This window comes from Camelus ferus, chromosome 16, assembly GCF_009834535.1.
Source record: "Camelus ferus isolate YT-003-E chromosome 16, BCGSAC_Cfer_1.0, whole genome shotgun sequence".
Taxonomy (NCBI): Eukaryota; Metazoa; Chordata; class Mammalia; order Artiodactyla; family Camelidae; genus Camelus; species Camelus ferus.
The window spans coordinates 34,190,434-34,478,791 of NC_045711.1; the positions used below are offsets into that span (position 1 = coordinate 34,190,434).

General features: G+C 41.7%; 2 protein-coding genes across 23 annotated transcripts; one reads left to right on the top strand and one right to left on the bottom strand.

Annotated features, from left to right (window-relative positions):
* Nucleotides 1-13,418: 13,418 nt before the first annotated feature.
* On the top strand, nt 13,419-177,733 carry KANSL1 (KAT8 regulatory NSL complex subunit 1). Of its 3 annotated transcripts, none has more exons than XM_032457169.1 (16): nt 13,419-13,437; nt 15,020-15,155; nt 53,445-54,816; nt 118,765-118,906; nt 125,209-125,313; nt 138,921-139,033; nt 139,906-140,101; nt 160,327-160,498; nt 168,914-169,096; nt 169,587-169,775; nt 170,109-170,257; nt 173,471-173,592; nt 174,225-174,282; nt 174,485-174,597; nt 175,364-175,616; nt 175,966-177,733. In XM_032457169.1, the coding sequence occupies exons 3-16, from the start codon at nt 53,528-53,530 to the stop codon at nt 176,191-176,193; spliced, it is 3,312 nt and encodes a 1,103-aa protein (XP_032313060.1). In that variant the 5' UTR covers nt 13,419-13,437; nt 15,020-15,155; nt 53,445-53,527; the 3' UTR covers nt 176,194-177,733. The 3 variants fall into 3 exon arrangements, with proteins under 3 accessions (XP_032313060.1, XP_014408475.1, XP_032313059.1); XM_014552989.2 differs by lacking the exon at nt 13,419-13,437 and adding an exon at nt 14,100-14,237; XM_032457168.1 differs by lacking the exons at nt 13,419-13,437; nt 15,020-15,155 and adding an exon at nt 37,969-38,538.
* A 5,030-nt stretch (nt 177,734-182,763) lies between these two features.
* Nucleotides 182,764-285,551, bottom strand: MAPT (microtubule associated protein tau). 20 transcript variants are annotated; one of them, XM_032457170.1, is made up of 16 exons: nt 285,224-285,543; nt 232,162-232,281; nt 228,200-228,286; nt 225,521-225,607; nt 221,712-221,777; nt 217,281-217,907; nt 216,852-217,157; nt 214,103-214,158; nt 211,404-211,601; nt 210,196-210,328; nt 209,047-209,100; nt 206,812-207,077; nt 196,839-196,931; nt 193,340-193,421; nt 191,821-191,933; nt 182,764-183,247 (listed from the first exon to the last, which is right to left on the bottom strand). In XM_032457170.1, exons 2-16 carry the CDS (start codon nt 232,262-232,264, stop codon nt 183,032-183,034), a joined length of 2,487 nt encoding a protein of 828 aa, XP_032313061.1. In that variant the 5' UTR covers nt 232,265-232,281; nt 285,224-285,543; the 3' UTR covers nt 182,764-183,031. The 20 variants fall into 20 exon arrangements, with proteins under 20 accessions (XP_032313061.1, XP_032313062.1, XP_032313064.1 ...); XM_032457171.1 differs by lacking the exon at nt 285,224-285,543 and adding an exon at nt 279,429-279,749; XM_032457173.1 differs by lacking the exon at nt 196,839-196,931.
* Nucleotides 285,552-288,358: the final 2,807 nt, after the last annotated feature.

The following is a 288,358-nucleotide window of genomic DNA, read 5'->3' on the forward strand; positions in this document are numbered from 1 at the left end:
TTTCTCAAATTTGCAAGTCCATACAATCTAAAACCACTAATGTGCAATGTATTCCCTTTGCTAATCTCATTGCCAATCCCAATGCAACTCCCACTTCAACTACCATTTATAACCATTGATACTCAAGACACCTTCTTTCCATTGCTAGTTTTCAATGTTTTTCATCATTACTGGGTGCTAAAATGTGTGTCCGTTGAGAAAAACCTTGAGACATAGGGTAAAATCAAGTAGAACAAAACCACAAAGGGTTCATGGCTTCATTACCAGGAGAATACTGTAACTTCAAACTACCTGTAAGTAGAGGGAAATTTTTCCAGTAAGGATCCTGCTATCACGATAAGCCTGTGGTCGCAGAAGGTGAGGAAAAAGGTTAAATCACTCCATGGGACAGAGCAGAGCAGAGGACAGGATTTGGAGGAAGCACAGTCTCCAGAGGCAGAGAAATGAAACAGTAAGTGTGAAGTACTGAACACAGGCTGGGACTTGGCTCTCGCTTCCAGGAAAGGTTTGACAATGTTTGGGACCAGAAGTGGGAGCCTTAAAGAAGCAGTGTTCCTGGGGGAGAATCAGATATGAAGAAGATGTGAAAGGAAAAGGGAAATACAAGACTGACAGAAAAGAGAAACAAGGTACATCATTCTTTCAAGCCCCACCAGCAAGATCCCTGTAACTGCACAAAAGGGCTCTCAAACTGGGAATTCTGTCCATGAAATGATTGGGAATAGAGTAAAAGCAATGCACCTTCATACAAAACTATTGCAAAAAGCCAATAAACATAAATTAAAGCCTCTGCTGACGAAAAGCCTCCCCCTAAAACAACCACAAAGCTCAAGAAGAATGTCCTTTAAAAGCATGTAAGTGAAATGTCACCTTAAATTGGAAAAAAAAAATCAAGAAATGTTGATACGTTTGACTACATTAAAAACCTTTTGCATGACAAAAAAAAAAACCAAACTGAGAAGAAATATATGCCCCAAATATCACAGATAAAGGGCTAATACTCCTAATATATTAAAAAAAATTAATTCACAAAAATGCCTGTTAAACATGAAAAGTTCAAAGTCACTCAATAAGAGAAATACAAATTAAAACTACATAGAAATAAAATTTCTCATTGAATAAATTAGCAAAAATTAAAAACTTGACAATACACTCAGTTGGAGATGGAAGTGTGTTACAAGGATACAGAAGCCAACTTGAAGGAGCTCACTGGCCAAACCTGAGGCATTTGATTCCCATCAAATTAAGTACAAAAATGAATTGTAAACTATTGGAGAAAAATAAAAATTCATGAGCCCATACCAATAATTAATAAAGAAATAGAAACAACATAAATGTCCATTGACAGATGACTAGATAAAGAAGTTGTGTTATATTTACACAATGGAATACTACTCAGCCATATAAAGAACAAAATAGTGCCATCTGCAGCAACATGGATGGACCTGGAGATTTCATTCTAAGTGAAGTAAGCCAGAAGAAGAAAGAAAAGTATCACATGATATCACTAATGTGGAATCTAAAAAAAAAAAAAAGAGAGAATGAACCTATTTACAAAACAGAAACAATCACAGACATAGATAACAAATTTATAGTTACCAGGGTAGGGAATGTGGGTGGAAAGGGATAAACTGCGAGTTCAAGATTTGCAGATACTAACTACTAAATATAAAATAGATAAACAAGTGTCTTCTGTATAGTACAGGGAACTATATTCAATATCTTCTAGTAATGTATAATGAAAAAGAATATGAAAACAAATATATATGTGTATATGTATGACTGAAACATTATGCTGTACACCAGAAACTGATACAACATTGTAAAAAAATTGATAAATAAAAATAAAGTAATAAATAAACAAAAATACCATAGAATGGGTGGCTTAAACAACATTCTCACAGTTCTGAAGGCTGTGAAGTTCAAGATCAAGGTGCTAGCAGATTCGGTGTCTGATGAAGACACACTTCCTTGTATATAGATACAGATGATAGTCTTCTAGCTGTGTTCTCACATGGCAGAAGGAGAAAGGCACTTTAGGGTGTTTTTCATAAGGGCACTAATTCCATTCATGAGGGTTCCACCCTCAGGACCTAATCACCTTCCATGCCCCCCCCCAATACCATCACATTGCAGATTAGTATTTTACATAAATTTTGAGGAGCATAAACATTCAGTCCATTGCATTCCATCCAGTTCCCCCAAAATTCATGTCCCTCTCACATGCAAAATACATGCATTCCATGCCAATAGCCCAAAAGTCTTACCCGGTTCTGGCATCAACTCCAAAGTCTTATCCAAATCAGATATGGGTGAAACCTGAGGTACAATTCCTGTCCAGCTGTGAACCTGTGAAACCAAACAAGTTATGTTATTCCAAAATACAATAGTGGGACAGACACAGGACAGACATTCTCATTCTAAAAGGAAAAAATAGGAAAAAAGAAGAGTGATAGGTCCCAACTAAATCCAAAACCTAACGGGGCAAATTTCATCAGCCCTTAAGTCTTGAGAATAATCCCCTCTGGGTCCCTTTTCTGCCTTCCAGACCCACTGTGGTCATAATGTCACCCCATGGCCGAAGGTTGTAAATGTAGAGGCAATGCTGAACTCATTCTGTAACCATTACAGTAAAGACTGAATCAGGCAAGAATCCTCCATGAGGACTGAGACTAAACCTAGAGGGAAATCTGGATGAGAATTACTATATTCACATGGTTTTAACTTGTCTCCCCACACACATTTTTTGTTTGTTTGTTTTTTTAAGCCCAGTATTTTATCTTTGTTTTCTTTTTGGAGGGAGGGGTAATTAGGTTTATTTATTTACTTACTTTTTTATTATTATTATTTTTAATGGAGGTACTGGGGAATGAACTCAGGACCTCCTGCATGCTAAGCATGCACTCTACCACTGAGTTATACCCTCTCCCCAACACACATTTTATTACTTGCAAAGGGGAAAAAAATTAGTAGGGGAGAAATTGGACAACACCTCAACTGGATAGTCAGGGTCACATAACCAATAATGGACAGATGGATAATGGTTGCCTCCAGATGTGACATCCTGAGAAATACACAACCTCACCTCCATAGTATTCCAACTGAGAATGTATAACCTATGTTTAAACAAAGAAAGCATCAAACAAATACAGAATAATATTCTATGAAAGAAAAAGACAAAACAAATCATCAGGGGTAGGGGAACTCACTCTTTAAGAATGTTAATGTCATAAAAAGTATCTGTGGAAATGTTCCAAATTAAAGGAGGTTAAAGACATGACAACTGGCGGGGAGGGTATAGATCAAGTGGTAGAGCACATGCTTAGCATGCACGGGGTCCTAGGTTCAATACTGTACCTCCATTAAAAAAAAATTAAATAAATAAACTGAATTACCGCCTCCCAGCAAAAAAAAAAAAAAAAAAAAAAAAAGAAGAAAGAAAAACTGAACTAAAAAGAAAGAAACTTAAAGACATGACAATTGAATTTAATACCTGACCCTAGGCTGGATCCTGTCTTGGAGGGGAAAAAAAAAAGCTGTAAAGGACATTACTAAGTCAACTGACAAATTTGGAATATGGATTGTAAAGTATTATAAATTTATGAATTGTAAACTTATGTGCTGCTGTTATGTAAGAGAATATTCCCATTTTTAGGAAATATCCATTGAAGTGTTTAGGTCATAAAGGGCTATGATATTTATAATTTACCCATGAAATTTTCATAAAAAGAAATATGTACATATATAACTATATAAACACATAATTAAATATATAGACACATGCATATATAAGTACATATGTATATATACGTTTATATTTATACACATATATATTACATATATAAAGAGAGAGGGATTGGAGGGCAAATAAGGTAAATATTAACAAGAGGTGAATCTAGGTAAAGAGTGTTCTTTGTATTACTTATATTTTTGAAAGTTTGAAATTATTGCCAAATAATGTTTTTAATCATGTAATTTTTATTCTTTAGTCTGTTACTGTGGTATGTGATACTGCTAAATTTTTATATCCCAACTATCCTGCATATGTAGGATTAAACCCTCTTAAGACAGTTATGATGTTTTCATTTTTAAAAAATGAATTTTACTTTTTATTCTTATCAAAGATAGTCCTATAGTTTAAATAGTGAAAAAAGTATTCAGACTTACAAAAAAGAGCAGTTTCTTCCCCAAAGGGAATCACCTTTATCTCTTTTACCAGATTCTCTTAGTATTTATCTCTATTTGCCAAATGCAATGTTTGATTCTTCAGTTTTAGGAATTATCTGTTGACTGCCACTGAGGAAAATGAAGCTTTCTGTTTCCTCCCTTGCTTCTCCCTACACACATAATCTTCCTATTCTCCCTTCAGTAGAGTTATAATTATGGTTAGAGCAATATTCAGAGTTTACAATTTCATCACTTTTTAAACCCTGTTCACAACTGAGCCATATAACTCTATGATTTCCTTCCCTGTTCAATTTTTTGTTTTCCCTGGAATCATTTGCCTTTTTTCTTGTGGTTAACTTTTAAATACTTGTAATTAATTCAACTCCAAACTTTTTGCCATTTGTCCAAATCTCCTCTCAACATGTTCAACTTTATCAAGTAGTCTATCGATTTCATCATCTTGAAGGACCTTCTGTAACTTTCAGAATTGCTTCTATCTGGACTGGTTGCATTCTGTTTGTTCCACAGCTGTCATAATTAGCTTTCTCTTTACCATCATCCTAGAGACTCCGTTTTGCTCTTCCTTTATGATGGTTCTCCTGTTTTCTGTATCCAAAGCCTTCCTCTTCTTCATTTATTCTCTTATTTTGGTGGGACTTCCTAAGAATGTTTCAAAAGTGAAGTGTCACAGGCTGAGGTTCTGAGGAAGGAGACTCTGAAACAAAGATTAATGTACAAAGGTTTTATCAGGGAATGCTCTTGGCATCAACATCTATGGAAGGGAAAGAAAGGAAGGAGAGTGAGAAGATGGAGAGTCTGAGCTATGATGAAATCTCAATGAGGGGCTCGGCTGACTCTGGGCAGTTCTGAAGCTGGGTGTTTTAGGAGAATGAACTCAAGACCCTTGGGTTCACACTATCAAAAGGCAGGGAAAATCAGAGAAGTTACTGAAGACACCATGCTTGTTTAATGCAAATTTACATTTGTTTCCCTTCAACAAGTTAAGCAGGGATCAAGCTAATGGACACTGGCATAGATAAAAGGGACATAATCTTACCTGAAGACTAGTCCCTCTCTAACTCAGCTGCTGCAGACTCCTAGCCAAGATGTCCATGGACTCTCCTAGCAAAATTTTCTTCCTCCAATCTGCACGAGAATTGGTGCCATCTAACAATCTGATCTGGACGTTGCAGTCTGCAGGAAACTCCTCTTGACACTCTTCATGAGAGATAATGGGAGCCTGGTGCTCAGAGACTCTCTGGAGGTCAGGCATTTGTACTGTAACAAGCATAGGGGACCTGTGGTGTTCCAGTAGCCACGAGTCTTAGCATAGATCCTTATGAGCAATTCCATAGGTTTTCTTACAATCAAAAAGCACCCTATTTTCTCAATTTCCAGGTAAGCACGTTTTCCATCTTTGAGAAACTTTTTTCAAAAATATATTCAAAGACAAGTTTTACATAATTATGCTTATAACATTTTTAAAGAACATGTTTACAATTTGACAAAATGAGTTGAAAAAACTCAAAACAAGTTCACTTATAGAGGAATAAATATTTCAAATCTTTATAAATGTCATTCTGGGTAGATCAAGAGTGGTCCTGAGTTGGGGCAAGGAGACAGGACTTCGTACCTCTATGTTGACCAGTCGTTGGATACAGGCTGTCCCAGAAAGGGAAAATGACCTTAGATGAAGCAACTTTTTTTCATCCCTGTAAGGGGTTCTGTACATTTTATTTAACCCCCAAATCCAAAATACGACTCTATATATATATAGATATAGATATATAGATATATATATATAAATGAAATATTTTACTTCTTTTCATATTAAGTCTTTGAAATGTGGTATGTGTTTTACATTTACAGCACATTTCACTTTGGACTAACCACACTTGAGGTGCTCGCTCAGTAACCACATGGGATTAGTGGCTACCATATTCTACAGCACAACCCTAGACAGTTGTGTTATTATATGCGTCAAGTCTATGTACAAGAGACTATTACAGATTTTTTAAATTACCTAAAATTGTAAACAACCCAAATGTCTGTTGCCAATAAAATTATAAATAAATGATGGTATAATTCAAACAACAATATGGTATAAACTAGAATTTGGCACAAAAATATAGATGAGTCTTACAAACAAAAAAGTAAGAAACAAAACAATTCGTATCACTATTTGGCAACCACCATAGTATTAGTTGTTTTGGGCCAGAATGATCAATGGAGTAATAAAATTTTTTTACTGAAGTATAGTCAGTTACTATGTATCAACTTCTGGTGTCCAGCACAATGTCCCAGTCATGCATATACATACATATATTTATTTTCATACAGAATGATCAATTAATGCTAAAACTAATAGGCAGAAGTTTGATGAGAAACAGGGTATGTACATAGTCTCAAAGTCCCTCCCCACAAGACACATTATTTTACCATCACAATGGACAGCTTTATAGTGGAGAATCTTGACAGATACCACCTTCATCATCCAAATTAACATCGGTAATGGGACAAGTAGATACCATGTGCTTCCTGATAGGGTGCATGAAGAAGTACACAGCATCTCTTCTGGATATTATATGCCTGCCAAAAATGCATAGCCTGAACCCAATTATGAGGAAATACCAGACAAACTCATACTGAGGGACATTGGACATAATAAGTAGCCTGTAATCTTCGTAAGTGTCAAGACCATCAAACACAAAGACAGACTAAAGAATCATTTCAGATTAAAGGACTAAATTGATGGGAAAATGCAATGTGTGATGCTGGATTGGATCCTGGACCAGAAATTTTCTTTTTTTTTTTTTTAACGTCCTTTTCTTGTAAAGTGTATTAGTGAGACAATTGGCAAAATATGAATAAGGGCTACAGATGAAAGATGAGCGTCAATGTTAATTTATTGATTTTGGTAACTGTACTATGATATAAGAATAGCCTTATTTTTAGGAAATACAAGGATTTAGGGGTAACAGGGCATTATATCTGCAATTTATTCCCAAATAGTTCTGAAAAAAAATCTGTGTGCATGTGTGTGGAGATAGAGACAGAGAAAGAAAATTATAGCAAACTTTGTAAAATGTTAACATGTGAGGAACGTCAATGAAGAATAGATGGGAATTTTTTGTATTATCTCTGCAACTTTTCTGCAAGCCTTTATTTCATAATAAAATGTTAAAATAATACATACATTATATATAATTCTATTTATATAACTACTTTAAAAGACAAAACTAAACTATGTTTAGGGATACATATATACAGTTGGTACAAGTATAAAGAAAAGCAAGAAAAGTATTTACCATAAAAGTCAGCAGAGTTGTAACCCCAGGAGTGGGGACAGTGCTGTGATCTGGAAGAGTCAAAGTGTCTCTCATGATGCTCATAATGGTGTTGCTTATACAGGTTCTTGCTTGATTACTATCTGTTAAACTGTACATGTAATTCTTTTCTGCATATGTGTTATATTTCAAATAAATGTTTAAAAAAGGAGGGAATAACAGAGGCCAAAAAAACATAATATACTAAAAATGTTCCTGTTTCAAAATACTTTGAACATTTGGCAGCTTCAGCAAAACATGAATTGCCTTAAAATGTGTGCGTTGTTAATTAGAAATATTTTTATTGTTTATAAATAATATGTTCAGAAATATACCTTGATTTTATAAAATTAAGAAATTAAGTTAATTTTATAAAATGACTATATACCATTATGTTATAACTAATATAAATGTTATATGTCAATTATATTTCAGTTTAAGAAAGATTTTGGTGGGGGAGGGTATAGCTCAGTGGTAGAGTACATGCCCAGCATGCACGAGGTCCTGGGTTCAATCTCCAGCATCTTCACTAAAAAAAGAAATTTTTTTGGGGGGGGTAATTCGGTTTATTTATTTATTTATGTGCACATTAAAGAACAGTGAAATGAGTGATGAAGCACACAGTTAGACCAAGACTGTAGTTAGCAACTTATGTGTAAACACACACACAAAAAACAAAACAGAAGCTGTACTTGCCTTAGGGGACACTACCTCTAGAGAAGAGGCTTGTTGGATTATAAGGTTTGTGCAGATGGAGAGAATATTGAAGGAGGGTAGAATTCTCATAACTTTCCCTGCTGCCCTATACCTTCGCCCCTCCACCTGCATGTGCAATCTGTTCCTTTTGAGGTTCATGCCATCCAGCCAGGAGACCCTGTTCTCCACCTCAGCTCACCATCCACCAAACTTCCAGCCTTTTCTCCATGTTAATTTATGGTTTGGGGCACCTAGGTTTGTATCTTCCATTCCACCATCCTGGCTAATAAACGTGTATGCCTCATCTTTCCTCAATCGCTTCAACTTTAATGACCTTCGAATCTATAGCAGTTTCCACCCATAACCATGTGAGGGAGCTTCCCAGGCTGTGGACCTGCTCCATCTCTGCAAGTCCAGTTCCCAGGATTCAACTCTCCAGCCCATAACTTCAACCCCTTCCAGCTTTCTTGCTTCCTTACTCCCATTTCCTCAGTTCTTCCATCTTCTAGAGGCAAAAATCCTTTTAATCTTTTTTTCTTTTAAATCCATCTTCATTTTGCTTCCTTCCTAACTAGTCTCAGGTCTTGGCTTCGTGAATATTTAAACTGGGCGGGGTTTGGGGTGGTGTTACAAACTAGAAAGCCTCTAAAAATTGAGTGATGCAGACCCAGTGTCTTAGTCCACTCAGGCTGCCGTAACAAAATACCATAGACTGGTGGCTTAAGCAACAGAAATTTATTTTCTAGCAGTTGTGGAGACTGGAAAATCCAAGATCAAGATTCTGACAAAGTTTGGTTTCTAGTGAGGACTCTCTTCCTGGCTTGTAGATGGCCACTTTCCTGCTGTGTCCTCACATGGCAGGGGGTGGAGTGGGGGCATGGAGAGGGAGGAAAGAGAGAGAGAGAGAGAGAGAGATCAGTCTCTACTGTTTTTCCTTATAAGGACTCTAAACCTATTGGATCAAAGACCTCCATCTATGATCTCATTTAACCTTAATTATTTCCAAAAGACCCTATCTCCAGATGAAGTCATCTTGAGGGTTAAGGATTCTACATATGAATTTTGAAGGGATGCAATTCAGTCCATAGATCTCAGGTATTAAAGATATTATAGGATATGGCAGGGACTGTGACAAAGCAGAGAAGCACAAGCCTGGTCCTGAGCTGCTGCTCAGCCCCAGGAGATGTTGCTATACAGCAGAGGCCCTTAACAATAATTGTGCTGTGGAATGCTTTGACATTCTCACAAGGTCTATGAATAGGTCTTCTGGATAATAGTTCAGATGTATCATCTTTGATTAGACACCTGAGCTATTATTATAAGCTCTAAATGCAATAGTTGGGGCAGTAAAATTGGGGGACAGAATTTGCTCACCCTCTTAGTATGTCCACCCATGGTCACAGGAACATCCATTACCCCAGCTCTCGTCACAGTGTATTGTAATTACTTGGTGAAAACGAAATTAGTTTTTGCTGTTCACTGCTGTTCCTCCAGAGATTTTTTTAAAAAAATATTTCCTTTGTGAAATATAACATCTATCCAGAAAAAATATATGTAAGTTTGGGGGTACATTTTAATAAGTAGTTATAGAGCAAATACTTGTGTACCCATCGCCTGATCAAAATAGTAGAACACTGCTAGCTGCTAAGAACAACCCTTATTCCCAATCAAAAACAAAAACAAAAACAAAAACAAAAACAAAAACAAAACAACCTCCTTCTGCTCCCTATTGGCTCTCCTGACTTTTATTGTGTTCTCTTCTTTCTTTTTCCTTATGTTACCTCTTATCTATGCATCCCTAAACAATGTAGTTTAGTTTTACCTGCTTTTAAACTTTATATAAATGGAATCATACTATATGTACATATATATATATATATATATATATATATATATATATATATATATGTAGTGAGAGAGAGAGAAAATCTTGCTTTTTTGTGTGTTCAACATTACCTTTGTAAAAATTTATTCATGTTGTTGAGTATAACCATAATTTATTGATTTTCCTTGTACAAGTATATCACAATTTAACCATTTTATGCTTGGTAGATATTTGGGATGCTTCCTTTCTGGGTCACTGAGGAACAATGCTGCTATGAATAATCTTGTACAGTCATCCTGACACTTAAAATTCTGCATTTCCTAGTAATATATATGTAGTACTGGGATTGCTCCAATAGAGCATGTATATCTTAAATTTTATTAGATTACATTAAAGTTGTTTACAAATTTGATGTACCAGTTTACACTCACACCAGCAGTGTATGAGGATTGCTAGTCTTCATTTATTGATTTGTAGGAGGTCTTTATACACAGCATTATGGAAACTAGCACTTTGTAATATGAATAGCCAAACATTCTTACCAAGTTTACAATTCCTTTAAAGAGACACTGATTTTATTCCTCCCTAGAGGAATGAAAATGTAACTGGAAAAAGTGGAGTATTCTAACTTTGAGGCATTTAAAGGAAAAGCAAGCATTCTGGGCTAACCTTAATTTGCTATTATATATGCCATTAATACAAATAATCTTACCAGAAATTTTCATGGAATGCTTTGGAAAATAAGATGCTATAATAATAATAATAATGATAGCTAAAAATTGAATGTTTAGCCTGTGTCAGGCACTATTTTAAATCCATTCTATGTATTAACTAATTTAATCCTCACAAAACCCCTAGGAGGTAGGTACCATTTTCTGCTCCATTTTACAGATCGGTGAAATAAGATACTGAATTGCAGATGTTTTCTAGGGCTGATTTAAGCAATACAAAGAAACTAAGAGAAAAGACTCTTCCTTAACTGATAGGGATGTTTCTTTTTATAATATGTTTTCCCTCTTAGTAATGGATGATACTCTATCCTAGGTTCCTCTTCTTCATCTTCTCAGATCTGCAATACACTTCAGAGCTTTCTCTTTTTTCTTTCAAGAGAGACAAAGTGTATATATCTTTCATCCAACCCTCATTCATCACCTTTGTTCTTTGTGTCACAGGGATGTCAGATATCTGCAGGCAGGACTGGGAGCCAGAGGGTGCTTGGAACAAGTGGGGAAAGGGAAGAGTGAGACAGAGATAAGGGGGTGAAGACAGGGGCACATCCCTACATGGGGCTGTGGAGGGTAGAAAGGATGATTTCTTTAGGATAGGGTTTCTTAACCTGGGGTCCACAGATTAAGAAATCCATGAACTTAGATTGGGAAAAGTAATGTGCCTTTATTTTTGCTAAACTCTAACTGAAAATTAGTATTTACTTCTATTATGAATGGAGACAACAAACCAAGTAGTCTTAGCAATACCTATAATCTTGTCACCAATAAAAATCACAGATACTTCGCTACTATACGACAGTGGTCGCAGATATCTTGAAATCTTATTTTTGCTCTTTGCTACCACAAAATTATGGTGGTCACTAAGCCTGCCATTAGATCTTATTACTTAATACATTAATGTAAAGCACATATGATACTATATTACGCTTTAAAAATATTTTGAAAGTTGTATTTGAATATAATTGCTTTCCTTTGAATTCCTGTGTATGTTTTTTTGCATTTAAAAACATTCTGAGAAGGATATGTGCTATGAAAAAGTTTAAAACTCTGCTTTATGGGTATTCTCTTGGCTTTCATTCGTATTGAATGAGCTTAAAAAGGGTTTCTGGGAAAAGAGAGTGGGGAGGGATAAATTGGGAATTTGAGATTTGCAGATACTAACAACTATATATGTAAAATAGATAAACAACAAGGTCCTACTGTATGTATAGCACAGAGAACTATATTCAATATCTTATAATAGCCTATAATGAAAAAGAATATGAAAAGGAATATATAGATGTATAACTGAATCACTATGCTGCACACCAGAAATAAACACAACATTGTAAATCAACTGTACTTCAATTAAAAAAACCAAAACAGTGCTTGATCATATGACATGGCATAATTCACTTAAGCAATTCCCTGTTGTTGGACATTTAGGTTGTTTCCTTTTATCCTTTTGCTATTATAAATAATGTTATAATAAACATCCTTTTCCATTAAAGAAAAAAAAAAGGGTCCCTGAAGTGAGCGTTAAGACCTGTGAGGCTCTCGTAGTTTTATTATTTTATTTTTCCAAAGACCCTTCCTCCCTTAACTTTCATGCCTCTTAAATAGTCTATTTTTCTTAACTCACTGACTCTCTTTCTGTTTCTTTGCATCCTCCTGACTTTATCGTAGGTGTCTTTACAGTTCTACAGGGATTTTATCCTTTAGCATGTCATCAATCATCATATTGTGGTGGGGAACCCTAAATCTCCCCTAGTCCACATTATCCATCCTCTCCCAAGTTCCACAGCTTCCAAGTTCCATGCCTCTGGGATATTGCCACTTAGTTTTATTACTGGTATCTGGAACTGAACATATTTTTAACTCAGATTCTGCCCCACTGTTATTCCACTTTGCCTGGATGACCATCCTATCTGTCCCCCTGGCTTTGCAACCTTAGAAGTATTTTAAAATTTAAACCAATTGACTTTTAAAAATTGGAATCTTTGTGAATGGTATAAAAATCAAAAGATACAATAGGATATACAGTGAAATATAAGTCTTCCTCCCACCCGGTTTCCTCAACACTCAGCTCCCATCCCAGGAGGAAACCACTGTTACAAGTTCTTAAAAGTGATTTTTGATTCCTTCTTATATTGGCTATATATCAAGTCCTTCCTTGTCTGTGAGATGGTGTGCTTTCCTCTCCAGGCCCTTGTGACCTTATATCTGGTTGACTTTATATATAAGTATTTGTATATGTATATTTTATATACATATATAAAATCTCCCCCTATGGCCTTCCGGCTTTGAGTTTTCATCATGTCGCTTCCTGGATGAAGAACCTACAAGGGTGAGGGGCCAGGGTTGGGGGTGATGGAGAAGAGGATATAAAGGGGACTTAGGTAGGGGGTTCGCAGTGGCAGACTGTTGGGAAGCTCTGCTAGGATTCCTATTTCTATTCCTTCTGCCTCAGGCCTCCTTCCAGTCCTCTCGTCCAAATGTCTCTCGTTTCCAAGAGCCGAGACAGAGATAGCGAGATACAGAGACAGAGACGCCGAGGCACCAGCATCCCTCTCCCCGCTCTGTCCCGCCCCATCACTCTGACGGACATCCGCCATCAGCCAATGGTGCTCCCGATATCCCCCGGAAGGGCCAATGAGAGACAGAGGAGGGCGGAAGATTCCCCGCCCCCACTTCTAGGCTTGGTTGAGCCGTGCAGGTAGGTCCGGGGGCCGGGGGAGCTGCCGTTGGCACTAGTGCCCCGGGGGGTGGGGGCACGAGTCGGTAGGGGTGATGGTGGGGAAGGAGAGGCGACCCCGACTGCGGGAGCCCGAGGGGGTGGCCCGGCGGAGAGGCGGGGGGCCGACGGGCCCGGGGAGCGGGCGCCTCTGAGGCCCCTGGAAGCGACTGGGCTGGGGGAGCGGGGACGCGTGTGTGGGGCACAGGGACCCCCGCCCCGCGCCACCCGCAGGCCTGGGCCGCGGGCTGCCGGCGGAGGGGCCGGGGGCCTGGTGCTCGTGGGGCGGGCTGGGCTGGGCCCGGGGCCGGGGGCGCCGAGAGGAGCCCGGGGCGCCAGGCCGAGCCGAGGTGGGACGGACCGACACTGAGAGGAAGGGAAGCTGCATCCCGCGGGCCGCCCCCTCCTGAAGCGAGCCGGGGCAACGGCCGCAGGCTCCCCTACCCTGAGCCCACTCCCCTACTCGCCCCCTCCCTAACAATGGGTTTAGGGCAGAAGGAGTCGCCCTGCTGCGGGAAGGTGCCGGGAGTTGGGGTGGGGGTAGGTTTGGGACTAGGGTCCAAGGTGGGGGAGGGGTGAGAACTCGGGTTCTACCCTTTCTTTTCTCTCCTTGGCTTTTGCCATGGGGATCATGGAGGGGCTGTTAAACCCTCCTGAGACGGGTCAAGAGTCAAACTGAACCCCCCCCCCGCCCCCCAAATCCGATGAGCTGTAAGGAAAGTGATGCCAAGCCTTCGAAGCCGAAGTGACACACGCATCGCAAGAGCAAATCCACTCCTGAGGTTTTTATTTTTAATTTTTCTTAAAAATGAGGGTACTATGGTCTTTGGTTTTTTTTTCGAAATTTATCTTACAGAGGTGGGTGCTGTTATTTTTGTCCCTACTCGGGCAAGCCTCCATTTTAAGCGAAGCAGTAACTGGTTAAGCTGGAATTTTCATTCAGGCCTAGAACTTGAACAGGGATTCTGTAAGAGGTCATTTAATCCATCCTCCTGCCTTCAGACAAACTTGCCTCCCTCCATCCTCAAAATTAAGTTGTTTGGTCAGCTTTTAAAGGTCTCCAGGAAAGAAGAGAGTTTTATTTGTTTGCAGCACTCAGTCAAGAATGGATTTTATTTTTCACGTAGAATGGGCTCTGTAACTTAAAATTTAGGACAATCAGAATGATTGGAAATGTTTTAATTTATTAAGTAAAATTAAATGGGGCAAGGGTCTTTTTTATTTGATCAGTTTAAAAAATCACTTTTTAATAGTGTTAATGAAGTGGATAATCATTTTTTTAATCTGGGAAAAATGGTTTTGGTTTTCTAATTATTTGATAAGCAATTTTATGTTATCTAAAGTATGTGTTACACACTTAATCCAATTTTATGTAAAGTATATTTCTATTTCTGTATGGCGATACATATACTACACACATTTGCCCTTTTCCAAAGGGGATGTCATTTTCTACATCTTTTTAGGATGGTGAGGCAAATAGTAATTCAAATCTCTGTCCACATAGCTTAAACTATTTGCTTAGTCTTCATTATTTTTTAGTCTAAATGAAAGTCCTCTCTTTTAGGTGCCTTCCTGAAACAAAAAATTTTCCCACCTGCTTATACTTGGTGACTGAGGGATTACTAAGACTCTCTTGCTCATTTCTGAGTACTGTCTGAACTATTCCTGACACTATGAATGCTATTTGGATGCCTCTTAAGGTAAGATGTGGTTTAAAAATTTTTTTTTAATTAAAGGCATTTTGTTTCTTTTTCTTTAGAATTGAGGATTTTCTAATCTCGAATTTGCAATTCTTCAACTCTCTTACCTGACACTTCTTTCTCCTCAAAACTATTATGTTTGCTTCCTAGGACTGATTGATTACTCCTTACCTTGTATTGCTACTTATTGATTATTGGTGTTAAAATATTAATGAAGTTCTCAAATTTACTTCCATCATAATGATGCATTTATTTCTTAACATTAAATTATGACAACCCACATGGTTGTAAAATTCTGTTCCAGTCTCAGTAGGATGGATTGGCAATTCAGACAGCCAGGTCCACTTTCAAACAGGTACTTCAGTGTCATAGGTGCTAGGGCGTGTCCCACTCTTGCAAGTCTGTAGCTGATTCATGTGTTACAAAAGATGTGTCATTAGCTATTTGTTTACTCTGAAACTTCATTTAGTATGTTAGAAGTTTTATTATTTATTTAGTAGTTATGTGTACAGCTCTGAGAGTTTTCCTGCTACTCCTTAGTCCTTTGTATGCGAATTTACACTATTCTTCGCAACAGGTAGTACTTTGTGCCAAGTTTCATCCCACAGGATAAACCTATTTTGGGCAGTGTAGGCAAGTGATCTTTACATAAAAAAAGCTCTCGTTGATGTGGTGATTCTCCAGTCTCTTGGCTACTTCCAATTTCTTGTACATAGATAACCAAAAGACTCTCCATAGGGACTAAACAGAGGACAAAGCTTAAAGATACACGTAGGGAGGAAAATGGGTGGAAGGATGGGGAGAGAAAGATAAGGAGTGATGGAAGCCCTCCACCAGCTTCACCAGGTGGCAACAGGTTGTCTTACTTTGGAGCTAAATAAAATAAATCAAAAGTGTAGTTAAGATTGTTGTGTGGTAATCTGTCCTTGGAAGTCCACGTTAATGCAGTGATTAAATCAGAGATTGATGCAGTTAGTGTAAACTAGATATTTGAATTGTGGGAAATCTTTAGGTAAATGTAAACTGAGTTCTCATCTTCATGTATGTTCTGGATGCTATTGTTGGATAAGGAATGCTTATATTAGTATAAAGGATGCCAGAGTGACAGTTTTTCCAGCCACTGTCCTGTAGAACTGGAGGTGTTGCATAGGGAACCCACCCTGATGTCCTGAATCCATAGGAATTGGAGGACCTTGTACAGAAATATTTCTCTTTGGTACTGAGTGTTTAGTGCCAGGACCTCTGTTTTCTCTAGGAAGCAGGCAAAGGGGTATCAGTGGGTACTACTTCCCTAGAAACCCAGGGAACTGGGGATCAATATATTGGATTTTATTTCACAGTAACCTTGGCTTTAACTAATGTATTAGATCCATAAAAGCTTGGTTTGATATTTATATATATTTTATTTATATATATATATATATATATATATTCCACAGTGACCCCTAAACTTGCACCAAAGGCCTGTGGCATGCTAAGAATACAGAGTGCAGTCAGTACTCCACACTGTGTGTTACCACCTGTTAGCAGCTTAAGAGTATAGTTCTGTGGCTGCCTTAATTTAAACCTTTTATCAGCGGAAGACCTCTTCTGAGTCTAAACAAATTTTTTATTTGCCAACATTTTTCGTCTCCTTTTATGACTTAAAAAAAACTTAGAAACTGTAGTGTTTGATCTGGGCAGAGGGAAAAAGGGCACTTTTTGGGGTGAGGGAAAAGACAGCATTGAATTTGCAGGATGGAGAATAAAAAAGGGAGAGAGCTTTATTCTCTTTTTTTCTTGTGAATACCTTGAAATGTTTCTGAAATGTACCTTCAGATTACAGTACTTATTTTTAAGTAAAAAAAAAGTAGGCTAATTAAGATGTACGCTGTGGAGCCAAAATATTCATTTTCTATAGTTCTTACGCTTTGTTTCTGATTATCTTATTTCAGAATGACTCTGGTTCTATCAGGAGTTACTTAAATGTTAGACCCGCATATGTGCTGCTTTTGTTTCCATGCTTATGGAAAATAGTGCCAGTACTCACCCTTTTCAAGAACCAAAGTACCAAAGGAAACATAAATAACAGGAAAAATAACTCCAAACAAAAGCTCCTCAATTTAACGCACGCTTGTTAATTAGAAGTTCCCATGGAAATTATTTACCCCTTTCTCTTTCTGTCAGGGGTCGACAGCTTTCTTACTGCTAGTCATGACTAAGCAGTATCGGTGATGTTTGATGTTTCTAGGTCCAGTTGTCAGGGTTAGGGCATGGCTGAGATGGGAGAGGAACAGGGAGGAGGTGGAGAATTGGATGAGTTGGAGGAGAGAGCAGAGTGAAGGTGAGGAGGCACAGAGAAGAGATACATGGTCTTTGGTGTGTGGTCTGGTGCCACCGTCAGTTGTCTCAGAGAGCTCTTAGGGACTGCTGGTTGTCTTGTGTGCTAAACTGAACTAGGATGAATGCAAGAAAAAAGTATTCTTAACAAAAGGACATCATTAAAATATAATTCATTATGATATGGAAAGATCTCCAAGATACACAGTTAAGTGATAAAAGCAAGATGCAAAATAGTGTGTATGATATGTTAACCTTTGTGTTTTTTGAAAAAAAAAAAAGGAGAAAGGAAAATTTGTATTGGCTTGCTATAAATGCATAAGAAAACACTTTAGAAAAATAAACAAGAAAATGGTGACACTGGTTACCTGTTAAATCTAGGAACTGTGCAGGTAGAGGAGAGAGTGGGAAGGAGACTTCTCAACTATATTATATTTTTTTACGCTTTCTGATGTGTGTATCAAAATTGAGAAATTAAATATGAAAATTAAAAAAAATTAAAAAACAGTGTCTGAATCCTTGCATTTCTTTTTCTCCTGTGTCTGGAAGTCAGAGAAATGGCAAAGAACCACAGCTGAGAGAGCAGATAGCCCTTGAGCAGTGGTTGAAGGGATACATATACGAAGGGTACTGTAATATGGGACACAGATTCTCCAGGGATCTTGAAGAATTTTGAATTTATAGGTGTATATTTCTAGAATCGAATTGCAAGGGCAGGCACTAAAAAATTTCAATTACTCTTAAAGTTTTAGTAAAAAAAAGATTTTCATTGTTTATTCCCTCAAGTTGGCAATTAGCTACACTATCACATTCTTGCTTGTGTGATTTTAGGCAATTTCTTAATTTCTTGGAGGTTCAGGGTCCTCCTTTGTGCTGGAAATAATATTAACATTTATTTCAGAGGATCGTTGTGTACATTATATCTGCAAAGGTCATAGTGTCTGGCTTAGTGAACTACGACTGTTATTATAATAATTACACTAAATAATAGTTACTTATAGCTAATGGCTGTGGCTGATGTTGGGCAAATTTCTTAACCTCCTAGAGACTTGGTGTCCTCATCTGTGAAAAGGGTATAATTATAGTACCTAGATCCTAGGCTGGATTTTGTAGGGACTAAATGAGTTAGTTGATGTGAAGTGCTGAGGATAACACTTGGTATGTGCTCAGTAAACACGAGCTGCTAATTTTTCTTCATGACATCTGTTTGCTAGGGCTGCCGTACAAAGTGCCACAAACTAAGTGGCCTAAACAACAGATGTTTGTTGTCTCTCATCCCTGGAGGCTGGGAGTCCGAGGGCAGGCGCATGCTCCCTCTGAGGGAGCTGGGGCAGGATCTCTTGGAGGCCTCTCTTCTAGCGTCTGGTAGTTCCTTGGCTTGCGTCATCATAACTCCAGTCTTTACATAGTTCTCTCTGTACATGTGTCTTTTTTGTTCAGAATTTCTCCTTTTTAAAAGGACAGCAGTCATATTGGATTAAGGTCCTAAAGACCTCACTTTAACTTGAGTACCTCTGTAAAGACTCTTTCTCTAAGGTCACATTCTGAGGTACTAGGGGTTAGGAGTCCAAAATACCTTTTTTGGGGGGACACAATTCAGCCCATAACAATATCCATTAACCTTGTGAGCTGCACAGACTAATGTCACTCATTACAGGTGACCTTCAGTGTAGTACATAGGAGATGAAAATTTTGCTGCAAATTGGAACATGATTTCAAGAAGTAGATTATTTCTTTAGGCTTCTCATGCATTTATCTTTAACATATAGATTTTTGTTATTGAAACTTTAGATTCATATAAAATTGAACTTTAGAAGGTAAGGTTATTTTCTCTCTCTTTTTTTAAACTATCAGTAAAATTCTGACCTGAAAAATTACAGTCAAGAGTACAGTCTGTTCTCCATGTGTCCTGTGTGAAATTGGATGAAACTTTGGGATTTCCTTACTGGGTAAGAAGTAGGCCCGGGTATCTGTCTCTAGGGTGGAGAGCTAGAGATACTCAGCGATGTGGAATTAACACCTCCTTCCCTGTGTGAATAGAGAGACAATGTTTTATATTCAGCTACAGTATTTAGCTTCGTTTTGGGGGTAGGCAGTATGGCTCATTCCAGAAACAGCAAGAGCTTGAGGAAGTTCCTCCCTGGCCTGACTGATTTGGCCCGCCCTCTGCTTCTGTTCCCTTTCTATTTGCCTTTAGGGTAAAGTTCAACCTTTTTGACCCAGCATATAGACCCGTGGTGATCTGGCTGCTGCTGACCTGTTTTGTTTTGAAACCTTACCTTTTACCCCTGGCCTGTATGCACCTTTGTTTGATGGTTTCTTCTCCTGAAACTAGTGTGAAGACTTCAAAGAGTTATCATTTAGGTGAACATTTTCCCAAAAGGTATTGCATGCTTCTCTGCTTCCTTAAAAAAGCACCCTGAACAAAATTTTATCTTTTAATAGTAATCAAAATTACAGAAGACCAACACTGTACTCATCACTGCTGTCCTGTGCTGGAATGTGACGTACCTTTGGAGGCCATAAAATAAACCGTTAAAGGAGTAGTATGCGCATATTGCAGACTGCCCCGCAGTTCTCCGTATTCTTTTGTCTGTGATGATCACTTTCATGATCTCCTACCTCAGTATCAGGCTGTGACTGGCCGTGTTCCAGCGCGGCCTCTGGCAGTTCTCCCTTCTATTGTAATGCCTTCTTTCTGTGGTAGGTTACGATACCAGCAAACTAAGCTTTTATAAGTTATTTGCTAAGGTAGAGTAAATAGGTCCTTAATGATGGCTGGAGGGACTTTTCTATGGATAAAATACGTGAATAATGACAGTTTTTTGGCAGTCTGTTGCAAAATGATGTGGTTTTTGCCTGTGTGCATTTTATGGAGAGGAAGGGTCCATTGCTTTCATCAGATTTTCACGGTGATCTGGGACTGCTCTAGATAAATACGTGGTATGAAATTGCTTTGTTAGTTGTCCTAAGAGTCTAGTTCCCGGATTCCTTCTCCAGTTTCCCTATCCTGAAGTGCAGGAATCCATAGTACTGGGTAACAGTTTGGACTGTGGGAGGAAGGGCCTCTCGCCTGGGCCAGAGAGCGTGCTGACCAGGCTGAGGTGGAGCACCATGCTGGGGCTGGAGTCGGGGAGAAGAGTCAGGCTGTGAGTGGGAGAGCAGCTCTGGGCTTTGCTGGCTGGTTTGCTCCAGAGGACAAAGGGAGTAGCCATTGTAAGTTCTTGACTTGAAGGAATTGAAAAATATTACTTTTTTATTCTGAACAGTCTAGTGATTTGGTTTTGCTAGATTTTTTTCTTGCTTAAAAATTATCTTGTGAAGTGTGTACAACCTAAATCATAATTTAATGAAACAGTGAGATAAGAGTGAAAACAGGGGTAAAAGAATCAAAAAGTATAAATTCATATTGTAATTTCAAAAGCCTCTTGCTGTGGGGGCTTCTTCAGAAGTTAAACAGCTGCCTTGTTCACCGAGGGAGTCTCTCTCCCCCAGTGACTTTGCTGCTTAGGTTGTGGAGGACGGAGCCACTCAGGGAAGAGACTCTTGGGGTCCATCCCTGTCCTTGTCTTTGTCTCTTCTCATACTACGCCACCCCTCTGGTCTTGAGCTAATTTCTTCCTCCTTGTAGGGACCTCTGGCTGTCATTTATCCCTTTTCCCATCCAGTTTTCACCCTTTCATGCCCTGTTGACTCGTGCCCCTCAGCTTATAAACACACTCAAGTCTCTTTCACTTTTTAAAAACACAAAACCCTTAAACTGCAACCATTGGTCCCTTTGTTAGTGAAGTATTTGTCTAGCTTCTACCTACGTGTTCCACTGTACCTGTCTGACAGTGTCATCCCTGTGACCAAATTCAGAGTATCCCTTTCTGCCCTTATCTTCTGAGGCCTCCTTGTGGTCTCTGACGCTGGCGGTGTTCTCCCTGGCTGTGGTGGGGGTGGTCCTTCCTGGCCTCTTGTCTTCATTTCTGAGAGGCGTTGTAGAGTCATGATACAGAACATGGACTCTGGAGCGAGACTCCTAGAATTAGATTTCAACTCTGCCACTTCCCATGTGCCTCTCCCTGTACCTCAGCCACCTCACCTGAAAAATGGGAAAAATAATAAAGTAATAAAAATAATGGCACTTACCTTATGAGACTGTTATGAGGAGGAGGTGAGTTAATAATGAAAAGCACAGAGATGAGTGTGTGGCACACAGTAGAGTACGAGTGGTGAGAGTCCCGGCTTTCTGTCATCGCTGTCGTCCCTGGCTGCTGCTTCTCAGTTTTCTTTGCTGACTTTTTTCCTCTTTCAATGTTTGCCTTACCTTGGCCTCCTTTCCTCTTACTGTTGCAGTTCCTGGCTGATATCTTAGATGAGTTTTTATGTCTCAGTTGGCATCCATATACTGATGATTTGCAAATGTGTTTTTCCCACCTCTAAGTGGTCTTCTGATCTCCAGTCCCATGCACACAGCTGCCTCCTGGACATCAAAATGACCTCATCATGTACTTCCCCAAGTCCAGCCTCTTCCTGTCTTCATGACCCAGTGATTGGTCCCATTGCCCACCCAGTCACTCAGGCCAGGATTCCTTCTTGTGGCACATGAGTCACCATGTTCTTGAGATCCTAGCCCATCCCCACTTCTCCCTTCTGAGTTCACACTTTCACCACCCTTTGCCTGTGTGACCTTCAGTCACTTTCTGATCATTCTCCTCAACTGCCTTCTGACTTCCAAGTTGCTGCCCAGTTGGTCCTTGTGTAATGCAGATCTCATCATATGACCATATGTCTCCTTCTCCATGGCTTACCTGGCTTTTGAGGTAAGGTTCAAATGCTTTTGCCAAGCATCCAGATCATCTCCCCCACTCCTTCCTGAGCTCTCTCTCCTCAGTGCTGAGCTGCTCACCTTTCCTTCTGTGCACCTGTTGCTCCTTTGCAGTTGCCACTGTTTAAAGTGGCCTCCTGCCCTGCTCTAGAAACGAACCTCTCCTAGTTCTTTAATAAGATTGAAGTGTGACAACAACAGTAACTGACACCACAGCTTCCTGTGTACCAGGCTTTGCCTTTAAGTGTGTGTGGGTCCTTGGCACTTCTACTGTACAGTGACTGCAGGTTTGCTTCTCCACCCAGCTGGTCTCTGAGAGTGGGAGCTGTGTCCTGTCTTTCATCATCACTGCTTGCCACATGATGGCACTTAGTGAATGTAGATTGAATGAATGGTCTAGGGACTGCATTGCCAGCCTGTGAGGTGCTTCTTTAGGAGGGTGTCAGCAGAAAAGCTGAACTAGTCACTTCCATTGACTAGTCTTGGCCTTAGCCTTTAGAACTGTAGGAGCCAGTCAGTTCAGTGTGAGTGCTTTGTAGCTTTGGAATAAGATTTACAAAGAGGATTTTCTTTGTTTTTTGTTTTTGTAATTTTCCATTGAATGATGAAGGGCGTATGTGTTTTTATTATTTTTGCTTTTGAATAAGAGAACCAGTGGGCTAACAACCCAGTGTCGTCTGGCAACTAGAATGTTTTCACATTATTAGAACAAGATAGAAATGAATTTTAGGCTTGTAATGTTCCATCCAGATAGTAATTTGGCAGTGAACTGATAGTATTTTAAACATTTTTTTGTGAAATTATTAAATGTTAGTGATCAAGTGTCTCTCTCTCCTTCTCCATCACAGCTCTGTTAAGTATAAGTTTAGACACATAATGTTTTATCTCTTATCACCTTGTATAGATTGTTTGTAGCAACATTCCGGAAAATAGCAAGTTTATAATTGTAGTCTACAGGTTACCTTTATCCAGGTCTTGATCATGGTAGTAACTTTTTGGCCAGCAGGGGGAGCTGAAGCTACTGATAATGTGATTACATCCCAGCTGGTTTTCAGTTTGTCACTGCCAAAAGAAAGTAAAAAACCTTACTGACAAAGATCATGATTAGACTTCACAAAGAAGAAATGCAAATAACCAACAGGCATATAAGAAACATTTTTTATTGTGGTAAGTAATTAAAGGAATGCAGATTAAAATAATATACTATTTTTTTAAACCTATCAAATTGGCAGTTGGAATGTGCTGTCAAACAGTGAGGGAGCAGTCTCCAAAACTGCCAGTGGAAGTGTGCATTGGGCCCAATTTTCCTGGAAGGTATTTTGGAAACATATATCAAAAAACCTAAAGATGTCCTTTAACTCAGTAGTTCCACTTCTAGTAATTTATCTTAAGGGGGAAAATAGAAATATACGCAGGAAGATTTGTAAACAAAGATACTCATTGCAGCATTATTTACACTAGTGAGAACTGAGAATAAACTTGAATGAACAGCAAGATTAGTGGGTAAGTTATGGCATATTAAGGGTGAATGACTATACAGCCATAAAACAGTATCTTTGAAGAACTTTTAATGTCTTAGAATGTTGAGTATATGATAAATGAAAAATTCAGAATATAGAGCTATGTAAGGAGGATTCTAAATATATAAAAGATAAAGTATATATATATATATATATATGTATATATATTTTAAGAATTATATAACACACAAGGAACAATGCAAGAGTTAGGGGCACTGACCCCCATGCAGTCTACTGATTTTCTAAAATCTGCGTACAGCTTTACAGTAGGTCCTCTGTATCTGCAGTTCCACATCCAGGGATTCAACCAAGCGTTGCGTAGTATGTACTTATTGGAAAAAAATCCAGCCCAGGTGTACGTGCACTCATTCAAACCCGTGTTGTTCAAGGGTTAACTGTACATACGTAGATAAAAGAATGGAAGGAACTATACCAACAAGCCTTACTGAGTCTTTTAGGGGGTTCTCAGCCAATTGTCCTGTCTCAGTTGGCACCAAGGTGAGGTGAGGCATTTATCTTACAAGATTTTAACCTCAGAAACGTAAGGCCTTCCCTCAGATGTCACTTTCATCCTGTAGGACCCTGGAATGGACTTAATATACTTAAATTTATGTACTTCTGGAGTATTCTTAATCCTAATACCTCTTGATAAGACATTCTACAACTTTCTTCTTATCTTTTGTGGGAAAAAAGTCCAATTTTTTCAAGTTTAACAGTTCAATATATTGTACCAAGATTTGGTGAATAAATTAGTATTTACTATATTGGTACATTTTCTTATTTTGATCATAGTGCCCCTTGGCTTTCATGTTTCTCAGTTGAAGATGTTTGATTTTAAAATGTAATCTCCAGTGAAATCTCCTTCAGGCTCTTAGTCATTCCATTTACACTTCTCTGGATCTTTGTCAGTGTTGTTTTGCCTTTCTGGATTTATGATAACCAATCATAACTGCATTTCAGATACGGCTAAATTGTGATTTGTTAGAAGGATAGGAAAATAAGTTCTATTCACAGTCTTTCCCCTGTTGTTGCTGATAGAATTTGCAATCCACCCTCCCTTCGTTTGCAAAGATCACATTGTCTTTTAGGCAACATTCTGTAATTTTTCAAAAATTTCTTTTTTGACTAGAAGCCATGCATCCTTAAGCTACAACTTAGATTTTGTTCCTGTGAATACCTTGCCTTTCATTTGTCCATGCTTCATGCTGTAATTCCTGCCGTTCTTCTACCTGCAGTGTTGTAGGCGCTTGTATCTCAGTAGGCTCTTAGAGGTAATTCACTAGCTCTTTCAGTTAGTTCTGGTCTGGTGAATCATTTTTCAGTTGGGTCTGGTCTGGTGGTTAGAAAGCTTGGCCTTATGTTGAGTTGAAATGCGCCCCTCTGCAATTTCCAGTTTGGGCCTAGACCAACTTTAGTTTCTCTTGCGCTGCACAGCCCTTCAGATATTTAGACAACTTTCATTTTTGCAAAGTCTTCTCTAAACTGAAAATAAATCCTAGTTTTTGCAAATGTTTCTCATTTAATACACTTAAAAATCCTTTGCACCCTTCAGTTCCCTTACTTTTCCAACTCTGTGTAGTATTTCACTGTTAGGACACTCATCACTCCATCTGCAAAATGGAGAATTCTCTGTGAATCTTTCATATAATTTATTAAAATATTAAACATAACATTTCCAAAACATTACCTAACATCAGTCTTCTGCTTATCCTTCTTCCTATGGGGAAGTGCCTCAGCATCCATCCACCCTTAATTCCCATGTCTCACGCTCCATCTAAACCTGCCTCCTTAGTGCAGTGGGCAATGTGTCAGTCTCGTAAATCACACCCCATCTACAGTAAATACTCTCCATTTTGTGGTCACTCAGGTTCTTCAAAAATAGCCCTTTATTTAGAATCTTATCAAAACTTTTATAAAAGCTTAAATAAATTATGTTCACATACCTTCTCCCCAGAGAATTTGGGTAGACCAGTGCAGTGTGGTTTCCCCTTTTAGAAGCTGTGTTGTCTTTTTCTCAGAAGGTTATTCATGTTGACATGTCTTCTTATTTCATCCTCTATTAGAGATTTGCTGGTTTGGCCAATTTGCAGCTCACAGCCATAGAGGCCTTCTCTTAAATAGATGGGAGTTGTATTGATGGCATGTTTTTGTTCAGCAAATATTTATTGAGTGCCTAAATATGCCAGGAGTTGAGCAAGGGGTTCAGTAAATGTTGTTGATAAGGGAAGCAGATCTGAATTCCAGCTTCCTGAGTCTTTCTGGAGGGCACGCCTCTTGTATGACTGTCAGCCAGTAGGTTCTTCCCTGAAATTTTATAATTTTATATGTAAATTCTTTTAAATGCAGAGAATACTTTGAGACTCCATGACTACCTAACATCTTGGTTTCTTTTTTTTTTTTTTTTTTTTTTACTTTTTCAAATGGAGGTACTGGGAACCGAACCAAGTACCTCTGGCATGCTCAGCCTGCACTCCACCAACTGAACTATACTGCACCCCCATGACTACCTGACATCTGATGTATTAGTTGGGAGGCATCTTGTTTATTTAACGATGAATTTGATTCACTGTAAGTGATTTATATGCTTTAAAGAGTAATTTAGAAATAAGTTTATTCCACGTATCTTCTTCAGTAAATACTGAAGCAAATCAGTTAGGCCTGTCAGCTGTCTTGCTTTTTCCACTGGTTTATACCTTATTTATCAAGTCATCCATCAAGTCTTTAGTCAGCATCTGGCTTTTTATATATTTAAACCACCTCTTTGTGGCTTTGCATTTTTTTTCCAAGGCTTTAATTGTTATTTTGCCTACATAGGCCTTAGTGCTCCTGATCAGCTACAATTTAGAGTATTTTATTGCTTTTCCTCATTTTTTTGTCTCTTGAGAAAAGTTGTTTTCCTCCTCCTCTTCCCCCCCTTGCCACTCTCCCACCCCCACACCCACTTAGCGGTTTAAGCATTTTGGTTGAGCATCTGACTTTTTTGATCTCTTGCGGCCATTAGTTTTAAAGTCCATCTCTGTGCTTCGTATTACACATTTGCTTTTTAAGCATAATTTAAATTTTATCTAACCAAAGTCTAGATTTTCTTTTCTAAAATTAGATAGCCATATAATACATTTTTAGTTTTTCCTGACTCTACAGAATGTTTGTTAAGCATGTTTTTTATCTCTATAACTAGTGGGTTATATGTTAGTTTCTGATTGTAATTTCTATTATAGTTCTGTTATATGTGTATGCCTTAGTAGGTTCTAATCTTTTTTTGAGAAAGCATTTATTGTGTCATTTAAATTTTTATAACAATTCTCTCCCAAAGTTTTGTGTTGTTAAACACAGATTGTTGAACCACATATCATTGTTATTATTGTAATTTTAAGGGTTCTGAATCATTGAGCTTTACAGTTGAAAAGAAACCTTGATTTAAATCAGTCAAGCTCTCTTGTTTTCTGCATGAGGGAACTGAGAACAGTGAAGTCATTTGCCCAAAGTCACTAGCTGCTTGGTGGTAGAAGTAGAACTTGAATACCAGTGCAGCATTGATTATATCAGTCTGTTCATTCCTGGAGATTATACTTGTCTGCTAATCACATCTATACTGGACCATATACAAACAAAAAACAGTTGTTGATTTGTGGGAGAAAAATAAAATAATCAATCTGGCTTAGAAATGAGTAGAGTGATCAGCGTATTCTTTCCTATTCAACACATAGTCTTCCTCTCAGATCCTGTATTTGTGGATCAGGACATTTTCTTTACGCTCTGGGTAGAACTGGGGATGATAATGCCAAGTTTTTTCTCTTTGAATTACACTTCTACAGAAGCCTTGCAACCATCTGTTATAATAATCTTTGGGCAGATTTTGTTTAAGCTTTTGAAATAATAATACATTCCAGTCCTGTCTCACTGAAGATAACCCTTCTAGTAATAGGATTTTGTGCTCTTTAAACTCTTCACTCACTTACTGATGTCCTAGTTTGTATCATTCCTGTAGATGACTGATTTTTATCCGTGACATGTTGTGGCCTCCTCATTTCATTTTTACATAGAGTAATTTAGAGTAACGAGTTTGATGAGAACCTAATTTTTGCTTATGTATTTGCAAGAGTAACATGAAGGCATATTAGTGCTCTGAGGTAATCTTTCAAGGGGAAATAAATGGCAGAATTAAAGCTTGCCTTCTTCTCCTGATGTTTTTATAAGTAGTTCAACTTTTTTTTTTTTTTTTTTTTGCAAAATGAAAGTCTTGTTTTGGCTTCATCCTGTTGTTATTTTACAGCTTTACTGATATACATTTCACATATCATAAAATATACCCGTTTAAATCATACTTTTTTTTTTAGTGTATTCACAGTTGTTCATCCATCACCACAAACTAATTTTAGAACATTTTCAACACTCCAAAAAGAAACCCTACATCTATAAGTAGTCACTCTGTATTATCCTTTTGTCTCCTGGCCCCTGGCAACCACTAATCTAGTTTCTGTCTCTATGATTTGCCTGTGTTGGACATTTCATTTAAGTGGAATCATACAGTTTGGGCCCTTTTGTGACTAGTTTCTTTCACTTAGCATGCTTTCAAGGTTCACCTGTGTTGTAGCGTTCCTTTTATGGCTGAATAATAGTCCATTGCATGGATATACCCCATTTTGCTTATCTGTTAATCAGGTGATGGACATTTGGGTTGTTTACATATTTTGGCTATTATTAATAATGCTGTTGTAGACATTCTTGTACAAGTTTTTGTTTAGACACTTCTTTTCAGTTCTCTTGGGTATATACCTAAGAGTAGAATTGCTAGGTTATATGGTAACTATTTAACTTTTTGAGGAACCACCAAACTGTTTTCCAAAACAGCTACACCATTTTACATTTCCACCAGCAGTGTGTGAGGGTTCCAGTTTCTCCCTGTCCTTGTCAACACTTGTAACTGTCATTTTAGTTACATGCTAGTGGGTGTAAAGTGGTATCTCACTGTGGTTTTGAGTTAATTTTTTTGATAACTATTAATGACGAGATCTTTTTCATATGCTTGTTAGCCATTTGTGTCTCTTTGGAGAAAGGTCTATTTCTGTCAAATTCTTTGCCATGTTAAAAACTGAATTGTCTTTTTATTGTTGAATTCTAAGAGTTCTTTGTGTATTCTGGATTCAAGTCCTTTTTCATATGTGATTTTCAAATAGTTTCTCTCTCAGGTTGTTTTCACTTTCTTGATGGAGTCCTTTAATGCACAACATTTTATACTTTTTATGAAGTTCAATCTGCCTGTTTTTCTTGTCACTTATGCTTTTGCTGCCATGTCTGAAAACCATTGCCTAACCCAAGATAATGAAGATTTACTCTCGTTTTCTTCTAGGAATTTTATGGATTTAACTGTTACATTTAGGTCTGTGATCCATTTTGAGTTAATTTTTGTGTACAGTGTGAGGTAGGGGTCCAGCTTTATTTTACTGCATGTGAATATCCAGTTGTCCCAATACCTTTGCTGAAAAGACTATCTAGTCCCCACCTCCACCTCATCTGCCTCCCATTGAATTGTTTTGGCACTCTTGTCAAAAATCAATTGACTGTAAATGTGAGGGTTTACTTCTGGACTCTTCATCCATATTCCATTGATCTATATGTCTGTCCTCATGCAAGTACCATACTGTCTTGATTTCTATAACCTTCAGTCTGGTTTTCAAATCAGGAAGTATGAGTCCTTCAACTTTGTTCTTCCTTTTCAGGATTGTGTTGAACTGAATCTGTAGATCAATTTAAAGAGTATTGCCATCTTAATGTTAAATCTTCTGATCCATGAACATGGGATATCTTCACTTAATTAGTACTTCTTTCACTTCTTATGATAATTTTTATAGTTTTCAGAGTGTGTTTTATACTTCCTTTGTTAAATTTATTTCTAAGTATTTTATTCTTTTTGATGCTATGATAAATTGAATTTTCTTCATTTCATATTGTTTGCTAGTGTATCAAAATACAATTGATATTTATTTGTATAGTGATCGTGTATTCTGTAACATTGATGGATATGTTTATTAGCTCTTATAGTTTATTTGTGGATTCCTCAGTATTTTCTACATACAAGGTTATATCATGTACATAGTGATCGTGTATTCTGTAACATTGATGGATATGTTTATTAGCTCTTATAGTTTATTTGTGGATTCCTCAGTATTTTCTACATACAAGGTTATATCATGTACAAGTAGAAGTAGTTTTACTTCTTCCTTTGTAACCTGAAAGCTTTTAATTTCTTTTTCTTGCCTAATGCCCTGGCTGGAATGTCTAGTACAATATTGAATAGAAGTGGTGGGAGCAGACATCCTTGTTTTGTTCCTGATTTTTAGGGATTTTGTTTCTGATTTTTCTCCACTAAGTATGATGTTAGCTGTGGGTTTTTCATAGATAGCTTTTGTCAGGTTAAGGAAATTTCATTTAATTTCTGTGTGGTTTTTTTTTTTTTATCATAAAAGGGTGTTGGAGTTTGTCAGATGCTTTTTCTGCATCAATCGAGATGATTATGTGGTTTATTTTTGTATCCTTTATTAATATGATGTATTACATTAATTGACTTTCAGATATCAAACAAACATTGAATCCCTAGTATTAATCACACTAAGTGAAGGTGTACAATCCTTTTTATATGTTGCTGGGTTCATTTGCTAGTCTTTTGTTGAGGATTTTTACATCTATGTCCATAAGTAATATTGGTCTGTAGTTTTGTATGAAGTCTTTGATTTTGGTATCAGGGTAGTAACAGTCTTATCAAATGAGTTGAGATGTGTTCTGACTTTATCTTGAAGTAATTTTGGTTTAGTTTTGGACATTCATTTAGTGATAGCAAATTCTAATTGCCTAATTACTGAATGAAGTTACTATAACTAATGTTTAAGAAGTGATGTGTTATTGAACTTATGGCATTCAGAAGAAACCTAGAAGCCTCCCTCCAGCACAATAGCAAATATTTGAGAATAAAAGGCAGATGCAAAATTAAATACAATTGAATTAAGTCACAAATTTTCTTTTTCTCCACCTTTTCCTTATCTTGAGACATTTAGAGTAGAGGTTCCAAGTCTAGCACTTCAGATCCTTGTCTCCTACTTGGTTCCCTTAACCTCTTGTCTTGGTTTTATTTTGAAGTAGTTGTTACTTCATTCTGGTTATGCCATAAATAACACCTAATTTTAACATTCTTGGGGTGGTCTATGCAAGTTTCCCAAAAAGGCCAGAAGAGAGTTGAATTGGAAGCATAAAGCTCTAAAATTTTGCTAATTGTTCTCTTCCTACTTTTTCTTCTTCTTCTTTTTTTTTTTTGGGGGGGGGGCTAGGGGAGGGAGGTAATTAGGTTTATTTACTTATTTTTAGAGGAGTTCCTGGGGATTGAACCCAGGACCTTGTGCATGCTAAGCATGTGCTCTACCACTTGAGCTATACCCTCCCCACTCTTCCTACTTCTTAACTTTTAATTATTCACCATTTAAAATAGCAGTGAATAGAAGGAGTTTTTCTTGTCTACCACATAGCTTATGATGGTGACTTAGTATTTTTTTTCAGAGGTACTACAGTGGTTAGCATCCAACAAACACTCAGCAAGTGTTTATGAGTGAATGGGAATTAATGATAGGGCTTTAAGGGGTTATCTAGTTTTCTTGAAAATCAAAGAAAATCATTCAAGGCAAGAATACAAGTATTACCATTGTCATGTTATAAAAATTTAATGCCCTAGCCTAAATGTTACCAGCAAGATCACGTTTTGATATGGCCACCATAGAAATTTTAGGGAAGTGTTAGTAGTTTTCCCCCTCCCTTACACAGAAGGATTTTTTCTTTATACCACAAAAGATACAGTTTCATTAGGCTTTTTGTTATTGTTGCCGTTCTGCCAATTGAAGCTAGTTCATTTGAGACCAGTTTTGTTAGATAAATTTGTTTATTTGATTGTGGGAATTAATTTGGAATACGGCTGAAAATATGGAATATTGTGTTCTGTTATTTTTGTCAGTCTAATTCAGAAATGAAAAAAGATTGCTGTTAGGAAAATTATGTATGACTTCTTGGTAAATGAGTGACAGAGATAAGACAGGGACTTTAGCATTTCCTGAATTCCAGTCATGTTCTCTCAGTAGCTTATGGCCTCATTTATAATACTGTACTCACCATGATTTTTACATTAGTTGTTTTTCAGGTTTCACCGTCTGTGTAAAAGGACTATGTTCAGGAGTTTTTGGTGTGCAGATTTATCTATAAATGATCTAAAGCAGTGCTTCTCCAATTTTTCCTTTAAAGTGCTCTTAGGGATTGTCCAGAGCAACTTGTAACAAAAAGGGCATTTCTTTGAAAACTTCTTTATCTTGAAAAAATGGGAATTTTGCATTTTGTTTCATAATATATTTGTGTTTATTTTACAAAAGTGTATCTGATTTTACTATAATCTTTGAGTAAATTGACACTCTAGCAAGGTCTCTCCTGTTTGTTGAGTGGCTTCACTTACTCCCTAGTCCATAGCTGTATGCTCCAGACTGCACATGAGAACAGTTCAAGAATCCAGGAATCAGTGGATTAAAAAGTAATGTTCCTTTCCATGAATGGTGTGTCTCTCCATTGGAGGGAACAGGTAGGGTGTGCTGTCTCCATAATCCCTAGGTTTGCTCTGCATCTTAATTTTGGACTCAACAACTGATTTAAAAAAAATTTTAAATGCCTTTTGCCTTGTGTACTTGCTGCCTCCTTTTCTCTTTGAACTACACACCCCACCCCTCAGGTCTCTTTCCCACCCTTTACAACTTGGCCGCTCATAGCTGCCTTGAAGTTATTCTGCATGTTTATCTTTATGTATCATTTGGAAAAGAAGCCAGACAGTTGCTTGGTAAATTTTGAGCCTATTCTGACATTGCTGTCTGATACAATGTTTAGGTCCTAGGCAGATCACTTCATTTGACATTGCCTCATCTGCAAAATCAGTTTATTAGAACACTCCTCCTGTTATGTTTGGTCAGTTAACTTTTTTGGTTAATTCTAATTATTTGAAAGTTTAAAAATGTTCTATATGAAAGTTCAAAGCATTATAATTAATTAAAATCCACCTAAATAATCAGCTTATTTAATCAGTAGTTTTTTTTGTTTGTTTAACTCCTTGAGAAAATTTATTAAAATAGTCACATAAAGTTCTGCTTAAACTGCATTCACTTGAAGTCAGTGCTTCTGTAGCTACTTTGAAATCTGGGACTGCAGAGGAGAAAATCATCAACCTTGGATGTTAGATCTTAGCATCACTAGTGGCCTGGGAGAACCTGACTTATTTCCTTAGGTGATACAGTTGTATTCAGTTGGATTTTAGTACTATCATCTTCATTATCCCCAAATAAATTATTTCTAGATTTAGGAGTGCTTTCAGTGTTAACTTGTAACTTTATTGTTCTTATTACTAACACTGTTAAATCACGAGGCTGTCCAAGATTAGTTTTCTTCTCAATGAGTTATTGAGTCTCACTTCTATGGTGAGATGGTAAGATAACACCTTTGTGTAAATTCCAGAGGCTATATCTTTAGTATGAGGAAGGAAAATTATCTTCTTTTTAGGAGAGATTGAAACTAAGGAATGCCATGCATTCTTACAATACTTTGCCATTGACAAGTTTTTCAAATGCCTTAGGTTGTTCAATCTTATTGCAAGTTTGTTGCTACTGGACTGAGTATGTAAGAATATATGTTATTTTGAATTAGTTGAGACCTACATCTAATGAAAAAAAAAAATCTTGATCTCTGAGCTTTATAGTCATTGTAATCAGTGTGAGGATTTTCTCTTACTTACCTTTGGCCAAATCTTGATACTTGTGAAACTGAATTGGTGGTATTGTTCAGGTTTGATACCTTTGTCGTGTTTGCACTTCTTATGTGCAAGGTGAGTAGCATGTTCCTGTTGGGAGGATATAACTCTGGAAGGCAAGTGTTGCGGTGTGAAAAGTGAGAATTGGAGACTGACACCCTGATCCCAGCATGTATTTCAGCTTTGGCTTTGTGCAGTCCTCTGTTTTCTCTTGGCCTCATTTTCTCTCTAATAAAATCTGAATGTTGAATTAGATGGCCTTCCATATTCCTTCTACCATCCAAAATTGTTTGATTTAAATAAACTTCCTAATTTTGTTTCAGTTTATTCTGACTTTCTACTTAATATTTAGCTAGTTAAATATTGACATGAGAGTATGCACCAATTTCAGCTTAAAGATGTTTCTTTCATGATATAATTTTAGTACTGTCTTGATGTGTTCGTTTCTGTGATATCTGGACTAGGTTCCTGGGATGCAGTGGTAAATAACAAAAACTGGGTCCCTGTCCTTTTGAAACTAAATGGCTTAGGCTTTAGGACTTTCTCCTGAATTATTATAATTTCTTTTTTTTGTACAAAACAAAATAATCCCTTGTTCTTTTGCAATAGTTGGGACATATGAAGTACTGACTTTGTGATGGAATATTATGCTTAGGAAATTTTGGCTTGTTAGAAGATATATGGTGAGGAAGTTAGAGAATGCCTTTTTGGACTATGTTTACTGTATAGACGAGTAATAAATCAGAAGTTGGAATAAGCATAGTTCCTACCTTTAAGGGCTTTCAGGCCAGCTTCAGGAGGCAAGACTGGTATATGAAAACCTCAGAAGAATTACAAAGAGCATTTAATCAAGAGCAAGGTAATATAGTGCCAATTATCTACATTATTGTTACTATTTTTATTATTATTGTTTTTGCTATTATTTTTATTATTATTATTATTATTTTTATTATTACTGTTTCCTTGAAGGAAAAATTGGAGGTGGATTAGGGGAGAGGAATGAATAAGGAATGATGGTCCCCTTTTTCTAGGCAGTAAGAACACAAAGACATGGAGACATGGATAAGTACAGAGTTGTGTATAGGAAAGAAAGGCTTTTTTATATAAGGTTATATAAACTATGACAATATAAATAATCATAAAGTAACAATGCAAATAGTGTAAGATGTGAGAAAATAATCAGTATGTTTTTGACTTCAGGAATAGGAAATCTAACTCAAATTGGCTTAAACAATAATGTTTGTTACATTGGTCTCATGTAGCTGGAAGTCTGGAAGTCTTGGAGATGTCAGGATTGATATAATCATTCAGTGCTGTCACCAAGGACCAAGGTTCTTGCCAACTCTCTGTTCTGTCCTCTTTCATGTTGGTGGCATCTTCAGGCTTGCTGAAAGGTGTGAAGTGTCATGTTTAGCATTATATGAAGAGGGACTGTTTCTTCCTCATCTCATCTTTAGGAGTAAAGAAGCTTTTCTCACAATTCTCTCTTGGAGGCCTTCCAGTGATAGGTTTCCACTCAATTCTCATTGGCCAGGATTAGGTTCCATGCCCATTCCCAACCAATCACTGGCAAACAGAATGGGTTAAAACTAATACTGGAGAGTCAACCACGATGACTATTCTAGGAATGATTTGAAAAATGAGGGGCGAGTGTGTGTTTAATCAGTCTTGACATCTGCTGTATTTTGGGGGAAAATTTTAAGAAAATGTATTTCTCTATGATTTTTGTGTCTGTAGTGACTCACCATGTTTTATTTTTTAAAATTGAAGATCAGTTGATCTACAATGTTGTGTTAGTTTCTGTTGTACACCATAGTGATTCATAAAGAATCAAAATGAAAAAGAAAAATATACTTTTTCATAATCTTTTTCCTTATAGGTTATTACAAGATATTGAATGTAGTTCCTTGTGCTGTACAGTGGGACCTTGTGTTTATCTGTTTTATATATAGTGGTTTGCATCTACTATTCCCAGGCTCCTAATTTATCCCTACTCCCTTTCCCATTTGGTAACCGTAGATTTGTTTTCTGTGTCTGTGTGTCTCTTTCTGCTTTATAAAGAAGTGTGGTTCACCTTTGAATGTCCTTACTTGTAAAACTTGGTGCTTGAGCAGAAAGACTTCTGATTTGAGATAAGAATGTAAAACAAGTTGACTGATTTTAAGTGCCATAAACACTGTGAACTCCCCACTCTTGGGCCGAGCAATGAGAGAAAGGGCAAGTTGGAATTTATTTTTACCCCAAATGCATGTTTTAAAGTGAGCATTTCCACCTTTTCCCTAATCATTGAAAAAATATATTTTAATAAACTTGATTATTTGGGGGCCTAATTAAATCTGGCAGTTGAGTTTTCAGAATAGATGCAGTAGTAAAATTAATTATTTTGTGGTGGATGCCTTTGAACATAATATTCAAGTGTACACTGCAAAGGGCTTTGCCTTATTTGGTATCTTTCATTCTGCTCATCTAGATTTCAGTCCTCAAATTAGGGCTCTAGTTCGCCATCTATTGGTCTTGGCATTGTGTTTTTAACACCTTGCTGTATTTTGTGCAATTACCGTTTATGTAGAGATATGTGTGTATGCATTTTTTAATGAACTAAATTTTCCTTCCCAGGATTATAAACTAAAAAGCCAAGACTTAGGATCTCTTTTGGAGGTGCATACAAATAGGTATACATGTATTCGTTTATTCTTTGTGTAGTTTGACTCTGTGACTTTCTTAGCTGCTTTCTTTTAATATTTGAGAACCATGACTATGACTAAGAGTGTGATTTTAAGAGTACAAATGGAAACTCACGGAAATTTAGGTGTAGATGTTGTAGGAGCTGGTGAATTGGTGTAACTTTGTGGGAGGACTAAAACTGTAAGGTTTTTTTTTGACTAACAGAAGTGATGCATACGACCGGATATTGGTTCTGGTAAGCCACAAAACAGTATTGAGCATTTCTCATCTTCCTTTTTGGTAGTAGAGCATACCATCTCTGCTGAATATGATGATTTAATTGTTGGAAACATTTTTTTCCTTCTGTCATTTAAAGTAATATTTTGATGAATCCAAGAGTTCCCTTTTAAAATCTCTAAGCACTGAATTCATCTTTTGGCAACTTTCTCTTTAGTTTCAAAGGATGGTGGAATTATAATTTGCGTAAATGTGACACTTTGTATTATATTGCTGAATTTTTTTAATCTAGAAAAAGTTCCATGATTTTAAGCCTCTGTTTTGAGAAAGAAATGAAATACTGTACTGACAAACTGGTCATGAGAAATGATAAACTGCCACCACTTTAAACCAACTCTGGTAGGAAAGTAGAAGTTTGCTTTTTTTGTGAGATTTGGTTTTCTCTATGGAGTTCTTTGTTAAACTTTTAGCATAGCAGTGAACTTCCTTTTGGTGGCGACAGGAAGCATAAATACTCATTGTGTAATGCCACTTGCCTGCTTTGGCGGATCTGCCAAGCCATGACACTCAAAACAAGACGCGTGCTTCTTAACGAAAACTACAGTTCCCAGCGGGCCAGGCGCTGGTGGGCCATCGCTTCCCCTCTTGCTCCCGGCTGGCCCTTCCCGGGCTGGCCCGGCGCGGGCCCTGGCCCGCGCCTGCGCAAGGAGGACGTGCGCCTTTTTCTTTTCTTTCTTTTTTTTTTTTTTTTTTTCCACCCTGGCGGCTGCGGAGCGCGGCAGTGGGGCTAGTGCCCAGGCGTGCTGCAGTGTACGGAGGCAGGCTGCTAGGACAAAGGGCGGCAGAAAGCACTTCACTGGTCAGGGAGCTCCCCACCTGATTGAGCGCACGTTTCACCCTGGAATAGTGTGGCACCGGCGGCATAAGCCTGTTTACTACACAGTTCACTACTCCTCGCTCACGTCCTCTTGCTCCGCCGCGCCAGCCTGCCTTGCCCCTCATAGCCTGCGCGCGGCCCCGCCAACCCCAGCGCGGAGGGAATGTGACGGCGTCAGTGCCTCAGGTTAGCTTCATCCCGCCAGGAGTGAGGGTCCGTGCCCGCCTGCCGCAGTGCCGCGTGCCGTCGCCGCACGTCTGGGAGCGGCTGGGTCCCGGCGCCACGGTCTCCGCAGTTGGAGGTGCAGAAACAGCGGCCGCAGCGAGGAGCCATGACTGAGGCGGCGGCGGCGGCGGCGGCCGCGCCTCCTGGCGGCCCGCGGGGGCGGCGCGGCGGGCGCCCCCTGGCGGCGCGCCGGGGCGGAGCGGCCCTTCACCGCCGCAGCCGCAGCCGGCGGAGGCGCTGCTGTCCCTCCTCCCCGTGTCCCCGGCGCTCGCCCGCTCGCTCGCTCGCTCCATTCTCCCTCCGCTTCAGATTAAAGGGGGGGAGGGAAAAGAAGCTCGGCCGCCATTTTCCCAGTGCCGCCGCCACCGCCGCCACCGCTCGCCCAGCCGGCGGGAGAACCGAGCACCGTAGCGAAGCCGACTCGTCTCGCCGCGGCGGCTCGGGGGGCGGCCGGAGCGCGCTCCCCGGCCGTGAAGAGGCGTCCGGGGGTGGCGGCCGGGGTGCGGGCTCGGGCTGCGGACGGCGGCGCTTGTTTGTGTGGGGCGGGGGGGCGGCTTCACCCTCTGCCCCCGCCCGCTCGTCCTCCCGGCCGGGCTGTGGTCCCCGGCCGTGCCCAGGCCCCGCCGGAGCCGAGGAAGGCCAGAGAAAGGGCCCGAAAGAGAAGAAAAAGCGGCCGCTCCCCGCCGCCGCCGCCGCCTTCCCCTCCCCCTCCGCCTCGCCCCCCCGCCCGGAAAGTCAGGGCGGCTCCGGGCGCCGGGGGGGAGGAGAGCGGCGGGCCCGGGCCGGAGCCGCCGCCGCGCGCCCCCGCCCGCCGCCGCCGGCCCTCGGCGCCCAGGCCGGGGGCTGTTTGCAAACTGCGCCCATTTTGTGGGGCTGAATCCGCCCGGGCAACGCTCTTCCATCACGTGGTAGGTGCTGCTGCTGCTGTTCCTCTCCTCCTCCTCCTCCCGCTGCCCTTTCTCCTTCTCCTCGCTCTCCCTGTGGCTCCCATTTCTCCCTCTCTTTGTTAGTTGTAACTAGAAAGGCAAGGCAGGGCAGGAAAAATCCCCGGAACTTTAAATGGCCTCTCCGGGCTTCCCCGCTGCGGGTCCGGGGCTGGGAGTCGCCCCAAGGGCGGGGGTGTGCGGGGGCCCTTCCCCACCAGCTGCTGCCTCGTTCGCCAGCTTTTCCTTTGGCGTTCTATTTAAAAATGCGGCCTTAAGAACACGATTTATTCCCGTATAAAAAGACCCCAAACAAACTCTGGCTGTCGCCTTGAACTTCTCTTGACTGCAAAAGGCCTTTCTCTGCTCGAAACACACATCTTGCGTGTTTCACGGTGTGTATCATAACTCAGATTGTTTAGTGAGATGTTATTTGTTTCATTTATTTATTATTTTTGTTGCCCGTAAATTGAGGTCACTTACGTTTTCAGATCTAGTCTCTCTCAGGCGGACGTGTTTCTTTCTTTTTTTTTTTTTTAACTAAAGAGGAAGAGACATTTATTTGCTTTTAAGTGAGTTTGGGGGCCTGTTTTCCGGCTGACGGTCTTTTGAGTCTCAGCAAATAGTTTGATTGTTTTCCATATGATAAACAACCCTACCCTCATGTTTTACTTAAAAATCCTTTTGTTTTCCGTTGTCGGGATCCCAGTGTGGTTTTTTGGAGAAACACGTTACTTAACTATTGCTTATCGATTGCCTTAGGGAAGAAGGGGTGACATGATGGCGCCACTTTAAATTGCTCTTTACTCCTCCTCCGTTTTCTCCCTCTTTATTCTGGAGGTCACTGAAGCATTTTTCGTGACCTATTAATAAAACTACTTAAGAGTGTTAACAGGACAAGTTGTCGGGCTAGAGTTTAGTACCTTGAAGGTCGGGAGACCCGAATCCCGAGGTCCCCAAAGTTCCGAGAAATCTCTCTAGTCCTCCGGCCTCGCCTCCCTCCCTTCCATTCACAATCCTGGTGTTGCCATCTCCTTTGTCACGTGGCTAGCAATCATTGTGTTTTTTTGTTTGTTTTGAGGTGTGTGTTTATATTTTAAATTGTAGCCCAGAGAAACCTCCCCCCTCCCAATTGGAGAGATCAAAACGTTTTAGTATTTTTTTAGTTTTAGAGTCGGAGAGCATTTATAATAAACGATAAAATTACATAATCTTTGCCTTGCATAATCATGATATAGTTACAGATTGTTACTGAACTTCGTCTCTAAAGCACTTTGAAGTATGGAAAGTAGAACATTGGGTATGTTTTCCATTTTTCAGAATAGTTTGCAGTATTTCCCTTGCTTTTTGGGTCATTTAAAGTACCACTATTTACAAGGGCTTAAGTGGGTGTGTTTTCCCCTCCCCCCTTCTATAGGCTGTACTGGGTTCCTTTTCTAACGTACTTGTCTGACCAATTTAGAAATTTTCAATTGTGTACAGGCTTGTCATTTAAAACATTTTTCTTTTCTCCTAACAACAGTGAATACTTTTGAGTAATAGTTTTCTATCTAAAGGTATTTCATTACGTTTCTGTTACATTTTTCATCCCGAGAATTTTGCAATTAATCCTGTAGGTTTAGAAGAATGTTTTTCTGTTATCTGCTTCTTCGTATCAGTTTTCCCAGTAATTGGATAAATTCCTATTTTATAAAATACTAAGTACATTTCTCTGTTGTTTCTACATAGGGTACTAGCCACTTGTCAATTTGAAAAGAAGATCTGCTGTGAGTTAAAAAGTAAATATGAAATGTAACAATTCTCAAGTATACATTGATTCATTTCCTTTTACTATGGATAGTTTGAATGGTTTTGGGCCATTTTCTTTGCTAACAGTTACATCATGTCATGTGATATGTGCAGTGTGATGTGTAGTTCTAAAAATAAGGCAAGGTAAAAATGCTCATCCCTTGGGAATTTAAAAAATCTATTGGAAATGTGGGATAACTATCCCCAGTCATGGAATTCTGATTTCAGTTTCCACTAGGTTTATCCAACAAAGTATGCAGTTCCTTTGACCTTTAGCATATTTGATGTGTTTGTTAGTGATGTCTTGATTTGAGGTGGTTTAATTTTTTAATTCGCAAGTGTGCACCACTTGGAGGGTAACACAGGCATGACAAAACTCTTAACATCTGTATTAAGGCAAAGATGATTGGTCTTTGATGATTGCCTTATTTAAGTATATATATAAAAACAAGTATTTCTGATTTATGCCTGTAGACAGAAGAGTGATCGATTAAGTGTTGATAAAGCCATGAGATGGGGTGGAGTTTTTGGTCTTTTACATGAATCTATTTAAGTGAAGTATTTAGAAGTATTCCTGCTTTTTTCCTGAAAGTTTTGTTCAGAACATTAACATTTGACGTTTGTGGTTTGCCAAAGTGAAATGTTAAATTTTTGTCTGATTCTCTTCCTGCCTACACATTATTTCCATGGTTAAACCTGCAGAGCATACTTTGATTGTTAGGTGACTTATCATTATCCTGTTGAGGAAAATTCTGGAAGCTAGAAAATGAGTGAACCTTAGTTCATTTTTGAACTTATCAGGGTGAGAAGAAAGGAAGATAATTCATTTTTTTCTTCTTCAAACACTGCCAGTACTCTTTCATTTCTAGTCATGCTACACTGTAACCACTGTTAATCCTCTGGATTTTATTGGTTGACCACAGATTTTTAATTGTATTTTAAAGTGAATAACAAGTTATAGATTTGTTCTGTTTGATATAACCTGACTCATGTAATTTGTAAACATAGGGCCATTGTGATTGGTGATGCTGATTTGAGAAGGTATTTTAGTATTGAGTAGTTCTAGTTAGGAACTTTCTGAAGTAAAGCTTAGTTACCTTGTTACAGTACTGGAAAAGCAATTTTTAAATGTTGTAGAAAAAAAGAAACAACCAAACATACTAATCCATACTGGATTTTCTAAGCAATAGTCATTGAAAATCTTATGTTTAAACAGTAATGTTTATTCCTCTTAAATTTAGTCACCTTCTTTGTGGAGTTTGGTAGGAGCTGTTTTTTTCTTCTTGATGAGGCCATTAGACACAGAAATTAAATGACTTCCTGGAGAGAGAGATTTAAAAAAAAAATTAATGGTGTTCCCCCTAGCCCCACCTCCAACATCTCTCTGTTCCTTTGAGTTTGGAAAGGAGGTCTTCGGTTGATTGCCCCGGAGCATATCTCATTATTGAGTGGTTTATTTAGAGTTTTAAAGTACCTTTTCTTTTTCCCTCTTTCTCTTTTTCAAGTAAGTTTCTGCCTTGATTGGTTAGACTGTTGTAGGTTTCAGTAAAGTGTCCCCAGGCACCTGGACTTCCTACTGTTTCAGTGCAAAGAGTACTTGGAACATGTCTTTTCCCTAAAATAGGACTTTAACTCTTTCTTGGAAATCTGTATTAAGACTAATTTTTGAGTCTTGACATTGCTTCTGAAGATACATGTTTAAATTACAGCTTTTATCATAATAAGTTGCATATTAGCCTCTGGACATTCTAAAAGCTGTGCAAAGGTATTCCTGCCAGAATATAGTAATTCATGACACAAAACAACTCTTTCATCAGTACTTCCTTTTCCCTAAAATGTAAGATCAAAACTCAGTGAACTACAATAATGGTTAGAAAAGATAATATGAATTTAAAAAGACAAGTATCCCACTGTGCTAGAGAACACCAACACTTGAGGGCCTTAAGAAGTAGAAAATAAATGGTGTCCTTGGTTGTCACTTGCAGATTGTGGAGAGAATTGTGGGTCAAGGGAGAGACCAGTATGTATGTTCGGAGGGTCACTGTTAGTTATTAGTTAAGTTATCCTACGTTATCTGCGTTCATCAGTGTTCCTACATTATGCCATGTGCCTGTCTTTTAGGCTGTAGGGTCACAAGTATAGGAGAAAATAAGCCAATGAGTGTGACTTACCAAAAAGCCTAGATGCCAAAAAGAACTGAAATAGATGTTTTTTTCTTTATGTGTTAAGCTTTTCTTGTCTTTGATAGAATAAATCTGAAGCAAGGTGTGAGGAAGCTGACTCCAAAGTAGAGAGCACAATTCATACTTATGAGTGAAAAACAAACTTGGATAGTCTGAGAGAAAAACTTAAAGATTGTATGTAAAGATTTTAAACCATTATGCCAAGAGGCTTTCAAGGTAGAGAACTTTTAAATTCTTGTTTCTCCGTTGAGTAGTGGTGTCTGGCAACTCACCTGATAGCTGTTACCTTCTGCAAGCTTTGTTTTTCTAAGATTTTAAGCTAGCCCCATAAGATTTTAACATTTGAATACCATAGCCTACTAGGGAGTTATTTAGCTGAGAATTAGCTGTATATATTTTATTGTTGACTGTAAACTTGCTTTTTTTCCCCAAATTTTCTTAATTCTAAGTTCTAATTTTTAAAATTTACTTTCTCCCTAAGCTTTTGAGAGTGAGGAGGTAAATTCATTGCAGTTTTATCTAAATGTAAAAAACTTTGGTTATTGTTATTTGAACCAGGAATCCTAAATGAGATCTCACTCTGAATTTTAAGTATAGCAGATTCTGCCCTTGTTTGGAAAAAGTTGCTTAAGTGGCATCAAACTTAATGGAATCCCTCACCTTTTAATTTCTTTTTAAAAAGGGAGCAGCTTAAGGTCAGACTTGGTTAAATTCAGTTGGAGGAGAAGTGTTGGGGAATAAAAAAGATGAATCACAATTTTGTTGTTAGGGGTTTAAAACAAAAATTGCTAAAAACTGATATCCAGGCTTTCTCTTGATATTTGCTATTTGGCCTTTGTGAGCGCTTATTAGCACCTCCACTGGAGGTTGTGAAGGGATAGAGACGAAAAGCTAATTAGTTTAGCTTCCGATGTTTGCTAGCATAGAAGCTTTGCAGAAGTACTGGTCTAATAAGTTAAACTGTTCATATATTTCCTGGAGAACTGAGGATATTTGAAGACCTTAAGCCCTCATTTCAAAAAATTTTGACTGCGTCTTTTGCATTTACTACTTACCTCCTACTTTTCCCTTTGGCTTTCCAAGGAAATGAAAGAAGAGTTTTGGTATTGACTTTTAACATTTCCCTGGCATTGGAAAAATTAGTTTTTAAAAATCATTTATTCAGTATTCTAAAAGGGTAAGGTTGATTTCAGTGAGATCCCTGGAATTTGGGCAAAGACCTCCTCCTCGCCACTCCAAGAAGAAACTGTTTGCTTTTGAATTGCTTGGACCCTTCAAGAAGTGTCCGATTTTAGCATTGTTCAGAAACAATTTATTAGAGTTTGTTAGAAAAAGATGAGAGAAAAGTACCTTTTCCCTTTGTCTTTTGTGAGTTAGACTGGTAGGAAACTTGAATTCAGTGATAGGGTAGAAGTGTGGGATAAATATAAATAAATATGCTAATATAGTTATCCTTCAAAACAATTTTGTTTGTATGTTTTTAAACACATGCGATCATACCTGTTATAAGATCTTATTTTTCACTTAGTTATCTATTAGAGATTTTTCACATCAACATAAACAGTTCTTTTTAAAAATAGTTGCATAATATCCTACTGTGCCTTTTAAATTTAGGGGTTTTTTTTTTTTTTTTTTTGCATTAAAATTCTCCAGTGAAAGAACCGTGCATGTATCTATGTATCTATGAGAATATTTCTATTGGATAGGCTCCTAGAAGAAGTACAGTTATTAAGTAAAAGTTCTGAGTAGTGACATTTAAAATTTTGATAGCTATTGCCTTCAAAAAGCTTATATAGCCAAATATAATAGTTTAAAAAGTATAGTTAAAAAGTTTGCATGTGCTTGGCAGTGTAAATGACTGAAACTTGAAATAGATAAAGTCTGTTCTAGATTCAGGTGATTCTTGCTTCTTGTTGGATTGTTTCCACTTTATAATCAGACATCCCCATTAACTTCATAATGGATATCTATCTAATACATTCAACTTAGAATACTCAGGTTAACTAACATGTTTTGGTCCACTGCCTGCCAGGCACAGTGCTACATGTAGGGGACAGAGATAAAACAAACCATAACTCTCCTTTTAAGAAATACACAGTCTAGAGTAGGGATGGAGGAGTGACAGAATTGGGAGTTTATATTTCAATATGAGCTGTTAACCAGGGTATCTGTCATGGGAGTGCAGGTAAGACCCTAGGAAGGGAGGGACCTTTAACTCAACCTGGAATGAATGGGGAGTACTTTAAACATGTAATCTTGCAGCTAGAACATGAAAAGCAAAGGTGCAAGGGCATGGTGGAGCCTGGAACTATAAGATTCAAGTGGTTAGAGTGGAGACAGGTTAGAGATGAGGCTGAGTGTTAAAGGCGGGCAGTTATATGCTGCATGGGAGTTTGGGTTCATCCTTACCCTAGAGTCACTGAAGGATTTTAAGCAGGAGCATAACATGATCGGATTTATTTTCCCTCCCTTCTTCCCTCTTTTCCTCCTTTCCTAGTAATCATTTTGGTAGTGGACACTAGATTGAAGGCTTGCTGAGACAGGAAGAAAGAACAGTTGGGAGATTATTACTGCCTGGATTACTGTAATACATAGAGGTCCTGAACTAAGGCAGTGGTATTAAGGATGGAATGAGTGACTGTGCCTGTCATTCTACCAATTGAACCCTCCCTATTTATTTAGACTTCACAATTTAGTCAGAATGTCATCTCTTTCTGGAAGCATTCCTTGATCCCTTCAGGCAAAACACAGTGGTTTATCATCTGGGCTTACCTTCACCCCTAATTTCTGTATTCTTTTTTCTTTTTTTTTTAAATTTTATTGACATATAGTCAGTTTACAATGTTATGTCAGTTTCTGGTGTACAGCACAGTGCTTTAGTCATTACATGAACATACATATATTCGTTTTCATATTCTTTCTCACCATAAGTTACTACAAGGTACTGAATATAGTTCCCTGTGCTATATAGTATAAGCTTATTGTTTATCTATTTTATATGTAGTAGTTAGTATCTGCAAATCTCTAACTCCCAATTTATCCCCCTCCCTACCCTGTTGGTAACCGAAAGTTTGTTTTCTATGTCTGTGAGTCTTTTTGTGTTTTGTAAATAAGTTCATTTGTCTTTTTTTTAGATCCCACATATTCTTGTCTTTGCCATTGATGACACTGCTATAGTTCTTAGCATCTCCATCGTTAGACCATGAACTCCTGTAGTCTTCTGTTATTCATGTCTAGTATTAGTATACATTTAAGTAAGATATCTGGTAGATGGTAAATCAGTGATTGGGATCAGAATTCATTCACATAGGGAATGTTGAGGGGCAGGACTTGGTCGTGGATTTGGTATTGGGGCCAGGGAATGAGTTTAGGAAGTAACTGGGCAATGCTGAACCCTTTTTATTCTCTAGGTTTTAACTTAGATGTTTTTCCCCACTCTCAGCTTGTGTGAGAGCCTCCTAATGTCCCCCAGGATTCCCTGATCACACAGTGTGTCTGTCTTCACTGGTCCATGTCATCCTTGTAGACAGCTGATAAGGGGCTTTGAATGCTGTAGGCATTTTAATAAACTGTTTATTGGAGATTATTCCTTGTTGACTTTCCTCTAAAGACTAAAATTCAGAATGCTAGTGTCCAGCAATTAAGGCCCTTTCAGGTGAAATCTAGCCTCATACTACCTAATATAGTGGTTAAACGCATGGACTTCAGAGTTAGAGATTTGAATCGGAATCCTGCCTCTGCAACGTAGTAGTTGCACCTTAACTTCTGAGTATCACGTTTCCTTATCTATAAAATGAGAATAAGAGTACATGCTTGTCTTATAATGTTATTGTGATGATTAAATGAGGGTGTATGTGTAAAACACTTAGCAGAGTGAACAGCTATCATAAGAATCTATCCTCACATCAGAGCCGTGATTCCCTTAGTAACTAAAAAGCTTAAGAAGCCTTGCCCTGTTGGCATAGGAAAGTGTTAGGGACTGAGGTGGTGAGGTCCATGTTATTTCTTTGTTTTATAATGAAAATTTTGCCTCCCACTTCCTATTGTATCCTGTAACAAACCTCCATTTGTTTCCATGGAAAAGAAATACTTTCCAGTGTGTCCTATAATGTAGCTTTCAGTACTTTATCACAAATCACTACATAGCTGCTTTTTTCCTCTCTTTTTGTGAAGCTGCACTTTTACCTCTTGATTCATCCAAGTTCTGTGGATCATCTCCCAAATCCTTCCCTATTATTTTGATTGTGTCCACCTCTTGATTAGAATTTCCTCTTCTTTCTCTGCTAAGCAAAATCTTACACTTGAAGGCCTACTTCACCAAGTTTTTTTTGACTATTCTAACCCTGTCAGTAAGTCCTTACTGTGCCTACTATGTACCAAGCTCTAGATAAAGTTAGTGAGCATGCACAGAAGGATGCTAAATAACTTTTGCTTATTTTGGGAATGGAATTAATAAATTGCAAATTAGGAAACTTTCAGATAATTTTTCTTGAGTGGTGACTTTAAGTGCAGTGTATGATTTAAGGAGGAAGAAAGTGATGTGAATCTGAATAGTATGGAAAAGTTTTTGTGGAGATGCTGTATATGGAAGGATTGATTAAGTTTTGGGCTTCAAAAGTAGTTGGATCCTCCAGGTACAGGCAGCAGCATAGGGAAAGACTGTGGAGTTGAATCTGGGGAAAGTTGAAGGTCCATGCCACCTGGTGCACTTGCTTTGATAATTATTTTGAGTTTCATCTTGAAGAATTTGGGCTCATGAAAAAGATACTACGGGCTATTCTAGAATAGAGAAGTGAGGTAATAAAAAGGCTTGGAGGACTGAGGCATCAGTCAGGAGGCTGTTCTGATAATTTAGGTATGAGCTGATGTGGACCCGGACTGGGTTTAGGTCAGTAGTGTTACGAATGGAGAAGGCATACCAGAACTGAACATCTTGATGAGAAATAAATGGAAGGATTTTATCATAAAGGAGCTGAACTTATGAAGAAAAAGAGAGCCTTCTCTCTCATCTTTTAAGAACCTTTATGTTTTCTGTTTGTGTCACTTGTTTGGCCCTTCTGTGTACTTCAGTCTCTTCCAAAGCCTGGAGGAGACTTTGGCCATTCTACTGTGATGACACTCTTGTTGAGGTTCTTGTTGCATCCTGTCTGGATTATTTCAGTAGTTTTTTCATAGATCTTTGACTTTTTACTTTCTTTTAATCCATCCTACCCAACTGGTCTGTCTAAAGTGCAGTTCTCATGTGTCACTCCGCACTTGAAAAACCTTTAATAACATTCTGTGCCTTTAAGTCTGAGTAAAGGCTGGCTATTCAAGGTTGTCCATTTAATGATCTGGCTTCAGACTGCCTTTCTGCCTTTTTCTATACTGCTTCCTCTGTTAAAATATGCTTTTATATTTCAAGCAAATTGATTATTTCTTTTAACCTCCAGAATGTCCTGTGTTTTCTCACCGTTTTGCCTTTTCCCATGCCATTGCCTGTCACTAGAATGCCACATTACCTTCTTTGCCCTAGCCTTTTACATAATGAAATTTTAGCTAATTTTCAAGTTTCAGCTAAAATTTGGATAACTTTACAGACACTTCCCTATCTTTCCTCCACCTGTTTCTTTCTTTGCTTTGTGCAGAGTCATGAGGGAATGGTGGGAAGAGGTTAGTAGAAGCCACATTATGGGTAGACTTTTCTTCCCCATCTGATTTTTGCTTCTGTTTTCAGTGAAACTGTGGTTGTTGGCCAAATGACCAAACCCTTCCCTTTGGGTCTCTGCAGCTGAACAACATTTTTGCAAGGTGGATGCTGCCAGATTATTCTTGTGTACATGGAGTCCTGTCTAGAGGATAAGGCATGGTTTTCATTTGAAGTGTGGAGATAGTTTGACTTGCAGTATTTGAAGCGGCCGGATATGTATGCTTTCTGGAAATCTGTATATATAGAAATATTTATGTATGTATAGAAATTTGTAGATACGGGGTTTATCTCTAGAGAGTGTTTCTCAATTCGGGGTGTGTGAGTGTGAGTGAGTGCGTGAGAGAGAGAGGTTTTGCCCAGGGAACATTTGGAGTGTCTGGAGACAGCTTTGGTTGTCATAATTTGTAGGAGGTGCTGCTGACGTCTGGTGGGTGTAGAGGCCAGGGATGCTGCTTAACGTCCTGCAGTGCACAGCAGAGACACCCCTTCCCCCCAGTAAAAATTGACACAGGTAACTAGTTCTGAGGTTAAGAAACTCTGCCCTAGGAGTATATTTTTGTTTCCTAAGTGCTACTTGTGTTAGGTGAAAGTTTGTTCTTAAACCTATATTGCAGTTTATAAATACAGAATCGTAAACACGGGAAGGAACCCTAGAGGTCACATATTTGAACTTTATTCTAACTTGTATCCTTCAGAACAGTGTTCTGCAAGGTATTAATAGGTGTTATGGGGGAAAAAAAGATGTTTATTTGTTAAAGTATTCAGTATACTGAAGTGCATTGTGAATTTCTATCAGGGAAATTTTTACCAAATGTGTTTGCCTGCTGAAACCACTTGACATCTTCTAGTCCCCAAAATGTTTCCTTGGAACTGGGAGGGAAACTTAATTACTAGCCCCAACTTTTTGTAGTCTTTTAAAGGACCTTGATTAGATAGCTCCTTTCTTTTGTCTCTCCAGGCTTCCTGCTGAATCTTAATTTATGGCGGTGGCAACACGTACATTAGCTCTGTCTGTATTTTTTAGTCAGATTGTGGTTTATTAGATGAACTAAAAATTGGGATATTTTAGGTTTCTTTATTCTGAATATACCATATAACTTCACTATCCTCACCAGTAAATTAGAAATTATAATCCCAGCCTACAACATACCGCCCAGGTTGTTATGAGGTTTAATAATTTATAGCTTTTAATGCTTTATATTCTTTGGAGAAAGGTGATTTATCATAAGCTTTGTGCTGTTTTTGTAGAACAGCTTAAGTTTGATAATCTTTCTCGCCTCCAAATTATTGAGTAGTGAAGTTTTGGGGATTCAAGTGGGATGGGAATCATTGTTTTAATCAACATTTTGGTTTTTGTATTAAATTTAAGAATGTTATTGTGATATTTTGCTTTATTCAGATTTTTTGGTTCTTTAAGAATTTGTGTTATTTTCTTCTAGCTTTCTTTTCTTTTATTATACAAGCAATACACGTTTATGATGGAGACATTACATAAGCCAGAAAATAAAAGACAAAAGAATCTTATCACTTTTTTTTTGAACAGAAATGAGGTCATAGTATGTTTCGTTTTGTAACACCTTTCTTCTTTCATTTAATACTTTTTCATGTCAGTAATATTTGTTTTTGTCTAGGTAATAATAATAATAGTGCAGATAATGGGTGCTTGTGTCAGGCACTAGGTTAAGTAATTGAAAGTTTTAATTTAATCATCAAGTGGCCCTCTGAGATCGACTCTGTTATTTGCAGCTAAGAAAATTAAGGGAACAGAATAGTTAAATAATTTAAATAAGTTTGGAGCCACGATGTGCATCTGGACCTGCTCCCCTTATCTGTGGGTATCTTTGGGTATAAAATTGAATCTCAGCACATCTTTTCAAGTCAGTGAAGTGAGAGGGGTATAGGGTTTTTGTTTTTGAACAGATAAAGGAGTGGGAGATTTAGGAGTGCAGAATGGAATTTCTTCTGAAGAGGTCGCTTTTTCCCCCTCCCTACTTATTTAGATGATTGTTTTAGTAACTACTCTTTGCAGTGCGTCCTGTGGGGATATTGAGACCAAGGAGAGTATGTAAACAAAATAAACTTTGTCTTTGAGATGTATATGATTAATGTCAAGTTCACAGATGTGCTTTCAGAGGGTCAGAGAAATCTTGCAAGAGATGAGATTTGAGCCAGCAGATTTTTCTTTAAGTTGTGAATTTTAAAGAACTGAATAATTCTAAAATAACTTTGGAATGTTGACTGAGTACCTTCTGTGGTGTAATGTTAATTATGTCCTTCTTTTTATGTGTGCTGGGTGAGCATGGGTTTTCCTGAGTAAGTTTTGGGGAAACTGTGTAACATCTGTGTCCTTGCTGGGGTCCCCAGAGGGAGGCTGTTTCCTGCCATTGCTGAGAATTACTGTAGTGCTTTCGAGTCGTAGTGTACAGGTTCTCCTCTCACATGTTGTATTAATCATCTGGCATTGATAATTCCTCCTTGCATTGCTTGTATCAGCTATGTATTGATACCAACTCAAAAGGAGGATATTGATTGGTGGGACAGATCAGATAGTGATTTTTGTTTATGGGAGAAAATGCTTTGCCTGCTATAAAATTGACAAGGTATTCTGAATAAACAACTTACATGGGTTTGTCAATGTAACACAGCTATATTATATTAGGAATTATTTTTAAATTTAAAATCAGACAGGAAAAGTGGACATGAAACAGTGGTCACATGGAGTGCTGTTTGCCAGAAAGTCCATAAGGATAAAATTCTGTAATCCCCAGAAAATCCAGTTTAATGAACATTAAAATATAATCTTAGAATGAAACTTTTGGCAGTTAGGTAGAGCAATAGACAGATTTGACCTCTAAGTGTATTGGTACATATTATGAAAAAAGCTTCTTAGCAGAACAAAAAAATTAGTGAGTGGCATTATGTTACACTTTTGCAAATCTAATGTCTGGATTAATAAAAAAACAGCTGGGTTCTCTTATCAGCTTCTGTGATCATTCTATTGTGATGTTGTTTGGGGAGTATATAAAGAAAGTCTGCCCTCATGCAGATGTGTAGTTTGGAAAAGAGAGAAGTATTTTAATGACCTTTTCAGATAAGTTGTGGATATTCTTTGACACTGTACCCAGACTTGACAACTAGTGGTTTCATTAAGGTTAGTTGCACTGTGGAATCTAAAACTGTATCAGGGAACTTTTCATACTCTGTTACATTAAAATCCATTGGCCTGTCTTGCACTTACTTTTACCCATGCTCTAGTTTCTAATGAGCCTTGATCATTTGGTAGTTCACTGAGTTATGCAGATCTTCCAAATGTTGACACATTTCATTATGTGATATCAAATTCTCATTCATTAATATCAGCAGTAACCTAACCAGAATTGGCTTAGTTATTGGGGAAATGTTCAAGCTCATGGTGGTGGATACAAGTTTTCAAAATACTAATTTTTGCTTGAAAACTCAGATTTTATTATTGGCAACCAACATCATCATTGGTTTTCCTTGAATGACAGGTTCACTTTGTTCATTTTTGAGAAAATGTCTGCTAACTACTCAAGTCTGAATAACTATAGTTTGTCAGTTCTGCCAAGTAAAAATGATGTTCCATGAAAAAGCTTCTAGTTCAACTTGCAACTCAGTTGTACTAATGCTTTTTCTTAGATTTCTTAAAGCAGCAGAAGTGCTTTATGTGTACTTCCCTTTCATCATACACACACACACATAGACACTTATATGCATATACTCAGGACTCAATGAGTGGAAATTTAATACAATTCATAATTTTATTATTTCATCAAGGATATCAGAGGTCATTGGCACTTTTTTTTTTTTTAAAGCTGTGAATGAGTAGAGAATACAATAACCAAATGACTGTTCGGTGCTTCTGCCCTGATTTGTGCTAAGGTACCAGCAGTTTTGCTCAGATTTGTTTTTGCACTCTCATTGCAAATGTCAATACTGTGAGAAACAAAAAGCAAATAACATTTAATATTATTATGAAAATAGCTTCTATCTTGCAGGCCCCTAAAATGGTCTCTGAGCTCCCAAGAAGTCCCGAGGTCACACTTTAGGAAGAGCTGACTTAGTTCTCTACAGAGATTTTCTTTTACTCTCAGACCAGATAAATCAAAGGGGATAAAGAAGAGGCAAATGGCTGAGGTTTTTAGTTTGGGTTACTAAATGAAAGCAATACCATTACCTGAGTTGATAGAACAGGGTGAGGAGTCAGTAGTTGGAAGAATGTTAATTTTGAGTTTCAAGGGGCTTGAGGAAAATAAAGGTGGGAATCTTGATAGGTGTAACTCAGCAAGTTTTTCTGAGCACTAGAAGGCCTTACTATGCCACTTCCTTATTGTCAAGGAAGTGAGTTGAGAGAGAAGAGGACAGAAGGGACCTTGCTGTGAAGGACATCAGGAAAGGAGAATTCTAAGAATGGGGGTGGTCAGCACTACCTAATGCTTCAGGGAAGTCAGATAGAATGAGGACTGAGACTTGACCATGAGATTTGATAATGAGATTACTGGTAACCTTTGCCAGAACAGTAGGAGTAGAAGCTAGATTATAGAAGACTGAAAAGTGCAGAGGCAGCTATTTATAACTATTCTTTCAAGAAGTTATGGAGTAAAGGGAAAGAGACATATTGATTAGGCAGTTAATTTGAGAGGTGGGCTGTGTTGAGGACAGTGAAAGAAGAGAAAATTGATGAAGCAGACTGGTATTGCAGGTGTGATACAGTTAAGCTTTAGTATAATCTGTCTTGCAGAGAGGTGGGAAGCTGATGAACACTGGGTTTTTGGCCAGGAAAATATACAGACCTATGACATTTGGCATACAAACTTTTGGTAGGGATGGAGTTCCTTACGAATTATTTTCTGTTTAATTGCTGAGTGTTTAGTTTGATACATTTGCTTTAAATCCACTTATTTCAAGAAGTTTTAAAGAGATTTTTCTTTTAAATGCAGATGACTTAACTAACAATCTGTGGCTACAATTTATGGTACAAGTGACGAAAAAGGATTGAATTCTTTCTCTAGTGCAGGGATTGTGGCCCCGCTTCAACACCCTCCCCCTCCCCCCTCATGAAAGGATATTCAGGGTGTCCAGAAGGGTTTAAGTGTTTTCTTTCTGGAGGCAGAGTTTGGATAACAGCCTCAAATAGTGTTTGTATTAAAAACATGTGTGTTGTTTTCTAATGTGCTTGTATTTCTAACTTCTTTTTCTTCTTTCTCTTCTAGTCTGTTCTCTGGGGAGGCAGTAAGGGGCTGTGGAGCTGGCCTCGGCACCGGGAGAGGCTGGACTTCCTGTCTCTCTGTGCTGAATGGCTGCGATGGCGCCCGCTCTCACTGACGCAGCCGCTGAAGCACACCATATCCGGTTCAAACTGGCTCCCCCATCCTCCACTTTGTCCCCTGGCAGTGCCGAAAATAACGGCAACGCCAACATCCTTATTGCTGCCAACGGAACCAAAAGAAAAGCCATTGCTACAGAGGATCCCAGTCTAGACTTCCGAAATAATCCTACCAAGGAAGACTTGGGAAAGCTGCAACCACTGGTGGCATCTTATCTCTGCTCCGATGTAACATCTGTTCCCTCGAAGGAGTCATTGAAATTGCAAGGTGTCTTCAGCAAGCAGACAGTCCTTAAATCTCACCCTCTCTTATCTCAGTCCTATGAACTCCGAGCTGAGCTGTTGGGGAGACAGCCAGTTTTGGAGTTTTCCTTAGAAAATCTTAGAACCATGAATACAAGTGGTCAGACCGCTTTGCCACAGGCACCTGTAAATGGGTTGGCAAAGAAATTGACTAAAAGTTCAACACATTCTGATCATGACAATTCCAGTCCCCTTAATGGGGGGAAAAGAGCTCTCACTTCATCTTCTCTTCAGGGGGGTGAAGTGGTGGCATCTGAATCTGGGGACTTGAAGGGGGGTTTGACCAATTGCACTCTTCCACATAGAAGCCTTGATGTAGAACACACAACTATATTTAGCAATAATAGCACTGCAAACAAATCTTCTGTAAATTCCATGGAACAGCCGGCACTTCAAGGAAGCAGTAGGTTATCACCTGACACAGACTCCAGTTCTAACTTGGGGGATGTCAAGTTAGAGGGTAAAAAGTCTCCCCTGTCTTCCATTCTTTTCAGTGCTTTAGATTCTGACACAAGGATAACAGCTTTACTGCGACGGCAGGCTGATATTGAGAGCCGCGCCCGCAGGTTACAGAAGCGCTTACAGGTTGTGCAAGCCAAGCAGGTGGAGAGGCATATACAGCATCAGCTAGGTGGGTTTTTAGAGAAAACTTTGAGCAAACTGCCAAACTTGGAATCCTTGAGGCCCCGGACCCAGTTGATGCTGACTCGAAAGGCTGAAGCTGCGTTGAGAAAAGCTGCCAGTGAGACCACCAGTTCAGAGGGACTTAACAGCTTCCTGAAAAGTGATTCAATTTCAGAAGAATTGGAGAGATTTACAGCCAGTGGTATAGCCAATCTGAGGTGCAGTGAACGAGCATTTGATTCGGATGTCACTGACAGTAGTTCAGGAGGAGAGTCTGATATTGAAGAGGAAGAACTCACCAGAGCTGACCCTGAGCAGCGCCACGTACCCCTGTGAGTAGAAGAACCATGCATAATGTCATTCTTGAGGAATGTTCGGACAAGGGTGAAAGACTTGGTGTATTCCCATCATGGGAAGGGGGGACTTCTTTGTATCTAGATCCCTAGGTTCTATTTATCTTTTTCTGATTTTAGGTAGGTGAGTGCATATATACCTGCTAGTAAAGAAATGGAAGATAGTTTTGGTATAATGTTGTTATGTTGCTGTAGGCTAAAAGCTGCTAACTTCCCATTGAAATCTTATTAAGAAAAAACTAGAAGACATCCAATTTGTAAAACTGTACCCATACTTCTTTCAGAGTGGATAATTATATTTCTTTTCAAGCTGTATGTAGGATATTTTTGTAAGTTTCTAAGGTTTGACTTAAGATTTTGTTGTTTCTAGTAAGTGGGGACGAAAGTTTAGTTGACCTAATTATGTTCACTGGAATTTATAGTTGCTTTTAATTGAGCTTTCAGCAGAGAATGTACCCAATCTTCAGTTTTAACTGTTGAGATTTCCTTACATTTTAAGGACTAAAAATCAGAAAATGCTTCAGAGTACTTTATAGATTGTCTCCAAGCACAATTTGCTTTCACAACCTAATTCTCTTCCTAAAAGAAACCGTCCTTATCAGATTTGGATTTTATTTTCTCTCAGCTAAATTAAATGTATTGACATATTTGGGATGAATTCTTATTGGTTTTTCAAAATCTGCTGGTTTGAGGAAATTTCTCCATAAGCTTTATGTGGCACTCCACGTGGGCCTGGTTGAATCAGAGATGCTTTACTCTTGTTCTTGCCTCCTAATCCTGCATTCAGCTCCTTACAGTAAACAAGGAAGTACAGTATCTCTCCTTAAAGAGAAATCATTCTGCATTTATCTGGGCTTATGAGAGAGGGGAACATGAGATGTTGGAAAAGAGGGACAGGAGAGGTAATTAGTAGATCCTCTTTCATTTCCTCTTTGAGTAGGGATATTGTCAAGGTTGGATTACTAGAGAAGGCTGAAATCGGTGGATATGTTGGAGTAATTGGCTTTCTCTTGCCTGTAGTAAAAACGTGACTCAGATTTTCACTGGAGGCTTTGCTGAGACAGCTATGCTTTAAGCATAAATAAATTTCCTCTTTTCTCAGTTTTATTTATATTATCCACATGGATAACACTGTATATTGGAGTATGAAATTTTGGTTTATGTTTCTATTTTGAGGGAAAAAGTCTGGATAATTTTGCCGTGTTTTTTCCTTCTAGACCAAGTTTCATTACCATTTGTCAGTTTACTGTGCTGAAGAGTCCACCTTTTTTTTTTTTTTAAATGAAGGGGAGGTAATTGGGTTTATTTATTTATTTATATTTGGAGGAGGTACTGGGGGTTGAACCCAGGACCTTGTGCATGCTAATCATGTGCTCTACTGCTTGAGCTATATACCCTCCCTGCAAGAGTCCACTTCTATATTCAGATCTAAAGCAAATATATTTCAGAGCCTTGCTACTGCTGTAATAGTTATCTTTCCTTAAATGGATTAGTAGCGTAAATCAGCTTGCCACCCCCCGCAGACTTTGCTGCATACCACTGTTTTAAGAAATCTTGGTTAACAGCTGAATATTTTGTGTTAAAGAGTAATTTTGTGTAACATACTGTAGTTGAAGCATTTTAAGTTTCATGTACTTATTTTGTGTGTTTGAGGAAGAAAAACACTTAGAATCTATAAGCTTACTGTTTTCAGGATACATTGTATTGAAAACATTTCAAAGTTTTGATAATGCTGTGGGTAACTGTTCCAACCTAGTGAAATCAAAATACCTAGGAAAGAACTTCTCTTACTTCATGGGGTAATCTAGTGATTTGAAAAGACCTCTTAGTCATTCACTCACTTGATTTTGGGCATTTCTTCTCACGTAATGGTTTGTTGATTGGAAGGGTGTGAATTATGACGACAGCTAAGGGATCATTTTAGGAAACTTTTTGGAATCAGTTGAATCCTCTTACAATGAAGTTAACTAAATAATGCTTTAAAAAGTTGAATTTCCATGCTTCAGATCATATTAAAGTAAGGACAGTTTGGACACTAAAAGTACTGCCAAGTAAATATACTTGAATTTAAATTAAAACCACTGATATGAATACTTTTTAAATGCAGAGTCACCAGATTGACTTCTAAGGCTGGTATTCAGCCAGGTGTTTGTTGACCTTCTTAGTATTTTTAAAGATTTTTGGCAATTGGCCAATGAGAGTGGAGGCATTGGTTTGATTAAAAAAGAAAAAAAAGTAGGGGAATATTGTTCTTTGGGTGCTGAGAAGCCTTTTCTTTGTGATTTAATAGTCCCTCCCAAATCTCATAACCACAATTATAATTCTTAAGAGTCCTAGAATAAGAAGTTAGTTCACTCTTCAGGAGCTTGATCCAGCTGGTGTATTTCAAATTTTTTACTTTCCAGTAGCCTGTCTAATATTACAATCCTTTGCTGAAGTACTTCTGTCTGAAATAAAGTAACCAGATTTTGTCTGGGAAAATATTTAGTAGGGGAGACGAATTGTTTTCAAATGATGTTGCTTAAATTACAAGTGGATGGTTTTGTGAAAATTACAAGCTTTCATCAAGAATTAACTTACGTTTTTCCTTCTTTCCTACCTTTTTTCCAAAAGGGAAAACAATCATCCATAAGTCCCAGGCACATGCATAGTAGTAGTAGAATGATTTTTGTATGTTGTTGAATTTTGACAAATTAAGTTTATCATTGTATTATTTTACTGTTGGTAAATTCTACATTGCTGAATGAGACGTGCTAGCACAGTTCTTTGCTTTTCCTTTATTAATTTTTTGTTATGATTTTGTTTAGTTTAAAACTTACATCTTTTTATTTTAAGCTCTTTTTGGAAAAGCATCCAGAAATGTTATGTATATCTTCCTGTCTCAGTACATGTAACTACTTCTTTGAAAATTCTGCACCATGTTGAGTTTGACCTATACCATTGTTTAGTAACATCACTGTGGAAGGAACAGGAATTTAAACATCATCTCCTTGATCGAGGAACTAGGAAGGAAGCTGTATGTTTCAATAAATATCTCAATGTTTATTTCTTAATTGCAGAAGTAGAAATAAAAGCATTTAGTTATTTCGCATGTATGTAATAGAACTGATGAGTGTGTGCTTGTGTGCCCACATTCTCTTCACTTCAGTTTTTCTTTATATTCCTCCTCTTTACCCTCTAAGGGTTTTGTTCTGCTGTTTTGGTATGAATTCCTGGACCCATGCCTAATTTTGCTAAATTTTCATTTTCTTGGCCCGTGTGTTTATGAACTTCCATAGTAAGTACTTGTCGATAAGAAAATATTTTTTGCCAGATATTTTCTTAAATGTGTTCTTAGATCATCAGTGTTCTGGGTACCTGGACATATATGTGTGTGTATATATATATATTTCCCCCCCTCCATAAACTGTTACTATAAGCTTGTCTTGAGGATCACTATAGAAATGATTCCATAAAACGTTTCATTGAGACTACTGGAATATATGTTGTTTTATATATATTAAATATATATTTATATTACATAATACCTTCTTTATAAGGACTTTGAGGCAAAGCTATGCAACCAAGAATAATTGCATTTTTTTCCTAAGATTTTAAGTCTATTTTTACTACCTGGCTGTTATAATTTGTGTTGTTCACTAGGTTTCCATTTTTCAGTTGGCTTTTGGAAGTTTAGGGCCAAGGTTGTAGGTCTTATTGTTGTACTTTTTTCCAAAGCCTCATTCTTGTTTTATTTTCATATTTTTATTTTTGGTTTAATTTATTCTAACCTATGTATTATTTGTCTGATAGCCTCCTGTAGTCTGGTCCAGATCAGGATTGAGTAAAAATAAACTGGATTCTCAGTAGTGACACTAGAGAAGTTACTTGAATTTTGGATTGTCTTGATTGCAGTGACTTTCCTTTGTTTCCAGGGAATTCACCCTCTTAGAGTTGTTCGTGAATACTTTAAGGTATAATGAATTGCTAGTGTGTTTGTAGGGTTTGCTTTTTAGATACTGTGGAATGCTTTGTGATACAGCTCTTAACTTGAATTTATTAAGTATACATAGATGATGTTGCCAGAGGTGGCTATCAACTTGATTTGTCCTTCTTTTCCTGTTCCTTATTCTTTTACAGAATGATGGAATGAGAGCAATATTAACTCGGAGGCCTAATGTTTAACCCCTCTGTGCTACAGACTAGCTGTAGGGCTAATTATGTAACCACTTTTCTAATAAAAATGAGGAAATTGATCTCTAGGATTCAAACTACTTTGAATTGTGACAACTCTATCTTTAAATAACATTGATGGAGCTATACTCAGCACTGTTATTTTTGGATTTGAGGAAGCTGAGGCAAAAGTCCTGTAAGTCACTGTTGTACATCAAAACAAAATGGTTTTCTTGACTTGGTGACTTCGAGCTTTTTGATTCTTTTAGTACCTTACAACCTCCCCACCTCCCTAATCCGTTAAAATGATTATTGTCTATCTTAGCATGTGGGGTATATATGTCTTAGAGAACTTACTTCCCAGCTGAGTAAACCTTCATTTTCCAAACACCTTTGTCTAATTTAACCTGATCACCTTTGATTTAACGCTTGATGTTTTTTCCTGCTAGCCTGCATATGACATCCAGTGGCAGAAATAGGAACTTATGTATTTTCTCCCGCTTCCTTTTCCCCTCCCTCTCTTTTTTCTAAGAAGTTATGTAGATAGTGAGAATTATTCTTGGTGCTTCTTATGTGATTCTGAAGGAAGGAAGTTAGGCAGCAAGAATTTGGGGGCTACTCATGGCTGCAGATCTAGTTGCTTCAAATGTTTTCTGTTGCCTTGTGACTGGTGTTTTCATTCTCTAAAATTGAGTGAAGTACAGTTGACTCTTGAACAGTACAGGGGCTGGGGCGCCCACCCTCTGTGCAGTTGAAAATCAATGTATCACTTATAGTCAGCCCTCAGTATCTGTGGATTCAACCAACCGCTGACTGTATTTACTGTTGGAAAAAAACAACATGGTAAGTGGGCGTGCAGAGTTTAAAACCGTGCTGTTCTGAGGTCAACTGTACTCTTTTAAAATGATCATATAATAAGTACTTATTGAATGAGCAAATGTGTAAGACATGAGATGCCATAGGTGAATAAACTGAGTATCAAATTTATATAGTTTTGATGTGTGTTGGCAACATAAGATAAAGATTAAGAACAGTGCATGGCATATAGTAATATATGGTAAATGCTGGGTGATACAAATGAAATAGGAAGAGATCACAGCTGGTTGCTGGAAATGGAAAGAAAGGATATTAGAAATGAGCCTTAAAGGATGACTATGATTTTGATACAAGGTTTTCTTTTGGTTGTGGCCCAGTGGGGTATGTCAGTACAGGTAGAAGACATAGCATACACAGAGAGGACAGAGGCTGAAAGGCATGGGGCTTTTGTGGCTAGAGTGGGGATACTTTCGAAATCTAGTAATAAAGTGTAATAAATGAAATGTAAATAGGTAAGTGTAATAAATGTAATGTGAAAAGGAAAAGAAAATTCCAGAGATGGTGCAGAACCAGATTTAATGGGACTTAATAACAAAGGTTGTATGGGGCAGTGAAAGAAGGATCATCATAGATGATTGAAGTTTCAAGCTTGGATGACTGTAAGAACACAGCTTGCAAAATAACCTATGTAGCTCATGAGGGTCCATGTTCTGTACCTAGTGTCTTAAAAATGAAGGTTTCTATATTCTTTTTAAGTTCCAGCAACTGTTAAAAATCAGGAAATGGACTTAAACAGAGACGAAGGAGTTGACTACATTTATATATGTACCCATTTTCTTGTTCACCCTTTAATCTTTGTTTTCTATGTGTTCTTGTGGTACTTGAGAGATGCTTCCTGGTAAGATAGAACTGAGTACTGTTGGAATTCAATTCGTCTGAAACCTGGGTGATTACAGAGCCCAGGAAGATTTTGACTGAACTGATTTGGTTGAGCTAGGAAACATTTTAAACCAACTTTGTCTAATCGGATAACATAATTTGAGATATGTTGATAGGGAAAAAAATAATAGCATAATGTTGAATATTTTGAGGTTGATAGTGTTGTAAATGCTTTCTATGCATTAATTTATTTAATCCTCACCGTACAGTAAGGTAGAGATTATCTTAGTTTTACAGACTCAGACTGAGAAATGAAAAGTTGAGATAACTTGCTTAATGCCACAGAACTAATAAGTAATCAGGGTATAGCTGTCCCTCGGTATCTGCATGGGGTTAATCCCTGCAGATACCAAAATCCAAGGATGCTCAGATTCCTTGTATAAAATGGCCTAGAACAATGAGTACAGTCAGCCCTCTATATCTGTGGATTCAACCAGTCTTGGTTGGAAAACTGGGTGTTGGGAGGGCCAACTCTGTTTATCCACAGCCTGGGCATAAACTAGCTATTTTAGTGGAAATGAATCAAATTGTCCTTTAGATTTGGTTGATGAGATCTACCAAACATCATGTAAAATATGACACTTAACTTTATTATATTCAATAAACTTAAGTAATATTAAGTAATTTGGTAATATATTTTGAGGAAAGTTATACCAAATGTACCTTTTAACTTTTGCAGTACCATTACTCATTTCTTTCATGGAATGTAAGTTGGATGTGTTGGGTGGGGCATTTTGCTAGGGTAGACATAGCATCTAAGGAAGTGGTTGGAATGATTTTTTTTTTAAGAGAAGGAAACGGGAATTAATACATACTGATCATACCTTCTATATGTTAGGTGGTTTGTATTTGGTAAATCTTTAAAACATTGATATTAAGGTGATGTCTTCATTTACCTTTGAGACTCAGGACTGTAGATACATATGTTAAATGATTTTCTTGAGGTCATGGTGAAGATAAAAGCTAGTTCTTCCTTACTGCACTTTCTACTGTTTTTCTCCTGCAACTGTTTTGAGGAGGAGCAGAAAGAAGATTCTTTTTGGAGAAATGAAACACCCTGAAGGCATGTAGCTCTTTAGATGCCTCTGATGGCACAGTATGGGCATGATATTGACCATGAGGGATGGTGGGAAGGTTACATAGTTTCTTTCTACTAAAATAATCTAGGGAAGTGACTTGTTTCTTATTTTATCATTAAATGGGTAAAATAAACATTTTTGACATTCTAAAGGAATGATTTATATTTTAACTTATGTGGAAAAATCCTCTTATTTCCTTAGTTGCTGGAAAAAAATCTTTTAAGATACGAAAGTATTTTATGTTTTCTCCTTTAGCCTTCCCTGTGCTTAAAGCTGATGAGTTCTAAGCATGTACTTAGTATTTGTTAAAGTATTTTCATCATGAAATCTGGTAAATCTGGTTACTATAAGAACTTGAAAGACATGAAATAGAAATTGAAGACTATTCTGATTGGTTTTCAGCCCACATACATGAATTTGTGTCATTTCATTGTCTGAGTATAAGGTTTATCATGAACATTTGAAAATCACCAGAAAACCTGAAGGATGAACCAGAGGTTACTACTTTTCTTAGCATTTGTGGGATTAGTTCTAAAGAGGGAGCAATACAGTAGAAACAATTTTGGACTACTGTTGAGAATTGTTAATATTAGTTTTGTCTTTTAATCCTCCTAGGTTTAAATTCGTCACTTACAAAATCTGGATTATCTTTTTTGAAAATTGTTGTTTGTTTTGTAACGAGGAGACCCTGGCCAGGATGGCAAAGGCCTTTGTCACTGTTAACGGTACTGTCTGTTTTGCTGAGGTATGTTGAGCAGCCAGGCAACCCTCTGTGTAGCTCAGGCTGCCTGTGTTTCCTTGGGGAGTCTGCAGACTGGGTCCCACAAGGGAGTTAATGGCAGAGCTGCAGCGGTCTGCTCACTTGTTTCCGTCATGAGGCAACTTGGTGCCAGTGTGTGTGCCTGTGTGTAACTGGTTTTTTTTTGTTGTTTGTTTTTTAATCTTTTTTCTTTTATCGTGTTCCACTTGTGGCAGTGAAGAAATCTGAAAGTAAGATTACACAGTATGGACCCTGAGGATGGGGTATAGTGAGAATGAAGACAAAGGCCTTTACCAGATGAGTGTCCTTTTCACTAAAGAGAGATGTTTTTGGAGTGTTACGCTTTGGAAATAAATATCCCTAATGAAAAACATCTATCTCTACTCTTCCCCTAATAAGCAAAAGAATTTTAAAAGTTTTTCATTCTTTTTTTTTTAAACAAAACAATAAGAAGTTCTATTGTTCCTGTTTCTTTACCAGAAACAATTGATTAAAAACTATCACAGATTGTAAAGTTCATTTACGTAGAACAAATAAAGAGACTGGTTGCCTTTTCACACTGCAAAATATCAAAGATAGAACTTCAGTTACTGCTTTTTAGATGCATAAAGTTACCATAATTGAATCCTTCATTGATTCATTTAGTTGCCTTTCGTGACTTTTGCTTAGAGAATGAAAAGATTTAGGTTTTTTCTTTAAAAAATTTCTTCAGATCTTGAGAGTTTTCAGCTTAGTTGCTGTAACCCCTGTTTCTCTAGATGTCCAACTGGGTGAAAATGTTTTTCTTTTTAAACTGGCACTCCTCCAGCAGATTTTTCCAGCAAGTATTCTTTGAGCACACCCTATGCCTAGTGAATTTTGCAAGATCTTTATTCACAAGGCTGGAAGACAGGCCGGTTCTCTCTTTGTAAGATGAAAACAGTGAGGCTTGCTTAAGATTCATTTTGTTTCTTCCCAGGTTTTTTGAAATTGATCTCTTATGCAAATACATTCAAGCATTCACAGAAGTAATTTGACTTGGAAGTTTAAGTGGAAAGGCTAATTTTGTACTTGCAGTAAGTTTGCTTGGTGCAATGATTGTCTTCCCAAATGATAATTCTCTTAATTTGCTCTTAATAATAACTTGGTATAAGTAAGTCTCAGATCCAAGAGTTAAGAGGTGTGAGGTGACTTTGATATTTGCAAGTATCCATTCAAGATGTCGATGTGATAGGTATATACTTGGTTTCACATTTTGTTAGGTGTGAGGTTATTATTTCCATTAATATCTAAAGCAGTGTTAGATATACTTCCATGTTTTACTCTAATATATTGTGATATTATTAGATGAGAAAAATTTCCTTAATTTCATCCAGGAACAGTAAGATTTTCTGGCCCACTTATGGAAAGGTAAAGTACAGTTTTGCTCTTGGGTGTTTCCTGGCAGGCCAGCCTTCAAAAGCTAACAGTTGGTATTCCTTTAATAGTCCTTCAGCAGTGATCAGAAGAGTTACCAGTGTTGATAATCTGAGTAGAAACTAAGGTGTGGGTAGTCAAAAGTGTCCCTGGGGCAGTTCCAGAAAAGAAGATCCAGAATTCTCTGAGCAGAGAATAAACATAAAAATTTTCAAGGTAACTCTTAATTATTTGGAAAAGAGCCTTTCAGGATCCTCTATCATCAAGATAAACCTTGCCCTCAAAGGGCAAGGAAACAATTCTCTGATAGTAAAATAAGGAATGATGAAAACACTTAAGGAGAATTGAGAACTTGGTTCCTGCCTTCAAGGAATAATTTATGTGACTGATTTTTTCCCTCTCCATGTTTAAGTAGAAAAGGAAGCATTAGAATTAGGCAGTTTGCTCAGTACTGGATACATGATACAGGTGTTAAATGCTGAAATTTAGGAGGAAACAGTGTCTACTGTGGGCTAGTAAGTAAGGGCATCAGAAGAGCTGAGAAGAGATGGAACTTTAGTGTGGATCAAGGATGGCACTTCGGTTTCCAAGAGGAAATAAGATGTTTCAGATTCAAGAATGAGGGGCCTCAGATGAGGATGTTTTGTAGGGTTAACAGGGAAGAGAACTGTATGCTAGAGATAAAAGTTTCAAGAAAGTGAAAGATGAGGTTGGTAGGGTAAGTTGGGGTCACATTGTTTTTGAATGCCAGGCTAGTACATTTGGATTTTATCCTAAGAATAGTGCAGAATTACTAACATGGATTGGCATGGTTAAAGTGCTCATAAAGGTATCTTTGAAAGTGGATGTGTACTGGATGAATTGGAAGTGTTGGACAGTTTGGAGCAGGGCAAGACTTAAAAGCAAGTAGCCTAGCTGCAAATTAAAGTCTTTTGAACCAGGGCGATGGACATGGAATGAAGCACAAATTTGTCATTTACAAACCAGAAACAGGGACAGAGAGGTCAAGTGACTGTACTGAAGATTATTAGAATAAAAGTCAAGGTTGTGCTGGAGCTCTTGACTCCACAAGTCTAACGTATTTCACTGATTACACACTTAAGGAAACTTGGTGACGTGATTGGATATTTGATTCTTGAAAATTGGCAGACAATTGATGTAACTAGCAGAGGCAAGAAGAGATTGTCAATGTTTGGGGAGGGAAAGAAATGGAATGAAATTATTTGGAGTGAAAGGCCTTTTGTTGGAGAAGAGTTTCTCTAAGAAGAATCACTATGTTTAGCTTTTATGTTTAGCTCTTGAAGTTTTTTTATTTGAATTAAAAAAAATTGAAGTATAATTGACATATATTGTATTCGTTTCAGGTTTACAACATAATGATTTGATATTTTTATATACTGTGAAATGGTCACCACGATAAGTCTGGTAAACATCCATCATCATAAATGGTTACAGATTTTTTTTTTCTTGGGATGAAAACTTCTAAGATTTACTATCTTACCAGTTTTTAAATATGTAATACAGTATTATTAACTGGTTGCCATGCTGGCATTACATCCCCATAACTTACTTACTTTATGACTAGAAGTTTGTATCTTCTGACTCCCTTCATTTTGCACCCCACCACACACTTGCCCCTGGCAACTAATCACCAGTCCGTTTTCTGTGCAGCTCTTTTTTGTATATGGTTTGAGGCAAGAATGTCATTCCCTCTCCCCTTCCTGCCCACCCTCCTCCCATGGATAACCAGTTGTCCCTAGCCAGTATATTGAGTAGATCATTCTTTTTCTATGATTAGCAATGCTGCTTTGATTGTAAACTAAATTCATATAAATGTCTGTTAACGTTTTGTCTTCTGTTTCATTGATCCAACATCAATTCCTGCATCAAAAGCACACTGTTTGAATTATTAAAGCTTTGCATGATACAGTGTTACTCTACATGCTATCTCTAATATAAGCCATAGCTTTAAATATCTGAAGTAACTGCACAAATACGTATGTTTGTGAGGGCACTGTTCTTGCTGATTATCTTCTTCCATATGAACTTTATATCATTTTACCAGCTTCCTTCAAATCATGTTGGGATTTGGATTGTGACTGTACATTAATTTGGAGATGTCACATCTTTTGGGGGATAATTAGGTTTATTTATTTTTTAATGGGTGTAGTGAGGGGCGATAATGACATCTTGACAACATTAGGTCTTCCAAAGTTGCGATACTTTTCTCTGTTGAAGTCCTTTATGTCTAGAGTAAAAGTTTAAAGTTATACTTTTCTTTCTGTAGGCTTTGCATATTTATTTCTATGTATTTTATAGATTTTAATGCTATTAAGAATGAGATTATTTCTTGTTGGTATGTGGGAAAATTCTTTTTATATGTTGATTTTGTTTGTTTGGCTGCTGAATTTTCCTATTAGCATGTCTTTCAGTTATTTGTTTGATTTTTACTAGGTGGACAATCAGTGATAGATGGTGACATTTTTGTTTTCTTTTCAAGTGTTAGACTTAGTGTTTCTTTTTCTTGTCCGATTGCATAGACTGGAATCCTCTAGTACATGGTTGAATAGTAACAGAGGTATGGAGACTTTCTTACCTGGGTCTTAACTTTAATTAGAGAAGTTATGTTTTGCCACTGAGTGTGATTTGTGCTATAGGTGTGTGATAATTGTCCATTGTTAGGATAGAAGTTAAAAGGATAGTTGTAATCTCACTCAATAAAGATTTTTGTTACAACCGAGTATTAAATATTATCAATGACTTTTCAGTATCTGTGGACGTAGTAATGTATATATTTTTCTTTTAGAGCTCTTAAATGATTTCCTGATGCTGATTAATCCTTGAATTCATTCAGCAAATATTTGTTGTGTGCTTATTATTTGCCGGGGGCTCTTCAGAGCACTGGAAATGGAGCAGTGAACAAAATAGACAAGAATCTCTGCTATCTCTGGAGTATACATTCCAGTGGGGATTTCTTATCATTGTCAGATAGTGACTTTCTGGATGACCTGGATTATTCTTTTAATATATGTCAAATGGGATTTTTAAGTGTTTTGGGGGGTGGGCTGCTTTCCCTCCTCCATGTTTGTAACTTGAAATAGCCTATAGTTTTACTTTTTGACTGGCTTTGGTATGGCAGGCTCATAGATAGATGTGGTCAATTTTTCCCATCTTTTTCTGTGCTTGGGAAGAGTTAACAAGGGTTATCTGTTCACTGATGTTTTCGATGGAACTTGACTGTTAAAATGTCTTGAGCTAGTTGCCACTATACTTTTATGAGTAGGTCTTTGCTTATATTTTAAACTTTTTCTGTGGTTATTGTCTTAAGGTTTTTAACCTCTTCCTTCAAGACCAAATTTTGGCAATACATTTTCCTAGAAAATCACTCATCTTGCCTAGATTTTCAGATTTATTGGCATGAAATTCTACCTAGATAATCTCTTAAAATCTTCCCAAAGATTTATTATTTGTACTTCTTTACTCTGTTGTTGAACCTACTCTTTTATTTATTTTTTTTCCTTCTTGGGTTCAAAGTTTTCTGCTTTATTATCAGTTAGCTTTTTATAAAAACTTATCTTGATTATATTGATTGACTTTGCCTTTTGTTTATAATTTTTATTTCATTGGTTTTTTTATATTTTTTGGATTTTTAATAAAAGCTTCTTTAAAAATTATTTTAAATTTATTATTGTTTTTTAAATGGAGGTACTGGGGATAGAACTCAGAACCTCCTGCATGCTAAGCATGTGCTCTACCACTGAGCTTCTTCCCCCCTAAATCTTCCTTAAGTTTTACATTTAGGTCGTTTATTTTCAGTCTGCCTTATTTTCTTAAATAAGCATTCAAGTCTATAGTGTTTCCTCTTGTGTTTTTTGGCCAACTTCTAAGTGTTTAGTGTGTCATATCTTCATTATTCATTTCTAAAAAGGAGAGCAATTTTAGTTTATTTTCAGCAGAATTATTTAGAAAGATACGTTCAATTTCCTTCCTTCCTTCCTTCCTTCCTTCCTTCCTTCCTTCCTTCCTTCCTTCCTTCCTTCCTTCCTTCCTTCCTTTCTCTCTCTCTCTCTCTCGCTTTCTTGCTTTCTTGCTTTTGCCATCCTTAAAAAAAAAAGTTGGTTTCTAGTTTTGTTACTTCGTGTTAAAGAATGTGGCCTGTATGCTTTCTGATTTTTGGAATGTGAGCTATGTCTTTATGACCCATTACACGGTCAATTGTTAAACCTTTTATGGGTATTTGAAAAATATATGTTCTGTTTAGATATAAAATTCTATATGTAAATAAGTAGTCATTATTTTTACTAGATTCATGATACTCATCAAACTTTTACCTCAATTACTCATTGCATTTAGTGTTGCAGAGTGTGTGAAACTTTAGAGTCTTGTCCACCTGATTTGAATTTAGGCTCTGAATTGATAGCTCTGTGATCTTTTGCACTTTAGTTTCTTCTGTAACATGGGACTTATTAATGCCTACTGAATGGGGTTTTTGTTAGGATACAGGGAACAATGTATGTAAAAAAGCCTATATATTCCAAAGTGTGGCACATAAATAATAGTACTCATATGTAACATTTTGATTGTATATCCATTGTTGGACACTGTTGTCAGTTTTCTATGCAGTGAGTACTCTTTGTATATTGTGTACTTTCTTTTAATTGGGTTCTGCTTCAAAGGATATCATTTAGATGACTGTTTACCCCTAGATTGCTTTCTGAAAGAGTTATATCACTTTATAGGCTGTCATTGATATGTGTGTTGCCAGTTTAACTTAAAGCTTAGATGTTATTACTCTTATTTAGAAAAATGAATGTAATTGGTTCACAATGATACTTTATCTGCATTTTAAAAATACTTTGGAAGACAAAACACTTTTCTAATATTTATAAGCTTTTTTCCTGAAATTTGTGACATTTTCTTGTGTCATTTTAGTAATAGCTGCCATAAGATAGGATTGTTTTCAGACTACCTTCTAAATGGGCTTCTTTATTTTTTCATTTTTTCAGTTTTATTAGGTAAAATTGATACAATTTGACTGCACATATACAATATATTGCATGTAAATAACATATACAGTATCTGCACATTTTAAAATTTACTTGTATAAACTGTTCATTGTTTCTGAGAACAAGTTTAGAGCTCTAGCTTTTTAAACTTATATATAGTTATCAAATGAATAAAGCCATCCCCAAAATAAGAATCAACAGAATTCAGTAATCCAGTCATAAAAGACAGTCAAATGTGCTTACACACAGTCAAGAAATCAATCATCCAAGTTATAAGTAATAAGTAGTTCGTTTGTGTCCTTTTTTAAGATTCCACATATAAGCTATCTAAATAGGCTTCTTATAGGTTGTAGGAACTACAGATTGTTTCCCTCCTGTTTGTGTGATTTTCCAGAAATAAATTTGTTTCGGAGGTATTTCCCAACATAGGCTCTATTGACATTTTGGGCCAGGTAGCTCTTTGTTGTGAGGGGCTGCCCAGTGCATTATAAGATGTTGAATAGCATCTCTGGTCACTACCTACTGAATAAGAGTAGCACTCTCTCTTCCCCTGGTTGTGACAACAAAATACATCTCTCTACATATTTTACCACATGTGTCCTGGGTGGGGGGAACAAAATCACCTTTGGTTGAGACCCTCTGGATTAGTCTTCTTTATATCTCTTTGGAGAGGAAAGGGCACTAATGTCAACTTTATGCTGAATGCCAGGAATGCCTTTTATTTTACTTTCTATAATACTTCTGTAGTTGTATAGTAAGCTTTGTGTATGTTTTACTAATGAAGAAACTAAAATTGAGGTTGAATCTTGAGAAGGCATCTTATAAACCATATAATATGCATTCTTCTGCACTGATTTTTGCTCCTTCCCCTCATCCACCCTTACATTTCTTTGTCACAAGCCCTAAGGAAAGAATATGCTTTAACTGTATTCAGGTAGTGTTTAAGGTTTTGCAGTGAAAATGGACATTGATGAGTCAGACTGCACCTTTAAAGTAGAAAGTCTTAAAGGACAGTCATGAGGGAGAATATCTTCCTAAGGAAGAATCAGAATCAGAATCAGTTGGCTCTCCTTCCCTATTTCCAGTTGCATATGATTCAAACACATGGATATATGCCAGTCAGCTGACAAAGTTGAGGTAGAGATAAGGTTGTGAGCCACTGCTTTGTTCTTGTCTTTTTTCCCTTTCCTTTTCTATTCTTCCCCATCGCTATTACCCTTCCCCCACCAAAAAAAAAGCAAAAAACCCAAAAAACTAGATATCCTTTTATACAGGTGGATTCAGTCCCCTCTACTTCAAGAGTTGAGTTAAGGGGAATGGGGCTGATTTCAAAATGCTGCATCTGATTTAGAGGGGATGTAGTTGAGTGCAGTTTTTTCTGGCTGCAAGAGCAGAGCACTAAAGCAGCAGCTGGAGAGAGTTCTCTCTTTAAAGCCCTTCCACATCGAGGCATCTGAAGTTCATGAAATAGTTTGTTTTACTGGTCAGCTTTTTTTGTTCTCTTACCTTTCTGACTTAGGCAGTTAACTTCCGGGGCTGAGATTTCCTTCATCTTGCGTTTCCTTTCAGATCCAGTTTTCTTAGCTTCACTCTCTTCTTCCCACTAATATTTTTTATTTTGTTTATTCTTGTCTCACTAAACTAAAAGAAGTTAGTGGGGTTGCAGGCTTCCTGGGTTGGCAGCCTACTACTGAATAAATGACGTAGACTCTTGATCAAGTTTCATGAGGCCTTTAACTCCCGTATCTCCAGTAGCCCTTTCGTGTAGTTTTTGTTTTGTGCTTCTCTGTGCTAGTGTTCTTTTCCTATTATATGAGACTCGTGTACATGATAACATTTTGTAAACAGCCAGTGGAGTTCAATTCATATCTTGTGCTGCTTTGTTTTCATTTCCATCCCACATTTTGGGAATGTGTTTCTGTGGCTTCATTTATCTATTTACTAGTTAATCTCAGAACATTTATTTCCATAGGCTCTTGATAAAAGAGAAAGTTAATAAAAAGAGAACACTATGTAGAGTAAAATGGCATAGCAGGCTAAAGCTGCCCCTGTGCCTATCTTTGTAGAAGTGAGATTTTAAAGAAGAATTTCCCAGTGCTGATAGTTTTACATTTATTCATGTACCCTGTGCATTTCAAGCTCCATCTCTCTCCAGTCTCTTCAAGTAAAATGGGTTGATTAGTTAGGTTACCTGCATGTGTTTCTTTGTTAGCACTTCCTCACTGAATTTATTTTACTGGACAAGGAAAATGAATAATGCTTAGGATAAAATTGCAGTATGACCAAGAAGTAATGCAGGAAGACTTCATAGTTAGGATTCAGGCTTTTTTCCCTAAAACTCTTTTAGATTTAAAACTATTGTTTTAAGTTTCTGATGTTTTGTATCAGGTGGGCTCATGACCTGGTGCTACTGTGTCAGCAGATATCCCTGTATAGGTCAAGAGTCAAGACAGACCAGTAGATGGAGCGAGTTCCTTAGTGATTCTTAGTATCCTAACATTTAAAAATTATTTAGCACTATGGACTTTAGCATCTCTGGATTTAGATTTTTATAAAATTTTAAACAAATATTTTGCATTTTGCTGCTTTGCTGTCTTACCCTGCCAATCATTTTTTAAAAAGGGCTACTTGGATGAGAGTGTAAAAAGTAGTAATGTATGATACTCCAGACTGGTAACAATGAATTGGCTCATTATTTGATGTTTGCTTGTTGGACTAAAAAAAGAAAAAAGCCAAAAACCAAAACCTACCACCTGTGTCAGTCTGACACCTGCTCTTTTCAAATCCTTTTTGGCACAATCTAAATAAATCTCTGAAATTCCCCTTCCCTCTCTTTCTCCTTTTGTGTGTGTTGTCAATATTAGTTTCACCTGAACCCACTGTTATCCTGTATAACAGTAGAGGCTAAATGAGGACATTAATTGGTGAAATACATTGCTTCAAAGAAGTTTTTAGCAGTAGAACTACAAAAGTGTTTATAGTTGTAATGTAGTCTTTGATTAGTCTTCAAAAAATTTTTTTTGTTGTTCTGTTGATGTATTTATTTTATAATCTAGTAAATTATTAAGAAGTAAACTTTTGTATGAAATGGATGTGTTTTAAATAAAAATGATTTGTGTTTGGGAGATAAGTTCTAAAATCTCAATGTCAGATTAACATTCAAGTGAGGTAGAGATATTAATCTTTGTTTAAAATGTTTATGGTATAGAATTACTCAGGCATTTGTATATTAATCTGTTTGCCGGAGATGCTAATTCTTTCAGAAGTCTTAGTTTTCAAGTTTTATTTTCTTCCATATATATAAGTGGATTGGAGAAATACGCATTTAACATTTGTTGCTTCCAGGTTGCATAGGTCTCAACTTTTGCTGTACATTATAATCACTAGGGTAACTTAAACAAATAAAAAAATCCGATGCTAACTAAGGCTGTACCCCAAACCAGGTAAAACATATCTCTGGGATGGGACCCTGGCGTCTGTATTTTTAAAATTTGCCAGGAGGTTCCATGGTGTAGCTAGAGTTGTGAATCACTGCTCCTTGGATGTTTTAATGATTTAGGGACCCTTTAAAGAGAAGCTGTAGACTTTTCTTCCAGAAAAATGGACATAATGACTCCCTGAAGCCTCAAATTAAGGACCTCTGTCCTAGGAGTAGCCTTTACATGTTAGGTTTAACGTGTTGATCGCCCACTGTGGATTGGGTGCCCCAGAGAAAACACAGCTGTCACCCAGATTTGGGTGACGTGGTGATCATGGTGTTGGAACCAGCGGAGTATAAGAAGTGTAAGTAATTTGTGATGATGAAGGAATATTCATCACTCATAAACATGTCATTCATTTAACAAATAACAAACGTGTATCACATACTCAGTATTTTCCAGGCAATATTTATAGTTGCTAGGGATACAGCTGCCAATATAAAATTCCTATTTTCATGAGGTTTTATCAGTATGAGAGATAGATGATGAGTAAATGAACAAAGGCCAGTTAACAGTTGCTAAAATGAGAAATAAAGCAGCATGAAGAAGATTGAAAGTGATGGTTAACCTCAGGGAGGTGGTTATTTTAAATAGGTCGGGGAAGGTCTCTGACTAGATGACATTTGTGCTGAGACCTAAAAGAAGTGAGAGGGAAGTCCTGTGAAGATCTTGAGGAAGAGCATTCCAGGTGAAGAACAAGGACAAAGACCCTAAGATGGAACTGAGCTCACCTCGTTCAATTTTCAGTAGGAAAACCAGGGTGACAGGAGCACATACAGTCATCCAGGTGAAGAATGAGTGGTAGGAGATGAAGTCAGAAACCTTTGTAGGCCATTGTAAGAAGCTTGACGTTTTAATTTCAATTTGATAAGAACTTAATTTGTTATTGTTAATGTTTAACTTTATGCCTGAAATAATTTCGAAGTAACCTTCAACTTTCATCTTTTAAGAATTAGCTGGAAAGTTAGTACTCAATATGTTGTGCTATTTACCTGTGAAAGAATCTCCACCAGGCTGAATTTCTCTAATGAGAGACCATAGACCATCTTTGTCTTCTTTATGTTCATATTACTGAACACAGAAAATGTTCAACAGTTTTTGCTGTCAGAATAGAGACCTTGCAGTCAACTTAGGCAAGTGTTTGTAAATTTAAATGAAAGTCGTAATGCATGATAATATACCGGATGCCTGCTTTGTGCTAATAGTCATTCCTAGTCCTCTCAGGGTAGGTAGTGTTAATACTGGAATGCCTCAGAGATATTTCGGGTTCCGTTCCAGACCACTGTAATAAAGTGAATATTGTAAGAAAGTGAATCACATGAATTTTTTGTTTTCCTAGTGCATATAAAAGTTTATACTGAAGTTTGTTAAGTGTACAGTTAGTAGTAGTATGTCTAAAAAAAAGTATATGGCTTAATTGAAAAATCCTTTGCTGCTAAAAAATGCTAACCATCATCTAAGCCTTCAGCGGGTTGCAATCTTTCTGCAATATTAACATCAAAGATTCATTGATCATGGACCACCATAAAAAATGAGCAATGGAAAAAGTAATTTTGAAAGGATTACCAGAATGTGACACAGATACACAGGTAAGCAAATGATGTTGGGAAAATGTCAACACAGAGTTGCCACAAACCTTCAGTTCATAAAAACACAGAATCTGTGAAGCGCAGTAAGACGAGGTATGCCTGTATTTTACAGGGGAGAAAGTAGAGACTTAACAGCAATGGCAGAACTTGAATTAGAATCCAGGCCTTTTTTGCTCTTCCCCCCTTTTACTGTGCTGCTTTCTGAGTAATGAGAGTGAGACTGAATTTTGAAAGCATAATTTGTTGAGCTGGTGTCATTAGTTTTTATGCCATATACTTTAGTAATATAGAACAAGAAGGTCTCAGGCTTATTACCTTAAAAGTACTGTGTTATGTGAAGAATTTTAATTGTAGGAATATTTTCTTGAAATAGTCATCGTTTCTTATCTTAAATATTTGTTGAGTGTCAAGTCCTATGGGAAATGCAGAGATGAGTCATAAATAGATCCTGTCCATAGGCTTAGGAGAGCTAAGATATTTACATAATTCACTTTGTATAAGATACAAAGCAATCATTGTCCCAAAATATGTAAATAAAGTGCCATGGAGGTTCTGCTAAGGAAGAGTTTCCAGGTAAAGGGAAGGGGACTTTTTGAAGAATAGATTTCGACCTAGATTGGGGTGGAGAGAACAAGGGAAGTGTTAGATGTTCTAGAGGGAGGGAGAAAAGGAAGATTATTCTGTATGCAGGTTGAGCAAAAGCTTGGAATTGTGGAAGTGTAATGAGCCGCATCAGGGAAATCAACTTCTATGTAGTTACAGCATGAGGGAACGGAAATACAACTATAGATAACGAAGATTAGACCTTTACACAAGCACTTGTGTATCAGGCTGTGGAGTGTTTGAGTTCTTTGTAAGAAAAGGGACTTCTTGATCAATCATGTGATTTTATCTATGATGAACTTGATATTTGTTGATTGGATTAGTAGGGGCCAGCAAATTGTCCTATAGGCCAAATGCAGCTCCTCGAGGTTAGTTTTGTAAATAAAAGTTTTATTGAAACACAGCCATGCCCATTCACTTGCATGCTTCTGTGGCTGCTTTAGTTACATACTGGCAGAATTGAGTAGCTGAGACAGGGACTTTATATTCTGCAAAGCCTAAAATGTTTACTATGTAGCCCTATACAGAAGAAGTTTGCCAACTTCTGAATTTCTGGATGCAGAAATCTTACTCAGCATTGTGGCTAGGTTCTAAGCCTGTGCCTTCATGTCAAATGAAATGAAGGCCAGAGTGCAATATTCCTAGTAGAAAAAGGAAAGAGAACGAATGAGAGATAGAGAAGAATTGACTGAATCTGGCAATTGCTTAGATTCAAGAGTCTAGGGAGAGGAAGGAATCCCTAGGTGTCCCTAGGTATAAGTGAGGATGTTGTTCTGGGATAGAATAGGCTTTTAATTGTAAGCGAAGACTTTATGTTAAATACTGCTTTAGACCTGTGGACCTTTGAAAGTATAAATTTTCCTACTTTTGATAAATATTTTCTCCCTGTTTATGATTAGGAGTGGGGTTTTTCTCGTGGTCTAACTAGGTGATGGTTATATATGTGAACATAAAACAAACTGTGTAATGTTTAAATTCTAATCCTTAAAATGTGACAAAACTCTCCAGTTGTCCTTAAAACTTAAGGGAAACAGTTTATCCCCCCCCCACCCCCACCCCAATTCTCTTCAAATCAAGTGAGTGATTCCCCTTTTTGAAATGCTTCTTTTGGGAGTTGTTGTAGGGGAAGGAGCGTGATGACAAAACCATGTATAAAACCTGATACATTATTTGCTAATGTCCAGTGTTAAGTATTTGTAAATATATGGAGTTCTCCACCGTAGCTGCTGTTTATTACTTAATCATGTGTTAAAACTGTTATGCTTACATGTATGACTGAAACATACTGTGTACCAGAAATTGACACAGTATTGTAAATGACTATATTTCAGTTTAAAAAAAGGAATATGCTAAGTACTTTCTATAAACCATTTCCTTCAGTGCTGTAAGAACTTTTCTATGAGGTGGGAAGATGTGTCCCTACCATCCTCGTTTTACCATTGAGAAAACTAGGCTCTGGGTAAGTAATTGCTTAAGTTATACTGCTACCAAGGCCAAGGTTATTTCTACCCTAAACTTGTCCTCAGTTTGTATTCTGGTGGTTCTTAAACTTTATATTCATTAAAATCACCCTAGCACTTAAAAAAGAACACATATTCCTGGACCTACCTGTCAAGGATTTGCCCATAGGTAATTGTAATATTTGTGATCCTTGCATCAAACTTGGAAAAAACACTGCCGTACGTACAGACTTCTATTACCAGATGTTGCCTCATGTGGAAGACAACTTATTTTACCCCAAACCTTTTCCCGTGCAGACACAGGTTTTTGCTTTTTATAAACATTTTGAAATACTTGTTGTTAGTCAAGCAAGAGATAATGTGATTATGTACTATCTTACCAGCCAAGGATTTTTACCTTCCTCTCTTTAGAACATGTCTAGAGTTTTAAAACCAGTAATGCAAAATATGTGTACTAATTTATTCTCTACTGCATTTTGAGCATATTTACTTTTTTGACTGGATCATTTTTTTGTATCCAAGTATTACGGCTTTTCTAGATCATTCTCATTTGAAACAACACATTACTTGGTCAGTTGATTGGATCTTTTATTTTTCTAAAAGAAGAAACATCTTGATGTGAAAATCTTAATCCTATCAAATTCCTGTGATAGCTATTTTTCTGCTTTACACTTGAGGATCAGTTTAGAAGAGACTGCCTTGGACTGTCAAAAGACTGTACAACTTGACCAGTTACTTGACATTGTTTATACCATAAAACCTTTCTTAATCAGTTTCCCTCTCTGTACCACACATGGCTTGATGACATGCCTTGTTTCTTATTGTTAGATCAAAAGAGTATGTGAAAGTTCCTGTGAAAACTGAAAAGCCTATTCAAATATGAGGTGGTATTTTCAGAAGCTAGTGGATGAATGAAGCATTTATTTTAGTTCTTGTCACAATTTTGCCTCATAAAACTGAGTGCTTACTGAGAGGTTATATGGAGGTACACTAATTGTCTCTTTAGGAGATGTTTTTAGCTGTCTAGAGTGGAGAACAAAAAGGCTTTAGAGAAGTTAACATGGATGGAGCACCTCCGTGCTCATCATTTCACTTCAAGCTTATTATGTTGTTTTAGACACGCTGTAGGTAAGTTTTCTAGTTCATAACAGAAGAGGTTTTGTAAGCTGTACTAGCCTGACAGTTTATGCTTTTTTTATTTAAAAAAAAAAACTATGGAACTATTTGTAGCATGAAAATTCAGACCTAAATAGTTGCTAGCCCCGAGTATAAGGCTGTGTTTCAGCATAGTACGACGGTGTTTTTCAGGAAGGTAACTTTCCTGGGTAGTTGTTTTTTTCTGAATTCCTGATAACAGAGTTTTGGGGAATTTATAACTATTTTCAGATATTACATTATCATATTGGTTAAGTAGAAAGAGAAAATTTGTTGTGTGAATCAGTATGTTTGTCTAGGAAATAGGAAAGGCCAGGTGGTAGTGTCTGTATTTGAAATATGGGCTGGGCCCAAAGAAGGTGAGTTGGAACATAACAGTAAGTGAACATGTACGCTTGAGTTTACCAGTGCTCTTAAGTCATATTAGAAAAGACCTTTACTTTCATGCAGAATCACTCCTTGTGGCTTTTCTTTGTATAGAGTGAGTTTAAGGCAGACTATAAGAAGCAATCTTTGAATGGGGTGATGGAATCTGTATAATACATATCAGTCCTAAAAGATCTGCTTTTAGCCAAATACCCTTTTACCACCTAACAGAGCTTGACCTTGTTGCCACTCTTAAGAATTAGAAACCCAGTTTAGGATATCCAGCTCCTAGTTAACTTGTTTTTAAACAATTTAGTATTTATCTTGATTATTTATTCATCATTTACTATGTGCTATCCAAATGATTTTAAAATAATTTAGGGAGTTAGAAGAAAAGAAGTGCCATTCATGTTGTGTGGAAAAATGACAAATCAATAAATTCGGCTTAGGAGGCTTAATATTCTCTTTTTACATAGAAAGTTACGTACATTGTTAGTATCACTGTGGGAGAGGGGACTTCAAAAGCAAAATTATCACCAGCTGCCCTAAGGAGTCTTGACTTCATTTTTGCAACTTTCTGTTGTCTCTTGACTATATTTGGTGGTGGTAGGGGTCTTTCTAGGTGGTGTACCTCATAAACAAATTGTTGTACGTAGGTTATGTCCCTGGCAGCCTATACCTGCAGTTCATGGCTGTTTACAAAAGTTCATCAGAACCTGTCTGTATATGATTTTATTTTCATAAATGAGATGGAAATCTGAAATTTCTTGTTCTGTTTTAAATTGTTGGTGTTCATTTATTCATTCAACAAACATTTCTTGTGTATCCTAGAGTTTTGGCACACCTTGAGAAATCTAGAATTGTACAATCAGCACCTGGTATTGTGCATACTAGGGATTTTGAAAGGACTTGGAAAGTAAACCTTTCTTTCCTTCAAAATGATAGTTTTATAATCATAATTTTCTGTGGGCAAATTCCTTTTCCCCTGATGACAAAGTAATAACAACTCCTTTTTATAAGGAGCAAGAACTACAGATAATATGAAACAGAAGTGTTTTACCTCTAGTATAGGTGGAGTGTTGTGATGCCACTGTAGGAAAAATTCTCTTTGTTGGGGTAGTGTAGAGACCATGTGATTTGGAATCAGACTTCTAAGTTGCAGCAACATCATTTTACTAGTTCTGTGGCCCTCAGCACATCATTTAACTACTCTGGACTTCAAGTATTCCCAACAGCCTCACAGAATTGTTGTGAGAATTTTGATGTATGAGCACATAATATGGTATTTATGTCTTAAATGAATATTCTCATTCTCACCCTACTTTTTGCTTCATCTGAAGGCCCCATAGTTTTAGTTTATCTCATGGCCTTTGAGGACATTTTACTTTGGGCATATTATAGCTGTATGCCTGTATTTGTTTTTGCTGTGTACTTATGGAGTTGAATTTTTATAAATGTGTGATTTTTAGATATCCACTGGATTGAACATAATATGAAAAAGGAAGGCATAAATGATTTTCTTTACTATGTACTTGTTTTACTGTTCTGTTGATGGACTTTTCTGATGTTTGCTGTGCATAAAGTTCTTTTTTATTTATTCAGGTTCTCAGAATCTCTAAAAGAGAGTTGAAACAGTTCAAAAGACTGCTGGTGTATCTTGTTAGTTTACTTTCCAAAAAGGTTCTCTCATTTGTATTCATTTATACCCGCAGTATATATCAGGTTAACAATACTCCAGTTAGTATGGAGAATGATCCTTTAATGTTTGCTTAACCTGTGGGTAGAAGAAATAACATCTTTTCTTAAATTTGCATTTAAAAAATTTCAGTGAGCTTGAACATGCTCATGTATTTTAATTAATGTTTTTAAAAAGTAGTCTTATCCATTTTTATGATTCTTTGATGTAGCAGAGATATTAATTCTTTACTGATAATAATAGAAATTAGACTTGGAAAAGATAAAAACTATATATAGTTAAATTTTATTTTTATATTCTCTTTGAAATATTGAAGTTGCACTAAAACCTACTTGTTATTTTGAAAAAAATATCTTTCCATCTTAAGTATGGGTTGTTCAGCTTTTGTTATATTCATTTAATCTATTTCATAGGGGTATTTTTGAGCATTTTGTATTTTAATACTTTTCTGAATAGGATCTCTTTCATTAGATACTTTTGTTGCTGGAAAATAGCAAAAAAACTAAATACAAAATAATTTTACATATTTTATGTGGTATCTTATCTGCTTTAAAAGTCTAGAAACCACTCCAAATAATATTAGGAATTAACTCATTTTTTTATAAATACTTTCTAATTGTATATATTCATGCCTCTCCTACCCCTCTCCTCAGTAGGCTGAAAGGGTAATAATGGTAGGACAAGTGATATTTTAAATTAAAACTATCCTGGTGATTTAAGTTCTTAAGAAATCTGCAAAAGGCATAATAGTGACATTGCACATCTTTAAAATATTAAACAATATAAATGAAAATCACTGCCTACCATCTAGTAGGCACTAATGGTGCTGTGGTTACGTTTCTCTTAGAATATGACTTTTATGAACAATTCCTTTTGGTAAAATTTATGCATACATACTTAAATATTGCCATTGTTTTCTTTTGGGGTGATAGTTCTATGGCATGAGAACTAAATCTAGCCCATCTGTAGGCTCTAATCCAAATTAAAATATTTTTCTCCTTTATAAAATTATGATCTAGAGTCATGGGATTTTGCTGGGAGATTTAAGTGTCCTTGGCTGGTACCTGAGCTACCCTCTTAATTTCATAGATGGAGAAACTGAATTCTGGACAGATTTATTTACCTGTGGTCCACAGCTTGTGAGTGGCATACTAGGAACTAAAATCATGAATGTAGCACGGACTCAGTCGTATGTCTCTATACTTAAATCTCCCCAAAAAGTTATCTATACTTGGTTTGAAGGAAGACATCACTTACTTGGGCAACAGGAAAAGCCTTTACACATCTTTGAGGGAAAAAATTTCTCTCTGCATCTTCTATGTTGATGGTACTTGTTTTTTATCCCCCCTCATAGAATGTCTTCTCATGATAGCTGCTCATGTATTTGAAAGCCACTATTTACCTATGGACTGAAGTTGACTAGCTTTTGATACTTAATTACTTTTATTGGCTTTTTTTGGGGGGGTAATTAGGTTTATTTATTTATTTTAATAGAGATTGTAGGGATTGAACCAAGGACCTCAAGCATGCTAAGTGGGACTTCATGCGTGCCAAGCATGCACTCTACCAGTTGAGCTATGCCCTCCCCCTACTTATGATATTTAATAAGCACTTTTTAAGCTGGATTATTTCATTTAATGAATGTCAGTGCTTTTGTTTTCTGTCTAAATATACCTGGTTTCTTTTTAGGTCTAATGGATCATCCTTGTACTTCTCTTTGTGTTTCTGTTTGAATCTCTTTGTAAGACAAGTATCTTGTGGCTTGATTAGTTATTACAGAGTCTAGTAGTCCTATCACCAGTCCCTATTCTGATAATAATACTTTTATTATTGCAGTTTCAGCTACTTTGACAGTCTTATCCAGCCTGCTGTCAACTTAAACCTTTGTTTTTCTCACATGGTCTTCCCCATTTTGACTTTGTGCAGCTGGCTTTTTTATCCCAACTGCAGAAGCTCTGCTTTAATATGATGTGTTTGTAGTTGATTAGTTTATTTTTCTTTAACTAGTCATATTTCTAGAAGAAGGTGAAACAGTGAGGACCTTCTGTTTGATGATCTAAAGAGCTTGCATTTCTTTCTTCAAATTTTAATTTTGTTGGGAGAACATGATCAGTCTATAAAGGGTTCTCGGAAGGATTGGAAAGCACTGTTTGACTGTTAAAGCTTATTCTTATTCTTACTTACTCTTCTTCTTATTATTATTATTTCTTGTAGTTTAAAACAACAACAAAAGACCTAAATGAAAAGCTACCATTGTAATTGTATCCCCCAACCTTTTTTTGCGGGGAATCTAAGCTGAAAATTGTCTCCCCTCTCCTCCTCATTTTGCACCCAGTGTTTCCACAATAGCCCAGTGAAATGTTTTGAGCTCAGTGCAAGAAGACCTTTTGTGAACTCAGGATTCTGCATGAACGTATTTATTTACCTTAGACATCCCCTTCCTCCTTCTAGGGAACTTGATTTAGTTGTGTAGACAACTTTGAGGGAAGAGAAGGGCACTTTGGCTGCTTTCTTATCTAAGAGTAGCTAAATCTAGGGTTCTGTTAAATGATTTCCAGTGGCAAAACTTCAGTTTGGACCCTGTTCCATGGGATAATCTCTTGAGTTTAAATGCGAATGTTTCCTATCTCAAGACCTAGTGGTCTTGAAAGGTAAATTTATAATTTGGAAACAGAGCTGGCTTAGGTTCCCAGTGTGAGGTGGGATAGGTTTTAGTCAGTAAGGGCATATGGTGAACCATCTACCAGGAAACGTTTCGGAATATGATCAGAAATGGCTAGATGTCTCTTTTATACTAGTAACCTACCTACCTGACTTAGCTTAGTTTTAGCCAGTAAATAAAAATACTCTTATAGTGTACAACTATGTTTCCTTTTTCCTAGTCCAAATATGTGTTGTTAGTGATCTGTGACATTGGTCCTTGGCATGGCACACTAATGTTAATGGCTGGTTTGCAGAGTTACCTTGGCCATTTTTGAATTATGGTAGGGCAGTGAGGAGGTTACTTGAAACACCTGGGTTTTGCAATTGTGGAGGATCAGAAAAGGCCTAGGAAAAGGAGTTTAGAATGCTTTCATTTAAGCAGTAGGAACGTTCTTGCTCAGGGTTCTGACATAATGAAATTGATGTTTTAAGATGAAGAGTCTTACAGATCTTACACACTTGTTAGAACAGAGCAAGAGGCAGAAGATAAGGAGTTAAAAAACCGTTTTGCAAATACAGTTGTTTCTCAGTATCTGAGGGGGTTTGGTTCCAGGAGCAGCTCCCCTCCCCTGCAGATAACCAAAATCAAGTCCCTTACGTAAAATGGTGTAGTACAGTTGGCCCTTCGATCTGAGGTTGGTTCTTTCCCAGGATATGGAACCCTCAGATATGGGGGGCCCAACTGTATTCAGTTCATTATGGCAACACTCAAAATAATAGTTAACTTTAACCCAGAACTATCTAAAATTGCTACACTCAGATCTATTCACAGAGTTCAGTATTTTTTCCCTAATAAATTGATTTACTCCAGATATTGATCACATAGAATTAAGTCAATGAAAGCAATTCAGGTGTCCTTCAACAGATGAATAGATAAACAAAATGTGGTGTAGACATAAAATGGAATGTTATTCAGCATTAAAAAGGCGGGTAGTTCTGACACATGCTGCAACATGAGTGAACTTTGAGAACATTCTGCTAAATGAAATAAGCCAGTCACAAAAAGACAAATACTGTATGATTCCAATTATATGAGGTATCTAGAGTAGACACATTCATAGATACAGAAAGTGGAATGCAGTTTGTCAGGGGCTGGAGAGAAGAGAAATCAGGAGTACAGAATTACAGGGTAGGGTTTTAGTTTTGCAAGATAAGAAGAGTTGTGGGAGATGGATGGTGATGGTTGTGCAACAGGGGGAGTGTACTTAACACAACTGAACTATATATAGTTAAATAGTTTAGATGGTAAATTTTATGTTGTGTGTGTTTTACCACAATTAAAAGTTGAAAAAAATAAGTGAAACAAAATATGTTACATTTGCAATTATTTTAAATGTCTGTGTAGAATCCTCCTTTTTATAAAGTGGAAGATTTTAGTGTTAAAGCATTTTCCAAGTTGCCAAGTACTAATTCACATTTGCTGTGACACAATGCAGCATCATATTTTTTTAAGATTTTTATTGTATTTCAAAAATTGAGATATAACCCATATATCATAACATTTACCTTTTAAAACTGTACAGTTCAGTGTGTTTTTAGTGTATTCACACAGTTTTGCAGCTGTCACCCCTGTCTAATTCTGGAACATTTTCATCATTCGCCAGAGAAATCCTGTAACCATTAGCAGTCAGTCTCCGTCACTCTTCTGTTCCCAAGCCCCTTGCAACCACTAATCTCTCTGGATTTGCCTATGCTGGACATTTCATATCAACGGAGTCATACGATATGTAACCATTAGCATCTGACTTTTTTCATTTAACAGAGTTATTTTCAAGGTTTATACATGATGTAACTTACCAGTGCTTCATTTCTTTATATGGCCAAGTTACATTGTATGGTTGTACTGCATTTTGTTCGTTCATCCATTGATAGACTTCCAGTCATTTGCACCTTTTGGCTATTATGAATAATGCTTCTGTGACCATTTATGTACAAGTTTTTGTGTAGATATATTTTCAGTTCTCAATTATGTACCTAGGAGTGGAATTGGTGGGTTATATGGAAACTCTTTAATTTTTTGAGGAACTGACAAATTTTTTTCCAGTGAGGCGGTACCATTTTACATTCTCATCAGCTGTGAATGAGGGTTCCAATTGCTCCACATCCTTGCCAATACTTTTTATTGTCTTTTTAATTGTAGCCATGTATTGGGCCTGAAATGGGATCACTAGTCTGATTTACATATTTCTAGAGATTAATGATGTTGATCTTATCTTAGCTGCTTATCCACTTGTATATCTTTTTTTAGAGAAAGTCTATTTAGATCTTTTGCCCGTTTTTAAAGTAGGTTAATGTTGTTTAAGTGACACATCACTGTCACACAGCTTAGTAATTGGTTAAAAGCAAGAACTAGAATCAGGGTTGTATTACTCCAAAGCTTAGGTTTTCTCTGTTCTTCTCTGTGCTGACTGGTACATAGTAAGCAATTCACTGTCTGCTTGGATAAGCATGTGCTTATAGATGGATGAGTGATATAATGGTGGGAGGAATCCTGATGGAGAAATATATATTAAAAAGAAAAGAAGATTAATAATGGAAATTGTAAAGTGACGAGGGAACTAATACTTTTGAACTTGATGATAGCGGGTATTTAATTGTATTTGTTATGGTACCCAAAGCTTGTTAGGCATTATACATTTCTCTACCTGTGAAGAATTTTAAATTTGATTCCAAAAATTTGGCCAAGTGCTATAAGAGAACAGAAAACAATGGGAATGATGTGAGTTCACTTTAATAAAGACGAAGAGATTTTTCTTCATTTATTTAGTAAATAAATGTTACATTTCCTGTGATATCTCAAGTATTTATTGCTGTAGGTTTGAGAATAGAGCAGTAAAGAAAGATTGACCTAATTTTCCTTTTTTTTTCTGCTTTCCCTTTTACTGAATTGACATGAGTTTCTACTCAAAAAATAAGACTACATAGCAAATTAGAAATTTTCAATGGTAATATTCTGTGTCTGGTGCCCTTAGGATTGATTCTTGAGCCACTAGGGGCTTTTGGGTGTGAATAGGCTTAGTGTTAAGCCTAATTAATTAATTAGAGGTTAAGTTTGTGTGAAGCCTGTATTTCTGTTATTTTGTGTATTCTAACCTTATGAGTATGTTGGCAGGTTGCTGTGATGATCCTTGAACTCCAGTTCTTGCTGTCAGGTGAAGCTTTTGGATCAGGTGAAAAATACTACCTCATCTTTGTATGGCACTCCTATTTTTAAAGATCTTTGAACCTTTAGACAAATATGTATCTAAGCAACCAGGCTTGCTCTTGATTTAGGGAACTGAAAGCTAGTATTTACTTTGCATGTGTTGGGGCAGAGTTCTTGTGGAGTACAGTCAGGAGTCAGGAGATGTGACTTCTGTTCCTGTATGACTTGCTGTACCTAGAGGAGATCACTTCACTGGCCTGTGCTGCAGTTAGCCACTGTTCACCTCTGAGAGCAACTAGAGGCTGGGGAACTGATTATAACATAATTCAGACACCTTTTCGTTGGGATTTTTTTCCACTGAAGGATGAATCATTCTTGTGAAACAGATTTCAAAACAGGAAGATGGAAGCCACATTGTTAGATAGTTTAAGTGTCAGATGGTTTAAGTGCACACTGAAAACTTTTATGACACCATCCCCAACCCCCAAGAAATATTTAGTGCCTGCTTTCTATAAGGATTTTTTTGCTGGGCAGTGAGGATAACAGTATAGTTAGACTAAGGATGGGAAGTCAGATAAATGAATAGTTGTCTATCATAAATACAGGGCAGAAATAGACATGTACTCTAAAAAATACTGTAATAAGCTTCTAATGTTTAGAGAAAAGGGGAGAGGATATCTGGTTGGGATATCTGGAAATATTTCAGGGAATGCTTTAACGTGGAATATTATTTTGACTATCAGATATTAGAGAGGGTCAAGTTAGATAGAGAATAAGTAAGTAGAGTAAAAAGGGGGAAGGAGGGCCAGAGGACAGAAGTCAGCCAACAGAGTAAGTGGGAACAGAAGCCCAGAAGAAGAGGAAAGCACAGCATTATGGGAGAAGGGGTTGACACTTTTACTGTTAGCATCTACTTTCTGTTCCTCTTACACGGTTCTTTAGCTCTGCTGTACCCCCACCCCAAATAATAAAAAAAAAGTGTTCAGAAGAAGTATTTTAATCTGGAAATAACCAAAGAATTGTGAGAGATATATATATATGTAAATATATATAAGTTTCATACTGTTTGTGGGACTCAAGCACCAGTCCAGAAAATAAAAATAATCATGACAATCAGAACCTGAAACATTTTGCTAAGTTGTTAAATTTATGCTAATTCTTGGGAATACTGTGTTCTGACATTATTTGGTACATAATGGCAGTTAAACTACACTTATTTGTTGCATTCTAGGTCATTAGTGCTTTGACCTTCTGGTTTTCTTCCTTTGGTCTTAATTTAATGAGAGATTCCTCTTCCCTTTTTGGCTCTTCCCAAATCTTCATGGAACTTTCTGGAAACAGAAACCTTGGGGTGAGTGGGCAATGGGAAAGGTCTGTGAATTTGGTTAAGAAGTGAGGAAGGATTGTCCTTTAGGCAACCAATCTACTTACTGCATTTATGTCACGCATTTTACCATTGAGGATTTTGATTTAAATGTGAATGCTGATCTGCCAAATTTCTACTTTTTGTGGATCATTTCAGGCCTCAGCATTTTTAGGGGAAATGTTTTAGGAGAAGAGGGTAGAGGCTTAGTTCGCCTCTGTTTACAACTGAGAGAGATGATCGGGGTATGTGAACATGTATGTGTATATGTAAAATAAAGTGAATTTGAACTTGGTGGTGAATTTAAAATAACTCATTTCAGAAAAGAAAGCTTGCAAGGAAAGGTGTATCAGCCTATATAATGTTCATAGTGTTCAGAAGAAAGTAATGCTTTATAAAGAATGTGTAGATTAGGTTCTCATCTTGAAATTGGCATCTTTTATTTTAAGATTACTGTGGATTATTTTCTTCTGAAGTACAGTATCCTAATTGAGTAGTGAATAGGATTATGATCCACAGAGAGCTTGCAGCAATCAGATTTCTCAGTGATTAACAACTGTTGAGCCTAGTGCATCTCAGCAGAATGTGTGATGAGTTATTTTCTTAACTATTGTAGGAACAGTTGATCCCTACTTGGTATGTGTGCATGTTTCTGTAGCTTCCCAAGCTAAAGTAAGAGATTCTCAATGATGAAATTTTATTAAATTGAAGTCGATGTCTCAAGAAATTTCTTAAGTGTTGAGTAGAGCCTAGTTTGCCATAGCCCTCTGGAGAATTGTTGAATCATTGTTTTTGGTAAATTTGTGCTTAACTTAAGCATCTTTGAGACATTTTAAGATAACAGTATAAAGTTTAGGAAAAAATCTTTCACGCTTAAGGTCTTCTAAGTCTAAATTTAGGTGTGCCTTTAATCTTCTAGAATGTCTAGGTCAACCCTCCGGAATTTTGGTTGTAGCTGTCATTACTCTGGATAAAATCTAGAGGCTTCTCTTGGGCTGGTGTTTGCCAGCCTCCTTTCCCCTTCCCCCTTTGGTGTTTTGTTGAAGCAAATACAGGCTTATGTACAAGTGGAGAGAATAGTACACTCAACCCCCATGTGTGTCACCCAGCTGCAACAGGCATCACCACGTAGATACTTTGGTTTTATCTAGACTCCCCTGCCGTACTACCACCACCACACACACATACACTTCAGTTCTTCTGAAGTCAGTTCTATACGTCATATTATCCATCTGTAAATATTTCAGAGTCTGTCTCTAAAAGGTAAAAGCTCTTTTGCTCCCTTCTCCTCCTCTTCTGTTTAAAAGGTAGAGACTATGTAGATGGGACAAAGCAGAAATTAGGTCCAACTGATACTTTCAGAAGAAAGGAGGATTGGGTAGACCAGAACCATAAAGGTGGTATCAACTAGAATTCATGTAATTATCAAAAGATGACATGTGTTTGTCCTGTCACGTGTTGTGTTCCCCCCACCCCGCAGTAGGCCTCCATAAAGATTTCTGCCACCCTCTCTACCCTTTGAATGTTAAAGTGCCTTGGGGTTTGATTTTCAGCTTCACCCTCCCTTCTTTATCTTTAGTCTGTATTGGTGATTTTTAGTTCTGTCCTTTGAGTATCATCTACACACCAGTAATTCCAAGTTTATATCCCCAGCCCAACTGTATCTCTTTTCTGAAGTTCAGATTCATATACAATTGTCTGTCTTGTATAACCACTTAAAATTTAATATGTTTAAAATGGAGTTCTTGATTGCCCTTGCGTGTGATCAAAATCCTCACCACACCCCAACTTCACCTTCCCACTTTGCCACCTATCACAGTACGTAATAAACTCGAGGAATCCACCTTTGTCTTAGTTTGGGCCACTGTAACAAAGTACCGTAGACTGGGTGGCTTATAAACAACAGAAGTTTATTTCTACAAGACTTTCTGGTTCTGCCCAAATCATAGCTTAGATCTCCACAGCCACCATTCTCTCTCCTTGAGCCACTGCAGTGATCTCCTAACTGGTTTTCTTGTATTTACTTTTTTTCCCTAAATTCTTCATATTGTAGCTGAAGTGGTTATTTAAAAATGTATCATGTACTTCCTTGCTTATAAAACCTTTAATGAGTATTGCTTTTAGAATAAAACCCAAGCTTCTTGCATCCTTTAAGCCCTTACCTGCCATTATTCCTGATTGTTTTTTTCAGTGTCAGCCCTTATTTTTCTCTGCCTTGTGGTACTCTTGAACCAGTCAAACCTTCCCTAACTCCAGATCTTTTGGGTTTACTATTCCCTGTAACACCCTTTCTTCAGCTCTTAGCGTGGCTGTCTCTTCCTCAGGAGACAGCTTAAAATATGCCACTGGTGCCTTTCTTGACCACCTTTTCCAAGATGGCTTTCCTCAATTATTTTGTCCCATCACTCAGTTTCTATCATAGTACTAATCATAAGCTGTAATTATGTTGTTTATGTGTTTATTGTTTTTGTCTCAACTGCTGCAGTGTAAGCTCTGTTATGGTACTTTACAGGTCAGTGCCTAACACAGGGTTGGCAGATGGTGCATATTATATGAATGAAGATAATTGAGAAGGTAGAAATTAACAAATTTTGTTTTTCTGTTTTCTTTTGGTTCTTTTTTACCAATGATATTTGTGCAGGATACAGAAGAAGTGATAGTGTTCAACTTGGTTAAGTTAATTTGGGATTGAAAGTGACAGTTGGCTGGTATGTTTACTTAGTTTTTAAAATTAAAAAAATTTCTGAAAATTATTTTAGAATAAAAACACCTTTTTATCATTGAGCCTTTATAAATCTGTAACCACCTTAGTGGGCTGATGACAAACTCTGTAAAAGTACAGGGCTCTTGGGAACAGGGAGAACAGGAAAATTGAAGAGCAGATAGTTTTCTTATATTTATGTGCCTGTAAAATTATCTATCCTATATCTCCCCATGCCCTGACTTTTGCTTCTCCCTATCTCATATCTGTTTTTGTAGTTTGTTTTTGTTCTCTTTCTAGTTGAAGGGAAGACTAATTTACCACCTCTATTCTGAGAGTTGCTTGAAGTATTGGTAATTTCTGGTTATATTTCATAGTAAAAGTATTGCAGGTAAAGTGGTGTGATAGTATGAAAAGTTCATTGTCCTTGAATGAAGAAGTTTTCGGGGTGCTTTCAGTGCTGCTTCAACACACCAGTCAGTAGTCATAGTTCCAGTAAACACTTATGGATTACATACTTTGGTTTAAATGTTGCCTTTCCCACTTAGTAACTGAGCAACCTTTGACAAATGACTCGACCCCTCTGAACCTTCAATTTTTCTTCTATTAAATTGGGAACCTGGCTGGGCTGTTATGAACACTTGAGATAACAAATGTAAAGTGGCCAGCATAGTATCTGGCATATAATGCACCCTGAAAAATGATTTTGTGTGTGTGTGTGTGTGTGTGTGTGTGTCAAAGTCACTCACTCTCTTAAGGTTTTTGAAGATTTGACTAGAGCACTAGTTCTTCAACTTTAAGTGCGCATCAGAATCACCTAGAAGGTTTTTAAAACACAGATTGATGGGCCCACATTCGGAGTTTATGATTCGGTGGCTCTTAGGTGGAGCCCTAGAAGGTGGGTTACTGAAAAATTCCCAGGTTATGCTTATGCTGCTGGTGTAGGAGCTGCACCTTGAGAACAACTGAACTTGATAATCAGATAACCCTGCCAGCACTAGGATTTTACTGTTGTCTGTCTAACAGTAATGATGGAAGTAGTCAGTATTTGAGACCATGTGCCAAGCATTGTGTAAAAGCACTTTATATGTACAGTATTGTTTGGTTCTCATGGTGATTGGTAGATATTTTCTCTTTTGAAGGGTTAGGAAAATTGTTGAAGCTCACATGGTAAATTGCAATGTTGAGACTACCCTGTTCTGCTTACAAAGACACAAAGCACCTTTCTCTTGTCCAAATGAGTGACTTCCAACCTTGGTTTCTTATATTTTTAGGACTCCCGCATATAGTTTTACTTCTTAATTATTTGGCTTACCAAGAAATTTTTTTGTTGCTATGTCTATCTCCTCAAATTTATAAACTTGAGGATATGGACCCTGTCTTTCGATTATTGTCTAGTGCTCAGAAGAATGCGGCTCACATTGCAATGGTTCAGATGATGATGTTGGATTGTTATTGTAATCATTTTAGAGATAAGCATTAGGCACTCAAGTTTAATGCATAAGGTGTACCAGTTGTTAATTAAGTAATTTTTTTGAGAAAAATACTTAATTGGTTCTCTGAAGTTTAAATCTGAGATGAAAGGTCTTGTGTTCTGACTTCAGACTTCCAGAAACTAGATATATAAGGGAAACTGTTTAGATCCTTTCAGCCTAAAACTATACCTTAAAATGCTTTTGTATTTTACTTGTATTCCTGTCCACGTATCAGTTTGAACAATTAATTCATTGTAGAAGTGTCTAAATCAGTGTGAAAACCAGACTAAATTTCCCTTCTCTTTTATCCCCATCTCTTTTATCATTGATCATAGATAGAGATTTTGCCATTTCTCTGATATTTAAAAATAAAACTGGTGGCAGTTTGAACATCTGTAATGAGGTGAAGATCAGTTTGTGCTATAAAACTAGAACAGAGAATTGTAGACTGTAACTGAAAAAGAGACTGTGGCAGGAGAATGGGAAGGTATGTCAGTTTACTAAGATTTTGTTTACTCTTGTGCTCTGTAGAATTTTTTAAAGAAGTGTATTTATTTTGTAGCTGAGTACTGGGGGTTTCACTCCCCTGGACTCCTGTAGTGGCACAGTGAATCCACGGACTGTTCAGTTAGCTGTTGATGAGGACAAATGGGAGGAACAAGCTGGGGTGACTTTCTGTTTTCTGGGTAAAGGTTCTTCTGCTGGGTATGTATTTAGCTATGCAGCAATAACTGCTGTTTTATGGAGATTTAAGGCAGCATTACAGGGAGAAGACATCTTGAATTGACTCTCTAGTTTTGTTGCAGTGGCAATGTTATAATTAAAAAATGAAAGTCCTGGGAAAGAATGTAGGTGGGGTTAACCAGGATTTGTTTTGTTTTGTTTCTGTTCTGTCCTTAACCTGAGCTGTTTTAAGTATGTATGAACCTTTTATTCTTCCAAGCCAAGTCCTTTTCTCTGTCCTCCAAAATGCCCACTGTGAGCCACTTGTTAATATGGAGGCTCAACTTTGTTGACTCAAAATGTTGAGTTTCTTAAAGAATTTTTTATTTAAAAATATCCCTCTACTTTAATCTTTATTGCTGTAGGTTGGTGGTAGAAACTTTTGCTACTAAATGAAATCATCTGGGAAGCATGTAAGGGAATATTCCAGGCTCTACCCCCAGTTAAATTTTGATTTAATTGATCTGGGGTGGGTCTCCAGCATTCATCTTTTTAAAACCTCCCCAGGTAATTCTAATGTATGGCTAGCATTAAGGAATACTGCCCTAAGCTCTGTTTTTAGAGACTCCAGTAAATTTCTTGGAGGAAAATACTGTCATCATGTGTCTCCTCACACCCCACCCCGATTCTCCTTAGCTTCTACAGAGGGAAGTTAAGAATGTCAAATGTGAATCTTATTTTAAAACATAGATATTTAATCCTGTAATTTTGTAAATATGTAGAGTAGGCTTTGAGTCTCCCCTTTAACAGACTTTGCTTGCTAAACTTATTTTGTCTCTGTTTTAAAAACATTCACATTTGGATTTACGACCTATTTACCAGATTCCTGATATCACAGGACTCCAAGGACCTCTAGTTCTACTTGGTGAAGCAAGCCTGTCAATTTAAGTAATCCTGTCAGATGGTGTAGCCAGTCTTGTAGTTCACAAACAAGCGCGGTTGCTCCAATATTGTGATTTATTCTCTTAAATGAGCCATATGTATATATTCCATTTTCAAACAGGTGGTAGTTTGAGGTGAGCGTGCAAGTTCAGTGAAACGTGAATCTCTGGTTTCTTGTATTTGAGTACCTTTCATCCCCTATGGTGCTTAATTTCCATGTCTAACACCCTTCCAGTGTTTGGCAGCCAAAGTAAATGCTTGTGTTTTTATTCTTTTGAAAAATGTAATAGGCTACTCATTAATTAATTCAATGAGAATGTCTCTGAGGGCCTGAATAAGTCATATGTGGCTCCTGCTTTTGTAGCAGTCAGATACGCTCTCATGGGGAGACACAGATACCAGATTTTTCTCTTTCATCCACATTTTATTCCATAGGCAGATCTTGCTAGCTTCACTTACAGATTATATTCTGAATATAAATACCTACTCCCCATTTCAAATGCTGTCACCATAGTCCAAGCTGTTATCATCTTCTGCCTGGACAGCTTTAGCAGCCTAGTAGTTTGTCTCCTTGCTTGTTATTGATACCTATAGTGTGTTCACACAACAGCCAGGGTGAGCTTAAAAATGTACATGGTAGCACCTTGTGCTCCTGCTCACGTTTGTCCATGTGTCACTTAGACTAAAAGTCAAACTCCTTGTCATGGGCTACAAGGATCCAAATTCTGTCAGCTTTTGTATATGTCTTTGGTGTCTTTTTATAGCATTTCCCTTGGCTCACTGTGCTCCATCCATAATGGTCTCTTACTCTTACTCTGGGCAAAGTGCATTCCTGCCTGTACATTTTACTACTCCGTCTGCCTGGAAAGCTTTTTGCAGATTTTCTGTCAGCTCAATTTGGTTCTTCATCCTGTTCAGGTCTCTGCCACACTTTAAAGAGAGATTCTTGACCACCAGCTGTAAAAAGACAAGTTCACATCACAAATGACATTTTAATATACACTTCCTCAAACACACTTTTGCTTTCTAGGTTATTGTCTTTCTCCACCTCTGGAATGTAAATTTCCTCCTGTTAGGGACTTTGTCTTGTTCACCATTATAAAAAATCATCTTGGAACATAATAGGCATTCAAAAAAAAAAAAAAAAAAGCTTGAACCAACTGATTAAAATTATAATTATGATGAGTATACCAAAGGACAAGTAGAGAGATCTGCGAGAGGGTCTGCCAGGGAATTCTCCTTTAGTCTCTGCCAATGTGACCAGAGCATAAAAGAGCAAGGAGAGGTTTTCGAGAGTGGTTCTTAGAGATGCTGATGATATGAGCAGGAGCCAGATCAAGCTGGAACTTGAAGTTGCTGTTAAGAATTAGAGAAGAGCTCCCCTCACCCCCATCTTTGGTATAGGTATTGTGGTGTTTTAAATTCATAGTTAGATGAGGGTGAAGTGTGAAGCTAGCACTCAGCTCTTTCATCAGGTACTTTTCTGGCTTAGGAAGTGCCTTATAATGGAGAATTTACAGAGGTGCTGGTCATTAGCATTGTACTTTTTCTTACTCTGTATTTGATAACTATTTTGCAGGTGAAGAGCATTGATTTTACAGCTCATTTTGTTATTTTCTTTTTTTCCCACAGTTTGAGTCATACATGAAATTTAGTATCCTCGTTACTGGGGAAGGAAGATTCTGAAGAGATCACAGAATTGAATTCCTTTTTAGAAAATCTGGTTACTCTGAGCTGTGATTAGCCTTCTTATCCTTAATGTAACTCGAACTCTCTTATGAGGAAAGTGGTAGTGTTCTGTAAAAGACTTTTTGTATATGTGTGTACCTATTGTGGCCCTTCATTCTTTTCTTTTTCTTTTTCTTTTTTTAACCTTCAAAACTCAGAATTTTATAACTAGCATAAACATTTCCATTGCATGAAAAACAACAAAATACCTAGAAATAAACTTAACCAGGAAAGTTACCTCTACTCTAAAAACTATAAAACATTGAGGAAGGAAATTGAAGATGATACAAAGAAATGGAAAGATAACTTGTGCTCTTAGATTTGTAAAAGACATTTTAAAAAAATGTGGTGGTTTCTGGCTTCCATTATCCCACTCTGTCATTTGGCCTCTGATTAGACCCTGGCTGTGAGTTTGATGAGAGCCAGTTATAAATTACCTCTTGAATTTCCTGTAGATTCTCTCTCTCCTTGTTCATTAGCATAATAATCTAGTTGGAGGTATTATTGCTTAGAGGTTGGGTAATGACCATGACCAGTTTTATTTGTTTGTTTATTGGTGGGGGGGAAGTAATTGGATACACTTATTTATTTATTTAATGGAAGTAACTGGGGATTGAACCCAGGACTTCGTGCATGCTAAGCATGTGCTCTACCACTGAGTTATACCCCCTGACTGTGAAAAAGTTTTGAAGGATAGATTCCATATTGATGGGCAGTTTTTTGTGAGTACAGCCAGAAACATTTTCACGTTACTTTTTTCCCATTTATCAAAGAGATAAATATCCAGACCATTTATGTATTTGTTTTTAAGGTGTTCATATGTCTTAGAGGAAGGGACTATGGAAAACTGAGTCCTAAAACTCATTTAATTTGAAGTTGGGCTCCCCCCCCAAATTAAGTTCTTATTAGGTAAATATTTTCAGACTTTAAACCCCTTTTCCGTTAATTTACTTTGCTAAAATATTGTTAGTACCCCTTGATATTGTCCAGAATCCAATATGCTTTATGTATCTGTCATAAAGATTTCACTTCTGAGAAAAGTAGTGTGGTCTATTGGAAAGAATGTATTTTTGAAAAACAGCTTTATTGAGGTATATTTTAGAATACAGACTTTTTAGAGTGAGGCCTTAGTTTGAATTCTTACTGGCACTGATTTAGCTGTGTGACTTCGTCCAGATTGCTGAATCTCTAGTAGTTCTGGAACACAATATTTACTTTAAATTGTAATTAAGATTAGAAAACGGTATTTATCAAGTACCAGGCCCTTCAGATTTCAATAAGTGGTAGCACGTTTTGATATTACTAATACTAGCATGTAGTATACACAATATGTTAATCATAGAGGAAGAGGAAGAGGGGTGGTAATATGGAAATTTTGTACTTTTCACTCAGTTTTTGTGTAAAGCTAAAACTATTCTAAAAAAAAGTCTTAATTTTTAAAAAGCACTCATGCTGATATATGCTATCATGTTTTCTGGTCTTTGGTTCATTACTGGTCTTCTTCTTTTGCAGTAGCATGTCAGATTGCCTTTCCCTTCTGATTCAGATCTGTTTCTAACATAATTTCATACCAATTAGATGCCCAGGGTAGACTTCTGTTCCATTCTGTTTAGTTGCTCAGTTGCTTCTGAATTCTTATGCAAAGTAAATACTGTTTCTCTTCATAGAATAATTGCCATAATTTTTGTCTTGGGCATCACCAGTATATTACAGTGATTTTTAATAGTAAATGACATATACAAAAAAAATAGCAGAATCATATGTGGCAGTGGGCTTATAAAAGTATGATTTCACTGATCTTTTTTGTTCTTCTGTGCAGTTGGTTATCTGCTTCTTTTCCTTTGCTGTGCAGGGTCATTTACACATTCCTAGGATTCCTCTTCTGGACCAGCCTCAACATCCCTTCAAGGGATTACAGTTTGCAGGTTCTTGACTTTATGCCTTTGTGGAGACTGAGTTTAGGGTGAAGTGAATATTGTTTTGTTTTGTGTGCTGTATCTTAAGGGCAAGGACAGGAGTGTTTTTATTTTGTGTATCACAAAAAGTGATGCAATTTCATTAATGTTGTTATTGTGAAATGTCTGTGCTTTTATAATTAAGAAATAGCACTATAAGAATTTCAAAGTTTTTTATATCAAATGTGTTGCTTTTATTTTCAGTTTTAGGGAAAATCAGTGTATTTCGCCTAGAAACAGTGGCAATATTGAGAATATTTAGCTTATCTCTAGTTGAAAATTGAATTTTATGATGAGATATTTAACTTATATTGAGAATTTATGAGTGTATGTTATGGAGGCAGGAAAAATGTTACTAAAACACTAGATCATTTGGGGGTTTTTCGCTAATAGTTCAAAAGAGAGCTGTATTTATAAAATATTGTAAAATAATTTTTATTAAAACAAAAACATAGGGAGCAAAACAATAAATTACTGATAATTCCATTGTCTATTTAACACTAACACATCAGATGACAGGATAAGGAAGGGAGGAGAGTATTACTGTTCTTATACCTATAGTGCTTGTACTGTATGCTAGGGGCATTAAACACATGATCTTACTAAATTACTGTAACCAGTCTTTGAAGTTAGGTTGTTTCTTAGAGAAACTGAGGTTCAGAGTAGGGGGTAGAGGTCTGGGGGTGGGGGACAACAGACTTGCCCTAGGTTACTTGTAACTTTTGGAGCAAATACTTGAATCTAATAGTCTAGTTTCACCTTTGCTCTTTCTTCCTAAAGTGCTGTCTCTCTCACATTTTATCTATTTAAGCTACATACCTGTTAGATTACCTTTAAAGATAGCTTTTTGTGTCTGACTAGATTGGACTTCTAAATTATGGTGGTAGACTATTACATTGTGTGGAACTGCATGTCTTATATAAATATACTTCAGAAAATTGTATTACTTTCATTCAGGCTAAAAGACAGATAATTCCCCTGTAACAAACAGCTTGCAGTTCTTCATTTCAAACACGATTTCTACTGCATCTTTAAAACTGTTCTGTTTGAAGAGGTGAAGCCTACCCCTGACCTTGGCGTGAAACTTGCCTTGGTGTTCAGATTTTGTTACAGTGGGATGCCTTGACAGTTTAAGTTTTTAAAAAATTTGTTTCTCCCCTGCTTTACTGAAATGTAATTGACATGTAACATTTATGTAAGTTTAAGTTATACTTCCTGATTCTTCTTAAACTGTTAATGGCTTCATGAAAGAGGGGTTTGATATTTGAATGTTCTGGCTTCAAAGCTTGTAGTAGCTTTACACTTAGAAATGATACTTTTTTTGTTTCTCCATGAGGTTTTTCACTTTAATCCTTCTTCTCCCTCAGAAGTAAGGAAAGTTCTTACATATATGTGTTGGCCTGTTCTAAGTAGAGTTCTTCCTTGTATGTGAAAACATTAAGAAAAATGGGTCCAAGAGGAAGGTAAAGACCTTGAATTGAATTCCCTGTTAACTCAGCCTGCCTTTGACACAAAGGCAATGAGGATGAAGGCACTATAGTGCAGTGATTAAAATTGAGGGCTGTGGAGCCAGGGTTGCCTGGGTACATTTTTCTTTTTCTTCTCTGGACAAATGATGTAACCCCTTGATGCCTCAGATTCTCCACCTGCAGTGCAATATGGGGATAGTAGGTGCTGTCTCTTAGGGTTGGTATAAATGATTAAATGATGAAATTCATGTTAAGTGTGTAGCAATGCCCAGAACAAAGGAAGCATTCAGCAAATGTTAGCTGCTGTAGTTTCCAGCTGAAGAAAGAATCCAAATTCAGTAGAAAATATTAGAGCTGGTAATACACACTTGTTGGTCATGAAATAGTGGAGCTGTAAGGTATCCTTTACAATAATTTTTATTTGCAACCCTTGTTATGTTATATATAAAATGTAGAAGAGGTGATAAAAACTTTGAAAATAGATAAAACCCATGAGGAAGAATATGGAATGAAAAAATAAGATAAAGAATTTAATCTAGGATTATTCCTAAATTCAGTGTAGGGTAGTGGTTTTTATCTCTGATAATTAGGGGAGGTCAGTGCTGTGACATCTGCAGTGACTATTGGTAGTTGATCCATCATCTGTTCGTAGCACTCCCACCCTCCGTTAATGGACTCAGTTTTATTCAAGTATCCTACAGCTGTGTAATTCTTGGAATGCTGGGTCCAGCAGTATTGGCATCACCTAAGAAGTTGTTAGAAATGGAAATGCTGGGGGCAGGGCCCAATAATATGGGTTTAGACAGCACTGCAGGCTTCTAGCATAGGGTTTCCAACCCAGATAACTTCAGGAGATCAGGCATATATAATATAAATGAATGAAACTTTCAGAATGGGAGATGAATTTGACTATGGATCAAATTCCTTCAACTGAAGGAATCAACTGCTGTTTCGCTAATAGTCATTAAGAGATGTGTAGACCCAGTGTTGGTAGATCTTGTCTTTGTATACAAGAGATTTTAAAGTGCTTGCAACAAATTGAAAAAAGTTAAATTTGGGGTTGAGGGGGTGGGTATAGCTCAGCAGTAGAGTGCGTGCTTAGCATGCACGAGGTCCTGGCTTCAATCCCCAGCACTTCCATTTAAAAAAAAAGAAAAGAAAAAAATTAGACTGCAAGCAAATACAATCAGCTTCAGGAATATGACCTTAGTTTGTGATTTCTTATGTAGGAGCTTAAAAAACGTTGTGAGTAAAACTTGCTTCATATCACAGGTTATCATCTTAGGTTAAATTTCTTGATGGGAAATTTTTTTTGGTCACAAGATAAGGGCAGTTTTAAGGTTTCTGATAAATATTATATTGTTCTCCAGAATGAAACTGCTGTTTCATCAGCATTGTTTCCCTGAAACTTAGCAGATACTAGATACAGTTTTTTTTAAGACTTTTAAAATTTGATTGGCAAAAAGTCATCCTTAAAATTTTTTATTGCTTTGATTTACTAATGTAGTTTAACCTTTGCTTTGTATTTATTGGCCATGTATACTTTTATATAAATAAATTTTCTATAATCATTTGCTTATGTGTCCTTTTTAATTGATTTGTTAAGTGCAAGTTGTTTTCTCTAGCTATTTGCCTTTTAATTTGTATGTTTTTGAATTATAGAAGTTTGAAATTTGTGTAGTCAGGTTCCCTCAATAAATTCCGCTGGGATTTTAATTGGAATTAGAGCGAATCTGTAAACTAATAACTCTCAGTAAAGGTTTTTGGGTTACTTCCCAACCATGCATGTGCTACTGTGAACCACTGTGGGTAGTTTTCCTCACCTCTGTCTACTACCACCACCAGTATTCATTCATTTGAATGCTTACTGCATATGAAGAGACGTTGAATTTATGGGGATACATCTGTGATAAAATGAATAAGAATTCCTGCCCTCTTAGAACTGACATTGCTGGAGGAACACAGGCAATAAACAGGTACATATAGAATATATCAAGTGGTAAGTGCTGTGGAAACAAAGTGGGTTCAGGGGAGGATAGTGGCAGTAGCAGCAGCAGCTTGACTATTTTGTGTTGGTCAAAGTGGATTTCTTTGATAAGGTGACCCCCAAGGGAATAAGAAAACATTGCCCAAAGATATCTGGGAGAAGAAAGTGTTCCAAGACAAATCAGTTTAAGTCAGAATGGAAGGAGATGAGAAATAGCCAGGAACCTTGTAGGAACTTTGGCTTTTACTCTAGGTTAGACAGTAAGGTTCTGAGCAGAAGAGTAGAGGAGTGGCGGATAAGTCTGGAGGCAGAACGACCACTCAGGAGGGTGATTCTATTTCCAGGTGAGAGATGATGGTTGCTTGGTTGAAGTGGTCTGAGATTAGATTTGTTTTTGAAGGTAGAGCCAGAAGAGTTTCTCGTGGATTAAATATAGTTGTGAGAGAAAGAGAGAAGTTGAGGATAACATGTTTTCGGCTTGAGAAACTGGAAGAAGAATATTTTGTTGTTGTGTTTTGTTTGTTTTTTATAGAGGATGAGAGGTCTATCAAAAACAGATTTTTGGAAAGATGTGAGAATTTAGTTTTGGGACAGTTATTTTGTAGCCTTTACTGTGAACTCTACTTCTGAGAGTTTTCCTGTGTTTTTTCTCTAAGGGATTTTAAGGTAGACAGTTATATTGCCTTGGAGGAAAGGCCTTTGCAAAGAGCGTGTTGGAATGATTCCTCTCGGTGTCTACCTTGTTGCCTTTAAATTCCCACTTTCAGCTTTGTAAGTGTTACTGACTGATGCAGCCTCTGGCCAACTAGCTGATACTTGATGGTGTTCAGTATCTTCTCAACTGAGGAGGAATCTTCTGTACCATTATGTCACTGCCTTTTTGAGTAGTGTTGCTTCTTGGATAACCTGATGCAGTCTGTAGTTCTTTCCTTGCTAGACAGTGAATACATTTTCCATCATTTTATCAGCTTCAGCCTCTTCACATTGCCAACTATATATCCTTGGAAGTTAAATACAGTTTTTTGTCTACTTTCATCTAGCTTTCATTTCATTATTTGAAATCTAACAAAAGAAAGAAATGAGCTCCATTTTTTTAAAGTTTGCTGAAGGGGTTGGCAATAGATACCTTCACTGTTTTTGGTTATTAAAAAATTCTGTATATGATATAGTGGTTGAAAATGGAAATCTATCTTTCCTCATATGTCCCTACTTTTTTTTTTTTCAACCTTAGTTTCTTTTAAGTTTTGGTTTTAGAAAGTTCTCTGGATATTTGGAGATTAACCACTATTCCTAGTTTCTAGCTCTGTGAAACTTCAACATTCTGATTTTCATGAGTATTTGAAGTCAAGTTGGTGTTGTGCAAATTGGATTTCAGTAACTATCTACTACCTGAGACTGGAAAAAGGATTTTTCTTAACCTAACAGTAATGTGGATACTCTTGTTCCCCACCTCCACCCTATCATACATAGCATGTCCCTCCATTTTACGTCCTCCTATATGTTGTGTGTGTATTTCTTTTTAATTGGACTTCTCGGTTCATGACACTATCCTTATTTGTCTACGCTTGGCTTTAGTTTTAAAATAATGTACTTCTGTGATACTACTGCCCATCTCAACAACTAACATTACCAAGAACTTATCCGTAAGATCCATATTCATTCTCTGTCCTAAATTATCGTTTTCTTTTTTCTTTTTTAGTTGTATCATATACCTGTTTGCCTAAAAAATTATAGAGAAGCCAACAGACAGAATCTTGGTTGGTGGGGCAGAAATGCTAAGGCGATTGTAGAACACACGCACATAGCCTTTAAAGCTTCCCCAGGGATCTCTAGGTTGCTTTTGTTTATCTTTAAACTTTACAAAAGAGTGTGTACTATAAGTTGTCTTATGGGAGTTGGTTTTTCAACATTATGTTACTAAAATTCATCTTTGTGTGTGTGTGTGTGTGTGTTTTTAATGTAGCTGTAGTTCACTCATTTTTGCTGCTCCATTGAACAAAGATACTGTAATTTATCCATTCTACTCCTGTCATGCATTTGGGTTTTCCCTCATGTTGTTTTATTTTATAAATAATGTTCAGTGCTGTTACTCTGAACGTTCTTGAACATGCCTCCTGGTATATGTGTGCTAAGGGTGGCAGGAGGGTAGGAGTGGGTATATCCGTGAATTAGAATTGCTAGGTGGTAAAGTATGCGAATGTTCAACTTTATTGGATAATGATTGTTTCTTTGATAATTGTTTCCTAACAAGCCACCTCAGACCGAATGGCATGAGAGAGTTTATTTTATTATCACAGATTCTGTGGGTCAGAATTCAGGATACAGTTGGAATGGCTTATCTCTGCTTCAGTCCAGGGCTTCAGCTTGGGAAGATTCAAAGAAGGCTGGAGGCCAAAACACCTGGGACTAGAGGGTTACTTCCAAGGCTTCTTCATTCACATTAGTGGCACCTTGTTAGGGTTGCCTAGATGGCTTTGCTGAGGAAGCCTTGGCTAAATACCCCCACACCTGGCTTCTTCAATGTGACCGCCTCAGGGTTGTCAAACCTCTAAATGTAGTATCTCTGTCTAGCAAACAAGGATGGAAGGAAGCTGCCTGTTCATTTTAAAACCTGGCCCGGAAAGTTACCTAGCATCACTTCTGCAGTATTCTATTGCATGAATAGATTCAAGAGGAAAAGACAGAGAACCCCACCTTTTAATGGGAGGGGTGGGTGTCAGATAATTTTCAGCCATATTTTAAAATCACCATAATACAAGTTTTTAAGAAGTTGGATGCACCAGTTTATAGTTTTTAAAAATGTAGTTTTAAACATTATTACAGCATTACTGTTGATTTATTGAGATAATTTTGCCATTAAAAAATTTCAGCCACTCTTCTAGAAGCTATAGGCCTGTGGATTTTTGTTCTGTATATAAAATAATTTCTTGATACCAAGCTATGAAAGAGAAAAATAATGGGACTTCTACTTGCTATTAGAAAAGTTTTTGAGCTCTGTTGAAGAGTTGAAGCAAAGTTGTTTGACTATTAATGAAGGCTTTTTGACGGTGAAGTTAAGATTGCATTGTACTTAGAAATGATGGGAGCCGCTGCTAGAGACAGAATAAAGTCACAGGATGCAAATGAATTGAGTTACTGTTCCTTCATGATCTACTTTACATGCTTTGTGCTTTAATAAAAAAGATTCTAGTAGTTTAATAGGTTATTTTACTTCAACAGTGTTTCCTTTGAGAAATATATGTAACCAACTATCTAGCAAAATCTAAATTACTAAATGTTTAATTTTTGTTTGGTAGAAAGTTCTTTTAGTTGGAAGTTGGGTCCAGTTCTTCTCTACCATAAGTCTTAGCAGACCAATTGCTTTATTATACCTGTAAGAGACTTGGTTCCTGGAGTTCTTCTGTGATTCTGTTATTAGTAATGTGAGTTTTAAACTAATCAGAAAATGTGAAATGAACCAAACTTTCTATGGTATTTTTCAACCCTGGAGGTTTGTTCTCCAGCAGTTTGCTTAGTGTCTATGAGCAGCTTAAGCATTTTGTGGTCATCTACTATGATCCTGGCTGTCTCTGGAGAAAGGTTAAAAACTTCATGTGCATATTTTACAATTGCCTTAATTAGCATTCTGCCCCTCCACAAAGATTGTATCTCTTGGCTTCCCCTAGAGCTGTTTAGATTGTTTTAAATACACTTTCTTGTGGGAGTGGGAGTGTTCTACAAATAAACAGTTTCTCATTGGTAATGTTATAGTGAACTTTTTATCTTTAGTTTGAAATCACATATAGTTCTGAAAAGCTGTATGTGCCATCATGTAATACATCTCTAAAATGATCACCTCTAGAATGTATGTTTTCCTAGGACTTCTGTTTAGCTTTCAGAAACTGTTGAATTGATGTTAATGGGGTGGTGATATAGAACTGTTGCTACTCTTTGTAGCTTTATTCTTTTTCCTCTAGTGCAGCAAGGGAGAAAGAAAAACTGGTAACCTCCTTTTCTTTAAAATAATTATGCTTGCCTGACTTATAAAAACAGCTAAGTATTATAAAAGAAAATTTGGAGCAAATTGTGATGTTCAGTACAAAATTTCAGTGAGATAGACCTTTACCTGGACTGATCTTTAGAAGTGTCTAAATCACAAGGAGAGACTGAAAAGAAAAATTGTTACAAACTTTATTCGGACAGAATCTTTCTGTTTTGTGTAATTTATAGCCTTCTGGAAATAAATTAATATTTTTGTTAAAATGCTGTGGCATTTGTTTGATGAACTTTAATGGGATTAAGCCTAGTTTTGGGGAAGTAAGTTACCTAGTGACTCAGTTGACTATCAACTGTCAATCAAGAGTCTTTCAATTAGGCGTTACTTTCATTTCATTATCTAGTTTGTTTGTTTTAATAGAGGTGCTGGGGGTTGAACCCAGGACCCTGTGCGTGCTAAGGATATGCTCTGCTGCTGAGCTATATCCCTCTCCTTGTTACCTAGTTTAAAATGATCTGCAATTGCTTCCTGCTTTAAAACATTCCTATCAAGAATTATCGTTGAATTAGTATATTGGAGACCTTTTTCCTTGCTTACAAGATTGTAATAAAATGTTGACATGGAGTCATACTAAACTGTCTGGGGAAAATTATTTTAAACTATATCAAAAATGTAAAACTTCCAAGGTAAAAAAATAGTAGTCTGCTTAAGAACATTGGGTAAAATTTTTCTAGTCTTAGTTTAGCAAGTTAGAAAGCCTGTACCCTTCTCCCTCTTTACAATACTTAACGTTAAGATAGTTTTGCTGCGTGACCAGTCTGGTTCAGATAGATGTTCTAGTTTTAAATGTTGAGTTACTTAGGGTCTGTTCCCAAGCTAATTCTGGGTCCATGGCACTTAAAAGTAAACAGATTGATAAGTACATAGTTGATAGTTCAGGAACTCCATGGCTTACAGATAAGTAACTTCATAAAAACTAACTAGAGAATGCCTTCTTTCACATACCAGTTGTTTTAGTGCATCATTAACTAATAGGCACCTTGTTTGCAGGAACATGCCTTGAACTGTAAGCAAGACGTTGAGTCTCCTGTTTATAATTGACATTTAGGAGCAAAGATGGGTAGAATTTTACAGCTGGGAGCACCCTAGTGATCAGTTTTGCAAGTGAGGAAACATGAAGGCCATGCAAATATAAAATAGATTAGGGGCTTGATTTCCTTTAATGGGGTGGAATTCTTTCTTGTTTCGGTACACATGTTGCTGTTTGGATGATCAGTGTATGTTTTCCTATTATTTATATGATTCTTCCTTATTTCTAAGAATAGATCAGCAGGCTTAATTTTACATATTTTTATTAGGGAGACAATGTCCAGCATGGTAGCACTGATCAAGTAGTCTTATTTCTGAGTCGGTAAAATAGGTGTTAAATTTTTAAAAGATGACATTTGAGTCACTGTTACCTCTGCCAATTCGTTACAGAAACCAAGGTAATTTTTAAAATCAGAGTGTAACTCTTAACCCATGTCTGCATGCCACACTCATCTGAGGATCTTTTTCTGATGTTTGCTTTAAGGACTTGACTGACTCTGAATTGACTTATGACTCTGGGAAAGTCATTTACTCTTTTGGGTCTTATTTAAATTTCTTTTGGTTTTAAAGTTTGGGGCATGTTTTGAGAGGGTGATTGAGATTTAGTCTTGGCTTCACAGCTTGGTCAAGGTCCTAGGATTTACAAAGTCTATGAGTCTTTTAACTAAGGGAAATAACTGAAGCATCTGGAGTAAATTGAGCCTTGCAACTATCTTATCTAGTTATAAATAATATCCTCTTCCCCCAGTACATTACAGCTGTACATACAGGATGTACTTCACGCCCTTGGTTATAGGTTCATCACATCTTGTAAAGAAATTGCAGTGTAGGTTTTTTAGTTCAACTCACTAGGTTTATAGATGAGAGAACTGAGCAGTGGTTTTAAGGTCTGTCTTAGAGAGCAGGATTTCTCAACCTCAGCTCTACTGACATTTTGTTGTGGGGAACTTTCCTGTGTGATATAGTATTTTAGCAGCCTCACTGGCCTCTACCCACCAAAAATGCCAGTATCACCCTGTTCCCCATTGTGACAACCAAAAGTAACTCTAGACAAGCCAAAGGCCTTCCTGCATCCATGTTTAACCATTGTGTATTATTTCACGTCTTTTTTTTTTTTAACTCATACATGCATTCATTTTTTTTCACTTCTGTTTTTTTTAAAACCAAAATGGGAACATGCTTTGAAATTTGCTTGTTAAAAATTAACAGGGTATTTTAGACATCATTTTAGGTAATCCAAAAAGATCTAACTCATTCTTAATTGCATAACACTTCTTATAATAAGTGTACTATAATTTACTCAGCCATTCCACTTTGAAAAATATGATTGTTTTCAGTTACACTGGTAGTAAATGTCCTAAGTATTGATGCTTTTTTTCCTTGGAATGGGGATCTTGACAAGTGGCATAACTAGATCAAAGGGTATGAGAATTTTTAATTGATAATTCCCCCCCCCCCCAATTAACTTTTCTTGTTTTTGGGTTTCTTCTGTTCTTTAACAGTGCTGCCTCAATGTAGCAGTTATGTTAAACTCTTTAATACATTTGAGATTTATTTTTGCATATAGTATGAAGGAGAAATCCCCTCTCCCTTCCCCCAAAATACATAGTTGGTTATGTCAGTACCATGTTAAATACACCATCCTTTCTTCTGAGAATTGAAATGAGTGATTTGTCCAAGGTAACAATACTGATAGGAAGCAGAGCCAGAACTTGACCTAGGCACTCTGGCCCAGAGTTCTTATTCTTAACACCTGACACATAAAGAACTTTAAAAGAGTATCACTGCCAAATTAACTTTCTCAAAAATTATGTGAAAAAGAGAGAGGGTGCTTAATTTACTGAGGAAAGTTTGTATGAAAAGATACTGAAATAAATGAAAAGAGTATTTAACTGCCAAACACATGCAATTACTCAACCTTTTAAAATTAATTTCCTTAAATTCCTCATAGTAAAATGAGGGTAATAATGATACTAGTACCTGTCTGACAGGGTTTTTAAGTTACATGAATTAATATATGTAATGTGCACTGTTCTGCACATGGTATATAAACCCTATTTGTGATTCTTATAATTTCTATGTTATTTCATTCTCATGAGGAAACATGAGTACAGTGAAGCAAAACTTCAAACTTCTTATTGACGCCCCACCCCACCACCCTGCAGGGGCCACTACAGAATAACCTGTGAAGCTGTCTCCATCATCACCTCCTGTCCTCCATACATACCCTGCCGAGCATGCTGGAACTTGTTTCAGAATAAGTTCCTGTTTCTCAGGTGTGCTTAAGGAATACACATTACCAAAAACAAATACTTGTCATTACATGGGAGGGCATGGAGTGCCTTAGGGTAGCTGAGTTAGGTCAGCTGGGTATGGTAGTCAGGGGTTAGTGAGAGCAGCAGAGGCTACCATTTATTGGGCACTTAACCATGATGCTAGGCTATAATGAGCACTGTAATTCATTTCACTACTTACTGATGTCTCCCAGTTGTTAGGACAGTGAAAATGTCTCTTTGTGCCTTCAGTTATTTTGCACTGCAAACTAGTTTCATCTCTCAGGGGTAAATAGGTCATCAAAATATTTTCTTAAGGGTGTTTTGGGGAGGTAGGGTGGTTAGTGAATTTATATACTATGTGGTAAGTAAGAACCTGACAAAGTAACTTTTAAGTTCATATGGAGGACAGTTCACAAGTTGCCAGGAAACTTAGAACTAGACTATCATATATATTACATAATTCAAGATACTATTAGTATATGGTAAGAGCATGGTAATAGAGATGATGTGAGAATTCTGTTTTATTGTGTGTAGAAGTATCCAGAACATTCATAGTGTACTCTATAAGCAACCACTCAGGTTGTGCCTGGTAGGTGTTAAGAATATGGATCACAACCTTGTTGGCAGTTTTCACTTTGTAATATAACTTTATTTTTCCTGGTCTCTGTAGGCTTGGACTGAGAGTGTGGACTTAATTCACATCTTGCATTTTAGGCAGGAGAGGCCAGAGTGGCTTATGAGATCTGTTGGCACCAAATGAGAAAAGGGTTAACTTCACTCTGGAATTCCTTTGGTTTTTATCTATTGCAAGGAAGAAGTTAGGATCATAGTTCTAACCTCTATCCTCCTTGCCCCTCTCCCTCCCAGTTTTCCTCCCTTCCTTTAAACAAATACTTGCCTACCTTCCATTTGTCAGGCATTGTTCAAGATACCAGGAATGTGATCGTGAACAAGACAATAATCCCTGCTCTCCTAGAGAGGGTTCTAATGGGGGGACAGGCCATAAATAAGATAGATAATTGAAATATATTTAAGGCCAAATTATAAAACCAAGATGTGGGATAGAAAGGGGTGTGTGTTTGGGGAAGGGTGAAGGCTTGCAATTTTAAGATAGGGCAGTCAAGGGAAGGTCTCATTGAAGTGACTTTTGAGGAAAGGACCTAAAGAAAGTGAGAAAGTCTACCTTGGGCCCTGTGATTGATGGCTTGCCTGGCATGTTCAGTGAAGGCAGTGACTGAGTGGAAAGAGCCAGGAGGAGGATAGGAGATGAAGCCAGGGAGGTAGCAGAGATGGGAAGGTAGTAGGTACCGCATAACCATGTGGGGCAGTTGTGAAGACTTGAGGCTTTTACTCAGAGATGGGAAGTATTTGGAATGGGTTATATGGAGAAGAGTGACATACTCTAACTTGTCGTTTCATAGGGCATCACTCTGGCTGCTAGACATGAATAGACGGGATGTGGGTCAAGGATGGCAGCCACACCATTTAGAAGACTCTTGTAATAGCCTGGGCAGTTTCGACCGAAGTAGCTTCAGTGAGGTGGCAAGAAGTGGTTGAATACTAAATATGTTTTGAAGATAGTGCCTGTAAGATTTGCTTATGGGCTGAATGTGGAGTGTGTATGTGTGTTGTGTGTTTGTGAGAGAGAAAGAGGGGTGAGGAGCTTGAAGTTAAGGAGGACACAGAGACTTTTGACTTGAACAGATCTGTCCAGTTGAAGCAGGTTTGGGTAGTGTAAGAGATCGGGAAGGAGTGGAGAGTAGGGTTGGTTTTGAACATTGTAAGTTCGAATGCTTTTTAGAGATTCAGATGGAGATGTTGAAGGCAGGTAGATAATGGGAATCTGGAACTTAAGGGAGCAGTCTCGGCTAGACAGAATTTGAGGGCCAGAAACATAGATGATAGTTAAAGCTCTGAAATTGGATTAGACCACCTAGGAAGTGAGTGTAGAAAACAAGACTTAAAGGTGTGAGCAGTTGGAGTCTTACAAGGAATTTTAAAGGGCAAGAGAAAAACCAGGTTAATATGATGCCTTGAAAGACAAATGAAGAAAGGAGGAGCAAGTGATCATCTACCTGTGTAAGATACTGCTGATGGTCAAGGATGATAAGTACTGAGAATTGGATGTTGTATTTAGCACAGTGTAGAGGTCGTTGGTGACTAGCTGTTTTAGTGCAGTAGTTGGGGTGAGAACTTGGATTTAAGAGAATAGTAATGGGGAGAGATTAGACATAATGAATATTTGTTGTAAAAAGGAAAGAGAGAAATGGGGTAATAATGTTTCCCCTGTCCTCTTACTATTAGCTGTGCTACAGGGCTAGCCCGGTATCGTGAGTGGTACTCAAATTCCATCCAGGGGAGTGACAAGCCTGTCTGGGCTACTTTTTATCATGAGGTTTGAAATCAGGAAACACCAGACCTCAGTTACTTTCTGTTGAATGGAATTTTTTAGATGCCTTGCCTCTATGTTATTCTTCTAGTCCTGATGTCCCTAACCAGTTCACCTTCCTCTTTGCACCTTTCAGTTTTTCTTGAGTTGCCTCTTGGATTATTTCCAGGGTTTATAGTTGGATTTAGCAGGGATGAACTAGGAGAAAGGAGTCTACAGCATCTTGCCTGGACCAGAAGTTCTACTTATTTTTAAGAACTGGTAAATTAACTAACAAATTGATTTTTGATTCAACTTAATTTTCTTGAAGACGTATCCTTTGTTCCTCAACCTCTGTAGCTCTGAATAATATTTCTGAAAGTATGTTCTTAACATATTTCTTGCATAAGAACTATCTATGAGGCTTTTTATTCAGGCAGATCCCTGGGACTCACTTCAACTCTAAGATAATTCTTAACATACACTAAAGTTGGAACAGCACTCCTGGAGGTTGACGTTAATAAGAACTTTTGTTTTTTCATCTTTCAGTAGCTGGCTCTGTGATAGTAGCTAGCTAAGTGGCAGGGCCAGGATTTAGAATTTAGTGTTTGTTATGTTCTTTCTAACAAACTATTTTATTTTTAAAGTAAGGAGAAAAATGTTTCTCTATAGGCATTCTATTATTATACTACAGTTAATCTTTGGCGCTAAATATAAAATTGTCTTTGATTGTTGTAGAGATAGCCAGAGACAAGTTCCCAGCCTTGGAAAAAGAAGTGATGTTGTTCTCCCTCCCCCTTCTTCCTCCCTCTGAATACATTGTGCTTTTCTACTCTCACTCTCCTTAAAGGAGCCCAGGGCTGGGGAGTTGGGGAATAAATGCTTAAGAGAGGAGGATTGTTTTTCTTTCAATCTTAATTGTAATGTTTGTGAGAAGCTTCTGAGTCTTATGCCACTTACAGTAGGTATTTTAAGTTGTAAGATACGATCCTTGTCAGTCTCTTGCCTTGGTGAGTAAGATGGATCAAATAATAGCTACTCTTATACTTTATGGCTTTTGAGTGAATGGGATTACTTAACTATTTAGGATTTTCAAAGGAGGAATTAGTATCACATACAGAACTTGAATTTTCTAACCTTGGGTTTGATTTTTGAAAGGTTCTAAAATGGAATCTACTCTAAAAAGATGAATTCTCTAGGCAGAAACATAGGCAGAGATTTGATTGGTTCACTCCTCAGAGCCACTCTGAACTAGCAGTTCTTTGAATAACTGGGAGCCTTTCAGTATTAACTATGTCATTTTACTTTACTCTAGAAACATAGCAGACCTGGTTTCTAATAAAGGCACAGTAACTAGGCTAGTAATTTGTTCTGAATGTTCATGCTCAGATTCCATGTCCAGTTCTATAGCTAGCCACAGAGAACTATATGCCCCTTCCATCAGTCTTTGTAATGCTAAATTTGTCTCCATAAGGACACTTCAGTATGTCTAAGGCATTCAGGTCTTTCAGATTTCAGATAGGTGTTCAAGTTTGAAAATTAAGCAGGACAAGCCATTGGCTAGGTGAGTCTCATATTTTTTATACTTCTTAGAAATTCCCTAATTGTAAACTACATGTATGCAGATATAGAAAATTGATTTATAGTTAAAACACATGGTAGGTGGTGCCTATAAGAAGGCATGGATAATCTAGTTGAAGACCAGTCAGTCATATGTATGACATGACTTGGGGATCACACTAAGCTTGAAGAATACAAAGTAATGAATTGTGAGTTCCAGTTCACCAGAAGACTTTCCCAGAGGGAGGTGATTTTTAGGGATACAAGATGCTCCTGTGTATTTTCAAATTGAAGACTCACATAGGACAAACAGATAGGCCTTAGGACTGCTGAGGGTCTGTGTTGGAGAATTATAATGTTTCTGACTTTAATTGTGCCTGGCAGTTTATGTATTATATATTATGTATATGTTACCATGATTAATAAAAAGTTTGACATACAGGCATTAAGAATGTGAAGTACCTTATGTATTTCTTTAAAGGTTGGGTGTGTTTTTTTAGTATCTATCTCAAACATGAAAAAGTTGAATGTACAAATAACTTATCAGCTGATCTACAGAATAATAAATAACAAAAGATAGTTTGGCAGTGTCAGTTTATAAAATTCAAAAGTGTGGGCTTTGTGAAAGAGTACAAGCAAAATTCACAGTGTGGAAAATTCTAAAGGACAGAGAGCTCTATTTCTTCCACAAATAAGTTGCGAGGCAAAAAGGAAGAAACTTTTTACAAATTTGAGATGTATTAACCAAATGTAGTTGTGGATCTTATTTGACTTTGATTTGGACCAGACAATTAAGACAATTGAGGAAATCTGACCAATAATTAGGTACTTGACATTAAAGAACTACTGTTTTTTCGATTACAAAAGTATGTGTGTATGTAAAGTGAATTTATCTTATATATATATATATATATATATATATATGTTTTTTGTTTTTTTTTTTAAAACAGGTGTAGTGATCTTATGACGGGGATTGGCTTCAAAATTGATCTGTGGGGATGGGGTAATAGATGTTTTGGATGAAATAAGATTAGCCAGGAGTTGATAGTTGATGGTAATGTGGGAGTTCATTACATCCCTTAGCTTGTATTTGAAATTTTTTCATTTAAAATACGAGTTCCAAGATAAATGAAAGAACATAGGCCAAGATCAGGACTCCTTATATTGTTTCATAAAATTAACATAGATAACAATCCTGTATGATCTGGCCCTACCTACTTATATCCAGTGTCAGCTCCCGTGCATTCTCCCCCTTGTTCACTGTCTGAGCTCCACTTAACCTGTATACGTGTTGTTTCTTCTTCTGAGACATACCACAACGCTCAGGATCTTCTATACCTCTACAAATCCCCTACCCATACCTCTTATCCTGGCTAGTTTGCTTGTCCAGGTCCTAACTTACTCTTTGGAGCTCAGGCTAAAATATTTATACCATAGAGAAATCTTGCAGATCATCCAATCTAAATCTGATGTGATACTTATGATCTCTTATCTCACATTTTGCATGATTGTTTTCCCCGTTAAACTCTAAGCTTAATGAGTCACCCTTCTTGTTTATTTTTATTGTATCCCCAGCACCCAGTATAATTCCTGGTAAATTATAGGTGCTTAAATATTTGTTAAACGGAGGGCAGAAGGGAGGAAGAATTCCTGGTGGGTTGAAAGCTTAGCTGAAATAATCTGCCTGAATAGACAAATCTCATTTCAGTTTCAGAGATAATCTGGTTTAAACAGTAAGACAAAGGGGTTAAGTGTTCAACTCCCTTAGGCTTTATCAGGATGAATTGGCAATTTAGAGTTGGCTCTGGTACGTTGGTTGGTTTCCTATTGCTACAGACATCTCTGGAAAGCTGATGTAACCTGGTTAGAGTGACAGGTACAAACTGTCTCTTAAGCCATTCTCATCTATATAAGTTTTACTTTACAGCTAAAACATGTGGGATCTATTTGGTGCTAGACAATTAGGTTTTTCCCCCACCCTGTCCTCTGTACTTTATTCCTTCATCTCTATCAGTTGGGTGGGGGTGGCACGTAATGTAATTGAAGTTGTGGCTGAATAGAGTGTCTGTTCTAATGAACTACGTTGAATTTCCTGCTCAGAGTAGAATTTCTTTACATGACTGTGAAGCCCAACACCCAAGAAACTCTCAGAATTCATAACTAACTGAAAACACCTATTTCCTGATTATCTGCCTCTTAGAGATTTCTTTTCATCTCTTTATTTCTCTTTTGTATCTTTTATGATATGGAATTGGAATCTAAGGTTCAAATTTATTTAATAATTGTTCTTTTCTAATACACATATTGTACTTTGCAGTTAGGATTCCATCATTTTATGAAGGCCACGTCCTGTGAGGCAGATGTTGCTGTTATTTCCAGAGGTCAGTTTACATGTGTAGGATCATACAAAGTAAACAGGAGTGAGAACTTGGCTTAAGCCTGTCTTCCTGCTCTTATACCTATTCTTTTCACATTACCTTTGAGCTAGATAGTTAATACTTAAGTACACATTTTTTTAAGTATACATTTTCTTTTAAGTACACATTTTTTATGTGACCCTTAGTGATGTCAAGATTTTGTTCTTGTCCCATAGTGATGCTAACTCTTAACCCTGGATACTGTGAATCTAGCAACTGTGTGCTCTGAATGTTCAAGGATGATCTCAATTTTACTTACTCTGTTTTATTGGTTTTATAAGTCATCTAAAGAACCTTAGAGATGACAGAATTTTTTTTTGCACATTTGCAAGTAGCACAGAACTCTGTCACAGTTTTTGATTGAACATTGTACTGTATAACTTGCTGTGAACAATCATTTTACTTTTATCTTGTTAATGGAACCTTTGTTTGCATAAAAGGAAAGAATTAGAGATAGGGCTGAAATCAGAACCGAAGATGGAATTACCACCATCTGGTCTTTGCAGCGTATGGTTACTTTAATGAGATTTTTAAAGATTTCTAGATCAGGGAAAAGTATAACCCACTGACATTGTTCAACTGAACTTTAAGTTTTCCCATCCTGGAAAAGAGCTAAGTGACTTAAAGGCAGTGCTAGGTCAGGTGTTTGACATGGTTCAGTGCCTAGCTTCAGTGTTACTTTTAGATAAATCAGCTTTTGTTGTAGTTTATTTTTGAGAAAAGGAAGTACAATATCTACCACTGCTGTCTGTGGCAGTGCTATAGGCATAGAAGATAGGATTTATCAAATACAAAGAGTTAGGATTATTAATACCTTTTGTTGAACTTACTGACAGTTGGTAGTAAAGGGAATAGTATTGCAAATCTTTATTTTTTCTCTGTGTTAGTAGAAATTATATTTCTTGGTGCTTTTCTTTTAGCAAAGTTAGTGATAACCATCTCTGAGTTAAGTGATTCTTAAGGTGCAGAAGAAAAGGTTTTATCATTGACACCTTTGAAAATTCAATGGATAATTTCTAATTTGTAATAAAATTAGAAGTAGCTTGGTCCTCACACTTAAGAGGATTAAATCTCCTTACACCAAAGTCCCTGTGTTTGATCTGTTTGTCCTCTTCTAATGAAGCATTTCCATTAATATTACCCTTCAAGATGATTTTAAAGAATTAAAAACAAAAATTAAATCCCTTTTTGTTTCCTACATTGGCCAACATGTAACCTGAGCCCTAACTTTTTCAGTACTTCCCACTATTTAGCTTTAAAGTGTTTATAAATATAACAGCTCTTTTTTAGAGGAAATGATTTTTTGTTCAAGTAAATAATTATTCCTAGAGCCCATGGAACATCTTAAGTTCTGGATATGTGGTAATATTCTATTAACCCTATAAAAAGAACTATTAAAGATTAAGTCCACATAGCTAAAAAAGAAATCTATTTATACAACATACACTATTTTATATAAATAAATACTGGTACACAGCTGGCATCATTAAAATTTGCTATTCAGGTGGTATTAGAAAAGCAAATATTGGTACTGTATCTTCCTGCATTTAGGTGACAAAAAATCATTGTGTGAAAGTTTAATGGATTTTTATACAGCACATGCAGACAAAGGAGACTTACCAATAAAACATTTATAAAAGCAAGGAACAAAATATGAATTAAAAGACCCTTCAGTGTTGGAACCTACATCTTTTTCATTATTGATAATGACTACATTAGAAACCAGTTCATCATTCTGTTTGCATTAAGTATCACTCTGCAACCTTAGTCACATGTTCTTTTTTGAAGTTTTATTTAAGCATGACCTTACTTTTAAATCAGTGTCTCTTGTTTTTGAGCTGTAAATAATCAGAGTAGTAAACTTACATTTTGAATATTTGGGGCGACATCCACTTCTGCCTCTGGTAAACTGAGTTTCTGTGGCATGCTGCTTTTGTTAAAGAAAAAGAAGACATAAGCTCTTATGCTTGAAGGTGTTACTCTTGCACTGTGTTTTGTGGTATGCTACTCTGTCACTGGGATGTGGTAACATCTTCACAGCTCACCTCAGACTTGCTAACTACACACCTCTCACTGTTAACAGTTCAGCTTTCTGTTCATTTTGCTGGTATTTTTGAACACAAGATACTTTTTGGACACTTGGGGTGAGGTCTTCCATTTTTCATTAATTACAACATTGTTAATGTTTCCTGCTGAAAATCACTTCCAGCTCAAAACTATCATGACAAATGTATTTGTAGAATGAAACCTGTTCATAAATTGGGGGTTGCAATCTTGCCTAGATGCTGTCTGTCTTTAATTAGTTTATTAGCCAATCTCCCCCTTCACCAAAAATACTAGGAGGCTTGGTTTTACGTTGTTATTTAGAAGAATACTTGTATAGCAGACCTGTTAGTTTTGACTTTAAGAAAATTGAAAAGGGGTGTTCCTTAATATCAAAAGAAGAAATGTATTTGTCGAAGTTCTTGAGAAAAGAAATGTTTTAAGGAATTTTCTTTTGTATTCTCAGACTTTCACATAGCATTTAAAATGTTTTGGTTTCTTTCTCTTTTTTTCGTTGACATCAAACAAGAAAGAAAAAGAGAAAAATTCTTTTGGTTACAATGTGTCTAAATTCAGAAATAACAGTAGGTTTCATCTTTCCTGCCAATTTTGAGTGCTTGGTGTCCTGGAACACTTTCATGAGAAAGCTTATGAGCTAAGTTCAAGATCATAGGGAGAGACTGCCAGGATTCTTTGTCCATCAAGGGTGACTAAGGAGGAAGTGCTGCAAATTGGCCAAGAAATCATCTTTCCCTTGCTTTCGTTTTCTACATTAGAGTATTATTTTGGCTAGCCATTGTCAGTTGTTAAAACAAATTTGTCTGTGAATAAATAAACTGTCATTAAATGGATGTTGTGTTAATTTTATTAATCACCTTTTGGCTTCAAATTGCTGCCTTTTATGATATTTGACTCCCTTTCTACTTTATTGTTTCCTTGAAGACTTGGGATTTGTAAAGCAGCAGAGTCCCTATGTGGTTCGTTACATGTAAGATTGTCAGGAAGAAATAAGGTTTGAGAAGAATCTGTTTTGGAGAAGTAATCCGTGACGTAGGAGAGGTAGCCGAGGTTGTTACTAGATGGTGATAGATGGGACTTGATACTGTGGTAGTTTCAGAAATGAAATAAACCTATAAAACTAAGAGATTCTGCAGGAAGGTTGCAAACCTTGAAGAGCAATGGAAGTTGAAAATAAGATATAAGTGTTAACTAGCTTTGCCTCTTTTAGAAAAGAGGAGACATTTTTATAGTTCCAGAATGATCCAGAGGTTATATTTGACTTGCTGAGTTCTTTCCTGAATTTGGGCTAGAACTCAATCTGCAGCTGGCATTGACCCAGACAACAGTACTTAAAAAAGAGAGTATGTTTATATCTTGTGCTGATCCCATCAAGATCAGGGAACTATTAAAATGTCTGTTTCTAAAGAGAAATAATTGGGTAGTACTTTATCACAATAGTTGGCTTGAATGGCTTATATTTGGACCATATACAGTAAAATATCATTGCTACCCTTGGTCTTAACTATTGTGGTATGATTAAGTATTAACTCATTCCAACCCTAGCGTGGTTAGATTTGTTCTCTTTCATTATGTTGTATTTCACCCTATCAGTAGACTGTGTTAAAGTTCACTTACATTCACTTAAAACTTGTAGTAGTGAGTATGAATAACCTGTTTGGAGATGGGACTAAGGGGCAGTATGACTGTGGCTTCTTTCTTGAAATAGAACTTTGTGGAAGATCATAAAATATTTTTGTTACTGAATATACCAGATGCCACATACCCCCTCTAATATGAAAATGTTGTTATTTTCTATCAGACTTTTATAGTTTTTCCTTTCCACATAGTTGACATTTAGTCTTGTTGACACATACAGTAATAATTAAGTTGATAAACAATACTCCATTAAATTCCTTTACTGCTTGTATGTATCAATAATAGTACTTATTTTTGTTTAGCTTATTAATAATTTAGTTTTTATGCTTTTCCATTCAACATTGTCTTCTGAGATAGTCATGTTGATACAGATAGTTCTAGTTAACTTGTTTTTATTGCTATAGAAAAATCCATTAACGGAATAAATCATAGTTTATCTGCTTCCCTACATTAGCAAATTAGATTGTAACTGATTTTTAGTTACTACAAACTATTGCAGTGAACCTGCTTCTTCGTGCAGATATGTAGGTTATGTTCTCAGGAGTAGAATTTCATGATGGTTGGGTATACACATCTTCCACCTAGCCAAGTGTTTACAAATTAACTCTTTAAAAGTGATGGTGCCACTTTTTATTGTTTTTGGCAATGTATAAATTGCTGTTTTCCTCATCTCACCAACACTTGGTTTTTCCATTCTGGGTTTGAAATGACTTCTTAATATTTGACCTAATATTTTAACCAGAATCTAATGAGGCATGGCACTTTTTAATGTATTCATTGACCACTTGGATTTCTCTTATGTGACTTTTCTGTTTAGTCATCTTCTGTTAGATTGTCTTTTTTTTAACCTCTTTTTGGAGTTCTATTATATATTCTGATGTTTTATCTTTAGTTAGTTATGTGTGTTACAGATATCTTCTACCAACCACTAGCTTGCTTTTAACTTTATTATGTCTTATGTAGTATGTTGAAAATTAACTAAATTTTGAGTTTGGCTTTTCAGCTTTAGGAATGCCAAAATTAAGGAATGTATCATAAAGAATCATCTGAAGAACTGGCATCTCAAGGCCATTTATTGAATAATTCAGTCTTTCTTCACTGAGATGAATGGCCATCTGTTATATTCCAGTTCTAAGTTTGGGGGTTCTGTATTCTGTCTCATTGGTGTTTTTGTCTTTCTAGACTGCCTTAATTACCATAGCTTTACATTGAGTCTGAAGTGTGAGTTTTCATCATACTTTCCTTAGAATTTCTCTAGTGTTTTTTTCAATGTGGATTTTTGTATCTGTTTGTAAGCTTCCATTAAAACCCTTGTGGGAAATTTGATCAGAGCTTATTTGAATTTATAGATATAAAAATTGCCATCTTAAAAAAATGTATCTCACCATTTATGTAGGTCTCTTAAGTTTTTCAGGTTTTATTTTCTCTGCAAAGATCTTTTGTGTATAATATTAGCATTTGTTGGTATTGTGAATCGTGCTTTTCAAAAATTGAGTATTTTCTGTTTGTTGGCACTTGCAAACACTATTAATTTTGGTATGTTGATCTTTTACTCAGCGGCTTTGCTGAATTCTTGGTTACCTTTAATAATTTGTGGTGTCTTGGATTTTCTGTGTATATAATCTTTATTCCTTATATGTCATAAAGTAGAAAATATTTCAATTTCCTGAGAAATTAAAGTGATAAAGAAAATTGTTTGCCACAGGATCAGGATACTAGAAGGCAGTTTCAGCTAGTTAATTTGGGAAGTTACCTGTGAAGAGTTATATCCCCACGTGTCCGGTGACACATCTTGAGATTTTCTTGATACTAGAGTTGGTCTGTATAGGGGTGTTTAGACGTTAAAACCCTCCCACTCCCATTTGGTATAAATATTTCTGCTACTCTTGAATTTCACTCAATTTATTTCCTTTTAGGAGGCGCAGGTCAGAATGGAGATGGGCTGCAGACCGAGCAGCTATTGTCAGCCGCTGGAACTGGCTTCAGGCTCATGTTTCTGACTTGGAATATCGAATTCGGCAGCAAACAGATATTTACAAACAGATACGTGCTAATAAGGTAAGGGATAAGTGTCTGGTCTTTCTCAGCCCAGCTAAAAACTACCATTAATCCTTTTTCCCCATCCCTCAATAACTTTTAACTATGTCAGAGAATGATTTAATATGATCTGATACAGTATAATTTGTTTAAGAGCCTGATGTTACTTAGTATAGTGCAGACAACACTGTTAGAGTATAATGTTAAATTAGAACGTGGGTTTAGAACAAAGCAGTTTGCATATCTGGGCTCATAGGGAACATAAAAAAAAAAGACACTATAATGTAAGCCATTGATCATAACTGTCATATTTGTTATATTTATAGAAAAGTGGTGATGACTGCGAATTGCCATCTTATTTTTTTGCTTCAGGGTTTTTCTGAAATCTCATTCAGGCAAGATTAGGCACTGGTGATGAGGATTTTCATTTTCCCATATCCTGTTGTTTGCAGAGGACTGATTCTTACCATACAGCTGTTATCTTTGACAGTGATGCTTGTGTAGTTTTTCTTTTGAAAAATCAAGTTTGAAAAATGTCCTCTGCTTATTTTGGGTTTGACTGAGGGATGGATGTACATGGAAAAGAAGTCCATTCAACTAACAGTTGAGTGCCTACTGTGTACCAGCGCTTTTCTCCTTAGTGGAGTCACAGTAGTAAAATTAAAAGCGTCCTTTCTTGGAGCTTATGTTCTTGCAGGCTGCTTTGTGTATTACTAGCTTGATGCAGTGAGCTCCGTGACAGAACACATGGGTCTAGATGAAGTGTCTCCTGCTCATAAGTGTCACAACACTTTTTTGTCCTACCTTGGTGCTGGTCAGAGCCTTAAGGAAATTGCTATACTGTGAACTGCATGCATTAATTAGTAGGACGAAAGTTAAAGGATGACTAACTGACAAGATGAACAAAAAGGTAAGAGTTTGAAGTATAAGTCCTGCAGCCTCCTGTGTATATCATGTAAGCTTTTATACCAGACATTTCGCTGGAGCATTCTTCGAGCTTCTTTTCAAAATGGGTTTATATGTAATTCTCCAAAAGCTCAGAAGAGCATATTATAATTGAGGGCAAAGTCTGGAGGACTTAACTTTTTTTTTTCCCTAAATAATTTGTTCCCTTGGGGTAGGGCACATTAGATCCTAACTAACTTCTTAAAAATTAGCTAGAGCAAGTGAGGAATTAAATGTGAAAATACTCATCAAGGGTGGTAAATATGCTTTCCTTAGCTCTTCTTCACAAAGGAAATTAAGTGATATTTGTAGAATGTGAGCTGAAATGATTATAACAACATCTAGGAGATGACTGGATATGCCTATTCTGGGGAGAAAAACAGCCTTGCTCTGTCAGGGACACCTCTTCAGTGTCTCTGGCTAGGTTTTTATAGCCAGTAGTTAAGTGGGAATTTCAGTATTTGAGAACTAGAGTCTCTCAGTAGTAACTGAGATTAGTACAGTGATAATAATATCTGTTGCTTTATCTATTTTACATGTATATGTAATTATATGTATTATGTGTTTATATATATGTATATGTTAGTTCCTCATTATGTAACTACTATATTTCACAAACTCAACAATGTTATGGATTGTAAAATGCACCATTGTGTTATGTGCCACTAAGAAATGATTTCTGGTAAAGTGAGATGCATCCTGATTTAGAAGACGTTGAGATGTGAAAAAGTATATCTTAGAATTGATGAAATACTGTTTATCAATTCTTAGGAAACTAAGAAAATAAAAAGTCTAAAAAGACAAAAAATATGGGCTCTCTCTGTACTTTTATCTCAATTTTGCTATAAACCTAAACTCCAAAATGAATGAATGAATGAAAAGTCTCTTTTTGACCCTTTTTCCCAAAAAGCAGAACCGAAACTCAAAATTAATCCACTATGAACATTTGAGCATATTTTCTCCCACTACTTGTGTTTTCTTTGACATAAATAATTTCTTAAGCATAGTCATGTTACATATGAACCCTGAACATTTTCCTGTTACTTTTTTGGGGAAGCGTTATTTTTGTTTGCTACATTCTATTACTTTTTCTGGTTGACTATTTCAGTTATGCTCTTTGTTAAAATTATATTGTAAATCATGCTATAGTAAACATCTTTACCTAAGTCACAGCGTGGATACTTTTATGCTTTTGATGCATACTTCAGAGAAGTATTTTGGTAGTATATCTTAGTTTATAGTCTACCTAGCTGTGTGCAATCAAGTTTTCACTTTTGGTTCCTGCTTTGTTCTTTGGCTCATAACTCAGCAGTAATGACAGAAGTTTGGGGAAACTTTCAAAAGTCTTAGATATTTCTAAGTATCTTGAAAGTAGTTATTTTGAAGTTTTGTGTATATATTGATTATCCACAGGTTTCACCATTCAGGGTAGAATGTATTAGAGAAACATTGGACTTGGTGATCTTTTGTTTCTAGTCCTGGCTTTGCTACCATAACCTTGGGAAGAAAAATCACTAAACATTTCTAAGCCCCAGTTTCATGGTCTATAACATAAGGCATTCTAGATTATAGTACATTTTCTTTGTCTCTAGTATGAATACACAATGTCATAAAATTCTGACAGGAAGTATAAAAGTAGAATGATAATCTCAATAAGTAATATATCAAGAATATTCACAGCTTTATTAAACATTTATAGTTATCTGATGTCTTTTTAAAACAAATGTATTAGTTTCCTGGGGCTGCCATAGCACAAATTGGATGGTAAACTTAAAACAACAAATTTTTTGTCCCACAGTTCTAGAGGCTGGAATTAAATCAAGGTGTAGGCAGGCCTGTATACTTCCTCTGAAGATTTTAATGAAGAGTCTTTCCTTGCCTTTTATAAGCTTCTGGTGGTTGCTGGCAATCCGTGGTGTTCTCTCTTTATAGCTGCATCACTCCCAACTTCTGCCCTCATCTTCATATAGGCATCTTCTCTCTCACTGTGTCTCCAGATTTCTCTCTTATAGGGATACCAGTCATACTGGGATTTAGGGCCCACACTAAAGGGGCCCTAACCTGATTATGTCTGCAAAGACCCTGTTTATGCCCTGCAGAGGTGGCATAAATTTGATGTGGGGTGGGGGACAACACTCTACAACCCAGTATAACAAATAAGCAATGGAATTTCTCTCAAAGATATATTGACATGCATTTGATCTTCATGTATCACTATAATAATAGAAGTCTTTGAGCATTTACTATACACCGGACACTGTACTAAGTATTTTACTGTTAGTCACAAATTTAAAGATAAATAGCGGGTCAGAGAGATCAAGTAGTTTGTTCATGGCCATATAACCAAGTTAGGGCAGAGAAATTCGAGTATTTGACTCTGTTGCTCAAGTTAGCTGTTGTTTTAGGTGCGTAACAATTTTTGAGTTTTTGATATGAGATTTTTAAACCCCAACTCCTGTATTTTAGTAGTGGATGATGCTCCCACTTCCCATCCTGCTCCAAAATTTACCCCAGTTGCCACGGTTGTACAAGCCTTTTCATGAGATGAATCTAGGTTTTGTGGTCAACTGTAGAGTTATAATTTGTCTTTGGATGGGGAATTGGAGAGTAGGGCTTTCTTTTTCTCTTTTTAAGGATTTATTTTCTAGCATGTTAACTTTCTTAAAGTGACATATTCCAAAAAAGAAAGTATTTGAGAACTACTGCTAGATGATTATCAATTTCTTTCAGAGTTCAAGTACGGCCTTCCAAGCTAAGTCAGTTTTTAGAGTCTCTTTTGAGAATGATTCTTGCTGCTCTTCGGAGAAGGGATACAGTTACTAGGAGTTCCTTTATAGTCTTCTCTGTACTGTTATGTTTCAACTTTCATATTAAGTCAGCTTATTTTTTTTTTAGAGATGCTCCTATGTCTTAGACCAAGAAAGGAAAATAATGTCTGTACCTTAAGTGTGTACTGCATACAGGTATATTCATGTGTGTTGGCTAATGCACAGAGTGGCAGAGCTAAATTTCAACTCTGGGCTATTTATCTGACTCCAGAGCATTTTCTGACACATTTGCTGTTGGAGCCTTTTCATCATTTCTCTTGTACATACTTATTGAAATTTCACACATGGTAAATAAAACTGAGGGGAAAGCAAAGGGACCAGGCAAGTTCTGTTGCTAAAGGGGACTTCTTTCTCTTAGCACAGTTTTCAACATTGACATCTAGTCCAAAACATTAATTATATAATTTTTTATCCCTTCTTCTGACTGATCTGTCAAATTACACACCACTTGCTAAGAATGGAAATGTTATTGGGAATGAGAGGTGAAAATGCAGTGAAACTTCTGGATAGAAAAGCTGCTGAATGGGAATAGCAGTAACCTAGAACACCTGACTTCAAAATTGAGGTAAAGCAGTTGAAGTTTCCATCTTAATAGAGCTATAAGGCCTTATGGACAGCTATGTCTCATCTAGGTAGCCCAGGATAGTCTTGTGGAAGTGCTTTACAGTGAGGTCACTGATTTATGTTAAGATGAGTAGGGAAGAAAGACCTATTTAGAATGAAATAGGAGAGTGAGTATGTGAAATTGCATCTTAATTCTGTTTTACAAATGAAGTGGTGGTGGGGTTTTTGTTGTTTTTTCCCTTGTACTTTGACTCCATGTATTATCTGAAATTGGTAAAGGAGAAGCAGTTAACCTAAGTATGTAACTTGTTTTTTTTCTTTACTTTTTGCTTGCTTTCTTTTGCCCTGTTTTGTAATCAGGCTTATTAACACAATTGCTTCTCCCATTTCTTCCTTTTTCTTTTTCTTTTTTTCCTTCCTTTTCGGGAGGTGGAGGGGCTTGTGTGGGATAGACTTGTATTTCCACAGAGGAATAATTTATAAGAGTATGTTAACAACTACATGCAGCTGCGACCCTTCCCGGTTCCTTTGGTCCTGATATCGGGGTTCTCTAGGCCTGGGCAGTCCAGACATGATCCTGGTTCTGATTTAGGGAGTCAGAAGGTGAAGGGTGAGACTCCTGGCCTTCATTTTCTGCATAGGCTAGGTATAGTCTTATTCCTAAATAGGTAACTGTTGTTTCGCTTGCTTTCAGGGAGTAGTGGGCTGTTTTCTGATAGAGATTTTTGAGTTAAAAAGACCCCTAGGGATGGGATCATCTGGTTCATTGGATCATAAGAGCCAATAACATAATGGCCTAGGGAAATCAAATTGATACAAAGTCTTTAGGCTGTGAAATCTGTATTTTAGAATGTTCTCTGGGGAATTCTGATGCTGCTGAATCAAGATGATCAAGTCTGGTATTTTTCAATTTAGAGCTTGCATTAGGACTTATCAGGGGAACTTTTTTAAAATATAAAATACCCAGCTCTTCTCACCAGAGATTCTGAGTAGATTTGATGTTGGACCTGGGCAGGTGTAGTTTGATAAGGTTCTCCAAGTGATTCTAATACAAAATTAAGACCTTCTTATCAGTCAGATCTCCTTTCTAGCCCAGAGAAAGAGAACCAAAGACACACAAAGCCCTGGTCACTTGCATCCCAGTCTCTTATCTGTAACACACTGTCATAACGTGATTTTGGTCACCTCTGCTTGCATTCATAGGGGATTCATGTGTTTCTGTTTTTCACGGTAAGCTAACTTCTGTGTTTACCAAACTGGGCCCATGCTGGCTATGGAGAGAATTTGTGGAGTCATTTAAAACTTCTTTTTACACTTTTTATTTTCTGAAATGAATGTAAGATCTGAGTTTGAAATTGTCAAGAAAGAACCTAATCTGGAGTAATATTTATGCTTGTGAGAAACAGTTGCCTGTGGAACAGTGGGGCATTTTTTGTTTTTACTTTTGTTTTTTTTTTAAGTTCTTGATTTCTATTATTCTGTAGGGACTGTTCCACCTTTGTTTCACCCAGTGGTTGTGGTTGCTCAGATACAGGGGTTTAGCCCATCATTTACTATTGTAGTATTTCCTGTTTGGTTATCCTTAATCCACATTTGTGATCAGGTTAACTAGAAAAACTACATTGCTGCTGTTAATACATATAGTCTAGTTGGTAATATAGTATAAAATACCATACTCTAATAAAGATTCCAGATCTGGAAGATGTGAATAAAAGATGCTAAATGGTGACAAGCCATGTATTCAAGTGGAAGAAACAGGAAGTTTGGGTCTGAGTCTTAGGCCTTAGTGATGGTTACTGCTAGGCTTTTTGTTGAAACCACTGTTGGGAGAACAGAGCTGCAGGTGGTGTGTGTTGTTTCAGAACCATAGGATAAAGGAAAAGGCCTTTTGTAAGCCAGTTCCCTGCCCCTAACCCTTTTGATATTAACTCCTAAATTAAATTTGTAGTTTGCACCACTCAAGCTGTTTTTCTCTCTGTCTTGCAGGGGTTGATAGTTCTTGGAGAGGCACCTCCCCCAGAGCACACAACAGCCGACTTATTTCTTCCACTTAGTTCTGAGGTGAAAACAGATCATGGGAGTGATAAATTGGTAAGTATAAAAGACAGAAAAGGGGAAATGAGTGAGAATTCAGGGTGTAGCTTCAGCACACAGTTTATTCTGTGTAATAAGGATCTTTACATTGGCAGAAGGAGGGGGACTGTTGTATCCCCTTTTATCACTTTTGGCATTTTAAGATCTGAATTCCTAAATAGGGCAGCTCAGGGCCCCTTCCTGCAGCTGTGTAGCTGAGTTTAAATTTTGAAAGCGGCTCCTAACTCTCAAGACAACACAGGGCAAGTGTGACATTATGGAATATTACTGGGAGTTAGGAGACCGTGTGGCTCTGATACCTTTGACAAGTAAGGTAACCTTTCTGGACCACTATAAAATGAAAGGGGTGGACTAGGGGTATAACTCAAAGCAGTATTGAAAATGCTCTCTGAGTTACCCCCTTTAATTTTATAATGAGAATAAAGCTGTCATTTTTCGTAATCTTCTGTGTCCTTAGGGCCTCACTTAGATCTCTCTTCCATGATTCCTTCCCTTTCCCTGATTCTCTAAACACCAACATTAATCTGTTTTTCTTCTGAATTCCAAGAACACTTTTTAAAAAAATTTATTTCTTTTACTTTTTACATTTCCCCAAGAGGTCAGTGGCTTTTCTGAGTACTAACATTTCTTGTTAATAACTTGTTATTAATTTATTAGAAATTCCAAAGTCTTGTGACAGTAGTTTGTTTGAGAGGCTAGTAAGCAGTGCTGGCTCTTTAAATTGTAGGTTAAACCAGCTAGTCTCCTTGCATCTGCACATCAACAAAGCTTGTTTCCTTTATTATCATCATCATTGTTAGCAGGAACTGACAGGATATTGTAGAAGCTAACTTTCCTAATGAGAGAGCTTAAAAGAAAGCCAGCTGCTGATTCTAGGGATAAATGTGAAGACATTAAGAGATTGATAGTTCTTAACTGGAAGGTAGTTTTAAATAAAGAGCAGAATGCCAAATTGTACCACCAAATAAATCCGTAACGTTTTTAAAGTGATTTGTGAAACTGTGTTAGTGGTTGCTCTAACCAGGATAAAAAAAATGGTTACAAGTGAGAGAGAAGACATGGGTAAGTTGGAAGGTCAGCTATTGCTGGTGGCATGATAGGTACAGGAAACCTGAGGCTTGAGGCAGATGTGATTGGGAGTAAGTTTTATGTAGACATTTATATATTGTGTGTACAGTATTTAGGGATTCCAAAATTTTTCAGTTAATCTCCTACAGTCCATTTTCTCTCACCTCAGCACTTGTGAAAGATAGAACATGACAGTCTCTCACTGTTTTATAGATTCTCACTGTTACAGTTACACGCATTCACATATGTGCACGTGTACCCACTCCATGAAGGACTTGTCCCTTTCCCTACCCACTTGCATTTGTATAGTCTGTATTAGATTGTAAGGTTCATGAAGGTCAGGATCATCTTCTTCATTCTTCACTATGTTGGCCACAGTAGTTTCTACGTTGTATAGTAGATTGCTTTTTGGATTCAAATAATTATTATGAAAACAATTAAGTATATACTGTCACTTATTGTCTTCGAGGAGAGGTTAACCACTGCCTTTCTTGTAAAGTATGCATACTTTATGAAAAACCTTCAAGTGTCTGACATTCTAAAGGAAACAGAAGGCAGTACATTTTTATTGTTTATTATATAGGTGAGTGGGCTGCAAAGCCTGTATTCCTTAAAAAACATTAAATGACTTTAAGGTAATTCGCCATTTGAAAAATGCCAGCTATTTGCAAAGCTATGCCTAGTATGTCAATTGCCAGACAAAGCTTTTCATTGTAGGAAAGCATATTTAATTTTGCCTTTTTTATTATCAAGCTTCTTTTGTGAAAAGTGATTGATTACACCTTGTCTTCTAAATTTTGCTTTAAAAAAATCTTAGGTCACACTTGACGGGGGCAGTGGTAAATGATCATACTTAACATTTAGCCACCCTATTCTCTATCCCCCCCACCCAATGGAAGCATTTATTGCCTTTTTTTATTTGTTACCTTACCCCCGCTAAAAAACATGTGAAGATTTGTGGTTTAAAATAATTATGTAAGTAAGAGGTGTTTTTTTGTTTTGTTTTATTTTTGTATTTTTTTTTTTTCCTGGAAGCTCACTGGGATTAACAACAACCGAAAATCAGAGGACTTTTTTAAGGTGTCAAAATATAGTTCCAAGTAGTTAGACATAGTTTTTAAAGAAATATATAGTGACTTACTGATTAAGGTGGGAATTCTGATAGTGGCAGATAAAGTATCTTGATAACAGATACTGATTTGTGTATGTGGTCATTGAAAGGAAGATTGCTAGAATGAGATTAATCAGTAGCTTAAATAGATATTAATGTCCTGTAGAATAAAGTCATAACCTTTGGAGTTATATTTTCAAATAGACACAAATGAATTTAAGCTTGTCAATATTCTAAAAATAAACATCCAACTTAAGGCATCTGGGTGCTAATCAATTATAAATAGTAAGTAAAACAAAGTTAAATAATTTATGGAGAGTCATATGGCCTTTGGATGGGTCTGTTACCTAATGTTCCAGGGTTACGCTGAAAAGGACACATAATCATATTTTTGCCTTATTTTCGATTTAAAGGACTCTTTCTTGACAGAGCCAATATCTGTCTGCTTTGGTTATGAGCACAGTACAGATATAGCTGACACTAAGGTGTTCTTAAAGGTACCCAACTGGAGACTGGGTGCTGAGTGAGCCTTTTTTGAGCCATGGATACAAGCAAGGAATATTCCCTGAGATGAGGAGGCCGGGGGGAAAGGAAGGGAAGATCTAAGGAAAACCGCTAGAAAAATGCCCATTTTTCTTTTAACTTCTTCATCTGAATTCTAACTCAGAGGCAGGTTTGAAAGGTAAGAGTAGGTGGAGGAAAGAAACTAAGGGCCTCTGACTTTGCTTTGTAGCTGCTGATAGTCAGCTGTGCACTAACAAATTCTAATATGAAATTAAAAGCCTTCTGAACAAAAAAATGTATCCCAGGAAAGAGAGAATGTAAAAAGCTTTTGAGAGTTACTCTCCAGTGTTCTGAAACATACTCTTTGCCTCTTCCTCTTCCCTCTTTGCTCTCTTGAATAAATAGTAGTCCTCTTTCCCCTGCCTGAGAAAGAGTAATAAGCAAAAAAAGAAAAGAAAAGAAAAAAGAGCTAACTTAGAGCCTGTGCATGTTACTCGGTAGGTGAAGAATGTACTTAAAAATTACCAAAGAAGGTGAAAAAAATTCAAACAAAAAGTATTCTCAGAGATAACAGGCCTCCTCGGTTCATATGGTACAGTGCTACTTGAACTCAGCTAGAGCCACAGTCTCACTGGCTTGTATATTGTCAGAGGATGGAGCTCACAGCTGCCAAATAACCAGAAATTGAGGGAGAAATAATGGCAAAGAGGGAGTCATGGGTAGGGGTGTGGGAGGGGTTGGTGGAGGAAAAAGCTTAGCCCTGCAGTCTTTATAAATTCTTCCCAGATCTTGAGCTAACTCCTCAACTGCACATGTTCTGGAGGGATTTGATACAGATAGAGCCTGGTAGAGAGGAACAGTTGTAGGCTGAAAGAGCTGAACAGAGAACGTAGTGGCTGCCCACTGCAGGGAAGACAAAATTTGGAGTTCGAATCCCAACAAGACTTGTGAACACCTTGGGCCTTACACTGAAACCAAGGAAGGCTCATGCCTTAGGAGTTGAAGACTTACCAGGACAAAGGGACTCATTATAGAATTAAGGAGAAATTCAAAATAGACTCCATGATGTGTCTGTTTAAAAGCATAAAACCAGCGCTATGAAATCAAGGTTTACTTGGCTTCTAGCCAATTAGAAATTTGTCTGCTAGAGCAAAAATTAACACAGTTCAGGGAAAATTAACTGGATCCTGAGTCTCTATAACATATACAATGTCTGTAATATAACATAAACTTAGTAGACATCACAGTAAACAGGAAAATGTGATCCTTAGTCATGAGAAAAAGTAGTCAGTAGAAACTGATTTGGAAATGTCTGAGAGGCTGGAATCAGGAAATAAGAACTTAAACATATTTTTATTAGCTGCTTTTAAAGATTTAAAGTAAAAGATAGTGAGCAAAAGTGGTGAGAGTGGCTAGTCTTCCAAAACTTTATTGAATAAAAGTGTGAGATTTTTTTATATTACATATAAAAATTTATAAAAAGAGTGAGAGGAAAAAGATATGTGTATGTTTTTTGTGAATTACTTTGTTGTATACCTGAAGCTAACACAGCATTGTAAACCAGATATACTTCAATAAGAAAAAAAAGATAGCAGATGTGGGAATCTCAACAGAGGTGAAAACCAAAAAAAAAAAAAAAATCAAATGAAACTTGCAGAACAAAAATTGTAGAATTGAAAAGTACAATACGAGCATACCTCATTTTATTTCACTTTGCTTATTGTGTGTCACAAATACCGTGTGGGTTTTTTTTTGTTTGTTTTTGTTTTTTAACAAATTGAGGGTTTGTGGTAACACTGTTGAGCAAGTCTGTAGGCACCATTTTTCCAATAGCATTTGCTCATTCACATCTCTGAGTCACATTTCGATAATTCTTGAAATATTTCAAGCTTTTTCATTACTTACCATATTTGTTATGGTGATCAGTGATCTTTGGTGTTATTGTAATTGTTTTGGAACACCACGAATTGCGGTCCTTATAAACAAACTTAGTAAATGCTGTATGTTCTGACTGCTCCACTGACCAGCCATTTCACCATCTCTCTCCCTCTCCTTGGTCCTCCATATTCTCTGAGACAACACCAGCAAAAAGATTGACTTACTGAAAGCTCAGATGATGGTTAGCATTTCTTAACAATAAAGTATTTTTTAATTAAGGAATGTACTTTTTTAAAAAAATGCACGATGATAATAGCACACTAAACAGACTACAGTATAGTATAAACATAACTTTCATATACACTGTGAAACCAAAAAAGTCATGTGGTTTGCTTTATTGTGTTGGTCTGGAACCAAACCTGCAGTATCTCTGAGATATTCCTATATCTGAGTAAAATATTTACTAGTTACACTTAACAGCAGATTGAAAACTGTAAGAAAGTGTCAGTGAACACAATAGATCAGTAGAAATTATCAAACCCAAGAACAGAAAGACTGAACGTAAAAATGTTCAGAAATGAACTGTTTATTGGGGAAACAGTAAATATATATGATTTTAATTCCAGAAGGTGGAGAGAGAGAATGGTACAGGGGAAAAAATTTGAGGAAATAATGGCTGGATGTTTAAGTGAAAAAGATCAATTTATAGATTTAAGAAACTCAATAGTAAGCATGAGAAATATAAAGTCGTGAAAATCAAATGTGAAGAAAATTCTGCAAGTAGCCAGATGGAAATGATACATTCTACACAAAACATTGATAAGGATCAATGTTTGTTATCAGAAACAATGGAGGACAGAAAATAATGGAGTGAGACATTAAAAATCTTAAAGAGTGAGAGGAGGACCTCCTACTCAGCATTCTATGTACAGGAAAAGAAAAATCTTTTTAAAATGTTGACAAAATAAAGTCATTTTTAGATAAATGCAGAGAAAATTTATTGCAGAGTATCTGCACTGAAAGAAATGTTGAAGGGATTTTTTTAGCTAAAGGCAAAAGATACCTATTAGAAACTCAGATCTCTAGGGGATAAAAGGATAGGAAAAGATAATGCTTTATGAACAGTAAGCATAAGAAAGCTATTATAGGTATATTACTATCAGCAGAATAGTTTTTAAGACAAGAAGTATTACCAGAGATACATGACATTTTACAATGGTAAAGGGGTCAATTAATCAAGAAGATGTAGCAGTCATAAAGGTGGATGCTTCGAATACATGAAGCACACATATATACAACTAAAGGGATAGAGAAGTCCATAACCATATTTGGAAATTTTAGTACTCCTCACTAAGAAATTGATAGAATGACTTTAAATGAAAAGTTGAGGATATAAAAGATCCAAAGAACACTACCAATCACCTTGACTTGATAGACATTTATAGAACATATACATAGACACCTCCTCACACTCCCGTAACTTATTGTGTAAAGTAGGAATAATAATACAAGTCCTTAGTGCATTATCTGAATTTCCAAAATCCAAAGATCTCTGAGAACCAAAATTGTTTTTTCTCCTAAGTTCTGTGTCAAACTCATTTGGTGGCAAAATCTGATCTGACACAATACTTCTATGACTATATTTTTAATTATCCATAGCTTTTTGAAGCAGAAATAATGATGTATTTGATTTTTAAAAGTTAAGGTTTTATTTTTTAGAGCAGTTTAAGGTTGACAGCAAAATTTAGCGGAAGATACAGAGATTTCTCCTGTACACCTTGCTCCACACTTGCGTAGTCTCCCCCATTGTCAACACCTCCACCAAAGTAGTATGTTTGTTACAATTGATGAGCCTACATTGACATGTCACAACCATCCAAAGTCCTTGGTTTACATTACAGTTCACTCTTGATGTTGTGCATTCTCTGGATTTGGATTTGGATTTGGATTTGATTTTTGAGTCACTTACCTAGTATATGCAATATATGACTTTTTAAAAGTTTGAATAAATTGCCATAACATAGGTCCTCAGAGGTTTTGGGAAAGAGTGTGGTTGTGTTCCTACTTCTTTAGGGTTGTTGATAATTAACTATTAAACTGTAATGTGTTTATGACAGTGTTTGGTAAAAGCTCATTGTTGTTCCAAACTGCGCTGTGTGTCTAGGAAACACCTATAAGCAGAACCAGATATCCTCCTTTGACGGCTTCGTATTATTCCAACAGGTATATAACAGGGGAAGAATTCTTAGTTCTTCAGGAAACATAGCTCCATAGGGAATGATGTACTTACGCAGAGTCCTGGTGTGGAGAGTGAGTTCCAGCAGGGAGGATACTGCTTGTATAATGTAAAAGAGGCTTGAGAGAGCCTGGCATTACAGAAGAACGACACATACTTTTCTGCGATGGAGTTTTGGATAATTGTGCCAGTTCGTGATGAATTTTGTATTTATTTTAATGAGCTTATACTTCATTCTTGTAGGTGATAGGAAGCTGTAGACTGATAGCAGATTTTGTGTGAATGAAATTTGATTCAGACTTACAGGAAAGTTGCAGAAGTCGTACACAGAGTCCCCACACCCCCTTCATCCTGCTTCCCCTGTGTTAACAGTTTGCAAAACCAGGAATTGACATTGATACAGACTCCATAGATTTTTTTCGTTTCACTCATTTTCTCACTTATGCCTTCCTTTTTAGTCCAAAATCCCACATTGCATTTAGTTATCGTATCTCTTTAAGTCTCTTCCAGTATGTAAGCACGTTATTTGTCTTTCATGACCTTGACCTAAGAGTATTGGTCAGTTATTTTGTGTAATGTTCCTCAAGTAGGAGTTGCCAAATGTTTTGCCATTAAAGGTTTTGCGTGTTTTGCACTAACACCACAGAAGTGATACTGTGCCCTTCTCAGTGCACCATATTAGGAGTACATGATGGTGGCGGAAGCTTTTTTCACTTAGGTAAGGTGGTGCCAGCCAGGTTTCTCCATTGTAAAGTTAGTATTTTTCCGTTTGTATTAAATGACTATCTTATGGAGGGGGATACTATGCATATTTCTGTTACTCATTACAGTTTAGTCCGTAATTTTACCATCCATTGGCGGGTTTTGCCTGCAACAATTATTACTGTGGTGGTTGCTAGGTGGTGATTTTCTCTTTTCTACATTTGTTCATTGGAATTCTATTAGAAAGAGCTGTCTCCCCCCCCCCCCCCCATTTATTTAGTCAATCAGTTGTTTATTTCAGAATGGCTTCATGGATAATAATTTTACTTCATGGATTACGCTCTTACTGTTATTAGTTATTCACTTGCTCCAGTTATCTCAGCTTTTGGCATTGAGACCTCCTTCATTTGGTGCCTTGTCCTTTCAACATGCCCCCCTTGTTTTTTGAGCATTTACTTTCTGGCACAGAATGTCACAGGCTCATCTTACATTTTACCTGCTCGAGCCTTAGTTTGTGTTATTAGAGAACATGGTTTTGAAACCAAGATCTGGTACTAGTTGTTTGTGCTCATTGCTGCATGGTATCATTGCTTCTAGGACTTCAGCTGCGAAGTACTGCATGTATGCTAACGCATGCTTACACAGAGACATATTTCATTATCTACCCATCTGTATATATGTTAAAACCATGAGATTATACTAACACCTTGTAACACCACAGCCTTTCTCCTTCCTCATTGATACTTATTTGTTCAATCTTAGTACTGTATAAAGTAGTTTAATAATTGCCAACTCATACCCCTGTGAAAAATGTATTTACTAACCAGAGTACAATATTGTATACAGTATGTTAGTCCTGTAGTATACAGTCAGTGTAACCAAAGTTATACTTAGGTCGGTTCTTTTCCTCCTAACACCTTTCAGTGTGAGAATGCAATTATTTTGTAAGAGTTAGGTTCTTTTGTTACTACATGTTCCATTTCTTCCCCCCTGCCCCCACCAACACAATAGTTGATGTTTATTATTTCTTGAGTGTGTGAAACATTACTACAGTTCTAAGTTAAAGGTATACAGAAGGCTGTTTCCCCTGTTCTCATTTCCACCTTCTTTCTGTTGTGCTCCCACCTCCTGTAGGTAGCCAATTTCATTAGTTTTTGCATTATCCTTCCTATATTTTTTTTCCACAAATGAGCAGATTTTATTATTTGTGTTTGTTTCTATTTGTAAAATAAGCCTCAGTTTTTTACCCTTTCTTTACTTTGTGGAATTGATAGGGTTAACAAGTGAACTATTAAGCGAAGGACTAATGCTTTCCCAGAAGAAGAGCATGCTAACAATGTTAAACGATTGATTTTTCTTTTTAAACAATTCAAGGTACAATCTTCCTACCATTGGTTACACAGGAACAGCGTTCTTTTCCTTGAAGTTCTGTAGTCATTAGGGAGGATGAATGGTGTGTTGGCCCCAGGAGCGTTTTGAGAAAAGAGGCTAGAAGGATGGGTACTGGCTAGGGAATGTTTGATCTACAGTATTTTAAAAAAAAAACACTGACCAGTTAAGACCTTTAAAATAAATTGGACTGTGGGTAAGTAACTTGAGTAGTAAGAATTTATAGGACTGTTTTTGCAGTTGTCCTTTTAGATTCTAGATACGTAGTTTCAGTGGTGTTAGTAAGTATAAGTAAATCTTAGGTTTAGTAGTCTGGACTTGTAACAGCATTATGCTGGTTGAAATTTTTAAATGAATAATTCAAAATTCCTTTTTAATGTAATTATGTAGATTTTAACCTCAATACAGAGACATAGGTAGGTGAGGCACATAGTCCCATTTCACATATGGAGAAATTGAAGCCTGGGTCAGTAACTTGGTGGAACTGGAATTTTCAGAAAGCTCCACTTCCAATTATAATTTCTTGGCCATGGTGCTAGTTCGTGGAAAAGACTGGTATCCTTTTTATGGGCCAACAATATTTGGGTAATTTTAAGCAAGACTATGCTGAGTATCATTGAGATGGAGAGCATCTTGACCCAGGATTAAAAGTTGAATTCCTTATACTCAGTTAGCCTTTTATTTCCATTTTGATACTGTTTGTCAGAAAGGCAATAACTAACCAAAACAGAACTGTTAAAATTTGTAGACAAATGTGGTGCATCTAAGAAAATGGTATTTCAATTATGACATGGCTTTACTTGAATAAAGATACATAAATACACACATACATATCTTGCAGTTACAGTTTTATTTTATTACGTTTGTAAGTTTTGTGCCTTTCGATTTTTACTCCCTTACTTTCTCTACTTTTTAGTAAAACAAATCCAGTTAATGTCAGTTCTTAAATCGCAGGAAAATCTACTCCATAAACATTAATTTAATCTAGCTTTTCTTTAAGGGCTCTTTGTCACAATTAATCCGGCCAAGAGGGTGGAGTAATGAATCAGACAGGTGCCTGCTTTATATGAATAACAAAATTAAATTCATTAAACTTCATTGCTTTGTTAATCGTTTTATTCTCTACACCTGGCCCTTACATTAGGGGGGAGAAAATCACTTCAGTAACCCTCCTTGCTACCTTTAACTCTGAGATTGTCTCAAAAGGTAATTCCCTGGGGCTCTGCTTTAGAGAAAAGGGGAATTGCAGAAGCACTCTATCTCCCACTTCAACTTTTCTGCTCTTTTCTGGCTGTGGTATGGATGTACCCTCAGAGTGGATCTGAGCATCACATAAAATTCAAGAGAAGCTCTGTAAGAACTCCTGCTTTCTAGATGGTAGAGCCTTAAATACTTCCATTGTTTTTACAGTTCCCCATTTAATGACAGATACCTGAGTTATGCTTTAGTTTCCTAAAAATACTAATGATGTAAAGCACTGCAATAGTAATGCTCAAGCTTAAAGTAGTATATGGATTTCACATTTGTGAAGTGTTTGTTAGTGTTTCTTTACCCTCTGTCTTTGTAGCCCTTTGGACTGCAGGATGAGGGAGTGTTTGTTCACTTTTCCTTAAGGCAATGTGAATGCATTTAAGAAACTCGTAAGTAAAATTACATGTGTTTGTGAGTTGTGATTTTCTTTTTTCTAAGTGGAACGCTATTGGAGGATTGAGGTTAATATTTTAAGCTCTTTGAATTTGAGAATGAGTGATGAACCTGGTTGCCGCAGTGCCCTGCTTTTGGATCTCAGGGTGATTACAGGATATCCTCAGGTATTCTAAGCAGATCCCTTCTGAATATTCACTGCCTCTTTGTATGGTTGGGACTGGAATCCCTCTCAGACTTTATGCTCTTAATTGCTGTATGCTTCTGTATCCTTGAAAACATTTTTGTGCTAAATAATGTTTTGCCTATTGACTTCTGTTTTAATTTGGGAAGTTCAGGTTCCTCCAAGGAAAACAGTAAGATACACTGAAGACTAATGGCCTTTACATATACTATAGATCTGTAGGCATGTAAAACAAGGATAGGTTGTTAGCAGTAGTTATCGATAGGTGGTGAGATTACTCATGATTTATGCTTTTTCTTCTTTGGGCTTTCTATAAGAAGGTATGTTTGTTTTGAAATGAGATTTTGTTAAAGAATGGTAACATTTTGTCTTGATGGGTATTCTAGTGGTTAATTCTCCATAATCCCTACAAAATAAATCTTAATCAAATGGAAAGTGAGCCTGTTACTTAAACATGGCACTTTGTAAATAAAACATGTAGTGTATATCAGATCTCTGTCATAACCTAATGCTGAAAGCTCTTATTTTAACTGAATATAAAACTGACGGAAGTTCTTTACATCAATATCAAACTAACAAAAAGTTTATAGTTACAGTGTTTTCATGTTGAAATTTTTTCATCTAAACCAGAACTTCTGAAATCTAGGAAAGCTGTAACATGCCTAGAGTCACACATCTGCTGAATCTTAAATCCCATCCTTTGTCATGCCATAATACTTGTTTGGGCTTCTTGAGGTTTCCCCTGAATAGTAAATCCTCACTAGCATTCAGGAGGATATTTGGGTTTGGGCTATTTTTTTTTAATGTAAAAATATTATCTAAAATATAAAGAAAATTTCAGAGTAATCCTATTCTGCCTCTGTAACATTCTTTTTGTCTTGTCATTATCTACATAAGTACATTTTTAGTCATAGTTGTATTAAGAATATTCTGAATTTAACGCTTTTCCTGAATCATTTCTACATATAAGACTGTTATTTTCTGTCTTTAAATATTATTCTGGATAAAGGAAAAAGAAATATCCTTTATGATTATTTTTAATATTCTGATTTGGTATACGACAATTTATAATTTATTATATGCCTCAGATGTTAAGCATTTAGGTTATCGACATATATCCTATGCAGTGAACACCTTTGTATATAAGATTTTGGGGGATGTGTTTGTTGAGTTATTTCTTTAAGATAGATTTTAAGGACTGAGTAAAATACTTTGTCAGAGGATGTGAACATCTTTATAACTCTTACTACTTTTCAAGAGGAAATCAGTGTGACTTTTAAGGCAGTGAGTACTTTAGCCAAATTTAACATAATTTTGGCATTTTTGACTAATACAGCTGTTCAAGGTATTTGTGATGACAGTAGGTGAATAGGATTTCTAACAAGACAGAACATTTCCCCAGTGTTTGCTCATGTGTGTTGTCTGTTTATATACTTTGATCTAGCTTTTTGGATAATTTTTATTTTTCAAATTAGCTTCCCAATCGATTGTCCTTTCTTGAGACTGCTCTCAGGTCTGCAGATCCTTCGGTGTTTTCTCCTTGGGGGTATATAAAAATCAAAGAAGTTCAACAATTTTGGGGGGTGGAGGGTGGTAATTAGGTTTTTATTTATTTATCTTTAATGGAGGTACTGGGGATTGAACTCTGGACCTTGTGCATGCTAAGCACACACTCTACCACTGAGCTATATACTCCCCCTACAATATTGATAAGTAGAATTTCAGCCTCAAAATACTGGCTTTGATGTGTACTGGTAACAGTTACAGGAAGGGGAACATCAAAACACCCTAAAGTCAGTTTGAGTGTAAGGAGGAGACAAAGATCACAGCCATTCTGTGGCATGGCAACAACTCGCAGAGCCGAGGGATAACTCATCTGTGGCTTTACTGCCTGTACCTGTACTGCAGAGAAACTTCTTGTGATTGACATCTCATGGTTGCCCCTAGCCCTTTTAGTCTAGTAAATATATAATTTGTTTTGAAATAGTGAGGTTCAGGCTTTTCCAGATTCTTTCCCACTCCCTTTTTTCATTTTATATTCTAAACATATATAGTTGACTCTTGAACAACGCAGGGTTTAATCCGTGAATAATTTATTGTCGATCCTCCCTATCCATGGTTCCTCCACTTCTGTGGATTCAACCAACCACAGACTGTATAGTATTTACTTTTGGAAAATGTCCACCTATAGTACACTCAAGCAGTTCAAGAGTCAGCTGTGTTTGATTTGTGTAGTCCAGAGACAGTGTTACTACCTAATAAATAATATTAGGTAGTTCTCATTGAGATTTTATTCTTTCTATTTCTTTTATCACAAGGGTGTGTGTATATATATATATATATATCTTTTTTTAAGTATGGTTTTCTGGAAGCAAGCTTCCAGCATACACTGTGAAGTTAAGCAGATATTAACTACATTTAAATTTCCCCCTGGTTGATACTGAATTTATGTACGTTCTTGACCCTTAGATTGAAGACTTGAAGACTCCTGTTCCTATGTAATTGCTGAGTTTCTGTTCTATGTAATTAGGTCATTTCCATCAGTAGACACTTTACTACTTTAGTCTGTTAAATATTTTAATTCTTCACCCCCCTTTTCCCCAAAGCAAAAGCTGATTGATATTCTTAATTATTTTTGTTTCCTCAGTCATGTGAGTTTGTTGTTGTTGTTTTAAGGCCAAAAAATGCATTTATTTGGGGTTTGTTAGAACTAGCCCAGGAGAGACAGATCCAAGAAGCACTTGAATTATGTTCCACATTTGAATTTTGTTTTTCAAGTTGGTCATCAGAAATTTTAGGTATTTTATTAAAATGAAATAGTGCTCCTATTCAGTCTAGTGCTGTTGGTTTAATGTTGCTAATATATTTTCGTTTTCCTCCTCATTAAGATTGAGTCTGTTTCTCAGCCACTGGAAAACCATGGTGCCTCTGGTCATCCTTCAGAGTCATTGTCTACCAAATCATGTGGGGCATTGAGACCTGTCAATGGAGTTATTAACACGTAAGTTTTAACCTCTTCTGCACACTTCTGGTGCTCAGCAGGCATGTAAAAGATGAGCTTGAGGCTCTTAGTTACCCCTAGCCAGGACTAACCCTTGTTTAAAGAAGCAGAAACCTTATCAGTTCACAATATTGTGCGTACCTCCTACTGTAGCAAGTATATATTAAGTAGCATGCTAATTATTTTCCTTGTACTTACTGTGGCCTAAAATTGACTCAGCATGGAGGAAAATAAAAAGTCCTAAAGTTATTGTGAATCATTGTGATTGGTTCTGTCTTGGTAGAATTCCTCAGAAGTGTTTACATAAAATCCTCTACTCTAGAACAGATTAGACCTCTAAAGGCTGTGTTTCTAAATCTGTATTTGAAAGATCAAGAAATCCACCTGGAAGTGAACAGTGGGTGCACATCCCTAAAAGGCAAGTTTCACAGGAGGACTGATCCTCAGGCACCTTATTAACATTTGCAGGATTCATCATTTTTTTACCAGTTGTGATTTTCTAAACTTTTTTAGTGAAAGGAGAAAACCTCATACAATTATGAAGAGAAACATGAGTAAGAATTCTAAACTTTTTTTTAATTCATGTTTTTGTTATAGAAGAGAACTTAAATAAGAGAACCTGAGCTCACTTACTTTCTGAGCTTTTCAGACACAGTAGAGTTAACATCCACCAAAAGCCCTATGGACGAGCACAGTCACAGAACACACTCACTCTGATGAACGGACGTCCTCATCAAGAGATGAGCTGTGTCTGTTCTAGGATACTTGCTTGTGTCTGTGATTGTTTGCGAGTAGAGGCAGTTGAATTAGTATTCGAGGCTTTATTTCCTTTGGTCTTCTGAGAAGTGAATATTCTTCTTTCCCTTGTATAGTCTTCAGCCTGTCTTGACAGACCACATTCCAGGTGACAGCTCTGATGCTGAGGAACAGTTACATAAAAAGCAACGACTGAATCTAGTTTCTTCATCAACTGATGGCACCTGTGTGGCAGCCCGAACACGTCCTGTGCTGAGTTGTAAGAAACGGAGGCTTGTTCGACCCAACAGCATCGTTCCTCTTTCCAAGAAGGTCAGTACCAGTGTGACGTGGTCATTGTTAAACAGTGAGCCAGATGCTCAGATAGAGATATTAGTCTCTTGCCAACTTTGGTTCATTTAACTGGTGTTTTCCAAACTTAGCTAATCACCAAGGTTTCCTGGGGAGCTTTAAAAAAAATGCTAAGTTCCTGAGCCCTGTCTCCTAGGATTTTGATTCATTTGCTCTGGAGTTGGGCCTGGGAATCTTGTTTTCAAAAAATGAAAAGCTTCTAAGTGAGTCTTCAGCCAGATTTGGAAACCAGTGGCTTGATATTTTTAATAGAAATGGGAGACAGGAAGGTGTAAGTTCTGCCACCAGCACTTTGAAGGAGAGTAATGGTGTCTTCTCATTTGTACTGATACCACTGAAAATGGCAACGTGGAATGTTTTCCTTTCAAATAGAATCTCCATTAAAATTTCTGAATTGATGTTATTAAACGAATGTCTTCCCAGACAGAATGGAGATTATTTCATAGCTACAGGAAGCTTTTGATTACTGACTCTTCAGATGGCAGAGTTGGGCTTATTCCAAGCTAATGAAGTAATACTCCAGTAAAAATAATACCATGCGGTAGTTAAGTGAATTAACTTTGAAGAGGACAAACTTGGGTTTGAATCATGGCACTGCCACTTAGTAGTTTTGTGATTTGTGTTAATAGCACACCTCCCCACCCCCAATAGCTCAGAGATCTCATGGAGTTGTTTTCAGATTAAATGAAATGTATATAATTTGCTTATTGGCGGGGCCTGAATGACAAGTTACTAGTACAAAGTGGCTGTTACTGTTAACACCGTTGGTTTTGTTAATTCATTCACTCATTTAGCGATTTTTTTGAGCCCCCTAATAAGCTGTATCTCTTCTATGCACTGGGAATACAACACTAAACAAAACAGACGAAAATCCTTACCCTCATGAAATAATCTAGTGGATAGAGCCAGAAAATAAAACAATAAATGAAGTATATGATATGTCCTATTGTATTAAGTGCTGGGGAGAAAAGTGCCAACAGAAGAAGGGAATAGGGAATGCAGGGGAGCTCAGATGGAATTTACCCTTGAGTCATATTTTCATTCCAAGGCTTAGAGATGTGAGTAAAAGATAAGAGACTGGGAAGGAGTGACTAGTGACGTAGAAGGAAAACCAAGAGACAGCACGGTATGTGGAAGGCAAGTGAAGAAATATTTCAGAAAGGAGGGAATGATCATCTGTGCTGGATGCTGCAGACAGCTCAAATTAGATGAAGACTGAGAACTGGCCATTGGATTTGGCAGGGCCAAGGTTGTTTGAGACCTTTGTGAGCAGTTTTGTTAGAGGGAGAAGAGTGCAATTTTGATTGGAGTAGGTTTGGGAGAGAATGAGAGGGAAGGAATTGAGGGAACATTTATAATGCTTTTAAAGCATGTTTCTATAAAGGAGAACAGAGAAATAGCCTGTTTGATTGAAGGGGGAATCTTTCTTAAGTAGAGCTATTACATTTTATTTGTTGGTGAGAAATTGAGGGCAAATGTGAGGGGTGAGGAGATAATTGTTGGAAGCATTATTATTTGGACTGGCTTTTCAGTGCTTGGCTTGTTTTGTCGTAGTATGCATTTGGACTGTATAACTTTGCAGTGATCTTTTTTTTAAAGGAGAGTATTAACTGTCACGAGGTACTACTTCTTTCTTGTCTGTTCTTCAGACTGCCTGAATTATCAAAATGAAAGAAAAGAACAAGATATTTGGCAGGTTTCTCTTATTGACATTTGAGTCAGCTTTTTATTAATAGTTTTTTATTAATCTGTATTATTTTCTGAGAGGTTGAAAAGTTGATATTGGGAAAGCAAAGAAAACAGTATATTACTTTCAAGTATATAAGAAAGTAGTTTTTATCCGTGCCTTTGATACTTTTAACAAAAACAAACAAAAAAACCAACCAGCAACATCACCTCCGGAAAATAGCGTCCTATCTCTATTTTGGCAATTTGCTAGCTGCTGTGTTATGACATCTAAGGGTATTATAAAATTTTTCTGAAGCATAGGGTGGCTTCCTGGGTTCTTTTCTTTTTAAACTAAACTAAAGTAAAGTAGCAAGCCTTCCTTGTTGCTGTTGACACTGACTGCTTCTTACTCATGCCTGAAAACTAATATACTTCTGAAGGTACACATAAATGTTTAAAACAAGAGTGGAGAGGTAGAAAGCATACAAAAGACCCTTTGGTTCTGATGCCAGTGTCTAAAACAGAGTCATCCCAACATTTACAGAAGTAAGCTACATGGAAAATAAGACAAAGAAATAAACTGAGTTTGGGAAATAAATAATTTGCTGGTTATAGCAGAAATGCTGGAGTTCCACCAAAGTTGGGGACAAAGGCCATTCTCTCTTTGTTGCTCACTGTGTCATCCATGGCTTTTTGCTCAGTAATACTTGCTACTGAGTAAGTGTCTTGCTATCATTTTGAGATGATAGATTTGCCAAGGAAATTCATTCAGTAATTGTTTTGGATCCTCACTGTGGTCCAAGTGTTCTTCAGGTCACCTGGGTTTCATTGGTGAATGAAAGTCCTTGGCCTCATGGAGCTTACTTTCTAGTGACAGAACTAGGTAGCAAAGAGATTAACAGATAAATCGTTTTCTGATATTGGTAAATGGTAGTTCACATTTAGTGTAATAAAATTTACTTTCAAGTTTCTGAAGAAAAGAAAATCTTAGTAACAGGAACTATGTTTCTGAGGTAATTAAAATTACCTTTGTTATTAGTCCCTTCTTCCCCTCTTCTCCGCCCACAACAGCAAAGGTGGGTACTAGTATATTTACCAGAGTACAGAAGTAAAAAACAGATGGATAATGCCAGTATTACTGGCTTACCTACATTTTAAATTCTCTCTACTGCATTCCAGAACCAAATAAAACACTCACTTCAGGGAATTCATTCAGTTACTGTGTTTTACGAGACCGCCATCTTAGTTGAATCATGGCTACCACTATATTCTGTCAAGTGTTACCAGAATTTCTGAAATTAGAATATAACTTACAGTTGAGATGTATTTTCAGTGTAGGATAACATTTCTTTTTGTCCCTAAAAGGCTGTTTTTATGTCATTGTTATCTTAAAATCTGACTACAGCAGAGGGTTCAGTAAGATAAACTTGTTGGAAATAAACAGGAATGAGACCTGTTAGTAAATAATGAAAGGCTTTGAATGCCCAAAATGTCGACTTAGGTTTTATCCTTTAGATTTTAGAGAATTTTTAGAGTTTTGAGCAGTGAAGTGTCAGAAGCTATTTTTGGGAAGATAAATCTATAGGTAGCTTATGTTTGGAGTGGATTGGCACAAAAGAGACAGGAGGCACAAAGAAACAATAGTAATCCTGGAGGAAATAATAGTCTAAAGACTCTAAAACTCCGAAGATACAGGAGATTTTTAAAAGTAGTCCAGTCCTAAGGAAAAATCACAAGGGCTTGGTGAGTGAATATCAGAGTTGGGAGGACAGAGAGCTTTGAGAATGAGAGAGTGAGGTTATCTCACGAAATCAGTAAAGCCCGGGAAGAACACAGGGTACTTTCCTGTATCACGATTTCATTGTAATGTTAAGACAGATCATTAAAAGTTGCCTATATTGCTGCTCATTGTGTATTTCATCACCTTAGAGGTTTAGTATGATAGATGTTAGTAATTAGCTAAGTCAGTGAAGAAACACTCAAGTGGGAAATTTTTACAATAGCCTGTGTTGGAGTATAACTGTGTAAGAGGACTGCTCTGGGTTATATTTTAAAGTTGGCTTCTATAGAATTCCCAGTGGTCCCCTCTTTTTCTCTCATATTACACTTGAGGTATATAGGCTATTACATGTAAGACTCTTTTAAGACCTAGTGTGACATGGTAGAGGTAGAATGACTGGTCACTATTAAAAGTGAATAATTTGATCTCAAATTGGATATGTTCTTTATTGACAAGGGGGTTCTCATGATAGACTTTGGACACTCAGCTTTCCAATATTTGGCAAACTTTTGGAAAGGAGCAAAAGTGCGTTGTGGAACATTGTAGTTCCTTAGGAAATAAAGCTACTGACAGTACTCAGAAATCACCCACTGCTTAGAACAGTAACCTCTAAACGTATATGGATTTTATATATGCATTATAAAACACATGCAAAATAAAATTTGAAAGCCTGAGATAAATAGAAGTAGAAGGAAGGGATAAATTAGGAGTTTGGGATTAGCAGATACAAACTACTATATATAAAACAAACGGCAGGGTCCTAATGTGTAGCACAGGGAACTACATTCAATATCTTGTTAATAACCTATAAAGAGAAAGAATATGGAAAAGCATGTATATATATGTATAACTGAATCACTGTGCTGTACATCAGAAATTAATACAACATTGTAAATCAACACCATAAATAGATAGATATAGATGGAAGTAGAAGGTCTAATATTTTATTTATAAACTATCCTCAAGACAAAAGAATTTTAAAAAAATACTTTGAACTACTATTCTGTGATTAACAAGAGAGTGATTAACAGAGCCTTACTTTGATATTGGACTTCCTCCATAAGCATTGCATTTGGGTTTTTAATGGGAATTCCTTCAGAGGGAACTAATGTCATTACAGTATTAAGGAAACAGAATTTCTCTGTGTGTCCAAGATTTTATCTCTTCATTCAATTCTTACATGTTATCTATCTACATTCTTGATATTTTGGTAATGTGAATGAGATCTTTTCTTCTGTTAGTGTTACTTTATGAGTACTGTTTCTTTTTGGGTGTTTGGTTTTTTTGTAATTGAACAGTTTTCTGAACTCTTAACAGTGTTTCAGTTTATCGTTTTTAAAATTTTCTCTCATTGGCAAACAATTTGACACCTCTTTATTTCTTATTCCTTTTGCTTGTCTAGATGCACTTTCAAACAGTGTTGAGAAATAATTGGTTGTAATGAGACATCTCACTCCTGGTTTGAATGGCAATACTTTTAGAAGTTCACTATTAATTTTGATGTAGGATAACTTCTTAAGATGAATTGGGATGCTTACAGTACTTATCATTTGCTATGCTCTGGAAAAGTTTAAAGGTTCTTTAAAATGTGTTGGAACTCAAGGTAAAACCATTTGAGACCAGCATCTATTCTATAGAAAATTATCCATCTCTCAGATATTTTCAGATTTACTCATACACAATTTTATGATATGCATTCTTAATTTTTAAATCCCTGTGTCTGTGGTTAATATCCATTTCTCAGTCTTAAATTATGTGTGCCTTCTCTTTCTTGATTAATCATGTCAGCAGTTTTTCTGTTGGTCATTTCAAAGATCAGTTCTGTGCTGTTAATTCCTTCTTCCTGTGGTCTTGGGTTTTTTCTCCTCTCTGTCTTTATTCAAATGCTGAGTTAATTTATTTTCTGTTCTTTATTACATAATGATAAAAGCATTTAATTTTCTGAATTTTCTTGTAAGTATAGTTTTCGATGGCATTCCCACAGCCTTTGGTGTGTGAAGGAAATGTTCTTGCTATTTTTAAGTTGCGTTTGAGTTCTTCAGTTCTTTTCCCGAGTTAAGAATTGCATTTCCAGATTCTAAATTGTTAGTTTTTTTTTAAACTTTTGTTATTAATTACTGGCTTTTATAGCGTTTAGCTCAAAGTGATATTTCTGTAGTTTAGGCTTATATTATGGTATAGTGTTTTTTTGTTTTTTTTTTTTTTAAGTTATTGGTGTCTAGTATAGTCTTCTCTAATTATATCCTCTTAGTGACTCTGGGTCCTGTCTCTAATAGTTGTTTTAGCCTACATTCTTCTTTTCTTGATATTAATGTGTAGTGTATGTGTTTTTCTTATCCGTTTACTTTCAACATTGTGTTTTCTATGTGCATTTTGAATCATAAAAGAAGATTTAGGGTGTTTTGGTCTATTTATTAATCTCAAATTTTTTATTTTAATGAGGATTTTATTAAACAGAATAGTTTTTAGTTTTATAATTAGTTTTGAAACTAGATTTAAAGGCTTATTTTGTTTGTAACATTTCATTGTTTACCAACAGCCTTTTTATATCTTCATATGCCCATTTATTGAGTTCTTAGTTTGGATTTGTAGTCTTTCAGTAATTTGAGCAACAGTTTGACCATGTTTCAGGTTTTTAGATCATAACCTTTATCCCTTAAAACTCTGTTCCATGTCTTTTGATGGGAGGAGGAGAGCAATTGTTTATTCTGTTTTGTCATAGAATTAGACTGATGCCAGTCTTAGTTTCTTTCCTTTATATTGGTAACTGATTCTACTCTTTGCTGTCCAATATGGTAGCCACTATCTACATATAGCTATTTAAAATTAAGACAAAAAAATTTTGTATCTCACTCACACCAGCCACGTTTCAAGTGTTCAGTAGTCATGTGACTAGTTGCTACCATATTTAGACATACTAATACAGAACATTTTTATCATTGCAAAACCGCATGAACAGAACTTTAGTGTTTTATATAGCACTGTTAAGTTTTCTATAATAGTTTTTTTTTTTCTGGTGGTTTTTAAAGTTTTTTTTTGAAATATAGCTGGTTTACAGTGTAGCTTTGGTTTTTGATTCCTTAAGTTTGTAGTTTCCCCTCTTTAAGTATACCACTTGTCTGTTACTCTTTTCTACCCTTTTTATCTAGCTCTTACTACCTGCTTCACAACATTATTGTGATCATTAAATTAGGTATGGGAAGCGATTGGCACATTTTGAATGTACATAATAAGTGTTCACATGTTAGCTGTTAAGTTTTCTCTCATTGTTTTCATCCCTTTGGTTCTCCAATTGTGCAAAGGAATAAGACAGTTAAGTTTGCTACCCACATCCTATTTTGACTTCTGTATCAATTTTTACCTGTAGTTCCTCTATTGTAGGTTTTAATTCTGCTACCATGGGTTAAGATTCTTTTTTCTTTTTAGATTTTATATTTACTTTTTATGTCACCTTGTTGCACTTTCATTTTACCCAGTTACTTTATAAAAGAAGCTATGTTATCTTTTACTCTATTGGAGATGCCAAAAATTTCATTGTTGTACTGAATTTGATTAATAAATAGTTTTCTAGAAATATATTCTTTCTTAATTTTTCCAGTTTGCTTTCTTTTCCTTTGTTCTGCAGTGTTCTACTTGTAGTCCCCATGCTGAGGGGTTTTTTATTTTTTCTTTCCATCACTCTTTAAAATGAGTTGACCTTTCTAGACTTTATATTTATCACTAGAAAAAATTTAGTAGTTTGCTGTATAAGTTTTCTGTCGCAGTTCTGAAGGCTAGAAGTTTGAAATTGAAATCAAGGTGTCAGCCCTTGCTGCCTCTGAAGGCTCTAGGGAAGAATCCTTTCTTGCCACTTTCTGTGAGCATTCCTTAGCATTCCTTGGCTTGTGGCAGCATAACTCCTGTCTCTGCTTCTGTCCTCACGTGGTCATCTCCCCGTGTGTCTCTGTCTCTGTGTTTTCACATGGCCTTCTTATAAGGACACCAATCATTGGATTTACGGCTTCCCCTAAGTATTGCTTCATGTCAAACTAGTTGCATCTGCAAAGACCCTATTTACAAATATGGTTACATTCTGTGGTCTTGGGTGGGCATGAATTTGGCGATAGGATCTGGGGAGGAGACACTAGTCTCAGTACACTGGCCATTGGTCCTTGTCTCTGCTGCTCATATAATGGTTGAATCCTTTTCTCAGTTCTAAATCTAGAATTGATAGGTGCTATTCCCAGTTTGATTCCTAGGTTTCAGCAACTTGCAAATTAATGTATCTCTGCTCTGAAATAGTTGGATGTTCTTTTACTCCCACTGCAGATTTTCTGGGGCTCTTCTGTACCATTGGATTTATTGTGTGAAAAACTTCAGTTCTCTGTATAGAAAAACTTACTGGTTTACCTGCCTCCTCCCTTAATTTTTTAAATTTTATAAAGTATAAAGGGTGATATAACAAACATCTATGTACGTATCACCCTAAATGGTAATATCTTGGTTTTTTTACTTCATTTTTTTTAATATTAAAAGAAAAGGACAAATAAACAATGCTCCTTTTATCTTCCGTCACCTCCTTTACCGGCTTTTTTCCCCAGAAGTAATCACTGTCATGAATTTGGTGTGTATACTCCTGATTCAAGCTCTTTTATTTTACTACACATATATGTATCCATGAGCAAATGCAGTGTTTAGTTTAAAGTTTATATAAATGTTGTCATGGTACATACTCTGTAACTTGGGTTTGGTTTTTTTGATATGTGTTTGGTTTTTGTTGTTGTTTTAATTCACTATTTTCAAGATCTCCATGTTGATATACATAATTTTAGCTTAGCTTTTGTAAATAGTCCACATTTCTTTAAAAAAAAAAAACTGTTTTGTGGATGTAAGTATATCCATACCCTGTTTGTTGACTTCAGGGCTCTAAATTTAACTTATGTCTTGAGCTCATTAACTTCATATCTTCTGTATCATTTGGTCTGCTTTCTCTTTGTCTCTCTCTTTTTAAAATATGTTTGATACTGCATTGTATAAGTTAAAGGTACAGTATGGTTGCCATTGTAACTTTAGCTAACACATCTACTGTGTCATATAATTATGATTTCTTTTTTTTTTTTTTGTAGTGGGAATAATTAAGACCTAGTTTCTTAGCACATTCATTGTTTATAATACAGTGGCATTGTCTCTAATCATTGTATTGTGTATTAGATCTCCAGGACTTATTTATCTACTAGTAGCCAGTTTACACCCATAAACGGTGTCTGTCTTGTTTCCCCATCTCCCACCCCACCTTTCTATTTGGTTTTTTAGTCATACATATTCATATAGTTCCAGGACAACTGATTAGGTATTTCCTAGTTAATGATTATTACTTCTTTTTCATCTTAGTTGCTTTCATCATTACGTTGTTTCCCCTTTGATCTCTATTAATACTTTTAGTTTAAATAGGTTTCTTTGGTAAATACTTGCTAGATACATCTTTTTCCATCTCTTTATTTTCAGTTTTTCTGTGTTGATTTGCTTTTGGTGTGTTTTTAAGAGGTGACTTATTAAATCCATTTACATTTACTCCAGTTACCATTATGTTTGAAATCAGTCATTTCTCATAATTTTTTTTAAGCATAAACTTTTCTTTGCCTTGTTTTTATGCCTTTCTGCTGTCTGTGGGGCTAGTTGAATGTTCTTTTCATTTGTCTGTTTTGGGAAGAGTAGGACTTAAGAATGCCTCTTTTTAAGTTTCCAATCTTTCCTTCTCATTATCTATAGTTGATCTTTATTATCTTAATTACTTTGTTTTAAAATCCCTCCCAAATTAGTCATTTTTAAGTTCATACTTATTTACATTTACCAGTACTTTTGCCATCTTGTTCACTGTTGCATCTTGCATCCTGCATACTGAATACATCCCTTTAGTAGCCTTCCAACAACAGTATGAGTTGTAAAGTTGATCTTTATGTATTAAAAACATACAGAATTACATTTTGTGTGAGAATTTGGGTGTGTATATATGTGTATGTTTCAAAGTACACAGTTATATATTGCCTTTACTGTTGAATGTTGGCTTAACTGTATATATTCAGGACTTTGAAGATAATTTCATAGCCTTCCAATATTTATTGTTGTTGAGAATTCTAATGTCAGTTTAATTGTCATTTCTTTATAGGTGTCTTTATCTTCTCTCTGGTAACTTAAATCATTACCCTAACCCCTTACTTCTGATTTTGTTTTTGTTTTGCAATATCAAAGGGCATATTTTAGATATATGAATTAGTTGTTAGCTTCTGGGTCTTGGTTTGCACTGTCATTTTGAGAGTTCTTGTTTGTCTTTAGTTTTGAAATTTTTCTAGTCATTATTAACTTTTTCCTCTTTTTGATTCTTTTTTTTAATTGAAGTATAGTCAGTTTACAATGTTGTATAATTTCTAGTGTACAGCATAATGTTTTAGTCATACATATACGTACATATATTCCTTTTCATATTCTTTTTCATTATAGATTACTACAAGATACTGATATAGTTCCCTATGCTATACAGCAGAAACTTGTGGTTTATCTAGTTTATATATAGTAGTTAGTATCTGCAAATCTCAAACTTTCATTTTATCCCTTCCCATCCCCTTTTTCCCGCCTGGTAACTGTAAGTTTATTTTCTATGTCTGTGAGCTCTTTTTTATTCTTTCTTTTTAAATGTGGAATGTCTGTCTTTTGATTGTTGTGGATCTTCTCTTTCTCTCTTCTGTATCTCTTAATTTCTTTTTATACTTTGCAATTTCATATCTGTCGTCTTGTGCTTTATTTTGTGTATTCTTCTCTGACCTGTTGCTCCTATTCATCAGGTTTCTCTCCAGCTGCACTTAGTTTACTGGTAGACCTATCACTTGTGCTTTTTATTCAGAATTTTTTGTTACTATTACAAACATTCTTTTTTTTTATCCTGTTCTTGTTTCATGACTTCTATTTCTCTTATCAGTTTGGAAATTTTTAATATACTTATTTTAAAGTTGTTTTCTAATTGTTCTATTTCTAGCTTATTGGGGACAAGTTCTTCCCCTTTTTGAATGTACTGCCCGTCTCTTATCAGTCTATATTGTTGTATGATTTGCAGTCTTTCACAGTGAGCTCATTTGGGGCCAGGGTGAGGGAGGCGTGTTTTCTGTAGGAGTTTTGTGATCCCTGAACTATGAAAATGTCCTTAAAAAACAGTTTTCCATTAGCTTCTGAAGAGACTTCAGGAATCTAGGTGAATTTGGAATGGCAAATTCTTAGCCTAAGTTCCCTGCACATACAAGGTAATATGAATTTGGACCTCTTACCTAAACATGCATCATGACTGGGCTTTCACTTTATCTCAGTTGGCTTTTTTCACTAAGGTCCCAGAGTAGATGTTCAACTTCCTTGCCACTTCCCTGGCTGGTTGACCAAGATCAGCCTCTGCTTTGAGTTCTCTTTCTGTTCCTTGCATCTCGGAATTTCCTACTCCTAACTTTGGCAGTGAAAAAAATCTGTGGACTCACCAGAATAGATTTTTTTAATGCATAAAATATAAGTATATTGGATTATAGGGACAACCAAGTGTGTTGAAATGGTTGTTAAAATATAAATTTGTAGTATATTAACATGTACTTCTTCATTAATGCATTAAATTCCAAGATTTAACACTGTCATGATTTCAAAGTAGTGATGAGCCCACAGATAACTTGTAGTATCTGCCACTGAAGTGCTGTGATGAGTGAATCAGGAGAGCACTTCATGCCGTATCTTCCACTCAAAGATTCATAAAAGTCATTAAAGACTTAAAAGTCTTTTGTTTAAAAGAAAATCTTTTATTTTCTTTCCCCAGCTTACTTGACAAGGGAACCTTGGCAAAGTAATACTGATTAAGCATGTTTATGAACTACAGTGATTCCAAGAGAAACATTTCAGAATGTTTGGTTTCTGCTCTGGAATCACTTGGTAGGTGATGTTTGGACACTTGGCAGTATTGAAATTTAAAGTTTAAAAATGAAACCATTACCCACCAACATTTTCTAATTAAAATCTCATTCTAAAATTATGAATAGCTACAGTAGATGTTTTTAAATATGCTGAAATAAATATAAAATATAGAAACTTTATTTGCAACATTGAATTACTGATCCCAATTTTATTTTCAGTCTCAGTAAGTTTATAGGAAAATACACTGATAAAAGAGTCAAATGATTATACCTTTTCTTTTAATATTTGATATACTTATATTTATTTTAATTTCTATGCACATGTTATTTTTTATTTTTAAGTTTATTATATATATTTCTTAATATCAGTAGTCCTTGGCATTTTAGATGCCACATAAGAAGTGATGCTACAGCTTGCTTAACCATTCCACAGTTCATTTTTCACTGTTACATACAAAGTGAGTCATGAGCACTTAGGCCCAAATTTTAAAATCTCTCCCTGTTCCATTATCATCTTAGACTAGTTCCTCAGAGATCTGCTTTCTAAGAAATATTTACCAAAGTAAGAGTCTACTTTTATTGTTAGTTCTTTGTATTGCAGGTTTAGGCTATTTTAAGATTGAATTAGATATTACCATCTCCAGGGTTGTGGGTGATTATTGCCACTGGTAATGCTTTTAACTTTAACAGTGATTTCTTACTGTTATCAGAGACAACTCTGCTCAGATTACCAACACACCATTAATGACTTTTAAAGTTTGTTTGAATAAAGATCCAGATAAGGTCCACATATTCCAGTAAGTCTTTTAAATCTAATTTTATAGGCTTTCCCTTTATCTCTTTTTTTCCTTCCAATTTAAACAGGTTTATAATATGCTTAGATGAAGTTTTTTTAATGTTTTCATATGGCTTGGGTTTTGCAGAGTTTCTTAAGTCTGTGGATTGGTGTCTTTAATCATTTTGAGCACATACTGGGCCATTATTATTACGTCCTCAGATATTGCTCTTGCCCCATTCTGTCTTCTTCTTCTGGGCCTCCTATTACAAGTGTGTTGGACTTGGTCATAGTGCCCTGCATGCCTTTTACATTCTATTCTGTAACTTCCCTGTATTTTTTTCTTCTCTGTTTCTTTATTTATATAGTTCCTATTAACCTATCTACCAGTTCTCTTATCCACACTTCCAGTGTGTCTAATATGATGTCAGATTCGTTCTGAGTCAGTGTTGGATATTATATGTTTAAAAGATTTTAGTAGCTATAAGACTCTTACTCCAGAGCCGATTCACCTTCTTTCCCTGCTAGACATACAGAATGGGGGCTGAAATTTTTCATGCAGTTAGGGACTGATCTGAGTTGCTGCCGGGTTACAGTTTTCATAAGGCTTTGTTTCTGTCTGGTCCATTCTTAGGACATAGCCTTGTTTCTTTCTCCCACTTTCAGCTAAGAGCCTGGTTTGATGACCAGTGCCTTTCCCCCTTGTATATCCTGAACTCTAATTCTCGTCTCATCACAGTGAGACTGCCAAAAAAATTCTGTCTACTTTTCAGAGGCTTTCTGCTTAGATTCTTAGGCTTCTCCCTATCACAGCTTCAGAATTTTCCAAATTCCTTGGGAGCGTGAGTACCTGACGTGTCATACTTAGTTTCCTGTCCTTTCTTTTCAGTGGGAATTTGGCTCTTCAAGTCTCTAATTTTGTCCCTTCAGTCCTACAAAATCTATCAAAACTTCTGCTTATTTCTCTGTCCCCAAAAATTACCCTCTACCAAGGCACCATATTGTAAGCATCTTTCCAAAATCACCTATTGTCCACAGGAAGAAGCAGCTCCATACTTCCATGGTTCTTCCCTCTCTGGAATCTTAACTTCTCAATATTGTCATTGTTTTAGCCTTTCTCCTATATCTTAAAGTTTTGTTTTGTTTTAACATTTTTTTTATTGAGTTATAGTCATTTTACAATGTTGTGTCAAATTCCAGTGTAGAGCACAATTTTTCAGTTGTACATGAACATACATACATTCATTGTCACTTTTTTTTCTCTGTGAGCTATGTTTTGTTTTGCTTCTTAATCTGGCCTTTCTAGTTATTATCAGTGTTTGTTTGCTAAAAGCTATCTGTCATACCCCTTTTTCTTGTAATTTATTTGTTGAGAAAACTGGGTTACTTATCCTGTGGTTTACATCTTTCTGATTGTATCCCTATGGTGTAACTTTGTTGCCTCTTGGCATATCTAGTTTTGTTTTACTGGATGCTGGACATTGAGTTTACATGGTTGAAGCATATGGAGTGTGTTATCTTCCTTTAAAGTGGCTTTGTTTTGTTGGCAGATAAGTTACCTGAGGTTCAGTTTTTCCTTTATTAGGGAGGGTGTAGAGTAGCCTACTTTAACTCCTCTAGTAAATCGAGATCTTCTGGCAGAGGTCTTTTTTGAATGCTCCAGGCCACTTGGCTGGTGACAGTTGTGAGAAGTCTCCTTGCCTGTGTGAGCTCTGGGAACTTCAGTTCACAGCTCCTCAGTTGTTCTTTGCTTGACATGCTGGAGTTTCACCCTGTATATGGGCTTCTTAGTATTCAGGAAACTGAAACTCAAGGAGATTTCATGAAGATTTCTGGAGCTCTTTTCCTGTAAGAGTTCTCTTCTTAAGAATTCTGCCTCACAGTTACCAGTCACCTGAACCTCTGAACTTCAGTTTCTGGGAGTTTGTTTCCTCAACTCAGTGAAACCGTCATGCTCTGCTTAGAATCCCTTGCCTGCTGTGCACTCTGCAGTGTGCCTCCAGGGAGAAAGCCAGAGCAATCACAGGCTGCCTCATTTCTTTCTCAGTCTTAAGCTGTGTGTTGTCCAGTTTTCTAGTTTATGGCTAAAGGATAAATCTGATCACTCTTACTCTGTCATGGCCAGAAGAAGTCCTGTAGTGTCATTGTTTTCTTCTGCAAAATTTTATCATGAAATTATTCAAACATAGTATTGTTGAATGAATTTTACAATGAACAGCTATATATTCCCCCCCCCCAGAGTCTACCATTAATGTTTCACCACATTTTATCATATATCCATCCTTCTATCCATTAAACTATCTTATTTTTAGTAGATTAAGAATCAGTGATGTTCCTCTGTCCCCTGTATTTCCTGAAAACTGGTGGTTGGATATAGAGACTTGAACAAATTTAAGTTTGAGGTTTGGCAATTTTGCTTACATCAGAAGACATGTAATGTCTTGTCTCTCTCTTTATTTTTTTTATTTTTTATTTTTTAACTTTTTTTTATTGAGTTATAGTCATTTTACAATGTTGTGTCAAAGTCTTGTCTCTCTTTTTGTGTTAGCAGCTGCTGGTGGTCATTCCCTGACCCCATTGTTTCATTAGGAGTTGAAGTGATGTTCTACTTGTACAATTTCTATTTTACTTATTAGCTAGACTCTATAAAGAGAAAAATGCTCTTTTCTACTATTGGTTTACCCTGAGGTATAGTTTGTACAGAAAAAAAGCATGATTTGTATTTATTTCCTTTTACTCCCAATTTTCAAATAATAAGTTGATTTCCTGTCATCTTCCAAGGGCAATCAATGAAGTCTTTGGAGGGGGACAGTATGTATGATTATGAAGTCATTGATTTAAACATACTTGAGTTACTCAAGCCATTGAAATCCTTTTTGATGCTCAAATTGTCATTTTTGATTAGTGGAAGCCTCTTCAAGCTTGCTGTTTTGAGTCCTTTTGCCTTGACTGCAGTAGCTTTAAGAGCTTTCTTCTTTTTTGCCATTAATATTTAATAGAAATCTGTGCTTTGAATTTTACTAAGAGGGATGACCATAATTTGAGCACTATGGTTCTCAACGATTTTTGACCACTCCTGCCCCCACCTTACTCCACCCCCCAACATTTGACAGTATCTGTAGTCATTTTTAGTTGTTACAAAACAGGGGAGGAGGGTGCTACTTGCACTATGAATAGAAGCCAAGGATGTTGCTGCTTATCTACAGTGTACAGGACAGCTCCTCACAACAAAGAATTACCCAGCTCGAAGGGTCAGTGATGGTGTTGTTGAGAAACATCACATATACTAGTTTAGCTGGCATTTGTGTAGTGTTTTAACAGTTTGTGAAGTCATATTACATCTCCTACAGTCTGATGAAGTTGGCATTATTGATCATTATTGATCCTTTATGATCCTGAGGAGTTCATACGATTAGCAAGAAACTAGAATTTGATGTCAATGGTCATTATGATTATATTCTTTCTTCCCTTCTTCCATTAAATGAAAATAGTGTACGTTGTATGACTATAGGAATGACACAGTTGAGACCAGACACTGTTCTTAGTGATTTTATCCTCAAAACAGTCTTACCAGATAGGCAGCCATTATTATGGATGAAGCCATCAAGTAATTTGTGGCCATACAGCTAGTAAGTAGCAGAGTCAGGGCTCAAACCCAGACAGCCTGGTCCCATATCCCACACTTTTAACTTCCTTATAGTCCCTTGCATTTTTTTTTTTTTAAATAATTTAAAGGTGAGAGGGTATAGCTCAGTGGTAGAGTACATGCTTAGCGTGCATGAGGTCCTGAGTTCAGTCCCTAGTACCTCCATTAAAATAAATTAATTAAACTTAATTACACCCCCCCCCCAAAGACTGGGACGGATTATAGCTCAGTAGTAAAGTATACACCTAGTATGCACAAGGTCTTGGGTTCGGTTCTCAGTACCTTCATCAGATAAACCTGATTACGCCCCCCCCCAAACCCCCACAATTTAAGCATAATGTTTGTTTTGTATTTAGATCTTTAATTCTTTGGAGTTTATTTTGATGTGAGGTAGGAATCCAACTTCCCTTTTTTTTTTTTTAAACCCCCCTGAATGACCTCTTGATTTCCTTGATTCATTTATTGAAAGTCATCAAGTCATCATCCATTTTTTTTTAACTAATTCATTTAGAAATACTGCCTTTGTTAAACATTAAACTGTCATATATATTTTAGTCTACTTCTTTTTGTTTAATTGTTCTGTTCCTTAACCAATAGCAGATTTTAAAAACTACTGTAACCTTTAAATACTTTTAAAATGTGGTAGGGCAAATCACTCCCTGTACCTTTGCTTATCAGAAATTTTCTGGGATCTTTTCCCCTTAGCATTTATTCCTTCAGTTGTAGTTTTAAGATTATTTGTTTAAATCCCATTTGCCTCTTTTCCCCTATGCACCAAAAACGTGTTGAGTTTTAAGATGATAGATTAATTTGCAGAGTATTAATAATTAATAGCTTTAACCTTTGTGCTTAAAATTTCTAGTTAAACTTATTCTAGGACATTTTTTATTGTCGGGACAATAGAATAGTCAGGAATAGACTCTATTCTCTCTTGTATGTTTCTGGTAAATAAAAGTTATTTATAAGAAGATGGCATTTGAGAAAAAGACGTGAGATCAGGAAATGACCATGTTGCTAATAGAAGAGCCAAGTGAAAGGCCCGTGATCTGGAAGTTTGCGTGCCACGTTGGGGAAATAACAAGGAAGTCAGAGGAACTGGTAGTGTGAGCTAGGAGAGAAGCAGGAAATAAAAGGAAATGAGATCAGAGAAGAGATAGAGGTGACAGATGGTATAGGGCTTTGTGTGCACCACTGCAAGAACTTTGGCTTGTATTCCTCAAGAGCTGAGGAGCCTTTTGGAAGGTTATGAGCAGAGGACTGGCATGATCTGACTGAAGTTGTAAAACAAGATTATACCAACTACTGTGTTGAATAATTGGAAGGAAGGGCAAGTAGGAAGACCAGCTAGGGGACTATTTAAGAAATCCCTATGAGAAAAGATAGTGATTGCAGGGTGCAGTGATATAAAGTGGTAGGTTCTAGATACATTTGGACGTTGGAGACTACAAGATTTCATGATTGGATATGGGGTGTGATAAAAAAAGAGTTTAACATGAGTCCAAGGATTTAGGACTGAGCAATTGGAAGCTGAGAAGAGTCTGAGATACCTATTAAGACATCTAAGTGGAAATGTTGAGGGGGGAGTTAAATATCAGTCTGAAATTGTATTAATTAATTTCCCAATATTGAATAGTTTTGATACCCAGGAATAAATCCCCACTTGCTCATGGTAGGTCGTTTTTATTTTTTGTGTTTTTTTTTTTAAACATTAGTAAGTTCATGTGTCCAATTTGGTATCTTGTTTCTGTGTGTTGTTTGTGTCTTTAATATGTGTATCTGTAGGATAAATTCTAGCTGTGGGTTTGTGCAAAGCAGGTGTGAATTAATTTTAAGTTAACCAAACTATCCTTCAAAAAATTCCAAAAATGTATCTCAATAAATTGTAGTAAGGTATTTTTATACACCTCTAGGTTCTGTTTATTAAACTTTGCAATTTTTCATTCAAAAGAGAGATTGGTGTTTAAAGTTATGTGTGCACATAATTTTTGTCAGGCTTTAAGCCAGAATTCTATATTTTTCTAAAAAGACTAGAATTCTTCCTAATTTCTTTATGCCAGCACCACTATTTTAATTGAATAGAAATTACTTGCTCTTTAATCTTTTTAAAGACTTCACTGAGGAAACAGTCTTGTCTGAGCCCCTACCTTTTGTTAAGGCATGCATATTGTATTCCCTGATTAGATAGAATACAAAAATACACAATATTTAAGCATTATAGAAATGCATAATGTGGAAAATGAAAGCTCTCCTTAGTCTCCTCCCCCTCATTATAACTACATCAGTGGTTTCTTACACATTTTCCTATGTTCTCCTCTCTGCATCTCTGCATATTAATGTTTTATTTGTATGACATTAATACGCCAAGACTTTTTATTTTAATTTGGCAGTTATGTGTGTCTCTGTGTGTGTGTACTCTTGTATCCTGTATCCAGTTTATCATTTAACTTGTGCTATTTTGAGAAGTTCTTACATGTTTTTATCTTTTCCTTTTCTCTTTTGTTGGGGCAGTCTTATAGTTTATCTGATTGATTGGTCTGTTCCTATCTACTCCACTCTTGGGAAGAGAAAAAAAACTCCCAAAGAACAGTTCTTAAATTTGCTGTTTCTAGCATATATTTCCTCTTTTGGTAATTTCAGCTTTTATTTTAATCTCTTTCTTAGTTTGACTTTGTTACTCTTGCCATATTCTTTTTACTCTATACCCAAGCTATTGGCTCTTGACTCAAGGGGTATGCTTTGGCCATAAAATGGAATGTTGTTCATTGCCCACTTGGAGAGCTAGTTTATTGTCATGGATTGGTTTAATGAGGAAAAAAAAATACCTCCCTTTAAAGATTTCTTATTTTGATTTTTTCACTATCTTTTCCTAATCTTTTTAATGTTTAAAGTTTCGGTGCAAGTTTTATATACTAATTAAATCCTCTCGTTCATCTACTGTATGGTCTGTGGTTTTCATCCCTGCCAATATATGCCCCTGTCTCTACCTCAAAGTGTTATTTCCCCCAGAAAGCCAGCCCTGATTAAATAAGTTGTAAGGGATATTTTTCCCAAAACAGTACCAGTTAATGTTGTCTACAGAGAAGTGTCATGTTTAGTTGGTGTAATTTCCTTTCAGCAGTACCTGCAATTGCAGCTTATTAGAATTCTTTTGCTTTAGTGTAAGTTGCCCACTCTAACCTTCACAGGGCTGCCTTTGAATGCCATCCATCTATGTGGCTGCAGGGGGAGGCAGTTGGGGAATGTTGATAAAGACCACATTGTTCTCCTATTTATCTTTCTCCTGTGTGTGTCTGTGAAGGCAAACAGCTTTCAAGAGATGTCTTTGCTGAAACTGAATACAGCTCTCGCAGTTGTTACACAGTTTCGATGCTGCCATTTGTCTTTATTATGATACTATCCTTGTTCCTAGTGTTCCTTGTCATAGTGCCATTCCAGTCAAGTTCTTTCTTCTAGGACTGTGTGCTGCCCAAATAACTTTTTGTGGATTGCGATTTGGCAAATGCCAGAGACCTGTTTGTCCTAACACTAGAACCTCAGGATCCTGTATTCACCATGACTTGAAATTTTCTCCTCAAAGCAAAAAATTATAAAAATTCCATGGGTGTTTTTTGTTTGTTTTTGTTTTTGTTTTTACAGAATTAAATCTTTTAACGACTTAGATTATTTTTCATTGTGAACTTAGCTGGAGAGGTTATTTCTTATCCTGCCCACATGTATACAAAGGAAGTTTAGTGGAAATGATTTCTACCCCCTTGGAATTAATCTAACACAAAGACTATGGGTATGAACACTCACCATACCAAATTCATTCTCATCACTTAAGCATGAGCTTTGTAACAGTAGATTTTAGGCTAGGTTAAAGAGTAGCTAATGAGTTTTGTGTAGTCTAGGGAAACTTGCCACCATGTTTGAGACCACCTGAAAGTCTTTTTAGGAGAAGGTGTAAAAAGGACAAGAGAGGTGTGGATAGTTATTTATTGTTAAGGCTATTAGGTAGATGAAGTTGCTGAAGAGAGCAAGTCATGTCCCATCTAGGAATCAGGAGCCATCTTTTTCAGATGGTTGAAAACTGTCAAGGTGTGGTGGAAACATACAGGCTTTATAAAGTGTTCTCAGAAAGCACAGCTTTGGCAGCTTTCAGCTATCACAAGTTTAATACTTGGGTAAGTACTTAGGCCTTCCAGTAACTGGATTTTATCATTGAAGAAGAAGCAGGTTTACTTAATTACTCTGAGGTTAGCATGTTGGAGAAATGGAAATCTTTTAATAAATTAATCAAACTTTTTGTTAGCAGTGTCATATAGCTATGTAGACAGGGCCTTTTGCATCGTTGGGATAATGAATGGGGAGCTGGATTTTTATCAGGCACTGAATTGTTAAGTGTTGTCTGGCTCTTCACAGGTTCACCGGAATAGCACCGTGCGCTCTGGCTGTGATGTGAACCCCTCCTGTGCACTGTGTGGCTCAGGCAGTGCCAACACCATGCCTCCAGAAATCCACTACGAAGCCCCTTTGTTGGAACGCCTTTCCCAGTTGGACTGTTGTGTTCACCCAGTTCTAGCATTTCCAGATGGTAAGAAAGGCCACATAATAGACAAGTCTAATAAATGAGAATTAAGGAGTTCAAAGTGAAAGTTGTCGAAGATTCTGGTATAACTGAGGTCCTATCAAGATACTGCTGTCAACAAAATCTTCTCTTAGAATTTTGCAAATAGGATACAACAGATCCTTTGACCAGAATGTGCCACTAAAAACTTGCAGCTTGCTAAGAGAGGGTTCCCCCAAACTCTTCAAGTGATGAGGCTAGGACAGTTGCCTTCCAACCACAAGCAGCCTGGTCCATTATACCCCATTATATCTTTTAAAATGTATTGCCTATGTGCCATGATGTAAAATAAGATAGCACTGTTCTGGAAGAATGTCTTCATATGTTGGGGGTGGGGGTTACTGTGGTCACATGACTGCTTTCCCAGTTATACATAAGCATAGATCCTCAGACTTAGCTTGTGCTGTATTTCTAAGGTTAATCTACCTGATAAGCCTCTGTGTCTGCCGAATTTCCTTTTCTACTTCCCTTTTCATAATTGTTTTTCTCCCATTTTGCAAAAGTCGTTTCTTTTACCCGTAGAGAGTCTTGCTGTGGGTCTTGCCCTCCAGAGTATAAAAACCTTGGGCAGCAGGGACACCAAAGGAACCATTTCAAAGATTTCATGGCTTCTGAAGAAGCGTGGGAGTTAAGTAGAAGGAAATTTTCAATTAAAAAGTTGATGAAGTTGAAGGTATCTTTTTTTTGTTTGTTGTTTAGACTATAATCTATGGCAAGATTCTTTGCTTTTTTAAAAAATTTTTATTTTTGTTTGTTTTGTGATTATTTTTTTAGAGGGGAGATGTAATTGTTTATTTATTTAAATTGAGGTACTAGTAGGGATTGAACCCCCAGGACCTTGTGCACGCTAGGTACACATTCTTCCACTGAGCTATACCTTCCGTCTTAATTTATTTTTAATTTTTTTGTTGTTTTGTTTTTTTGGGGGGGATAAATAGTTTTGTTTGTTTGTTTGTTTATATTTTAGATGGAGGTACTAGGGATGGAACCTAGGACTTGTGCGTGCTAAACATGCACTCTACCTCTGAGCTATACCCTCCCCCCAAGATTTGTTGCCTTTTTTATCACCTTAGAATAAATGTTAAGAGAATTAGCAACTTACACCTGAAACTAGCATATTGTGCATCAACTATATTTAAATTTTAAAGAAAGGATTAATAACAGAAGTTAGACTGTGATTGAAATCTGAATAAGTGGGTTTAAAAGAAAGATTTCTTTTTTTAGTTACATTTACTTACATGCCAAGGTATTGATATAAATATTTTTAAAACATGTTTAGTATTCTAGAAAATACAACTGTCTGAGTTTATGATTTGTTTGAAAATTACATTTCAAATGGTGGGAGTACATGAGCAAAAATGTTAAAAACACTGCTCTATAGTCTACAGGAAGTGAGTGCCTTCATAATCTGGATTCGTTTCATTGATTTTCAGACAATCTCATGATCTGGTCCAAACCAACATAATTTAAGCATTTTGTCTTGAAACACTGTGGTATTTTATCTATATGTTATGGCTTATATTATGGCTCTTATTTTCCATTAGTTAAATTTTAAGTGTTCTGAGGATAAGGGACCTTGTTTTTCTTCCTACTCTGTCCTTCATAGCACCTTACAGATAGTCTGTACAAGTTTTTGAAAAGAAGGTAACTGAAATAGGAGACTGAGGAATGAGAATTATGTGGGATGTAAGATTTACTTGGGGGTATGAGGGGAAAACTCAAGTTTTTGTTTTTGTTTTTGTTTGATGAGGGAGAGGTAATTGGGTTTATTTATATTAAGAGGGGGTACTGGGGATTGAACCCAGGACCTTGTGCTTGCTAAGCATGTGCTATATGACTTGAGCTATACCCTCACCCCACAAAAAAACTCAAGTTTTAGCATGAGTGGTATATTATATTTCTTAAAGGGACAGATACTAAATAATTGGGGCTTTATGGGGTATACTGTCTAGGTTTAGTGTATGTCACAACTGGACATTTCTGCTGTTGTAGCACACAAGCAACCATAGTGTATGGCTGTTTCAATAAAACTATTTGTAAAAACAAGTATTACTAATAGCTGTCCTAGAGAATCCTGTCTTCTGTTTGACAGTTGGCCAAACATTGGATGACTATAATCCCCTCTGGTTCTTTGTTCTTCAAATGATTGAATTCTTTCTTGGTCACCTAAATCTGTAGCTCCTTTAAGCCTTATTATCAAGACTTCCTTCAACTGTAAGAAAGAGTATGGTGTAATATTCTTGCTGCCACATGACTTCTAGTAAGAGTGGAAATATTTAGGAAACTTGAAACATATGGATAGCAAGCAAGGCAGGGGTTTAGGTCAGGAGTGGTGGAACAGTAAATAAGCTTTGGAACATAATAAATGGAAAACACTAAAATACTTTCCTCTGTGCTTCAGATTCCAGAGTCATTGACTTTCTACCTTCTTTTACCATTTGGATTGTAGCTCATGTAACTTAAGATAATATTTGTATAGCATTTTATAGTTTATAGTTTATGTAGCACTTTTCCCATACTTATTTCTTCTCTCAGTAATCTTGTAAGGGGTTACTTCAGTTTTACAGATCAAGAAATAGGCTTAGAGAGGTTGTGGTTTATCTTAGGCTACGTGGCTGATGTAGATGGCTCCAGGACTCAAACCCAGGTCATCTGATACTGTCCTTTTCACTATAGTTCATGCTTGTTCCCAGCCAGGCTATTAGGAGATGCCAGCTTTCGGCAGAGAGCGCCACCAGGAAGACTCAGGAACATTTCTTGGATTACTCTTTCAGGATTACACTGTTTAATTGTATGGTGAATATGTGAGTAAAGATTCATGAAGCCTATAGTTACGTTCTGATGCTGATAAGGTCTCCTCTGTACTTACTGAATATCAGCTGATAAATATGGTGGTTGTTCCTTTGTCAACAATATTACCATGTATAATTGTCAGTTTTTCCCACATCCCCCAATCAGATATGCCCAGACCACCTGCCTGACATCTCTTGTTCCATCATTCAGCATCTCTACTTAGAGATTCCCATTTCCTGTTAACACTTTCTGTCCTTCCAACTGCATCACATCTATAGATCTGACCACTGCCCTTAAACTTCGCCACTTCATTCCATTCCAAACAAGTGTAGGTAGCAATGAGGGGAAAAGGAAGGAAAGATATGGAACACCCCTTCTTTGGTCTTCATGATCTTCATTTCCTGCCTGCCCCTAAATACTGTCTCTCTGTGTCTTTCTGTCTGTCTCTCTCCCACCCCTTCCTTCCCTTCTCCCCTTCTTCCCTTCTTCGAGACTGAAGGAAAATATTATGTGTATTTTACTATGCTAAGTAGGCTGTATGAACATACTTGCCTATGGATAAATTAGACTTTATGTGGGTTGACTTGGGGACCTAAATTACTGTATCTAGCATTGTTCCTATTGGCATAATTTTGATTTGATCCAAATGGCTGCCACATTCAGAATGCAATCTATTTGTATACTGGAAGATTCCCAGGGCCACAAAGATATCAAGTTCCAAAGGGTGCTGTTATTCTGTGTGAACAGCACCTCCTAAAGTATTGAGATTCACCTGTATATCATTGCATAGAAAAGCAAGTAATAATGAGGACCAGCAGTCAACATAATACTGTATGAGTTAAACATGTGCTCCAGACCTGACCTCTGGCCACTCCTTTGCAGCCTCTTCTCTAGAATATATTTAAAGATGGCAGGACTTTCAACTTTTCATTTTCATATAGTTTTACTAATATTTTCTAACCAGTTTGCATAGTTTTTTAGGATGAGAACCAATTGCAGCTCTTAATCCCAGAGTTTTGTCTCCCATCTTGACCATACCTCCACCACTCCCATTAATTTGAGGAACTATGTGTGATAACCATTTAGTACTCCAGAAGGAGGGGCTTGTTTCTTTATTACCTCACTTTAATGAAGCCAGTTAATCCTTAGCTTGAAAAGTAAAAGATGTCTAACCTTGGGGAAAAGAATGACTTAGGTTTGAGTTTAATAAGAGCACCACCTGCTGGCCATGAAGATCTGTGCTGTTTCGAGAGAGCTTGCCAAGACAATGAGCTGTATACATGAGGCTACTGCAACTTACCAGCAGGAGGAGGGAGTGAGCATTACAAAACAGCACAAGAAAGTGTGCTTCAGAAAATGGTGGAAAGTAATGAGTAAAATAGTGAAGTGAATCATGGAATATCACACCCTGGTGGGCCTGAAGTCAAGGTCTCTTTTTATTTTGTTTGAGGGAATAGTAACCTCAGATGATACTAATAATCACTTCTGTTTCCGGTCATTGACCCGATCAAGCATCTGCACCCTCCTCTCTGATGATAGCAGTTTACCACCATTACCTCTGCAAGTATAGAATGTATGAAATCCTCTTCACAGTGGGTCACTATTGTATCCTGTTCCATTTCCTGTCTCTCTTTGCTTGCTTTCAGGTCCTCTGTATCCAGCCTAAGATTTTTGAGCTTTAGCTCTATGTGGATCCCAGGTGGTGTTACGTACTCAGAGCATGAACTCAGACCAACAGTTCCTAAGAGATCATTTTTATTCACTGATTGGGGGATTTAACTGAGTTTCTGTTCACTCTTATGTGAAAGCAGTTAAAATATAGCAAACTTCTAGCAAAGTGTACCAGCCTGAATCCCTTAAATAGTTTGTTATTATCCCTAACTGCTTATTCAGTGGGTTGATAGGGTAAGTTACTCTTGATTCTGCTTAATACCTCAGGGCACAAGGTGGTGGTCTACACTTAAGCCAGCTTCCACTTGAGAGCGTTTAAATGAGGAGAGGGGATTAGGAGAGGAATTTTAGTTGAAGAGTCATTGATTTAATGTTTGAGTTGAGAGACTCAGCAGTCAACTAGTCTACCAATAACATATAAATGTCTTTTCTCTCTTGTGCTTACTTGAATTGATTGATAGTGGCTGTCTGGATTTAATTAACTCATTAATCTTCTGAGACGGGTCTAAGGTCTTGGGGTACAATAGAAAGAGTGTTGCGATTAGCCTGTGACTGTAGCAGCAGAAGAGGGGAGAACTGGAGCATGTGTGCTAGGATGTTACCAGCCCTGATCAAATCTTACTGCCTCATTTTATAGATGAAGAAGCTAACCAAGCTCAGCTAAGTGATTTGTTCTTGTTTTCTCCTCCTGCTCAGTGATGGGAACAGGACCTGAGTCCAGGGCTACTTATTTCCACCATAACCACATCCTCTCTTTTTTTCTCCCTGGCTTAATTTTCAGGTTTGGGAGCACGATGACTAGGGAAAATAAAAGGGAAAAAATGAAATCACTGTGTTTTTGTAGTCCCATTGCATAGCCTTTGCCAGGTGGGAGTAACTTTTCTGCTAACAAAGGGGGGCATCCTGGGATATAGAGGAAGTGTTCTTGAGCTGCCTTTACACCTTTGAGCTCAGCCCAACTGTCAGAATGCCTCTAGACTGCCTCTAGATGATGCTTTATTTCCTATACAGCCTTTCCCCCAACCACTCTGAATTAGAACAAAGAATTTTTATCATGAATACCTCTAAACTCAATTCTTATGGGAAGTTTTGTTTTGTTTTGTTTGTTTGTTTGTTTGCTTGTTTGTTTTTAAGGGCTTAGGGTGGGGTCCAAGGGTTGCGAGCACAGTGAGTTCTGAAGTCCTTGGCCTGGCTGGGATCTCCCCAACTTCAAGGCTGCCAAAAGCTGACATACTTATTTTAAGGCATTGGGATAGTTGAATCTGTTTTGAAGTGTAGAAAAGAAACAATGATTATGGGAAAAAAAACTTCAGAAGACAGCACTGTTCCTATAGAGGTATCTCCTGCTTGGACATGCAACAAATACTTATTGTCACTAAAACTTTAATAGTTTTCCTAATTTGTTTCACTGATTTAAGTTAAGGATCTAGTGATCTGTGCTCCAAACTGGAAAGTAATGTCTGATGCTGAGGCTGCTTGCCCATTGAGGAGAATCATCCTGAGAATGGAACTATTTTATTCACTTGGGAATGTGTTCCTTCCAGTCCTGAAAGGCCTAGTGTTCAGACTTGTTCTTTGAAGTGTCATGAAATTCGTGGTCTATACCATGGAAAGAAATTTTTTTGTTTTTTACACTGCAGAACTCTTTTGAAACATATCCTGTACTCCCCAGTTCCTTGGGAATAACTTGAGATATATCAGATTTCACCTCAGAATAAAACCTCTCCATTATCTAGGCCAAAGAATAATCTCATGGTGTGGGTTTTAGAATTATACAGACCTGAGTTTGAATGTTGGTTGTTACTTACTAAACTATGTAACTTTGGACACCTAATCCACCTCCCTGCACCTGTTTTCTGTGTTTAAAGGGAACATAGTAACACTTACATCATGGAATTAATTATTACGAAAATTAAGTGATACACATTGCCAGGCACCAAAAAATGGGTTCAGTAAATGTTCATTTATTCTCCTTTTCTCTGTCCCCCACTCCTAGCTCACTTTGAGCATATATCTTCTATCCTTCCTGGGAGCCAAAACCACATTAAATGTCTAGAAAATACATTACATAGAATAAGTTAACAATTCTGGAAAAAGAAAGCATGCCATTGTTAAGTAGAGTTTGGAATGAGTTTTGAAAGATGGCAGATAGGATAACTGTGGAGAAATAGAGTCAGGAGAAAAGAGCCCAGAGCACACGCTTTTGCATAAACTCCTGTGGGGTAGGAGCTGTTACGGGGAGTTTCTTTGCCCAATTGAAAAAGGACACAGAAGTAGGGATGAGACCTGACATTGTCTGCTGGTAAATTTGGACTTGTTTTGGAATGTAGCTAAGTCGGATTTTTCCCGTCTTCCTTTAAGCAGTGGTGTTTCATTCTTTGTTGCAGTAGTGCGTGTGGACTTGGGGGCTGGGACTTTTGAGTATGTCCCAGGTAGTTAATGATGCCCAGGAGGAACTGGGAGCTAAAGAGAGATGTGCTGGTCTTCAGGTTAAAACGGACTGTGGAGGCTTTTCAGAACCCTGAAAAGAGACCTACACCTGTATCCATGTTTCAGAAATGATACTATAAAAAAAGACAATCTAAGTTTCACATTGCCACTCGAGTTTCTAGCCAGAATAATAGAGCAAGAAATAGAAATCAAATGCATACAAATTGTAAAGAAAGTAGAACAGTCTCTCTGTAGATGACATACTTCAATGTGTAGAAAATACTGGTGACTCCACAAAAGCAGCAGAAGGTATTAATAATGCGTTTAGCAAGATCACAGGATACAGGTCACTGTATTAAAAATTATTGTATTTCTATATGCTAACAGTGAACAACTATAAATTGACATTTTTTTAAGTGCTATCATTTATAATGGCGTCAAAAAATATGAAATACTTGAGAAAGAATCAAGTTAACAAAATATGTTTAAGACCTATACAGCTGCCAAACACTGATGAGAGAAAACTGAATCCTAAATAACTAGAGAGATACACCATGTTTATGGATTGAAAGACTCAGTATTGCAGTTCTCCCCAAACTGACTAAATACCACAGCAAGCTTTGTTTTGTTTTGTCTTTCAAAAACTTAAGAAATAGACCACCTACAAGTGAAAAAGAGTCAGATTCCATCTTATCTGTGATGCAGTGGGTTTAAAGGTCCGAGAGAAAACTAGTTTTAATCTAGAAATACTTTTTCTAAAGAAATTACTCAGGCCATATTCTTAGGAAAATAAGAAAGGAAACTAAGAAAATGGAAGGATGCAGGAAACAATAGTGAACCCCCCCCAAAAAAGGTAAAAATTATAATTACGTCTAAAAGGTTAATTTGTGATATTGAATATTAACTACTCAGGTTTTAAAAGCTAGATAATCTCTAGAGGTAGGTGGTGGGGGTTGGAGGAAAGAGGAGGAAGAATGGTGAGGTTATTATTTAGGGGACGATATAGTACTCAGTACAGGGTCTGATAAACAGTAAATGTTGAATGAATATGTCCTGATTAACAATGTTGATAGAAGTGGGTTGAAATGTTTCTGTTTCTAAAAGTAGAAATGGGGTGTTGTGTATCAATCTTTCAAACCAATAAAGTTAACAGATTTAGCAGAACACATGAACAAAGAAAAATCCATCAATCTAACAAAAGGTGTTTCAGATTTTGTTTTTGTTTAGAACTTGAAAATAAAAGGCACCTGTGACTTGCCTGTATGCGAATAAAAGAATGATCTTCAGTAAAGTTTCAGTGAACAGATCTTCAATATGACAGTGCTTGCCTGGCTGGGTCATCCTGCCACTGGGCGAATAAAAGAAGGGTGTGATATAGGTCTTACTCACTGGAGAGCTAGAGTTACTGTGAACACGCCTCACTTCAGGAGAGAGGCACCCAGAGCCCAGGTGTCTGGATTAACCTCCAGTGTTTTGTGTTTCTTACAGATGTTCCCACAAGCCTGCACTTCCAGAGCATGCTGAAATCTCAGTGGCAGAACAAGCCTTTTGACAAAATCAAACCTCCAAAAAAGTTTTCACTTAAGCACAGAGCACCCATGCCAGGCAGTCTGCCAGATCCAACTCGTAAAGACAGGCACAAGTTGGTCAACTCCTTCCTAACAACAGCCAGTAAGTTGCAGGGGTCCAGAGAGGCCTCCGGTTACTTTTCTGTTCCTCCCATGTTCTCAGGTTACTGGGATGGCCATGGCACTGTGTCAGGGTTGGGAGTGACAAGTAATGGATATAAATCCAGCTCACAGTCTTCTTTTTTCTGCTTATCTTGGGTGCTCTCAGATGGACTTTGAAAGCCATTCCAGACTGTGTATCTTGCAGCAAGACCCAAAATGCTCAGTGAACTGCCAGTTGTGTCATGGCATTGGGTCCATCTGTGGGCAGACTGTCTTCTGTAGTCTGGTGTCACACTTCTCTAGTTGAGGGCCCTGTGGGCTCCCTGGCCTATCCTGGCCATTGTGTTATTTGCTAGAAGCTTCTGTCTCAGGGGACTATCCTGCTGCCCTGGGTGTCTATCATTGGCCTAGAGAGAACTCAAGAGCTCGGAACTCAAATAAAAGATTTTTCAGAAGATATTTCACAGCTCTTTTTCTGTTCCCCTCTTCAGAGCTGTCCCATCACCAAACCCGGCCTGACAGGACCCACAGGCAGCACTTAGACGATGTGGGGGCCGTGCCTCTGGTGGAGCGAGTGACAGCGCCAAAAGCAGAGCGCTTGCTCAACCCGCCGCCACCTGTGCATGACCCAAACCACAGCAGAATGAGGTTGCGAGACCATTCATCTGAGAGAAGTGAAGGTAGGGCCAGGCCCGGCACCTCTGCCTGCATCTGCACCTTCTCAGGGCTTTCTGGGGCAGCCTGGGCTTCTCTTCATTGCCCCTAGCTTTGTCCTTCACTTTCTAGGAAGGCAGAGTAGAGGGGCCCTACTGCTTTCAAGTGCAGGTCACTCACTGCCACAGCAACCTCTGCTCCACCCCTGCCTCCTGTCAGCCAGTTTGCTTCCTCTTTTTATCCTCTAGGCTTAGAAAGCATTTCTGCCTTTACTGTGTATCGCTGGCATTCTGAGCTTATGCTAGAAGTAGAGCTGGTTGAGGTAGCCATGTATTCCTCTTTTGTGTTGACTTCTGCAGTGTTGAAGCATCACACAGACATGAGCAGCTCAAGCTACTTGGCGGCCACCCACCACCCACCACACAGTCCCTTGGTGCGACAGCTCTCCGCCTCATCAGACACCTCTGCACCCACCAGCTCCAGCCCACAGGTCCCAGCCAGCGCGTCTGTAAGTACCTGCGTGAAGTTGGCAGGGCAGTTGCAGAGGGCAGCCCCTCTGCAGTTACAGCTCATTCAAGTGGGTCCAAGGACGGTGTAGAGTGTGGGCTTTGAGGGCCAGGACGGTTATGGGGACTCAGCTCGTCACGACATATGTGTTATGTTTAAGTCAAAGTGGTGGTATATGATCTTTTGTTACATTGCTTTCCTTGAGTTGTTTTTCATAGTGGAGATGGATCTGAGCTGAGCAGACTCTTAAGGTGATCTATGATTATTCAAGATCTGCAAGGCTGAGTTTCACACAGGACTCAACAATACTATGACTAACCCAGTTGGTCCAAGAAGTAAACATGAGAGGAGGGTTGTAAGAGAGATACGCCTGTGGGCATCGGAGACCTTTGCTTTCCTTTTTTTCACTCTTCTGGGATGTGGAGCTGAAGTCCTGAGAATAAGCAGCAGATGGACTTGCTAGGGCACCTGCAAGGGAAGGGAGATGCAGAGCCCATGTTTTTCCAGGTGTACAGAGCAGAATTACAGATCCAACAGGCCACCCTGGCAGTACTGATGTGTCGTGCACTCATAATGGCAGGCTATCTGCCCCCATCACCTTTTGCAGCACCTCCCTCCACCCTATAGGCTGTTTGCATGAGCATTCCAGACACACATTCCCAGTAATATCATTCTAATATTTTAGTTCCTTAGTGTGTACCTCCTTGAACACATACACCTGTAGCTGCTTTGTGCTCACTGAAGAGTCCTTTATATAGGAGTTATAATAGTAATAGTGGTGATAGTAATAATAAAATGCTATGAATGCTATTGTGTCAGTACTTAGTGCTTTATATGTGTTACCTCAGTCAGTCCTGTAACGCCCTTTGAAATGTAGGTGGTATAAAAGATTCCCATTTTGTTGGCAGGGAAACTGAGGTTTTCCAAGGTTAAGTAAATTGCATAAGGCAAGGCGACTTGTGAGGGTTATAATTGTGATTCAAACCCAGGCAGTCTTGACTGCAGAGCCACCTCCTGCCATCACGCCGCGCACTGTGAGCCTGAGGAGGGGAATTGCCGAGGTGACTCAGGCAGGTGCTTTGAAGCCCCCTCAGAGCTTACGTTGAGAAACTTCTAAGCCCGCAAAATGTGCTCAACTAGACTTCTGTGAAAAGGTGGGAATTCACATTGTTCTGTCTTTGCTCTTAAAAATCAGTCTTTTCCAAAAGACCTCCTTGTTCCTCCCCCTTATTCACCTCCCATACTTACAAATTTTATCTTAAAAGGTATGTAGTATCTATCACAAACAGTGATCCATTAGCAGGGGGTCTCAAAAAACCAAAAGGTTTCAAAGAGACTAATTCTGATAGAAGATATTCTCTGAGATCCAGGACTTGTTGAGACTTCAGTATGTTCTCACCTGCCAGCCCTCGTCTGTCTGGAGAGTGCAAACTTAGGCCTGGATCATTTGAAATTTTCATAATTATTTAATGAGTACAAAGTTAGTATATAGCACTATGCTGCCCCTAAAACTCTTGCTGCCATTTTTTTTTAAATAGTCTGGATTTATTAATAGGAAGAAGGGTGATAAGCCAGATAGTTAAAATAAGGTAGAGAAGCTAGAAGACACTGGAGAAATGATGGGGGAGGAGAGGAAAGGGGTATGTGTGGCAGTTTTTCCCAAAAAAGCCAGTGGATGCATCAGAATCACCTCTGAAACTTTTTTTTTTTTTTTTTTTTTTAATGCACTCATTTTGCTTCTGATGTGCAGACAGGTTTGGAAACCACTTTCCATTCCCAGCACCTGCCCTCCACTTCTGGCTCTAGACAGGAGAGAGAAGTTGGATTAGACCAAATGGGTGCCTGATAGAACTGGGCGATCTAGATATAGGATGGGTACTCGAGCCTATTGAACCCCACTACCCACTCCTGTCTCTTTGACTTGAAGATACTAACATTAGGCTGCTATAACATCAGGCCCAAGAAGATTCAGGGAAAATACATACACATTTCTACCAGCAGTCTCACATTCATTCTTGAACAAGGTACAGGGAAAGCTGTCTCTTAAGGCTTCTTTCAGGTTCTTGTAGTGGGATGTGTAAGGTCAGCAGAGGTGACAGAGGCCTCTGGGTATGAGGTCACTAAACCTCAGCTGCAGAACTCAGCCAGGCAAGACTTGTGGACATCTCTTCATCTCTTTTAGGGTAACTGGTTAACCTAAAACCTGGGCTGACCACCCTTGGTGGTTTGGGTTTGAATGCAGCCTCTTAGGTGTTTGCAGCTGTATTGTCGCCATGGCAGCATGTTTGTCATCCCACTGTTTCCCTCTGGCCTCCCACAGCTCAGTTGCCAGTCTCTCTGTTTCAGGGCAGGGTGTTTGCTATCTGGGCACAGGCACCTTGTGGACTTGCCCCTCCATCTAAGAAACCATGCCCTTTGGCTCCCAGCTTTATTCTTCCTCTGATCTCCCAACTGCTGCAGATGCCCTCCTCCTCCTCTGATAGGGATCCTTGTTAGTCTTTCTCCAGGAGTGTGAGCTATAGACAGCCAGGTCCTCTTCGTTCGTTTCCCTCCACTCACCCCCATTGATACAGCTAGAAAGCTCTCAGCTCTAAATCACATAAGGACTGAGCAGATGGTGGGTACAGATTTAGCCGAAGAGTTCAGATCTACAAGGAGGAGATGCTTTCATGACAACCAGGGTTAGATGATCTATTGAGCTGGGCCTATCCTTTGGGCATCTTTCAGGTTAAGGGGATTCATCTTTTTAACTCAGGCACCGCTAAGCTTAATTGTTGCTTTTAGGAGCTACCTGCGTCTACGTTGTAGACAGGGATAAAAGGGGGAGCAGATGGGAGGATTTAATAGGGGGGAGGGAGTAGTAACAGTATGTGTAGAGGAGTAGGAACCACAGCAGTTGACTCAAGGCCCCAGGACACCCATCCATGTACAGTTCAACAGAAGTGTCTTCTCATGTGAGCCCATGAAGAAAGAGGTGGCCAGTAAGACCTGTGCATAGGAGATATTGAGATATTCCTCAGGATCACCTAGTATTTCTCCTGAGAACTTTGTCTTTGCGGGACCATCTAGGTGCAGGCAGCTGCTACTGTCCCTGCCCAGGCCCCACCCAAGGACCCACATGTCTGGTTATCTGTTATCCTGTTTTAAATCTCAGATGTATGATTTGATGTTTGTAGAATTGTTCCTCCCTTTTAAACTTCGCTTTGTCTTACAGCAGCCAGTAAGGAGGAGAAGGGGAGAGAGTTCATTCGATATTAACAACATTGTCATCCCAATGTCTGTCGCCGCAACAACCCGTGTAGAGAAACTACAATACAAGGAAATCCTTACTCCCAGGTAGAGGCTCTAGATAATCAGCTCTTCTCCCTGTTCTTCCTGTTACTGCCCCTTTTCCCTCTTCTCTCATCACTGAGCTTTGGGCCCTAACCTTAGGCTTTTCTTCTCTTTAAGAGGAAGACTACCTGATCAGAGTGAAATTATTTCTGTATGTAATTCCCATTATGTGAGCATGAGCCAGACCACAGGGCAGAAACTGGCTTAAGACGTTTTGTTTGATACATAAAATATGTTTTAAAATACTGAATTTGTTGTCAGCATCAATGTAGGATTTCACATACGAATCTTTATTTCCAGCTTTTGTTGACAAATCAAAAGATTGGGCAACCCTGTATACGCATTTGCAAAATGTAGCAATCAGCTGGTGCTGAGTAATGCTAGTCCTCTTTAAACAAGTTCTTTTGCTTGAGTTTGTAAGTCTCCCAGCTCTAGTTCCACCCTCAGCCTGCTTCCCCTGTTTCTGGCCCCTTGTGGGCATTTGAGTCTGGGGTCTCTCATGGCGGCCTCCAGGGCTGAGAGGCCCAGCAGAGAGCAGAGTCACTCCAGATGCAGGGCTCTCGGGCTTTTGCAGACGTATTTATTCTGCCCCAGGCTGCTTGCCATCTCATGATTGTCTCTTCCTGGTTTTGCAGTTGGCGAGAGGTTGATCTTCGGTCTCTGAAGGGGAGTCCTGATGAGGAGAACGAGGAGGTAACTGCATGATCATTCCCTCTGAGAAGAATACACACGTACACACACACTCACACAGGTGCACACGCCTCAGGACCTGTGGGTGTCAAGTGCAAGCCCGTCGTATTCCTGTGCTGACCAGGGAGAACCTAGTATGGGTGGGGCTGCTTCTAGATTTTGTCTCCCTGGAGGAAAGGGGATCATTGAAGGTACTCTGTTGCAGATCGAGGACCTATCTGATGCAGCCTTTGCCGCCCTGCATGCCAAATGTGAGGAGATGGAGAGGGCTCGGTGGCTGTGGACCACGAGTGTGCCACCCCAGCGGCGGGGCAGCAGGTGATGGGGCAGTGGGGCAGGCGCAGGCTCCCAGCGCCTGTGGAGGGAGGGTGAACGGGGAGTTTGGGCCCTAACTGTGTCTGTGGAGTTGCCACTGCCTCTTAGTTGCTCTTCATCTTCATTCATTGGCGATGGCTGAGAATGCAGAAGTTCCTTGGTGTCTGTTGGAACTCATGAGCATCCTTGCTCAGTGGTTACTGTCCAATTCTGACAAACTCTAGTGATCTCCTGGGCTCCAGGAGCAAGCTGCCTATGGCATTTGGAGGCTCCACCACAAGTTCACCTTCTTTGGACAGTGGAGTGTGGTTTTGTGGTGCTACTTGGAAGAACTGTCCTACCCTGTCTCCCTTTATTAATAACAATGAAGAGCCCTCAGCGTTCTCAAGTACAAAGATTTAGGGCTCTTGTTTTTGCCTTTTTCTTTGCATATGGTTTTCAGAGTCTGGACTATCCTGCTTACCCTGTGAATCCACTGGGCACTGTGCCAGGGATTGGCCCCCAGCATTGTTCAGCCCTGGTGTTTTCTCGGGATGATAGGCGTACACAGTTCTCAGACGTCATGTTGTGTATCTGCCTATGCACAGTGGTGGGGGGAAGTGAGGGATTTGTAGTTCCTAGGAAAGAACTGTTGGTGTCAGCCTACCTCAGTACCTCTGGTCGGGATGCTTCTTTCATGCCACCTCCCCATCCCCGTCCGTTACAAAAATAAACGTGTAAGAAATTCCCTATTACCCAGGCACTAAGGTTTGCACTTCTTGGTGTACAGGTCTTACAGGTCATCAGACGGCCGGACAACCCCCCAGCTGGGCAGTGCCAACCCCTCCACCCCCCAACCCGCCTCCCCTGATGTCAGCAGTAGCCACTCTTTGTCAGAGTTCTCCCACGGTCAATCCCCCAGAAGCCCCATTAGCCCAGAACTGCACTCGGCCCCCCTCACTCCTGTGGCTCGGGACGCTCTGAGACACCTAGCCAGTGAAGACACCCGTTGTTCCACACCAGAGCTGGGGCTGGATGAACAGGTGAGAATACTGCCTTTTCATGGGGTTGGCGGGTGGCAGGGAACTGGGGGACAGTACCTGCTCAAGATGGATCTTCATTTTATGAACTCCTCTCTCCTCTTCCTCCCCCCGACCCCCATTTTGAAGGGAACAAGGGGCTGAACTTGAAATTGACTTTCTGAAGGTACCATGGAACTAGCCGTTGTTAAAGGGTGCCCACTCCATGAAAATCCTTCCCAAACCTCCCCAGGAACTCTAGAGAGAGAGAGAGACTGGTCGTAGACTCCAGTCCATGTGTTTTGGGGCAGGGCCTTGGAGCAGGAGATAGGCTGGGACTTGGTCTTCACTAAGGCATCTTGTCTGCCCACAGTCCGTCCAGCCATGGGAGCGGCGAACCTTCCCCCTGGCGTACAGTCCCCAGGCAGAGTGTGAGGACCAACTGGATGCGCAGGAACGGGCATCCCGCTGCACTCGGCGCACCTCAGGCAGCAAGAGTGGCCGGGAGACAGAGGTGGCACCCACTTCGCCTCCCGTCGTTCCCCTCAAGAGTCGGCATCTGGCAGCAACAGTCACAGCCCAGCGTCCAACTCACAGATGAGCGGGATTCGAGAATCTAAACAGACTCACTAACTATTGGCATTAAAGCTTCAGAAATCTCTGCGTTTGATATTCAAACATCATATGCCGAAAATTTTCACAGTTTTTAGTGAATTTAAGGAATTTAGATTCTACTTTGGTATTTTTTTCTTGTTTTGATTTTTGTTTTGTTTTTTTTTTGGTTTCCATGTTTTATTGTCACACACCTGAGCACTTCCTCCAGTTGGCAAACAGAAGTTCAGGATAAGACCCTGCTGGCCTGGTCCTGGCACATCCTCTGCACTGTTGAATCACTGGACTTAGCGATGTTGGATGATCGCCCCTCTCCCTCACACCTGTGGGCAAGGTGGGACAGCCAGGTGGGCAGAGGGAAGGGAACCTCCAGCTCGGCGTCGCTACCTGAGGTTAGGGTGGGACAGGGCAGCATGCTTTGGGCTCTTGCCCTCCCAGCAGGGTCCCCTTGGTCGTCTTTGTGCTAGAGCACCCCTACCAGAGCCTCGTGGCTGGAACTGCCAGCTGTTCTCACCCAGCTCTCTGCTGACAGGATGGCTTCCCCTTGTCACCCAGATCTTGGAGACCTATTTGGGTTTCCTCTGCATTTGGTCATCCCTGTTTTGACTCCTTAATTGGAGTAACCTGGCTGCGGCTGCTCAGGTCCCCGTCCTGCCCCTTCATGCCCTCTCATCCGCTCCCCCACGCCACACACACACCAGTCTTTCCACCTGGAACGTTTTTACCACCTATCCTAGTCTATCAAGGTAGGGCTAGGATTACTTAACCTCTGTTCCCACTCCTCTGCAGACTCAAGGGGCTCTGGGACATGAGCAGCCATCTCCCCTGTATAATTCTGTTTTCACTGACCGAGCCATTGGGTCATGTTTCCTCCCCATCCAGTTCCCTGTCAATGTCAATCAGACCCTTTTTCCAGCTCCCCTTGCCTGTGGAACACTGTCTGGTCCTAGCTGTGGTTCCCATCACTCCCCCATCACCCCCCTGGGTTAACCTTGTGCCTGTTTCATGTATGATCACATCACCAAAAAGGGGGGCGGGGGGGGCAATAAGGACTTTTTTTTTTTTTGCCATTTTTTTGTAATCGTATAAAAATAGTAAACAAACTGCTTAATGGTTGGGGTTTTTTCACAATTTTCAACATTAGTGAATTTTTTTTGATTCTGTTTGCAAGTTAAAGGGTTTGTCATTGTTTCTTTAAAAAACAATAATGCACCATATCCCTATGCATAAAGTGCTTCTTCTATTTATAAGGTTGAAAATTCTGAATAACCCTTTTAGCATTGTAAAAAAAAAAAAACAAAAACAAAAATGGAAAAAAAAAACTTGTATTTTGTAAATATTTTCTTTTCCTGCTTTGAGCTGTGTATTGGCAGCGAGATATGTAGCTGTCTTTGTTCTATAGAAATGCTTTTCTTCAGAGAAGCTGATCTTTGTTAATGTCTTGATTCTGTTCGCAAAGCACAGACTAGTGCTTAAAAAAAAAAGGAAGGAAAAAGTCAAAAAAAAAAATAAAAAAAAAAGTTACAGAATGCTGTATGCCAGGCCCTTCTTGACACTGGACATGGTAATGGTGGCAGCTGAGGAGCCGGCCCTGGTAGAGCAGTTCTCTGTGCCCTCTGACTTGCCCCGAGCCTGGAGAGTCTTCTGCCTTCTGGGCGCCTGGCAGGGTCCTCTGATTATCACCAGAGAGAGGGCGTGGTGGTTTTCACAGGAGGAGGAGATGAGGGATGCCAGGAGGAAGCGGTCTGTGTAAAACACCTGCTTTTTCTTTTTGTTGGATGTAAGTGATTAATCCATTGCTCTTAACGTTTTTTCCTTTACTGAGGCCAGCAGTGTGAAATTTTAATGGATATTTCACCCCCTTTCTGGGATTGAGGTCATTGAGAAAGTATATACTTTGCATGGAGCCTGAACCAGCATCTTTCTTCTGAGGAAGCTAAGTGCTTGATTGTCTTTGTACAAGATGAGTGAGTGGGTAGGCCCGGTTCTCTCTTTACTTTTTTTCCTTTCCTGGCAGTCAAGTTGAAACGGCCAGTGAGGCGGCCTGTCTGGTTCTGAAAGCCCCGAGTTCTTAAGTAGCCTTTCTCTTTGGCTGCCCTGTTGCTGCTTCTGGAGTGGCAGTTAAGATCTGCTCTACTTAAGTCTGCAGTGGTTAAAGCACATCAGGAAAAGCTGAGAAAAGTAAATATTTTGAAATTTTGTGTGAAAAAGGGTTCAGTGTTACAACCTGGACCTAATTACTAAGGAACAGTAATTAATATGATGGGTTCTGTTCTGTTTGCCTTTGTGGCATTGCTGGGGGCTATCTGGTACTCCTGTCTTGATGTAGCAGACTCACTCTCCAGTCTGTAATAAGGCTCCGAGAGGAAGGCAGCTGTGTATCCTAGAAGGCAGCTAAGCTACCCATACAGGTGACTGGCCTAACATTCTGCTTCAGCCCCAGACCTCTAGGCTATTTTCCAGGGACAAAAAGGTCTCACACAGCCACCCCAGCCTTCTAAGGTATGGGTCTTACAGACTTGAGTGCAGCCTTGTGAACCCAGTACAAGGGTACTGCCCTTTGAGGTGGACCAGGGAGGCTTGCCAGCACCACGATGGGAGAATCAATGGAAAGTCTAACGAGTCTGAGAGCTCTCCTTTCTCTTTCAGGGCCCCAAAGCCAGGTGGTAAATCCTGATGCGCAGCTTTTAACGATATTGGTGTTCCTGAGCTAAGATCTCTCAGGCTGGGAAAGGACTTGGAAATCATACATCCTGTATTATTTTCTGGTCCTCTGAATCCATGCACAGAGACCTTATTTAATCAGAGTAATAACTTTATTTCCAAATTCACTTATACAGCAACAGTGTAAATCATTTGTTAAAACACACAATACACCATATGGACATTCACAGACAGGAAGCTAAGCTAAGATGGTTTCATGTCCCTCCCCCCACCCTCAAAATTACCAAAGAAATCATGGGACTTGCAAGTGCCAGAAATTGTCCTGCCCAACACTGCAAATGCACGGAGCTCAGTCCATTAGGAGGTGAGACCCTGGGTCAGTGCCCAGGGTAACCCTTTTCAAAGCTCAAGAGAAACCAGAAGTCTCTTGAAGCTACAGATCTGTAGATGGGACAAGCTGATGACCACCTCCACCTCTGCCCTCATCCCCACCTCCTGGCTTTCCTTGAGGGACAAAGATAAAAGGGTGAAGAGATCTTGGCAGCTGCTAGAATTATTGGTTGTGTGTCCAGAGCTGGTGGGAAAGGTGACATAGAGGTGCCAACGACTTAGAGGAAAGGATGCCAGCATATTTGGAAGGCATGATTGTGGGCTTGGGACCCTGCAAAGGGGCAGCGGGCCAGAGCAACCATATCTCCAGATTCCTCCACAGGCCTCACTGCCTGCACCTGGCTGGGAAGGAGATGGAAACCAGCTGGCAGCCTGTTGCACCCGTCAGTGAAAAGCTGAAATCCCAAGGACCTCTAGCACATGTGGTTGAAATCATGAAAAGGGTTGCAAGGCCACTGGAACTGGCATTGCCAGTGGAACTGCTGCACTCCGAGACCCTCCCTTTGCCCAGTGGTAACTATCTTACAGGGTCCTCCCCCCACCCCACCCCCAGAGCTCAACAAGCAACTGCAAAAGGATACAGTCTCACCATTGAAGTCAATTTAAATGGAACTATGGCTAAAGTGAGTGGAGAGCGTGAAGGAACCGGGTATATAGCATATCCTATCTAGCCCACCCAAGGGACACTGGAGGAAAAGGGGGTGGGGAAGTGCCCAGCCCTGGGGGGATTGTCCTCATTTTAGGTTATAAGCCAGCAGCATTCCTTTGCAAACTCCCTGCCAGCACTGACCTGATCAGCCTAAACTGTGATCTTTAGGCTGATCCAGATAGCCCACCCAATGGGAGACTCCAGAGACCGCAAAGTACTGAAGAGCAGGGCACAAACCACAGGATGAGGTGCAAGAAGAAACGCAGCCGAAATGGGTGGCAGTAATGGGCCGCATCTCTCAACAGCTACCAAACCTTGACACCACCTTTCCTTTCTCTTCCTCAGAACCCTCCTAAAAGCAGCTGGGTCTCAGGACAGAGGAGAGCCTCACAGTGGGAAGGTTTGGGCCCAGATGATCCCTTGCATGGAAAGCTCTAGCGGCAAATGAAGCCTTCAGCCCTGGACTCCTACCACCCAACCTTTCAGGGTTGCCTTTAACCATACCCAAATTGGATGTGGCAGAACTGGGCCTGAGGCTGATTTTTTGTTTTTAAACAGCAGATTTCTACAAAGGCTGCTTCCCTTTCCCCATGGCAGGAGATGGGACTGGTGCAAGGTCTGTGGGGGCTCTGGCCAAGACTTTGGAAATGGTATCTCCTGACTTATCACCCTTCCTCGTTCAGGCAGCTCAGGCCCCAGGAGCCGGTCCAGGGCAGGCAATCCATCCCAATCCCTGCTGTGGTCGTAGAGCCTTAGGTGAGGAGGTCTGGGCCATCCTTCCTGAGGGAGAGCTTGGAGCTGGACCCCAGGCTGAGGGGTGGGCTGTAGACCTTTCCACAGCTGGCGCCCATGATGCAGGGAGCTAGAAGACCCTCTCTCAGTGTGGCTGTGGGGCCCAGAGAGCACCATCTTCATGCTGCAAACCAGGCCAGCCATAAGACACACCAGCCTCTGCCTGACAATGGGGAGCCCTGGGGGCGGGGAGGGGGCACCGTAGCTTCTGTCCTCCCGTGCTTCAGGCCTGCTTCTCAGCTGAGGGTTCTCAGATGTCAGTCTGGTCTCTGTTGGGTCCCAGGTGCTGATGAAAGCCTTTCAAAAATTGAGAGGCCCCACCGGGGAGAGCCACGCTGGCCTTCCGGAGCTAAGTCCCGGGGGGGGTGAGAGACATCTAGGAACCTCATGAAGGTGGGTTAGAACCTCTTTACAAGCATTTCAAGATACATGCGTCCTTTTTTTTTTTTTTTTTTCTTTTTTTTTTCCTTTTCACTATCATAGTCACTCTGGTGAATCCAGGCATAAACAGACAAATCCGACTACAACGCGACAGGGTGCAGACGGGGAGGGGAGGGCGACATCTATGTATATGTTCAGCTGCTCCAGTAGGACAGACAGCATTGCTTCCAGCTGGGACTTGGGGGAGAACCATTTCCGAGGGGGCACGTTCCCCTTTTTGTGGTGTGGAGGGCTGGTTATGTGCACTGGGGGTTGAGCAGCAGCTGGGCTCTCACAGGCTGGCAGTCATAAGCTGTGGGGGATGGTGGGAGTGTAGTCCTGTCCTGGGGGTCTTGCCTACCTGTGCCAAGGCCATCTCTTGCACCCAAGATGGCCAACCTGCAGTCAGCACAGGAAGGAGACCAGGCCTCTGGGAGGAAAGTCTCTCCAAGTCAACAGGGCATAAACATCCAGGGTCGTTGCACACCCCACCACCCCGGCCGGCTCACACCTGTGATGGGGGGGTTGGGGCGGGGGACTGAGTAAGGGCATCAGGTTCATTGCCAGGGACACGCCAGCTGGATGATTGGAACTTAGACTGAGACTGAGGTTCCCCCACTATGTCTGGACTTTGCCTCCCACTTTACTCTCCCCCTTGGTTTAGAGTAAGTGCCTCTGCATCTAAATAATGTCCATTACTGAGAAGCAGGGGTGGTGAGGCTAGGAACTCAGGACAGTGTGACGAGGGGTACAGGCAGTGACTGGGCTCCGCACGGCAGACACAGGCATGGCGGGGGCAGACAGGTGGCTGCGGTGGCCGTGGGAGAGAGGGGAGGCTCAGGATTCACCTCCCTGACCCCCACACACTCCAGAGATGCCAGAGGCCCAAACTTGGGAAGAGGCGGATATCTCCCAAGAGGCACAAGTCCTTACAAAGAGAACTGGTTAGCCCTGAAGTCCCAGATCTGTGAGGTGGCCAAAACCGTGGCTGCAGTTCCAACCCTCAGAACTCAATAAACAGGGTTTCCGTGGGGCGGAGGGAGGCCCGTCAGCCTAGGACCCCGCCCTGCAGGGAGGGAGGAAGAGGCCACCAGCACTCAAGCAGGACTTGAGTGCTACTCAGAGGATATCCAGTAGGTCTCAGAGGAAGTGATCCACTCCTGCCAACCTTTCTCCTCCTGCTCACTGTCCCTTCACGGCGTGGGGGGATTGGAGCCCCTCTCCCACAGACCGCCCTCCAGAGGGTGGCACTGACCCGCTGCAGGAAGGGAGGTCACTTGGTCTGTTTTCTGCTGCCTTTCCAGGCAGAACTCAGGGCCTCTCCCCTACGCCCTTCCTTGAACACCTCCCCCTGCCCGCCCCCCCTGCCCGGCCCCTGCAGCAGCCTCTCCGGGGCCCTCTCCACCCCACCCTGTCCTGCTCCAAAGGTTGCCCTGTGCCTATGGCTCCAACGCACCAAGTTTCAAGTCCTTTGTTGCCGCCGCTGCCTCTGTGGCACCCCCAGGATGGGGCCCAAGGAGGGGTGCCCCCAGTCCCTTGAGAGTCCCAAGAAGCGGCTTTCAGAGCCTCTCCTCCCTCTTCTACTCAGAGGAGGAAAAAAAGAGAATCAAAAGTAATTGCCCGAGGAAATTCTGGGTGTGGCCATCTTTTTAAATGTTCTTAAAAATATTTTATTATTATTGGCCCACCCATCAATTTGGAAAGATGAAATTTGCTCTTATTCCCATCACTGATTTGGAAGTCCCGAGCCAGAGCTGAGCGACAAAGCAGGTTAAGTGATTAACCGATTAACCGATCTGTGAGGAGCAGCTGGGGGAAGGCAGAGGGCGAAGGGCCAGATCATTATTATTTTTTTTTTCCACACTCTCTCACTCTCTTCTCTCCACGATTACTGACCGCCCCGGGGGCCCGATCACAAACCCTGCTTGGCCAGGGAGGCGGACACCTCGTCGGCTAGCGTGGCGAGCTGCGGCGAGTCCACCAGGTCGATGCTGCCGGTGGAGGAGACATTGCTGAGGTGCCGCGGAGATGTGTCCCCCGACACCACAGGCGACTTGTACACGATCTCTGCCCCGTGGTCTGTCTTGGCTTTGGCGTTCTCGCGGAAGGTCAGCTTGTGGGTTTCGATCTGCGAGAGGAGGGACAGGAGGGTGAGCCAGAGACAGAAGGGAGGCCCTGACAGCCAACCGGCCTTGGGTGGGAGGGAGCCATGATGGCCCCTACGGTTTCATCATTTTCCAAAAGCTAAGGCTTGTGCAGGGTCCTGCTTACCTCCCAGCCAGCCACCCAGTCCCCCTTCCAGAGGCAGTGACCCTTGTGAGTTTCTTGCTACCTTTCCAGAGAAATGCCGCACATGCAAATGTGTGAGTATAGAAAAAAAAAATACATATATGTTAATACATATGGTAACAATATCCACATGCTTTGCACTTTTGTTTTTAGATTTAATACCTTCCTTTATCAGTACATAATTCCCTCACGCTCATTGACTGCTGTGCAGTTTTCCATCACAGCAGATGTACCAAAATGTATCTACTCCCCTGTGGGTAGATATTTAGGTTATTCCAGTCTTTTGATCTCACAGACAATGCTTTGCATAAGTAACCTTGGATAACTTTGTACCGAATTTCATTTCACACACGTACTATAAGTGTATCCCAGAAGTGGAATGGCTAGTATGTCAAAAGTCATGCGCATTTTACTTTAATACACACACACTGCCAAACTGCCGATGCAAATGGAGGAGGGTCTAAAGTAGATTAAGGGACGTGCCCAGAGCCCCTGCCGTCCAGCTGTGAGCCACACACAGTCCTCCCCTTTGCCGGTGACTGATGATGAGGCTGGAGAGGGTAGAAGCTGGGGGCAGCACTGGCAGGTGTACTAGAGAACGTGATGCAACAAAGCCCTTTTTAAAGTAGAGAAACGATGACTGGGAGGTCTTACTAGCTCCAAAGGACACCTGGGAAAGTCGGAAGCAGAAAGCATTGGCTAGAGCTGCCAGGAGTACATAGTAATTCTCTCCTGATGAGCCCTGAAGTGGTGGACACAGTAATTCTCCAACCTTTTTGCGTCCTGAGACCTCCCTGAGAATCTGGTGAAACCAGAATAATGTGTACACATGCCTGCATGCTCTCACACACATTACAACTTCTCCACACAATTTCAGGAGTCCCTGGACTCCAGGTAAAGAACCTCTATTGCAGGAGGGCTAGAGCATAGAGAAAAAAACAGGCTCCCTTTAAAGCTACATGCTTATTTTGTTCACTCTGGGGTTACTGATTTGAAAAATAGGACTCTTCCTTATTACTACAACAAAGACCATTTTGACATAAGCTTTGACAAGAACACTTACGTCCTTAAGAAAAAATGACAGCGTCCTGGGAATGTCACCAAATCTCCCAAACTGAAAGGAACTCAGAGGGTCCTGTGCTCTACTGCTTGTCAGCAATTTTGCTCATCTCAGAAGGAAATGGGGGAGTGAACACGAGGGGACCCTCTGGGACCAGGACACTGTCTCCTGGGCAAGGCCCACTTTTCCGAGGCATCACAGAGATGAGTTAAAACAGAGTTCAGAGGGAGGTGCCAAGATGGCAGAGTAGAGAAACACAGCTTGTCCTCTTCCACAAATACACCAAGAATTACATCTACAGACCCACTGAATCACACAGAAAACCTACTGAAATCTCTCTCCCTTCAAAATACAGGAGGACTCTCACAAAATCCGTTAAGAGAAAAAAAGAAGAAAAAAATTGGTGGGGAACCGGTCCTACGGAGAGGGAGTGGCGAAGGAAGAAAGGCACCCTCATGCTGGGACGCCCCCGTCCTCCAGCTGGGAGGTCAGCGGGGACAGAAGCAGAGCTTTGGAGGCTCAGAGGAGAAAGTGGCAGCCACTCAGTAGACAGAACTAAGGGAAACTAACACAGAGGGTCCCTGCAAGCCCTACCCAGCTCTAGACGTACGCCGGCAGGGGCAAGCCGGGACTGGCTGCTGGAGACCAGTGAGGAGCCCAGGCAGAGCGCTGGGGCCCACTGCACAGAGGCAGCCTCAGGGGACTGGAGGGCGGTGTGAGCTCTGGCTGGGGGTGTGTGTGGACCAGAACAGCCTGGAACCCCCATAAAAAAAGCACCATGGTTGGTGTGCATGGGGCGGAGGGGCGCAACACGGTGGCACCATAACCTCTGTCTCCACTTGGCTCCACTGTTGGTGTGTTCTTGCGAGAAGGGAGGTAGGGCTTGGTCGTAGCCATTACTGCTGCGTGGAGGTGAGGCAGAAAGCTGAAGCCGTACCCAGTGGCCCTGCAACTTCACAGGCGGGACTGAGATTTGTTTACAGCCCCAGGCAGACAGGGTGGATTTTCTCCACTGGCACCTTTGTGAACCTGCACTTCTAGGACCAACAGACAATGAGTGGAGTTCTGGCTCATTGCTGGGGCAAGTACGGGAATTCACAACAGCCCAGCATACCATACGTGGAGGCAGGGCTGGCGTCTGTGCTGACCTGTGGCGCATCATGATTTCAGGTACGTGACTGCATGCTCTGTGGTGCACTACGCTATGGCAGGTCCTAGCACCTGACATTGGTGGATCTGTGCTGGTGGTTCTGGGAGCCCAGACCCTGGGGGACACCAGAGCAGGTGGCTGACATTCCCCTAGCTAAAGCAGGAACAAAGGCAGCATCAACAGAGTACTTTGTAAGCCTGCACAAGTGACAGACACCACCACAGAGGGCACTTCCCAGTGGACATCTCCTGCAGAGGTATCCTCAGTGACACTTCTTCCCAGATTAAGCGCTCTAACCCTGCCTACTACACACCAGAGCTCAGAAACAGGTCTAGAAGCCCCTATTCCAGCAACAGGGAAGCAGACCCAGCCCCTATCAAGGCTGTGACAACCACAGAACAAAAGAGAAGGCCCTGCTCAACAACAATCAGGGCAGACTCTGATCACTGCAACACCAACCACACCCCATCAAAGGGATAACAGGCAACACACACGGAAGAAAGACGTGACAACCATCCACACTAAGAACAGCCCTCAGCAACAAAACTATTAGATGCACACAGTCTACACAGGAACGCTTCCACTTTAAACAAAAGCAAACAAAAAAACAGCCCTTCAAGACCATGGTAGATTACTGATACTCCTAAATCCACAGAGCCAGAGAAATATAAGTAAAATGAAGAAGCAGAGGAACCACTCCTAATTAAAAGAACAAGAGAAGTTCCCTGAAAGAACAAACAGTGAAACAGACCTCAACACTCTACTAGATCATGACTTCAAAAAGGGGGTGATAAAAGCACTGAAAGAAATGAGAGACTATGAATAGAGACAGAGAATACTATGAAAAGGACACAGAAACTACACAGAGAAGCCGATTAAAAACAGAAAACTCAGTAAGAGATAAGAACTGAGCTAAAAGCAGTCAAAAGCAGATTAGATAACGCAGAGGAACAAATAAGTGACCTAGAAGATAACAAGTCACCCAATCAGAACAGCAGACAGAAAAGTAAAAACCAATGAAAGCAATATAAGGGATGTATGAGATAATGTAAGGTGTGTCATCCCACGCATAATAGAGGTCCCAGAAGGAGAAGAAAGAGAAAAGGGGATTGAAAAGGTATTTGAAGAAATAATGACCGAAAACTTTCCAAACCTAAAGAAGGAAACAGATATCCAAGTATGGGAAGCACAGAGGGTTCCAAACAAGAAGAACCCAAACAGGCCTACACCAAGATATGTTACAATTAAGATGGCCAAAGTTAAAGATAAAGAAATGATTCTAAAGGCAACAAGGAAAAAGCAAAGAGTTACAAGCAGACCTCCATAAGGCTTTCAGCTGATTTCTCTACACAAATACCTCTGGCCAGAAGGGAGTAGCAAGATATACTCAAAGTCCTTAATGAGAAAAAGCTGCAACCTAGGATACTCTATCCAGCAAGACTATCCTTTAGAGTAGAAGGAGAGAGAAAGAATTTCACAGACAAGCAAAAACTAAAAGAATTCAGCAATACTAAACTTATCCTAAAAGAGATATTGAGAGGTCTGCTCTAAATAGAAAAGCAGGAAGCTATAGAAATGAGAAAACCATAATTGGAAATGTGATAACTATGAATCGCAAGAGAATAAACATGAAGATGTTAAAAAAAAAAAAAGACATCAAAATCATAAAATGTGGGAGGGGGAGCAAGAAAATAAAGATCTCTCTCTCTCTCCTTTTTTTTTTCTTCTTCATTCTTTTTAGGATGTGTTTGAGCCTACATGACTACCAGTCTAAAGCAAACAGATATAGTAATGGGTTAACATACTTGAAAAACAGGGTAACCACAAGTCAAAAGCATACAATAGAGTCACAAAACCCAAAGAGAAACCAAGTTAATACAAAAGAAAATTATCAAACCACAGAAAGAAAAATAAAAAGGAAAAGAAAGGAACAAAGAAGAAATACCAAATCAACTGGAAAACAAAGTTCAAAATGGCAATAAACACATCTATCAACAATTACTATAAATGTCAATGGACTAAATGGTCCAATCAAAAGACACAGAGCAGCAGATTGGATAATAAAACAAAAGCCTACAATATGCTGCCTACAAGAGATCCACTTTAGAATGGACACACATAGATTGAAAGTGAGAGGATGGAAAAAGATACTTCATGCAAATGGAAATGACAAAAAAGCGGGAGTAGCAATACTTATATCAGACAAAACAGACTTTAAAACAAAGGCCATATAAAAGATAAAGAAGGACACTATATAATGATCAAAGGAGCAATACAAGATGAGGATATTATACTCATTAACATATATGCACCCAACATAGGAGCACCTAAATGTATAAAACAAATACTAACAGACATAAAGGGAGAAATTGATGGGACTATGATAATAGTAGGAGTCTTTAACACCCAACTAACATCAGTGAACAGGTCTTCCAGACAGATAATCAATAAGGCAATGGAGATACTAAATGACATAACAGAACAGTTGGACATAGTTGATATTTTTAGGACATTACATCCCTCCAAAACAGAATATATATTCTTTCCAAGTGCTCATGAACATTCTCTAGGACAGACCACATACTTGGGCACAAAAGAAGCTTCAACAAATTTAAGAGGATAGAAATTATTTCCAGCATCTTCTCTTACCACAATTGCATGAAACAAGAAATCAACCACAGAAAAACAAATGAGAAAAAAATGACAGCATGGAGACTAAACAACATGCTACTAGAAAACCAATAGGTCAATGATGGAATCAAAGAAGAAATAAAAAAAAAAAAATCTTGAGACAAACAACAATGAAAACAACCACACAAAATCTATGGGATGCAGCAAAAGCAGTCCTAAGAAGGAAGTTGACAGCGATACAGGCCTTCCTCAGAAAACAAGAACAATCTCAAATAAACAACAATCTCAATAAACAATTAGTAAAAGAAAAACAAACAAAACCTAAAGTCAGCAGAAAGAAAGAAGTAGTAAAGATCAGGGAGGAAATAAATAAAATAGAGATTTAAAAAACAATAGAAAAAAAATCAAACCAAGAGCTGTTTTTTTGAAAGAGTAAACAAAATTGACAAACCTCTGGCCAGGCTCACCAAGAAAAAAGAGAGGACATAAATAAACAAAATAAGAAACGAAAGTGGAGAAAAACAATCAACACCATAGAAATACAAGTCTTCAGAGAATACTATGAACAACTATATGGCAATAAACTGGACAATTCAGAAGAAATGGACAAGTTTCTAGAAACATACAGTCCACCAAAACTGAATCAAGAAGAAGCAGATCATTTGAACAGACCAATCACTAGAAATGAAATAGAAACAGCAATTAAAAAAAAAAAAAAAAAAAAAAAAAAAACCTCCCTGCAAACAAAAGTCCAGGATCAGATGGTTTCACTGGGGAATTTTACCAAACATACAAAGAAGACTCATACCAATCTTTCTCAAACTTTTTCAAAGATTGATGAGGATGGAACACTCCCAAACTCATTCTATGAAGCCACCATCACCCTGATACCAAAGCCAGAGATAAACCCACAAATTTTTGGTCAATTAATCTTTGACAAAGGAGGCAAGAACATACAATGGAGTAAAGACAGTCTCTTCAGCACTTCTAATCAATGAAGTTAGAATATTCCCTCACACCATACACAAAAATAAACTCAAAATGGCTTAAAGACTTAAATTAAAGACAAGACATTATAAACCTCTAAGAAGAAAACATAGGCAAAACATTCTCTGACATAAATCTTAGCAACGTTCTCCTAGGGCAGTCTATCCAGGCAATAGAAATAAAAGCAAAAATAAACAAACAGGGCCTAATTAAAGTTAAAAGTTTTTGCACAGCAAAGGAAACCATAAGCAAGACAAAAAGACAACCTACATATAGAATGGGAGGAATATTTGCAAAAGATGAGACTGACAAGGGCTAAATTTCCAAAATACATAAACAGCTCATACAACATAATAAGAACAAAACAAACAACCCAATCCAAAAATGGGCAGAAGACCTAAACAAGCAATTCTCCAATGAAGACATACAAGTGACCAATAGGCACATGAAAAAATGCTCAATATTGCTAATTATCAGAGAAATGCAAATCAAAACTACAATGATATATCACCTCACACCAGTCAGAATGGCCATCATTCAAAAGTCCACAAACAATAAATGCTGGAGAGGGTGTGGAAAAAAGGGAACCCTCCTATATTGTTGGTTGGAATGTGCAGCCGTCATGGAAAACAGTATGGAGATTCCTCAAAAGACCTAAAATACTTACCATACGATCCAGCAATTCCACTCCTGGGCATATATCTAGAGGGAACCTTAATTCAAAAAGATACACGCATGCCAATGTTCATAGCAGCACTATTTACAACAGCCAAGACATAGAAACAACCTAAATGTCCATCGACAGATGACTGGATAAAGAAGTTGTGGTATATTTACAAAATGGAATACTACTCAGCCATAAAAATAATAAAATAACGCCATTTGCAGCAACATGGATGGACCTGGAGATTGTCATTCTAAATGAAGCAAGCCAGAAAGAGAAAGAAAAATACCATATGATATCACTTATATGTGGAATCTTAAAAAAAAAAAGATAAATGAACTTATTTACAAAACAGGAACAGACTCACAGACATAGAAAACAAACTTATGGTTACTGGGGAGGGAAAGGAGTGGGAAGGGATAAATTGGGAGTTTGAGGTTTGCAGATACTGATTTTATACATATCTATATCTATATAGATATAGATATATACATACATACACACACATAATAGATAAAGTTCATACTGTATAGCACAAGGAACTATATTCAATATCTTGTAGGGCTGGAGTGCAGACAGAAACAAGCTGGCCTTTTGCAGAAAACCTTCTCCACTTCCTTGGAAGAACTGGGTCCTGCCCCTACTTCCCTTGAGGCATTCAGGGACCCTCTTTGTCTTCACACTTTGGATAGAGATCCAGGCACTGAGAAGTATTCCTGCACCTGGGAAAGTGTGTGGAAGTGTGATGGTCAGGGAGTCCAGAGGGAGCACTGGGATGGTGGGGTGACCAGTACCCTGTCCTCCCCTCAGCCTTGGGCGGGGCTCCGTTGGTGGGTCAGGTCTGCCCTGAGGTCTCAGTTTGCAGCCTCTGCTTTAAGAAAACGCCAGCAAGTGCCTCTCCAAAACGACACTGTGGGGCCTTCATGCAAACATGAGGTGGGCCGTGCCTGTTAAGAACCAGAGGTGGAGGTGGTGAACGGGCGTTGGGGGAGGGGTGGTGACGGCCAAGGGAATTCTAGCTGCCACCAATCACAGTGTGATGCGATAGAAAGATGGCCCGGCTGCCACTTCCAACCAGCAGGGCCCCCTTGGGCAGCTCCCTTGCTTACACTGGGCTGGATCTCAGCTTCTATGCCTGTTCTGGGCCATCCCTTCTCCTGGCCACTCCTCAGTCAGCTGCTGGGAGACACTTAAGACTAGAAAGGGAGCCACTTGCAGAACTTCAGGGCAGGTGTGGGCAGGAAACCCAGAGTGTGCTTTGCTTCATTTATGCAGAAGAGAAAAAATGCAGCCACAGGACAGCCTCCTGTGATGGGCCCAGAGGCAGCTGCCAGTGTCCCCTGCCCCCACCGCACCCTGACGGCACGGAGAGTGAGCAAGACCTGGCGTCTCTAGAGACTGCAGGGAACGCCCAGGTCCTCCGTCCAGCAGCCTCCCCATGCTGAAACCTGGATCCCAGCATCACTGTTTTGCTCTAACTGCTTAGTGACTCTTTTAGAAAATTGGGTTATGTTGCCATGACTTGCTCATGGTGGCAGCAGCTGGCTTTGGCAACAGCCACTTCCTCTTGTGGACGCTTGTCAACCACAGGGCCTAGGGTCCTTGGCTCTCACCTTTCATGGCACTAGGAGTCACCTGGGGGTTTTAAAAGCACCAGGCACCCAGACAACAGCTAAGACCGATCAGTCAGGCTCTCCCGGGGTGGGGGGACCCGGCATCAAGTCTATTAAAGCTCCCAAGGGACCCCAACCAGCCGCTCAGGTTGAGCCCCACAGGCCTGCTGGTTGCTGAGAATCCACATCAAGTCAGTCAGTGCAGGGTCTGCAGCCCTCCTGCTCCGCGAAGCTGGACGAGACGTGCCCGCCTGACTCTGCTACATCTATATGCGAGGGCAGCCACCTCCCTGCCTCGCCCTTTTACCTTTTTATGCCCTCCGCCAGGGACGTGGGTGATGTTATCCAGGGACCCGATCTTCGACTGGACTCTATCCTTGAAGTCCAGCTTCTCAGATTTTACCTCCACCTGGCCACCTCCTGGAACACAGCACACATGGGCACCGAGCCTTGAGTGAGGGCCAAGCAAGTGATTCCACGCAGGTGCCAACCTTTAGGAGGAGATACGGCTAGCCTTTTTTTTAGTGTGGTTTTGGAGTAAGTCCTTCCAAAGGGCCTGAAAACAGTTTGCTTCATCTTTCTAATCAGGGTGTACAGTAAATATTTATTTAGCAAACTCTTCCTCCTTAGATAATGCAAAGGTAAATGACAGTTCAGTTCAGGAGAAATTATTCTAAATTCTAAACTGGTTGGCTTCCAAAGAGTCAAGTCTCTCTATGTCAACATCCTGTAAGCTACAGCCCTGTAAGACCTCAGAATTAAAGTACGTGGCAAAATGCGCTCTTAATAGGGAAGGGTCCTGACCTTTTCTTCCTCCTCGGACACTCAATGCAACACCCAAGCATGGGAGACATGGCCTGAGGAAGAGACTCTACATCACTTTCTTGGGCCTTCCAGAGAAAAGCCACTCAAAAAAGCTGCTCCACCGTGTGGCAGGATGGGCGCCCCAGTAAAGGGACAGTTTTCACTGGGAAAGAATACACTCCCACAAAATGATCAAGGGAGACAGAAAATAATGACACACTTTCTAGACTGTGCTTCTGACAGTCTTCTCTTCTATAGTCATGGTTCAACTAACAATCTCTGCTCTGAACAGGACCTAAGGCAGAAGTCCCTGCTCCGGACTCACAGGTGGGAGTTAGAATCCAGATCTGTGCTAAGATGGTAGCTACTAGCCACCTGTGTCTACTTAAGTTTTCATTAAATAAAATTAGTTCATTTCCTCAGCTGCACCAACCATGTTTCAAATGCTCAATAGCCATGTGTGGTTAGTGGCTACCATACTGCAAAACACGAGAGAAGAGTCCACTGTCGCAGAAAGGTCTATAGAGAGCACTGGTTCCTACACGTCTGAGATGGGGAGGAAAAGGGTAAGCATGGTGTGTTCCAACAGCATCACTTTGTTGAAATGAAGTCACAGCAGGGGCATGGCAGTGGCCCAGAGGTCCCATGCTGTAGCTGGTACAGTTGGTGAAGTGCCCCTCTACTGACTGAGGACCACACTGGGACATCCACAGAGCCAGCCTTCGGGGGCCAGACCAGATCTTTCCCCAGCACTAGAGGCCCCAGGTGGAGAACCCACTTGGAGAACCATGGGTTAAACCATGGGTTAGGATTTAGACCAGTGCCTGCCCTCCCTCCTCACCTGGTCTTGGTCAGCCTGGCCCTACTCTGGAGCAACACACCACTCAGGTGCCAGCAAGCTCCACCCTCAACACCCTCCCAGATCGTCCAGCCCATCAATCCTCCCCACCACTTTCAGAGAAGGCACCGCCCGCCCCACCCCGCCCCGCCCCGCCCCATCCTTGCCTTTTACAAGGTTCTACCTGGCTTATGATGAATGTTGCCTAATGAGCCACATTTGGAGGTCACTTTGCTCAGATCCACTGGTTTGTAGACTATTTGCACCTGGAGGTGAGAGAGGACGAGCAAGAGACAAAGAGAGTAAGACAGGATCATTTTATTAGGGGCATAACAGGATGGGAAGCAGCTGTGTCTGTCCAGGCCCTGCTCAGACAGTGCGTCCTGTCTGCCGCGAGGAACACATCCTAGTGGTGGTGGGAAACTGCTGTGGGAATTCTGCCAACCCTGCCCCAGGGGAGCAGGGTCTTCACAAAATAACTGGAGCCCCTTCAGTCCCATGGGACAGGAACCCCCGGGGAAAAACAGGGATATTTGGCCATTGTGCCGGGCCCACACCATTGGTTTAACAAACACATGTAAAAAGGTCATTCTCTTTCCTGACATGAGTGGACAGATCACATTCAGTGAGGACATAAAGAAAGAAGGGTTCAATATAAACCATTTCTGCAGCATTTGCAAAATCTCAGAAAAGCGAGAGGGCTGTCTCTGCTGCGCCTCTGAGAGCAGAGGGCAGGCAGTGCGGGGTTGTGAGGTGGACTTTCTCCCCGGAGGAACTTCACAAACCCCGCACCCCCACCGCAGAGCAGTGACTATCCGCGAGCGGGACTGAGGCCAGTCCCGAGACTCAGTCAGAGCTAAGAGCCAGCTGGCAGCCGGGCACACGGTGTCCTGGGCATTTCGGTTCTTTACCGAAAGGAGCAAAGTGACACCAGCAGGACAGGCAGGCGGCACAGAAGAAATCACAGGTTTAGTGTCTCAGGGAGTCTGCACCAACACAGGTAGCGGAGGCCTGAGGGCTCCAGAACACAGCCCACCCTCCCAAGGGGAATGACGGCCCCCGCGCCGCCCTCCGAAGGAAGCACCCCGTGGGGACCCCGCACCAGCAGATGGTCTCCTAGACGGAGTCTCTACAAAGCCATGGCTGTGAAAGGTCAGTGATGATCACTGGGTGACACTTCCCAAGGCCTCCAGAGAGACCTTGTGTGAGGTCACATGAGGGTACAGGAGGCCAGTCAACAGGGGGTCAGGTGGCCCCTGCTCCCCCGTGCCTGAGAATGATTTTACTGGGGACATCAGAAAAAAAAAAAAAAGGAGGAGTTTCTACTTAGGTCTAAACCATCTGGAACAGTCCCAAGTTATTTTAGTTAATCAAAATCATGTTGGCACTTGCCAATACTGATGGAGTTGATTGAGGCTGACAGGTGGACAGGCCTGTGTGGGGAGCTGGCACCTCTGAGGGTGAGGGGTTAATGATGGATTCTGAGAACAGGTTGGGGGGAGTGTGTGCTCTGGGGTGGGGCACTGAAGGGGGTGGGGCGCAGGGCTGTGGGAACTCCCAGTAAGGGAGATGAAGGTGTCACCATAACTCCCTTCTCTTCCTTTCATCCTGGAGGGGGTAACTTGTGAGCAAGAAGGAGGGTGGGGGTGCAGAGAAGAGAGAACCTTGTTTGGCAGGGAGGGGAAAGGAATGGGTGAGGGTGGGAGCCAGGGCAGGGATGGGGTGGGAGGAGAAGGCCAGGCCCTGGAGTGAAGCCCAGAGCCAGGCAGGAGGCAGGGAGAATCCTGACATGGAGAAAGGGCAGGGCCTGCCTGCCGGGAAGTCACCTCCATGCTGAGGAGGGAAAGGAGAGGAGCAAGCAGAGGCCAGCACCCAGGCCAGGGGTCCACTGCCCCCCAAACGCCTGGGACTGACACTGTGCAGGAGCTCGTAACCCCCCAACTACCTTTCACCAGGAGAAGAGCTTTCTGTGAGGCTCCTCTGCAAATAAGCAGTGGCCGCCTCAAGCCAAGGACAGTGCCCGAGGCCAGCACGGGGTATCCTGTGGCTCTGTGCCGGGTCAGCAGCTAGCCCACAGGCCAGCAGAGACTGCAGGATGGATGGGAGGTGATCCTGAGGAAGTCCCTTGATGTCCTGGGCACTGCCATCTGCAGTGGGAATGCACTCCTTCCCCCCACCTTCTGCCTGAATGAGCGGTCACCTGCTGGGCTACTGGACCCTGCAGCCTTGCCCTCAGCAGCACACCCCCCTAGCCAGCTGACCAGACACAAGTTAAACCGGAAAGCACATGTCTTTCCTCCTCTGGTCAGAGACTGCCATCTGCAGTGAAGCCAGGGAGCCAGGAGTCAAAGCTAAAACAGCAACGGAGCCCACAATCACCGCTGGCAGGGGGTGGGGCGGTCCCCATACCTTCTCTTTCCTTCTCTGGGCCAAAGACAAGGTGGCAGTGGGACAGAAGAGCAGGGGCTGCGGGCACAGGGGGAGACACTGAGCAGACACTGGTGAGGAAGCGTTAATGAAGCGCCATGCAGCAGCCTCTGGTGAGTGCCCGTGACTCCCAGGGACCACAGAGGAATCAGTGACAGAGCCAGGACCTGGGTGCTCAGGGCAGGAGGCAGCAGCACATTGCAAGAATAAACCCTCAGGACTGTACACAGGTGATGCGCGGGCCCAGAGAGAGCATTTTCTGGAGAGAGCCCACCGGGGGCTCCCACTATCACCCTGGCACTGCCAGTCAGGAGTGAGGTGCCTGCTCTGGGAAACCATCCTCCTTCCTAGGGGTGGACCTCAAAGGGTCCAAACCTCCTGTTCCGCAGTGTGTTTAAACACTTGCCTACAGCTGATCAAGAGAGGCTGGGGGGTGCAGAGAAGGAGGCTGAGCCTCAGGATACTGAGTTCGCATCCACTGTTGGTGAATGGGCCGGATAACGCAGAGTAAATCACACGGGCCCGCAAGAATGAGGATGCCAGGCCCAAATCCCAGGGACACACACACTGGGGACACAGAAGTCTCACGGAACACCTGGAGGAAGCCAAATTTAAAAGAGCTCAAAGCAGCATTTCTCTGCCCACTCTTGGCTGCAGACAGATCCCTGGTGCACTTTTGCTGGGCTCTTTCCCATCTGTAGTCTCTGCCGGGTCGTGGAGCTGGTTTCAAACATGAGCTGAGAGGCTTAGCAGTCAGCTCAACCCTCCCAAACGCAGAAGACACGTGAGCAGAGCCGGTCCTCTGCATGCTCAGAGGTAGAACAGTAAAGACCTCGTGTTCCCTCCTCGGAAGAGGCGGGCCAGCTGTCCACCGTGGGGCACTTGGCGTGAACCTGCCCAGGTGATGGAGGGGGCGGCGACAGAGCCCAGTCTCAGGTGCCGCCCCCTCCAGCCCAACCTCAAACGGGCTGCGGGGCTCCCGGCAAGCGGGAGCGATGACGGGTCTTACGCTGTGAGGACCCGGCCTCCAGAAACCGGAGGGAGAGAGGACCATCTTCTCCGCGCGGGCCGCGGCGCCCCTCCTGGAACTGTGGGCACGGGTGTGGGCAGCCTGGGCTACGTTCACTTGGGGACCCCGATAGACTGTAAGCCTGAGAATGGTTTATTCTGTGCAATGTCTCGCAAGTACAGACACTCATGCCACTTCTCCGACCCGGAACCGCAGCGCGGCGCAGGGAAAGTGTGACGGTACTCACACTGCCGCCTCCTGGCACGTGTTTGATATTATCCTTTGAGCCACACTTGGACTGGACGTTGCTAAGATCCAGCTTCTTATTAATTATCTGCACCTTTGATAGCCAGAAAAAAGGATGAGTGACACACCACACCCAGATGCATCTGCCCCGCACTAACACACTCGCCGCCGCTGTCTGGCTGCGGGCGGGGCGAGTAGGCTGAGTCACACCTCCCGGGGAAGCTGCCCCAGATCGCATTCCAGAACCAGGAGTGGTTGGAGGTGGACCCCACCTTACAGCACTGGGTTTACAAAACATCCATCAGGAAGCGGGTCTTCCCTTTACAGAGGCCCCTCGTAGCCCTAAATATTGGAGGTGAGTTTCCACCAGGTTGGGACGGAGCAAATGTGCTCAGTTACGTTATTAAACGAATAAATAAAAAAATTCCAACTGTGGTCAGATCCATCGGAACATTCACCGTGACCTTTATACTCAAGCCTGTTAGGCACTGAAATCACCTGCAGATATTTTTTTTAAAAAAAATCTCAGACCCCACCCCTGACCTAGAATTAGAATTTCCATCTTTGTGCTTCTGAAAAGCTCCCCTGGAGTTTCGTTCACATGCACAGTGAGGTTCAAGAATCACTGCCTTCAGGGGAAGACACAGGTGGTTTTATGGCAAAAATCCAGACCCCTATCTGTGGGAAGACTTTGCCTCCTGAAAGGCATCCTTCCACCCGCAACCCCACCAGGTGCTCAGAGGGAGCTGGGCAACATCCCACAGGTTTCCTGAACGGGTGTGACCCAGGCAGTAGTGATCTCACTGTACTTCTGCAAAGCTCCCCATTCTCCAGGCACCAAGGAGGTGTGTGGCTATCAATGTTCCGGTGGAGAAGGATTTTTACCCAGTTTGTCTAAAAACTATGAAATACACAGAAAACCACGTCACAGAGAAGGCGAGTTGAGAAACTCTACGTTTTGTTGGCTGGAGCTCTGATAACATCTTCATCACCAGATGTCTCCCATTAGGGCCTTAAGTTTCTATTAATCACAGACATAAATACTGCCAACTGAAGTCCCCAATTAAAAACCAGCATTGCCCTCTGAAATTCTGGAAATTGTACCAAGACCTCAAGTTGCTACCAGGTGAGCGCCGCTGCCCCAGATGACAGCTGAGGCTGGGGGTCAGGGCCTCATCTAGGGAGAAGGGTCCCAAACTCTCACCCAGGAACCAGAGCTGGCCATCAGTGGGTCCACAGGTCCTCAGCCAAATGAGAAAATGAGGACAAGATAGCAAAATTTGTCCATCCTACTTTTTAGTCTTAAAATAGTCTTTCCTTTATTAAATTATTAATTATTATTTACAGGAGATAATATTTATTATTTTTAGATGTCCTTAACTTGGCGAAATAAAAATATAATCATCTTCTCTTAGACCCCCATCCTCAGTTTTTTTCTTAATTTTACTGGTCTGAATCTAAAAATTTTACTGGTGTGAATCTTTGTTTTCTTTCATATTCCTTTAAAGTAAAAAGCTATGTTTTTTTTTTTTCATTAGAAAAGTAACATATGATTTGAAAAGCGTTCAAAAAAGGAAAAACAAAAGTTTTTGGCTACCTTAACACAACCACTACTGCATTTTCTTGTATTCTCTTGAGGTCTCATATATAAAAATAAAACTACCATCATAGACATATAGGTTTTTTTTTTTTTAGGAGGGGAGGTAATTAGGTTTATTTACTTATTTATTTTTAGGGGTGGGACTAGGGATTGAACCCAGGACTCCGCATGCTAAACATATGTTCTACCATTTGAGCTATACCATCATAGACATATAAATGATAGTAATTATTGTGTACATACAACTTTATATCTTGCTTTACTAAGTAACATCATATCCTAAGCATTTGCCATGTTCTACAGTCATCAAAAGCATTATTTAAAAAAAATGTCACATTCCATTTTGTGGTATCTGTGCTATCAGATATCTGTATTGATTCCATTTTATATAATATAAACAGCCTCACATGAACATCTTTCTGCAAGGAGTTTTTCCCATATCATGTTATTTTCATAGCATAGAGTGCCAGAAATTCTATTTCTGGGTCAAAGTTATAAAACACTCTAGAAACTCTCAATACAATTCTTCAAATGGCTTTCTAAAAGGGTTGGATTAAAAAAAAAAAGGTTGGATTAATGTATTCCATGAGCACTGTTGAGAAAGTCAGTTTCACCATATTGCTGCCAGTACTGTACATTAAAAAAAATTGTTTTGCTTACTTCCTTGACTAAAATAAATAGGATTGCATTGTTAGCTTATTTTGCATTTAATTATGACTAAAATTACTCTTTTGCCCCCTTTTTGCTGGTACTGTGTAGTTTTTTCTAATATACAAATGTTGGCATTTTTACATACTCAAATTCTCCCTTTGTAAATTTCTTCCTCTGGTTTATTAAGTGTAAACACCACCCCTCATATAGAGGTTAAATACCTAATTCCACATCACCCTTCTCACCTGCCATCCCCGACCTGACGAAGAGGCCACCTGAGGCCCAGAGAGGTTCAGCAACTTTCTCAAGTCAGCGGCAGAACCACACAGGAACCTAGATCCTGGTGTTTCTGCGGCCACGGGTATCTATGTAACAAGATTTCTCCTGAGCTGTCCGCAAGCCTGTTGTCTCATAAACCAAATAAAAACAATACTCCATCTTGATGAGCACTGAAGTCTCTCCTGCCAGCAAGGAGACAACATTGCAGTGCCTCAGCCCAGGCTGGAGCTGGGATGAGGAGGTGGAACAGGTTTTCCCACCCTGCTTCTTATGGAGTTGCTGTCACCCTCCACACAATGTCTTTGAATCAGTTTGTCCCACCCACAAATTTCAAGGAATCCCACATGAACACCTGCTTTGGGGATCATTTTTTATTCACTTTCCACTGGATAAGTCCCAGAAGCAGACTTGCCTGCTTTCACATAAGAACTGAAGTGTAGAATTAGAAAACACACACCAACACACAAAATAATAAAATAAGAAATGTAAAGGATGGTAGTAAAAGAAGAGGAGGTCATCAGGACTGACTGACAATTATAAGACTGATCATTACATATACTTCTGAGCTTCCTGAAAGCCAAGGCAAAAAGGGAAGTATAATGGGTTACATAATCCGACAAAGAAAACTTACCAGTTTTTCAAGGAGGATAGCCTTGTTTTCTGTACTAATCCTTACAAGAAATTCATCAAATGACTTGAGACATTAAGCAATAACAAGATGTGCAACACACAGAAATGTTTTCTCCATGTGGCTTATATCTCATTCCAATCCCACAAAAAAAGGCAAAAAGCTTTTGTGGGATTTGGCAGGAGACACAAGGATATTTACAAAGCATACCTGAATTACTGTTAGTCGTCAAATTAAGTCAACACCCTTTACAGAATGGCGGGTTTACAGAAAGGAGAAAAAAGGTTGGCATGATGAAACTGGAATCCTGAAACTTAATTTCTCAGCTGGAATGAATGTATGCTATTGAGACTCAGCTCTGGGCAGACACTGAACACACCCATCAAAGGAAAAAAAAAAAAACTGTTTGGAAGCTCCCAATTTTGATCTGGGGGACTCCTTATCAAGGGATAAATGCCATGGTGAGGGTTTGACCCTGGAGAGGCTAGGGTGGGGTGAGGCTGGGGGTGGGTACACTCTAGTTTAATCTGTTTCCTGGAGACCTGAAATGGTTCCAAATCCTCATCAGAATTTGATCTGGTTCTGTTTGGGCTCAGATCTCTTGAAGTGCTCTGGGTGGCCCAGCCCTCCCCGCAGGAGCTCCCAGACTGGCCGAGTGTCCACAGGCCATCCCTGGTGATGCCTGTCTCCAGCACTGCCTGGGGCTGGCTGGGCCTGGCTTGGCCTCACTAGGGTCAAAAGTGCTGAGGACTGGGGGCTGGGACCTTGTGGTGGGAATTTAACCTGGGTGGGCACTGGACACCCACCAGTCCAAGGTGGTCAGCCTGAGAGCTGATCCAGGGGATCAAATAAAGGGAGTCACCTTTAGAATTATGTATACTGTTCCTTTTAACAGTGACTACCCCCAAGCTTCTATAAAATGATGGGATTCACAAGATTTTTCAGAAACACAGATGCTGTGTACAGGTAGAGAGGCCAAAAAGGGTCTCAGAGTTACATGGCTGTCCCAGAGAAGGGTCTGCGGGGCCTGACATCCCAGCCCAGGTTCAGCTGAGTCTCTGGCCCTGATCCACGACAAGCAAACTATCCCAGGGACAGACTCACTTTATTTACCCTACATAAATGTTCTATACGTGTACTTTTAAAAATGATACCTGAAACTTTGTCAATAGATACAACAAATTTTAAAAATAATTCAGGTCTCCAGAATGGAGACAGACGCTTATAACATTCCATCGCCATCTTCTGGCCACCTGGAATATTGCAGCTCAAAACTTTCCAAGCCCCACATGCAGCTCTGGTAGGTTTCTATCCCACCGGGGGCCTTCACATTTCCAGCTACAGGCCTGAACATCCTCAGAGGAAGTGAGCTCCATCTGCTCAAAGCCAACCTAACCATCATCAACACCCTACCCCCACCCTGTACTCTGGTCATGACCCCGCACATCCCTTCTCACCTGGGCAGTCACATGGATCCTCCCAGTTCTCCTGACCAGGCAGCCTCGGCCCCAAAGGCTACTTTTCTCTCTCTCTCTGGATGATACCTGTGCTCTCCGCTGACCACACAGAGGGGCTGCTGATGCTGGCGCTGCCTTAACCTCGGCTGGGCCCATACCAGCCCTCTTATTCAACTGCCGGCCTCCTTGAGGCTCTGGGGGTAGTGCCCTCCGCCACCGTCTTTCTTCTCCATCCTGTCCTGCCATCAGGGCAAACCCCCAGCTACAGGTTCACGGCAGACTCAGCAGGAACCTCCCCTCCATCAGCTGTTAGAACTCTCCTTAGTTATCCTATAAATGAGAAACGAGCGAAGCTCCAGCCTAACCCACGCCCTCTGCTACACCAGCTGCTGTCAGTTCTAGCTTTGTTTTGCTTTTGCTCTGAATACCTCTGCGTGCAATTTTCCACTTTTCCTTCTCAGCCTATGTCCCCAGCACGCTGAATGGGGGGGCTGTCCTTTCAAAGACTGAGGGTGGTCCCAAACAAGGGTCTATCCTGTCTTCTCGGACTTGTTGGTGACCATTCACATTGTAGGTGCCACTGCACAACCCAGGTGACCCTCTGTGGGAGACTCTCAATGGCACAGGCTGCTTCCTCCTGCATATCCTTCCCTGGCCAACCTCCCGTCTCGCCCCTTTTATCTTCTCCTATGTCTCTTTCCCTGGCGTGGGCACAGCAGGGAAGGAGCTCTCAGCACAGGGCCTGGCGCTCAGGGGTGCCCCAGAAATGCTGGGTGTACGAATAAAGCTTTTGATACTTGTATGTTGTTTTACTGGCTGTGTTTCTAATTTATTTTTGCTCTTTGTTTCTGTATTCTTATTTCTTAAATTCTTTTTTCCCTACAATAAGAACATAAGTTATATGATGCAGTCTTTAATTTTTTTAAAGTAATAAAAGCATTTAAAATTAAAAACTCCTTTTAACTACAATTTGGGGGCATCACCACATAATGTATGGCATCTGTTACCAAGGTCCTTGGAAAAGGAATTTTCATTTCCAAAGTTAATGAGCAGTGACCAAGGAAAAGTTTTTATTCTTTTTTTTTTTAAGTGGGGGTACTGGGGATAGAACCGAGGACCTCATGCATGCTAAGCATGTGCTCTACCATTGAGTTACATCCACTCCCAAAGAAAGGGTTTTAATTCTCAAGTGTTTGTGGTCAAGTGGCTGACATGCACACAGTGTAGTTCTGGTATACTCCACTGAGCTTAGAGAACAGGTAAGTGCAATTTCTATTTCTCTGTATTTGTAGGTATTTTTCTTTATGGTTTAAATTATTGACATAATATCTGAACTCTTAACAACAGATAAACCCTTTGCCCTACAGTTTAATTCCTAGTATTTATTAACTCCCCTTCAATTCCATGGACTTTCTATGTCCTTTTACCTTTACTATCTACTGGTAACACCTCCAGTCACAATTGTTAGTATCCTTTTTTCCCCCTTTTAGAAATGTTTTTATTGCAGAAAATTTGAGGAGAAAGGAAAAAATACAGAAAAAGAATCATTTAATCTTTTAGCTGATCAGAATCAACCTCTATGAGTCACTATTAGTGTTTTGTTACATTTATCTTTCTTCTATACGGGCTTATTATACAGATAGCAAGCCTAACCTACAAATGTATACAATTTAATTTTTAACTTAATAGTAAACACACATTATTTTTATAATTAGAAAAATCCTTTTCAATGATAATTATTAATGGCTATCTAGTGTTTTATAGTATGGCATCACTATTAATTACCTCTTTGATGTTAGATTTAAATTGTCTTGTTTTGCAATTATAAATAAAGCTCAAGGCTCATTTTTGTGCTTAAAGCTTTTTCTGAATTTTCGGGTCTTTCCTCAGGTTTGAGTATACAGCACTTACTGTATTATCAGGTTCTGTGCGAAGACACAGGGACACAAAGATCTCAAGGTGACCTTCAATCTAGCCCAGAGGAAGGAGACACGAGACCCTTTGGCAGATCACTGATTTAGCAGAATTAAATTGCGAAAACTACGAACAATCCTTCATTATATCCAAAAAGACTGTGCGTGCGGGTTTGCACCCTCACCAGGACGCAATCACATCAATTTCACATCCCTCACGCCTGCAGTGGGCAGTGTTTTTTTAATATGTGTGTGTGCGCACGCGCATGCGTGTGTTTAATGTGTTTTAAATGCTGGTTCCTTGTGTCTGAACTCCCCTCTCCCGCCCCCTCAAAGAACAGGGCTGGGACAAACCTTTGGGGAGCGGGTGCAGGACATAGGGGCTGGCCTGGGCTGGGTCTGAGTTGTCTGAGGAGCCAGGGGCATGGAATCTGAAAATAGGAACAGGGGCAGGACCAGAAGAGGAAAACCAGTCATCAGATCCAGGGTGCATGGGAGGGTCCAGTAGTTGTGGTTAAGGCCAGAGGCGAGTAGGTAAGAATTTGGGGACATGACGTCTCAGCCTGAGCCCTGGGAAGGCTCCCTCAAGATTCTCACAGGCCTGGTGGAGGCTCTGGCCCTGGAAGTTTTAAAAGTATCCTCCCTCCCTTTCCTGCCCCTGCCCCAGGTGATTCTCTTTTGCAGACTCAGGAGAACAGAGGGGGCAGGTGTGCGGATCTGCTGAACTCTGGTCCCTCCTTCCTTCCCTCCTCATCTTTGGTGAATCCAATTGGTTCTATTAAAGTGGCCAAGTGATTATCTGCATTTTTCTTTAAAAGTAATTGTGTTTTGGATTCTTCAAGCAATACATGTTCATTGCAGCAAACCATGAAAACAGAAAAGTACAAAGCAGAAAACAGATGTTTACATTTTTTTTTCCAACCAATGATTTAGATTGATCTGCTGTGGTTTTCAGGCTGCAGGTTGACAAACATGACCATCTCCTGCTCCTCCTTCGATGTGTCAGCTATTCAGGGAGTTGCGGTATTCTTCAGATTTCTTAGCATGTTGTCCTTTTGTAGCCGAATAAACACGTATCGAGCACTGACTGTATGTCTAGAGGCCACAGGGACCCAAAGATTTCCTGGACCTCAAGGAATCTTCAGTCCAGTCATGTTAAATGGCCTTCTGCATGGATCCCAGGTGCCTTCTTTTTTCCTCTTCTCTTTGTTTTTCCTGGAGATTAACGTGCTGATCTTTGTTGTTAAGGCTCAGGTTTTCCTTGTTCCACATAATTCTCCAGGTTTTCCATTGAATTAAGGGGAAGCTGTTACGCCCCTCTCTGCCACTTCCCCACATCTCCTCCCCCAAAAAGCCCAAAGAAAAGTCCCCTTTCTCCTTTAACCCTTCAGTTGCTGTGGACACGCATCTGTGCCCAGCGAGATGCAGCTGGAACCTGGGGCTCCTTCCCACTTTCCGCTCTGAGCATCGAGTCACCTGCCCTCGGCCGCCAGACTCCTCTCCCCCCATGGCCAGGGCTGGGCAGCCTGGGTGGGTTCCTCCCCACTCGGCCCCGTCCTGCTGCTCTCGGCAGAGCTACGAGAACCAGGCCAAATGTGCCCAACCCCTCCAAGCCAACCTTTGATGAACTCAGGGCTGACAGGGGTGCAGCCTGGGCTGGGGGAGATGGTGGGTGTGGCAGAGCCCTGCAGGCTGGGAGACGCTGCTGCTCATGGCTTCCCTCTCACTGTGAAGAGCATGCTGGTCACAGCCCCACAGTCTCCTCAGTGGTGCAGAACTGGCCATGTGGGGTTTTTCTTTTCATTTTTCAAAACAGAGGCAAACTGTGCTATGAAAACAGGGCACACCGGGACCCCTCACAGCACTGAGGGAGGGGTGCGAACGCCTGTGGGAAACATCCACCTTGGAAATCCTCTCCCTGGGGGTCCCTCTGCCCCCAGAGCCTCAAGGAAGGGTCAACTTCAAGCCAGCGCCCCAGCCAGCTGCCCCAGAGCCTCTTCTGGAAGGAGACAGGCATCTTTATGAAGCACAGCCAACACTGCTGGAAGGTAAATGCGGCCCGGGCCCAGCCCTGTGGCCCAAAGACCAGCGGCAATAAGACCCCAAGGGGTGCCCAGACATCCCCGCTGGGCAGAACCCCAAGGATGGGAAAGGCCAGCAGGAGGCCCTGAGGCTCCACAGGGAGCAACGCGCAGGGTTTCCCGGGCAGCGCCGACGCAGACAGAAGGCCCTTAGGACCCCCTCCCTCTGCGGTGACCCAGGTCCCGGCCAACAGTGATTCATACAATCAGAAGTGTGGAGGCCCTGGCTGGGGGTTCCCGACTGAGAAGGAAACGTTGGCTCAGGGTTCTGCAGAGCTCCCCCTGCCCACCAGGAGGCTCACTGCCCCGAAAATGGCCCAGCCCGGAAGGCCCAACACATCCGTGGTCTCAAGAGTGGGGTCCTGGTCCCCACACACTCTCTTCTCCCCTCTCCGTTCCCCTCCCTGGTGCTGGGTGGGGAGGGCTGTTACGGGCTGAATTGTGTGCCCCCCAAATTCATATGCTGAAGTCCTAACTCCCAGTACCTCCGAATGGAACTGTATTTGGAACAGGGTCCTAAAGAGGTCATTAAGTTAAAATGAGCTCATTAGGTTGAGCCCTAATCCAGTACAACTTGTGTCCTTATAAGAAGAGGTTGGGACATGGAGACAGCCAGAGAAAGGCCACGTGAGGACATGGGGAGTAGGTGGCATCTGCAAGCCAAGGACAGAGGCCCCCGAAGAAACCAACCCTGCCGACAAGACCCTGACCTCGGACTTCTGGCCTCCAGAACCATAAGGAAATACATTTCTGTTGGATAAGCCGCCCAGGCTGTGGTATTTTGTATGTCAACCCTAGGAAACTCACACGACAGGACAAGGAGAGGAGGTATGGGGTCCAGGCCGTCCCCATTTCCCTCCACCGCAGGCTCTTGGAAGCTCATTTTCTCCACCTTTGCAAGACCCAAAGATCTCACGAGCACCAACTTGCCCCTGGAAAATCAGTTGTTCAAATGGAATCACCAATTTCCCCAGAACTGGGACCTAAACAAATGCCCAACGAACGCCAGACATGCCCATGTATAGACTGGTTGTGTCACGTCCTAAACACAAGGCAGTGGGGGAGCCCCTGTGGATGCCCGGCTCTGAGAACCCCCAGGTCATGGAGCTACACCCCTGTAATCTCTGATCTGTCCAACCTGCAGGGTCCAAAGCGCAGGAGGGACGACCAGGTACTCTCTCTCCCCTGAGTGGGACACTCATGGCCTGGTGGTGACCCCAGTAAAGAACTGAACCGTAACCCACTGTCTCTCCTTGAAGAGGTTGGGGAGGGGACTGTACTATGGAGGGTGAGGGCACTCGCCCACCTCCACCCCAGGTGTGGGGACCCTCACGCCTTCTCCTGGCGTCCTCCGCACGCCCTTACCTTCCCACCTCCCGGCTGGTGCTTCAGGTTTTCGGTGGAGCCGATCTTGGACCTGACATTCTTCAGGTCTGGCATGGGCCCAGGGGCAGCCTGCAGGCGGCTCTTGGCTGCAGATGGCGACTTGGGTGGAGTGCGGACCACTGCCACCTTCTTGGGCTCCCGGGTGGGTGGGGTTGGCAGGGATGGGGTGCGGGAGCGGCTGCCTGGAGTGCCTGGGGAGCCTGGGCTGCTGTAGCCACTGCGGTCCCCAGATTTCCCAGAATCACCTGGAAAGGAAGGAGGGAGTGAGGCCAGGACCCAGGCTGGGTGGGAATAGGAGAAGAGCTATCAGTCCTGGGGTCCATTTCCAGGTTCAGGGCTGGATCAGGTTAGTGGGAACAAGGTTGGAAGCTCGTCCAAACCAGCAAGAGGCTGCCCTTAATCCCATTATGGAGGAAATGTCTCCTCTTCCCAGCCTTGCTGCTTTGGGACGGCGATACCCTTCTTCCCAGGGAAGCAACAGAGTGATTGCCAAGGATCACCCAGTACCCCTTTTCCCAGAGGGCGACTAACTCTGCTCCGAGGCCATGGGGTCAGGAGAGGCTCCTGATAGCTGTGCGGCCTCAGGCAAGTCCCTTCCCCTCTCTGAGCTCAGGGGCTTCAACTTGAAAAGGGAAATAATTGAGATGCCTGCAGTGAGTGAGGCCAGGCAGGGATACATGGCCTCTTCCCTGAATAAGGACGATGTAATGACGGGCCAGGGGCCACCCTTGTCTGGATCCATTAGACTCTTTAACCACTGAGTGAACTTTAAGCTGTTCAACAGGTTCAAGACCCCTTTTCCCCCAGACCCCCGCCCAGCATCCCAACTCCTCTGAGGTACCTGGGCTCCAGAACGGTATGCTGCCTCGTGTCCATCTGTCCCTGGCTCTCCAAACAAGCCATGGGGCTTCATGCTGCCCTGCCCTCCCCAAGAACACCCTTCCCCCCACGCCCATGCACAGCAAAGAGCAATACACCTTTCCAGACTCAATGCGGGGGCAAGCCCTCCAGGAAGGCTGCTGGGACCACCTCTCTTCCAGCAGGCCCAGCCCTGGGCTCCCTAACACACTTCTCTTCCTGTACTTCTCACCCCCATCACACTTTAATAGTTTGCTATTCGTCTGCCTCTTGGATCTGTGTTTCACCAAGTGTGGCCCAGGCACTCCTGTGTCGGAATCCCCGGAGCTGCCAGCCACGGGGGTGTGGGACCTGTAAGATGCGGATTTCCAGGCCCCTTCGAGCCCTGATAGGACAGAATCTCTAGGGGAGGGGCCTGCAAAACTGGTGCTTCCCTTGCTCTTGGGGATTGTTAAGCAGACTCAAGTCTGAGAGCCCCTGGGCTGGATTCTGTGCCCGGGTGGTGGTCTAGCTTCGCCCCTGCTCTCAGGCCCTCCAGTGATGCCCCCGCCCCAGGAACCATCTGTACCAAACAGGGACCTGCCGGGCACCAAGCTGGAGAAGGGCAGCTCTTTGTTGGAAGCCATGTGCAACAAAAGAGGCAACTTCTCTTGTCAAGGGGAGAGTGAACCCTGAGGGTTTTAGGTTTGAATCTGTGTCTGTTGGAAATCTCTCAAGGTGTCAAGCTCTGTGGCAACAGGACAAGTGAAGCCTCCGGGCTGGGCACACCCACCCCCTGCCGGCCCTCTATCCCTCACCCACAGCACACAGGCCGGCCAGTGGACTTGGTGGTGGCCTCAAATCCTTTCTGCGCCACTGAACTGCAGAGGGAATTCAGGCAAGTCACTCAGCCTCCCTAAGCCTGTGTCCTCATCTGAAGATGTGGGGGCTGGGGCTGGAGCCCACCGTGCTGGGCTTTGGGGAATGGATGCAATAACAGGTGAAGGGCCCAGCACAGTGACTATCGTCCACAGGGTGCATGTTTAATAAATGCCAGTGTGGATCTCACACCTGACTTGGTTAAGGACAGTCCAAACCTCCAGCACCCACAAACAGCTGGAGGTGCCTGCTCCCCTGGCCCCACCCCACAGCGCTGGGTGGTGAGAACACACAGGATTAGAAAGGCCCATCAGACAGGCACATCTGCACAAACCACACACAAGAAGAGGCGCAGGAATTCTGTTTGTTCCAACTTCAGGCTCAGCATGGGAAGCTACGTTTCAGAAGCAGATCCTCCCAGCTCTAAGAACGTAAGCCAACCAGCAGCCAGGTGTGCAAAGGGGCTGACCCCGCTGGGCGAAGCAGACTCAGAATTACCTTGCTCAGATTTTGCCCCTGCAGAGGGTGGTTTTTTCTGCACTTGCTTGGTAGCTTAAAAAGAAAAATCCACAGAAAGCCTCATTATCGTCAAGCTTAAGCAGGACTTAAGAGCCTGTTTCACGCTGCAGGCGCCCAGCCATGCCCGGCCAGGCCATCCACAGAGGCGAGCAGGGCAGGGAATGGGCTCAGGGAGCAGGGGCCCCGTCTGGCAGGAAGCAAGGCCAAGGAGACCACAGGGAAGACCCCAGAGCTTACTCCTGTATCATATACATTCTATACAAGAGGAGAAACACTACAGGAGGAAACCAACCAGCTGGCCTTAACGAGCAGCCATCCTTGCAGGCACCATCCTACGGCAAGCTCGCTAAACACCACGGCAAAGACACACGGCAGACGAGGGCTGTGAGCAGCCACCCCGGGCCAAGGAGCAGCAGCGACACCGGGCAGCAGCCCAGGCCTCACGCACGGCCTGTACCAGCTCCCCGGGCGCCGAGCACTGCCCTGGAGCCAAGGCAGATCACACACCCTGAGTCATGCAGAATCTCAACCCAGTTGCCTGGGATAGTCACCAGGGCAGGGGGACAGAGATGCTCAGCCTGGCTGTCCCCACTGGAAACTAAAATAGCTCTTTGAAGCCTTGCCTGGTACTCAGAGCTGAGTGGGTTGTACCCACAAGAACCCAGGGCAACAGGCTCAGTGAAGACCCTCAGGTTCTATCAGAAGGTCCCTAACATCCCAGTAAGTTAGCGGGGGCTGCACCCTGTGTGAGGTCCCTGTAGTGACCTATCCAGGCTGCTATCTCCGGAGAGCCAGTGCCACGCCATCTCATTTGGGGGCTAAAAACACCTCCCCAGGGCCCTGAACTTGGGGTCGGAGAAGCTCAAAAAAGCCCCCTTTTCGTCACTTATGAGTCACGTGATGCCGTTTTCCTCATGTTTAAAACGCTGGTCAGACTTAGTTGTGCAAACTCTCAGAGCCTTGATTTCTTCACTGATAAAACGTGGAAAATTCAAGATCTAGCTCAGAAAATTAGAAGAATTAGACAGAAAATGAATATTAGTGCTCAGTGCAGGCGTCGATCAGCTACAGGAGGTTAATTGTAGAGAGCTCTTCCCCAGCTCTGATGCCAGAGAACATCCTTCTTACCAGAGCCGGGCGGAGTCTTCGGGCTGGGCGTGGTTTTTGCTGGAATCCTGGTGGCGTTGGCAGGGCCCTTCTGCCCAGAAGGGGCCGCTCCCCGAGATGTGGCGATCTTTGTTCCAGGTTTACCATCCGCCCCCTGTAAACCAAAGCACCGGAGAGTGGTTTTCACAATTGGGAAAGGTTCCTGCCACTGGTGTCAATGCCAGCCCCACTCTACCACCTAGACTCAAAACAAAGCTAAGATTGGGGTGACCCTTTGCCGACCAAATGCCTGTACATCACAGAGTCTGCCAGGCACACAAATCCACAGCCCCTCCCAAATGCCAAGCGTCCTGACTACTGTTTCCTCCTGGAAGAACTGTTTACATGAGTTATCCGCACAAGTTGAGCTCACGTATTTAATAAAAAGTCAACAGAGCTTATAGCGATGATCAGCTTCATTATCCACCCAGTGTCGGGGGGTGGGGGGCAGGACATCTGCAGACCCTTCCTATGAGGACAGACATCGTTCTGACTCCCCCAGGGATTTATCTGACTGGCGGTGGTTGGTGTCAGAGGCACTTGGAGGCTTTGTAGAACCTGACCAAGAGTGGTAACAGAGCTCAGTCCTATTCTTCTGTTCTCTCCCAAACAAGCGTGAGGGTTCAGTAACTCCTCAGGTGTGCTAAGAGCCCTTAGTGGTGAACTCCAGTGGCAATTAGCAAACCAGGCAGAGGTGGAGCGCAGGTGCACAAGCACTGTCAGCTGACCCGGGACGGTGACTGGGTCTGGGGACCCGGTCAATGACCTTGACACACAACACAAACTCAAAATAGAAACTGACATTAACTGAGGACTACAAGATGGTTCAGGAGGGAGTGAACTGGTTGGACAGGCATGGCTGCAGAGGGATGCTGTCCAACCCAAACAAGGCAATCTGGAAGCACTCCCAGTTACCAAAACCGGGAATGGACAAAGGAGCCCAAACAGAGAGGTGATTTTCAAACTGAGGTGCCCCCCGGTGCCTTAGGGGCTGCTGCTACCAGGGACTAAGGTGAGCGGGGAAGGATAGCGCTGTGTCCGCTTTCCCCCGCTTCAGCCAGAATTTTAACTGTTCTACACGGTGCTTCCAGGTAAAAGCTTATCTGAAGAAAGGTCCCTGCAGCTAGAACAGCACACATTTGAAAACCACAGTAGAGCAGCCTGATTCTTTCCAAAGGTGGTTTCCTTACCTTGACTTTCATCTCCTTTGCTCCAGAACTGCCAGTTCGGGGTGTGACAGAAGAGACGTGTTTAGGAGAGGAAGATGGCTCTGGGCACACAGCAGGGCTGGAGGGTTTGATCAAAGGGTCTGAGCTACCAGGAGTGGGGCGTTTAGGGCTAAGGCAAGGCCTATTTTTCAGGGTTTTAGCAGAGGAAGGTGTGGATGTCTTAAACATAAACATAAATAAAATCAAAATAAAAGTCAGCACATGGGGGAAAGAACAAACTGAAAAAGGACAGTAACTAAAACATAAATAAGGCAGGTAATGGTTTAAAGCCATGATCTCCAAACTGTTTGGATCATGTACCCTTATCAGTCCTTCTTATCAGGAAGAACAGAAAGTGACCAGGCATCTCATGTGCTCGTAGGTATTCACCAGCTAACACATATACTACGATGCTAACATACCACGTACATGATAAAACTTACGTATGACAGAACTTTTAAAAGAGAAGATGAAAAATGGAGACATGCTCTACTATGTTCTTTCTCCAGCCCCCTGGATCTACTTGGGCCCCCCACTTTGGAGAATACTGGTTTAAAGGTGTCTCATGCCCAAAGAGTCGATAGAGATTACCAAAAATATATGATTCTTAGGATGTTTCTCAAGAAAACATCTCCAGTGTTTCATGGGTATAAGCGTCCCACCTTCTGCTCAATTCCAGTTGGGGAGCTCATGCTGGCCCCCTAACCCTAGCCCTCTTCCATCACATCACACTGCTAGAATCATCCTTGCTAACATCAGGACTATGCCTGCCCCAGGTCTTGGAGATTCTGACCTCTCTCACACCTGTGCTTGCACGCAGGGACGTGAGTGCGCTTTCTGATTAAAGTCCCCAAACTGAGCACTCTCTGGTGAATCATAATCTAGCCAGTGTTTACTCCTGAACACGACCCACCTAAGGAAACAGCCTGGGTGAGGCAGACGGCCAGTGGGACAGGTGTCTGGGAGCCGGATGACCTCACAGAGATGCATGTGATGGGTGGGACTGGTACCCGTGGTTTGTCCTGACTGCCTCTAGGGGACTTTGACCAGGATGCTTGGCCCTGGTGGAGAAGGGTGGTCTGGGAGGGGGAGGGGCCATGCCTTCAGGAATAAAACTGCAAGGCCAAGTCCAGAGGTGTTCCAGAGAGGGGGTCAGAGCTACAGAGCAGGGTCCTGACCCAAGACTTCGTTAGGCTTAGAAGGTTTGTTTTCTTGTTATCCCTGGGACACAGCCAGCCTTGGGGAGGAAGAGGGCAAGATGGACGGAGCAGGAATGTGAGGGCAGGGATGCAGGCTGAGGCCCTGGGGCTGCTGACAAGAAAAGCTGAGGGTGGGTACTGGCAACCCCTTGTTCCCCAGCTGCACAAGTCCCCGTCAGCTGGCAGTGCTCCCAAAGTTGGTGAGAGATTGGACCCCTCACTGTAAGGCCATGAGCAACTCCAGGACTGGGACATCTTACGGACGGATGAATGAACAGAAGGCATGCCGGCATGAGGCCGGGATTCTCCTAAGTGGGCATCGTGACTGGCAAGGAGCTATTGCTCCCCTCACCAAGTTCCCACGGAACCCTCAGCTATCCCACTAGGGTCCTGTGATGGTGAACCCTGACTTCCCACAGGGCAGGCACTCCGGGGAGCGACCCTCAACACACATGACCAAGCTCTCAGGGCTTCTATTCTGCATCTGAGAACTCCATCAGGCCTGAGGACTGGTAAGACCCAGGCAGCACGACTGTGGGGCATTTTAAATACCTTTAAGCAAAACAGGTCTTCATCTAGGGCCCCAGTGAGATTTTCCAGGGAAATCACTACTGTGCAGTTACGGGAACTTTTCCGAGATGCACAGTCACTGAGGAGAGTAAACTATAGCTGGAAGGGACGGGCGTGTCCTGGGTGCAGTTTTGGTGGCGAGCAGTTTTCTGTTCCTGGTGGGGTTTCTGAAGACTGGCTGGCAGAGCTCAGGACGGCATCTACCGCCTACGGCCCAGGGGTCCACTCGGCATGTAGGGTGCGGGTCAGCCCCGCTCCAAGCTGGGCAGCAACTACGCCGATCGGCTCAGAGCTCCCGGACCAGCTTGTCTCCCCGGGCTCCTGGGGCTTTGCCTGTGCTGTCCCCCCCTCCTCAGAATGGACTTTCTCAACACCCCCTTCATGCTCCCTTCACGGCCTGCTCACAGGTCCTCTCTTCCAGGGCTTTTCCAGAACCCTCTGTGTCAGGTGGCAGATCACTGCTTTACTAACATCTCTCAGCCCCCTAAGTAAATAGTATTTTCAAGGTAAACCTTAAACAGATCCGTGCGCATGTGTGTGTGTACATGTATATACATATGCTGAGCCTAGACCTGTAGTGGGAAGCATAAAATGTACAAAATTCAAACTTTATTGCAGAAAATTCAAACATACCTTCATTCACCATGAACATCTTAATTTAGACTATGCTTATGTGACTGCAAGTAGAAGCATTAATTAATTCCTTAATCTGCTGACTGTCCTTCCCAGTCATAAGTATCAGCAGATAAATGCCAGAATTTTAAAAGTTTGCAAAAAACACCACGCACTTTGAATGACACTTCTGTGACAACCGCTCCCCACCGTTATATATAAAGATTAATTCAGAAACAAAGCACAGCATCTCGATCGACTTGCTGCCGGCAGAGAGGTTTCATGACTTTCTCAGCTTACCTTGGTTTTTTTGTCATCGGGTCCAGTTCCATCTTTGCCTTTACTGACCATGCGAGCTGATAAAATATAAGATGAGAGTGTATGTTACACCCATTAGCGCAACTCAGAAAAAACCTGGTGTAGTGAAGCTGATTTCTTGGGATCCGTACAACATGTTTTGCTCAGTTGGGCAGGTGGAAGCCCAGTTGATTTTCTTTCCCCTTGAATCTGTTAGGCCTCTGGTTGTTAGTATCAACACAGCACACTGGGGACAATGCTCAAAGCACCCTGACAAGAGGGGGCAGCAAGCTGGCTGAGGGCGGGGACATGCAGAGGGGATGTAGCGGAAACTATTTGGGGCACACGGGGGCACGGGGTGGGCAGGGAAGGAGATGGTGCAGACCCACCTCTCATAGGCTCCCTCCCTGCTCTCTGCTGGGGTCAGCCTCCCCCAGCTGGGGCCAACCTCACTCCAAAGAGGGGCAGCTGGAAGCCCTGGGGCCATGGATGGGGCAGCTCAGCCAGGCTCCAGCCCCCATGGCAGGACCCCTTGCTCATACTGTCACCCAAGGGTCAGGGGGAATGGGTTGTTTACCCAGAGCCTGTCCATCACTAATGGGGGCTTCGGTGATCAGCCCCAGATGGCTGTCCAGCGAGCCCATCCCACCCCTGACCCAACCCTGGAAGGTCTTCTCACCACCTACAGGCCCTCCCAAGGGGCTGATCCTTGCCATTTCCCCAAATTAGCTACAAACTGTCTACCAGCAAACATCCCATAGACAACTTCTGGACTTTAGCACCAAACCACTGATGGCTTTTGTGTTTAGAAAGCCACACCCCTTGGTGAGACCAATCCACCTGTCTACCAGCAGCACCTCTAATTCACTCTTCCCTTTGATTGACATTCATTATTGAAAACTGATTATAGATTTTTGTCTTTGGTTTCAATATCCTATTCCCCTGCCCCAAGGACAATGGGGCTGCTTGGAGCTTCTCTCTGGCTACTGGAGACCAGATTTCCGAATGACCAGCACCGATGATCTAGCCCAGAGGTCTTCAAACTTTACTATGCAGCAGAACCATTGGGTGAGGTCCCTAAAATGCACATTCCCGGGATCACCCAGACACTGTAAGCCTAAGACAGGGCCCAGGAATCTGCACTTTAATAAAAGCCCTTGGTGGACCTGATTCACATCCTTTGCCCAAATGCCCAGCATCATCTATGTCACACATAAAAACCATCTACAGATCAGCATTTCCCAATTTGGGTATCACTGAGCAAGCCCTCTTTCAGGAGATGTTAGCAGGTGGGATCAAATAAATCTGGGAAATGAGTACTATGAATCTTTCTCAGAGGATCACAATATACATTTGAATGTTAAAGGGTCTCACAAGTCCTGCCACAGCAAACTCTGTTTAACTTTGTTTAGCCTGTTTTTTCCCAAACTAATTGGACCATGGAACTCTTTTTAACCTGGACACACCTATCAACATCCAGTGGACCAATATTCAATAAAACACAAACTCAAGAAATATTGTTATAATCTGTCATCGCCATTATTTGTCCCATATTATTTTGGACTTTAGGATATTTTAAAATAGGATTTTTTTCCTGTCTTAAATTTTAAATACAGATTCCTTTATCTGTGATATTTCAAAGTTTTTGCGACAAGCAGAATCTCATCAACACTTAACAGATGTCTGCAATTGACAGGTTAAGTAGCTTTAATTTCTGGGGCCCCGCAAATAATTCTAAAATGCTACAGGACCTAAACCTATGAATGTACGCAACTTGTGGCTATGCGGCTTCCTCTGGGGTATAAACTGTCTTCTTCCCGACAGGACCCAGAGACCCCGACACTTGGGCAACTCCCCTCCCACTTCTCCAGCTCCCGAAGGGCTGCTGCGGTCCTGGTTTTCAGGGCTCAAGATGGAGCGGGACTGAGACCCCTGCAATCCCAGCACAGGGACTGCCTGGGCTCTGCAGACGGAGAAAGAGGTACTTTCTTTGACAAGGAAGATTTTGTTTCTGCTCACGGCCTCTCCTGCCACAGGCAGTGCGGGTTGGGGGTTGTTGGGCCAAAGGCTCAGCACGGCTCTGGGCCACCCCCAGATGCTTGTGTGTGTCGCCTGCTACATGCAATGTGCTGTCCACCGACAGAGCAGCAGGAGACAGGCACGTGCCCTGAGTCTCTGAGCGAGGAGGGCACACTTCTGGAAGGCACTGTGGTTAGAGGGAAGTGCCTTTTAGAGCAGACCTACCTGGATTCTGAACCTGGCTCCATCACATGCTACTCAATGACCTCCAACAACGTACTTGACCTCTCTGACCCCGTTTCCTCCTCTGCAAAGTGGGGCTAATCATGCCCACTTGGGAGGGTTCCAGACAATGAATTTAAGGCACTTAACAAGCCCTCAAAAGTGGGAGCACCTGCTACCCTGTCTGTAGTGTGCAGCCCACCAACCCCTGGTGGGCCAGTGGAACCTTACGGATAAATCAAGTGGCAGAGAAGTGATCAGGGCAGAAAGCACCTGGCAGGGGTGCTGGTGACATGCAAAACGGCGGGCAAGCGTGAGAGGGACATGAGCTACCAGAGCCTGAGTGGCAGGAGGAGGCCAGGAGGGTGAGCAGAGGCCCAGGCGGCCGGCTTAGTGGCTGTCCCTGGGAGCGGCTGGAGCCAAGGAGGGGCTGGAAGCTCAGTGGCAGTGCCCACAGCCGGGGTGGCACACGAGGTCGCCGGGCAGCTGCGAAGAAGCTCAAGACACAGACCTTTGAGTTGAGGAACCCGGCTGACGGGTTTTCCTGGCAGGCCAGCTGCAGGCTGCTTTTCAGACGGTTCTGGAAGTTCAGTCTTTTTTGTGTCCTCGCCCTCAGAGGGGCCCCGGGGCTCTTGCTCCTCTCCAGGGGCCCCGGGAAGTGCAGCCCCTTCCAAATCCACCTCTGACCGTCCCTGTTCCTTCTGTGCATTGGCTTTGATTTCCACGTGGAACGTGAACTCGGGGGGCCTGTCATGACCTTCCGCCGGGGGGCCCTCGCCGGGCCCTTCAGGTTCTGAGACCCGGGTCTCTGTGGAAACTTTGGAGAGGAAATCGACAGGGAGGGGGATGGCACCCTGGGCTGGGAGACCTGCAATGCCAGTGGTTTCTCTGGAAACTGCCCGGGGGGGTGGCCCGCCCTGGGTTGGGGGGCTCTGCTGACCTGGAGAGACCTGGGAGGGAGAGGAGTCCTGGGGCGAGGACTCATCGATGTCTCGGTCTTCATCCACCTCCTTGCCCCCCAGCCTCTCTTTGCCCTGGTCCTCCTTCAGAGGTGGCCCCTCCTGGGGCAGGTCTCCCAAAAGCTGGCGCTCCAACAGCTCAGAGCCCTGGCGGCTTCTCTCTGCGTCCTCAAGTTCTATCCCTGAAGGCTGGTGTGTGGCCTCTCTGGGGCCTTCAGGCAGGATGGGAGCCCCCGGCACGTTGGACATGTGCTGGTGGATCAGACCTGGGGTCCCCAGGCCCATGGCCTCACCTCCATGGTGCCCCGGCTCCCTGAGGAAACTTTCCTGCACAACCTCGACACTCTCAGGCTCGGTCTGGAGATATCCAGGGGAGGCGGGCTTCAGAAAGGCCAGACCCTCCCCTGGTTTTGGTCCCGACTCCTGGTGTGGCTGAGGGCCTCCTGGTGGAGGAGGCAGTTGGCAGATGGGATGATGCTTCTCCCCCAGAGGCAGCACGGATACCCCAGAAGCTTCTCGGCCGAGTCCAGGCTGAACCTGAGAGCTAAGCTCACTGACCAGGGGCCTCTCAGGTGCTTCCCTCTGCTGGCCTGGAATTCTCCACTCCTCTGGGTTTGAAGAGGCAATGTTGGCAAAAGGTTAGCAAGAGTGCATTAACTGTTTGAGAGGGAACACACTCTCGAAAGAAGAAAAGGACATTTAAGCGGCATCTCAAGCCCACCTAACCAAGAAAAGGAGCCCACACTCTGGGTTCATCCTTGTTGCTTTCCTTTGCTCAGAAGGAGAGCTCTCTTGGTCTGTCTGACACCAATTCGCTGGGTGACCTTGGGTGAGCAACTCCCCTCTCTGGGCCTCAGTTTTCTCATCTGTAAAAGGGGGGCCTCGTGACCTCTGAGGCCCCGTCTAGCGCTGGCATTACTCCTCTGTCTATCATGGGTCTGGATGGGCTCTGAGCACGCCAGCATGTGCAGGGCTGCCGGCCCAGCTGCAGCCTGCCTCGAGCTTACCTCACTAGCCACAGAAGCCTGTCCTCCTGTCCAGGGACTATGAGCCTCCTGAAGACTCTGGCCTCTAGCTGGGACCCGGCTTGGGCGCAGTGAGGATCTTCTTTCCTCCCTTTCTCTCTCTGCTGAATGAAACCAGAAGTGCCCACAAACCCACCCTGCTTTAAACCTGTGCTCTGATAGATTTGGAAAACCCAAAATGTATCATTATCAGTGTTCTAGTCTTAACTAACAGGCCTGCCATAAGACCCCTATAAACAGAAACATGGATCAGGTTTATCCAGATCGTGGATTATGGACAGCCTTCGGCATAAGGCAAGGCAGACCACTGAGGCAGTAAAGGACTCTGCACAGCAAAGATGTGGCCAGCCCACGGGAACCACTGCTTCACCTGGTCACACATCTTGCCAAGCCAGTCAATGGAGGGCACACTTCACTTTTTTTCTGCTTTATTCAGACAATGTGAATGTGACTCCCTCCTTAAAGTATCTGTGTGTAAGGACAGGAGACTTATGCTCTTTGGTTCTCCTAATAAACATCCTGGATTTTTTAAATTCACAGCCTCAAATGTCTTCCCTAGTCCCAACAGAATAACCCACACAACTCCCACAGCTCCCCTTTAAACAAAACCTAGAACCCGGAGGATCTGGGGGCTTGGAAGAGAAAGAGACTGAATGAAGTGAGGGAAGGGAGGTGGGAGAGCACAAGTGGACACACATGGGGAACCTCAACCCGGTCGGGGTTTGTGTGGCTGCCGGCTGGCCCACTACCAAGAGACCCAGCCACGGCTCACTGTCACCTCCCACCCCTATGCTGGGGCCTGAAGATCATGACCTCATTCCTTTGTGTTCCTGGAATTGCCACAGGGCCTGCCGCAGGGCCAGGGATCAATAAATGAAGGGTGGCAGGAAAACATGCTGATTTCTGCCTTCACGGAGTCTACAGGAGCCTCGCTGGGGACCTTGGTCAGACTCAGAGATGCAGGACACAAGTCGAGCCAGAGACAGCCTGAGCAGGTACCTCAGCCCCGACTTCTCCTCAACCAACCAGCTCAACGCAGCAGAAGTGGCGGCCCCTGCTGGCCATTACGCCCCATGATGGGCCAGGTGTCCAGCACCTTTTGGGGAGAAAAAATTTTCCTCCCAAAGCTTCTTAGAAATTGCTCTTGGGATGTTACTATACTCTGATACCTGCAAGACTTTAAAAGACCCTCATTAAAAAGAGACAAAGGCCCTAAACATAAATAGTAAACATACCTTGAAAAGTTACCAATATATGATTATACAGCGCGCGCGCGCGTGTGTGTGTGTAACCTGACGTAGTGCTATTACACTCCTGGAAGAAGGAACCAGGTTGGAAGAATATTCTATTCAGTTCCCAGGATACTATAAAGTGCTCAGTAAATATCAAACACAGCAATCATCAGGGGTGGGTCCAAGGTAAACAATATCTGAGCAAACACGGTTCGATGGCTTTAGGAGTACAGATCAATTGTGTCCCCACAGCCCCTTTGGAGGCCTGGTCTTGATGACAGTCACAGAAGAAAGGTCTACCTGGGGTGTGAGCAGGGGTAAGATGGGTGGGGTCCCCCCCTTACTCTCAGCACACTGCAGCTCCACCCCGAAACATCTTTTCCCTCTTAGGTGCTGTATGAACACAGGATGCCAGAGGGTCTCCTGCAGCAGGAAAGAGCAAGGAAGAGATCTAATAGCTGTGCTTTTGTTTACATGTCTCTTCCTAAATCTGTCTTAGTACAAAACAGACTGCAGGCCTGGAACAAACAAAATGTGTTTGTGGATCACTAGTGTGTCCAAGTTTCACAAAGTTACACTGGAGGGAGCTGGGCTTGGCCATTTGGATCAGCAGCCCCAATCAAGACATTAAATACTGGCTTTGGGAGTAGAGGTAGAAACCTCTGTGTGTTCACAGATTTGGTGCCGATTTCCCACTTCAGGTGTTATCTGCTGTTCATCTTTACATCTGTATGATTCTAGGCTACTGCCAGGGAAACCAAAAGTTCAGTTGGCACAAAAGTAAAGTTTCTAGGAAAAGCTGTTGGCCTGATCCTTTTGTTGCATGCAATATATTTTAGGGACATGCAGACATAGCCTGAAATAAAAATTTGTAGAAAAGGCTCAAATTCACTTCTTTTAAAATATATTTTTAAAAATCTTTTTTTGGGGGGAGGTATTAGGTTTATCTATTTATTTATCTTTTAATGGAGGTACTGGGGATTGAACCCAGGACCTCGTGCATGCTAAGCATGTGTTCTACCACTGGGCTCTACCCTCCCCCCTCAAATTCACTTCTTTTTATAGAAAGAGATGATTATTTCCAGAGGTTATAAAAACCTCTAATTTTACCTAAAAGCTGAAAAATCTACTAAAACAACACTGTAAATCAACTATACTTCAATTTTTTTTTAAAAAGCTGAAAATGATGACCTAAAAGAAATAGGAGGCAGGATTCTAGTTGTTTAACGCACAGACTGAGGCTCCCCCTTACAGTGATTATCCCTTCTAATCTTTTTGGAAGCTCTTTGTAAGCCTGTGAAGGAAAACATGCCTTTCTGTGCCACGTGAGGTGGGAAACACTGGCCCACCACTCGGTAGGGACTCCTTGGGAGCAGAACTGTGTAGCTAAGGCTTCAAAATACCCTTAAGGAGACATTTCTTCAGGGCCCAAAGTGTTCCCAAAGCCAGATGGCCCCAGCCGTGGTGCTAAACATCAACAAAGCTCACATTTTCTGGAGAAAAGAACAGCATATTCCCCGCGCTCTTACAGTCTAGAAGCTTCCCCATTACACAGTAGACTCAAGCTCGTTTATGCAGCAAATGATAGAAAACAAACCCAGCCAGGTTGTATCAGAGGTCTCTGTTTCCTAAGATAAGGAATCTCTAGGATTTAAAAAATTAAGTTCTTAAAACATTTATGCTAAGGAATTATACAAAGTCTCTTTTCTTGAACATAGCAGTTTTGGTCCCCAAGAAGAAACTCATAGTAAGGTTGGAAGGTTGCACAGAAGAAAGCTGAAAAGAAATAGCTTGGTGGTGATACAGTGGAGGATTTGCTGCCGGGACCCGCCAGAGGACAGCCTACAGGGAGAATCCCTCATTATGCATATTAGCCTTTCTGTTGGGCATTGATTCCTGGCTCCCCAGGCTGGGCAAGGCCAGCTTCTTCCAGAATACCAAACACCTCGGGAATGACTCAGAAATGGCTAGAAAGAGCTAGAGCTCTTTCTATATATGAATAGCCGTCAATTAAAAAACAGCTCTTAAAAATCTGGACCCGTGAATTACGGCCCAGGTTCAAATTCTCCTTTCAGGGCAGGGTCTGTTTGAATGTTGCCATCTCCCTCTTCCCACCGCCCAGGGCATGCGCCGTAGGCAATTCTAGCCCACTGACCTTGAGTCACGTGTCCAGCAGCTTGGTCCTCCAGGCTGGGGGTGTCGCCAATGCCTGCTTCTTCAGCTGGTGTATGTGTCAGCAGATGAAGAAGATGAAAGCAAAGACAGTTATTGTTTACTAGAAACAGCTCCCTGCCTCTTCCGCTATGTTTCTGAAAACACAAGACAGGCACACCTGACCAGCACCAAGGCGCTGCACAGCCGACTCTTTGTAAATGTGACTGCTGGGGAGGTTGATGAGAACAGTTCACTAAACAAACCACACACACTCACCCACTTACGGGCTACATGGTCTAGCAGGAAAGACCTTCTCCAGGGTCCAGAGCACCCCACTCAACAAAGACACAAGACGGGTGAGGTCAGAGAAACAATTTGCTGCTCAGCCACTGCTGTGGGGCTGTGTCCAAGCGCTGCCCTCCCAGCCCCAGCCTGCGCTCCGGGGGAAGGGGTGGCATCTGGCTGGGGTTCACACACAGGTGCTGCCATTACTTAGCCCCTCTGAACCTTTGTCTCCTCCTCTAGAACCCCCAGGTGATGACACTGACTCATCTTGTAGGGAAGTGGTGAGGGTTCATACAAGAATTGTGTGAATGTGTTTAGCAAAGTGCCTGGTACATGTAGGTGCCCCCAAGCAGTTCAGTTTCTTTCCTCCAATCTACTGGGAAAATCCTGTTAACCACATGATCAGAATAGGGGCTACCTGGTTCAAGGGAGCCCAGCAGTGTCAGTGAGCAGCTCTGGGGGTGTCTTGGGCTCCTGCTTAAGGAACCACAGTTCATCCCAAACCAAAAAGACTGAGAAAAGCTCCTGATCACATTGTCAAGAGCACCACACTCAGTGAGCTTTCATACAATGCTCATTCCTGCACCACGGAAAAGTCAGGATATTGCTGCAGGACAACAGAGACAACTGTCCAGGAGAAAGAGCCTCTAAGGCCAGTTGGCCACACACTGACATGCAGTGACCCACGACCCCAGAAGAGCTAGTATGTCCTGATGGACAGTGACAGAGAGGACACCACCCTGAGAAACGCCCACAAGTTGCAGGCTGGGCCACCAGTCTTTTCTCCCAGAACTGCAGTGACTCAGTCTCTACACCTAAACCAGAAATGCCAAGTTACCACCACTTGCCAGCACAGGCCCACCACGGAGAACATGGAGGAGGCAAAAGAAATCCTGTGGGTCACTGGACAGACACATCTTATATACTCCCAGGCTGTTGACTGGCCCAGGGCAGCATTGGCGAGGGTTGGGGGGCTGGCAGTGAGGTCAGGCAACCCCCCTACCCACTGCCAGCTGGTATGTATGACACTTCTGGATCCCCTGTAAGCAAGCTGACACTGTACGGCCCAGGAGGTCTAATGGTGACACCTCCTTGTCACTTGACAACAGCCAACTGTCCGGGAAACAGCTCTGAGCATAGATTTGGTCTGAGTTTCTGACAAGGTTATGGAAGAAAGGCTCAGGGTGACAAGCCCAGGTAAACGGCATGGAGTCCTGGAGACAGAGGACATGAGGGAGCGAGCTGGATGATGTCACTCGGGGCACCAAGAAGCACAACGCTTTCTCGTGCCAGTGCAGTGTTGTGACATCCTGGTCCCACTGCAAATTAGAACTGGAGGCTGCTGGTATCTCTGATGCCCCCTGATCCCAGCAAAACAGATGCTCAGAGAAGCCAAAGGGAGGGACGGTGTGCAACAGTGGCTGAACAATCCCATCCCTGGGTGACCTCTCTACATCCCTGAAGCCCCAGGAGGGCTCCATGCTCACCCAGGAGGTCAGGGATTCCTGCAGTGGGACGACCACACCACACCCGCAAATGCACCTTGAATGGGAAGTTTCACAGGAGAAACAAGACACAGCAAAAGAGACATGCCCATGGGAGGTACTAAACTAAGGTATATGTTGTTAAAGCTACCAGCTGAAAAAACGTTCTCCCAGCTCTCAAACATCCCACCTTATTGAGGATGTAAAGGCTGGAGAGGGCAGAGGGGGAGAGAATTTTGGAGGAAGATTTCTTTGGAGAGAGCAGCTTGGGGGGTAGTGGGTGGCTGCCTGGCCACCTCCCATCTCAGTCCCACTGAAAGGCATGGTGTGTGTCCCTATGGTTGATGACAAGGTGGACGGCTATTAGCACCCAACCCGGGAAAGCTAGAGGAGGAGAGGTGGGCTGGCCCTGCTTTGCTGGCAGAGCAAAGGAGTGGCAGCCCTGTTGGCAGTCTGCATGTCCAATGTGTTTGGGCAAAGAACGCCCATGCTTCCCATGGACCTGTGTCCAGAAGGGCCACCAAAGTGAGCAAGCTGACCTCCTTAGAGGTGAGGCTGGAGGTGGATCATTAGGTCCCAGGGGGCTGAAGAGAAAGAACATGTTTGCTTGAATCAAATGCAGAGGGAGGGACCTTCAAGGGGATGATGGCCATGGCGGGGGTAGGGAGCATCTGAAAGAATTCTAGAAGTCCCCACAGAGCAAGAGTCAACTTTAAACACTTGCAGACTGTGGAGCCAGCTCACAGCAGTGCCAATGCAGTGAGAACTCTCCTGCCCATCCCCCTCCCCCAGCCTCAGAGAGGAGGGGCTGCAGCTTTAACTGTTACACAGGACTGGACATTCTAATCAGCATTTGCAGACTGGGTTTTGTGACTGTGGAGACTAAAATGCTTTTGATTAACCTAGGAGTGATCAGAAGTCATGAGCTGAATAGAGTTTCCATCCTGGGCAGGCGAAGTACTTCCCCCACTGAAAAAATTGTGAAGAGACAGTGGGAGACAAAAGTCAGGTTACCCATAATCTCATCCCATGAGTCGTTCATTCCATGGCCTTCAAATGACCTTCACTGTCAAGGATGAGGGCTGCCAGCTTCCAGAACACCCCCCTCCACCCATCTCAGAAGACCAACTTGTAAGGCAGAAACTACTCAGAAGGAGCTGGTGGTGCTGCTTGGCCCCTGCACGATCGTTGTCGACACACGGTGGAGAGAAGGCTTCCGGGAGCCCCGTCTTTAGGAAGGAAAGAAAGCTCCTGCAGGGGGACATTTCCCCTGCTCTCACTGCTGGTGAACCACTGTCCAGAACTCTTCTGCATGTCTTGCTGAGTACCCTCCAAATCACCAAGCCAGCGGCTGGAGTCTTTGCATAAGGCCAGAGAAGAGGACCTAAAGGAAGTGACAGCCAGAGCTCCGGGCTGTGCTTGCCATGTCCTAAGGGCCTGGGCAGCTCCTGAGTGACTTTGGTAGCTTCGAGTCCAGTGCTATTTCTGGTCAGCGCCCTGTCTGGGCTATTCCCCATCATCTGTGTTGACAGGACAGTCTCGTCATGTCTGGTCTACGCTGATACGTTTGAAAAGAGTCCTGAAAATGGAAGCTGGATGACATTGCTGAGTTCCTCGGGGACTGTGCAATCACGATCCTCTGGAGGTGTGGGTCAGTCACCTGGCTGCTGCTGCATACTTGAGTGCTCCCCTACAGAGCTTCTGACTCCCTGTGAAGTGACCCGGTTGCTGGGCACAGTCCCACCAGGGGCACTGACCTCAGAGGGGAAGGCAGGATCTGCCAGCAGCCTGCCTCGGAGAACTCTCCGGAGCTGACTGCGACAAGGAGAGGAGAAGCTAGAAGGAACCCAGGAGGTCCTCTGTCCTCTGGGAGGCTGGCAGCAGCCGTGGAAGCAACGGGGCATCAAGCTCAGAACAACTCAAGGTTCTCAGAAGTGGCGTCCACCCACATTCCTGCCTCACGTGGAGGCAGGCATAGCCCCTATGCGCACCCCTCCTCCAGCAGCTGAGCCGGGCACCCAGCCCTGGGAGTCACCCTCACCTGTGGTTCCTTCTGGGATCTCCGTGGGAGGCTGAGCGGCCGCCTGCTCGCTGGGGGCTCCCTCATCCACTAAGGGTGCTGTCACGTCTGAAAACCATGGAGAGTCACCTCAGGGGGCCAGGATGAGGCGTGCCACGCCCCTCATCTTTGCTTTTTGAGCAGGAGCAGTGCAGGGACGGGGAGGCGGGAATGGATTCAGCTGCATGCAAAAAAGCAACACCACAAAGCAGGGCCCAGAGCCGTGCTCCCGCCTGATATCTCCCCAGGAAGCATGTTAATGTTCTGTTTGAGTGGCACCTGCTCATGAGGCGCCCAGGCCATCTGCCAGGAAATCCAGGACAGCCCCCATGTATACACTGCACGAAAGGGACTGCTGGGGATGGTCCCAAGTGTTTTTAAGGGAGAAATGTTGAAAATCAGATGACATTCACAGATCCTTACAGGAGTGCAGAACAGGAGAATGGGATTGGGACCATGGCAGTGCAGGAACTCTGGGGTTAGGACTGGAGTCTATGGCTCTGCTGGGAGGCTTGCTGTAAGCGAGTACTTTGTTTTCTTTGGACCTCAGTTTCCTCTTCTGCACAATGGGAGTATCACCACCAGGTGACCTCCAAGTTTTTTTCCACGGCTAATCCCCATCTCTCCTGGAGCCCACGTCCCATGGTTACAAAGCACAGACTCCCCTGAGTGGCAATGAACAAGCCAGCCCTATCCAGAGTCAGGCACTTGGCAACAGGCCAACAGATGGATCCACCTTCCAAGCAGAGGCCGGAGGTAAAGATCCAGCACCAGGAGCTGCTGTTGGTCTCTCATCAAAGTGAGTACTTCCAAATCGGCACTCCTCCCCAGGCAGTGCCCTGGCACACTCCCAGGCTGTTCTGGGCAAACATAAGGAGTTGTCATCTTTGAAAGCTTTCCAAGAGCCTGAGTCAGGCTAGTCAAATGGATTCTCTTTTATTCTGGTTGTCTCAGAAGCAGCTGGCAGAGCCCTGCCCCAGTGGGCCTTCCATTCCCTGTCGAGTGAGAGCTGAAGCTCTTGGGACCCACATGTGTACAGGATTCAGAGTGCAGCAAGATTTGGTTGGAAGATGCTCCCAGAATAATGCTGATATGGAAGGCTGGCATAAAATCTAGCATTAGTGTTTCAGGACTTTCTCAGGGCAGTAGGCAACTTGCAAAACTGTCCTAACAAGATCAGCAGGCTATGTCTTGCATCACTGGCTCTAAGAAGGAAAGCAGAAAGCATTTGGTTTGATATTCTCTTCACTAGGCTGAAAACCTCAGAGGTGGGAGGGCGGGGAGGAGAAGGGCCACATCCAGTTTACCCTTCACAGATGCACCCTTATACCAAACAATTGGTAGGCACTTGATGGCCACTTTCTGAATTCATCCAAAGGTGAACACTTGGGGAGATGCTGATGCCAGGTTCTCATCCTGTGACACAATTTCCAAAGTCATGGGCAGGGCCTGGAGAAGTGCTGAGAATAGAACGTTGGAGAGGATGGAGAGATGGAGGGGCAGATACTGCAGACTGGTTACTCAAAAGCCATTCTCAATGCTCTTCTCCCTTGATTTCTCCTACTTAAGAGGCTGAAAGGCAAAATACTCAGTGTCCCAGACTCCCTTATAGCCAGATGTGGCTACAAGACCCAGTTCTGGCCAATGAGAAACACACAGAGTTGGCCAGGTGGGGCCTGCAGAAAAACTCTTGCTTTCTTAATAAAAAAGGAACATGTTTGGTTTCAGGGACATTTTGGTCACTTTGCTTTGCTACTTTCTTCCTGCTTTGAGGGAAGATGTGATGCCTGGAGGTACAGCAGCCATCTTGTAACCATGAGGTAATAATCCAGCCATTAAGCACAGCAGAAGATAAAGATGGAAGAGCACTAATGACACTGAGAAGATGTCACCAAAGTCCAGACATTTCATTATTTGAGACAAATGTCTTCATATATATGTCACAGTTAGTTGGATTTTCCATTACCTAAATCAAACGAAATTTTGACTGGTATTGATGGGAAGCAAGAGAAGATGGTCAAAATCAGGACCAAGGAACACTTCAGGAAATACAGGAGGAACTTTATAATAACCTAGACACCAAATGTCTACAGAGGTCAGGTTAGAATGTGCACTGGAACCAACACCATGGCCAAGGTCCAGAGGCCCAGGCCAAGCCCAAGAAACGAAGGATACTAAATCAAGATGAGTCCCAAAGTGTGAGCTTGGAGATGTGCACTGACCCGCCCCTTTCCTCAGCCAGATAGCTGCTCCATGACCTGGTGGCTCACGAAAGATGAGCGAAGTGGGTGGGAGCTTCTGGAGGAATTTGGGGGAGGACAATGGTCAAGGAGCAGGGGCTTTGTGGAGCTGTGGTTAGGCCCTACTTTGCTACGGATCCCAGCCGGTTCAAGTGCAGCTGCCTGGAAGCTCACCCACGATGAAGTCGCCCATACCTGGCACTAGCGAGCAAGGTGTCAAAACAGGGCGTGGCTCCTGCAATACTGGGGGCCTGAGCCCCATTCCACAAAGCACTGAGTGAGCATATCTCTCAGCCAGAGGGAGAGGCAGCAGCAAATGCAGCTAGGAAGGGTGGCATGTATGGGCTCAAAGCATGGCTAAGCGCAGGCTGGAGCATGGAGATGCTGCTTGAATAAAGCAATGAGAGGAGGGAGGCCCCACCTTCCGCCGTCGGAGTGCTCTTAGCATCAGAGGTTTCAGAGCCTGGTTCCTCAGATCCATCATCGGCCGGGGTCTGCAGGGGAGATTCTGGAACATACACAATGAGCCCCTCAGAATGGCTGCCACTCTCCACCCCCACTTTCGACCTCAGAGGAACTTGGGAGTGGTGTCTTTTAGAGATGAAATCACCCAGCGTGGAACCCATATGGATGGAACGTGGCCGCATGAGAAAACCACAAAGGGGACCAATCCCAACCCCCCCAGTACAACTGGGCCTCCATGAGGCATCAGGCAAAGACCCACGTGATGTGCAGCTGATCTGGGGCAAGAGGAGAAACTGCCTTTTAATTAGCTCATGGTTCTAATTGAGACAAAGGCTCTTATATTGACAAACGGGCAGCAGACACCAGAAAGCAAAGCCATGAGTAAACTTGGGGCTCTGTCTTTCCTTGTTGGAGAGGGTCACAGGAGATCACTGCCATTAATTCATGACAAGTAGACACCTGGGAAAATACTCAGAGATATAACTCCTTCCTCTGCAAAGGAATTAGCTCAGGGCAGACACAATACCTGCTTCTAACTGGACGTTTGGTTGTAACTGACCACCAAGCCTTGAGTTACACCCGAAATGTGTCATCGTTACTTAAAGAAAACTGTCCTTTCAGAATCCAAAGCCAAGGAAGCTCTGATGGACTCTGTAAAAGCCACTCCACCTGGGGTGGGGGCAGCCTTGGAGGCGGAGGATAGGAGCTGGTTCTGCACGAAGCAAAACCCCGAGGCAAAAAAAGGGGTGTTTCATTGCACTTCGAGATCAGACACCTCGCACCCTTTGCTAGACTAACACCATCCCAGACACCCAGCCCTGGCCGCACCCATCCAGCCAAAGAAGGGCTGATTCTACACAAGCTTCCTGCATGCACCTGGGTGGTGGGTCCTGGAGCTTGCAAAAACCTGCACACTGCCTCAAGTAGCTTCAGACACATGGTAAGGAAGCATCATGGAGACTGTCTGCCGGGTCTTTTTACCAAGCAGCCTGGACTGCCAGAGCATAGGGATCTATGGGTGTGATGGTGCCTCAGGTCCTTGACCCCCAAACACCCCCTCCCCTAATCTGTCCCCAGCCTGCAACTGTCATCATCAGCATTATCCTTGTTAAGTTTCTTGGAGGCAGGGAAGGAAGGAGGAAGAGGCCTCTTCTGAATGTCTTACCTGGAAGGTCTAACAAGTTAGCCCATTAACACCTTTTAATTCATTAAGGTGCAGTATTTCATCTGTTAAGCAACCTTCACCCACTTTGCAGCTCTCTTTGGCTCTATCTAGTCCTATTCCAACTTTAAGCATCCACTTAGAAGCTCTTTGTTCTAGCATTTTACATGTAGTTTCTTGTCATTATTCAAAATAGTCTCTGTCACTTATCTAAAATATTGCTTGTAAAGTGACACCTTCTGCCAAGTCACAACCCTCCCTCCCCATATAAAAATAACTCATTCTAAATCCTTAGTAGTAAGAACAAATTTGATGAGAACTATGAAAATCTCTTAGGGATCACTTGCTTTCTTGCCAAGTTTATTCTTCGGGTAAGTTTGCTTAAAATATCTTTAAGCACTTTCCTTCCACAGCAGTGACGAAAAGGTTAGCAACTTAAAATTTGCATATATGTATATTATACATCCACACGTATATATGTTTTTAGCATAGATCTTCCAATCAGTTTAATTTTAAAAGAATTGAGGAGTTTCAGCTAGCACAATTTAAGCAACTCTGAGACACAAAATAACTTGGTAAACTTGTTCTTACTTTACAAGTTGAATTTAGTTTCCCCTTCAAAAAATGAGTTGTAAAAACCACTTTTTTTTCTGGACTTAAATAAAAAATGAACTTTTTATTTGAAAACAGTTTTAGATTCACAGAAAAATTGCAAAATAGAGCAGAGAGGGTACCCCACACCCAGATTCCCCAATTATTAACATCCTATATTATTGTGGTACATTTATTACAACATAATATATATTTTAACTTAATTTTTAAACCAGTCTACCCTAAACAGAGCATCATTTTTCACTGGCACAATTCATCTGGGGCAGAATTCAGTATGATGGGAGTCTAAGTTGGATTCCATGAGCCTTTAATAACTGAAGCTCCCAGGGGACTTGGCTGAAAGAGTGACCAGAGGCAAAAAGAGCTGACTTGGAGCTGAAGGCTATACCAGCCCCGTGATCTCAGAGATGTAACTCTGTAAACTGGGGAAGGTAACATCTGCCCTTACTGGTTACTGTGAGCAGTGACTGAGATGTTGGTAGCAAAGACCCTTTGCTAACAATAGAGTTCTACAAAAATGCCTGAATTATCATTTTAAGGAAGTTCCATTGTAAGTGGGGTGACCATATACTTTATCACTCAAATTTGGACCCTTGATACACCAAGTGAAAACGTGATACTAATAATGACAGGGAGGAGACGTGCGGAGGGGTGGCGGGCTCAGGGCCTCAGATGAGCAAGCTCTTAGCGTCCCGCTGCCCACTCCCTGACCCCCTGCTGTGGGAAGCTGAAAATTAGCAGCTCTGGCTGGAGCCTGGGACAGGTCAGAATGTACTCTTCTTGTCACCACTTGGGGGAGGTTTGGGCCTATCTGGAATGCTTGGCTGAAGCGGGCATCTCTCCCCACCCCCTCACCCAGAGTTTCAGGCTGGGTGGGCTCCAAGAAGGCCAGTGGGCGGCCTCTGAGCTCCCAGACAGCCTGCTCCTTCCCCTGCCTCCTCTGACTTGGAGCCCACTTGTCTAATTCCCAAGCTGACTCCAGTTCTCCGCTTAAACTGGTACAGAGAAGACAGCCTCTGAAACAAGGCCCCCCCAGTGAGTCCTGAAACCTCTCCAAGGAAGGGAAGATTGCTCCTCATGTTCGACCCAGGGCACCTCCTGGTGACCCCACCTCCTCCAGGGGGCCTTCCTGGATTGATGTACCCAGAAGAGGTCCCCTCCCACCTTGGAGCATCACCACTTCCATCTACCATCCCACCCCCCCATGCTGCAAAGTGTTTTATTATTTTTAGCATTAGAAAAGTAGGCTGCCATGCTGCCTCCTTAGAAGTGGGTCTGGAGGACAGGAACCTAGTCTTTTTCACACCAGGACTGCACTGGCCACCAGTGACACCATGGGGAGAAGAGCCTCTCACAGCCCAACTCAGCACCTCAAGGGCCAGCTTGGTGCTCCTGGCAGAGACTCAGAGACTGGCATTCGGAGCTGGAGAGAGGGCTCTGTGTGCTCCTTGGGGTCCCTGAACTTGGTGCTCAGACAGTGAAATGAAGGGGAAGGGAGGAGGCCAGGCCAATTTGACTAAAACACTGTACTATAGAATATTTAGAATCTGATGTGGTTTATTAATGTAGATGCAGTAGGAATCTCAGAGCTAATCAACTCTCGCCAAATAGGGGCCAGACAGGCCTATTAAGGGAGACAGAAAAATAATGTATATAGTGGGGTATAGCTCAAGTGGTAGAGCACATGCTTAGCACGCATGAGGTCTTGGATTCAATCCCCAGTACCTCCTCCAAAAATAAATAAACCTAATTACCCTCCCCCAATAATGTATAAAGGTCACATATTTTGCATGCTAATGAATCCTGTTGATTTATAGACTAACAGGTATGGCTAAAGACTCAAGAGAGCTCTCCTGTATGAATTAGACCGATGCACCCCTTACAGTCTTCGTCACATTACATCCTTGCATGTGGTGAACTCTCCTTTGGAAAGGAGGATTTTCAAATAAGCCTCACTCTTTGAGTTCTGTTGGCTCATTCAAATTAATGAGGCTTCAACTCTATTGACAATCTAACAGAATAAAGTATTTAAAACGCCTTTAGAAAGCAGGATGCAAACCCTTCCTGCTAGCCCTTTCCAAAGCAATCGGGTTGGCCGTGATCCCCAAGGCGCCTGGGCCTGTTACACATGGCGGTGCACTAACCTTTCAGGCCATGGTCCACATCACCCTCGTGGTCTTGCAGCAGGGTGTAGTCCCCCTGAGCTTGATCTTCCATTACGTTGAACTCCTGGCGGGGCTCAGCCATCCCAGTTCAAGGCTTACCTGGAGAATGAAGATGGGAGGTGAGGGCTGGGGTGCTGAGCTGAGGCTAAGCGCTGGGGGGGCAGGGAGAGAGAGGTGCCACCTGCCCAGTTCATGGCAGACAGATTTCCACCTCTCCTCTCCCCTCCTCAGCAACCAGATGCCCAACCTCATCCTCGGGGGTGTATCTCAGCCGAAGTGTTATTAACATGTACGTGCACTTTTAATTCACCCAGATCACATCAGTTCATATTCAAAACCATGAGGTGGGCAGGTTCAGTAAACCTGACTTGTTATTATGCCCGGTGCTCTTTCCTCACCGCTAAAAAGTCAATGCTGCTGACTTTTTGATGTTTGATGGTTTCTTTATGGAGAGGGACGGCATCAGCCAGGCACTGCTGGTGAGGAAAAGGAGGTGTAGAGAAGCAAGGAGACTGTTTAATCACACGCGGCTGTGCAGTGGAATCAGCTCTTGACCCGGCTGTCCTGACTGCCCAGCACTGAGTAGGGTGGCCTCCCGGGGGGCAGGGCGGGGCTTCCACTTACTTCACGGGCCCCCACCAGGACCCTCGGGTGTGCATTCCCAGGGCTAGGCCAAGTCCCTAACAGGGCCCAGTCAGGGGTGAGATTTTGGAGCTGAAGAGCAGTAGGTACCGGCTCCCCCCACCTCTTCCCCAGGCCCCAGCCCAATCGCGGCTTCAGCTCAACAGAGCCCACCAGGAATGACCATTTAACTGTACTTTGCCCTCCTCTTTACTGAGAATTTTCAATCCTTTATTTTAAAAATAACTCGTAACTGAATTTCTGAGCTTTTGAGGAGGCCATTTGCTCTGGTTCATTCAGGGTACTTTGGATTATTCCATAGTTTACATATTTATCTCTGTCATTTGAGTCTCCTGTCTTTTACTTTGATATCTTTAAAAAAAAACTATCTCTTTATCTCATATTACTTATTTCCTACTTTATATTTTTTCTTATCTTTGAAACTCCCCTGTTATAGTTGCTTTTACTTCCCCCTCTAAACTTTTATAACTTTTGATCTTGGTTTCTATTTCTTACCCTTTTAAAATCTCAGCTATGTTTTGTGGGGAGGGTATAGCTCAAGTGGCAGAGTGCTTGCTTAGCATGCATGAGGTCCTGGGTTCAATCCCTAGGAACTCCTCTGAAAATAAATAAACCTAGTTACCTCCCCCCACCAAAATAAAGTAATTAAATAATAAGTAAAATGTAAGGCTATTAAAAAAATTAAAATAAAATAAAATAAATTCTAAGCTATGTTTTGACTTATTTTATACATATTTATTTGACTTACTACATGTTTATATAAAGATATAAAGGCATAATAAATACACATATGTATTATTACATACGTAATAAAACATATCTAAATAAACATATATTTATTGATTTATTTTACATGTATTTATTTAAATCCTTACATTGTTTTATTATTTTTACTTTGAATTTTCACTCCAGATTCATGTTAACATTTCACTTAATTAACATTTTAATTTTTTGGAGATAATTTTAGTCTTACAGAAGAGTTATAAAAGTTGTCCCGAGTATCACTGAGTCATTTTTAAACTTTTGAAATCCCTTTAAAATATACTTCCCTGTTAGTTTCTATCTTTCTAACCTCTTAGGGTGCTTTTGTTTTTGTTGAACTTTTCTTCTTATAATTGCAGCTTTTATAATTTTTAATAATTTTAACATAAATTTAGTCTTTAATTTTTATTTTTAAAGTTTGGGTTGCCATCTTCCCTTCTTCATTGCCTTCCATTTATATTCTTACCTTTATTCTAATTTTGTTTGCATTCTTCACTTTAAATCTCTAATTTTCCTTTATAATTTGTTAATAGTTATCCTCTTATGTTTCTGTTTTCATTTTGTGAGCTGTTTTTCAGTGGCCATGGGCGAGCTGTTGGGGGAGAACTGGTAACACAAACTGGAGAGGAGAGGACAGGGGCCTTTCTCCGTCCTGCCTCCTCTGCGTCTAGCTCTCTGGTGTCTGTGATCACTGAATAATGTCTGCCATGGGCGAGGTGTGGAGGGCACACCTGATGTCACGCATTGTCTAAGTGCACTGTGAATTGCAGAATGTTCTAAAATCCACAGTCTCACCTCTGAAAGGTGTTGGGCAAGTCATATAAATGGTGGGCTACAGGGTGGGAGGGACCACCTGGGTCAGACCCTCCACGTAACACTTTGCAGACTGACACTGGCGGTAGGACAGCCAGACTTCTGGCGCTGTTTGTACCAGCTGGGCACTGGCATGCTCACGTCCAGCTCCATTCCCCTCCCTTCTAGGCAGGACATGCTGGCGTGGGTGCCTGAGTTCTCTTCTCCATCCACAGTGTAGGCTAAGAAGCTGGGATGGCTTAGGAGTGTTCTAAGAATAGGTCAGTGAGAGCTCTTCTGGGTGAAACAGAGAGTGGTGGCCTGGCTGGCCCCACTTAGGCAGCTGCTACATACAGAGAAGGGGTGCCTTTTCATTCTGACTGGGGCCCTTGTCCCTCAAGGAGATCTTGGGAGAGGCATCCAAGGCCGAGCATCTCCAAACCTTTGGCATCTCCTCAAGGATGAGCAAGACTTCATCTTGGGAAGCTCGAAGTCCCTATTCATCCATCAAGGCTTAGAATTTGGTGGTGATATTCTCTACCCTACATGCTGATGGTTGGTTTCCCTTCTAAAGTTCCCAAACATAAGAACCCCTGTTCTAAGAGGAACCAGTTCTATTATGCAAGGACTCAACTACTGCTCCTCACCCACCTCCCCAACGCCTCCCTCACTGCTTCCTGATGAAGCCTCTTTCAGGATGTCCCTGGTCACTGCCCAACTGCTCATCCCTGGAAAAGGTCCATGCATCACCTTGTCTGCTGACTCACCAGGAGCCCCACCCGGGAGCGGCGCAATCAGCCCAGAAGCTCAAGGCCTCCCAAACTGACTGGAGACTCTACACCTGGCCCAGGTGAGACAGGCCAGCCAACTCAGGTTCAACCTGCAGCTGAGGTTTTAGTGAACACTAAGACGTTTCATGAGTTCTGTAATTTTGTTTTGTAGATTTGATAGATTCCTTTCAATGACCAAGTTTTCCCACCTGGAACATGGTGGATGGAAGTGTAGTAAAAATCTGATGCATTGGCTTTTTCTTTTATAAAACGCCCATTTATATATATCCTTTGCTTCTCTGTTCACATCTCAGTGATGATTGAAGTGAGCTCTTAACCTATGAGTAATACTAACCCTTCATCACATTTGTAGCCGACAGCTTCTCCAGTCAGTTGCCCTTTATTTTAGTTTCTGACACTTTACTGGCAGGTTTTAACTTTTATATGGTCAAATCTATGTTCCTTTGTGATTATTCCATTACTCTATGGCACATAAAGATCATTGATATTTTCTACTATGTTTTTAGTGATCTAATTCTTTGTATTAAATTTATTAATTCATCTAAAATTTATTTAGGTGTATGATACGATGTGGGAATCCAAAAGATTTCTCCCAATTTTCTACCAAATACAACAGCTAAACCAGTGGGCCCAGCCCTATTCATTGAACAGTCTTCCTTCTTTTCCCAGGTGAATGAACCATCTAGTCTGCTCCATTCACCTGTCAATTTTGGTCCTAGACTCCCCTGATTTAAGCTTTGGATCTCCAGCCTTATTCTCTAGGTGAGCTTAGACACTCTCACTTTCTTTTTTCAAAATTGTTTGACTTTCTTGTACGTTTTTCTCTTCCAGGTGCTGTTTAGGGCTTTTTTTTTTCTCAATTTCTCAAAATTCCACTAGGATTTTGGCTAGAATTGGGTGATGTGCCAAAATGATAAAAAATGGCTCTCTTCACAATATTTAGTACCCCCTCCAAGAGCAAGGTAAGTTTTCCCATTTGTTCTTGTTTCCAAATCTCTTGGGGTGGATTGGGGGATGCAGTCCTGCATCTTGCTGAGGACTTTTTTTTTGTCTCTCTCTTTTTCCCCTGTCTTTTCTAATCTTGCTGAGGCCACTCTCCATGTCTCCTCATCCTTTGCATTGCCTTTGTGAGTGGGACCCTCCCCCTCATCACGCGTGATGATTTACTAGTAAGGGCTTTGGGTTTCCAAGCAGAGATGATTATGGCTGGAGCCCTAAAGCTGCAATGGATTCCCCCCCAGGTCTCTGGAACATGAATGGGAGAACCATTTTCTAGGCTTCTTTTTATCAGACAGATGTGACCCCTTAGCAGAAAATCTCACTCAGTGAACTTGTGAAAAGAAGCTGGCAGAGACCGAGAGAAAATGAATTTTGCATGAAAAGAATGTGGGGTGGGGGTGCATTCTACACTTATCTCTACTCTTGAAGTCAGTTTGCCCCTAGTCCAGTGGTTGCTCATATTTTAAAATCACAGCTTTTGGAGAAAGCAGTTCTTTCAAAGCAGCCTGGGAGGGATGAGAGGCCAGGGACCCACAGGCGCTGTAGCTCACCAATACGTCATGCATATCCCAAAGCTCACCCTCTAGTGATGCCCTGAAAAGACAGGCTCGCTGATTAAAGTTCTCTTCTTCCGATAACTTAGTGCTGCTGCCCCAGCCCTCCTGCTGAGCTTCCCCACCGCCTGAGCATGCATGTCCCCATCTGCCAGCTCATTCCTTTGCACAAAGCGAGGACAGTAAAATGCACCAGCTGGCAGACCAGGCTCAAGACAGGAAGAACTAAACCAAGCAGACCTTAGTGATCTCAGATGTGTCTAGACGGTACTTAACAGGCAAATTCAGCATCGATGAAAGTCGATGTAGTATTTGTGCCAAGTGAACCGCTTTCCCTTAGGACTTACACTGTATCCTCAGAGGTGGTTCCCACCACCCCTGGCTTGTGTCCAGCTCAGAGAGGCTGCTTGTGCTATGGCTGCCATGGTTCCTTCCCTGCCCATGTGCCCAACCACCACGTCAGGGATGAATGGGGTGACCCACGTGACATGGTGGCTGCTTCTCACTTGATAAGTCCGGAGGTGGGCAAAGTGGCCAGTTTGGACTTTGTTTAGAGGCACAAGCAGGGCAGCATTAAAGAGGCACCCTAAGGTCACTTTGGCAGCAGTCGGCAGGGCCAATTGGATGGATAAGAAAGGATGGCAGGCAGGGAGCTGATTGCACTGGTCCAGGCATACAGTGACAAAGCCAGAACCAGAGTGGAGGCAGAGGTCTGGAGAGAAATAATCCGACCCAAGTACTATCCTTTACACAATATTAGACTGGGCTTCAAAATTGGGCTGGGGTCAGGGAGAACGATCAGAATCCAGAATTACACTAGAGGTGAGGGCTTGGATGGCTGGGAAAATGGGAAAGGGTAACACAGTCAAAGGAACATTATTAGGGACAAAGGAAGCTGGTTAACAAGGGTTCTGTCTTTATAAGATCCCTGCTCAAAAGAAGAATTCCTCCCATTGAATTTTAACTAACTGGTGATTGATTTGCTGTAGAAAATACATTCTGTAATTCCTCTGTTTTTTTTTGGGGGGGTGCATTTTCTATTTTTATTGATGTATAGTTGATTTACAATGTTGTGTTAGTTTCAGGTGCACAGCAAAGTGATTCAGTTATACGTATTTTTTTCAGATCCTCCTCCACTATTCATTATTACAAGATACTGAATACAGTTCCCTGTGCTGTACAGTATTTTTTCTGTTGTTTATCTGTTTTATATATGGCAGTGTGTTTATGTTAATCCCAAATCCCTATTTATCCCTGCCCCCAACTCCCTTCCCCTTTGATAACCATAGTTTGTTTTCTATGTTTGTGAGTCTATTTCCAGTTTGTAAATGACTTCATTTGTGTCTTTTTTTCCTTAGATTCCACGTATAAGTGATATCATATGATATCTTTCTCTGACTTACATCACTTAATATGTAATCTCTAGTCCATCCATGCTGCTGCAAATGGCATTATTTCATTCTTTTTTATGGCTGAGTAATATTCATTATATATATACACATATATATACACCACATTTTCTTTATCCATTTATCTGTCAATGAACACTTCTGCTATTCCTCTTGATTTCCATTATAATTTAAAATTTTTTATGGATATTTAAAAAAAATAGATCTACAATGGAACAGTATTCCACTTTAGTTTCAGGTCAAGGGTCAGCATTTTTTTTTTCTGTAAAGGGCCAGATAGTAATAAATATTTCAGGCTTTGTGAGCCATGCCTTCTGTTATAACTGCTCACCTCGGCTGCTGCCGCAGAGCAGGCACTGATTATAAGATATGTGAATGAATGAACACAGCTGTGTTCCAATGAAGCTTCATTTATGGACAATGAAATCTGAGTTGCATATAATTTTCATGCACCATGAAATATTTTCTTTTGTTTCTGTTTTTTTCCCCCACCATTTGAAAATGTAAAAACCATTCTTAGCTAACAGTCTTAGCAAGAATCCTTGTACATTGTGGTCCCATATTCTCAGTGTAGATTTTTATGTTGGGTTTTCTTCAGTTGCTTCCAGAGGTTTCCAGAGGTTTCAAGTCAGTAGCAGGAGAACTAAGGGTCATTCCAGGGCTGTGGGCAGTGCCCCAGCACTGTTCTGGGGCCTAGGGACTACATCCACAGTATAAGCCCTTGGGCTTCCAGGCTTCCTCGCTCAGCCCCGCTGAGCAGACAATGAGGTAGTGGGTCTCAATGCCCTGGCTTCTAATGATCGCCCCTTCCCTACTACCAGCACCGCTGCAGGGCTGGAGAAAGTCAGAGGCACTAATAGGAAGCTGAACGAATTATAGGGGACTCCGGAGAAATGAAATCATCCTTAAAAACATAGGCTACTATTCACTATGCAAAATAAATAAACCGTGTGCATCTCAAGTGCCAATATTTTCCTTTGGGAAAAAAAGTGGAATGCATGGGTGCATGGGAAGAATTGTCTAAACAGGGGGTCTCCCCACCCCTGCTCCCACCAATCCCTGGACAGCAAATGCCCTTAGGTTCATGGACCTCCTGATTCAATGAGGCCACCAGAGCTGTCTCTCCCTCTGGGCCAGGCCCATGCCCATGCTAATGTTTTACAGGCCACGTTAAGAAAGTCAGGTCCGAGTTCTGGAGCATCTCTGAGAGTCTACTCGACCTAAGCAGAAAATAGAACCCAGAGGAGGATGTTCTCTGAGAGCAAAACAAAGTAACTCTTCCGCTGAGTCTTAGGACAAGCACTGATTGAGCCTGAGAACGCAAGTTCCATCGGGTGGGACCTGCCTGGGTCACTTACGGACAGGTGAGGAATCTGGCAGGTAACCTGCCCAAGGTCACACAGCCAGGAAGAGCTGATGCCAGGGCGCAGAGCCTGTGTCCTGATGCCCCATCAAACATTCCCCAATTCTACATGGGGGCACAGTTCTGGGGTGTGGAGCAAGGACTGTCCAGGATTCATATTCCACAGCTGTGTGACCAAGTCACTTCTCTCAACTTCCTTCATCCACAAGATGTCCCTTGGTGACCCCTGAGCTCCCTTCCTGCTCTGATGTTTTATTCTCAGTGCATCAATGAGGCCTGTGTGTCCTCTGGCTGGGGAGTCCCGGGAGGGTCAGTCCCAACACAGCAGGAGTCTCTAGCCCAGGCCTGGCTGAGAGACGGGGTTCCTGGCATCCCAGCCAAGGGTCTGCACTCTCAGCCCCGCCTCCTTCCTTTCCCACCCATCTCTGACCCCTGAGGTCTTCCTCTATGAGAGCCAAGGGCAGGGTGATTTCTCTGGAAGAACTGGACAAAGAACATGTAAACCCACTGACAAATGGCACAGCCACACGTCCCTGCCCGAAGACTTTCACGCAAAGACAGCAGACTGAAAAACACAAAAATAAGCATAGCCCTGAGGTGGGTACACAGCCCAGACTAGACGTGGTCATCACCCCACGATCCCTATAATCTAAGAGAGACACACAGACAGGAAAATAAACACACAAGAGCTGTTTTCCTAAGGCTGTGCTTTGCTTTCTTATTCTTCTAAATCAGCCAATCGCCTTCTCTTTCTCTTGGATTTCCTACCTCCTGACTTCCTGGGCACTGACCTAGAGGCAGTGGGGTGGCAGGCAAGGAAGACATTTTAGAAGTGGCACAAAAAGTTGTGTTAAACCTGGAAATGAGAACGGGTCGCTTTAAAAATTTTTTTGTTTGTTTTTTGTTTGGGGGAATAGTTAAGTTTATGTATTTGTTATTTTTAATGGAGGTACTGGGGAATGAACCCAGGACCTCATGCACACTAGGCACGCCCTCTACCACTGAGTATGCCCTCCTCCTAAGAATGGGTCTCTTTTTAGGGACCCTTGGAAAAGCACTGCCCCCTGACAAAAGAAAATGAGAACTAGAGGATCCTGGAGCCTGTCCCTATCATTTCGTGGCTGGTAAATGGAGACCAGTGAGGGGAAGGGGCTTGTCAAGTTGTTCACGGTGCCCTGTCCTACAGGAATCACACCCCTAGACCCAGAGCCCCTTGCTGATGGCTGGGTGGGGATGAGGCACGAAAAGGGGGAAAAGTGTCTGCAGGGCTGAAAGGGAGAGACAGATGGAACAAAGAGGACAGTGCAGGTGGTGACGGGATAAAGGAGAGACAGGAGAGGGAAGCAGGTGAGGGCACAGGGAGGGAGGAACCCCCTGAATCAAACCGTGGCTGCTGCCACCTAGTCTTTTTAATTTATTTTTTCTGATTCTGTGGCATTTAGTACATGGACAGAGTTATGCAACCATCACCTCTATCTAGTTCCAAAACATCTTCATCACCCCAGAAAGAAACCCCCTGCCCATTGAGCAGTTTCGCCCCATCCTCCTCCTCCCTCCCCCTGCCCATTTCTAATCTACTTTATGTCTCTATGGATTTTCCAATTTGGGAGATTTCAAATAAATGGAATCATCTAATACATGCCCTTTTGTGACTGGTTTCTTTCCCTTAGCGTAATGTTTTCAGGATTCATTCGTGTTGTAGTATGTGTCAGTGCTTCACTCCCTGAATAATAATTCACTGTATGTATACACCGCATTTTGTTCATCCACGTATCCACTGATGAGTTTAAGAACATACTCCCTTTCTCCCCTCCAGGACCTAGGGGAATGACCCTGTCCCGGCTGGATGGAGTTAAAGCCGAGGATGTAAGGGGAAGCCCGCGTCAGGGGCTGGTCCCGCTCCCTGGCTTATCACGCTCCAAGCAGGACGCACTGCTCATGCAGTACACGCCCAGGATCAGCTTTCTGTGTCTCAATCAAACGGTCTGAAAGCCCACCTCCCTGGACAGCACAGAGGGGCTGTTTCGAGCGGAGCCGCAGCCCTCGCTAGGGGGCAGCAGACGCCAGGGCGGGGTGCTCGCTCGCTGCAGCCCAGCCGCCGGCCAGCCTCTCCCGGAGGCACCACCGCGGGCTCCCGGCCGCCGCCGTGACTCAGCGGAATCATCGCCACCAGGCCGGCTGGCTCCATCCAAAAAAAGGACGATCGCCCTTAGACCCCCACCTCAGGTTAAAAACGCAAACTGGGATTATAGAGGAGTGATATTGCACAACTTTGTGAATACACTTAAGTCACTGAATTGTATACTTTAAAGGGCGAATTTTATGTCATGTGATGTATCTCAATAAAGCTGTTATTAAAAAAACAAACACCCTAAATGGCTCTCTCAGATGGCTGAAGATCAAGTGGAGATAAACCTAAAAATAATCTTAAAATGAACTTTGTTCTCCAAGGTTATTTTTGGCTCCTGCATTCCTTCTTCCCTTTTGCTCTCCTCCCATTTTTTACACCATCACAAATTTGCCAGGGTGGTCGGGTGGAAAACAGAATTCCTCATAATGACAGGGGCCATGTTTCAAGCATTTCCAGGTATTGACTCATTTAATTCACACAATTACCTCTATTTTTAGGTCTGCTTTTTCAGATGGGGAAACTGAGGCACAGAGAGGTTGAGTAACTTGCCCAAGGTTGCACAGTAGACATGTAATAGAGTCAGGGTTCAAAGCCCGAGAAGCCTGGCACCAGATTCCGATCTTGTAAAGCCAACTGACAACAATGATTAAATCAACACAGTGATTGAGATAACTGTTTTAGGAACATCAGGACCTGCTCAACTGAGCAAAAGCTTTTGTTTCCTTTGGAAACTTTCTTTGTATTTACACTCTATTCCTTAATGGTTTTGGTCCAGCTTTTTCACTTTAAGATATAAAGATTAGTGAAAGGGCAGGCATACTAGTTTCCTGGGCTGAGGTGAAGTCTTGGCCCAAGGTCTTTAGGAAATCCCTGTACTCAGGAAGCAGCGAGCCAACTGTACCTAAAGGAACAGAAAGAGCCTATGGGGTTCAAGGAAATACCCCCTTGAAGCTGGCTCGTGGCAACTCTGATGCTTCAGATGCTCTTCACTAACAGCTGGTCCCAGCTGGGAGTGTCTGGGGAGCTGCACCCCCTTTTGTGTTGCCTTTCTTCTCTCCTGCCCCCCACAGGAGGTACCTAGCGTGGAGGCAGGCAAACGGAAGTTCTCTGAAGACTTGCTGGAGGGAAGACGGCATGGCAAAACCTCGGATGAGCTCTACAGAGTATGAGCTTGTGTTCATATCCCATCACAGTGAACCACAGAATGTTCTAGAACCAAACCTGAATAATAATGATGATGATGCTACCCAGATTTCAAGCAGAACTGCCAAATTAAGTGGAGAGAGGATAAAGGAACCCACAGAGAAGAAAGACAGGTTGATGAAAAGAAACTGGAATAATACTGGGCCTGGATCCAAAGAGAACAATCAACAATTATATGAAAGCATGAATGAAGGCTGCTTTGGGGGGAGGTGGTGCTGCCGTGCACATGCGATGTGTCATGGCTGATGTCAGCTGGCTGATGTCCACCACTAAGAAAATCCACAGACTGTGTCGGAGAGGATAATTCTGGTTTTAAGCTCAAGGTTTCTGTTTTATTTTTTTCACCTCCTTTGCAACTGCTGGTACAGCCAAATAGTGCTGTAGCATCTGTTAGGGTGACCCAATGAGCTTGGGTGGCCTTTGTTTTAAGGACTGCAGTAGCTTTCCCTCCAGTCCCCTTGCTGGTAAGTTTCTGATCAGTTAGCCTTCAACAAGGACAGTGCTGTCATGTGACACCCCTGGTGGGTGGTGGAGGAGGGCTGCTGAGCCTCTGTCCCCTTCAGGGACCGCCAACGTGCTGGTCACCACTTTAATTCTATCTGAGATGAATCCCCTGAGCTCAGAGCACCAAACGGATAAAAAGGAGTCTCTTCTGATGTCAAAGCTGGGAAAACCAGAGCAAAAAAATTACTTTTCTTTTCTTTGGCAAACCATTCTTAATCCTTAGAGAGAGAGAGAATTTATTGTTTTATAAAAGTGATTCATAGTCATTATTTAAAAGTCAAATACAAAAATGTGAAAAGAAGAAAGCAAAATAACCAGTGTTAACATTCCAGGGAATGTCCTTGCAAACACCTCTCCTATGCACACATATAATTTTCCCTAAATGAGACCATATTATGCCACTTGTTCTGTAGCCTACTTTATTTGCTTAGTAAGTATGCTGGTGTTAATAAGCTTTACCTTAATTTCTGGTTGATCTTCAATGGATATAATTTCTAGCTTTGCTGTCACGTCTCTGCCTTCCAGCTCTAACAGGCAGCAAGTGGTCCACAACCCAACACAAGATACACTTAAAAAGTGCTGGAGAAGGGCTCTTAAAATCCACTCCCCGCGCCTTTTTTAGCCATCTATAACCTTCCCTTAATAAGAATAAATATTTCTATAGCTAGGCACTGTTTACGCATTTTATCCCATTTAATCCTCACAACAATCTATGTGAAGCAGGGAATGTCATTATCTTATTATCTCCATTTTATGCATTGATGCTCAGTAGCCCAGGCTGAAGGAGGACACATGCATGGCTTTGAATCTGCAGTCCTAGCCTCCCGTTTGACACAGGGTAAGTCTTTGCAGACCTTCACCCACAAATCACGAAGCCCCACTCCAAAGCCCTGATGTAGGAGGAGCCATCCCAACCACACCTCTGTGAGGTGCATGGGTCATCTTAGCTCCATTTTGCATTTTGGCGAAAATGAGGCACAGAGAGGCTGAGGGATCTCAAGTGGACCTAGAGATAATGCCAGAGCTGAGGACAGAGTCTGCAGTGTGATGATTTGCTGGAAAGCTCAGCTTAGGGATGGGAAGTTACTGGGAGTGAAGGCCGAGTGGAGTGATGTCACGGACGTGAGGACATGGCTGTATCGGGTGACGAATGGGCCTTAGCAGCACCTTGGGTGCTGGGAGGCCTCTGAGAGGCACCTTGGCCCATTTGCCAAAGAGCATTATGCGTTCTCGGAAGCACCTGCTCCCCCTTCATTAACCGTTCCCAGGACTGATGAATAGCACTTAGGCTGTCCCCTCTCGAGGCCCTGTGAGAACACTGCACCGCCTTGCCCTCACAGCAGGGGCTGGGAGGCACCCTCCATCCTGTCCCTTCCACCCCAGGCCCAAAGGTGAGCCTGGAGGGTCCCTTGCTTTGCTTCCCCTTGGACTTGGGACTTTTCCATACAGCAGGTTCTCATGATCTAAGGATGCCATATTTGCATCTACCCTGACTGGTGCACTGAGAGGCTGCTCGGCCCCAACTCCTCCCGTGGAATGCACCAAGTCCAGCCTTGGGAGTTGAAGGAATGGCTGGACCCTGTGAGCCCGTAGCTTCGAAGCTGTAGTTACTGGCTCCGAATCTTCCTGAGGGACCCTTGTGCCCGGTTCAGACCTCTCCATGGATTTAGGGAGAAAGGACACCTTGTATGGAGTCCAAGCCCTGGGTTCACGGCTTAGTAGGGACCACTCACTGGCTGGTTGGTGCTGGGCCAAGTCACTTGCCCTCTCTGAACCACAGATTCTTCATTTGAAACATGGGCATGAGGACACCTGTGTCACAGGATGGCTATGAGGGTCACTGGAGAAAAATACATGTAAGAGAGAGCACTTTAGTGAATGTGATGTTCTGGATTGATGTTCGGTACTGTTGTCATGACATGCAGGTTCTGAGCAAGGAGAAGATATCTGAGGATGGGGACCAGGAGGCTTAACCTGAAGAGAGAAAATCAGGGGACAATACAAGAGCCTTTGTCTGTGCTTCTGCCCTGAAGGAGGGGGAGTAACAGCGTGAAGAGGCCAGAGGCAGCTCTGGGCCAGTCCGTGGAGAGGAGAAATGAGGGGGTCCTTCCGGGAGGGTCTTGGAAGTGATGGAGTGAAGGTAAGTGTTGGGGAAGAACTGGGTGGTCTCTGCTCCCCATCCCTCCCAGTGCTGATGCCCAGAGCTTGGAGAAGACAGGGTAGGTAATGTGGGGAGGGACCAAAGTCTCGGCAGCAAGGGAGGCGGGAGTTTGAGAGGCCACATGAAATGACTAGAAATTGGCTCTTTTGACCACGATGTTTCATTAGCTGGAACAACAAGAAAGAAATAGAGGAAAGAGGAAATGAGGAAGGGAGGAAGGTAGTTTTTAGGGTGCTTTCATTTCTATTTTTTGAGTCTGAGGACACACCCTGAACGCGGGGGAGAGGAGGTCGGCGGAGAACGTCTCTAATCAGCAGTTGTCCCTCAGTAAAGAGCAGCCGGAACGCAGCATGGCTGGAAGGACGGAACATAAATAGTGTCCTTTGAACGCATGAAAGAAATGCCACAGCAGGTCAAGCACACCGTGCCCGAACTCCCCCTTTGACAGAGGAGCCCACACAGCATCAGGGCCAGAGTTAATGACGCTGCCGTTCAAGGGTGTGTGTCGAGCACATGTTTGGGCTAGGCTGCCTGGGTTCCACTCCGGATCTGCCACTTACTAGCTGGGTGACCTTGGGTGAGTCACTCAACCTCTCAGAGACTACAATGCCTCGTCCGTAAAATGTGAGGATTAAACGAGTTAATATATGGCAATTTCTTAGAACCATCGCTGGCTCCCAGTAAACGCGATGAAAGCGCCAGCTGTGGTTATTACCACGACCACCGTATCACCCATCATTTTAGCCAAACCTTTCTGTGTCCTGTTTGTATTTTCAGACTGAACAGCTTCTCAGGGCCCGGAGCCCCACCCCAATTTGGGTCCAGCGACACGTGGTGCCTCCTTGGCCTTCCCGACGCAGCCTCCGGCCAGGCAGGGCAGATGGCGCACCTGGTGAGATCATCCCCTGGTCCCGTGACGCCTGGAGACAGGGCCAAAACCGTGTCCTGGAGCACCCAGGGTGAAGCTGACCCCTTTGTGAGGAGGATGGGGAGAAAGGAACACACTGGCAGAGAGCGAGCTCCACCCTGTATCACCAAGGGAAGAAAGCAGTTTTAGAAACGTGCGTGCCCAGGTTTATAAGCCAGCAAATATCGTATCTACGTATATGTGCAGACAGAAAATCATAAAGGATATGAGCTCTGGGAAGGGAAGTGGCATTAGGGAGACTTTCTCTTCTTGGTGTCTACATTTTGTTTTATTATACTGTTTTCTCAACATGTATTATGTTTATAATCTGATAAAAAGCAATTCATACATTTCCCTTTTGGCAAAACAAAACATCCTGTAACAAAGTCAAAGGTCTGTCCCACAGTGTGCTGCTCCTTTTATTCACAAATCTTGAATGGCCCATAGCCACTGGCACAGCTGACAGGTCAAAGTGACCAAGATGCTTAACGCTGATCCTAGGCATCAGTGTGATGTGGTCAATCACAAAAATGGAAACTGCTTAACGGACAATATGTGTGAGGCATTCTTACTGAGGCCAGAGGACCACCACCAGAGGTACCTGATTGGGGGACGGCCTATAGAGCCAATGAAGGCCCCTGGATGGGAAAGCTTCACAGGCTGGAAGGAAAGACTGGGCTTGCTAGCAGCTGACATGCAGCCATTCAGGTACACATTTAATGCAGAGAGCCAGGGGCAGCTGGGCATAGCACTCTGGTGTCACAAACCCTTGCCTATCATGAGTTCGATTCTTTAAGATCTAGTGACATGTTTAAACACATTGGGGAGCTGCAACTGTTCATGTATTTATATCCACCTTGTTCCAAAAAGGATTGAGAGAACCAGGGATGTGAGGACACCCCCGACCCCTCAGAGCTGAAGTTACAGCCTTATGAGCCCTAAACGTAACTTCCAAAATGGAATGCGTCCAGTAAAGGGTCACGGCTATGTCAGAGTATAAAAATAAAGGCTCTTTAGAAAAAGAAGAAACCAGACAATTTTACTGCATCTATTGAGGTTGGCAAAATAGTTTCAATATTTATTAATAAAACCTTTCATTGAAACCAGAATAAGGAAATGCAAACATGGCCCAGCATGGGACCCTGGGTCATGCTCTCCTATTTGGATAAAATAATTATGCTTGACAAAGTGGAATCTCCAGCTAGAGCTGGAAACAGAATGAAGAAATTATCTTATAGAATTTCAACACAGTTTTGGAACCAGGTCCAATCCAGGCGTACAAATATCTGGATCAATTAAAATGGGCACATCAGAAATTCAGATCAGGGAGAAACAGGAAATCAAAGCCAGGGGCACATACTTAGGCTCTGGGCCCCAAGAAAGTATTTCAGAAAAAGCCCAGGCAGCCTCTGTTGCTCACAAAATACCCATTATCCAGCAGAAAGGCCTGGACCACGTTTATGTTCAGAAACAGAAATTACAGTCGAGGAGGGAAGGAGGACAGAATGAGCAGATTAGAGAGTGAGAGAGGAAAAAGCCGGTGAGAAAGAAGTGCAAAGACCTCAGAAAGCTAATAGGAAATGAAATTCTTCTAGGAAAATGAGAAAACACTATACTTGGGGGCGGAAGCCAAGGGGAGCCCCTGGAGGCCTGTCAGTCACGAAGCTAAGAACAGAGAGGAGCTGACTCAGTGCTGTCTCCCTGCCCCCACTGAGCTGCTACTGGGTCATCCTAATGTCTCAGGAATTACCAAGAACTTGAAATCATAAAGGAATACTAAAAACCACTGAATTGCAACTTTAAATGGGCGGATTTTATGGTACGTGAACTATAATTCAATCAAGATGTTTTGAAAACAATGCAGAAGAGGCTCGAAATTAAATTTATTTTCTCTTGCTAAATCTAAAAATACAGATGCCCACCAATCTCCCTGTGGGCATTGGGGCATTGTCCCTCTGCTGGAACGAGTAGAAAGTGGTTCACTCCGAGGACGGCTGAGGTGAAGCAGCTTATATACAAACCTCTGTGCCAGCCACCCAGCTTTGGCTCAAATCTAACCCCCAGGGGAAGTTTTTGATAAAAGAAATCATGAAGGTGACTTCGCATTGTTTGCATGATCTCAGAAGCTTTTCTTTCTATGAGAAGAGCAGAGGCCCTGGCCTCCGTGGAATGGGGAATGGAGTTGGGGGGCGGGGGTTGTGGCCCACCAGGGGGGTGCAGACAGGCACTAGGAAAAGCACTGGGCCAAAGGGCATCTTCCCAGGTAGATGGCCCAGCATGGGGTGGCAGGTCAAGACATCTTTGCAGGGGAGGTGCAGTGTCCTTTCTGTTAAAACATGGAGCTGGACAGGCAACAGCGAAAAGAGGAAAAATGGACCAAAGGGGACGAATGCTCACTTGGGAAGACCACTGTGCCGCTGAGGTGGAGCGTGAGTGTCTGAGGGGCCCCTCCAAGCCAGTGAGCCCAGGCAGCACTCACCATCCCAACCCCAGGAAGCTCAGGGTGTGCAGCGGCCTCCTCCCTGACCCCACCTCAAGGATTAGGCTGGAAGCTCACACATTCCCGAGACTCCTATTAACTCCCCTGCCTCCCCTGATGTGACCCTGGGGCTGGTCTTTCCTGTTGCACCTGTCACATCATACTAACTGTACCCATGAGTCTCCCCATTAGAACGCAAGCTCCTTGCGGGTGGAGACTCCTGCATTTATTTTTTTTAAACTACTGTAAACAACCCAGTACTTAGTGCAGTGCCCGGCATGGGGTCTGCGCTTAGTAAATCTTCCCGAATGGATGGACGAAAGAAGGAACTCACACTGAAAGCCATCCTCACACTTCGTCAAATGATATGTGCAACCTTAACTGCTTCACCTCTTCAGCACCAACCCCCACCCCCACCTCCCCCTACCCCCACCCCCGCCAGGAAAGCCCTAACCTCCACTTCCCCTCCTCTTTGTCTGGCTAACTCCTACTCAAGCTTCAGGCTTTATCAAAACAGCCACTGCTTCTAGGAGCCCTTCCTGACTGCCAAACTCCCTCACGTGTGCCCCTAACAAACACTGGGTGCTGGTGCTGTGATTCTCTGGAATGTTGATGCCCTGAGGACAGGAGGGCCATAGCCACCTGGTTCGCCATCACGTCTTCATCACCTGGCCCCACACCTGGCAGGAAGAAGGCCTCAGTAAACCAGTGAGTGTGGAGAGCAGGGAGATGGGTTTGGTAGGATAGAGGAAATGTGAGAACATTAATCAGTGACACTTCCCAAACGCATAGTCGGTTTCAAATCCGACAGCCAAACTGTTCTCTTGTGTGGGCCACCCCAGCTCCCTGGATAACTACCTCTCACACCTTGTTGGACAGAATATTCCTCTGTGATGGGGGAAATAACTCAAATTCTCCCACCCCTTTGCAAACCTCAAGTGGCCAAAATACATGAGATATAACTGCTGTGTTAGCTGGGCACTGGGTTAACCCAGAGTGACCTTGAGTTTGTCATCTTTGTCATCAAGGTCTCTCCCATTTTGGTTCCTTCTCCCCTCCCCTCAAAGCAGACTTGTTCTCTAGGCATCTGTCTAGAGGCCCCTGCTTGACTAGGACAGATTCGTAGAATTCTGGGTTCTAAGCTTGGAATGGACCTTAAAGAAAGAGCTCCTCAATAGCACAGAGAGGTGAAGTAACTTGCCCAAAATCACACAGCTAGTCGGCGATGAAGCTAGGATTCAAACCTAAGTCAGCAGCACATCCCAAGTAAGGCAGAAACCATTGTTTTCCAAGCATCAGATCCATTCATTTGATACTACATGTCAAATGCAGTTCTATTTACTTAGAAAATACCACAGCGCTTTTGCCATAAAATTAGAAAATTGTAGTATACAGGCTATCTTTGCCTCTTTTCATAGATTTTACTACTCTCTGTTCTCTGTAAGTCCCACCACAATTCTAGGACATCGCATCTATATGACCTGTCAGAGATGAGGGAAATAATCTGATTCCTTCAAGCTACAGAAACGATGAACAAAAATATGAGAAAATGAGTTCATTGAGAACAGAGATCACTGAATGCCTCTTTCCACTGAAGAAAAATAAGAACATCAGAATCTGGAACATGCTCAGAGGGAACACGTTATGTCAAGAGAAACTGTCGCCAATGCAGGCTGTGCATGAAATCCAGGGTTCTCCTCAGATGTGGCCCCAGGAACATTTTGGGAGTGGGTGTCCCTGCTCTGTGACTGGGTCCTCAAGGGCTCAGGATGAAGCCACACCATGTGATTCTCTGTCACCAACACTGCAATTCCTCAGCTCAAAAGAAAGAGCAAAGTAAGTAAAGGACCATTTGCAATTAAAGAGCATGTTTCCATTTCATTCTGTGGCTTATTATTTAGGACAGTATTTTCCAGGGAGCCATGAAATGTTGATTTACAAGCAATACCAAGGGACAAAGAATGTCTAAACACCTGAAGCCAGTGATTTAAAGGCTTTTTCTAGGTGAAAAAATATAAAAAGAGATAAAATACTGCAAAAGGGCTGCAAAGGAGCTGATTTTATTTAGGAAAATCTAGTTGAAAAAAAAAGGGTCATGAAACGAAGGATATTACACATATGATTCAGATTACTTATATCTTAATTTAGATATTTATCCTACATCTTCCAGATCTTGTTTAAAAAGATTAATGATCAAATCTTCTTCTATTAAGTAAAAATGTATATTTGCATTTAGTTAATGTGGTAGATGGAAGAACTGCCTCTTAAAGATGTCCATGTCCTATTCCCAGAACCCATGAATATGTTACTTTACATTGCAAAGGGGGATTAAGGTTGTAGATGGTATTAAGGTTGCTAATCAGCTGACTTTAAGATTATTCTGGATTATGCAGGTGGACCCAATGCAGTCACAAAGGTCCTTACCCGTGGAAGATGGAGGTAGGAGAGTCAGTGTCAAGAGTGATGCATTTTGAGAAAGACTCAACCAGTCAAGGCTGGCTTTGAAGATGGAAGAGGGCAGGAGCCAGGGTGAGGAAGCTGGAAAGGCAAGAAGACAGGTTCTTCCCTGGACCCTCCAGAAAGGAACGCAGTACGGCCAACACCTTGATTTTAGCCCAGTGAGACCTGTGTTGGACTTCAGACACCTCCAGAACCATCAGATAATACAACTGTGTTGGTTTAAGCCGCTAAGTTTGTTACAGAAGCAAACAGAAAATGACCATTAACTTCTGTAAGTCTGCTCATTAATGTGGACTAGCACTTTAATGACAACTCGATTTTGGTAAAAGGAAAGAATCGGACGTGGATGGCGCACCTGCCATGTGGCAGGCATCGTGTGAGACCCTGTAGCACATACACACAGTCTCCCCAACTATGGATAGCGCCATTGTGCAGCTGACGGCTGTCTAAGGCTTTGGCTGGTCCAGTGGCAGAGCAAGGGTGTGAACCAGGTTTGTTTGCTTCTGGAGCACTTTCTATTTGATAGCGTCACCTTCCTTTCTACTCAAGCTAAATGGTACAAAAAGCCCACAGGGACTGCTCTGTGCGATTGTGCACATGGATGGCCCCAGAGCGGTGGTCACATCCTCTCCACATACCCTGCTAGGCCCCCTCCTCCCTTCTCCTCCAGGTCAGCACCCACCAGCTTCTAGGAGGGAATGGGGTTGGAGACTGGGGCAGAGGTTGGAGGGGGCTTCTCCCAACAGCTCTGATCCTCCCATGGCCCCAGCCTCTGTACTGTCCATCGGAGGGGCACACAGACAGAAGTGCAATGCTCCTTAGCATGTGCCGGAGGGAGGAGGTAAATCGAGTGGGGAATCTGACCCATGAGCCACACCAATGATGGCTAACCGACATGCTATCATACCACGTATGTATGTGCAGACTAAGAATGGGCGTGTGTGTGACAGGGAAGGCTCCCTTTCCACTCTAAATGGTGAATTAGATGGAAGAACCCATCCGTTCCAGGTGGGGAGAGGAAGACTGGGGGTCATCTCCCTGGGCAGCTCACACTGCCAGACAACCCCAGGCATGCGTGCTCTGTGTATCCAGGGGCACTCGTGGCTCTTGCTGCCTCCCCAAGCATTCAGGGAACGCACTTGAGATTTGCTTTGGGTGCTGGCCTGATGTGAGTACTTAATGATACAATGAGGGGAGAGCCTTTTCCAAACAAATGGCAGAATCCAGTTAATTAAGAGCAATGCTTTGTGCTTAAAAGGCACAAATTCAGACCCATCCATTAATCTCTTTGGTTTAAGATCACTATTAAATCAAAGCTGCCATGCTGAGGCTGTAAGAAGCATCTATTATTAATACACAGAGAGAGAAGTGGGCTCCTAAGTGAGAGGCTCACCAATCACTACATGCTTGGTGGTGGATTTGGGAGCCAATTCAGACATGTCAGCTGTGTAATAAATAAAGGTTAGAGCAGCTTTCAGTGTATAAAATGCATTACTGATGCTTAGCTTAGGGGCTGTGTGTATATATACCCATGCATGTGCACATATGCCCTCCAGTCCCAAAAGCATACCTTTGGGCAGGAGGGCGAGTCAGCCAGGGAGATGATATAAACAGGACAGAGCAATTTCACTGGCCCAGCACTGGCTGAGCAGCTGGGGAGACCTCAGGGACCAGGGCAGTGAGCAGATTATGAGAAGGCCATGTACCAGCCTCCAGTAGAGAGCAGATGTGGTCTCTGCCCTTGGACATATTCAGTCTGGCCAGGGAGATGCATATGCAAATACTGAATGACACAGGGATAATTTCAGAACAAAGTAACCCTGTGGGCAACTCCATTTTCGGAATGCCGCCTACCATGGACAGGAGCTCCAGGCTGGACAAAGGGATGGAAGACTTCTTGGGGTCTGGTTGGGGAGGGGAGACAAAGAGATAAACACAGTTCAAGGCCACAGGTCAGAAGAAAGGAGGCAGACTGGCTTGTGCCCCAAGAGTCTGTGATTCTGTGATCTAAGTGTGGAATAGGTGCTAGAAACAAAGGCTCTAGTGGCCGAAGAGAGATGGAGGTCAAGAAGGTGAACTGGGGCTAAGACTTGAAGGGAGGGCAGGCTCGGAGGGACAAACGCCTTCCTCTGGGCTGGAGATGGGTGGCGACAGGGTCATTATCAGGCAAAGGGGTCACCACAGGGCAAAGAGATGTCATTGGTCAAACGGGTGATGGCTGAGAGACGAGGCATTTTGGGGGAGCCCAGATCAGAGAGACTTAAGGCCAGGTGCCAGCCAGCAGCCCTGAGCCAACATCAGGGGAACAGCTCCCTAAGGAGCCAGAGTGGCCAACAGGCTTCTCCGTGACAGTCCTGTTTGCTAGAATTTGACAAAGAATGAAGAGCATGCATCCTGCACATTTGGCTCTGAAGCCGGTGGTGGAGCTGTTAATTCCTGCAGAGGCCAAATTCCTGCACCGCCTCTGAGTTCCAAGGAGGTGGGGACGGTAAGTAGCTCTGGCTGTGTGCCCACCTCTGACTCCCTTTCCAGGGTGATCCTTGGACCAGAAGCAGCAGCAGGTTACATAATCAAGCCGCGAAGAGGCCCTGTCCAGAACCTCCTTATTGGAAAAAGCTTCCACAGCATAAAGCCTTGTGAGAAAAGTGAGGGGGTTGGGGAGGGAAGGAGAGGGAACAGTTGGGGTGGGGTGTTGAGGGAGGAGACATCATCACAGCACCCAGGAGGGGATGTTCAGTCTTCTGGAGGAATGGAAAGGCCTCTTTGGAGGGACAATTCTCAGCACGTCATAGCTGTCAAGGTCAGCAGACCCCACAACAGTCAATTTTCAAATTCCAGTCATGGGCTCCTGGGTACAGCAACCTTCCCAAGAGAGGTCTGCCCTGGACAGCTGCGAATGCAGTCAGCTACCTCCCTAGTCCCACTTACAACTTTCTAGCCAGAAAAGGACAAACACACACACAATTATCGAAATAGAAGTGTTCTCTTTGCATTTCCCAATTATTAACCCGTGGTTGTTAAATAGCTGGTAGGATCAGAGGTCCTTCTAAGAAGGGTAAAATAGACCTCGGGCTCAGGGTCCACCTTCTGTCTGGTAAGGAGATTATTCCACTTTGCAAATAAGTCGACAGAGAAGCCAAGCAATTTGCCCAAAGTCACCCAGCTAGTAAACAGCCAAGCAACACAAGAAATTAGCTTCGGTCTCTGACATTGTCTTAATTTAAGGGACAGTTCCTCTGGCTATATACCATGGGCTCAGAAAGCAGGCGTCAATTTTCCAGAGGATGGATGACTTTACATCAGTGTGGTTATGTCCTCAAGCCCATGCCTGTTCATGTACCAACCACACTCTCTAGCCACTGGCCATCAGCAAGCAAAAGTCTACTGATGGAGGCACCAAGACACACGTTCTCAACCGAATAACTGATGGTATCATTTGGGCAACTGTCCAAGAAAAGATTGGTGATTTTTTTTAATTAAACTACAAATTAAATTAAGTCCCACAATATAAACTACTCTGCAAAGAAAGAATAAATATGTGCATCATTTGGATCCAACAGACACCACTGAAATATCCCAATGACCACTAAGGATCATAATTTAAAGAAACAAACCAATAACGCAAAGTACAAACAACAAATGAAGCCTCTTTCTGAATTCAGAGTAAATCTACTGCAGGTGGCTGGAGATGATATTAATCCTAAGAAAAACCTGCTAGAATTTAGTTATAGCTCAACTGCCCATTTCAACCTTCTCAAATCTAACATTTTATTGCTTGTCTGTTGTTTTTTTAAAGGAAGCAAACATAACAGAGCAAAAGTTTCATCAGAAAACATGTTCAGGTGCAGAGACTCTTGGGAGCTCAGGGAGAGCTGGTCCTGTCCGGGAAGAAGGTCAAAGGACCTGGGACCTAGCAAGTGGCCTAACCTTCCTTGAACACACAGGCATTGCCTCAGTTTCCTCAGTCCTCAGAGGGATTGCCAGAGATGGTCTACGTACAATCTCCCTTCAGGCTCCACCAGGACTAGGGGCTGGGTCCAATACCGGGACCAAGCGTGGGATGGAGGGAGGCTGAGCACAGCAAGCTAATAAAGAGAGGACTGTCTGCAGAGAATCCAAAAACCATAATAAAACCGATGAGAATTCAGCCTTTTTTTATGAGCACCACGTGCTGGAAATCCTCAACAACGTCACCGCTAACATCCTCCTCTCTGAAAAAAGCCCTCTTGGTCTAAGTTACAAGTAATTGGTGCTGTTGCTGTTGTGGGTCAACAATACATACATAAGGGTCAACTTCACACTTGTAAACACGTGTCCTTTACTAAATCTTGTCTTCCCCACGGCGTCATTTGGAGAACTCCCAGTTACAAGTCGGCCCCAGCATATGGGGAGTGGGTCACACACGGCTGTTCAGAGAGAAAGCCTTAGCAGCTCAGAATTTCAAGCCTGCTTCTGGTGACCTTTGCGTTTCCAACGTCTGAGAGACCGCCTATTTCTGCATTTAAGCAGTCGATTCTAAGTGTGAACGCTGGTAGCACTGTGACTTCAAAGAAGCTGAGTTATTTCAATTCTGTCATTCTGCACAGCCACTTAGAGTTTTTGTCTTTAAAACTAAAAACAGGGACACAGTGTGAACTGCAAAGTGAAATAATGTTTCTGCTTGGTAAATACAAGTTTTACTCCGTATGTGACATACTTTGCTGAATTTGAATACTATTTTTGAATGGAAATTTATTCTTTTAAAATTGTGATTTTTAGCTTTTAAAACTGAAGAATTAAGCAAGAAAATAAAGCGGTACATCAGTGATACGATTTAGTAGTTGCTAAATTATAGGCAACTTTTGCTTATGTCTCACTTTTATTAAAGTTTACTTATTAGTAACTGAACAGCGATTTACATAAAATATCATTAAATTGGTCTGCAACCAAAGGCTCAAAACTCAGTAGATGTAAAAACTAATAAATAGTTCTGCCTTTTTTTTTTTTTTTTTTGCCTTTTTGTACTAGAACATTAACTTTTACGTTTAAAAAAATCCTGGCATAATTATATGTATAGAGTTCATTTTTAGAGTTCAAGAGAAACATTTTTATTATCTGTGCTTCTTTTCTGGCCATTATTATGATTGTTTCATTTCATGATTATTTCTGAAGATACGTTTGGCACACGAAGGAGGGGACAGTAAGTGACTAGGTGTCAAGTCTGTTCTGTGAGGTGGCAGATGAAGCCCCTACACTAATCAGCTAGTCTCAGTCATCCTCAGACCTGCAAGAGAATGAAGATTCCTTTTTTTCCCCCAGACCATCAACTTCCCCATTAATCTCAACATTCCTTTCTCTAAACACGACCTCACACAGCAGCCACAGTGACAGTGAATTCTAGAATGTGAAGTTCAGTGATGTGAAGATTTATGGTGACTTCTCAGGGGCAGGGATAAAAAAATCTGAGTAGGGCCCGCAGAGGGTGATGCTCCTGGCGAGGTCTGGCCCCCACCCAGCCCCGAAACCAGAGGCTGGCCCTTGCAGCGGCCAGAGCCCAGAGCGTGTAGTCCCTGCAGCCATGACCTACTTCCCAGTCTACCGGCGGAACCAGGCAGCCGTGACGAAGCAAAATTAAATGAATCTGAAGTCAGCCCGTGCCAGAAAAACTTCTGAGCAGTGTGCAGATTTTTCTGGGGATGGGAGGCAGGTGTCATGGATAGGGGAAGAGTCTAATTTTGGAAATTAAAAAATTAACCAGGGGATGGTAGAAAGAACAGGCTATGGAGCTGAAATATCTGGGTTGACATTATGGCCCTGCAATTTACTGGCTGTGATCTTGGGCAAGTGACTTAATCATTCTGAGCCTCAGCTTGTTTGTAATGTGGGGGTGTAACCCCACCTCCTGAGATGAAGCAAAATCATATCTATTTTCTGAGTGCCTGGTACCGTCTTAGTTCCTTTCCTTTGCTTTTTAATGACAACATAAAATATTCTACCTGGACAGGGGAAAAGACTTGTGGGGCCTGCACATCCCACCTCAGCGCTGCCTTAATGGTCAGGCACAGAAACCTCCCTAAGAACACAGAATATATCAAACTTTATCCAGGAAAGAACTCTGCTTGCCAGACGGTGGGCAGCTTGCCAGTAGGGGCTGGGCACCCATTACCAATCCCCCTGGGAGCCTGGGCTTCAGCGATCTGTTAGCAGCAAACAATGGCCAGGTAATCCTGGCATTTTAAACAAACATGTGCAAACTGTAGGTAATGAAGAGTAAATCACCAGAACATTCTATACCTAGGAATTAGGGGACTAGATTGCAGGTGGGAGAGAATAAATAAAGAAGGAAGGTCTAAACTGTGATTTAAAAAGTAATAAAGGTTTTGTTTTTGTTTCATAGTGGAACATTTATCGAGCTCTTTCTGTACATCCTTACTAAATAGGACACAAGCCTAGAGCTACCAATGGCCATTTTTACCATCATCTGGGGAAGACAACTCAGAGAAAGTAGAGCCAAGAGGGTGCATTCCATGTTCTTGGAGACATGATTTGAGTGACTAGATCCAGCTACACCTGAACTGAGATCTGTGCCTGACTTTTTAAAATCCAGAAATCAATAAATTATCTTTTGTGTTTGTGCCGGTTTCTTTGGGCTTCTGTCACTTGCAACTGAAAGACAAACACACCCTCGCTGAACCTTGAAATCCTTTACTGCCTATCTGTGTCTCCCTAACCTAAAGGAACTTCTCCTTGACTGTATAATGGGTATAAATCACACCCTTCCCAGGCACTGGGCCTGCCCCATGTCAGGTGCATAATAAAACTTGGTTGAAATTAAATAAGAAATTTCATGAAAGTATAAAATTAACATACGGTTACCTAGAAAAATATCCTTAGCATCCTGTCTTTTGGAGGGGGTTGGAGAGATTAAATCTTCGGAGATTTATTCATTCACTCAAGAAAAGTTGAGTGTTAAATACAGTGCAAGTCAGTGTTTCTCAAGCTTGTGCATTAGAATTCCCTACAGTGCTTTAAAAAGATACCTATTGATGACTGAGCCCACCCCAATTAGAATTCATTTGCCCTGGGGTGAGGCCCGGGCAGCACGAGTTTTAAAAGCTCCTCAGGCGATTCTAATGTGTACTTAAGGTTGGCAAGCAGGGTGCAGGGGCTGCGATCACAACAGATATGCCCCTACCTTGTGAAAGCATCTTGTAAGGAAAACAGTGGACAATCAAGTGAGACAAGTGTCACAAGGAAAGGACATCAGGTCACAGGAGTCTAAGACAGGCACTTGTTAGTCTAGGGGGGTTGGAGAAACTTCCCTGAAAAAGTGATGCTTATGCTGAGATCTGATGGATGAGTACAAGTGAACAAGGTGAAGGAAGGGGGTAGGAAGGAACATGCCATGCAGAAGGACCAGCTTGTGCAAAGGCCCTGAGGCAGGAAACTGCAGAGAGATTTCGAGGAACTAAAGGATGAACCATAGGCTGGAAGGTGAGGGAAGCAAAGGTGCCAGAGGTGAGAAGCCACTGGAATTTGTGGCTTGTTTGTCACTGTAGCATAAACCTGGACTCGCTGACTAATACACATATTGATAGGGAAAAGACAGGGGGTGGAGTCCAGTTTGGATTCAGCTGAGGAGGGCAGGCATGTGGAGAGAAAACGGAGGTTGCAGAAGTGTTGATGATGCTTTAAAAATAAAATTTATCTGGGAAGAGGAGGCCAGAGCTAGGGTGATGGACTGAAGCGGGTATTTGTTTTGTTTTAAAGAGTGGAATCACTTAAACCTCTTAAATGCTGACAGGAAGGAGTCAGGAGAGAAGGAGAGGACAGAAACAGAAGGGGGAAAATAAAAGCTAAGCAAGCTTCCTGAATGGTGGGAGAGGTGGAGGGATGGAATCCAGCACATGGGGTGGGGAAGACCTGGCCTTAGAGTCACCCAAGATCTGCTGAAGAGGTGTACAGAGAGAATTCTGGCCAAGAACAGAACAGTGCTGAATTAGCACGTGAGATGCCCGGGGCCACCCGTACACGTTAGCCCTGCAAAAGCACCTTGACCTCTGGGGGCCCTTCCTAAGACTACCAAATCCCAGTATCCCCCTAACATGTACTTCCAGCATCCCAAATGAGAGCTCAGGGGTGGCCTGGTACTCTCCCTTCCCCTAGTATTTTACTTTGAAAAATTTCAAACCTACAGAAAATTTACACAAATGATACAATGACTTCCTACACAGCCTTCTCGTAGACTCACCAACTGTTAATATTTGCAACATTTGCTTTCTGTCTCCCTCTGCATGTGTATGTGTAATTATATATATTAAACAATTTTAAACTTAGTATTTTCCTTACTATAAAAGCAACACACGCATGTGTAGTCAAGTACAGTAAAGTATAAAGAAGTATTTACCTGTAATCCTACCACAGAGACATCACTATTCATATTTTCACATATTCTCTTTTGGGATTTTCCCATGCATTTTCAAACACAGATCAGATTATTTTGAATATGCAATTTGCACCATACTCTTTTACTATGTCAGAAGTATTTTCTCAATCATTTGAAATTCCATAGACATCATTTTCTAATGGTTACCGGCTAGTCTACATAACCATTTACCAGAGACTGGACGTGTAGCCTGCTTCTGAGATTTCCTATGAACATCTTAGTGGTTTCATCCTTTTCATGTTCCTAATTATTTCCTTAGGACAGATTCCTAGAAGTGACCTTCTGGGTCAAAGGGCAGCAACATTTTAAAGCCTCTCTTAGCATCTTGCCAAACTGCTTCCTGGAACTTGGTGTAAATTTTTACTCCCACTAGCACTGTATGAGAGTAGACTTGAGTCAACACTGTTGTTGAACTAGGGAGGGACCAAGAGGCACAGATGGAGAGAGGGGTGGCTCCCAAGGGGCGAATATGTCACAAATTACCTTTCACAGTGGAAACCAGGAGACTGGGTGGAAAAACCCCAGCCTCCCAGGGTCTCCCATTCTGCCTGGCCCACTGCAGACACTGGAGAAACGGCTGCTGCATGAATAAACAAATCTACATACATGTACTTCTGCACTGCCATCCAACACAAGAGGCAGAGAGAAGGAAAAGAAATAATAAGCGATCACCGGGCGAAACGTGCCAATGGGTGCACACGGGAGTTGAAACGAAGTCCACCCTGAGGGCAATACGGCCAGTTTTCTTAGGACAGTGGGACCTATGCTTGGTCTGATCACCTGCAGACCTCCCTCCCCCACAGGACAAGCCCCAACCCAATTCAGCTCCCAAATCCAAGCAGCTAAGAAGATGCAGGAGGGAAAACCGGAGGTGTCTCAAGTGCCGCTCCCCCAGCATCACCCAGGAAAGGGCAGCGACGTTACCTAAGGAGACAGTGGGGTCTCTTGCAGCTGCTTCTCTGCCAGGAGCCGGTTGACAAAGAGTTGGCCTCAGCTACAGAGATGAAAGGCAGTTTCCCAGCCCAGCGGTTGGCAGCAGACGTGCTGTCACTCCACTGGGATGGTTTTCCCAAAGCGAGTCCTGTCTGCCTAAATGGGCAGGAGTACCCTACTGGCCAAGAAGGGCTGAGCACGGCCTCCAGGGAGGCTATGGGCACACACAGGTGTACACGTGTGATGGAACTGATACACCGGGCCCCCAGGCACTGCACAGCCAGGGTGGGCGGGCGTGACATCACAGTCACCCTAGGAGAAAAGCCAGGTCTGTGAAGTCACGGAGTTCTGGGGCCTTTCCCCCTGCTCCTTTGTGTGCTGTTTTTTGGCTGTGTTTGTCAAGTGATGTATGTACAGGCAAAGAAGAGTGGTCTGGAGAAGGCTGGGCAGCCAGCCCATTGCTCTCCAGTAAGCACTCCTCCATCCTCAGACCCCTGGTAAGGGTGATGCTCTGAGCAAAGGAGCCTTCAGAGGCACAGGTGGCTCTCACTCACGTGGCTCTACACTTGTATTCAAAATGGGCTTTGGAGATTCCAGACTCTGAGCCGCAGATGGGGTGGTGAGGATACCACAGCCTGATTTCACCATCTTGAACGAGAGGCCGCTTTCTCTCCTCTTCGTGCAGATCTGCCTGAGCCCGTCTCACGCTTAGAAAGCAGAACTAGGGCTGGATCCTGAGGGATAGAAGGCTTGGGTGTGAATGCAAAACGAAGGGCTTGTGAAATCCACGGAGTGTACTTAAGGGTCTTTTCAACCTAAACCCTTAGCTAGTACTTGCTGCCTTCAAGGCTCTTTTCTGTGCACTTTATAAATTTTAATTCATTTAATTCTCTTCACAACCCTGTGAGGTAGGTAGTATCATTATTCTAATTTTATAGGTGAGGAAACTCAGGCAGAGAGGCTGAATGACCTGCCCGAGTTCACACAGCGAGGACATAGCAGAGCTGGGATTTGAACCCAGCCACCTGGCTCTACAGTGTGCGCACAGATCAAGGTCCCAGGCAACACCATACAGGTTGAGTCAATGACAGCTGCAGTCCTATCATGAGCTTCAGAGTGAGAAAGACTTTAATGAGAAAGACTTTAGTTCCCCTTTACGGGAGCAATCCAGAACCACACAGAACCTCAAAGGCTGGCTGGCTGGCTTTGGGCTTTCTCCCAAGTGCCCACAAGTTAACCTGGGACAGCCAGACCACATCCAAGCTGCCCTTTCCTGTGCATGTCTCATGCTCTTGAATCAGGAGTAAACTCTATGGGGCTTTGGGGCTAAACTAGCCTGGAAGGACCACTGTTTCCTGATGGTTCTGGGGATCTGCCCTAGCCCAGCCTGACTTCCTGGTGGGGATCCAGTCCCAAAGTCAGCTCCATCTTTGGACCATGTTCCCATTCCATTCTTAGTGAAAAACCTGAGCTGTGATAGAAGACGCTGGAGGAAGGCTTCAGGTAACACCTGTTCTAGGTGTCTTCTCTTTTAAGAGAGTTTGTATATCAAAATGCCTCAACATAATAGTACCTTTATTGTATGTATAAAACTGACTCATAAAGCCACAGTATGTGAGAGTGTGTGTGCGCACCCTAGCTAAACTCTGAACTTCTCAAGGACCAGGACTGAGTAGTTCCCAAGGAGCCTGATGCCTGGCACACAGCAGACATCCAAACGGACATGCTGGACCTTCTCAAATTTTAAGGTATAATTTGGACACTTTGGCTGGGAATTTTGATAAAATAGCCCTTAAAAGTTAAAAGATAGCAACCAACAAGCATCAGATGAGAGGAATCCTCAAATGCAAAACAGAAGGCCTTTGGAACGAGAGTCACAGACCTCCCCAGAGCTGCCATTGCACAGAGCCAGAGAGAGGGCTCAGGGAGGGTCACGGACCAGGTGTTTTGAACCTCCCTGAGGAATCTTTGGTCCCTGCTCACTTCCAGCAGGATGGCACCAGAACACCCCAAAGACATACTGCTCCCTCTTTCCCCACAGTCTCAAAAGCCCCATCTCAGTAAGTCCTTCCAGCTGTCTAGCTTGAATTCCTCCAGATAAAATTTAAACCAGACAACCAGCCCAGGAGTATATTAGAAAGCTTAAGGATTCTACATTAGTAACCTGAGCTCAAAAACAGGGATGTTTAAGCAAAGGACAATTTCTGACTTATTTTGAAAAGTTGGAATGATCTGGCCATGATGGGACCAGATGCCCGTAAGACAGTATCATTGGCTGGGGGCCTCCCCCAGGCCCCTCCAGTGTAGGCATTTGGTGACATGATGCTTGCCTGGGCTCTCTGCACCTTGTCCCTTGGGGTAACGAGCAATCTGTTGTCACTTTTTAACTAAGCAATCTGTGAACCCCCTCAGCACTCCCTCCAAGCCCAGGGACCCCAGGCCAGGCACCAAGCTTCCTCCAAGGCAAGCTGTCCTGATGGGGTTGTCCAGGCAAGGAGGGGCTCCGGTGCACAGGGAATGCTGAGCAGCCTCCATGCTCTGACCCACATTGTCTTGTAGGACACGCCCCTAACATGGCTGCCAGGCCTGGGACCTGCGTCTGGGGAAGAGAATTTTTCTGCACGGGATGCTGATTGCTGTTCTGGAAAACTTCCCATGGCCTGTGAGGCACTGGCTCTCACCAGTGACAAAATCTCCAAATTTCCCAAACATACATGGAGAAGCACATAAAGGTTCTCGTCCCAGTTACTTTCATGATAAATCCTACTATGAGGACAATTCAAAGAAAATTATCCCTAAACTTTCATTTAAAAGTCTGGGGAGGGGAGGAAGGAGTGAAAATCTTTGTAATCGTATTTTTCTCACACTCATTTGCATTCCTGATTAACTGTTAATGGCTTGTTCATCATGCTGTATAACAATTGTGCAAAGATGCATACATTTACCACATGCTGGCCTTTCTGACGTTCATTATGAATTTAATTATTATTAAGTGCCTGCAGTGTGCCAGGTGCTAAACACCAGATGAGGGGAGGGTCGCGAGTCAGCTGCTGATACAACTGCTCAGCTCTGCTACTAGGCTAGCATTTCTGCAAAGCCACCCCCGCTGTCTCTGGGACTCCAGATGTGTCCCCTGTGCGTTAGTGGGTGACTGGGGAGGGCGTGTCTGCAGGGTTCCCAGGCACTGGGAGGCATTTGGAAGTGACAGGGCCTATGCAGCCACCCCCGACTTTACCGGAGCACTCCAGGACCAGGGAGGGGCAGGGGGCAGAGCTGAGCCACTGAGAGTGGGCATGTTACTGGAGCTGCCAGGCAGGAAGGAGGTCCACAGCCTGGGGAGAGGAGGCCACTCGAGGCAGCGGTGCTCAGGTTGGAGTGTCCTCCAGGACGAGCATAAAGAGGGGACCGCTGTGCTGCCAAGTGTGGCCCCTAAGAGCTGAGGGACCGTGTGGGGAGCTTACCTAGCTGCTCTGAGCCTCGGATTCCCCAGGTGAAAAAATGGAGGAAAAATCTGCAAACTCAGTAGGCAACAGAGTGATGAAATGAGGTGAAGCAGGAACATGCCAACCACTACCGTTCTGTTCCCATTGTCACCACCAACTCCAGCCAGGCAGCTGGTCATCAAATGCCAGACAGGTGATAGGTGATAGGGGGATAAGGGGCTAGGGGAAAAGCCAAATCCATCCTCCTAAAAAAAAAAAAAGGAACCTGAGGCCTAGGATCCATACAAACAAGTGTACTGCCCAGCGTATTTTACAGGTGCTGAAAGAGCTGAGGAAAACTTTCCAGGCACCTGTGTCTCCACCTACAGCTCACCTGGAAGGTTCCCCTGCCCACGGCAGCCAGGTGCCCAGGCTGGCCCACAAAGCCTAGTAGCACAGCGTGGGTCTGAGATGGACCTTAGCAGCTTTGAGCTGCCAGTCCCATCTTAAGTCCCTTAAACCCTCCTGAGCTTGAAGCCCCACCTGCCCCCAGATGAGTCCAGCGGTGGGGGAAGGTGAGGAGGGGAAGGAGAGAAAGGTGAACCAGGCAGAGCGACAAGAGCGAGCGCTGGTGATGAACCCACCATCTCCCACAACGTCTTTTGTGGGTCCAGCCATGGGAACTAATCGTGAGCAGAGTTCTCTGCGCCAGGTCTCAGGAAACCTCGGGGTCCCCCTCAGGTGAGGGGCTGGGATGAGGGCTCTGGCCTCAGCAGGGGTGAGGGTGTGCTGGGAAGAGGCGCCCTTTCCTCCAGTTCTTGGTGAGTCCTGGCGTCCTGGATGCAAGAAGAAACATTTCCAGGGGAGGCACCCCGGGGCCAAGTGGAGGGAGGAGTGGAGACGTGACAACGGGCAGGGCTTGAGTAGTTAGTGTCACTGGCAGGCGGAGGAAGTAGCAAAGACTTAAAAAAACATCAGAAGGGTGGAAAATGGAGTTGATGAGATGAAATCTTTCAAAATGGTATCTGTATTTTTTTCTGATTATAAAAATAATTCAGGGGGAAGGTATAGCTCAGTGGCAGAGTGCTTGCTTAGCATGCATGAAGTCCTGGGTTCAATTCCCAGTACCTCCATTAAGAAAAATAATGATAAAAAATTTAAAACTAAAAATAATTCATGCTACCATCTGAATTTTTGATAATAAGAATCTATTCATCTTACATAATAAAAATTCCCAGACAAACACACAAAAGAAATTACAGACCTACTAAACTTGGGGGAAAAAAATTCAAGTACAGAAAGTAGAAAGTGACTTTTTATAACCCCTTCAGTTCTATGACCCGCCCTCTAAAAGCTTACCAAAGCAGAGGCATGTATCCAGGTCATTACCATGATGACTGGTTATCATGGCGGTGTCAGGAGTGTCACTGAGAGCCAGCCACTCCCTATGCTCTGTGCTTACAGACATCACCGCCATGCCTTACAGCAGCCCTGAAAGAGAGGTGCTACTATTCCCATTTTTCAGATGAGGAACCAGTCTCAGGGAAGTGGAGCTACTTAACCAAGGCCACACAGCTAGGAGGGAGCAGCCAAGGGTCAACCCCTGTCAGCCCTCCTCCAAGGCTTCGGCCCCTCCCACCACATCTCACCCACAATCTGGGATGGCAGGGAGAGGTGGGTAAATTGCATCTCATGTCTGTTTCTTAAGTAAGATGGGTAACAATATAACGATTAAAACAACACTTGGGGAAAATCGTTTGAATGGCTGCGAAGAGGGCAGGCAGGTGCAGGAAGAGATGGCCAGTGAGGAGCCCCCTTAGCAGCTTCTGTGCTTATGGTGGGACGGGCTGACTTAGAAAAGGAAAAGGAAGATGACTCCAGGAGACAGCCAGGGAGGAAGCGGCCAAAGTGGACAGAAAATTAAAGGGCTCCTGAGTTAGACCACCCACGCTCTCTGGGGGCTCACTTACCCCGTGGGTGGGCCAAACGGCAGTGATGCCCTTCTTCCCCACACAGGGTGTCCATTGTTGGGAACTGCTTCAGCTCCGTGGGCAAGAAAAACCTCATTAGCCTAACTGATATTTTCCAGCAACAAATGTTGCTCCTATCATTTAAGCACAGCTGAGGGGAAGGCTATTTCACTAGGGACACCCACGCATCCTCCAGGAATGGTGGACATTCTCTAGGAAATTAGCTTTTTTTAAAATTTTGGAGGGTGTTTTTGGCTTGGTTTTTTTGTGTGTGTAGAGGTAATTAGGTTCATTTATTTTTTAAGTGGAGGTAGTGGGGATTGAACGCAGGACCTCGTGCACGCTGGGCATGCACTCTACCACTGAGCTCTACCTTCGCCCTGTTTGTGTTCAAGCAGGGTGTGCGCTTCTCCTTTCAAAAGGAGTGAAGGCACTTCAGCCTGGCTGCTTTGTGAACGGATACTTACCTCCACTCAGAGCCTTTCTTTGAGAGATGTCCTTTTGTTGTTGTTTTTGCTCTTGTTTTGTTTAACTTTTCTCCTTGAGGGCAAATCCTAGTCACTAGGCTTCATACGACTCTAGCTCCTGCCCCACTGAGGGGTGACTACTTGGTCTTAGTGTTGGTTGCTCAACACAGGCTCATGTAATCCCTCCGAGGCAAAGCTCACACTCTCCGTGAAGTGAAATGATTTTCAAAATCAGTAAAACAAGGGAGCCCTGGGAGGAGATCGGCCGGAGTCACACAAGAGGCCTTTACTGTATGGAAGAAAGAGGGAATGTTCTGGAAAGCCACTGCCCAAGGGACACATCTGTAAATCCGAGTGTGTGTCCCAGTGATTGGCCTCCGTCATCTGAGAGGCTTCACCTTTATTTCTTGAGAGCTCAAATATTGGTGTTTCCCGGTCAGGCCTCCACTGCCGGTCGGCCCCCCAGGCCAGGTGGGTTGCAGGGTCTGTCCTGGGGCACCACATCACTGGTGGGAGGCGAGATAGGGCATGGGAGGGGATCTGCGTGGGGAGACCAATGCTAGTCCAGCTCTGCCATGAACTTGCTGTGTGACTCTGGGGAGGTCACTTTACCTCTCTGGGCTGTCACCTCATTTCTCAAGTGGCCCGGGCATCTGTTAAAATGCCAAATTTGCGGTCTTCAACATCTTGTGCTGGCACCTCTGTGGATTTTTCTCAGTATAACCTCAGAATGTGGGGAGGTGTGGGGAGAAGGGAGGTCCTGAGAGGAGAAGAAACAGCTGAAGGGAAGGAGGTGACTCATTCTAAGGATGTCACACGTTTGAGAGCTGCTCCCGACACTTTACTCTTCTGGCCACTTCCTTCTCCTCCTTCCCAGTCCCCTCGTCAGATGGTTGACGAGGCTGTGAACTGCCATCACAGGGAAGCTGGGTGACTCTGTCAGGAAGGCAGAAGAGGAGTTTGGGTGGGGGGTGGGTGTGGGCCCCAGTGGCCTCTAGGGGTTCTTCCCCCTCCATGGTTCTGGGAGTCTCGGGTCCCACAGGCCCAGCAGACTGACCCTTAACTAACAAACAGCAGGAGATGCTTAGGCCTTGGGGTCAGGAATTTACATTCTAGCCGTGGCTATGAGAGAGCCAACGGGGCCACACGATAATTAAAACTGAAATGAGGCCCTCAGAGCCTTGGCAGGAACACCTCTGAGGACTGCAGTTCTGTATCTGAAAGAGAAGACTGGCAGTGGCTTTTGCTTCTCTAGGTGTGGGAAGTGTCCCCAAAGAGCGGGGTCTTGGGGTTAAGCTCTGCGTCCTTCAGGGGAGGACAGGGATTCTGGAGGAACTCTGGAAAGACCTGTGGAGCAGAGTGTGGACCTGTACCTCAGAAGTTACTCCAGTGGAGACAGGCTGCTGCCCCAAGGCAGGGCTGGGACCAGGAAGCCCCTCACCCTGTCTCCACTGCTGAGGTTCTGGGATGGCAGCTTCCGTTTCATCCCAACAGGAAGTGCCACCCAGCCTGGAATGGCTGGGAGGATGAAATGAGATCATTTGTATGAAAACACTAAGAGGAAAAATAGCAGTCAGGTTGTTTACGATATAAAAGGATCGGGCATTAACATCATAAAGTGGAATATCACTCAGCCTGGCCTCAGGGAACCCGTCCATGGGGGTCTCACCTGGAACGCAGGTCACCAGGCACTCGGGACCAGGGTGGCTCATGGAGCTAGTCTGGGTTGTCACAAACCACGACAAGGACTAGACACTTACATAACACAGCAGTTCATCTCCTCTTGTCCTCCTCTACTCCCAAGGGAGCATTCTAGAAGGTGCTCTCTGTTCTGTTCCACACTTTATAAATGCTTCACAAGCACACTGTGTGTGCTGCTGCTAAGTCCTATTCTTACAGCTCATCTGGAAGTCCTCTTGTCTAAAGCACGAAGTGCCCAGGCTAGCCCACACAGGCCTGGTAACAGCTTCTGCCCCTCTGGGAAATGAGGGTGAGGCCGGAGCAGAGTTTCTCCACCAGGGGGCGTCACACATCACCTGGGGAGCCTTTGAAAGAAACTTCGAGATATGCTTATCCTTTTGAAGTGAGCTGGGGCCTGAGCACATATATGCATACACATGTGAATTTATCTTTTAAAAAGGTAATACATACACAAGATAAAAGAGTAGAGTGTGAGTGACATCTCCTGCCCCCACGATTTCTCCCCCCAGAGGCTGCCATCCAAACCTGATTTTCACCTTTCCTTCCTTCCAGAGTCAGGCTGCGCGTAAGTGACTCATTTGCATGCACCCTCCCGCCTTTTACACAAATGGTAACACACGATGCCCATCTTGTTCCTCAATTAACAAGGGATCTGAGGAAGCGCCCAGAGCCACGTGTATGGACCCAGGGCACCTCTCCAGGGACTATGGTTTATTTAGCTAGTTCCACACTGATCATTTCCAGACTTTTGCATAATTCCCCAACGGACCCCCGTATATATGCCTTTGCTTGTATAGAAAGAGTAAATTCTCAGAAGCAGCAACACTCTGTCAAAGGACATCTGATCGATCGGGCACACTTCTCTTCCGAAGTGATGGTTTTCCACTCCCACCAGCAGCACAACCCAGCCGGCTGGGGGTTACCGCCCCTCCGGACCTTGGCCATCTCATCATGAGCAGTGGCATCTCACCGTGGTTTTTGTCAGCAGTTCTTTTATTATGGGCCAGGTCAAGCATCTTTTCATGTTTGGTCTCCTCCAACTCCTTTTTTGGGTAAGCAACCTGTTTTTCTCTTTTCCCAGGCATGGGTATTTTGGTAAAGCATCTGGGGCAATTCTGGGGTGACCTAGGACCCCCTGCCTATTCTGGATGACCCAAGGCCCCTTGAAGCTCAAACACCATGGATTCTGGGAGCATCATTAAAAGCCTGAGGGTCTGGGGACTGTCCAGGTTTCAGAGAGCCCAACAGTAGGTGAGAGAAACCTGCAGCAGCACAGCAGTGAACGCTGTGACTTCCAGCTGCACCATGAACCTGAGTCTGAGCCTGTGAAGACTGATGTCCTGGCCTGTGCTGGGCAGCCCTCTCTGCATGGGGTGCAACCAAAGGGCCAGTTTGTCTTCAACTCACGTTAGAGTGTGATGCCATAGGAAACAATGGGGACATTCTGCATCTACTTCCATTGAGAACGCCTCCTGGGATCTCTCATTGAGATGCCCCCTTCCTGCAGCATCTGCCCCCTCCCTCCATTTCAGGTCGGCTGTGAAGTCCTCTCCTTTGCAACCGGGATTTACACAGCTGTTCTGCTCAGGGCCCCCGCATCCAACAATGAAAGGGTGCAAGATTCCCAGGGGCAGCTCAAGTATCAGAAATGCACCGCAGCATCACTCAAGCTCTGTTAATGGCCACATTTCACGTGATTTATCTGGAATGGTTTGTAACTTAGCCTAGATGTACGGATTAATGGCTAACTCCTCCACCCTGACACAGAGATTCTATTTTATAGGAAGTGTTCAAATGACTGTGGAAAAAAAAATAAATCATTAACACCTGTCTAACTGCCCCCCTCTTTTGTCCGAAGGGTAGTTAGTAAAGTTCAGTTCAAATCGGTTCAGTTGAACTGTGCTTACAAAGACGCCTAACATAAAGAAGTCTACTTCCTGACAGCCTCCACTGGCTTTCTTGAAAATTCAAAAGCCCCTTTCTTTGGTCCTGGGAATCAGGATTGCCACATAAAATACAGGGTGCCTGGATGAACTTGAATTTCAGATAAACAACAGATAATTTTTTTAGGGTGTCCCAAATACTGCATGGGACATACCTGTACTGGTTTCCTGTGGATGCTGTAACAAATTGCCACAAACTGAGTGGCTTAAAACAACAGATATTTATTCTCCCGTAGGTCTGGAGGCCAGAAGTCCAAACTCAGTATCACTGGGCTGAAATCAAGGTGTTGACAGGGCCATGTTCCTTCTATAAGCTCTAGGAGAAAATTCTTTGCTGGCCTCTCATAGCTTCTGGTGGCTATTGGCACCCATATCACTCTAATCTCTGCCTCCATCATTGCATCGTCTTCTCTTCCCTGATTTTAATCTCTGTCTGGCTCCTATAAGACATATGTGATTGCATTTAGGACCCAGATAATACAGGACAATCTCATCTCAAGATCCTTCATTAATCACATCTGCAAAGATCTTTCTCCCAAATAAGGTGAGAGTCACAGGTTCTGGAGACTAAGATCTGATATCTCGGTGGGGGCGGGAGAGGGGAGCATTATGTAGCCTACCACACTTATACCAAAAAAAAGAAATTGTTGTTTACCTGAAATCCAAATTTAATGAGGCATCCTGTGTCTTAGTTTGCTAATTCTGAGAGCCCTACCTGGGCCTGAGCTGTTCATGAAATGGCCGGGATTTAAGTGTTTTGCCTTGAACTGCTCACTGCCATTCCCGATACGTTCCAGAGGATCAGGCCACAGACCCAGCCCTGGTCATCAAGATCTCTGTGAAGCAGGGCTCATGGTTCACAGTGGCATTTTGGTTTTCACAAGAATCTAAAGGCTTAAATTAATCTAAGGACTTAATGTTTTAAAAGGTTATGGCAAATCAGTGGGGAGCGAGTAGCTCAGCACGTAGAGCACATGCTTAGCATGCACCAGGTCCTGGGTTCAGTTCCCAGTACCTCCCTCAAAATAATAAATAAATACAAACCTAATTACCACCCCCAAAATAAAACAAAAAGATTATGGCAAATAGTACCTGCATTTCTACTTTTAGCACTCAAAACTCCACATGCAGACGTGCACTCCTCCATCCTCCAGGACTGTAGAAGGATGAACAAACAAACAAATTATGCACCTGTTTCCCTTTCTAAAGACCTAAAAAGAGGTCTTAAGTTTTAATCAGTCCTGAATTCACTTGTTCACCCATTTACTCATTCACTAAACAATTACTAAGCATTTATTCTGTGCCACACGCTGGGCCAGATACTGAGGATACAAAGATGAATAAACCATCACCCAAGAGATGGATGCAGTAGGGAGCCTGGTCCCCCGGGGAAACCTCACAAATGGAATCAAAATTGTGCAAATTAAACAGAAAATAATGAGCACTAGTAACATGAAAGCAGAAAGTTTTAATCAATTTGCTTCGAAACTAGTAGTATAGAGAGAAACGCAATTAATTTACTAATTATCTTTAAATTCAAGCAACCATTTTTAGCCTTTAGTTATGAAAAAAAATAACCTGTATCACACGATGTGTTACTTAGCCAGGTCTGCCTTAAATGTGATGGTGGTGTTTCCTCTTTCTGTGTCTTTGGGATCCACGGAAACAGGGGTGCGGTGAGGCAGGCCAGCCCCACCATCATGGCCTCCAGCTCCTGGGAGACCCAGCGCGGCAGCCGCCCGTTTAGCCCACAGCAGGCTGCACCACTTCAGTAATTTCTCCCTTCCCCTGCGCCTGCCTCCTGCTTTCCATCACCAGAGCTCAGGAGCTCTTTGGGGCACAATTTATGCCCATCCCCCAACACTTATTAGGCCGAACAGAATTTTTTTTATAAGAGAAAAAAGCAATCTGTGTCTCTTCTTCCCCGCCCCCTGCACAGGCACTGGCAGGTAAACTAACTGGTAGGACCTCTCAGGCTAAAGCAGTGAAGGGAAAAGCCAGGACGAGTCTTGCTCTGGGGAGCAGAGTCCAGGCTTGAGAAACAGAAGTCCTGGGTTCGAATCCTCCATCAGCCTTAAACGAGCCCTGTGATTTCAGCTGCCACTGGTTTTCCCAAACCCCACTTAAACTTCCTGAGGGTCACCTCAGTTTCCTCATCTGTAAAGGAGAAAAGAATTCTCATAGGCTCATGTCAAGAATTAAATGAGAGAATGTGAACAGTAACATACTATGTGCCTGTTAGTAATTTGGGGGCTGGAGAGACCCCCTGGTACCCTGTGTGAGCCCCTCCCTTCTCTGTTCCCCATCACTTTTCTGGTCCTAGAGCATGAACCACAGTGGTGTAGACCTGGGGGAAATAAAGTGGATTGTTGAGTCAGGGGGGATGCAGCAGTACCTGGGGAGGCAGGGTGATGCAGACTTGGCCTCACCCCTCCCTTCCCCTCCTACTATGACCCTTTTTCCTAACAGCAGGGGGCTTGTTTCATCTGCCTCACCCAAGGAAACCATCCACCTCGAATTAAAATTCTCCCTGTAGACACTGACGGGGAACCTGAACGCTACCTTCCCTGAGATTACACCCCAGGCTCCTCCAGGGCCCACACTTCCCAGCCTTTGGTGGCACATTACCCCTCCATGGAAGTTTGGCGAGTGTGAACAATTTTCATGCTGGAAGAAAAATGAGCTTCTCTACTTGATAAGTGAGGACAGGGCCACGACACTACATTTGGTTCTGCCGTCACCGGCGACATGAAGCAGCAGCCCAGTTTAGAGGCTAGCTTTCAGTTTAAAATATTTTCTCCGGGCTCATGTTACATATGACCCAAACACGGAGGCTGGAGGGCACGGCTTCTCCGGTCATTAGCACTAACGACATGTCAGTTGGCGTGCTGAATGGAACCACAGGCGGGGCTCTGAGGGTGTGAAGGCAGGCCGGCTGGACTGAGACACCACCTGGCTCCCTCCCCAGCTGAGAAATCTCTGGGCCTCAGTTTGCTCCTCTGCAAAATGAGGAGGATAATTCCTGCCTTGTGGGGGACTGAGGGTTAAATGCAGCAATATTTTTAGTAAAATAAAAGCAACTTCGACTACCATTATTATCAGCATCTTCATATAGCAAACTTAATATGGACTAACAGTTAAGTTGGTCTGAAGTGGGGCAAAGCAACAATTATGGAATATTTTAAAGGAAATGAGATTTTTTTGCTATTTTTGAATATCTAGAACAGAGCCGTGTACTAGGAAGTAGAGAATTTTCTTTATTTGAACAGGTAAAACTCATCTGACATCAGCCTATTTGATTTATTAATATCCAACTGCATGAATCAAGAGTAATTATTTTGAGCTATGTATGTGCCCAGCTCTGTGACTGGGCAAGACACCCAGGGGAGCAGGAAAGCCACATAAGACACAAGACTTGCCCTCAGTGGACATACAGCTTGTGGGAAGATGAAATCTGCACACACAGCAAGGCCAGAGGGAAAACAATTAAGTGTTAACCACTGCGGTGCTGATGACTAGTGAGAGATGAAATGCGTAGAGATCTCTGGATCCTGTCGAGTGTAGTAGATGGAGAAGGCTTCAGGGAGCACAGAGACTAAGGAAGGTCAGGGTGACTTAAAGAGGGGGAGGGAAGGGAGAGAGGACATTCTCAGCAAAGGTACCATGAATGGGCTAGGGGTAGAAAGAACATGATGTTTACCAAGGAGTCAAGAGGTAGGCTGGCTAGCAGAGGGACTGGACCAGTAGGACCTGATAGGGAGGACAGACCGAGGCAGGGGGATGCAGGCAGGCAGAGAAGGTGGGGCATGGCTTAGCAAGAGACAGAAAAGCGAAGTGTGGACTCATGCTTGGATGGGGCAGGGCGGATGACAGGGCTGCTCTGGGAAGAAGAGTTTGGCAATGGTCTGCAAAATGGATTAGATGTCAATTTCGGACCTGAATTTGGGAACAACTTATTATTGTTTCCACAATGATGCCAAGGTGAAATGCTAAGGCCTACATTCCTTTCAGTACTGGTAAGGATGGACACGAAGGGAGGGGCAGGTCCAGGTGATGTCTGGGAGGAAGAAACTGATGGTCAAGTCTGACCCAGGATATGGGAAGTTAAGGGAAGGGTGTAAGACTCCAAGATTTGCCACATGGGGACTGGAAGATGGCAGGTTCCATTGACCAAAGTGGCCGGGACCAGGGCATAAAGAGGACAGCTTTGGGGAGAGCAGGATAAACAAGGGTCGATGATGTGGGGCCTTTAGGTACCCAGGACTGATGCTCCAGGCCAGCCATGTGGTAAAGCAGCTGGGCTGCTGTCAGGATAGGGTGCCATACAGGCTCAGAAATACTTCCCACCATCTACAGGCATGAGAAACCCTCCATTCACTGGGCAAAGGCAAACAGACTGCAGCCCAGTGGCAGCCCAATTCACATTCCAAGTGCAAATGTTCAATTAATGAGCCTTCCCCATGCCTCTTGCCACCAAACAGCCATCAGAATATTATACCATCAAAGTCAACTCCAGGCTTTAATTTAATCACTCTTGCTTTAATCGATCCCCAGCATGTGCTAAACAGAGCGGCAGGAAGAGGCTGCCCTTGGGCATAATTAGAACATGAGATTCTGCACCAAGTCCCTGTCTGATTAGGAGGAAACTGAAACCCTAGGGAAAACATAAAGGCTCCCAGGAAATTAATTCCCTCTGAGAGTCACAGCATGTACCAAGGAAGTCCCAGCCCCTCTCCGGAAAAGTCGGCACTGGCTGGGGAGGACATCATTTGAGGCCATATAAAAGCACCCCACCCACTGTCCCACCTGGCTTTGGGCCTCCTCTCCAAAACAGGGGCAGACAAGATCAGTACAGGCTGTCTGTCCAGCCATCCCAGGCACAGGCCCTGCTGACTGGGTGCTCAGCCCTGGGAAGCAGCCTGCGTAGTCTGGCTGGCACTAGAGGAGAGGGTGGCAACAGTGGCTCTAGTATTACAGGAATCAGGCTCAGCCCAGGAGGGACTTCAGATCAGGTGCTTGACTCTGACTCCCAGGAGGCACCCCCCTCCCTGTGGCACTTGTTTTCTGAAAAGCTCAAAAGAATCCTCAGAGATTGTTTTATTTCAGTTCTGTGATTACCCATTGAGAAGAAAAAACACATTATCGTCCATTCTGAGGAGGAAGATTGAATAATCCCCATTTTACAGATGGACAGATAGAGGTCCAGGAAATCTTAATTATTGCTACAATTGGTAGGTAGGCAAGGAAGATCGCAATTAAATTCAGGGCTGGATAAGCCCAAGCTGTGGGTGATAACAGAGTCCCCCAAAATGAGGAGATGACTAACTTCTGGAATTCAGGCTTGCTGGCAAGATTTATCATTTAGACAAGGAGATATTTTAAAAAGGTTTTTACTTGGCCCAGATTGTCAACTTTTAATATGAATCCTGCCAGTAAAATGTGTTTTCCCTGTGTTTCCCATCAGACATCAAACATTGGTTCATAATTATTTATAGCACTTTAATGACACCGAAGAGGACTTATTTCAATGTATTCAGTCTTCATTAATACTCTGAAAGGAACAGAGTGCAGCCATCACTCACTGCGTTGCTGAGAAGGGACGGACTTCGGAACTAAAAGAAGAAATGAACACAGTGGAGAGACACCCAGGAGGTACGTTATCCTCAAAAGATTAACCCTGGGGAAAAGGTTAAATAGGTTTAAAGAAGATTCAGGTGAGTTTGTGAATGATCAGTCCATTATTCAAGCGGATTTAGGAATGTTCTGCGAAATCCTTCATTTCTAAGCTGGTCCCATGGCGACAGCAGAGGCAAACGCTGAACTGCTGCACAGTGGGCTGGGGCCAGCCCAGGCTTTCCCTGTTCTTAGGGAAAGGCAAGACAGAAGATGCATGGCAGAGGGCTAGTGACTCTTCCAAACAGCTATTCCTGGTGATTCTTGGCAAGCAGCAGCTTTGAAAGGGACAGGTCCATATGAAACTACACCGCATTCTTACTGGGCCCCAATGTAGCAGGTCATATACAACTATTTTATTTGTATATACAACCTTTGCTTGGCTTATAAGTTGATTTAAATTCTGATGCATTACCAATATCAAAGTTGAAAGCTGTTCCGGCTTTCAGCAAACCCAATATAAAAAACCCAGACATACAACAAATAAGATGGCGAATGCTCACATTTAAATATTAAACCAAAGAGATTCTTTAAATTGTAATCTTCCTGTGGGTACTTAAGCCTTTAGATTAATTCCCAATAAGCCTCTTTTTCAGGCCATAGGAGAGGAATGAGGTAAGACAATGATTTGGTACCAACTGTCCAATTGGGAACACTTGGAAATGACCTGGAAATCAATGGCAGAGCTGGATATGATCCAGCACAGTTCTGTTGACGCAGAATTTAAAATGCTAGTTCTAATTCAGGGGGAAAATCTGTCCTTTATTATGGGGGAGGGGCGCAGCTCCACGATTCCATGAATTGTTCCTTTCTGCCACTTCCTTCCTGGCACCATGTACTGGCTGTAGATCACATCACAGGCGATTGTGGACCCAGGGGTCCTCTAATATCCTTGGTGTCCTGGGGAGGAGGACACGAGGATGAAAGTGCCTCCCAAGACTCTTTGTAGAACAACTGTTAGGCTCAGGTCCCAAGACAGTATCACTCAGCCTTCCCGAGAAACCAGGAATCTGGGCCATAAGCTGGAAGGAAAACCAGCAGCTGGGACCAGAGATAATGCATAACCCTCTTCTCTTTGATGCTGACTTAGCAGTGCAGCAGACAGGACCAAAGGGAAGCCCATGAGTGAAACATCATTATCAGTGGCTTCAGATTTAATTTGAACTTGCTGATTGAGAAATGGCTTTTAAAATTGTTGGACCTTGATCTAAAACTCCTCCACTAAGGAGAGTTAACACAGTAAAGAGAATTTAAATTTATTTTGAGTCCTATGGGGAGAATTCTGCAATGCCCCCTTCAGTCGGGCTTCTATGTGAAGTGCTAGTCCTGGAAGAAAGGCAGGACGATGCCTGTCATTCACTTAACACGAAAGTCTGCACAACAGGCCCTCTCCTACCTGACACCATATAAGAAGCAGAAATCAAAGACTGTAAAAATTCAAGGCTTCGTCCACAGGGCCCGGCGTCCATAGCCACGGCCACCTCCTACCACAGTCAACCTTCTAGGTCCATCATACTTATTATAATAGTCACATAACTTAAATCAAGTGCAAGCTGATGCAAGTATTAAATGAAAGATGAATTCTGAAAATCATTAATTGACTTTTGGACAATCAAGATGAATACTTTGGAGAGACTTCACAAATGTGAGTAATTTTTTACCTGTCAAATAAGATGTTAAAGACTGTGAAAAAAAAATTTTAAAACTTTAGAGAGATTCCGTCTTCAGATTACTCCACAGTGTAAGTCCTTGTTCCAAAGAGCTGGAAGTCCTAGACAATGTATTATGAGTGTAACTTATGCCAAAAAGACAAGGAATTCCAACCAGCTGACCCAAGCACTCAGAGAAGGCCTGGGCCCTGCACCAAAAGATAGGGGAATAAATGCACAACTCTCTGGTTAAGCTGAATGCTTGAAATACATGCATCATTTTTTATGATTTTTCTGGTTTAATGACTTTAAAAAAAAACTAACGTATTATGATTCTCAGTCTTTGTTCCATGAATAAGAAAGCTTCTTAAGCCGAATTTATTAATACAGATATGACTATGGTTATCAGATGCTTGGAGCTCCCTGGATTTAGAACATGTCCAGTTTGCTTTCCTTAACATTTTTTCTACTTGACTCTCAACTGCCACCTTGAAGCCTGCTTCCCAGTTTACCACCTTCCCCACTCTGCTTCGTTATTTCATTGTTAAAATCTCTCCTCCACTGCCTCCCATTACTTTCTTAATCTCATCAGCACTCACTATTTATTCCATGAGTCAACTAGTAAGATCTCTGAACCCGACCCGCTCAGCCGGGTCACCACTCCTAGGTGGTGGGAGGGAGGGCAGCTCAGCTCTGGCAAGTGGGGAAGAGTCCACAGCCTATTCCTGGCATGGAGTGGATTTCAGGAAGAAAGAGGACAGAAGCAGGGACAACAGATGATAAGTCACTCTGCTCGCCTGTGGTGAGAGTTCTATGGGTGCATTTAAACTTGGGTGTGTGCGATTTTCGGGGATCCACTTCTACCCAAACATCCAGGGACAACTACCTACTTCTCCTATGGTGATCCCTACACAGTGTAACAATTTATCTGTTTAAACTGATTCCACCACCAGGGTCAGTAGGAGTCTTTGCACATTCATCCAATCACAAAGGTCTACTGAGAGGCTGCTGCCCACGAAGCCACTTACTGAGCAACTAGTATGTGCCAAACCCTGGGCTAAGCATAACATTACCCCATTTAACCATCATAGCAACCTGTGAAATAGGTACTATCATGCCCCAAGTTACAGACAATAAAAAACACTCCAAGAGGCTAAACAACACAGCTTAGGTCCCATAGTGAGTTGGGGAGTTCAGATTTGCACCCAGGATGTCCAATCCAAGCCCCAATCCTTAACCATTAGGCCAAACCTACTGTCTTTACATGCTGGATGCTGCCCTCCGCTGGGGACCTGTCTGGGGAAAACCAGCGTCTGCCCTCCAGGCACTCACAAACCTTCCTTGAATAGCTGAGGCACAAAATGCATTTCCTGGGGATTAATTCTTAGTGTTCCTGATCGGGGCAAGCATAGAGCCCACTGAAATATTAATAAAGCAAAAACAATTTCAGATAATCCACTTGGAAGTTATTCAAGCTGACATTTTATGGAAGCCGATCCCTACACCTGCAGAATGTTTGCCAACCAAGGAACCCAAAAACCATCCTGAGCTGGCCTCGCGCTGCTTCGCCGCACTCAGGTGGGGACCATCTGGGCAGGAAGGGAACCTGGCAGAGGTGGCAGGAGCGTGGTGCTGGAAGCAGGAAAAGAATTCTTGGACAGCAGCCCCCTTGGCAAGGGAACAGAAGTGAGTCTGGTGTATGTGATGTGGATGCTGCCTGTCCAGTTGCCCACACTGGTGGTTGTGGGAAGCAATGGAATCACAGCCGCGCTGCACCCTTGTCTGGGTGGAGTGGTAGTGAGTCCTGTGGATGGAGGATTCCAGGCAGTCCCTCTACATCACAGTATACTGGAATATTTACTGCAGAACCTGGATCCCAGGAAGTGAGAAACACCCCCAAACCCACCTTTGCCAAGGGAGACAGACTCTTGCATGAGGTCCTTCCTACGCCAGACTGACTCCTCTCACCCGCACATGCTCAGAGCTGGGTCCCAATGGCAGGTGCCAAAGCTTCAACTCTCTGAGGTGCAGAACCTAAGATGAGAATCTGATGTCTTTAAAACTTCAGTGATTTGACCTTGACCATAGCTGAGTCTACGTCACAATCCCCAGATCTTGATTTCCAGCCTTCTTTGAGCCAATCAGACCTAGCTGCTCCAGTGTATAACAGAGTAGTCCTGAAATCCTGGATTGGAGGAAGAGGTTTCAGGTCCCCAGGTTATTTCCCATTTTATAAACTGAGGTACACCAGGTTATTTCCCATTTTATAAACTGAGGTACAGAGGTTGAGGGAAATCCCTTGTTCCATGTGTTAAGGATGAAGTTCTGAGCTTTATGCTGTGCTCCAAGTACAGACTCTTGCACAAGTTCATGTGTGAGTCAGCAGTTTTAGAGTTAGAATATCCACTGGGTCAATGTTATAGATCGTGCTTTGGTTCCCGCTAGCCCACAAAGGCCTATTAAGCCCAAGTGTAGCTGAAATGGGGAGGGGGCTACTGTCAGACGCCTAGCTCCACCACTCACTGGCTGGGTGACTTTCGTGCGTTACTAAACCTCTCTGTACTTTAGTTTCCCCACATGTAATATGGAGATAACAGAACCTGCCACGCTAAAGGTTGTTGTGAGGATTAAATGAGATAATCTCTGCAGAGCACTCTGAACAGTGCCTCCTAGAAGACACTCAATGAATGTAAGATGAGATAACAGTGCCAGGGTAACAATGTTTCTATAGTGGGGCTCCTCAACCCTGGCACCAGTGATATTTGGGACCATATCATTTAAGCATCCCAGGCCTTGTAGGATGTTTAGCAGCATGTAGCATCCCTGGCCTCTATCCACTAGATGCCAGTAGCACCCTCTCCCACTTGTGAAAATAAAAGATGTCTTTAGACATCTCAATGGCATGAGAGGTTGAGAACCACTGTTTTATAGGAAAACAGCTAAAAGTCCCAGCTAGAACATGGATTCCTCTCCCTGCTGCAGCCCACTTGGTTAGGCTGGGTCCCCTCTTCCCCTCACCTCCTGAGGTGCCCCTCCCATGCCAGCTCCAAGTCACTAGTAGAAGCACCTAAGGTGGCAAGTTAGTGCTGGCTGATCAGGTGAGCATTTCTGGGGATGTGGAGGGGTTGGGGCAGGGGTCCTCTGAGGTGGGATGATGAAAATTGGAAGGAAGAAGGAGGAGCAGAGGCAAATAGGGTTTCCCACCTCCATCTCTCTGACCTCCTGGCATGAGGAGCAGCTGCAGCCCTAAAGGTGGCAGGGCGGGGTCTTCCTTCCCTGGGGGGAGTATAGTCTCTCCCATCTCCTCTCTTCTGTGCCCTTCTGGCCAGCAAGGGTGAGGTGAGCAGTGGGAACCAGAAGTACTGCAGCGGGAAGGGGGAAGGCGGGAAAGCAAAGGGGGAGGGTGGGGAGGTGCACCAAGGGGCACAGGCATCTTTCTGGGTGTCATCTGGATACAGAGCAGGGGACATACTGGCTTGGATTTATCCCCAAAATTTCTTGATGCCATGACCTTGAATAAAGCCCTCCTCCCATTCTGCTTTCTCTTCACCACCTTTTTGACCTGCACTTTCCCATTTTATTCATTTATTTGTTGAATGAATATGACCCGAAGACCTATTGTATGTTTAACACTGTAGGAGGCACCTAAGGGTGTTTTTACTTGTTTTTAAGTGATTTTTTTTTCAAGGTTAGAGTAAGGAAGATACTAATTAACTAAATAGAAGGCACAATCTAGCTGGAAAACTAACATATGTTCGTGTACACAGCTGTGGAGCCACCCCAACCATATACATAAATGCTGAGGGAAGGTGGAATAAAACACGATTTCTTACAATTTTCAAAAAATGGGCTTCATGAACTGATGTTAAAAGGGCAGAAGGAAAATTCAGCCTAAATAAAGGGCACCACCATCCTGTCACATCTCCAGACTGACACAGTTCTCAAAGGGCATGTGGGTCAAAGGGCATGTTCAACTGAAGGCACTCTTTTACCAACTGGAATAAATTTTACCCTTCTTCAATCAAACCGACTGTAAGTTTTCTTCTTGTAATTTGTGGAAATAATCCGTTTCTTTTGTTCCTGTGCGGGGATCTGTGTCTGATACTAGAAATCATCCAAAAGCCACGCCTCTCCATGATGGGCGTGTGCAGACGAGGTCTGCGGGGGCAGGGACACACAGTCACAGACTGTCATTCATCCAAAACCTAGCAAAGCCAACAAACTCCTCCTCCAAATTATCCAAAGTTGAACCCCAAGATTGAAGCCAGGTTAGTGCAGTAAACACAGCCTGTTATAGAAGCAAACATTGGTCAAGAAATTGATTAGCTTCAAGAGTCACTCTGAGAGGGCGCTGGGAGAAGTGCGTAATTTATTTAGGGGAAGGTTTGGAAATGGAGGAATGGATAAGCAATTCTTATGTGCTAAATATGAGCAGCACAAAACACAAAATAATACCTTAATTCATTGTGGTAGGAAAGGCATTTCTCTTTCTGTCGTAGGATGGGTCAATTTGAGGGACAGGGATCAGATAAAACTCGAGGCTGTCCTGTTGAGCCTGAATGCGCGGTGGCCTGGAAGGACAGGCGGGCAGTCGCTGTCCCAGGTCGCATCATCCATCCCAACCCGGACCAGCCAGAGCCCCGCGCATGGAGTTACCAGAGCGCCAGGCGCCTAGTGGGGTCTCCTAAGGCTTAAAACAGCCCCCACCTGCGAAGTTTCGGGGACAGGAGTCGATGGCTCTCGAATCCGCGCCCCGGAAACCGGGGCGCTGCGGCTGGCTCCGTGCTTCAGCGTCGGAGCGTGGGCGCAAACGCGGTATCCCTCTAGATCCAATAAGGAAGCTGATTAGGTAAGGCGCGCCCAGAGCCAGGGATGGAGTTTCCCGATCAGCGTACGAAGAACCATCCCCCGGCCCCAGGGATTCCTCCATTAACAGCCCCCCCTCCCCCGCCTTGCCGACCCCAGAGCCCCGCGTAAAATCGCGGACGCCTGTACTACGCTTTGTTGCTCGCACTGCGCTAAACGCGTTTGCCTTCGCCGCTTTCCTTTTCTCCCGACCGACAGGAGATGACTTCTCTGTCCACAGTCCATCCCGGGCAGAGGTAGCTGCGGGCTCTCCGTTCCCAGGGCCGCTCCGACACCCTCGCTCTGTCTGGAACCAGAATCTCCTGTCCAGCTCAATGGAAGAGGGAGGAAGCAGAGAAGATGCTCGAATTGATCCGTGAACCTCTAGGCAACGCGCCCGTGCTGGGCCCAGCTCTGCAGGGAGGTTCCGACCCCTAAGCCACAAGAAGGTTCGGCCTGACCGTGGGTGGACTCTTGATCGCCAGCCGAGCTATTCCCCGCATATTCAGCCCAATCTGCGTGGCTCGAGAGGATGATTCCGCCCCTAAAATGATCCCTCTCAGAACTGCGCCCCCGCACCAATTTCCAGCGATAGAATGAACAAGAAAGCTGCCAGGACCCGGCTAATCGAAGGAGGGCGAGGCTCGGATTTGTTTGCCAGGGTCCGTACCCGCCTCCCTATCTTCCCACCTTCCCCCGGCTTGAAGGGCGGCGGCGAACTCGGGCTGTTAAAGTGAAAATCCCGCATGTTTCTAAAATAATTTTCGGCTATAATAATAAAAATACATGAGAGACGCCTATCTGGGTGGCTGCGGACGCCGGGGGCCAATTAGGAAGAGCCACGGGTTCAGGGTTGGGGGAGTCTCACTCCAGCGTCCTCCAGGAGTCTGAGGGGCCGCAGCTACGCCTACCCCAAGGTTCTCCGTCTCTGTTGGGAAGGGGTGGGGCAACGCCCCAAGGTCCATTCCTGGGGCGCGTGTGGTCTCCATGACAACGTCCCCTCTGCGCCCCCGCTCTCAGTCGGCCTGATAAAATGCGTGTGGCCTGCAGCACCCGAGGAAACCTCATGCCCCCTCCTCACATTCTCCCTCCTGGCGAAGCAACAGGGCGTGAAGCGAAGAGGGCCCCCACCTGCGAACTCTCGTCGGGGGTCTCCGGTGCCCCCTTAGTGGGCAGCCTGGTGGGGTGTGGCCCCCGGGACGCTCCGGGTGTAGGGAAGGGCATCGTCCCTCTGCGGCCACCCGCCCGCACCTCACGCAGAGACCTCGAATCCCACCCCTTCGGCCCCATGGACGCTTTCTGGCGCGCGGCCCGGCTCTGGGAGGGGGCGGCGCATGGTCACGCCCGTTGCAAGCGTGCACCCGGGGCTGACTCGAGTTCCTCTACCCTGGCAAGCCCCGAGGCTAACAAAGGGCTCAGAAATGAGGGGCAAAAAGCGGGGAAAGGGGCGGGAGCCTTGGGTAAACACCCTCATAGAATGAAAGCCAAAACCCAGGGCTGGTAACACAGATCACGTAAGCACTACAAACAAAGCAACGAGCCCCGGAGGAAGATCCCGGGTGAAAGCCCCCAGTGCTCAAACCCACAGCAGCAAAACGCCAAGATTTCAGCGCCAACTGCCCCCCCCCCCCCTTTAATAACAGTCCCGCCCTGTCCTCCGAAGCTAAGCCACCTGGCTTGGCATGGTACTGTAAAGACGTGACACGCCGCAAAAAGATGGCACCTCGCGTTCGGAGGGGAAAAAAGCAGGGGTGGAAGTGGGAGGAGGCACAGCCTACCCTCCCCCTCCTCGCCCACCCGGGTCCACACCCACTGCCGCAGTGAGGGGCGAGCCCTGCGCGCCAGCCCTGCGCCTCCGGCAGGGAGCGCACACGCCGGACGCCGGCGCAGAGCGCAGAGAAAGGGGCCCGCCCAAAAATGCACCTGCAGCCCCCTCGCCGGTCTGTCCTGGGCTGCGGCTGTGCGCGCCCTCGAGCCCGGATCGGCAGCTGCCGTGTCTTTCCACATCGCAAGGCCAGGTGACCCCTGCCTTTCCGAACCTCCACACTGGGATCTGTGCACCACCTTCTCTCGGGCACGGCGCTGCTCGCGTCTCGGTGCCAGGCGCGCGCAGGGGGAAGGGCAACTAAAGTGACAGCGCCAGGACCCCTCCCCATCTCCCTGATTCCACTCCCAGCCCCCAAATGTCCCCTGCGGGTTTCTGAAGGAGGAAAACGAGGAAGCGGTGGCCACCGCCTTAAATAAGGAGCAGCGAAAGCCCCTTATTTCGATATGGAATATCTGCCAGAGAGCTGTAGGGAGGGGCAGGCAGGCAGGGAGTCATCTTTTCTAGAACCCGATCGATACCTTCCTTAGAGCTGATGGCAAACGGAGGCAGAGAACATATGACAGATTCGGTTTCGGGGGTCGTCACTGGACCACCCCCCCCCGACACACACACATACAGAGTCTACACGCCCATTGCGGCAAAAGACGGTGTTCGAGAGTGCATAGCAGCACCCTCCCCCAGGTCACCGCCATCCGCGCCCCACCCTGTGGGCACAACCTCTGCCCAGGTCTGCCCGAAGCAGATCGTATCGACCCTCCCAGGACGGACACACACACACACACAGCCCTTGCACACACACACACACACACACACACACACACACACACACACACACACAGAGCCCTTGCGTGGTTCCCTTTCCAACCCGCCCTAGTTCCAGACCTGGAGCGTAGACCGCGCAAAGAGGGGCCCCGGCCGTTGCCCCCGCCCAATGCCCACTTCATGAAACCCATCTCTGGGGCAAGGGGCGGCGGCATGGAGGTGCAAAGGGGCGGTCAAGGAGACAGATTTCGGAGCCTCGCACTTACCTGATAGTCGACAGAGGGCGAGGACAGTAGAGGAAAGCAGAGGAGAAAGTGGCTGTGGTGGCGGCGGCTGAAGGTGGGCGGCGGCGGCGGCGGCGCTGCTACTGGTGCGGGAGCTGGTGGGTGGCGGAGACTGCGAGCGCGCGCACCAGCAAGAGGGCGCGCTCCCGCGGCCGGCGGGCAGCGCAGGCGCGAGCAGCGGGAGCGCGAGCCTCCCCAGGGGAGGGGAGGGCAGTGAGGCCTTCTCAGGCGTCTTCACCTCCGGCCACCAGTGGGCGCAGGCGAGCGCCTCACCAATCGGCCCTTCCCCGCCTTCTGGCTCTCTCCTCTCGGCGCTTCGCTTCCCGGGTCCCCCTCTCCTCCCACGCCTTGGGCCGCGGCGCTGACCGCCACGCGCACGCGCGCTCCTTGGCGCACGCGTACTCCGGGTCTCCTCTCGCGGCTGGCGCCTTTGTCTTGTCGGAGGGGTCTCCTCCCTTGGGAGAGAGGTTGGGTTGCCTTTGGAGTCGAGAAGAGGCTGGGTTCTCCGGTACCGGAACCAATGCCCCTTTTTTTCCTGTCGCCCTGCGGTGGATGGCCTATCTCAGAAGGGTTCTGGGCGGGTTTCCACGTGGTCAGCTCTCTTGTCAATCCACCCTGGACTTGAAGACCTCCTCCAGGCTCGTCCTGCTTATCGCTGGCCCGGCACCGTGACCCTCCCCTGAATTTCCCGAAATAATTTCCCTTGTTGGAGATCTGTTTCCCTGGGTCGGCTTCCTTTCACCCGGCTTTCTTTCCACCTTTTTTGTTATTGATCAAGGTGAATTTTAACTTTAGCAAATCTACTTAAAACAGGTTAACTGAGTTGTAATACAGTACTGCAGGTTTGGTTTTGTTTTATTTTGGTTTTGGGTTTAGGGGTTTTGTTTGGTTTGTTTGTTTTAACAAGGAGCATTTGAATCTATTATTTATCTAATTGTGACCCAAGAATAAAATAATAAATTAGATGGAAGTTCAAATGACACATTACAGAGCACTGTCACATATACAGTTATTTTTATCTCGTTTGTTGAAACACTTATACTGTAAATAGCTTGAAATCTGAATTTCTAAGTGCCTCGTGAAGGTTCTTACCTGGGTAACACGCCTCAGACTGGAACTGATTAGAGACTCATTCACCAAACCTACACGTTTTGTCCTTAGCTTGGTCTCCCCAACATCTGATTAAAGTCCTGGCAGTGGGAGGCTTCAAGTGTTTGAGGGCTTGGGGACAGCCATCTTGTCCTAGGAGGATGGGAGTTTGTCTGAAAACTTTAATTTGTGTAGCTCTTATATTCTTTTTTAAAAAACAGCAATATGGTATGTTATAGATGAATAAAAAAAAGCAAGTAATTAAAAATACTTTATTCACATGGATTTAATTAATGTATTATTGGGAGCACTGAGTGGATGATGGAGATGAGGGCCAATTTCTTAAGTTCTGAGTCTAGAAGAGATCTGATTTTTGTTCCAACTGCCACCACCCTAAAGACCCTTACCTTGGTTCTGGATATGTAGTGGCTTAACTGGTCTCCCTTCCCTGTTTCTGTATCAGCCCGCCCTGCCTAAAGGCTTCTGAGTGCTCCCTAAGTTGAATTAAACTCCTTAGCCTTAAACTCCTCTTCATCTTCTCCCCTATCATCGGATGCTCTGTCCTCTTCAGTTTTCTCTCTCATCTACTCTGTGGCCAGCAGAGCTTGTTTGACTGCTCTTGCTCTACTCTGGGGTTTCCCCTTTGCCTACAAAATTCTTTCTCTTTCTCCACCTACCAATATCCTACCTAACTTTTAAAGTCTACCTTAAATTTTACCAAAGCCTCCCCTAATCATTCCAATTGGAAGGGATAGTTCTGCCCTCTAGAAGGAACTTAGCAAAGTTACTCATCTCCTCTCAGAAAGTGGAGAGGGGTGTGGAGATAGTATCAGTCTTACAGGACTGAAGTTTTATTCTTGTCCCCAGTTGTCTTCTTTCCCCCTTTTCCTGTATGGGGATCATATGTCCTTGCCTATTACCTTGTGATCTGTTCTGCCGCACTCTACTCTCCTAATGATATTTGCCCTGGCTGTGTGATGGTCTCTGGCTTCTAGAACTAAATAGATGTCAAGTGGTTGTGTCCATGAAGAGCTTTAAGGGACAACATGAGTTTCTACCACTTTTTTTCTTCCCCTCCCCTACCAGAATGGCATGTCCCTATGGGACTGCTCCTTCAGCCTGGATCCCAGAATGAAAAAACACAAGGAAGTACATGTAACATGAGCAAGAAATGGACATTCATTGTGTGAATCACTGAGATTTGGGGACTTGTCACCACAGTAAAGCTGACTAACACAGGGATTAAATGAAAACTTATAAATATATATTTATAATAATTTATATATGTATATAATATATAATGTATTTATAATATATATCTATAATAACATTATATATTTATAAATTCTCATTTAATCCATATATATGGATTAATATATGTATGTGTGTGTATGTGTATATATATATATATATATATATATATATTTGAATTTTTAACAACACGGGTTTCAGGTGCCAACCCTCACTTATTCAAAAATCTTCACATATAACGGTATAACTTTACAATGGGCCCTTTGAATCCTTGGATTCAACCAACTGCAGATCACATGGTACTGTTGTATGTATTTATTGAAAAAATACACATATACATGGACCCATGCAGTTTAAACTCATTTTTCAAGGGTCAAACATATATATATATATATACACTTACATATATATATATACACATACATATACACACACACACATATATATATATATATATATATATATATATATATATATATATATATATATATATATATCTTTGTTTGATACATATATTAAGCAGATCTGTCATCTAACTGCATATAATGTGGAGTAGAGTGTTCATTCCAGATAGTGAGCCATTAGCTACCTATGGTGATTAAACTAATTCAGGCCAAGAAAATGCATCCCCTCCCTTCCTCCCTGTCCCTCCCTTTTGCTGAAATAGAAATCTCATGGCAACATACAGCACATCATGCCCACCATACAGAACCTTAGAAGGTAGAAAGTTCTCCAGGGAAGGAGAACTGGATTAGGTTTCAGAAGAGTTGGGTCCTA

What these genes read in the sequence shown, in the direction of transcription:
- KANSL1 (XM_032457169.1), top strand. Translation starts at nt 53,528, where the DNA reads ATGGCTGCGATGGCGCCCGCTCTCACTGACGCAGCCGCTGAAGCACAC. An exon ending in AACAGATACGTGCTAATAAG is followed by an intron (nt 118,907 to 125,208) that starts GTAAGGGATAAG and finishes TCTGTCTTGCAG; the next exon opens with GGGTTGATAGTTCTTGGAGA. An exon ending in CTGATGAGGAGAACGAGGAG is followed by an intron (nt 174,283 to 174,484) that starts GTAACTGCATGA and finishes ACTCTGTTGCAG; the next exon opens with ATCGAGGACCTATCTGATGC.
- MAPT (XM_032457170.1), bottom strand. Translation starts at nt 232,264, where the DNA reads ATGGCTGAGCCCCGCCAGGAGTTCAACGTAATGGAAGATCAAGCTCAG. An exon ending in TCCCTCCCAGGTCTCTCCAG is followed by an intron (nt 217,158 to 217,280) that starts GTCAGCAGAGCC and finishes TCCTCTCCAAAG; the next exon opens with TTTCCACAGAGACCCGGGTC. An exon ending in CAAAGGAGATGAAAGTCAAG is followed by an intron (nt 210,329 to 211,403) that starts GTAAGGAAACCA and finishes TTTGGTTTACAG; the next exon opens with GGGGCGGATGGTAAACCTGG.